General features: G+C 38.7%; 6 protein-coding genes, 1 long non-coding RNA gene, 10 other non-coding genes and 1 pseudogene across 31 annotated transcripts; 4 read left to right on the top strand and 14 right to left on the bottom strand.

The window, feature by feature from the left end:
* The first annotated feature begins 8,822 nt into the window (after nt 1–8,822).
* On the top strand, nt 8,823–64,583 carry KLHL20 (kelch like family member 20). Of its 2 annotated transcripts, none has more exons than XM_055419222.2 (12): nt 8,823–8,959; nt 9,887–9,950; nt 24,522–25,095; nt 37,419–37,577; nt 38,410–38,504; nt 41,055–41,170; nt 51,317–51,500; nt 52,327–52,470; nt 55,935–56,068; nt 56,667–56,875; nt 60,499–60,605; nt 63,015–64,582. In XM_055419222.2, the coding sequence occupies exons 2-12, from the start codon at nt 9,928–9,930 to the stop codon at nt 63,097–63,099; spliced, it is 1,830 nt and encodes a 609-aa protein (XP_055275197.1). In that variant the 5' UTR covers nt 8,823–8,959; nt 9,887–9,927; the 3' UTR covers nt 63,100–64,582. The 2 variants fall into 2 exon arrangements, with proteins under 2 accessions (XP_055275197.1, XP_055275198.1); XM_055419223.2 differs by lacking the exon at nt 8,823–8,959 and adding an exon at nt 8,974–9,316 and having other exon boundaries at nt 63,015–64,583.
* A 17,167-nt stretch (nt 64,584–81,750) lies between these two features.
* Nucleotides 81,751–102,815, bottom strand: CENPL (centromere protein L). The gene is made up of 5 exons (XM_055419228.2): nt 102,212–102,815; nt 92,340–92,516; nt 87,704–87,955; nt 83,624–84,166; nt 81,751–82,401 (listed from the first exon to the last, which is right to left on the bottom strand). Exons 2-5 carry the CDS (start codon nt 92,511–92,513, stop codon nt 82,330–82,332), a joined length of 1,041 nt encoding a protein of 346 aa, XP_055275203.1. The 5' UTR covers nt 92,514–92,516; nt 102,212–102,815; the 3' UTR covers nt 81,751–82,329.
* On the top strand, nt 90,003–90,362 carry LOC148775117 (small ribosomal subunit protein uS10 pseudogene; annotated as a pseudogene).
* Nucleotides 102,816–102,916: 101 nt separating the features above from the next.
* Nucleotides 102,917–134,816, top strand: DARS2 (aspartyl-tRNA synthetase 2, mitochondrial). 9 transcript variants are annotated; one of them, XR_008685060.2, is made up of 18 exons: nt 102,926–103,673; nt 104,515–104,614; nt 106,027–106,093; nt 107,947–108,048; nt 108,414–108,527; nt 109,966–110,089; nt 110,841–110,887; nt 113,026–113,132; nt 113,927–113,996; nt 114,745–114,924; nt 116,433–116,540; nt 119,632–119,694; nt 123,175–123,327; nt 127,777–127,995; nt 128,200–128,310; nt 130,199–130,274; nt 131,174–131,515; nt 133,431–134,816. XR_008685060.2 is itself a non-coding variant. In XM_055419211.2 (17 exons), exons 1-17 carry the CDS (start codon nt 103,553–103,555, stop codon nt 131,386–131,388), a joined length of 1,977 nt encoding a protein of 658 aa, XP_055275186.1. In that variant the 5' UTR covers nt 102,926–103,552; the 3' UTR covers nt 131,389–132,367. The 9 variants fall into 9 exon arrangements, 8 of the variants coding, with proteins under 8 accessions (XP_055275193.1, XP_055275188.1, XP_055275186.1 ...); XM_055419211.2 differs by lacking the exon at nt 133,431–134,816 and having other exon boundaries at nt 131,174–132,367; XM_055419212.2 differs by lacking the exon at nt 133,431–134,816 and having other exon boundaries at nt 102,933–103,673; nt 108,432–108,527; nt 131,174–132,367.
* Nucleotides 134,817–140,405: 5,589 nt separating this feature from the next.
* LOC148775114 (uncharacterized) lies at nt 140,406–144,401 on the bottom strand. Of its 2 annotated transcripts, none has more exons than XR_016039605.1 (11): nt 144,284–144,401; nt 143,713–143,765; nt 143,498–143,527; nt 143,255–143,296; nt 142,915–142,946; nt 142,564–142,677; nt 142,263–142,303; nt 141,923–141,986; nt 140,982–141,012; nt 140,766–140,796; nt 140,406–140,587 (listed from the first exon to the last, which is right to left on the bottom strand). It is a non-coding gene; the product is annotated as an uncharacterized LOC148775114 (long non-coding RNA). The 2 variants fall into 2 exon arrangements; XR_016039604.1 differs by having other exon boundaries at nt 142,564–142,609.
* Nucleotides 140,656–140,732, bottom strand: LOC148775116 (small nucleolar RNA SNORD81). The gene has a single exon (XR_016039656.1). It is a non-coding gene; the product is annotated as a small nucleolar RNA SNORD81 (small nucleolar RNA).
* On the bottom strand, nt 140,866–140,942 carry LOC148775115 (small nucleolar RNA SNORD47). The gene has a single exon (XR_016039654.1). It is a non-coding gene; the product is annotated as a small nucleolar RNA SNORD47 (small nucleolar RNA).
* Nucleotides 141,798–141,878, bottom strand: LOC129551860 (small nucleolar RNA snR60/Z15/Z230/Z193/J17). The gene has a single exon (XR_008685168.1). It is a non-coding gene; the product is annotated as a small nucleolar RNA snR60/Z15/Z230/Z193/J17 (small nucleolar RNA).
* Nucleotides 142,055–142,135, bottom strand: LOC129551855 (small nucleolar RNA SNORD79). Its single transcript, XR_008685164.1, has one exon. It is a non-coding gene; the product is annotated as a small nucleolar RNA SNORD79 (small nucleolar RNA).
* LOC129551819 (small nucleolar RNA SNORD78) lies at nt 142,374–142,438 on the bottom strand. Its single transcript, XR_008685137.1, has one exon. It is a non-coding gene; the product is annotated as a small nucleolar RNA SNORD78 (small nucleolar RNA).
* On the bottom strand, nt 142,682–142,742 carry LOC129551859 (small nucleolar RNA SNORD44). Its single transcript, XR_008685167.1, has one exon. It is a non-coding gene; the product is annotated as a small nucleolar RNA SNORD44 (small nucleolar RNA).
* Nucleotides 143,015–143,081, bottom strand: LOC129551818 (small nucleolar RNA SNORD77). The gene has a single exon (XR_008685136.1). It is a non-coding gene; the product is annotated as a small nucleolar RNA SNORD77 (small nucleolar RNA).
* On the bottom strand, nt 143,361–143,442 carry LOC129551854 (small nucleolar RNA SNORD24). Its single transcript, XR_008685163.1, has one exon. It is a non-coding gene; the product is annotated as a small nucleolar RNA SNORD24 (small nucleolar RNA).
* LOC129551821 (small nucleolar RNA SNORD75) lies at nt 143,597–143,659 on the bottom strand. The gene has a single exon (XR_008685139.1). It is a non-coding gene; the product is annotated as a small nucleolar RNA SNORD75 (small nucleolar RNA).
* Nucleotides 144,007–144,086, bottom strand: LOC129551858 (small nucleolar RNA SNORD74). The gene has a single exon (XR_008685166.1). It is a non-coding gene; the product is annotated as a small nucleolar RNA SNORD74 (small nucleolar RNA).
* Nucleotides 144,402–145,049: 648 nt separating the features above from the next.
* Nucleotides 145,050–172,423, top strand: ZBTB37 (zinc finger and BTB domain containing 37). Of its 2 annotated transcripts, none has more exons than XM_055419224.2 (4): nt 145,050–145,487; nt 146,618–147,574; nt 149,242–149,341; nt 155,504–172,423. In XM_055419224.2, the coding sequence occupies exons 2-4, from the start codon at nt 146,652–146,654 to the stop codon at nt 155,990–155,992; spliced, it is 1,512 nt and encodes a 503-aa protein (XP_055275199.1). In that variant the 5' UTR covers nt 145,050–145,487; nt 146,618–146,651; the 3' UTR covers nt 155,993–172,423. The 2 variants fall into 2 exon arrangements, with proteins under 2 accessions (XP_055275199.1, XP_055275200.1); XM_055419225.2 differs by having other exon boundaries at nt 146,615–147,574.
* A 448-nt stretch (nt 172,424–172,871) lies between these two features.
* SERPINC1 (serpin family C member 1) lies at nt 172,872–186,035 on the bottom strand. Of its 2 annotated transcripts, XM_088845327.1 has the most exons (6): nt 181,262–186,035; nt 180,403–180,618; nt 179,334–179,471; nt 176,927–177,317; nt 175,926–175,990; nt 172,872–173,260 (listed from the first exon to the last, which is right to left on the bottom strand). In XM_088845327.1, the coding sequence occupies exons 1-6, from the start codon at nt 181,514–181,516 to the stop codon at nt 173,084–173,086; spliced, it is 1,242 nt and encodes a 413-aa protein (XP_088701453.1). In that variant the 5' UTR covers nt 181,517–186,035; the 3' UTR covers nt 172,872–173,083. The 2 variants fall into 2 exon arrangements, with proteins under 2 accessions (XP_088701453.1, XP_088701454.1); XM_088845328.1 differs by lacking the exon at nt 179,334–179,471.
* Nucleotides 186,036–202,202: 16,167 nt separating this feature from the next.
* RC3H1 (ring finger and CCCH-type domains 1) lies at nt 202,203–278,468 on the bottom strand. 3 transcript variants are annotated; one of them, XM_055419210.2, is made up of 20 exons: nt 278,249–278,468; nt 241,321–241,689; nt 239,168–239,288; nt 238,224–238,463; nt 237,615–237,790; nt 236,319–236,519; nt 231,941–232,073; nt 227,247–227,365; nt 225,790–225,902; nt 220,437–220,718; nt 219,886–220,100; nt 217,614–217,984; nt 216,966–217,133; nt 212,357–212,509; nt 210,107–210,320; nt 209,552–209,642; nt 209,293–209,425; nt 207,377–207,523; nt 205,991–206,106; nt 202,203–204,756 (listed from the first exon to the last, which is right to left on the bottom strand). In XM_055419210.2, exons 2-20 carry the CDS (start codon nt 241,549–241,551, stop codon nt 204,606–204,608), a joined length of 3,375 nt encoding a protein of 1,124 aa, XP_055275185.1. In that variant the 5' UTR covers nt 241,552–241,689; nt 278,249–278,468; the 3' UTR covers nt 202,203–204,605. The 3 variants fall into 3 exon arrangements, with proteins under 3 accessions (XP_055275185.1, XP_055275184.1, XP_055275183.1); XM_055419209.2 differs by having other exon boundaries at nt 207,377–207,550; nt 231,941–232,067; XM_055419208.2 differs by having other exon boundaries at nt 207,377–207,550; nt 278,249–278,467.
* Nucleotides 278,469–282,032: the final 3,564 nt, after the last annotated feature.

The raw sequence follows: 282,032 nt of genomic DNA, 5'->3' as shown, positions 1-282,032 counted from the left end.
GTACAAAGTCACGAACCTCCATCCAGAGTTCATCAGGCACTCTATCTATCAGATCTAGTCCCTTAAATCTATTCCTCACTTCCACTATATAATCATAAGGGATTTGATTTAGGTCATATCTGAATGGTCTAGTGGTTTTCCCTACTTTCTTCAATTTAACTCTGAATTTGGCAATAAGGAGTTCATAATCTGAGCCACAGTCAGCTCCTGGTCTTGTTTTTGCTAACTGTATACAGCTTCTCCATCTTTGGCTGCAAAGAATATAATCAATCTGATTTCGGTGTTGACCATCTGGTGATGTCCATGTGTAGAGTCTTCTCTTGTGTTGTTGGAAGAGGGTGTTTGCTATGACCAGTGCGTTCTCTTGACGAAACTCTATTAGCCTTTGCCCTGCTTCATTCCTTGCTCCAAGGCCAAATTTGCCTGTTACTCCAGGTGTTTCCTGACTTCCTACTTTTGCATTCCAGTCCCCTATAATGAAAAGGACATCTTTTTTGGGTGTTAGTTCTAAAAGGTCTTGTAGGTCTTCATAGAACCGTTCAACTTCGGCTTCTTCAGCATTACTGGTTGGGGCATAGACCTGGATTACTGTAATATTGAATGGCTTGCCTTGGAAACGAACAGAAATCATTCTGTCGTTTTTAAGATTGCATCCAAGTACTGCATTTCAGACTCTTTTGTTGACCATGATGGCTACTCCATTTCTTCTAAGGGATTCCTGCCCACAGTAGTAGATATAATGGTCATCTGAGTTAAATTCACCCATTCCAGTCCATTTTAGTTCACTGATTCCTAGAATGTCTATGTTCACTCTTGCCATCTCCTGTTTGACCATTTCCAATTTGCCTTGATTCATGGACCTAACATTCCAGGTTCCTATGCAATATTGCTCTTTACAGCATTGGACCTTGCTTCTATCACTGGTCACATCCACAACTGGGTATTGGTTTTGCTTTTGCTCCATCCTTTCATTCCTTCTAGAGTTATTTCTCCACTGATCTCCAGTAGCATACTGGGCACTTACCAACCTGGGGAATTCCTCATTCAGTATCCTATCATTTTGCCCTTTGATACTATTCATGGGGTTCTCAAGGCAAGTATACTGAAGTGGTTTGCCATTCCCTTCTCCAGTGGACCACATTCGGCTGTGGTCCATGTGATCAGATCTACTAGTTTCCAGACTTTCATTACTTGCATTTAAACTTCTGATACATCTGGTTGTTCTGGTGTAGAAAGAGCCAGCTCCTTTATTTCAACTTGTGACAACTCTGAAGGGCCATCCCTGCTTCTGAACTTCCCATAGTGTCTTCATAGACCCTCATAGAGGTCTTTGTTGAGGCTACAGTGGGGTCCAGCCCCTTATGCAGAATACATTCAATGTTACCTTTTTCCATAGTTGCATTGTATCATTTATGAAACAGTCCATATATTCCTGACTGATGTGAGATAACAGCTTTATCACATACTAAATTTCCATGTATTCTTTGGTTTATTTCTGGATTTTTCTACCCTGCTTTATTCATCTGTCTGTTCATACACCAAACTCATAGTTTTAACTATAGAGGTTTTAGAACATGCTGTACTAATATCTGTTAGGGTGAGCCCTCCCATTTCCTGCTTCCATTTTTAGTCTATTTCTGAATATTCTCATTTGTCTATTCTTCCATATGAATGTTATAATCAACTCAGCTAACTCTGTCAAAACTCTAATATTGATTTACTTGAATTGCATTAAATTTATAAATGTATTTATGGAGCACTGTCATCTCTATGAAGCTGAATCGTCTTCTCCATAACAAGAATGTCTTTCTCCTGCATTGCAGGTTGATTCTTTATCACTGAGTCACTGGGAAAACCCAGTATCTGAATAGAACTCAGGAAGTGGAACGCTCGTTCTAAAGAACATAGAGTTTCTTAGGAATACATTTGGCTCTTCACCATGCGGTTAGGAAAACCTAAAGGAGGTATATCTCGGAGCTCAAGCCAAGGAAAAGTCTATGAGAACCAGCGCAAAACAGGCCGTCAGCGGCAGAGATGGGGGGTGACTGTCCGATTTGACTCAAGCTTGAGTAGGCTGAGAAGAAGTTTGGACGAGAAGCCTTATAAATGTGTTGAATGTGAAAAGAGCTTCAGTCAGAGCTCAACTCTTTTTCAGCACCAGAAGATCCATACTGGAAAGAAAGCCCATAAATGTGCGGACTGCGGGAAAAGTTTCTTTCAGAGCTCTAATCTCATTCAGCACCGCCACGTCCACACCGGGGAAAAGCCCTATAAGTGCGACGAGTGTGGGGAGAGGTTTAAGCAGAGCTCAAACCTCATTCAGCACCAGAGAATTCACACCGGGGAGAAACCCTACCAGTGCGATGAGTGTGGCCGATGCTTCAGCCAGAGCTCCCACCTCATCCAGCACCAGAGAACCCACACTGGGTAGAAACCCTACCAGTGCAGTGAATGCGGCAAGTGCTTCAGCCAGAGCTCCCACCTCAGGCAGCACGTGAAGGTACACAAAGAAGAGAAGCCCCGCAAGAGCCGAGGCAAAAACATCAGGGCAAAAACGCACCTGGTGTCATCTTGGAAAGCTGGCAAAGGAAGGAAGTCAGTGGCTGGTCTCCGCTAAGTGAAGGGCACACTGCCTCAGCCCTTTTTAAAAAAATGTCTCTTTTAGAACTGGAGATATTTTTTAAATTTAATAATGTACTTAAATACCATATCCTTTCCTAGCATGAGGACATGGGGAGTTTAATGACATTGGGCTCCGAGAAATTATGAGTCCAGCCTTCCTTATTTTTTATGTAACCTGCAGTACAAAAACCAGAAAATGTGTTTCTAGAGAACATAAGCTCCTTGATCTCATTCAAAATTGCTTCCTGCATCATTTTGACCAAAAAAAAAAAAAAAATCATGTTTTGATGACGTGTGAAAGTGGAGAAATTCCAGTGATTGCTCAGTTTCAGGACTTTCCTTGGAAGGAATAATTAAAAGGGAGAAATTAATTCCATCAGTTTTGGAGTTCTGCCGTAGATGAGATTTTATGTTTTTGTAGTATATTAACCTGGAGAAGGAAATGGCAACCCACTCCAGTGTTCTTGCCTGGAGAATCCCAGGGACTGGGGAGCCTGGTGGGCTTCCATCTATGGGGTCGCACAGAGTCGGACACGACTGAAGCGACTTAGCAGCAGCAGCAGCAGCAAGAGAATTTACTCTTTTCCTACAGCATGCTTAGAGGTATCTTTTTTGTTATTTAATCTCCCATTTCTTCACTTGTGGGAATAGCTCTCAAGTCTGCCTTCATTTTTATGGACCTCAGTTACCTATTGCCTCCTAAGTTATTAATGATGAATTAAAATTGTACCCATTTGTGACTTTGTTGTTGTTGTTCAGTTGCTAAGTTTTGTCCAATTCTTTGCAACCCTATAGACTGCAGCACGCCAGCCTTCCCTGTCCTTCACTATCTCCCATCCCAGAGTTTGCTCAAACTCATGTTCACTGAATCGGTTATGCCATCCAACCCTCTCATCCTCTGTCGTCCCTTTCTCCTCCTGCCCTTAATCTTTTCCAGCATTGGGGTCTTTTCCAATGAGTTGGCTCTTCATATCAGGTGGCCAAAGTATTGGAGCTTCAGCTTCAGCATCAGTCCTTCCAATATATATCCAGGGATGATTCCATTTATGATTGGTGTTACTTAAATGTTAGATTGTTTCTCTACCACAGAATAATCCCATTTTGTGAAATGACTTTGCTTTACCCTAGCTAATAACTTATTCATCATATGACTGGAGTGTTAGTAGGAGGCAGGGAAGAGATTTGAATTTGAAACTAATTTAGGTCACTTTCTCCTTAATGAAAGCAGTAAGACTCTGGAGGCAATCACATCACATGCCTTCACATTTAAATGCAGAGGGTTCACAGTATACTGAAAGTGTACACCCAACTCAGATTTAGAACCTCTGAATTAGGTGCTGACTAGTCCTATAGATTTTGATAGGCTTTAATTATGAGTCTAAATTTATCCTGTGGATAACTGAGAATCTATATTTTAAGCAAGGGTGGAATGTGATTAAATTATAGTTTTTAAAGAGCATAATTAAGTCATTTAAAGGAGGTTCAAACATTAACATATTCGCCATTCAAACAGTAACAATTTCCTACAATTCATATACGTATTTTAGAGATAAAAGCAGTACCTAGTTGGGATCTAGTTCCCTGACCAGGGATCAGACTCAGGCGCCCTGCATTGGGAGAACAGAGTCTTGGCCACTGGACCACCTGGGAAGTCCCTCCACATTTTCTTTATCCATTCATACATCAATGTACACAGGTTGTTTCTGTATTTTGGTTATTGTGTATGATGCTGCAATGAACTTGGAAGTGTATATATCTTTTTAAGTTAGTGTTTTCATTTTCTTCAGATAAATACTCAGAATTGCTGGATCATACGGTAGCTCTGTTTTTAATTTTTTGAGGAACCTCTATACTGTTTTCCATAATGGTTGCACTAGTTTACATTCCCACTAACAGTACACAGTATACCCTTTTCTCCACATTTTCACTGATATTTAGGCTGCTCTGGGTCTTGGATGCTGTGTGGGCTTTTCCTTAGTTGCAGAGAGAGGGGGCTACTCTCTAGTTGCAGTATGTAAGTTTCTCATTTCAGTGGCTTCTCTTGTTGCAAAGGACAAGCTCTAGGGTGCTTGGGCTTCAGTAGTTGAGGCTCATGGACTTAGTATTTTTAGCACACAGACTCAATAGTTGTGGCTCATGGACTCATGTGGGATCATGCACCATGTGGATTAGGTATCGAACTATCTCCTACATTGGCTGGCAGATTCATTGCACCATCCGGGGAGCTGACCAACACTTGTTACTTCTTGTCTTTTTGATTACAGCCATTCTAAAAGGTGTGAGGTGATATCTCATTGTGGTTTTGATTTGCATTTCCCTGATTATTAGTGATGCTGAGCAAATTTTCATGTGCCTTTTGGCCGTCTATATGTCTTTGGGAAAATGTGTATCCAGATCATCTGCCCATTTTTAAATTAGATTGCTTTTTGTTTGTTTTCTGCTGTTCAGTTGTGTGAGTTCTTTATATATTTTGGATACTAACCCCTTATCAGATATATGTGTTGCAAATGTTTTCTCCCATTTAGTAGGTTGCCTTTTCACTTTGTGCAGAAGCTTTTCCAATTCATAGTGATAGATTTTTAAATTTTAAGATGAGGGGGAGTGGTTTTAGATTGATTTTATTTAAGTGAATACTTCATTACTTACTAGTTTAACACTAACTAGCTGCAGAATCTTAAGTCAGTCATTTAATTACCTGTATGCCTCAACATCCTCATCTGTAGAGTGCGGATAATCTGTCTCTCCTAGTGTTTTGTTTTTAAGGCTGTTTTTGTAGAATTTGTGGTGATTATCTAATACTTCCTATATCACCATGAATATTTTAATGTGCTTTTTTCCAATTTTACAGAGGAGTTTATATAAATACAATTGGGTTGCTTACTCAAGATCCATGTTCATCGCTGTTAAATCATAGAGTTAAATTGATGTTACCTAAAACCAACCATATACTAATTCTAAGATCCTAAAAATCCCTAGGATGTCCCATCCCCCCTCTCAAAATTCACTGTTTTCTGGCTTAGTCTTATTACTTTGCACTCTAAGTTTACCTCAAATTCGCAGATGAGAAGTAAAAACTAAGAGCATCTTAGTGTCTACATTTGGTTCCTTTCTAGGTCATTCACACACTCTAGGCCTAATGATTAGCTATGAAAGGCAGCTATTTTGTATTATAGCCATTAATTAATTATATGATTGATTCATACAAAGGAAAAATATCTTTATTAAAGTCCCCACATTTAAATAAAATAAGCCTTTATTTACCATCAGTCATAGCAAGAACATTTCCGGAAATATTCGTTCATATTCTTTCCCACATGTGATTGTCCCTGTAGTTAATAATGGAACATCCATATTTTCCTCTTCTAATTTTCAAGGTTTTGAATTTAGGATCAATTGTTAAACCTAAATTGAGCTGAAATATCTCCACATATTTTTCCAGAGAATTTAAAATAGAATCAGAATTTCTTACAGTAGCCTAGAAGACAGCGTATGATCTTGTTCTCGCCTATTTCTCTCTGTTGTTGTCATTCAGTCACCCAGTCATGTCCCACTCTTTGCAACCCCTTGAACTGCAGCTCCCCATGCCTCCCTGTCCCTCACCATCTCCTGGAGTTTGCCCGAGTTCACGTTCATTGTATCAGTGATGCCACCCAGCTATCTCATCCTCTGACACCCTCTCCTCCTTCTCCCTGCCATCTTTCCCTGCATCGGGGACTTTTCCAATGAGTCGTCTGTTCACATCAGATGACCAAAATACCTATTTCTCTTACCTCATGTCTAATATTATTTCTAGTCAAACTAGCCTTTACTATGTTCATTAAACAGGAAGAGCCCATTTATGCTTCAGGTCCTTTCCCTTTGCTATTCACTTGGCTTGAAACACTCTTCTCCCAGCTTTCCACCTGGATGTTTCTCCCTCACCTTTCAGATCTCAGCCTACCTCTTCAGAGAGTGCTTCCCTGACCATGTTATTTAAAGTAGTCTCAAAATACTCACTCTCCATACCATCACCTGTTTGGCTCCTTCCTAGATAGCATTTGCCAGTGACTGAAATTATTTTACTTAGCTATTTACTTGATTATTGTCTATATCCTTTTACACACATTAGTATGCTTCTGGCTGCTAGTAATAGAAATCCCCATTTAAAAATATGATATTTATTATCTCATATAACTACAGTCCAACAACAAGAAAGTCTGTGGGCAAGGGAGAATGAGTAGTTTAAAAATTACATTGAAGGACCCAGATTTTTTCAGTTTCTCTGTTCTACCCCCTTATTGTTTAGCTTCATTCTCCTCTGCCTTCCCTCATAGTTAAAAAATGGTTGTTGTGCTTCCGGGTGTCTCATCCAGGCATAACAGTGGCCAAAGGGAAAAGATGCTATCTCTTCCTGTATCTCTTCTAAAAATGCTAGGGAATCTTATCCCACAGTCCCCATTTCTTCTTGATTTCTTATTAGTCTGTATTGGTCATTTGTGTGGAGATGGTTTAGACCAATTACTCATAATGAAAAAGATGTTGGAAAATCAACTATCATAAATGTCATGGTCCATGCACAGATTGGAAAAGAATTTCCAAACACGAGGCAGAATGAAAGGAGAATAGAGTTTATTAGAGAGGAGGGGCACTGCCAGTACAATGGGCCAGCTTCCTGAGAGTCAGGGAGCGCTGACTCTGAATGTTGGTCTTTGGTCTGTTTTTATAGTCGGGGACAGGGAACAGGGTAGAGGTCTTGTGAGTCATTTGCTGATTGAATGAGGTATGTATACATTCCCTATACAGGCCTGGGAGAAAAGTAAGACAAATACCTTTCCTTACATGGGGTAAGAGGGGGACAGGCCATGCTACTCAAGAGGGCTCAAAAATTCCACAGCAGTTGCAACATGGTGGGAAGGGTGATAAGGGTCGGTTTTTTCTGTTCCTACATTCCAACACCTTTCTTGCTCATCTTGTTTTTTTGTCCTCAGGGCACCACAATAGCCACATGAATGAGTACTAGAACTTTAGGATGATGTCTATCTTGTTCACGACCATTTCCAAAGCCTAGCATAGTACTTGACATGCAATAAGTGCTCAATTAATGAGTCCACTTAAGGGAAGAGGAGAGAAAACTGACATTTGTTGAGTGCCTACTAAGTGTCAGACACAGAACATGATCTTCATTATAATTTAACCCTCTCAAAAATTGTGTAAAAAAGGGTATTGTTTCTCTTTTACACAAAAGAAACTAATACTTAAGAGATTAAGAAATTTGACCAGGATCACCAATCTAGAGAGTTGCAGGGCTAGGATTTGAAACTATGGGTATCTGGATCTAAAGACCATGCATCTCCCACTACAAGCTAATTAACAAAAGATATTCTTTCCCTTTCAGAAACAACTGCAAAAATCTGTGTAAAGTCCATTGTGAAGAACAGCTAAAGAAAGTGTGGTCAGGTTCATGCTTAGCCTATAATAGTTATCAGGAAACCAGCAGCAGCCTTTCACTAATATTACTGACATTGTATCCTCCACCCTATCACTTGTTTTCTAAACATATAGTGAAAATTAGGTGGCTATGTGCTGTGGGAAAATCAGGCAAGGAACAAACTGGAAAAAAAAAAAAAGTATTTTCCTCCCTAATGCTAAAGTGAATTCAGAGCAGTGTTTGGTGAAGTGTTTGTTATAGAATACTAAGTGAAAGGGCAAGCTGACATAACCTTAAAATCCTCAATAAAACCCTGGTGTCTTGAAAGCTAACCTGGGAAAACTGGAAAATCAGGTCTATTTCTGATTTGTCTGAGGATCCTCAGCAGCTTGCACATAGGAGTGGCCTCATAGATATATGTCAACCACATGTAGACATGTGTCAATCATTCAACCCACAATTAGAGAAAAAATTGTGCCAACAGGAGACGTACCAGCTACAAATAAATCAATTCCTGGCTTTCTGTGACTCCTCCCATCTTTCTAATGACTTCTGCTGAGGAAAACAAAGGAGAAAGGAGAAGCCTTCAGTATTCAAATACTGCCAGTTCAGCAATGAACTCGCACATCCTCGGGATACAAGGAACTGGGTACAAGGACAGGCAGTCTTTGAGGGGACCCAAGCCCCCAACAAAGAGCACAGCTGCTTCCTGATCCGGGCCGGAACCTCTTGGTAAAGTATGTGGGTTCCAGAGGGAACGATTTAGGAACAGGACCACTTCCTGCGGCTGAAGTGGGGCGAGGGTGGGGAGGAAATAGCTGGAGGAGCGGCATCCTCTTTGCTCTAGCTGAGGCAGAGAAGGAGCCAGAGAGGAGGCGGCGGGCGGAGGAGGCAGAGGAGGCTAAGGCAGAGAAGAAAGTGTCGGAGCCGGTAGGTTAGCAGTCTTAAAACAGAGGACAGTGGACAGCGCCTAGGACTCGCTTTGCAAATCTGTGGTCCCAAGTTGCGGGGCTGCCCATTGGGTAGGGGCCGTGCTTCGCCCGCCACCTGTCAGTGGGCACCGAGAAGGGACTGCTGGGGCACTGGGACTGGGCCTTGCGGGGCACCAGACAGCGTTCAAGCGGGCTGCAGCCCTGCCCCGGAGCCACTGAAGGTGCTGGGCTGTTCTGCCTGAGGGCTGAGGTTCCGCACCCTGGACAGCTTCCCTAGACAGAGGTTGGAATCTGGGGGGAAGGAAGTGGATACTGTGCGTCCCACCTAATCTGGGGACCAGCGAGAACTTGCCAGGTGGGTGGTGGACATCGTTTCGGGAACTGAGGGAAGGGCTGGTAAAGAGAATGTTAGCATTGGAGCCATCGTTTCTCTGCCCTGTTCTGTCTGGGCTGTCGGAAACGGAGTTGTTTATTTTTAAAGGCAAGTACCTGCTCCTTCTTATATCGCTTCAGGACAAGTCACCAGCTTTCAGATCCGTTGTTAAGCCAGCGTTTTCCCTACCCGATCCATCATGCTAGTATTGCTGTGGGTATCTGGTGAATACTCCGTAGGTAATCGTTGATAGTGCGGTCAGAGTTAAATGTCTCCGGAGTACTTTTTGGAGAGAGACAAGAGTAGCCTAGCAATTGGGACTGTTTGCGCACTTTCCCTCAACTTTACGTATAATCGTTTTAGCATTCACAGTAAGGATGGTCATCTTAAAGGAACTAGGTACGGGTTATGAGTGTGCATCTGCAAAAGGCCTGTCGTGTAATATAATAGGATATAAAATTGTTTATCACTGAACGAAATCATTGTATAGAGATTGTTACTGGAAAGATCAGAAATAGTTTTTATTAAGTTACTGCTTTTCTGTTGTCTTAGGTTCGGCTTTAGAGTGTGGTGAAGGGTACTTTTCATGGTGCATGGAAGGAAAGCCAATGCGCAGGTAGGCATTTAGGAAGAAATCCTTCAGTTTCACTGAGTGAAATTCACATAATAATCCAGGGTTTCATTTAAAAAAATTTTTAAAGCTTTTCAAATCTTACCAAATTCTGTTTGGAACTAATGATTCTTGCTCTAAAATAAATCAAAAGTAATGTCAGAAATTAATAGTTTTTTAAATAGAGTAAAATATAAAAGTTAAATTTCTAAAGAGTGCTAGGAGGTTTATGTAGTCAACATTTCAACTTTCCTTTTTACATGGTAATTTTTTGTGGTAATCATTAAATGTACTATAATACTATGTGAGTTGATTATGCTCTTCAATTCCCTGTAGAATGTAGAGGTTTCTTTTGCCATATAAAACTAATAATTACTTATAATACACTGTATTGAATGTTTAATTATGGTTTTGATTATTTTATTGATGTTCATTGTACATTTGTTCTATTAATTAAAATAGCTGCATTGCAGGGAAGCTTGTTTGAGGACTGACTAAAAAAGGTATTGGACATAATAACTTAGTCCACAGAAAAACAGAACAATGTATGGGAAAATATAGACAATTATAGGCCTTCCTAACCCTATAATTTAGTAATGCTTTTTCTCAATCTGTTCTAAAAAATAAAACTCAAATCCTTATTGAAAAATCACCCCAGTTCTAGTCCTTCATTTTTAAAACTCATTTTATGTTTATTTAACTGTATTTAATCTTTTTTGTTTAACATCAAAGATAAATATATCTAGTAGACCCTTATAAGAGAAGAAACATGTTGTGATAGGAGTATGACTTAAAACCAGGAGGAAGAACTAGAATATAAATATTTTTTCCAAATCTGTTAATGATTTATTGATTCACCTTGACCTAGTCACCTTCGTTGTATCACTTTTGCTAGAAGTCACCCCAGCTTATTTCTCTAGTGTACCTGACCAAGATATTGGGAATTGATGAATGCTTGCAAATGGTTTGAGATCTCCAGATGTAAAGATGTTATGGACATAAAATCATAGTACACTTAATCTTATTTGTATCTTACTCTAAAGTAGAAATAATATTTGACTGCAAGTACATGAAGACATTAACAACATGTATATTAAATGCTTCGTCACTTCAGCTTCTAACATGGTTGCAAAAACCACTGATGGCTTCTCATCCTTAGCTGCTATAAATGTCATATGTAATTGTTAAAATAGGGACTTTTTTTTTTTTTTAAGAGAAAGCAGCATGGGGATGTTTTTAGTTTGTCAGTAATTCCTGTATAAAATATTTACTTAATCACTCATACATACTCTTTTTTCTGTCTTGCTTTATTATGTAATATTGCCAGTTGTTTAAAATCATGTTGGAGAATTCTGTTGCATTAATTGTTACTATTCTTTTTTCATCACCATCACTTGGCCAGAGCCTGGCCTATCATTGCTCCCAGGTTTTACTTTTACCTGCTACCTGCGTTAAGTCGTGGTCACACTTCCCTACCCTTTTCGTAATGGGCTGTGATTCTTGCTGCCAGCAACCCAGAAAGCAGTCTCTGGAAAGTAAGGTTGGGTTTATGCTTACCAGCTATTGGAGAAGCTTTGAAGGAGAGATAACTGTTTATATTGAATACATGTTCATTCTTTCTGCTACAGTGGAAACTGTTTGAGTCTCATATGTCTTCTGTACCTTTGTATCCCTGGCACCTGGTGATCCCTGAATGATTGTTTGAATGACTGAATAGCTGAATTACCTACAGACTTTTCCCATGAGGGGAAAAAAAGCTATGAACAGGAAAGGATTGCAAAATCATTTCTAGGATATTCTGATGCTTAATCATAAAGTTTTATGGAACCAATTAGCATTTTGTTAGCAAAGCTTCATTGCATTCATTTATTTAACTATTATATGCAAATGGTACAGAATTTCAAAGATAAATAGGATATTCAATGAAACTTAAGTCTCCCAGTGCTGACTGTAGCTCCCAATTTTCCTCTCCAGAGGAACCACTTGAAAGCAATTTCTTATGTATTCTTTCACAGTATTGTTATGCATATATAGAATATCTCCTCTTTTTCAAAAACACTGATATTTGCATATTTTGCATATTTTTCTCTATTTTTTTTTCACTTCACATATTATTTTGTTCAGTTTAGTTCAGTTGCTCAGTCGTGTCCGACTCTTCGCGACCCCATGAACCGCAGCACGCCAGACCTCCCTGTCCATCACCAACTCCCGGAGTCTACCCAAACCCATGTCCATTGAGTCGGTGATGCCATCCAACCATCTCATCCTCTGCCATCCCTTTCTCCTCCTGCCCTCAATCTTTCCCAACATCAGGGTCTTTTCAAATGAGTCAGCTCTTTGCATTAGGTGGCCGAAGTATTGGAGTTTCAGCTTCAACATCGGTTCTTCCAATGAACACCCAGGACTGATCTCCTTTAGGATTGACTGGTTGGATCTCCTTGCAGTCCAAGGGACTCTCAAGAGTCTTCTCCAACAACACAGTTCAAAAGAATCAATTCTTCAGTGCTCAGCTTTCTTTATAGTCCAACTCTCACATCCATACATGACCACTGGAAAAAACATAGCCTTGACTAGATGGACCTTTGTTGACAAAATAATGTCTCTGCTTTTTAATATGCTATCTAGGTTGGTCATAACTTTCCTTCCAAGGAGTAAGCGTCTTTTAATTTCATGGCTGCAGTCACCATCTGCAGTGATTTTGGAGCCCAGAAAAATAAAGTCAGCCACAGTTTCCACTATTTCCCCATCTATTTGCCATGAAGTGATGGGACCGGATGCCATGATCTTAATTTTCTGAATGTTGAGCTTTAAGCCAACTTTTTCACTCTCCTCTTTCACTTTCATCAAGAGGCTCTTTAGTTCTTCACTTTCTGCTATAAGGGTGGTGTCATCTGCATATCTGAGGTTATTGATATTTCTCCCGGCAATCTTGATTCCAGCTTGTGCTTCTTCCAGTCCAGCGTTTCTCATGATGTACTCTGTATATAAGTTAAATAAGCAGTAATTTATGACAAATACATTTAGACCCACCTGTTACTTGTAAGTACTGTTAACCAGTCGCTTCGAGAAACATTTAAGTTATTTTATGGTTTGCTATTACAGTTCTTCTATGAATAACCTTGTATGTGGTTTTTGACCAATTGTGTAAGTATAAAATAAATTCTTAGATATAAAATTCCCCAAGGAATATGTGCATTTTAAAACTTTGAATTAACAAATTCCCATCCTTAGAGATTATACCCGTCTGTAGTCTCACCAACAATGTGACTGGTTCCCAAGATATTATTTTTTAATCATTGGTATAATTTAGAGACACTAAAATATTTTGCAGTGTAAATTCTTCCATTTAAATATAGGAAACTGGGCCCAATTTTATTACGAATTGGTTTATTCACTCATCAAACATTTATATCATACTTGTTTTATTTTTGTATACTACATATATACTGGTAAAGTGGTGGAAAGACATGTAGATAGATACTATAATGCATCATGAAGGATTTTAATAGAGATGTACACCTCTGCTTTGTAGAGATGAATAAAACTTCACAGAGGTGGTGATATTTGAGCTGATCTTCTGGAAAGGATAAGAATTTGTTTTAAAGTAAAGAATATACTTGAAAGGATAAGAATTAAAGAAGGAAGATAGTAAAATATTCCATAAACAGAAGGAACAACTGTGCTGCCCAAGAAACAAAAAGACCCCAAGATCTGAAAGTGTATGACATGTATAGAATGGTAAGTATATCTGGAGTGTAGCGTATATGAGGGAGGAAGAAGGGAAAGGAAGATAGGGGAAAAGAGCATGAAAAGTGAAGCTACAACCATTGGAAAGAATCTATACCCTTTAGGTATTTAAGAGCCAATGGATGTTGTTATACAATCGAGATTTGTTCTTTGGGCTGATATTTAAGAAGTTAGGACGTGGGCTAGAAAGAGGGAAGAAAGGATAGCAAAAAGTACTAATTTAAAGGAGTTTGTGGGGAATTCTCTGGTGGTCCAGGAGTTAGGGCTCTGCACTTTCACTGCTGAGGGCCTGGGTTCAATCCCTGCTTGGGGAGCTAATCCCACAATCTGTGCAGCAATGAAGAAAAAAAGAAGCTGTGGTAGTTTAGATGAAAGCTGATGAGAGCCTGAAGTAGATCTATGGCAGTAGGGATTGAGAGAAGAGTTTGGAATTGAGAGTGTGTTTAATAATAAAATCAAAAGGATTTGGTGAACATAGAGTGAGGAAAAGGTAGTGATACAAGCAACTCCAAAGATCTCAGGTTAGTGCTGCCATAATGAAATAAAAAATACAGGAAGAGAACAGGTTTCCCTAAGCCAGGAATAGATTCTCTGTTACGTTCTTTAGATTATTATGTCTAGGAAACAGCCAGGCAGAGATAGCCAGCATATAATTGGAATATGGGTCTATAGCAGAAGAATGGTTTGAAAATTGTGAGTCATCAGTATGCAGAAGATTCTTGAAGTTGTATGTGTGAATAAGAGTAGAACAGAAAAGGAGGATGCCAGAAACAGAATCCTAGGGAGTACCAGAGGTATTTCAGGTGGGGCCTAAGATGAAAACCCAGTGAAGGTTCATAAAGTGGGTAAGAAGCTTTAGATTCTTTGGGTCTTATTTTATTTAATTGTATCTAGAGTTTTTATTGACAGTGTTCACTCATGGTGAAGATCAGATGAGCTCCTTGAGTTCAACATCAAAAGGCAAATCCCATTCAGATCTCTTGTCTTTAGAATTTCCTATTTATTCTAGTCAGTCTAAAATGTATGCTTCAAAATAAATTATAAGATACACCAGCTTGATTTGGCTCTTTCCTGGTGTGGCATGCACTGTAGGTTGGCTTGCTTAACACATCTCCCTTTCCTCCTTCTATTTAGACACAAGAAAAATAAATGTTATACTTTATATCTTTAATATTATTTTCATTTGTGGATGGCTTATGTAACACGTATGGGACTTCTCTGGTGGCTCACTGATAAAGTAACCACCGCCAATGCAGAAGACACAGGTTCGATCCCTGGATTGGGAAGATCCCCTGGAGAAGGAAATTCCAGCCCATTTCAGTATTCTTGCCTGGAAAATCACATGGACAGAAGAACCTGGCAGGCTATAGTCCATGGGGTCACAAAAGAGTCGGACATGACTTAGCGACTAAATAAGAACAATGTGTAGCACAGTGCTGCCAATGAGATGTCAGTGCAAGTTGCTGAGAGGTATCCTAGGAATATTTGTTTTTCTAACATAAAGGGAGAAACCAGCTTGTTTGCATGACCTTCCTCCTTCTTGCCTTGATTGCTGGGCCAAGGCGCCTAGTGCTGACCCTTGTTTCATCCAGTAAACAGTGATGAGATGTCTTAGAATTGAAGTATTAATGACCTATTTTCAGATTAAGGAATTAACAGCCTGGCTTTCTGGTACGGAATCAGGTCTGGAATGTAGTGCCTAGTGGATGCTCTTCTAATAAGCGTCACTGGAGCCTTGAGATGTTATTTCTGTTTTAAGGATTTGTATGCACAGATCTCTAGCTCTCGCTATCCAGGTGTGCTTAGGACTTTAAATGAAGGTCACCTCAGCTGAATCTTTAAGAGCAGGCAGTGTTAGTCACTCAGTCGAGTCCAACTCTTTGCGACCCATTGACTGTAGCCCACCAGGCTCCTCTGTCCATAGACTTCTCCAGGCAAGAATACTGGAGTGGGTTGCCATTCCCTTCTCCAGGGGATCTTCCTGACCCAGGGATCGAACCTGGGTCTCCTGCATTGCAAGCAAATTCTTTACCATTTGAGTCACTGGGGAAGCCCCAAGAGAGGTAGTCTGTGTCCAAATTAAGATAAATTTTTGAAGTATAAAAGGAGAGATGCTTGTTTAGTAGATAGGGAGCACAATTCTAAGCTAAAGAAAGAGTCAGCAGGTCTTTGGACTAAGAGATAAAACTTGATTATAAATGCCCTGGAAGATTGTTTTTTAAAACTTTTTATTGTGCTTGATTTCAAATTATCATAGCCACTTATAGAAAATGACTCTTTCCTCAGTTAAGACTTACTTTTGAAGTAGATCTGAGGAAGAAATGCCATGATAGCTTTGCAATTTAAGTTGACACACGTTTTGGGTTTGTGGAAAGGCCTTTTTTGAATGTACTTTTTGTTCAGTCGCTCAGTCATGTCCAACTCTATGGCCCTATGGACTATAGCCCACCAGGCTTCTCTGCCTGTGGAATTTTCCAGGGAAGAATACTGGGGCAGGTTGCCATTTCCTTCCTCCTCCAGGTGATCTTCCCTCCCAGGGATTGAACCTATGTCTCTTGTGTCTCCTGCATTGGCAGGCAGATTCATTACCACTAGTGCTACCTGGGAAGTGGTATAGAGAGATACTAAAACTGTGATATTCCTTTAGTAAAAATGAAGAATATTTAAAATATTTTACTTGTTCTTTGGTTTATGTTTTCTGCCTGCACATTACTTGATTCTCCTATCACTTAAGGAGATTTTTATATTCATGGGAATGACCCATCCATTTACCTAGCCTGCATTTCCTTAACCTCCTAAAAATTCTTGGGAATTTCACTTTCACTCACTTCAAAAATTCATTCCTACTCTCACTCAGAAAGGCTGTCTCTGAAATGGTTAAGTCCTAATAACTTGTTTTCTGACTGTAACCTCTTGAATGCTCACTCCATCTGTTCTTTGACCTAGTCATAATCAACATGGCTTTTGTCTCTTGTGTTTTTACACAGTTTACTCCTACAACCACTTCAACCATTTTCTGGCCACTACTAACTCAACTCTTGAGTATGTCCATGGCATTTCTCAATTCTAGATTAATGCAGGCATTTATATTCTTGGGCTTCCCTGGTGGCTCAGAGGTTAAAGTGTCTGCCTCCAATGTGGGAGACCCGGGTTCGATCCCTGGGTCGGGAAGATCCCCTGGAGAAGGAAACGGTAACCCACTCCAGTATTCTTGCCTGGAGAATCCCATGGATGGAGAAGCCTGGTAGGCTTCAGTCCACGGGGTCGCATAGAGTCAGACACGACTGAGCGACGGAACGGAACGGAACGGAATTTGGGCTTTAGATTGTTGCTGGATAAAACCAGCCACAGGGAATTCATGCTACTGTAGTCAGAGTCTTTAATATCATTGAGCCAACAGTGTTATCCAAAATCAATGCTTACTCATTCCTCACAGTAGCTATTTCACATCCTCACCCATTCTTCTTGTGACCCTCTTAGCACTCCTTTCAGTAGCAGCAAGTGATCTGTTCCCTCAACTCCTACTTCACAAAAAAAATAGAGCCCATCAGGTATGAACTTCCTCCAGCTTCTGACACCTCCTTACCCAAAAATATCTATCTGTTTCTGCACTGTGTTTCCTCCCACGCCTTTCCCCTGATCTCTTATGGGGGGCCCTTCTTCCTTTTATCTATGATCCATCCTTCTGTATTTCTTTATATTCCAGTTTAAGAATTTTGCTCCATCATTTATTCTCTCCCTCTTTACGTATATTTTAAAACTTCTCCCTCCTTCTGCTTCATTACATCAATATATAATTGTTTTCCTGCTATTACTCTCTTTAAGTAGACCTAGAACTTTATGTCTCTTTTTACAGGCAAGCTTCTTTCTAGAAATACTGCATACTCATTGTTGCTTTCTTTGCCTTCATTGAGCACTGCCATCGAATACATTAGATTTTTTACTGAAAGTTTAGGAATAATGAAAGAAGCCATAAAAGTTCTTAGCCGTTCAACATTTTTTCACTGACTGTTTCTGTCCTTAGATCACAACCTGCCACCATTTTTAACCAGTCTTCATTTCTTTTGCTTTCTAGCTTTTTTAAAAAAATTAACTTATTTTATTTTAATTAGGGGCTAATTACTTTACAATATTGTGGTGGTTTTTGCCATACATTCACATGAATCAGCCATGGGTGTACATGTGTTCCCCATCCTGAACCCCCTTCCTACCTCCCTCCCCATCCCATACCTCAGGGTCATCCCAGTGCACCAGCTCTGAGCACCCTGTCTCATGCATCGAACCTGGACTGGCGATCTATTTCACATAAGATAATATACATGTTTCAATGCTATTCTCTCAAATCATCCCACCCTCGCCTTCTCCCAGAGTCCAAAAGTCTGTTCTTTGCATCTGTGTCTCTTTTGCTGTCTTGCATATAGGGTCATTGTTACCATCTTTCTAAATTCTATATATATGCATTAATATATTGTATTGGTGTTTTTCTTTCTGACTTACTTCACTCTGTATAATAGACTCAAGTTTCATCCACCTCGTTAGAACTGACTCAAATGCATTCTTTTTAATGGCTGAGTAATATTCCATTGTGTATATGTACCATAGCTTTCTTACCCATTCATCTGCCGATGGACATCTAGGTTGCTTCCATGTCCCGGCTATTGTAAACAGTGCTGCGATGAACATTGGGGTACACATGTTTCATTCTGTTTTCCTTGGTGTGTATGCCCAGCAGTGGGATTGCTAGGTCGTATGGAAGTTCTTTCTGTTTTAATTCTCTCTTTCTCCCCCTAAAACTTTCTCCCTTTTCTTTATTATACTGAGTAGTTTGGGTCTCTTTGTTCTAATCTTGATACCTCTAGTGCTGTGTGCTCAGTCACTTAAGTCATGTCTGACTTTTTGTGACTCCATGGACTGTAGCCTTCCAGGCTCCTCTGTCCATGAGATTTTCCTGGCAAGAATAAAAAACAGAGACTACAAAACAAAGTCCTCATCTTTTAGATAGTTCATATAAGTGCATGGCATAACTTAGAGTGGTGGGGACTGTGTGAACTAAGATTCTAAGCCCTCCTAATGATATTTAAATTCAATTTAAATTTCAAAACATAAGAAACCAAAAAGTACTGCAAATGAAGGACATCTAATGATCATTCCAAGGGGCTGTCACCTTGCATTTTATAATTAAAGGCCTAAACAGATGTTTTTTTAAAAGCACCATCTGTCTCTGAAGTAAATGTTTCCCATTCCCACAGAATGTGAAAGAATAATTTTTAAAAAATTAATAACAGCTTTTTTGTTCCCATTATATATAGAAATTCAAGTGTAGGAAGTATTTCTTAAAATTATTTCATATGTCATATCTGATGCCTGTTTACAGAATTCTGTATATTTACTGACATTTTGGTAAATCCACATCCTTATTGTTTTATCTTATATGTTTGACAGTGACTTTGCTGTTACATTTCTTTCTCTTTATAGCTGCATTTTGAATCATTACTTTTTTCACATTGTTTTTTCCTTTCATCTTAGGTCAACATTCTTTTCGTAAAAGCTGACAGCTTCCACTAAGAAATTTTATTTGTTAGTCAAATTCATTAGTCAGTTATTAATCAAACTTTAATTTGTGTTAAAATAACACTTGCTAAATACAGACTCTAGAACCATACCCTCAGAGATTTTGATCCTCTAGCTCCTCTTAAGAATCTGTGTTTTTACCAAGCACCCTCACATAGCTGTTGTTAGAGAAATAGTATTTTAAAACTTAATGTAACAGCCCAATAGGAATTGGGCCAGCCACTGTGAAGAAAGAGTATCTAGTCTTCTTCCAACGTTTTTACTTCATTTGAAAGAAAAGATACAAATTCAGACCATACTTCTAAGTTTACCAATACCATTTTTAGAAAATCAGATAATAATGGAGCAAGAGCCTCTATAATACAGAAGTAGTTGGTCAGTCAAAGCAAGGGTTATTTTCTATATTCAAGTTGGTTAGTAAATTTAGAATATGTGGCTAATTTCACATCTTAACTACTTGTTTTTTGGTATCAGAAAGTTTGGGGTTGGAATTAACAGTTTCTTAACTCAAACTGGCTTAACCAATATAGCAATCTTTTATTTATGTAACAAGAAGGCCAGAAGTAAGGTGGGCTCCAGGATTGGTCAATGCATGACTTACTTGATAGTACCTTGGACCCAAGTTTTCTCTGTATCTCCAGTGTAACCTCTTCAATATTAGCTTCATCCTAACCTAAAATTGCAAGAGAATTTGGGCTTCATCTTTATAGCTGGGTACATGATCAGCTTCCCTTGAAGTACCTGGCTGGTAAAGAACAAACTAAGGTTATGTTAAGGTTTGAGAGAGTTGATGGTAAATATGCCATTTACAGACTTTATCTTAAAGTTCTACTTTTCTTAAGTGTTTAGTGAATACAAAGTCTGCTAAACTTATTGGCAAATTTTTACCCTTTTGGTTTTAGAAAGACTGTTTCCTAGAATTGACAGTCATTTTGTGGGAGAAGGCAAAAGCTCTGTTTGGTCTCCATAGTTTGTTAACTGTGGCTAGAATCCAGAAAAATCCTTCCACTTAGCTTCTTCAACCTTAAGACATGTGTAGATTAGTCTTGCAAATTAAGTTAATAAACAACCTATTTGAGTTCAATTTCTTTAATATATTATACATATATTTATTGTAATATCCTTCATTCACTATTGGGATAGAAATCCACAGATTGAGAAATTAAATAGTTTGAGATCCTCTGGTTTCTCTAGATGAATTTTCACTTGGACAGTCAGGCTTGCTCCCCCAAACCTTTAATTAAAAGCTTACTTAATAATAATTTTAAAGAAAGATACATATGAATTGACTTATAAAACAGAAATTGACTCACAGACATAGAAAACAAATTTATGGTTATCAAAGAGGATAACTGGGGGCAGGGGTTGGGGGGAGAGGTACAAATTAGAAGTTTAAGATAAACATATACACTTAACTATATTTAAAATAAGCAACAAGGACCTACTGTATAGCACAGGGAAATACATTCACTATCTTATAATAAACTATAATGGAAAATAATCTGAAAAAGAACATTTAGGTATGTAAATCTACAAATACATATACATGAGTGTGTATGTACAACTGAATCACCTTGCTGTGTGTGTGTTAGTCGCTCAGTCCTGTTTGACTCTTTGCAAGCCCATGGACTGTAGCCAGGCAAGAATACTGGAGTGGGTTGCCATTTCCTTCTCCAGGGGATCTTCTCTACCCAGGGATCGAATCCTGGTCTCCTGTCTGAGCCACCAGGGAAGCCCACTTTGCTCTATACCTGCAACTAGCACAACATTGTAAATTAACTATACTTCAATTTTTAAAACACAGTTTGAAAAAAAGCTTTCCTAGGGCACTTTCCTCTTTTGGGGAGTAGTTCACACTTCAGTTTATTACCCCACCCCTCAAATTATTAGAATACTTAATCCATCCGAATCCAAACAAAGGTATGAATATAGCTGTGACAAGGTGTGAATGCAATCTATTTCTAGGATGCTTATTATAATTTCCCTTCAAAGTTGCCCAGAAAAACATACAGGTATGTATGGCGAGTGTTGAGGGTGGGGAGCATTTTTGCCAGTAGAACTTTTTGGAGGTGATGAAAATGATGCAGGATGCGGGCTGAGCAGTTTTTTTTGTTTTTGTTTTTTATGTAAATGTTTACAAAAAACAAATAGCAGAACCACAGAAGAAATAACAATGTATAGAATTAATTATAACTTCTAGAATTAAATATAACTTCTCAGACGATTTACAGTGAGCTACCTCTTACAGTCTTGGTGATCCCTGTTCTTGCTCCTAAAAGAGCAGTGTACTCTAGCATGTGGATGCTGCATGTGACAGCATGCTTGCTTTTTCTCCCCTCTAAGAACAACAGTCACGTAAACCAGATTGCCAAGAATCTTTCCATTTCAAATACTCCATCCAACTGACCAAAACAGTTCAGGATAAAGCACTGACTTTGGAGTCAGAGTACCTATTAATACATTTAGACAAATTCCAACACTGTCACTTTCCTTGTGAGGTAAGTGTAATTATTCCCATGTTACAAATGATGAACTTGAGGGTCAGAGAAATTAAACAGTTTGCCCAAGATTATACCTTGTAAAACTAAGGTTTGAGTCTATGTTTGCCTGGCTACAGACTAGGCATTCTTTCAAGAGAACTAGACAAGAAAGTTTGGAGTGTATAGTTTATTTTGGCAGGAAGAAAAGTTGAATTCATTTGACAACTATTTAATGAGCACTAAATCCAGGTGTTGAGGTATAGCATTGAGCAAAAGAGAACAAAAGCTTTGTTTTCATGGAGCTTATGCTCTATTTGGGAGAGAAAGCCAATACATTTTATGAGGAAATAATTATTTAAGAAGAAAAATTGAGCACAGTAAAGGGTACAGGGTAGTAGAAGTAAGAGATGCTTTCTCATGTAAGGTGGTCTGATATGTTGACGTGCAAACAGAGATCTGAAAGAAATAAGGGAATGAGCTCTGCAGATATTTGGGGAGGAACCTTTCAGGAAGGAGGATTAAGGCTCTGAAGCAAGAAAGGCCTTGGTGTGTCCCAGCAGCACCTAGGAAGTCTGTGTGACTAGAGAAGCATGAGCAAGGGGAGAGTGGAAGATGAATTCAGAGAGTTAGCTTGGGGAGGACTCATATAGAAGTTTGTAAGCTCTACAGGCTTTGTGTTTTACTATGAGTGTTTAAAAGATTTTGAACAGAGAAATGATACAATATGAATTTTCTAAAGGATTGTTTTGGTTGTTTAGAGACGAGAATATAAATCAACAAAGGTGAAAGCAGGCAGATCACTTAGGCAGCTATATAAAGAAGTGTGAAGATAACCTGAATTAGGGTGTGAGTTCAGTTGCTCATTTCTGTCCAGCTTTTTGCAACCTCATGGACTGTAGCCCACCGGGCTCCTCTGTCTATGGGATTTCCCAGGCAATAATACTAGAGTATGTTGTTGTTTCCTTCTCCAGAGGATCTTCCCAACCCAGGGATCAGGAATTAGGATGAGACTAGTGGAAAATTAAGAGAAATAGTTGGATTCTGGGTATTTGGATGTCAGAATTGGCTGATGGCTTGCATTTGAGAGTATGTGGAAGAAAAAGGGCTCCAAAATGTTTGACCTGAGCAACTAGAACAATGAAATTATCTTTAATTGATCTGGGAAGACTAGAGGAGAGACATGTACTTGGGTGAAAGTAGTCAAGGAGTCAAGGAATCAGTTTTAGTGTTTGAGATATATTGAGTTTGAGTGATTTGGGGACATCCATATGGGTCTGAATTCAGAACTTACCCAGATAGGAGCTAAGAATCCTTTAGTCATTTATATACAGGCGATGGAAACCATGAGATTAAATGTACTTCTCAAGAATGTGTATAGAGAGCATAGAAAACAGAACTTAAGTAGATATGTAGAAATTAGCTTCCATGTTGTACTTGGGTGAAATAAAAAATTGTTTATATCTGAGTTCAACAGTACCATCTTTGTATACATAATTAAGATTGCAACAAAAACTCTTTAATTTCAACATACAATGTCAGTGTTATAATGGGAATTTTTGAATTGGTCTTGTCTTTAATGGTGGTTCTGCTGGAGTGCACCACTGTTAACCTCGTGATTTATTCTTTCAGCGTCTACTACAAACGACACCAATAAAGTACTGTGGCTAAAGGCTCTTTTGGTTGTTTATGTGGGTGGTAAAAATTATTTTTTAACTGTTCTGCTTTCAGTTTTAAATTGTCAGGCATAAATAATGCTGTTTCTACCAGATGTCAGGTATTATGAATAGTTTGTACTGTAGAATACATTTACCTGTAGGCTCAGGTCAAGCATAGATTAAATTTATAAGTGCTTTGGCAAAACAGGTTGCAAAGAACTGAATGTAGTTTCTTCTTCCTAAAATGTTTTTTTAGAGTCTCCTCTCCTTTCCAGGTGATTCTCTCAACGCTCTTAGTGTTTTATTATATTGTAGGTCTTGTCGGTGCTAGTTTTAGAGGTAGTAAACTAATACTGTCCCTTGTGGACCAGATATTAAACTATCTCAGTACAGTCATAGATGATTAGTTTCTGAGACTAACTTTAGACTGACCTAAAACCCAGTGATCAGGACACTGGAGTCACCTACCTCCCTTTTAAATAACATGATACCTTTGAAAGAATTGTACATCAGAAGACTGCCTAGCAAGTATAGAATCAGAAACAGAAGTATAGTGATCTGAAGCATGTGTGCTGCATATTTCACCTAAACTCTGAAAAAACCCAATGTAATATTCCCACTTCACACACACACAAATACATACCCTTGTAATAACTGAGAGCTTATGCCAGTCAGGTATATGTTCCAATATAAACAAATATTTCATAGATTTTGCCTTTCTGAATCACATTTTTTATCCTGGTTACCCTCTTTCTGACTATTCATGTATATCTCCTTGTTCTAGATAATTAGGTTTCCTGATTGCCTCTTTATATTCCTTTGAATTTTCCTTAGTCCATAGCTAAATGCTTTGTAAACTATAAAAAATAGTAAATATTTGTCAAAAACATAGTTACCATCTTAACTGAGGGGCACAGATTCTCTTTTTTCTCCATGTTGATACAGTGTGATGGTTATGAAAATCCAAATATTTTAGTTCTAATTGTTTGTCAGTAACTTGTTTGTGGCATTTACTTAGTAAATTAACACCTGAATCTCTACATATGAAATACAGATGAAATGCTGGAATGAGCTTCTGAAAATATTGCCATCTTCTTTTCTCTCTCCTACCCCCATTCCTGTAGGTGTACCAACATTCGGCCAGGAGAGACTGGAATGGATGTAACAAGCCGCTGCACCCTTGGAGACCCCAACAAATTACCAGAAGGGGTTCCCCAACCTGCCCGCATGCCCTATATCTCAGACAAGCACCCTCGACAAACCTTGGAAGTGATTAACCTTCTGAGAAAACACCGGGAGCTATGCGATGTGGTGCTGGTTGTGGGCGCTAAGAAGATATATGCCCATCGAGTCATTTTGTCAGCCTGTAGTCCCTACTTCCGAGCTATGTTTACAGGAGAATTGGCAGAGAGCCGTCAGACGGAAGTAGTGATCCGAGACATAGATGAGAGGGCTATGGAACTACTGATAGACTTTGCGTATACCTCCCAGATAACTGTGGAAGAGGGCAACGTTCAGACTCTCCTGCCAGCTGCTTGCCTCCTCCAGCTGGCAGAAATTCAAGAAGCCTGTTGTGAATTCTTGAAGAGACAATTAGATCCTTCAAACTGCCTGGGCATTCGGGCTTTTGCTGACACACATTCATGTCGTGAGTTGCTAAGGATAGCAGACAAGTTCACTCAACATAATTTTCAAGAGGTGAGTTGTACTTGGTGGTTTGAATGAATCCACAATGTATTTGTTAGGAGAACAATATAGTATATCAGATTATTTGGTGAGCTAATAATCAGAAAAATGAAATTAGATGTTACCGAAGAATTTATTAAACCTTTTATTTTTCATTTATTCATTCATTTAATAAATATCTGTGAAGCTACTATATTTCCACCACTGTGCTTGGGAACAGAAGCTACAGTAGTGAACAAGATGCCTAGATTGTCTGTTCTAGTGGAGAATTATAATCTGGCACAGAAGACATAAATAATTAATTAGAGTTAATGGGTGCTACAAAGAAGCCCTGGATAATTTAACAGTGTATTATAGAGAGATTTAACTTTGGTTCTGGAACAGTTCATCCAAGATTCTGAGACATGAAAAAGCATAACAAGTTTGAGGAACTGAAAGAAACCCAATGAGATCCAGAGAACAATAAAGAATGTTACATAATGATTTTACAGAAGAAACGGGGCCAGATCACATTGGAGTTAATAGACCATGTTAAGAATTTGAAATTTGATCTTAAGACCAAAAGAAAACCATTAAAGGATTTTAAGCAAAGGAATGGCATGTCCATTTTATTCTTTAGTATCACTCTTCTGTCCAGCAGGATAGCGTCCAGTGAATGGATCCAAGATTTAAAAAATACAAAGTGAAACCATGAAAATAGTAGAAGATGACACAAAGCAAGTCCTTTATAATCTTAAAGAGGCCTTTCTAATAGACTAACCCAGAAAGCATAGAAGAAAATATTGATAGATTTGACTATATAAATATTTAAAAATTTTGCATGGTAAAACAATAATGAGACAAAAAATTAAAGACAAAGTAAGGGAAAACATTTGTAACTCATATTACAGATGATATCTCTTTAATACATCAAGAGCTCCTTATTGGTTAATAACCTAGACCAATGACCTAAAAATGGGTAGTAAACAAGAAGTTCAGATTGCCCTTAAACATATGAAAATCTGCTCAGGTTTGTTCATAATAACTGAAACATGAATTAAAACTACACCAAAGTACTATTTTTTATCTATCAGGTTATAAATCTGTAATCTACCAGATTACAAATATCCAGAAGTTTGGTTACACACCGTTAACAAGAACATGGAGAAATAGCTAATTGCTAGCATAAGTATAAACTGGTATAACCCCTCTGAAAGGAAATTGGACAGTATATCAAAATTACACACATTTTGCTCATGCTCTTTATTTTGGCAATCCCATTTCTGGGAATCTGTACTACAGATGTAATGGAGAGGGAAACAGCTTGAGGAGGAAAAACCATGGGTTCCATTTTAGATATATTCAGTTTGAGACTCCTGTGAAATATCTACATAGAGATATTGAGCAAGTCACTATATAAGTCTGTATCTCGGGAAAGAGGTTAGGCTGAGATTACTTTTGTATGTGATATTAGAGAATATTCTAATTTCATTCTTTTATGTAGCTGTCCAGTTTTTTCCAGCACAACTTATTAAAAGAGACTGTCTTTTCTCCATTGTATATTCTTGCCTCCTTCAGTTTCAGCTCAGTTCAGTCTCCCAGTTGTGTCTGACTCTTTGTGACCTCATGAACCACAGCATGCCAGGCCTCCCTGTCCATCATCAACTCCCAGAGTTTACCCAAACTCATGTCCATTGAGTCGGTGATGCCATCCAACCATCTCATCCTCTGTCGTCCCCTTCTCCTCCCGCCCTCAAATGTTGCCCAGCATCAGAGTATTTTCAAATGAGTAAGCTCTTCGCATCAGGTGGCCAAAGTATTGGAGTTTCAGCTTCAACATCAGTCGTTCCAATGAACACCCAAGACTGATATCCTTTAGGATGGACTGTTTGGATCTCCTTGCAGTCCAAGGGACTCTCAAGAGTCTTCTCCAACACCACAGTTCAAAAGCGTCAGTTCTTTGGCGCTCAGCTTTCTTTATAGTCCAACTCTCACATCCATACATGACTACTGGAAAAACCATAACCTTGACTAGACGGACCTTTGTTGACAAAGTAATGTCTCTGCTTTTTAATATGCTATCCCTAGGTTGGTCATAACTTTCCTTCCAAGGAGTAAGTGTCTTTTAATTTTATGGCTGCAATCAGCATCTGCAGTGATTTTGGAGCCCAAAAAAATAAAGTCAGCCACTGTTTCCCCGTCTATTTGCCATGAAGTGATAGGACTGGATGCCATGATCTTAATTTTCTGAATGTTGAGCTTTAAGCCAGCTTTTTCACTCTCCTTTTTCACTTTCATCAAGAAGCTCTTTAGTTCTTCTTCACTTTCTGCCATAAGGGTGGTGTCATCTGCATCTCTGGGGTTATTGATATTTCTCCTGGCAATCTTAATTCCAGCTTGTGCTTCTTCCAGCCCAGCATTCCTGATGATGTACTCTGCATATAAGTTAAATAAGCAGGGTGACAATATACAGCCTTGATGTATTCCTTTCCTGATTTGGAACCAGTCTGTTGTTCCATGTCCAGTCCTAACTGTTGCTTCCTGACCTGCATACAGGTTTCTCAAGAGGCAGGTCAGGTGGTCTGGTATGCCCATCTCTTTCAGAATTTTCCACAGTTTATTGTGATCCACATAGTCAAAGGATTTGGCAGAGTCAATAAAGCAGAAATAGATATTTTTCTGGAATTCTCTTGCTTTTTCGATGATCCAGTGGATATTGGCAATTTGATCTCTGGTTCCTCTGCCTTTTCTAAAACCAACTTGAACATCTGGAAGTTCATGGTTCATGTATTGCTGAAGCCTGGCTTGGAGAATTTTGAGCATGACTTTACTAGCGTGTGAGATGAGTGCAATTGTTCGGTAGTTTGAGCATTCTTTGGCATTGCCTTTCTTTGGGATTGGAATGAAAACTGACCTTTTCCAGTCCTATGGCCACTGCTGAGTTTTCCAAATTTGCTGACATAGTAAGTGCAGCACTTCACAGCATCATCTTTTAGGATTTGAAATAGCTCAACTGGAATTCCATCACCTCCACTAGTTCGTAGTGATGCTTTCTAAGTCCCATTTGACTTCACATTCCAGGATGTCTGGCTCTAGGTAAGTGATCTCACCATCATGATTATCTGGGTCATGAAGATCTTCTTTGTACAGTTCTTCTGTGTATTCTTGCCACCTCTTCTTAATATCTTCTGCTTCTCTTAAGTCCATACCATTTCTGTCCTTTATTGAGCCCATCTTTGCATGAAATGTTCCCTTGGTATCTCTAATTTTCTTGCCTCCTTAGTTATAGCTTAATTGACCATAAATGTGTGGGTGTGTTTCTGGGCTTTCGGTCCTGTTCCATTGACCTATTTGTCTGTTTTGTGCCAGTACCATACTGTTTTGATTGGGCTTCCCAGGTGGCTCAGTGGTAAAGAATCTTCCAGCTGACAGAGAAGATAGAGGTTCAATCCCTGAATCAAGAACATCCCCTGGAGAAGGAAATGACAACCTGCTCCAGTTTCTTGCTTGGAGAATCCCATGAACAGAGGAGCCTGACTTGCTATAGTGCATTTGGTCACAAAGAGTTGGACATAACTGAGCATACACAGAGCACACACACACCATACTGTTTTGATTACTATAGCTCTTTAGTATAATTTGAAGTCAGGGAGCATGATTCCTCCGGGTCTTTCTTTCCCCAGATTGTTTTGGCTATTTGAGGTCTTTTATCTTTCCATGCAAATTTTTAAATATTTGTTCTAGTTCTGTGAAAAATGTCATTGGTCGTTTGATAGGAATTGCATTGAATCTATAGATTGCCTTGGGGAGTAGAGTCATTTTAACAATATTGATTCTTCCCATCTAAGAATACAATATATCTTTCAATCTATTTGTGTTGTCTTCAGTTACTTTCATCAGTATCTTATAGTTTTCAGAGCACAGGTCTTTTACTTCTCAGGCAAGCTTATTCCTAGGTATTTTATTCTTGATGTGATGATAAGTGAGACTGTTTCCTTAATTTCTCCTTCTGATACTTGACTGTCAGTTCATAGAAATCCAACAGATACCTGTGTATTAATTTTGTATCCTTCAACTTTACTGAATTCATTGGTGAGCTCTAGTAGTTTTCTGAAGGCATCTTTAGGATTTTCTATGTATAGTATGTCATCTGCAAACAATGACAGTTTTATGTCTTCCTTTCCAATTTGGATTCCTTTTATTTTTCTTCTCTGGTTGCTAAGGACTTCCAAAATAATGTTGAGTAAAAGTAGTGAGAGTGGTCATCTTTGTCTTATTCTTGATCTTAACAGGAAATGCTTTCAACTTTTCACCATTGAAGATGATGTTAGCTATGGTTTTCTCATTTATACAGTTTGTATTATATCAAAGTATATTCTCTCTATGCCTGCCTTTGGGAGAGTTTTTATCATAAATGAACATTGAATTTTATCAGAAGCTTTTTCTGCATCTACTGAGATGATCATATAGTTTTTGTTCTTCAGTGTGTTAATATAATGTATCACATTGATTGATTTGGAGATATTTGAAAATTCTTGCATCCCTAAGATAAATCTCACTTGGTCATGGTGGATGATCCTTCTAATGTATTGTTGGATTCAGTTTGCCAGTCTTATTTTGTTGAGGATTTTTGCACCTTTGTTCATTGGTGATAGTGACATGCACTTTTCTTTTTTGTGTGTGATATCTTTGGTTTTGTGTCATAGTGATGATGGCTTCATAGAAGATTGCAGAAGTGTTCCTTCCTCTGCAGTTTTTGGGAATAGTGCAGGTATTAAGTCATCTCTAAATGTTTGGTAGAATGTTTGAAGCTATCTGGTCCTAGACTTTTGTTTGTTGGGAATTTTTAAATTACTGATTCAATTTCAGTACTGGTAATTGGTCTGTTCATATTTTCTGTTTCTTCCTGCTTCAGTCTTAGGAAACTATACCTTTCTAAAAAATTGTCCATTTCTTCTAGGTTGTACCTTTTATTGGCATAGAGATGTTCATCACAGTCTCTGTGATCCTTTGTGTTTCTGTGGTGTTGGTTTTAACTTCTTTTTCATTTCTGATATTATTGATTTGGGCCCTTTCCCTTTTTTTTTTCTTTTTTTTAATTGAAATGTAGTTCATATACAATTTTGTGTTATTTTATGGTGTATAACAAAGTGATTCAGTTTATATAGATAAAATGCATGATATATTATAGCATATAAGTTTATATACATATATTGAGAGTCAGTTTTATATATCTACATATTTGGTTATTTTTAAGATTCTCTTCCATTTTGGTTATTAAAAAATTCTGAATGTAGTTCCCTGTGCTATACAGTAGGACCTTATTGTTTGTTGTTTATCTATTTTATATATAGTAGGGTATATCTGTTAATCCTAAACTCCTAATTTATCCTTCTCTTGCCCTTTCCACTTTAGTTGACCATAAATTTGCTTTCTGTGTCTGTGAGGTGAGTCTGTTTCTGTTTGGTAAATTAGTTCATTTGTATCATTTTTAGATTCCACAGGTAAGTGGTATCATATAATATTTATCAGTCTGACTTATTTAGCTGAGTATGATAATCTCTAAGTCCACCTTTGTTGCAGCAAATGGTATTATTTCATTTTTTATGGCTGAGTCATATTCCACTGTGTGTATACACCCACACACACACACACACCACATCTTCTTTATCCATTCACCTGTTGATGGATCCTTAGGTTGCTTCCATGTCTTGGTTATTGTAAATAGTGTTGCTGTGAACCCTGTGGTGCCTGTATCTTTCTGAATTAAAGTTTTCATCTTTGCTGGATATATGCGAAGAACTGGGATTGCTTGATCATGTGATAGCTCTATCTTTAGTTTTTTAAGGAACCTCCATACTGTCCATGGTGGCCACATCAATTTACAATACCCACCAACAGTGCAGGCTGCTGCTGCTAAGTCGCTTCAGTCATGTCCAACTCTGTGCGACTCCATAGATGGCAGCCAACCAGGCTCCCCCGACCCTGGGATCCTCCAAGCAAGAACACTGGAGTGGGTTGCCATTTCCTTCTCCAGTGCACAAAAGTGAAAAGTGAAAGGGAAGTCGCTCAGTCGCATCTGACCCTTAGCGACCCCATGGACTTCAGCCTACCAGGCTCCTCCATCCATGGGATTCTCCAGGAAAGAGTACTGGAGTGGGTTGCCATTGCCTTCTCTGAACAGTGTAGGAGGATTCCTTTTTCTCCACACTCTCTCCAGCATTTATTATTTGTAGAACTTTTGATGATGTCCATTCTGACCATTGTGAGGTGATATCCCATTGTAGTTTTGGTTTGCATTTCTCTAATAATTAATAGTGTAGAATATCTTTTCATATATCTTTTGGCCATCTGTATGTTTCTTTGAAGAAATGTCTATTAGATCTGCCCATTTTTTTTATGTGATGCTTGTTTTTTTAATATATTGACCTATGTGAGCCATTTTTGTATTTTGGAAATTAAGCCCTTGCCAACTGCATCATTTGCAAATATATTTTCCCATTCTGTAGATTGTCTTTCTGTTTTGTTTATGGTTTTCTTTGCTTTGGAAAAGTTCATAACTTTAATTAGATTCTACTTGTTTATTTTTGCTTTTGCCTTAGGAGACTGATGCCTTACTGATTTTCTATGTAGATGATCTGTCCGTTGATGTCAGTGGGATGTTTAAGTCTCCTATTATTGTTTTCCTTGCAGTTTCTTCCTTTATGTCTGTTAGTATTAGTTTGATATATTTAGCCCTATATTGTGGGCTTATATTTTAACAAGTATAATATCCTTTTCTTATAGTGATCTTTTTATCAATGTCTTTTTGTGATGTCTTTCTTTATCTTTCTCTGTGGACTTTGTTTTAAAGTCTATTCTTGTCTGATATGAGTACTGCTATCCCTGCCTTCTTCTCATTTCCACTTGCCTGAAGTACCTTTTTTCTATCCCCTCACTTTCGGTCTGTGTGTATCTTTCATCCTAAAGTACATCATTTGTAGGCAGCATATTTTAGGCTTTTGTTTTATTATCCAGTCTGCCACTCTGTGTCATTTGACTGGAGCATTTAGTCCATTGACATTTGAGGTAATTATTGACATATATTTATTTATTTCCATTTTAAACCTTATTTTCCAGTTGATTTTTTATTTCTTTATTCTTTTCTTTTTATTTTTCCTTTTGTGTTTGATGGTTTTCTTTTGTATTATGCTTAAGTTCTCTTTTTGTGAATCTATTGTATGTTTTTGATTTGTGGTTACCTTAGTTTTCAAGTATGTTAACCCATTACTGTATCTACTTTAAACTGGTAATTATCATCTCAAACACATTCTAAAAATTTTTACATTTTCTTACTTCCTTCCCCTATATTTTATCATTTCAATGTCCTATTTTACATATTCATGTTAATCCTTTTGCTGTTGTATTTATAAGCAATATCATAAATTTTTTTACTTAAAAAAACCGTCTGTACTGGTTTATTTAAGTGATCTACAATGCCTTTATATATTTGCTTTTCCTATTATGATTTTCTCTTTTCTATAGATTCTCTTTTTTAAAGATATATTTGTTTTATTTTTGGCTGTGCTGGGTCTTCGTTGCTGCACGTGGGCTTTCTCTAGTTGTAGCAAGCAGGGGCCACTCTTCATTGCAGTGCTTGGGCTTCTCATTGTAGTGGCTTCTCCTGTTGCAGAGCCATGGGCTCTGGGCATGCAGGTTTCAGTAATTGCTGCTCATGGGCTCAGCAGTTGCAGCTGCTGGGTTCTAGAGTATGGGCTCAGTAGTTGCAATACACAGACATAGTTACCCTGTGGCATATGGGATCTTCTGGACCAGGGACTGAACCCATGTCCCCTGCACTGGCAGGCAAATTCCCCACTAATGGACCACCAGGGAAGTCCCTAATTTTTTTAGTATATAGGAAGGTTTGTATTTTTGTTCTGATGGTTACTTTTGTAAACTAGAAAAAGAAGAGCAAATTAAACCCAAAATAGAAGGAACAAAGAATAAAGGATAGAGCAAAAATCAATGTTACTTTGAAAAAAACTGATGAACCTCTAGCTGTACTTATCAAGAAAAAAAGGAGAGAAGAATCAGCTTACCAGTATCAGAAATAAAAAAGAAGACATCACTATAAATCCCTCAGACATTAAAAAGGATAAAACAGAATATCATGAGCAACATTTTGCTAAGCTCAACAACTGAGATGAAATTGACAGATTTTTTGAAAAACACAAATTACAGAAACTTAAGAAACAGAAAACCAGAATAACTGTCTATGAAAGAAATTGAATTAATAATTTTAAAACCTTCCCACAAAAAAGCAATCCCAGATGGTGAATTCTGTCAAACATTTCAGAAAGAAATAATGTAACCATATATAAAATCTTCCAAAAAAACGTGCAGGAGGTTGCCAGATAAGGTCAAAATTACCCTAATGTGCAAACCACAGACACTAGAGGAAAACTGCAGATCAGTACCTCTCATGAATTTATATATGGGAGAATCCTTAATATAATATTGATTCCAACAAAATATAAAAGAGGAATGCTGCTGCTGCTGCTAAGTCACTTCAGTCGTGTCCGACTCTGTGTGACCCCATAGATGGAAGCCCACCAGGCTCCCCCGTCCCTGGGATTACCATGACTAAATGGAGTTTATACTTCATTAAAATTAATTGCATCAGTATTTTATAGTCAAACTTGATTTTTCATTCAGAGTAAACTTCCTACAACTTCTTTAACAGATTTGACTTTTAACTTTGTTCCACTATTTTTTAAAATCAAATCCACTCTGCAAAAAATAAAGATTTTCCATAATTGAGAATTTCCAAAATAATTTGCCAAAGTCATTGGACCCCAGATTAAGAAATCCTTGTTTTAGAATCTTTGGGGTTGATGGTAATGTTCTGTATCTTGATTGTGGTAATGGTTTGTTACATGTGTGTGTACATTTATCAAAATTTATTGAACTGTATGTTTTAAATAAAGTTGATTTTTTAAAAAATTTTTTGCTTTAAACATAGTTTTAGTTCTAAGTTTGAGTTTTAGTTCTAAGGTAGTTACAAATAGCTGAAGAATATTCTTAATAGTACAGAAGGTTTTAGAATCCCTTGCAGTTCTAACCCTGCCTCCAAAGTGAACCTGATATAATGAAATCCCAGTGAAGAAAACCTTACTTTGTTCATGGACTAGAATGGTTCTGTGTAGATGCAAAATAAGTCACCTAAATTTAGGGCTTACCACTTGTGATTCATATAAATTATTTTCAGACGTAAATCTCTATTTAATTTCCTTCTATTTTCTTACGCCTAACTTCATTCATCCTGGAGGAAGAAATGGCAACCTATTCCAGTATTCTTGCCTGGGAAATCCCATGGGCAGAGGAGTCTGGTGGGCTATAGTCCATGGGGTCACAAAGAGTCAGACATGACTTAGCAACTAAATAACAACAAATTTAATTCATACAGTGTTACGCTTGCTCATAAACATAATTTTTTTCTTTCAACTCAATGCCACTGATTTCACCATTCATTTCTGTTACAACTCTAGAATATTTTCCTCATTCATTCTTGTTATTTTCAGCTTTATTCATTCTTCAAATTGCATCTACATTTATCTGAAGAAACTAAAAGTAAGCTTTTACCATAATAGTGTGGGACTTAAAATTTAGATTTCCTACAAACTCTTATTTAAAAAGCAGTTATTTGAGGGCTTCCCTGGTGGCCCAATGGTTACGACTTCACCTTACAATGTAGGGGATGCAGGTTTGATCCTACATGTATTGGAGAGCTAAAACCCCACATACCTCAGACCCCCAAAAACAAAACATAAAACAGAAGCAGTATTGTAACAAATTCAATAAAGACTTTAAAAATTATCCACATGAAAAGAAAAAACTTCAAAAATAAATAAAATACAGGTATTTTAAAGCAGTATTTTCTTAACCTGGTTATTTGGTTCAAGGATAGAATTTAGTGCTAGATTTGCCCTAATGGTAGATCATTAATATCTTTGTTCATCAAAAGTATTCTTTTTACTCTTAGTGCCAAAAAATATTTTCTCACACAGATATTTTTGTCTTCTTGCCCTCTAAGGTTTCCATTAAGTGACTTGTGAATATCAGAGTGGTTTATTCATAAACTTTAAACTTGGTGATCCTTGATATTTATATAATATTTGTTTTATAATCACTAAATTGGGGAAAATTTTTATACTCTGACAAGATCCTAAAAGAATGTTAAGGAACTTCACAAAGATATATGATATGACTTATCTTTAGTAAAGAAATCAGATTGAAGAAAAATTAAGAAGAAAGAAACATACACACTTGCTGAAGTTTTACATGCTAAAGGTCAGCATACTTCATCTGGAACTAGGCCCCAAATCTGGCCCTTAACTTTACACCCCCCAACATTAGTCTGCCAGACAAAACACAGGGTGCCCAGTTGAATTTATTCCAGGTGAACAAGTAGTTTTTAGTATAATCATACCATATATTATTTGCTAAATCCAACAACGCTGCTACAGAGAATACAATGCAGGCATTCTAACTACTAAGTGACCTGGCTAAGCAACTTCACGTAAAATTTAAAGGTTTCCAATTTCATTTCCTGAGCCCCAGAGGGTTTCTCACTCAGATGATATGAAGACTTGTGCCATTTTTTTGAGATTTGTATTTTTTTCTGATGTGCTTGGGAAAAAATTCTTAACCAAGTTGTCAACTTGTTATGGCTTATCTCAAATCCTGCTAAATATTCTGATTTTTTTGATGAGCATGAAAACAGACTTGTCCTGAGAGAATATAGCATATGCATCAGAGGTTGCATGGTGGGAATTCGAGCTCTTAAACTATATCCTTCCTACACTAATAGACGTCACAGGCAGAACAATGTTCTGAATGAGACAGAAGCCACATGAAGTGTAGCAGTGACTGCATTACACCCTGTCCCTTTTATTCTACATACAATCTTGACAAGATTTACAAGATTTTGGGATTTGTGGCTGAACTGCACAATCAGATAACATCCTTGTTGTCATTTGATCTGTATTCTGACAATTCCTCAAACCTTGAATACAGATGAATTATATGTGTTTATAGTTTCATATATACATATGAGAATATGAATATACCTGAGTGGTGCAGTCTTCAGAGGGATTTTCTTGGGTCTAATGGCTTATATCGTTATGTTATTCTTGCTTACAGAAATGCTGACGCCCTCATTCCTTTTTCAAACTGGCCCCTTGCTGTTTCTGTCCGAGACATTGCCCTTTTAGCCTCTGAAAGCTTTTCCTGATTTTTTTATATGCCCCTTAATTTCTGGAGTTATAATTTGGTATAGTTTATTTTGAATATAAATTTTTATCTTGATACTTCATACTGAGAAAAACATTTTTTTCTTAAATTGTGTAAATCACAAACTACTATTTTTCCTAAATTTTAATTGTGCCATCTGTATTCTCCTATGTTCCCCTTTTTAAAAATTAATAAACTATTTTTTTAGAGTAGTTTTAGGGTCACAGGAAAATTGAGCACAAAGTACAGTTCCCATATACCCTGTCTCCACACACACATGTTGTTCAGTCACTAAGCATGTCCGACTTTTTGTGACCCCATGGACTGCAGCACACCGGACTTTCCTGTCCTTCACTATCTCCCGGAGTTTGCTCAAATTCATGTCCATTTAGTAAGTGACACACATAACCTCTCCCAATATCAACATCCTGCACCAGAGAAATACATTTGTTACAACTATCAATCTTGGGTGTTCATTGGAAGGACGGATGCTGATGCTGAAACTCCAATACTTTGGCTACCTCATGTGATGAGTTGACTCACTGGAAAAGAGTCTGATGCTGGGAAGGATTGGGGGCAGGAGGAGAAGGGGACAACAGAGAATGAGATGGCTGGATGGCATCACCGACTCGATGGACATGAGTTTGAGTGAACTCCGGGAATTGGTGATAGACAGGGAGGCCTGGCGTGCTGTGATTTATGGGGTCGCAAAGAGTCGGACGGACTGAGCGACTGAACTGAACTGAATTGAATGAACCTTCATTGACATGTTAGCATCCAAAGTTCATAACTTACATTATGGTTCACTCTTGGCATTGTACATTCTATGAGTTTTGACAAATGTATAATCGACATGTGTCCACCACTGTAGTATCACACAGGATAGTCTCATTGTTCTAAAAACCTTCTGTGCTCTACCTATCTTTTTTTCTTTTTAAACTTTTCTTGTCCTCTGGTACTATATTGAACTTCAGCTCCATTGTGAAATAAAGCTTTGCCCTACAACCCTGAAGGAAAATATTGAAACAGTCAAATCTGATCACAGGGTGTTTTCCCTTTTATTCCTACCTAACTTCAAACAGGTGATGGAAAGTGAAGAGTTCATGTTGCTTCCAGCCAATCAACTCATTGATATAATATCTAGTGATGAACTAAATGTTCGCAGTGAAGAACAGGTCTTCAATGCAGTGATGGCCTGGGTTAAATACAGTATTCAAGAAAGACGTCCTCAGTTACCCCAGGTATGCAGGGAAATGCTTCTTTAAGTAACTGTGTTATACTGGGTAAAATAATACATATTTGATTTGCAAAAAGGAAACAGTTATCACTGTCATTCATATTAGACTGTAAGAAAGACCATCTCTTTCCAAATAACCAAGGAGATTAAGTGTTAAGCATTTTAAGTGTTTATGAACTTTTTTCTATTTTGCTTCCTCTGTTTTGCATCAATTCTAGGTTTGGGCTATAGCATAAATCAGAACCTAAATGGTACATAATGAACAAAAGAAAGCAAGGATGGCAGTTATCATGTCTCCCTTCTCTATGATTTGGAAATCTCACCACAGTTTGAAGACTAAAGAAATGATACGGGTCATAAGTGGTCACTAAATGACATTTTTGATGTTCTTGTTATTATGATTACAGTCCTTAGCAATTTGATAGTATATTCTTCTAGATTGTTATTAGGAGAGCTTATACTGCTGAAGGAAATGGCAACCCACTCCAGTGTTCTTGCCTGGAGAATCCCAGGGACAGGGGAGACTGGTGGGCTTCCATCTGTGGGGTCACACAGAGTTGGACACGACTGAAGTGACTTAGCAGCTTAGCAGCATACTGCTGAAAGCATAAGAAGCATACTAAAGTGATACTGATTATTCTAATTACTGAACTGGTGGTTGGAATAAATTTAGTTTTGTATTTATGCCTTCCACCCTCATTATTTATTAGATCAATTAATTAGTCCAATTAGATCTCAAAACAATTGGAAACACAATCGGGGAGCATGAGTTATGTATTCTCTTAAATACCTTACAGATGGCGTTTGTGCCTTTAATAGTGTTTATTATCTCACAGGTGCTGCAGCATGTGCGGTTGCCTTTGCTTAGTCCCAAGTTCCTGGTGGGCACTGTAGGTTCTGATCCCCTCATCAAAAGTGACGAAGAATGCAGGTATGAATGGTCCTGGATGGGAAAAATCAACAACTAAACATTCCTGTCCTCTCCTAATTTCCTTATTTGTATTGCTTCCTAAATATTATATTTTTTAGTGCTGTAATCAAGGCAATATTTAACAGATTTTTCTTCTGGGCTAGATAAGAGGAGATGGAAGAAGAGAAGACTGAATTTCCAGTATTCCATTCCATTAGTTTTTTTTTTTTTCTATGCATAGTATTTATTGGTGTAGAAGTGGCACTAAAGAGGTAGATTTCTTTTAATGATTTAATGCAAGCTTGAGTTTGAAGAGACAATTCTCTGATAGTATATCTTTTCTTGAGATAAGTTAAATAATGTTGTTGACCCCATCATAAAAGTGTGTCAGAAGCACTTTTTCATTCCATCACATATGCCTTGTTAGGAAATAGGACCAGCCTTGCTTTCTGAGATTGTAGACAAGAGTTAAAAGTCTGCTATACCCTTAAAGCAGCTATGGAAAGAGTCCCACTAGGGTTTGATGATACGGTTTCATAAATTTTTTTTTATTGAAAGAAATTCTAAATGTTTTTACAAGACAAACAAAACATTTATTTTATTGGACTATCTCTGAACTACAGTATATATAAAATTTAATAAACTACTTTTCCACTTGACAGATTTTAAGGTTTAGTTTCAAATATGAAACCTCATGGTTTTTTAACCATTTCTTAGCAGCATGTTACATTTATAAAAATGAAACAGTGAGTTAGAACTCTCTTTAAACTACACAAGGGAGATCTCTTTGGATCTCCCTTAGTGACTAAAGGAACTTGTTCCAGAATCAGGGATCTCTAGAGAAGATATAGAACATAATAGATTCATTTTCATTTCTTCAATAATTTGAAGCCTGTTCCCTTAACAGGAGGTGTTAGAGAGGGTTTTTATGTGTTTACCTTTTAAACTTAAAGACAGATGGTAATTAATTCCCCTAAATACTCACAAAGTTACTTTTAAAAGAAGACTGTTCCTACTTAGAGAACAAACATGGTTGTTGGGAGTAGGGGAGGGGAAAAGATGGGGGTTTGGGATGGACATGTATACCCTGCTATATTTAAAATGGATAACCAACAGGACCTTCTGTATAGCTGAGTCCCTTTGCTGTTCACCTGAAATTATGACAACATTGTTAACTGACTACATCCCAATACAAAATAAAAAGTTTTAAAAAAGGAAGCAGCCTGTTCCTTTTATCGTGACCTTATTATTTACTAGCTGTGTGACCTTATTCAAGTTACTTGAACCTTTTTCTGGTACAGTTCCTTTATTTATAAAATAAGGATAAAAAAAATAAAATAAGGATAATAACAGTACCTATTCCATAGGGCTGTAGTGGAGAATAAATGAGTTAATATGTATTAAGCCCCTGTTATTGTTGTTACTATTAATTTTGTGTTTGCCCCTAAGTATTAGCTCTGTAATATTCTTTCTAGGAACGCTTGAACAACTTAATTAAAAACCAGCAAGAAGGAGATCACAGTCTTTGTTTTTAGCTGAGGAAGCTAGAAATAGTTCCTGGTCATCAGCTTGGGATTTTGAGGGGTTTTGTTTTTATTTTTAGCATAAATTCAGAAGAGGCCTTAGCAAAATCATATACTGGAAGTACATTATTGGGTCATGCCCGGCACTGGTCCAGCAGGAATAAATTATTTGTTGTAATATAAATAGAGAAATGGAAATATAGTATAATTTAGAAAGCACTTTCAGAGTTGAGAAAGAACAGAGTAACAGATTGAATTTGTACTAGTCACATACTGAATCACTCAAAGGACGCAAGTGAATACATAAATAGTGTAAGTTAGGATACTTTATTTAACAAGTGTAATTACTAGGTTCTTCTCATAAAGGACCTTCATAGAAAAAGACAAAACTGTTCATCCTCAGTAGATTTATTGAGAGGGAACTATTCATATAGTCCCAAATAGAAAATTAATATTAAATGATAGTAGGGTGTTTCTTTTTAGCAATCCAAATTTTGACCTAGTTTTATTGCTTAAATTAATCTAGCAAATATCTGTGTTGTGGTTGATACGCTTCTTTGCCAGTATCCTGCAAAAGCTAATCAAATTCACTAGAAGGCAGTAACTATGCAGACTGGTAATTAAGTTGTAATTTTTAGTTTCCCATAAGTCATTGGTTGTCTCAAGTATGTTGAGTTTTAGACTAATTTGCAGTAAGATATAAAGTCATGATGGAAATACCAGTCAATTCACAGCTCATAGTGTGACTGGCATCATTGCTGTCATGTTTGTGACCTTTATAATACTGGCTGGGGGGATTTCCCTGGCAGTCCAGTGGTTAAGACTCCAAGCTTCTAGTGCAGGGTACACGGGTTCAATCTCTGAGATCCCACATGCCATGTGCCCCCCAAAAAACTAGCCTAAATTAATAAAAATGCTGACTGGCATTCATGAATTGGTTTGATTTATGCTGTTCCCCTTTGCCATCTTACATATACCTTAACCATATTGGGATTTGACTAAAAATATTATTTAGACATTTGGAATAAAGGCAGAATTTTTTTCACAGGGACTTGGTAGATGAGGCTAAAAACTATCTCCTATTGCCTCAAGAACGACCATTAATGCAAGGACCAAGGACAAGACCACGGAAACCTATTCGATGTGGAGAAGTACTCTTTGCAGGTTTGGAACTTAATATACTGTGGCTAAACTGAATATTTTCCACATGAGAAATTGTCATTTGAGCAGTCCTTTGGACAGTTGTGATATCCACTGTCATAAGAAATATATAATGACTTACGACGGGGACTTCCCTGGCGGTCCAGGGGTTAAGACTCCACACTTAGACTGCAGCAGGCATGGTTCCATCCCTGGTTGGAGAATTAAACTTTGGCCACACAGTGCGTGGCCAAAAAATAAATAAAATTTTTTTAATGTTAAAAAAAAATATACACACCTTTTGAAAACAAAAAATAATTTATGTGTCTTGCCTCTTAACTCAAGATCCAACACTGGTACTTTCGAAAGAATGCTGTATTTTTATATAACCTAAAAATGTCATGCAGTGGATGTTTTGTAATAATAAATCATATCCATGAATTTATATTCCAGTGTGCAAGTCACCTCATAAGTACATGGAACTGTCAAAAAACATTATCTTACATCAAACAATTACACTCTTTTGTAGCTCTCCTGAGCTAGATTGAGCCCAAGACATTGTGTTGTATCATTCTGCTGCTGCCGTCTGCCCCTAAATATCTGAAAACTTTCAGTCTTAGATGTTTTACTTTTATCCACATAAATTCAGCTCCCTTAGTCACTTGAATAACAACTTTCACAATGTTTGGTAAAACATTTTCTCACTAGTTCTGTCTTAGTCCGCTCAGACTGCTGTAACAGAAAAGCATATACTGGGTGGCTTAGAAACAGTAGAAATTTATTTTGGTGTCTGGGAAGTATTTTGGTGTCTGCTGAGGGCCCGCTCCATTCTTCTTCATAGACTCCATCTTTTCATCCTTTGCCGTGTCCTCAGGTAGAGAAAGGGGCACAGGATCTCTGTGAAGTCTCTTTTATAAGAGCACTAATTCCATTCATGAGGACAGAGTACGTCCCTAAAGCCTCACCGCCTGATACTATCACATTGAGGATTAGATTTCAATATATGAATTTTGGAGGGGCACATTCAATCTATAGCAAATTCTTTCTCTTCGATTTTTCTTTTCAAATCCTGATTCTTGGAGAAAGATGGAACCTATGGTAATCTTTTTATTTATGTTCCCACATTTCAGAATTCCATTCAGTTCAGTTCAGTTCAGTCACTCAGTCGTGTCCGACTCTGCGACCCCATGAATCACAGCACGCCAGGCCTCCTTGTCCATCACCAACTCCCGGAGTTCACTCAAACTCATGTCCATCGAGTCGGTGATGCCATCCAGCCATCTCATTCTCTGTCGTCCCCTTCTCCTCCCGCCCCCAATCCTTCCCAGCATCAGAGTCTTTTCCAGTGAGTCAACTCTTCGCATGAGGTGGCCAAAGTATTGGAGTTTCAGCTTTAGCATCAATCCTTCCAATGAACACCCAGGATTGATCTCCTTTAGAATGGACTGGTTGGATCTCCTTGCAGTCCAAGGGACTCTCAAGAGTCTTCTCCAGCACCACAGTTCAAAAGCATCAATTCTTTGGCGATCAGCTTTCTTCACAGTCCAACTCTCACATCAAATACAGGCTTCCTGAGATTCTGTTTGATGTGTGAAGTGTTCTATCACTTTTCATCAGGAAATCCCGTAGAATCACTGGGTCATAGTATCCTTTCCCATCAACCTAACCAGTGGCCTGTCTTTTCCCCTTCGGTTTTATTTTCTCTTGGCATGTGGGAATATATTTTCCCTTACATTTTTAGAAGAAAAGTTTGACAATTTATGTTTGATTTCTTTTTAAATTTTTTCATCTCAATTTCTTCACATAGAGTATTGCTGCATTTCTTCAAGAAGAAAATGGATGCCAAGTTTTCTTTTTCTCTCTAATCCTCATCAAGCTTTTTTTCTCTCTTTTGAAAGCATTCCTTCATTCGTGTTTTAGATTTCAAACTCAATTATTAATTTATCATGTACTGAATTCTCCTATACTCCTAGTATCCTAATGCCTCTGTTCATTGTTACTAACAAATTTATTTTTATTATCATTCTTATTTATTCCTATGACTTTCATTCCTATATATGCATGCTCAGGTACATATTCACATACTCATATAGGTTTACACAGACGCTTGTTTGCATGCTCACACCTATATACATCTGCCTCTTCACTCCCACATAGCATCTATAGTTGCCATCAGTTGGTGAATAAATTTATTGCCAGATCTGGTTAAGTTCCCAGGGAAATTTTATAATATTAGTTTAGCTTTATTGGTTGAATTAGATAAATTATATTGTTAAAGGTCTTTTATTTATAAAAGCAGTTTGTTGTGCCAGCTCCCTGTACATATAAGAATGCTATAAACATCAAGAGTTTCTGTTTCCCCAATTGTGAAAGTTAGTTGTCTATTTTTTTTTTAATTAGAAGGATGCAAGATCTAATTATTTGATAGCTGTGGTTTATTTTCATGATATCAGGTTGGTTTCAGGAATTCTAGTAGTAGGGCCATCTTTGTGGAAGTATATACATTGTTATCATGATCTATTAAGTATTTTACTTGGCTGTTATAGTACCTGAAGTAGGGATGACAATATACTACTGCTTCATGAGCCTCAGAACATTCTGGCAGAGATTAACAACTAGATTAAGGAAGAGGGGAGAATAATGGAAACTCAGGGGAAAGTGAAACAGAAAAGAACCCCTATATGATCAAAAGCTAGAGACTAAACCAAATAGGTGTATGGGAAGTATATTTCACATCTAGAGTTCTTTCTGGATTCAGTGGTGGGAAGGTACAAATCCAGTGGAACTAGACAAGGTACACCTTTGGGGATGCTGAGAGAAAATAATGTAGCTCTATTAAATAGAAATTTAAACTTGACTTCACCCTGGCAGGCTACAGTCCATGGGGTCACAGAGTTGTACATGACTGAGCAACTTAATTTTTTTCTTTCTTTCACTTGGATTATCCAACAGCTGCCATCTTTATCTTGCTGGTTCCCACCATTTTCTTCCAGTGTTACATGATTATAAATTATCAGGTACCGTGTTTTCAATGTGTAACCATCTTCACTAAAATCTCATTCGCCTCTTTTGATTGTATAATGGTATTAATGAATCACACTTTGCCTGCTTTAGAAGCCATTTAAAGCCATTTAAATTGGATCAATTTCATGATCTCAAACTCTTGATGCTGCTGCTGCTAAGTCGCTTCAGTCATGTCCAACTCTATGACCCCATAGATGGCAGCCCACCAGGCTCCCCCATCCCTGGGATTCTCCAGGCAAGAACACTGGAGTGGGTTGCCATTTCCTTCTCCAGTGCATGAAAGTGAAAAGTGAAAGTGAAGTCACTTAGTCGTGTCCAACTCTTTGCGACCCCATGGACTGCAGTCTACCAGGCTCCTCTGCCCATGGAATCTTCCAGGCAAGAGTACTAGAGTGGGTTGCCATTGCCTTCTCAGAAACTCTTGCTAGTAATCTCATAATTTCATATTGCTGTTGGGTATCTGATTCCTCCACTATATTGTTAACAACTTCAGAGCAAGTTCTGATTTATCTTTGTAGTTTCTAGATTGTATAGCAGTCTTGTCAGAACAGGCACTAAATAAAGATTAATTGCATGATGTTGATCCTGCTGAACACTAGTGAGAAATTAGCATTGACCCATCATAATGAATAGAAAAGTAAAATTGGAAAACAATAATGGATTGTTAATGTCACTTTGTAAATGAAAGATTTATTTTTGAGTAACATTTTCTTTTTCTGAACACAGAAGTGAATCCACGTGCAATATGGTGGCTCAGCTGCTAAAGAATCTGCCTGCCATGCAGGAGACCTAGGTTCGATTCCTGGGTTGGGAAGATCCCCTGGAGAAGGGATTGGCTACCCACTCCAGTATTCTGGCCTGGAGAATCTATACAGTCCATGGGGTCACAAAGAGTCAGACATGACTGAGCAACTTTCACTCACTCACACATGCAATATAGAAATTGATTAACAGAAAAATATAAAGAATAAAAATTAAAACATCTATCACTTCTTTTACATTATCAAGGTTTCCATTTTCATTTGTAGAGAAAAGCCATTAGGTCTTTTCTAATGGCTGGTCTTTTCTAATGGCTTTTCTCTACAACTGGTATTGGTTTTCCCTGCTTTTGTAGTCTCTTTATGCCAGATCTGACCTTTATTCTTGAGTCATACAATTACACTGATATTTTAGATCTTGACTCATCTGTCTCTACTTAAAACTTAATCCTTAATTTTCTTTATTATTGCAATTTTTTTTACATTATCTTTGGAATGCAGATTACCAGTTCTCACTTAACTTTGGAAAATTGAGTCTTCCTTTCTTCATCCTGGAAGCCTAAGATCAAATCTATAACCTCAGTAGTTTTTTTACTCAGAAGCATTTACTCCTATTGATGTCTTCTGGCTTTTCCCCTTGTTTTCCATTAGGCTTCTTGATGCGTCTCAATTCTGTGTTTCTGTTTTGATCTTTATCACAGATACTTTATGAAAGTTGCCTACTTTAAGGTAACACTTTTTTTTTAATTTTTATTTTTATTGGAGGCTAATTATTTTTACAATATTATATTGGTTGGTTTTGCTATACATTGACATGAATCCGCCCCGGGTGTACATGAGTTTCCCCTCCCAAACCCCTCTCCCACCTGCCTCCTCCCCTTATCCTCCCTCTGGGTCATCCCCGCATACCAGCCCCAAGCATCCTGTAACATGCATCGACCCTAAACTGGCGATTTGTTTCACATATGATAATATACATGTTTCAATGCCATTCTCCCAAACCATCCCACCCTCACCCTCTCCCACAGAGTCCCAAAGACTGTTCTATACCTCTGTGTCTCTTTTGCTATCTCGTATACAGGGTTATCATTTTCATCTTTCTAAATTCCATATATATGCGTTAGTATATTGTATTGGTGTTTTTCTTTCTGGCTTACTTCACTCTGTATAATAAGCTCTAGTTTCATCCACCTCATTAGAACTGGTTCAATTTTCATTCATTTCTATGCATATTTTGATTTCTCTTTTGATTTCTTCTATGATTTGTTCATTATTTAGCAGCATGTTGTTCAGCCTCCATATGTTGGCATTTTTAATGGTTTTTCTCCCGTAATTGAGATCTAATATTACTGCATTGTGGTCAGAAAAGATGCTAGGAATGATTTCAATTTTTTTGAATTTACCAAGGCTAGATTTATGGCCCAGGATGTGATCTATCCTGGAAAAGGTTCCATGTGCACTTGAGAAAAAGGTGAAATTCATTGTTTTGGGGTGAAATGTCCTATAAATATCTATTAGGTCTAACTGGTCTATTGTATCATTTAAAGTTTGTGTTTCCTTGTTAATTTTCTGTTTAGTTGATCTATCCATAGATGTAAGTGGGGTATTATTATTATTGCATTGTTGTTAATTTCCCCTTTCATACTTGTTAGTAATTGTCTTACATATTGCAGTGCTCCTATGTTGGGTGCATAAATATTTATAATTGTTATATCTTCTTCTTGGATTGATCCTTTGATCGTTATGTAGTTTCCTTCTTTGTCTCTTTTCACAGCCTTTGTTTTAAAGTCTATTTTATCTGATATGAGTATTGCTAGCCCTGCTTTCTTTTGGTCTCTATTTGCATGGAATATCTTTTTCCAGCCCTTCACTTTCAGTCTGTATGTGTCCCTCGTTTTGAGGTGGGTCTCTTGTAGACAACATATATGAGGTTCTTGTTTTTGTATCCATTCAGCCAGCCTTTGTCTTTTGGTTGGGGCATTCAACCCATTTACGTTTAAGGTAATTATTGATAAGTATGATCCCGTTGCCATTTTCTTTATTGCTTTGGGTTCGAGTTTATATACCCTTTCTGTGTTTCCTGTCTAGAGAAGATCCTTCAGCATTTGTTGAAGAGCTGGTTTGGTGATGCTGAATTCTCTCAGCTTTTTACTTGTCTGTAAAGCTTTTGATTTCTCCTTCATATTTGAATGAGATCCTTGCTGGGTACAGTAATCTGGGCTGTAGGTTATTTTTTTTCCTCACTTTAAGTATGTCTTGCCATTCCCTCCTGGCCTGAAGAGTTTCTGTTGAAAGATCAGCTGTTATCCTTATGGGAATCCCCTTGTGTGTTATTTGCTGCTTTTCCCGTGCTGCTTTTAATATTTGTTCTTTGTGTTTGATCTTTGTTAATTTGATTAATATGTGTCTTGGAGTATTTCGCCTTGGGTTTATCCTGTTAGGGACTCGCTGGGTTTCTTGGACTTGGGTGATTATTTCTTTCCCCATTTTAGGGAAGTTTTCAACTATTATCTCCTCAAGTATTCTCTCATGGTCTTTCTTTTTGTCTTCTTCTTCTGGGACTCCTATGATTCAAATGTTGGAGTGTTTAACATTGTCCCTGAGGTCTCTAATATTGTCCTCATTTCTTTTAATTCGTTTTTCTTTTTTCCTCTCTGTTTCATTTATTTCTACAATTCTGTCTTCTAGCTCGCTTATCCTGTCTTCTGCCTCTGTTATTCTACTGTTTGTTCCCTCCAGAGTGTTTCTGATCTCATCTATTGCATTATTCATTGTATATTGACTCTTTTTTATTTCCTCTAAGTCCTTATTAAACCTTTCTTCCATCTTCTCAATCCTTTTCTCCAGGTTATTTATCTGTAACTCCATTTTGCTTTCAAGATTTTGAATCATTTTCACCATCAAAATTTGAAATTCTTTATCAGGTAGATTCCCTAAATCTTCCTCTTTTGTTTGTGTTGGTGGGCATTTCTCTTGTTCCTTTACTTGCTGGGTATTTCTCTGCCTCTTCATCTTGCTTATATTGCTTTGCTTGGGGTGGCCTTTCCCTCTTCTGGCAGTTTGTGGAGTTCTCTTTATTATGTAGTTTCCTCCCTGTGTGTGGGGTTGGATGGGTGACTTGTCGAGGTTCCCTGGTTAGGGAAGCTTGTGTCAGTGTTCTGGTGGGTGGAGGTGGATTTCTTCTCTCTGGAGTGCAATGTAGTGTCCAGTAATGAGTTATGAGATGTCAGTGGGTTTGGAGTGACTTTGGGCAGCCTGTATATTGAAACTCAGGGCTATTTTCCTGTGTTGCTGGAGAATTTGCATGGTATGTCTTGCTCTGGAACTTGTTGACCCTTGGGTGGTGCTTGGTTTTAGTGTAGGTATGGAAGTGTTTGATGAGCTCCTATCGATTAATGTTCCCGTCAGGAGTTCTCTGCTATTCTCAGGATTCGTGCTTAAGCCTCTTGCCTCTGGTTTTTGGTCTTATTCTTGGAGTAGTCTCTAGACTTCTCTATCTGTCATTTCCAAGGTGGTTCCCTCTATTTTAGCTTCTGTTTGCTGGTCTCTTCAGTGTCTAATTTCCACCCTGATACTAGGGGGCGGGCGGACACTTTTTAAGGCTCAGTTGTTTGGTCCTGTTCTGGGAAGGGAGGAACGCTGCAGACAAATATCTCTGGCATCTATGGGGAGTGCTTGCAGTATCTCGGCCACACTGGGTTTGCCCCCGCTCATAGCGCATGTGCTGTCCCAGTCTACACTGCACAGGCTCTAGGTTGCTCTGCCGGGAACTGTCCAAGGCCGGCGCTGGGTTGTATGCACTTCCCAGGTCTGAGCGTCTCAAGTTCAGTTTCCCGGGTTCTCCACAAAGGCACAGACTTGGTTGGGCCTGCGTTTTGTGCCTTCCCCGGTCCAAGCAGCTCAGGTGACCAGGTGTTTGGCGAGCGCGGCCGCTGCAACTTATTGCCTCCCCAGTCCCTGCCACTCGGTTTTCTGGGTATACAACCGGCACACCTTCTCAGGCAGATATCGACCGGCCCGAGCCCAAGAAGTCTTGATTAGCAACAAGCCTGCCTGCAGTTTGTATTGGATGCCTTTCTGGGGCCGCAGTTGCCCTCTCCGGCTCTGGCTGACCTCCCTGCCTGTCTCAGTGGGGGATGGGGGGTGGGCCGACCGCAGCTGGCTCGCTCTGCTCAGCCCTTTATTCTGTGAGCGGGGCTGGCGGAGTCTTAGGTTAGAGCTTTCCGCCTTTTCGTGGGGAAGCTATCGCAGTCTGCTTTGCTATCCCCAGTTCTCTCAGATTGTTCTCGTGGCATTCATGCCCAGTCCTCTCTCTAAGCAGTTCAGCTGGCTCCTCCCTGCCCAGCCCCCGCTTGCTAATGGCGTATGCAGGCGTCTGCGCTGCTTCTCCGCTGGGAGTTACTGTTTGGCGGATAATCTGTGGGTTTTAATTATTTCTTTCTTTTTCCTTCCGGTTATGTGGCCCTCTGAGGCTCGCCACAGACTAGCCAGTGAGAGTGTTTCCTCGTGTTTGGAAACTTCTCTCTTTTTAAAGCCTCCCTTCCTGAGACGGAGCTCCGTCCTTACCTCTTTTGTCTCTCTTTTTATCTTGTATGTTTTTTCCTACCTCCTTTCGAAGACAATGGGCTGCTTTTCTGGGTGCCTGATGTCCTCTGCCAGCATTCAGAAGTTGTTTTGTGGACTTTACTCTGCGTTCAGATGTTCTTTTGATGAATTTGTCGGGGAGAGAGTGGTCTCACCATCCTCTTCCTCCGCCATCTTGTTCCTTCCCCCCTAAGGTAACACTTTTTGACCAAATCTGTCTTTGAAGGAATTTTTTTTGGAGTCAACATCTCACACATATAAAACTATATGTCCCCTTTTAAGCAATATTTTTCCTTAAGTACATCACTTAACACAAATTGATAACTCTCACAGCAGGAACTATGCATACACTTTATCTTGATAAATACCATGTGCATGTATGTGTGCTCAGTCACTCAGTCGTGTCCAACTCTGTGCAACCTTATGGATAGTACCCCATCAGGCTCCTCTGTCCTTGGAATTTTCCAGGCAAGAATCCTGGAATGGGTTGCCATTTCCTCCAAGGGATCTTCCATACCCAGGGATCGAACCCCACATCTCCTACATTGGCAGGCGGATTCTTTACCCCGAGCCACCTGGGATCCCCCAAGTACAGTGTGCTTGACTTCTAATAATAACTTAGTTCAGTCCCAGTTATTGCAATCACCTGCTGCTTTGGAAATTATAATTCACATAAAATTGCCATGAGGCAGTGGAATTGAACAGCTCTTTCCTTTTCTTGTTTGCCCAGGTCACAAGAAAGGTTTAAATTTGATTTCTTAAAGGCCTATCTTTTTTTCCCTTTAGTATCAAAGAACACAGTTTATGAAGTGATATTAACTTCATTTGCAGCCATGAAATCCAATAAAAAGCTGGTTTCAATGGCTTTCATTATAAAATTGTGCCTGAGTTTTAATAATTAGACTGATTTATTTGTCTCAAGTGCTTATAACCCTCACATTTGCAGCCAAATTTTATGTTAGAAGTGAAGGTGCTTTCTCTGATATTGAAACCCCAGGCATATATCCCAGAACAGAATTCAAACTGAAGCAAACTGATATATACAAAACTTACTGTAACTTAGTTGAATACTTAGTATTAGTTGAATATCCTAATTTAAATGAAACCATAATAAAATAAAATGTATACAGCATACTGAGATTTTAAATAAGGAAGTGAGTTTTCAAATCCAGCAGAAGATGGTTAGAGACATTCTCATTTTATTCTGGCTCAGGAAGTTATTGAGACCTCCACCATTAGTTTTCAAATGTTTTTGAGGTTAAGTTATCTTTAGACCTCACCCTCTATGCTCCAGAATCTAGCTCTTATCTTAGATTGAAATAGAGATGATTTTAAAGAATAACAAATTAAAATTTTCTGCTATAATTAGTTTTGGGTTTTTTTGAGGGAGCACTCAGAGATTTACTGAACTCAGTTTGAACTTTTATTCTGAGTATTACTTATGAAAAATGTAATTTATTGAAAATGTTTTCTGATCTTAAATGTCATGTTGGATATTGTAGAATTCAATACATACCAGATAAACAGAAAGCAAAACATTTTGAAATATGTCATAAGAATTTCTGTATTATTTTTAGTAACAAGACAGTCTATAAAGAGGTCATGAGTAGATAAGCCGAAGATCCCTCCCCAAAAAGAATAAGATTATGGTAATCCCAGTGGAATAAGCAGAAATCATAATTTATGTTTTAACTTGCTTCTAAAGGCATCTGGCAAGTCCAAGCATTAGGGCTATTTAATGGTTAGCAGTGAGTGATATGCTTTAGGACAGATATTCTCCTGACCATTTCTGTTACTTCCCCAGTTGGTGGTTGGTGCAGTGGAGATGCCATTTCTAGTGTTGAACGATATGATCCACAGACTAATGAATGGCGAATGGTAGCTTCAATGAGCAAAAGGCGATGTGGAGTTGGAGTCAGTGTTCTTGATGACTTGTTATATGCAGTAGGAGGCCATGATGGATCCTCTTATCTCAATAGTGTTGAAAGGTAAGGTAAATTTGATTTTTTTTCTCTACTATCCATATTGTTTTGTTTGAGATACTAATTAGAAACTGATGTAACTTGTTGCTTTAGTTTTGTGTCTGTGGCACTAGTTGGCAGCCTAGACCACTTACTATGACATCTTAGAAGTCCTTTATGATCTGACCGCCACCTATTTTTCCAGTGTCTTCCTCAGCACACCACTATTTCTTAAACACTCTAGTGCAGACTCACCAAATTGCTTGCAGTTCCTGGACATGCTGTCCCCTTTTTTCCTTTTTGCCTGTATGTTTGCATGCCGTTCTTTCTTCCCTGGAATATCTCTTAAAGATTCAAAGGTTACTTATTATATAAAGCCTTCTCCGGCACCATGCAGACTAGTTAATTACTCAGTCCTCTGATCTTTCACAAGTATTTTGAATATACTTGTACGTGTCACATTGGCTATAATTGTTAAAATATCTTCTCCCATATCTATCACAATGCCTGGCACACTGGAAACATACAGTAATTGATTTTTTAATAACTTCTAGCTTCTTGTCACGTACCCTTTTTCATTCAGCCGTGTTCTTGACACTTATGAAATACATACATGAAACCTTTCAGTGTATCAAGATCTAGAGATACAGATTCTGTAGTTGAAAAGAAAAATAATGTGAACGTCAGAAGAATCAGTGCCATAGAAGTTTAAAAAAACACACACTTAAAAACAAATTGAATTAAATAGGGTGGAAATGATTAAATATTAACTATATCATATGTCACTGCATTTATAAGCTTAGCCAAATTTTCTTTGTGTAATACAGACCCTGTCTTGATGTGTTCTCTGCAGGTACGACCCCAAAACAAACCAATGGAGCAGTGATGTGGCTCCTACAAGCACCTGCAGGACAAGTGTTGGTGTGGCTGTGCTTGGAGGCTTTCTCTATGCTGTGGGTGGCCAGGATGGCGTGTCTTGCCTCAACATTGTTGAAAGGTGATTTTTTTTAACTCATTTTAAGTTTTGTTAAAAAAGAATATAGAGGGCTTTTTAAAAGGAATAATTTAGAACACTAGAAATTCACTATCCAGTAGATTTCCCATGAGATGTAAGGAAAAGGTTTTCAGTTAACCTTATAGTCTAGGAAGATATAACCCAGTTTTTAAATTTATATGTTATACTGGCTGAGCCTAAATTGAAATGTTGGACTCATATTTTAAATTACATTTTATGTATGATATCAAGCATACCACTTTTGAAATCTGTTCTGATTTTTCCCCCCAGTATTTAGAATGACTTTCCTCAGAGTTCCTTCAGAAAAATGATTAATTCTTGGTGCAGCATATATCTTATAAGGACTGTAAAGTATGTTGTATATAGATTCTCATTAATTCTTGAAGTATACTTAGGGAAATATTGGTGGGCTGCCTTGATTTACTTTATACTTTTACAGATCAGTGAATTTTGGTGAAATAGATTCTATTCTTAATTTCTTGCTCCATCATTTATTTGTCATTCTGTCTTAGAGATTAGGTCTTGGAATCTCATGCATTTAATTACTGGCAAGAGCATACTATACTTCATCCCCTCTTTTTTTTTTTTAATTTATTTATTTTAGTTGGAGGCTAATTACTTTACAATATTGTACTGGTTTTTGCCATCCATTGACATGAATCAGACATGGGTGTACATGTGTTCCCCATCCTGAACCTCCCTCCCACCTCCCTCCCCATCCCATCCGTCAGGGTCATCCCAGTGCTGTGGCCCTGAGCACCCTGCCTCATGCATCGAACCTGGACTGCCGATCTATTTCACATATGGTAATATATATGTTTCAATGCTATTCTCTCAAATCATCCCACCCTCACTTTCTCCCACAGAGTCCAAAAGTCTATTATTTACATCTGTGTCTCTTTTGCTGTCTCGCATATAGGGTCATTGTTACCACCTTTCTAAATTCCATATATTTGTGTTAGTATACTGTATTGGTGTTTTTCTTTCTGCCTTACTTCACTCTCTATAATAGGCTCCAGTTTCTTCCACCTCACTAGAACTGATTCAAATGTATTCTTTTTAATGGCTGAGTAATATTCCATTGTGTATATGTACCACAGCTTTCTTATCCATTCGTCTGCTGATGGACATCTAGGTTGCTTGCTTGTCCTGGTTATTATAACAGTGCTGCGATGAACATTGGGGTACACGTGTCTCTTTCAATTCTGGTTTCCTTGGTGTGTATGCCCAGCAATGGGATCTATTTCCAGTTTTTTAAGGAATCTCCACACTGTTCTCCATAGTGGCTGTACTAGTTTGCATTCCCACCAACAGTGTAAGAGGGTTCCCTTTTCTCCACACCATCTCCAGCATTTATTGTTTGTAGATTTTTGGATAGCAGCCATTCTGACCAGCGTGAGACTTCATCCTCTCTTCTTAAAAAGTTTTGAAATAGCATCTACTAATAGTGTTATCATAATTAAGTAGATGAGTTTAACTCTGTCTTAGAGATAAAGTTACAGGTAACTCTTGAAAGCAATGCCAGTTCCCTTTTATGTCCGTCAGGACACTTATTTCTCCACTTTCAAAACTCTATGCAAGGGGATTCTGGGAAGATAGTTGATTTATAATGTTGTGTTAGGTTCAAGTGTACAGCAAAGTGAATCTGTTATACATATACATATATCCACTCTTTTTTAGATTCTTTTCCCATCTAGGGCATTACAGAGTATTGAGTAGAGTTCCCTGTGCTATACAGTAGGTCCTTATTAATTATCTATTTTATATATAATAGTCTGTATATGTCAATCCAGTCTTCCAGTTTATCCCTCCCCTGCTCTTACCCCCTGGTTATCATAAGTTCATTTTCTATATCTGTAACTCTGTTTATGTTTTGTAGATAAGTTCATTTGTAGCCCCTTTTTTAGATTCCACATATAGACGATATCATATGAAGTTTGTCTGTTTCTGACTTCTCTCAGTATGACAATCTCTAGGTCCATCCATGTTGCTGCAAATGGCATTATTCATTCTTTTTTATGTCTGAGTAATATTCCTTTGTATATATGTACCACATCTTCTTTATCCATTCCTGTTGATGGACATTTAGGTTGCTTCCATGCCCTGGCTATTGTAAAGTAGTACTGCAATGAACACTAGGGTGCATGTGAGTTTTTGAATTATGATTTTCTCTGGATATATTCTCAGGAGGGGGATTGCTGGATCATAAGGTAGCTCTATTTTTAGTTTTCTGAGGAACTCCCATGTTATTCTCCATAGTGGCCATACCAGTTTATATTCCAACCAACAGTGTTGGAGGGTTCCCTTTCCTCCACATCCTCTCCAGCATTTATTGTTTGTAGATTTTTTGATCATGTCCATTATGACTGGTGTGAGGTGGTACTTCATTGTACTTTTGATTTGCACTTCTTTAATAATTACAGATATTATCATGTGCTTTTTAACCCATCTGTATGTCTTCTTTGGAGAAATGTCTGTTTAGATCTTCTGCCCATTTTTTGATTGGTTTTCTTTCTTTTTTAACTGAGCTGCAGGGAGCTGTTTGTATATTTTGGAGATTAATCCCTTGTCAGTTGCTTCATTTTCAAATATTTTCCCCCATTCTGAGGGTTGTCTTTCCATTTTGTTTATGGTTTCCTTTGCTGTACAAAAGCTTTTGAGTTTTAAGTTTAGGTCTCATTTGTTGATTTTTGTTTTTATTTTCATTACTCTAGGAGGTGGATCATAAAAAGATCTTGCTGCAATTTATATCAGAGAGTGTTCTGCCTATGTTTTCCTGTAAGAGTTTTATAGTATCTGGTTTTACATTTAGGTCTTTCATCCATTTTATTTTGGGGTATGGTGTTAGGTTGTGTTCGAATTTCCTTCTTTTACATGTAGTTGTTCAAGTTTTCTCAGTACCACTTATTGAAGAGACTTCCTTGTGAGGCCCTTCCTAAATTCCTGATTCATGGAAACATATGGTTAGTGTGTAAAGTCACTGAGTTTGGGGCGGTTTGTTACACAGTGGTAGTTAACTGGAGCACTGGTACTATTACCTCAGGAACTCAGGAGCTGCTTCTCAGAGCTGTGACTAAAACTTCCAACAAGGCTTAGCTTTGGAAGTGCCAGAAAAAGTCTAGAAACTGAAATTAACTGACAGCCAGAATGAAGGGCCATTGCTAAGACAATATTGACAGGGTTGGCAAACAAACAGAAAGTGTCTAGTGTTTCCTTTTGGCAAAATCTAGTAGAGAGCCACCTTAGCAAAGGAGAAATATAGTTTTCGGATTTCTAGCTACAGCATCATAAGTCAGAATACTAATAACAATGGAAAATGTTAGATAATCACTGTACACTGGACCATAGCAAATCTACTAACATATCTTTAGTATGATTTCATACCTTATGGAAACAGCTTCACTTAACAAAAATGTGCATGCAGTCTCTGGTTTCTCTTATTGCAGGTATGATCCAAAGGAGAACAAGTGGACTCGGGTGGCTTCTATGAGTACCAGAAGACTAGGCGTAGCTGTGGCTGTGTTAGGAGGGTTCTTGTATGCTGTAGGTGGCTCTGATGGGACATCTCCACTCAACACAGGTTAGTCCCTTCCAAAGTCAGTCTGGTTCCCCCAAATCAACACATTTTTCTTAGGAGAGTCCCCTCACAAAAAGTATAAGAAGTCCATGTTATCCTATAATTTATTAAGAAAATTATTTTTCCACTAGGAGGGTACAACTTATAGCTCTTCATCAGGTCTTCTGTGGCCATAGTCTACTGGAATATTTCCAAAGTATTTCTTTCTCCCTTCATTTCACAAGTTACTGGGAATTTATAGCATTTATATAATGCTATATGAATTAACATTATATAAATGCTAGAGAGAGAAACTTATTACTATAAACCATTTTATAGCTATCCTCTCATTTAAACATAGAAAGAGACGCCGCAAGTCACCTAGCTTAGAACTAGGTACTTTGACTCCAATGTCCATTCCACCAGCCATACCTAAAAGAAATCAGTCCCTGGTGAGACTATAGTGGTATTGTCCAAAGGTAGATGAGTCTTTCTCAAAAGCAAAAATCAGACTCCTTATTGAAAAACAACATGTTATCAAAAAGCGGAGTAGCTATGAAGAAAACTAGAGATGGGAGGAAATGATTAAAGAGTCACTTACTGGTTTTTCTTTTCCCTGCAGTGGAGCGTTATAATCCTCAGGAAAACAGATGGCACACCATAGCCCCTATGGGGACCCGAAGGAAACACCTAGGCTGTGCAGTGTATCAGGATATGATCTATGCCGTAGGAGGCAGAGATGACACTACAGAGCTTAGCAGTGCTGAGAGATACAACCCCAGAACTAACCAGTGGTCTCCGGTGGTGGCTATGACATCCCGCCGTAGTGGAGTAAGTGCCTGGCTACTTGAAACTGAAAAGCAAGCACCAAAAGAGGGAGGGCTGTGCAGAAGAAGTCTGATCTTGTATTAAAATTGTATAAAATATTGTATTAAAATATAATACAATGGGACACAGAGGGGATGCACTCTGTATGCAGAACAACCCCTATTACTTTTGTACTGGAAAAAAAATGTTAATTTCTTTTGATTACTGTTATCCCAAGAAGATACATAACTTATATCCAATCATATCTTTACTTAGAGAATTCCTTTTTATGATTTATTTTTATTGAAGTATAGTTGATTTACATTGTTTATTTCTGCTGTATAGCAAAGTATATTAGTTATATTCTTAATACTCTTTTCCATTATGGTTTATCCCAGACTACTGAATATAGTTCCCTGTGCTATACAGTAGGACCTCGTGATTTATCCATTCTATATGTAATAATTTGCATCTTATGTTTTATCTTATAATCAGTTGCTTCTTTGAAAGGCATCTCCTTGTCTTATCTATTGCGTTACCTAATTTTACTCAGTTCAATGACATCTATCAGATATATGGGTTCATCTATACCTAATGAAGCTAAATATTCCTACCTAGTGTTTCTAGGTGTTATTCTAAGTAGTTGACATACCAGCTAAATGTTTAGGCAGAAACACATCTGGCCCCACCACCAGTCTACACAGACTGACTGGTTTGAGTCCATCCCATCTATAGTGCAGACGACCTGTGTCGTGGCCTAGACCACGAACAATGACCTGTGACTACAAGAAACTTGCAGGTTGGAGTGTAGAAGTTATCCATCCTAGGAGATTTGACTCAGGGTGAAATTTAACCAATAAACCATTGATCCCATCAGGAGCCCATGAATGTAGGATAACAAGTGGGATAACCCAGCTTTAGCTAACAATTTCATAATCTGATAAAAGGGAGTGAATTCTGGTTTGCAGAGATCTGAGAACACCACCAGTGGGCATCAGCTAGTCAAAGCATTCACATGCCTGTGGCTCTTTATTAGTGTCAACAGCAGCTTCTTTGTCATGTTCCTATTGTTTTCACTACTACATTGTGTTGATTATATATCCACTCATTTAGCCAATATTTATCAAGTGTTTCCCTGGTGGCTCAGACGGTAAAGAGTCTGCCTACAGTGCGGGAGGCCCAGGTTCTAATCCCTGGGTCAGGAAGATCTCCTGGAGAAGGAAATGGCAACCCACTCCAGTATTCTTGCCTGGAAAATACCAGGACAGAGGAGCCTGGTAGAGTACAGCCCATGGGGTCGCAAAGAGTTGGACACAACTGAGCGACTTCACGTTTCTTTATCAGGTGTTTACTATATGTTGGAAAAGGTCAATTTTCATTCCATCCCAAAGAAAGGCAGTGCCAAAGAATGTTCAGACTACTGCACAATTAATTGCACTCATCTCACACACTAGTAAAGTAATGCTCAGAATTCTCCAAGCTAGGTTTCAATAGTACGTGAACCGTGAACTTCCAGATGTTCAAGCTGGATTTAGAAAAGGCAGAGGAACCAGAGAGATCAAATTGCCAGGATCTGTTGGATCATAGAAAAAGCAAGAGAATTCCAGAAAAAAATCTACTTCTGCTTCATTGACCGTGTGGATCACAACAAACTGTGGAAAATTCTTCAAGAGATGGGAGTACCAGACCACCTTATCTGCCTCCTGTGAAACCTGTATGCAGGTCAAGAAGCAATAGGTAGAACCGGACATGGAACAACAGACTAGTTCAAACTTGGGAAAGGAGTACATCAAGTTTGTATATTGTCACCCTGCTTATTTAACTTATATGCAGAGTATATCATGCGAAATGCTGGGCTGGATGATGTACAAGCTGGAATCAAGATTTCGAGGAGAAATATCAATAACCTGAATTATGCAGATGACATCACTCTTATGGCAGAAAGCAAAGAGGAACTTAGGAGCTTCTTGAAGAAGGTGAAAGAGGAGAGTGAAAAAGCTGGCTTAAAACTCAACATTCAAAAAACAATGATCATGGCATCTGGTCTCATCACTTCATGGCAGATAGATGGGGAAACAATGGAAACAGTGACAGACTTTATTTTCTTGGGCTCCAAAATCACTGCAGATGGTGACTGCAGCCATGAAAGTAAAAGTTGCTTGCTCCTTGGAAAAAAAGCTATGACCAACCTAGACAGCATATTAAAAAGCAGAGACATTACTTTGCCAACAAAGGTCCATCTAGTCAAGGCTGTGGTTTTTCCAGTGGTCATGTATGGATGTGAGAGTTGGACTGTGAAGAAAGCTGAGCACTGAAGAATTGATGCTTTTGAACTGTGGTGTTGGAGAAGACTCTTGAGAGTCCCTTGGACTGCAAGGAGATCCAACCAGTCCATCTTAGAGGAGATCAATCTGAATATTCATTGGAAGGACGGATGCTGAAACTGAAGCTGCAGTACTTTGGCTACCTGATGTAAAAGCTGACCCTGATGCTGGAAAAGATTGAAGGCTGGAGGAGAAGGGGATGACAGAGGATGAGATGGTTGGATGGCATCACTGACTCGATGGACATGAGTTTGAGCAAGCTGTAGGAGTTGGTGATGGACAGGGAAGCCTGGCATACTGCAGTCCATGGGGTGATAAAGAGCCTGACATAATTCAGTGACTGAACTGATGTTCTGGGAAAGCAAAAATGAGTATGACTTGATTCCTGTCCTCAAAGGGTTCCCAATTTAGTAAAGGAAATTGAAGTGTTTACAGCTAACTAGGGTTTCCCTGGTGGCTCAGCAGTAAACAATCTGTCTGCAATGCAGGAGACATACGTTTGATCCCTGGGTTGGGAAGATTCCCTGGGTAAGGAAATGGCAACCCACTCCGGTATTCTTGGCTGGGAAATCCCAAGGGGAGAGGAGCCTGGAGGACCACAGTCCATAAGGTCACAAAAGAGTCAGGCACAACTTACCGACTAAACAACATAGAAGACAAATCCTCTAACAGCGGAATGTGCGTTATAGGAGAACATGGGAGAGTATGCTTAACACTTTTGGAACAGTGAAGAGACTTACCAGAGTAAGTTACATGTAAAGTACCATGAAAGAAGAGTAAGATTTTCTAGATGAAGGAAAGAAAATATCAGGGGACAACACATGCAAAAGTATGGAGGCATTTAAAAAGTATTATTTTCTGGGACTAGCAACTAACCTGATATTAATGCAACATAGATTACATTAGAAAGTGAGGTTTAAAGGAAGGCAAGTATGGATTTCTGAAGGTCCTGACATAATAAGGACTTTAAACTTATCTTTTAAAAGAGAATTTTATTGACAATTTAGGTAGTGGATCAGAACAGGCAAATACTAAAAGAACTGAAGAGCAGTTTGGAGGTTCTTGCTCACTCCCAGTGAATGTTTTACCTAACATTCAAGAAATAAATATTTTCAACTCTGTGTAAATATTCTAGTTGGGTATATAATTTTATAGTTCTCATAAATAACTTTTGTGATCACTTTTTTCCTTCTGTGTTCAAGTAAACTAGAATGTAAGGCCATAAAGACTTATCTTTTATTAAAGAGATTTATCTAGAAACCAGTCTAAATTTCATAGTGATTCTCTAGTTTCTTCAGCAGCCACTGTATTTTGGTCCCGTAGGTTGGCCTGGCAGTAGTGAATGGACAGCTTATGGCTGTAGGAGGTTTTGATGGCACAACATACTTGAAGACCATTGAAGTTTTTGATCCTGATGCCAATACATGGAGGTAACTTTTAAGCTATGTTGCAAATCACCTCACTGCTGACCTGAAAATCATGGGCTTGAGATAATAGTCTATGACCATCAAAATCAGGATGGTCAGTACATTGAATTACCTCTGGCAGTATGTTAAAAAGGACTCAAAGTTACCCATATTCGATGGCTTATTTTGACCTCATTGCTCTAAAGGGGCTGATATCATATAAAATCCCTCTCTTTGGTAACTGTCCAGTTTTTAAATTAGAGATAGCAAAGACAGAAAAAAAACAATCGCCCTGCTAGCCACACCCTGTTCAGCTCAGGAAACTAAGGCACTGAGAAATAAAATGACCTGCCTAAGCAAGTTAGTGATCATTAGAATTAGAACCTGGACCTTTGTCTCCCAATCTGTCATTGCAGTTTTTATGCCCAGGGAAAACAAATTGCAGTTACTCTTAAAAAATATTTTATTTTAAAACTGATATTTTTCCTTGAGTTTTAAATATACTTAAATATGTTATTATTCTGTTTTAAAGTCTGGCAAATATTAACAGTCACTTTTAAAGAGGCTACATCTTAGGAGAGTTTAACTAAGCTAAACTATATTTATAGGTCTAACTTTACTTTCGGAGAAGGCAATGGCAAGGCACTCCAGTACTCTTGCCTAGAAAATCCCATGGATGGAGGAGCCTGGTAGGCTGCAGTCCGTGGGGTCGCTAAGGGTCGGACACGACTGAGCGACTTCACTTTCACATGTTGGAGAAGGAAATGGCAACCCACTCCAGTGTTCTTGCCTGGAGAATCCCAGGGACGGGGGAGCCTGGTGGGCTTCCGTCTATGGGGTCACACAGAGTCGGACACGAATGAAGTTGACTTAGTAGCAGCAACTTTACTTTGCTTTTAAATCGTCAGTTGTCTTAACAAATCCTTCCCAACTACTTAAGTAGTTCTTACAAATTCACATCATCGGGTGACTCTTGAATTTATTTTAAATATTCAAAAATGTTTACAAATTTAGCAAAATTCTCTTAAACCTTTCAACTTAAAATCTGAAGTCTAAATCTTTGCTCAGTCATGCAGTTTTTCTTCATTCACAAAGCTAATCTGATAGATGCTCTAATATTCCAAAGTCTCTTAAAACACTACAAGAACTTAAAAGGTCTAATATATAATTAATTCTCAAATTTAATATAAAACATTAGGAGTATGGGTTTGAGGTACTTTATACTAATATCTGTTCTACATACAAGCTTTTCTAAGAAAATAGTTTTACCTTCCAAGCATTTGTAGGTTTCTTTCTCAGTAAGTTGGACTTACTTGCCTAAACAAGTCTGTATAACCATCTCAGCAGTTGAGGTTGTACATTAACCACAGATAACAGTCTGGACTTGAGATCTGAGGCAGCAGAGGTTCTGAAAGACTTTTCTCATGACCATGCAAGATAAGCTGATGTCTTCACTATTCCAGAAGGGACAATATTGGAAGTCCATTCCTGCTGCATTCTAAGTATTTCTAATTGTGAACTTGTAACTACCCACCCATATTTTTTTCATTAGTTTATAAGAGTCAACTCATAAGTTTGCTGGGTTCTTTCATCCCTGGGAAAACCACTTTGACAGATACCTGAATGATATTCTTTGGATTATGCATCTCTCTTATGCTCTGCAGGGCTCAGTGGTCACAATACTAAAGTCAGACTTATAACATTGTAGCACGCTTTGCTTCTACCTCCCATTTTCACAACCTCCTTCATGAAGTAAAGGTTTACTGAGTGTTCTAGACCTTAGGGATACAAAAGTAAACAAAACAGTAAGCATAATTTGGGAAGACAGCCAAATTTATTTGTCATTTTCTGACCATGATCCTATGTAAGGACTTGTTTCTCAGCAACTTTTACTAATATATGTTTGTAGTATTTGACCAAGTAATAGTCATGAAATTCTTAAGGACCAACTGTTGAGGGATTATCAAGTTTTCTATTAATCATATCCAGTTTTGTTTCTTAAAGCTTTGAGAAGACTTCTAAGAGTCCATACAGAACAAAAGGATAAAAATAACTTAACTGAAGCTTAGGCAAAAGGAAAATGTAGGGGGGGAAATATTATAGCCAGGGTCAAAATTAGCCACAAAAATATAGAATATGTGATTCTGCATAATTGTTATTAAGTCAGTCTAGATGTAAAGTTATAAAGTTATAAGGCAAAAAGTGTATATGGCACTTCTCTTAAAATAGTATTCTGTAAGCCAGAGAATTTAGTCAGTGTCTGAAATAATTCTGCTACTTTCCAGTGCTCAGTTCCAGTCCTAATCTTTGGAAGAGATGTACAAAGCTAAAAATATTAGTTGTGATAGACAAAGAAATGTGTTTTACTAACATTTATGTTATGGAAGAAACAATGCTTTTTTCAATTGGAAATCTCTGTTTCTTTCTTTGCAGGTTGTACGGTGGGATGAATTACCGTCGGCTTGGGGGTGGCGTAGGAGTTATAAAAATGACACATTGTGAATCCCATATATGGTGAACACATAGAAGACGGTCATGTATATCTTCCTCTGTATTCTGGAGCGCTTTGACTTTGGAGCTTTGTACAGCTCTAGAAAACACTAAACAAATCTTATTCTTTGCCGGTGCCTCAACATGTGGAAATACAAATACAGTGAAAGTACTTAACCTGCAAGATGCCACCTTTGCACAATAATTTTCGGTTCTGTGCAGAAAAAATATTTATTTTCGGTTTTAATTTATCATGGGATTTTTATTGTTGGGGGGTGGTTTTTTGTTTCTGTTTTTGGATTTAGCCTTCCTCCCATCAAAAGAAAAAAAAGACAGAAAAAAATTTTTCAAGCAGTAAAACCTTATTTTTAAGATCCTAAGTTTGAAACCACCAATAAGGGAAGAGGGCTATATGTGATCTAGTTGTCAGTTCTAAGCACTCCATCCACAAGACTCCACTACTTACAGAGACTTACCAGTGACAAAGATAGGAATACAAAATGTACTAGTTAGCCATCATTCTTGCACTAAGCACCAGAAGACTTGAAAAAATCTAAAAAACAAAAGAAACATCTCATTTAACTAGAATAATTCAAAAGGAATATTAAATCGATAAAACCAGGATTCAGATACCAAAGTTTTCATCAGTGGAAGCTTACATCTTGTTTCCTTTCATATAAAACTTGTTTGCCGCTATATTTAAAGTCTTTTTTTCAAATAGTTTCATTGAGTTTCTGCTAGATCTAAAGCTCTGCTCAGTGCGTCTACAAAACAGTGTACGATTCTCTTATACTGTCTTGAGAATCCCCCGGTAGAATCATGTGCAACTCTCCAAGAGTTTTTGCTCAAAAACATTACTAACTGAAGCAACTTTCCTTTCTATTTCTTATTGCTACTAAGGACCAGCAGGGAGAAATGTCCTCTCCCCAGCAGTGAATACTGTTATGCAATTTACACTTGATGCTCAGGCCTGCTGAAGCTGAGGCTTACCTGTAATCATAGCCTTCAAGGGGATGAATTCTTCAGTTCGTCTAATAGTACGCTAACGAGTGTAAAGTCACTTGAGGCATTTTATTAACAAAATCTTCGTTCTTTTATAAAAACTATATCATTATCCTCATACTATAAAGCCACTGTTACTACTACTCTCAAATTGCACTTTCTGGTAAAAAGCTAACATTTTTAAGGAAAAAAAGATACATATTACAGTGGTTTTAAGTTTTTTTGTTATTGTGTTCATAGATCAGTTTTTTTCAATGTATTTTGCAGGAAAATCTTTGAATAAGACTTTAACCACAACCAAAAGGAATAATCTTTTTCTCCCTCCCTTCACTACAGAAATGTTTGGCAACATTTGTGTTTACATTTAAAGATCATTTGCACCTTTACAAGGAAAAATATAAGTATTTGGTAAATAATTGTTTACATGTATCATTTATGCTTTTTTCTAGCATGTATAACTTTTTAAAATAAAGGTAGTACTTACCATAAAAATTTCTGGTCAATGCTTTTTAATGCCTGTATCTTTACTAGTTAATTTAGATTTTTCTGTTTCTATATCATTTATATTTTCTATATGTAAAGTTATAAGTACTTTCAACCAGAAGGAATAAAGGGATTGACAGCTAGAATTATTAATTTTTATTATATATTTTATATAACAGTTCAGTTCAGTCGCTCAGTTGTGTCCGACTCTCCGCAACCCCATGAATCACAGCACGCCAGGCCTCCCTGTCCATCACCAACTCCCAGAGTTCACTCAAACTCATGTCCACAGAGTCGGTGATGCCATCCAGCCATCTCATTCTCGGTCCTCCCTTTCTCCTCCTGCCCCCAACCTTTCCCAGCATCAGAGTCTTTTCCAGTGAGTCAACCCGTCGCATGAGGTGGCCAAAGTATTGGAGCTTCAGCTTTAGCATCAGTCCTTCCAATGAACACCAAGGATTGATCTCCTTTAGAATGGACTGGTTGGATCTCCTTGCAGTCCAAGGGACTCTCGAGTCTTCTCCAGCACCACAGTTCAGAAGCATCAATTTCTTCGGTGATCAGCTTTCTTCACAGTCCAACTCTCACATCCATACATGACCACGGGAAAAGCCATAGCCTTGACTAGACAGACATTGGTTGACAAAGTAATGTCTCTGCTTTTTAATATACTATCAAGGTTGGTCATAACTTTCCTTCCAAGGAGCAAGCGTCTTTTAATTTCATGGCTGCAATCAGCATCCACAGTGATTTTTGAGCCCAAAAAAATAAAGTCTGACACTGTTTCCACTGTTTTTCCATCTATTTCCCATGAAGTGATGGGACCAGATGCCATGATCTTTGTTTTCTGAATGTTGAGCTTCAAGCCAACCTTTTCACTCTCCTCTTTCACTTTCATCAAGAGGCTTTTGAGTTCCTCTTCACTTTCTGCCATAAGGGTGGTGTCATCTGCATATCTGAGGTTATTGATATTTCTCCCAGCAATCTTGATTCCAGCTTGTGCTTCTTCCAGCCCAGCATTCCTCATGATGTACTCTGCATATAAGTTAAATAAGCAAGGTGACAATATACAGCCTTGACATACTCCTTTTCCTATTTGGAACCAGTCTGTTGTTCCATGTACAGTTCTGACTGTTGCTTCCTGACCTGCATACAGGTTTCTCAAGAGGCAGGTCAGGTGGTCTGGTATGCCCATCTCTTTCAGAATTTTCCACAGTTTGTTGTGATCCACACAGTCAAAGGCTTTGGCATAGTCAATGAAGCAGAAATAGATGTTTTTCTGGAACTCTCTTGCTTTCTCCATGATCCAGCGGATGTTGGCAATTTGATCTCTGGTGCCTCTGCCTTTTCTAAAACCTGCTTGATCATCTGGGAGTTCACGGTTCACATATTGCTGAAGCCTGGCTTGGAGAATTTTGAGCATGACTTTACTAGCGTGTGAGATGAGTGCAATCATGCGGTAGTTTGAGAATTCTTTGGCATTGCCTTTCTTTGGGATTGCAGTTATATATTACCTAACCTCTAAACTCATTCTCTGGTGTGGAACTTAAAATCATTCAATTTTGAGCTAGAAATACTTTTAATAATCATCTGGTCCAAACCGATTTATTTCTCTGCTTTAAGACTGAAAACCAAGGAAATCCTGCCTACAAGTAAACAGTCAATAATAGAACCAACATTTGAAATCAGTTCCCCAAACTCCTACTCCATGTCTCTTTCTGTGCCACACAGCCACTGCAGACCCGAAACGTGGTCTGGAATTAAATATACTAATAGACCTAAAATTAAGTCTAGTATGCAACATTGAAAAACTATAAAAACTTTTATGAGATCCTTATGGTACTACATCATTAACAGTTAGTTTTCAAGACAAAAATCACATTTCCTAAGACTCTTATTTCATATATTTGAGGGAAAGAAGAGGAATCATAACAGGAACAAAATTCTAAGAATTAGACTCTCCATAAGCAGGGAAGTACCCAGTGAGAGCAATTCACATGGCAGTGATTCATGAGTAGAGACCTACGAGTAAACACCCTCAGTGTTTGTTGGAGCCTAAAGGGTTTTCCTTCCTTCCTGAAGGTGCTACAGTTTTATTGAGTGAAATGTATTTATTCTACAGAAGACATTGGTGTAAAATAAAATGTTATTTGCATAGTGATTTCCATCACTTCATGGCAAATAGATGGGAAAACAGTGGAAACAGTGGCTGACTTTATTTTGGGGGGCTCCAAAATCACTGCAGATGGTGACTGCAGCCATGAAATTAAAAGATGCTTACTCCTTGGAAGGAAAGACATGACCAACCTAGACAGCATATTAAAAAGCAGAGACATTACTTTGTCAACAAAGGTCCGTCTAGTCAAGGCTGTTGTTTTTCCAGTGGTCATGTATGGATGTGAAACCTGGACTATAAAGAAAACTGAGCACCGAAGAATTGATGCTTTTGAACTGTGGTGGTGAACTTGAGAGTCCCCTGGACTGCAAGGAGATCCAACCAGTCCATCCTAAAGGAGTCCTGGGTGTTCATTGGAAGGACTGATGCTGAAGCTGAAACTCCAATACTTTGGCCACCTGATGTGAAGAGCTGACTCATTTGAAAAGACCCTGATGCTGGGAAAGATTGAGGGCAGGAGGAGAAGGGGACAACAGAGGATGAGATGGGTTGGATGGCATCAGTGACTCAATGGACATGGGTTTGGGTAGACTCCGGCAGTTGGTGATAGACAGGGAAGCCTGGCATACTGCGGTTCATGGGGTCACAGAGTTGGACATGACTGAGCGGCTGAACTGAACTTCCACAACTCTATAAACTTGGAATTGAGTTGGGTTTGTGGTTGTCTTCATTTTTTTAATTTATTTTTGACTGTAAATGAGCTATTTTTTTTTTTTGGCTTGAAAATATGTATTTTTATTTTTTTTAATTTTTTTTTTACATCTGAAAATGTTTTACTATGACAGAATATTTTTTAACATTGCTTTTATTTTTTATTTTATTTTACAATATTATATTGGTTGGTTTTGCCATACATTGACATGAATTCGCCCCAGGTGTACATGAGTTCCCCCTCCTGAACCCCCCTCTCACCTCCCTCCTCCCTTTATCCTCCCTCTGGGTCATCCCCGCACACCAGCCCTGAGTATCCTGTAACATGCATTGACCCTGAACTGCTGATTCATTTCACATATGACAACATACATGTTTCAATGTCATTCTCTCAAATCATCCCACCCTCACTCTCCCACAAAGTCCCAAAGACTGTTCGATACAACTGTGTCTCTTTTGCTGTCTCGTATACAGGGTTATATTTCCATCTTTCTAAATTCCATATATATGTGTTAGTATACTGTATTGGTGCGTTTCTTTCTCTTACTTCACTCTGTATAAAAGGCTCCAGTTTCATCCACCTCATTAGAACTGATTCAAATGCATTCTTTTTAATGGCTGAGTAATACTCCATTGTGTATATGTACCAAAGCTTTCTTATCCATTCGTCTGCAGATGGATATCTTCATTTTATAAGTAAAATGACATGGTAGAAGCTGAACCTCAAATGCACATCCCCTGATTCCAAATCCATTCTTCTTTATACTATTCTCCACATTTCCCATATCTGATGTTACTGTTCCCCTGTTTTGTTCTCCAATATCTTACCTTCAAATATCTACACTGCAGAGGCTAGTTCTTAACAACTGTGAAGTAGAAAAGATCCTTCCTGAACAATATTTGAGCCTGGCGTGCTGTGATTCATGGGGTCGCAAAGAGTCAGACACGACTGAGCGACTGAACTGAACTGAACTGAAGGAAAAAGCATTTTAAATTTTATATTAATTTAGGAAACAGATGGAGGGGATGGATAAGGAAAGAAATACAGGAGCGAAGAGAAGATGGAAGAAGCAAAAATAGCCTGCTGCTGCTGCTGCTGCTAAGTCAATTCAGTCGTGTCCGACTCTGTGCGACCCCAGAGACAGCAGCCCACCAGGCTCCCCCGTCCCTGGGATTCTCCAGGCAAGAGCACTGGAGTGGGTTGCCATTTCCTCCTCCGATGCATGAAAGTGAAAAGTGAAAGGGACGTCGCTCAGTCGTGTCCGACTCTTAGCGACCCCACGGACTGCAGTCAGCCCAAATATCACTGGCTGGTTGTCTTAAGTAGTTTATGACATTGGCTTTGTAAATTGCTCTGAAGTCTCTGTACTGGGAGTGATTCATAAGAATAATTCCTAGAAATGACAAAACTTCAACTTTAGTTGTCTCAAGGGTCCTTAACAATAGTAATCCTTAAGTTATTTAGTCACTTTGGGTTAGGAACTTACATTCTTTTAAATGTAGAAGATAGATGGTATTAAAAAAAAATGAAACTGTTAGTCGCTTAGTCATGTCCGACTCTTGGTGACCCCATGGACTTTAGCCCACCAGACTCCTCTCTGTCCATGGGATTCTCAAGGCAAGAATATTGGAGAGGGTTGCCTTTTCCTTCTCCAGGGGATTATCCCGACCCAGGGATCAAAACTGGGTCTCCTGCATTTTAGGTGGATTCTTTACCATTTGAGTATTATAACAACATCAAATATTCAGTGTATCAATAACTGTCAGTAACCTATTAATATCCTAGAAAGTTAGAATGTTTACTAAAGGTACTCCAAACTCCTAGGAAAAGAGGACAGATATCTCTGGTGTGAATTTAGATCAACATGCATTTGGACTCCTACTGAAGAGGTACAGTCCTTACCTTCAAAAAGCTTAGCTTCACACTTTGAGTTTCATTAGTGGTTCTCAAACTGAACCCTGAAGTCCTCAGGATTCTTTCAGAATATCCATAGGTCAAAGCTTTTTCTTTAGTAATTCTAGGAAGTTTTTTACTTTATTTTACTGTGATGACATTTGCACTGACACGAAAACAATGGTAGATAAAACTGCTGAGGCATTAGCATAATCCAAAGGCCATTACTAATTATTCACCACCATCCACTTACAGTTCAAAAGACAGAAAGTCAATTTCACCTAAGAAATTTCAATCTTTGGATATATGAAATATTTCTGCTGATACCAAAACAAAGTGATTGTCACAAGAAAAATCTTGTGCGATTGTCTTGAGTTGCAATCTTAACAAGTCACTTCTTTTTGAAAGGATGACAAGGTTATTCAGATTTGAGTGTTGGTAGACATTTTCTGGAAAATAAACAAAGTGAGGCTGTTACTTCAAGAACAACTGACAGCATTTATCATCAATAATAAAATTCAAGTTTTCAAGAGAAATTTGGGGAACAGTTGTATGGACCCACTGTAGTGGTTAATGTGTCAAATTTGACTTGGATAAGGGATGCCCAGATAGCTGGTAAAACATTTTTTCTTGTAGTCTGTGAAGATGTTTCTAGGAGATTAGCATTTGATTCAGTAGCCTGAGTAGACTTCTACACACACCAAGGTATCATGCAATCCATTTCAGGCCATACTGAACAAAAAAGCAAAAGAGGGCAGAATTCTCTCTCGCTTGAGTTGGGATGTCCATCTTTTCCTGCCCTTGAACATCAGAGCTACTAGTTCTCAGGCCCTTGGACTTGGACTGCCTTATACTGCTGGCTTTTCTTGGTTCTTCAGCTTGCAGAGGCAGACTGTGGGACTGCTCAGCTTCCAGGTCTGCACACACCAGTGCCCATAATAAATTGATATACAAATAGAGATAGATGACAGAGACAGAGATATCAATCCTGTTGGCCCTATTTCTCTGGAGAACCCTGAATGATACAGTTACTATAAGCTTGGATTCAACCAAACTCAACAGTATAATGCTGCAGTCTTTACTATTGAAAAATATCTACATATAAGTGAAAGTGTTAAAGTGTTAAGTCGCTCAATTGTGTCCAACTCAGGTTCAACAAATCCATGAATGTCCATGTACCCACCATTCAGCTTCAAAAATTAATACTTTGCTGATCTTGTTTTACCTATTCCCTGCCACTCTCACTTCTCCCACCACCACTGGAGAATTTTAAAACAAATTCCAGGCATCATATTATTTCACTCATACTTGAATATTGAACAGGTAGGGTCTACTTACTATCACATCTGATAAAATTAACAATTCCTTAACATCCCTAATACCCAGTCCATATTAAAATTTCTGTAATTACCATTTTATTTATGTCTATAATTATACCTTGGAGTTTTCTTTTTTCCTGTCCTTTCATCTGGTTAAATTGCTCTTTTGTTTCTTTGCTCAGTAGTTTTTGGAAATTCTTCTTTAGCTTCTGTAGTCTCTATTCAATGTATATGTGTGTATCCCCCATTGTAAAAGAAGTAATCACCTATATTTCTCTATAAAAATATCTAAATATTTATAAATACTTCATAGTGAAGAAAGCTGATCGCCGAAGAATTGATGCTTTTGAACTGTGGTGTTGGAGAAGACTCTTGAGAGTCCCTTGTACTGCCAGGAGATCCAACCAGTCCATTCTAGAGGAGATCAATCCTGGGTGTTCATTGGAAGGACTGATGCTAAAGCTGAAGCTCTAATACTTTGGCCACCTCATGCGAAGAGTTGACTCACTGGAAAAGACTCTGATGCCGGGAGGGATTGGGGGCAGGAGGAGAAGGGGACGACAGAGAATGAGATGGCTGGATGGCATCACTGACTTGATGGAGGTGAGTTTGAGTGAACTCTGGGAGTTGGTGATGGACAGGGAGGCCTGGCATGCTGTGATTCATGGGGTCGCAAAGAGTCGGACACGACTGAACGACTGAACTGAAGCATTCTATTGCGTCAATCAGGACTTATGTAATATCTAAACAGCCCACTATGTCCCTTGTATCATTGGTGTCACCCACTTATATATAGGCCTCCATAAATAAATGTTTATACATATACATGCATATATTTGTAACATATTTATATTACATATATTACATAGACACATAATCAAATATATTGTTGCATTATTATTTTGAACACACTATCATATCAATTCAGAAATAAGAAAAATAAACTATTTTACCTTCACTTATTCCTTCTTTGATGGTCTTCCTTACTTTACACAGATCCAAATTTTTATCTATATTATTTTCCTTCTCTCTGAAGAACTTCTTTTAACATTTCTTGCCAGGAAGTTCTACTGATGACAAATTTCAACTTCTATTTGTCCAGAAAAATATTTGCATCTCCTTCACTTTTGAAGATAATTTCACAGAATTCTAGGTTGGTGGTTTTTTTCTTTAAAGACTCCACAGTCTTCTTGTTTCCATGGTTTCTGAGAAATCAGATGTAATTCTTATCTTTGTTCCTCTATAGGCAAGGTGTTTTCTTCCCTTTAGCTTCTTTCAGGATTTTATCTTTGACTTTTCTGTAGTTTGAATATCATATGCTTCAATACAGTTGTGCTGTTTTTTACTTGTTTTTTAATCCTGTTTGGTGTCCTCTGAGCTTCCTCTATCTGTGGTTTGGTGTCTGGCATTAATTTGAGGAAATCCTCAGTCATTATTGTTTCCAATATTTCTTCTTTCTCTCTCCTGGTATTCTCATTGTATGTTAACAGTTGACCCTTTAACAACACAGGGGGTTAGGGACACCAACCCTCTGCACAGTTGAAAATTGGCCCACTTATAGTTGGCTCTCCATATACACAATTCCTCCATATCCATGGTTCCTCTGTATTTGCCATTCTACATCTGCAGATTCAACCAACCTTGTATCATGTAGTACTACAGTATTTACTACTGAAAAAAATCTGTGTATAAGTGAACCAATGTAGTTCAAACCCATGCTGTTCAGTCAACTGCATGTTAGACCTTTAACAATTGTCCCACAAATGGCAACCCACTCCAGTGTTCTTGCCTGGAGAACCCCAGGGAAGGGGGAGCCTGGTGGGCTTCTGTCTATGGGGTCACACAGAGTCGGACACGACTGAAGTGACTTAGCAGCAGCAGCAGCACAGACCTTGGATGTTGGTTGGTTTTTCAATCTTTGTTCTCTTTGCTTTACAAGGATTCTACTGATATATTCTTTAGCTCAGAGATTCTTTCCTCAGCTGTGTCATCTACTAATAAGCTCACCAAAGGCATTCTTCATTTCTGTTAATCTTTAGCATTGCTTCTTGGTTCTTAGGATTTCCATTTCTCTGCTTACACTGCCCATCTGTTCTTGCATGGAAATACTTTATCCACTGGATCCCTTAACATATTAATCATGATTGTTTTAAACTCTGTCTGATAATCTTAACATCTACCATGTCTGTTCCTTCAAATTGCTGTGGATGTTTTTTATGTTTTTCATTTTTGCCTTTTGGCATGCCTTCTAATTTTTTTCTTGATAGCCAGACATGATGAACCAGGTTAAAGAAATGGCTATTAATATAAAAAGGCTTTTAGTAATGTGGTAGTGAGGTACTGGGAGAAGGGACATGCTCTACAGTCCTGTGATTAGATCTCAGCCTTGTAGTGAGCCTATGTTTATGGACTGTGAACTTCACACAAGTTTCTCAGATTTTTCTCCCCCCTGAGGTGGGAAAAGATGGCTCAGTTCAGTTCAGTCGCTCAGTCGTGTCTGACTCTCCGCGACCCCATGAATCACAGCACACCAGGCCTCCCCGTCCATCACTAACTCCCGGAGTTCACTCAAACTCATGTCCACAGAGTCGGTGATGCCATCCAGCCATCTCACTCTCCGTCGTCCCCTTCTCCTCCCGCCCCCAATCCCTCCCAGCATCAGAGTCTTTTCCAGTGAGTCAACTCGTCGCATGAGGTAGCCAAAGTATTGCAGCTTCAGCTTCAGCATCAGTCCCTCCAATGAACATCCAGGATTGATCTCCTTTAGAATGGACTGGTTGGATCTCCTGGCGGTACAAGGGACTCTCAAGAGTCTTCTCCAGCACCACAGTTCAAAAGCATCAATTCTTCGGCGATCAGCTTTCTTCACAGTCCAACTCTCACATCCATACATGACCACGGGAAAAACCATAGCCTTGACTAGACGGACCTTTGTTGGCAAAGTAATGTCTCTGCTTTTCAATATATTATCAAGGTTGGTCATAACTTTCCTTCCAAGGAGTAAGCATCTTTTAATTTCATGGCTGCAATCAGCATCTGCAGTGATTTTGGAGCCCAAAAAAATAAAGTCTGACACTGTTTCCACTGTTTTCCCATCTATTTCCCATGAAGTGATGGGACCAGATGCCATGATCTTTGTTTTCTGAATGTTGAGCTTCAAGCCAACCTTTTCACTGTCCTCTTTCACTTTCAACAAGAGGCTTTTGAGTTCCTCTTCACTTTCTGCCATAAGGGTGGTGTCATCTGCATATCTGAGGTTATTGATATTTCTCCCAGCAATCTTGATTCCAGCTTGTGCTTCTTCCAGCCCAGCATTCCTCATGATGTACTCTGCATATAAGTTAAATAAGCAAGGTGACAATATACAGCCTTGACGTACTCCTTTTCCTATTTGGAACCAGTCTGTTGTTCCATGTACAGTTCTGACTGTTGCTTCCTGACCTGCATATAGGTTTCTCAAGAGGCAGGTCAGGTGGTCTGGGATTCCCATCTCTTTAAGAATGTTCCACAGTTTATTGTGAGTGGGCTAATGTTAGATATTTCCCTTTCCCCAGCTCAGTTGGGCTCTGCATAACTAATCTCCCCTGAGGGCAGATTTTGTTAAGAAAAACCAAGTGCTCTGATATATTTCAAAATGTTCTTTTTCCCTCCCCTCTACCAGAAACATAAGATAATTTTTCTCTGATATTTACTGTGGAAACCTGGTTGAGCTCCTGGAGGTAAATCTCACAATACTGTGAGGGCTCCCCTATGACCAAGGCCCCCTGGAGTTTTTCTGAGGTTTATCCACACTGAGGCTCCAGCAATTCCATTATAATTCAGGTTTTCTGACCCAGGCACTGGTTCCACACTGGTTTATGCTCATGACTCTCTGTATTGGCCTGTTTGTCTCCCCAAACTTGGGGCAGCTGTTTGTTCTGTCCTCCCACTTCTAACAGATCCAAGAATAGTTCATTTTTCCATCTGTTGATCCAGTGACTTGTTAGAACAGAGGGGCAACTTTCAAGATCCTTACATGCAGAAATGAAAACCGGAAATGAAAGGTGTGGTTTTAAGTTAAAAAAATAGTAAGTCATGAATCATCTCAATAGATGCAGAAAAATAATCTGACAAGATCCAACATCCATTCATAACTTAAAACAACAACAAAAAACCTTCAGGAGGAATTCCCTGGTGGTACAGTGGCTAAGACTCCAAGTTTTCATTGCTGAAGGAACGGATTCAATCCCTCGTTGGGGAACTAAGATCCCACAAGCCATGCAGCAAGGCCAAAAAAGAAACAACAAAAAAACACACACACCTTAAACAAAGTAGGAATAGAAAAGAACTTCTTTAACCTGATAAAGGGGATCTATGAAAAACCTAGGAAGCAACCTAGATGTCCATCTACAGATGAACAGATAAAGATGTGGTACATTCATCAGTGGACTTACTCAGCCATAAAAAATAATAAATTTTGAGTCAGTTTTAGTGAGGTGGATGAACCTACAGCCTGTTACATAGACTGAAGTCAGAAAGAGGAAAACAAGTATTATACATTAATGCATATATATGAAATCTAGAAAAATGGTATTGATAAACTTATTTACAGGGAAGAAATGGAGATGCAGATGTAGAGAATGGACTTGTGGACACAGTGGAAGGAGAGAGTGGGATGAATGGAGAAAGTAGTATCAACATATATACTCTATCATGTGTAAAACAGATAGATGAGAAGTTTCTATATAACACAGGAAGCCCAGCCTGGCTCTCTGTTATGACCTAGAAGGGGGAGAATAGAGCGAGGGGAGGGAGGTTCAAGAGAGAGGGTATATATGTATAATTATGGCTGATTTGCACTGTTGTATGGCAGAAAATAACACAACACTGTAAAGTAATTCTCCTCCAATTAAAAAATATGTATTAAAAAAAGATGCAATGTCCACTGGTCAAATATGGCTATTCACTTAAAAAAATAGAAAAAAGAAAAAGAGAGTAACCTACAGCTAACATCATATGTAATGGTGAAATATGCTTTCTCACTAAGATCAGGTACAAGATAAGACTGTGGACTTCCCTGGTGGTACACTGGATAAGAATCCACTTGCCAATGTAGGTGACACAGGTTCAGGTTTGTAGAGCAGCGAAGCCCATGTACCACAACTACTAAGCCCGCACTCTAGAGCCCTTAAGCTGCAACTACTAAAGCCTGCAGCCTAGAGCCTGTGCTCCACAACAAGAGACGCCAATGCAATGAGAAGCGTGCATACCACAACTAGAGCGTAGCCCCTGCTCTCCACAACTAGACAAAGCCCACGCACAGCAACAAAGACCCAGTGCAGGCAAAAATAAATTTTAAAAAGATAAGACTGTACATTCTCATTACTTCTATTTGCCATTGAACTGGCAATTCTATCCACAGCAATTTGGCAAGAAAAAGAACTAAAAGGCATCCAGATTGAAATTAAGAAGTAAAACTGTCATTATTCACAAAAGACATACTCATATACAGAAAATCTGAGGAAATTCACCAAAAAAACTACTAGAATAAAGTTCAGCAAGATCACAGGATACAAGAACAAGACACTAAATCAATTACATTTCTACACATAAGCAACAAAATTGAAATTAAGAAAACAATTACATTCTCAATCGCACAAAGAAACAATTTAGAAATAAGTTTAACAAAAAAGTACAATACTTGGACACTGAAAATGATAAAACACTGTAGAATAAAACCTTGAAAGGTTTAAATAAATGGAAAGGTAGCCCATGTTCATAGATTAGAAAAGTTAGTACCATTATGATGGCAATGCTCTCTAAATTAATCTACAGATTCAAAGCTATTACTATCAAAATCCCAGGTTTTTTACAATGATTGACCAGCTGATCCTACAATTCTTATGACAATGTAAAAAAACAAGTACCAAAACAGTCTTGGAAAAAGGACAAAGCTAGAAGACTCACCTTGATTTCAACAGACTACAAAGCTACAGTAATCAAGACAGTGTGGTACTGGCATAGAGATTATTTAGATCAATGAAATAAGCCTGAGAGTCCAGAAATAAACCCAATTTATGGCCAATTGATTTTTAAGTAAGGTAACAGACAATTCAATAGGAAAACAATAGTCTTTTCAGTAAATGGTACTGGGACAAGTGAATATTCATATGCAAAATGATTAATTTGAATGCTTACCTCACACCATACATAAAAACTCAAAATGTATTATAGATCTAAATTTAAGAGCCAAAGGTATAAAGTTCTTATAAGAAAACATAGGAGTAAATCTTTGGGACCTTGAACTAAGCAATGATTTCTTAGATACCACACCTAAAGCACAAAATACAAAAGGAAAAAAAATTGACAAATTGGGATTCATCAAAATTTAAAACTTCTCCACTTCAAAAATAAATGAGTTCTGTTATTTCCAATTCAAATTTAGCATTATAGTTTCTACTTGATTTTATAATTGTGTTAAATTATACACTTGTACACTGAAAATCTTGGTTTCTAACATTGTTATAATTACAAATATTTTATTATGAATAGTGATAAAATAACAATGTTGTTGTTTAGTTGCTAAGTTATGTCCAACTGTGTGACCCCATGGATTGTAGCCTTCCAGGCTCATCTGTCCATGGGATTTTCTGGGCAAGGATACTGGAGAGGGTTGCCATTTCCTTCTCCAGGGGATCTTCCCAACCCAGGGATTAAAACATGTCCCCTGCATTGCAGGCGGATTCTTTACTGAGCCACTTGTGAATATTGGTATAACAATACTGATATTATCAATAATAAGGTAACTAAATGCAATTTAAGATTCCTTTGCTAGGAATCTTTTCCTAGGATATAGCCCACTCACAATATAGTCAAAATACAAGGATTTAGAGATACTAAAAATAATTCTTTGTATGTTTATGGCCTAAACATCATATAGTTAGGTTCATTTTCAAGTTTTAAGGATTTTTTTCATTTTTATCTAATGTTGCTTTGTAATTATATAAAACACTTAGATGGTTCCAAACTATAAAAAGGAATATTCAAAAAACTTCTAAATTTATTCCTGTTCCCTCTCTACTCACATATACTGTTATAATAAATAAATAGCCTCATTCCCACTTCAATTTGTATTTTTGCTAGTGAATTTTGGGGACAGAATCCCACTAGCCAAAGGGTAAATCACACATAATTTCCTAGATATTGCTAACTTCCCCATGAGGCAGCACCATTTCTAGCAAACTTTTTTCCCTTTTCCACTCTTGCGTACCTACAACTCTTTCTCCATTATATCTTATAAAATCTTGTAAGATACAAATTGGGTCACATAAACTCTTCTGCTTAAAATATCAGTGGCTCTCCATTTCATTTAGAATAAAACCCAGTTTCTTCACAGTACCAGTAAAAACTTAAATGATTTGGATCCCTCCTCTATCTTAGAATTAGATCTAGACTATGAGCAAGAGAACCAAAGTAACAAGAGCTTAAACAAGATAGAAGTTTACATCTCTGATACGTAAGTCTGAAGAAATATCATCCAAGACTGACTTTCTTGGTGGTCCAGTGGATAAGAATCTGCCTTCCAGTGCAGGGGACTGGGATCCCTGGTTGGGAAACTAAGACCCTACACACCTCAGGGCAACTAAGCCCACATGCCACAACTAGAGAAGCCCTCATCACAACTAGAAAAGTTTGTGTGCTGCAATGAAGAGCCCACACACCTCAACCAAGATCCAGCATGTGTGTGTGTATGTGTGCTGAATCATTTCTGACTCTCTGCAACCCCAAGGAGTACAGCCTGCCAGGCTCCTCTGTCCATGGAATTTTCCAGGCAAGAATACTGGAGTGGGTTGCCATTTTCTCCTCCAGGGGATCTTCCGGATCCAGAGATCAAACTCATGTCTCCTGCATTGATAGGTAGATTCTTTACCACTGAGCCATCTGGGAAGGATCAAGACCAAGCATAGCCAAAAAAAGTCCTCTGGGCACAAACTCCTTCCAGGCCATACTCTTCCATCCCTAGGACCTGACACTCACCCTAATGACCTAAAAAAGCAGCTAGAGAACCAGTCATTATATGCATTCCAAACAGCAAAATTGGCAGAAAAATAAGGGCAAGGGGTGCATGCCTGTTTACTAAGCTCCTAGATCTATATGACACTTGCATTTTTATGCCATAGGTCAGAACTCAGTCATTTGACTATACCTACCTGAGAAAGTCTTTTCCAGTGAGTCTGGCGTGCTGTGATTCATGGGGTCGTGGAGAGTCGGACACGACTGAGCGACTGAACTGAACTGAACCTGAGAAAAGCTAGAAAATGTCATCTTTATACTGGGCAGTCACATGCCCAGGCGAAAATTGGGAGACATACACCATGACGTAAGCCTCTGCTGCACACTCTTTAATTTCATCTCATGCTGCTCCACCCATACTCCCCATGCTCCGGCCACAAAGACTTCCTTTATTCCTCAAAGAAGCCAAGCTCTTACCTTTCTCAAGGCCTTTGCTCTTGCAGTTTCACCTGTCTAGCACACACTTCCTCAGATCTTCATACAGCTGGTTCTCTCCCATCATGTAGGACTCAGCTCAAATGTCAACTCCTCAGAGAGACATTGTTTGACAACTGTATATAAAATAGGCCCCATCCCAGTCACTCTTCTTCTTATTGCACTGCTTTATTTATAGCATTTATCTGTACCTGAAATTATTTATTTTTTGCCTTCCTCTCCTTGAATATAATTTCCATAAGCCAGGCTCTTTTTTATCCTCGCTACTAAATCTCTTATCAGTTCAGTTCGGTTCAGTCGCTCACTCGTGTCCAACTCTTTGTGACCCCATGAATCACAGCACGCCAGGCCTCCCTGTCCAACTCCCGAAGTTCACTCAAACTCATGTCCATCGAGTTAGTGATGCCATCCAGCCATCTCATTCTCTGTCGTCCCCTTCTCCTCCCGCCCCCAATCCCTCCCAGCATCAGAGTCTTTTCCAGTGAGTCAACTTGTCACATGAGGTGGCCAAAGTATTGCAGTTTCAGCTTTAGCATCAGTCCTTCCAATGAACACCCAGGATTGATCTCCTTTAGAATGGACTGGTTGGACCTCCTTGCAGTACAAGGGACTCTCAAGAGTCTTCTCCAGCACCACAGTTCAAAAGCATCAATTCTTCGGCGATCAGCTTTCTTCACTGTCCAACTCTCACATCCATACATGACCACGGGAAAAACCATAGCCTTGACTAGACGGACTTTGGTTGGCAAAGTAATGTCTTTACTTTTTAATATGCTATTTAGGTTGGTCATAACTTTCCTTCCAAGGAGTAAGCGTCTTTTAATTTCATGGCTGCAATCAGCATCCACAGTGATTTTGGAGCCCAAAAAAATAAAGTCTGACACTGCTTCACTGTTTCCCCATCTATTTCCCATGAAGTGATGGGACCAGATGCCATGATCTTTGTTTTCTGAATGTTGAGCTTCAAGCCAACCTTTTCACTCTCCTCTTTCACTTTCATCAAGAGGCTTTTGAGTTCCTCTTCACTTTCTGCCATAAGGGTGGTGTCATCTGCATATCTGAGGTTATTGATATTTCTCCCGGCAATCTTGATTCCAGCTTGTGCTTCTTCCAGCCCAGCGTTCCTCATGATGTACTCTGCATATAAGTTAAATAAGCAGGGTGACAATATACAACCTTGACGCACTCCTTTTCCTATTTGGAATCAGTCGGTTGTTCCATGTCCAGTTCTAACAGTTGCTTCCTGACCTGCATACAGGTTTCTCAAGAGGCAGGTCTGGTATTCCCATCTTTTGAAAGCCACTCCAGTACTCTTGCCTAGAAAATCCCATGGATGGAGGAGCCTGGTAGGCTGCAGTCCGTGGGGTCGCTAATGGTCAGACACAACTGAGCGACTTCACTTTCACTTTTTACTTTCACACATTGGAGAAGGAAATGGCAACCCACTCCAGTGTTCTTGCCTGGAGAATCCCAGGGACGGGGTAGCCTGGTGGGCTGCCGTCTATGGGGTCACACAGAGTCAGACACGACTGAAGTGACTTAGCAGCAGTAGCAGCAGCAGCAGCAGAATTTTCCACAGTTTATTGTGATCCACACAGTCAAAAGCTTTGGCATAGTCAATGAAGCAGAAATAGATGTTTTTCTGGAACTCTCTTGCTTTCTCTATGATCCATCGGATGCTGGCAATTTGATCTCTGGTGCCTCTGCCTTTTCTAAAACCTGCTTGAACATCTGGAAGTTCATGGTTCACATATTGCTGAAGCCTGGCTTGCAGAATTTTGAGCATAACTTTATCCAATACAATTCTAAGTACAGAGTAGGAGCTTAATATTAATTGAATCAAGGAATGTCTGACTCCAAAGCCCATGCTTGTTTAACTACCTCTCCTGTTTCTGCTGCTGCTGCTACTAAGTCACTTCAGTCGTGTCCGACTCTGTGTGACCCCATAGACGGAAGCCCACCAGGCTCCCCCGTCCCTGGGATTCTCCAGGCAAGAACACTGGAGTGGGTTGCCATTTCCTTCTCGAATGTGTGAAAGTGGAAAGTGAAAAGTGAAAGTGAAGTCGCTCAGTCGTGTCCGACCCTTAGCGACCCCACGGACTGCAGCCTACCAGGCTCCTCCATCCATGAGATTTTCTAGGCAAGAGTACTGGAGTGGCTTGCCATTGCCTTCTCCGCTCCTGTTCCTAGTATATATGAAACAATAACCCATTCCAGCAGTTAGTCTTTGCTTTTTAATCACAGCCTATTAAAGTTATTTTCCTTCCGAGAAGATTTTAAAAAACACTTTTTCTTAAGTTAAACAAAATGTTCCTCTGTTCAGTGAGTAAAGAGAAGTTTTAGACATAACATCTTATGCAAGTCTATGTTGCATTATTTTGCAGTTTTCATCTGTAAAATGGAAGAATAGATTAAAATTAATTCACTTAATCTACAGATATTTAGTAAGCACTGTGCTAAAACAAAACTAAGGACATGAAAGTTACATGAAATAATCAATGCCCTCAAAAGAGACTCACAGCTGTCTTTCAACTCTCTGATTTGTATGATTCCACATAGCCATTGTATAACCTTTATAGAGAAAAAGCCTATAACTTCCCATTCCTGGGACATTAAATAAAGGTTTGTCATCAAGACACTGATAAACACACACAAGATTTCATTTTAAAACTGAATATTTAATTCAACGTTGCAATAAGAATTAAACAGTTAAAAACAGAAGCATATTAGTGGCTTAAAAAAGGACAGCAACTTTAGTTTCCTTTGGAGAGGCTTTTGATTGCCAGTTGTCCACAGCAAAACAATGCTAGGAAAATGTCTGTAGAAGACAGAAAATCTCTCTGAATGCAAGTCTAAAATGCTTAAAAATAGGGATTAAAGGTTTTAAAGATGCAAACCAGAAATATTTAGTATTAGAGGTATTTGATTTGAATCCTAAAAAGTTTGACATAATAAACATATATCTGTGAGGAAGATGGCCAACAAATTAACAACTCCACATAGTCTAGAGACTAGAATCCCAGATGATCATGACTATTACACAGGCACCTGGCTGTGGTTCATCCACTACCACCTTCTTTGCTCTTCTAGATCCTTCTTGGCTTTCATCTGAGTAACTCCAAGGCACTGTGAGGAAAACGATGGATAGATGCCCATTTCTCCTGTAGTTCCTCTCAGTATAGCAATTAAGCAGTCAGTCAGTGAGAAAAAGGTATTTAATCCATAATTTATAGTCCCCAAAAGACCTCACTCAATTTGAAAAACTGCCAGTTCTGTCAAATACGCCAGCACTCCAATAAGGTATTTAGGACACAAAATCTGGGGAAAAAAAGACATTTAAATTAAAATACAATTAATTATAATAATATAGTTTGATATTTGATAAATATTCCAGGTTTATTTTAAATTCTGTATCTATAAGCTAAGCTATGAATAGGAACCTAAACTACTATTATTCTAAGCTAAACAGACTACTTAATAAAGATGCCTGACTTTAATAAATTTGCAACTATTAGTCAATGGTGCTTAGAAGGAATTAGATTAAGGCTCTTATTTATGCTGGCTTCCACTGATTAGCTACCTACCTGCTTAAAGAGAGGGTGGTAGGGGAAAGGTATCTATGAACCCCTTGGACTTACATATCTCCACTTTCTAGAAAGAGTTTCATAGCTTCCTTCTCAAAGGTATGTACGTGCGTGCTAAGACGCTTCAGCTGTGTCTGACTCTTTGCAACCCGATGGACTGTAGTCTGCCAGGTTCCTCTGTCCATGGGGTTTTCCAGGCAAGAATTCTAGAGTGGGTTGCCATGTCCTCCTCCAGGGGATATTCCTGACCTAGAGATTGAACCCACATCTCTTATGTCTCCTACATTGGCAGGCGGGTTCTTTACCACTAGGGCCACCTCTCAAAGGTATACACAATGCCAAAAATGACTTGTAGAAACAAACCAGAGATAGAAACTTAGTTAACACATTAATTTCAAACTTCTGAGAGGCAGTATAGTGTTGCAGTTAAAAGTATGTAAGTCTTTGAGTCAGATGCCTGGGTTTAAATTTCAACTCCACTTACTAGCTGTGTGATCCTTAGGGAGCCTACTTATGCTCTGTGCCACAATTTCCTCTTTACAACCTATGCAAGCAGGTTGTTGTGAAAACTAAATGGGACAATATGTATAAAAATGCTTAATAATGCTTGGCACAGTTAGTGCTTGACAAATGTTAGCTATCATCATGGCATTATTTGAACCTAGGAACCAGAAGTACTGTATTACATCATTAAGACAGGTTCTTAGAATAGTCCAGATAAAACAGGGCCACCCTCATATTCAGATGGATATGAACACACTATATAGTTTGAAAATATACTTATTAATAGAATTTGAGTATATGGAAGTAAAATTTAAAAATATATAAGGACTTCATGAAATTGAACTCTGTGTATTCCAAAGTATTTCTTCAACGTGGAAAATATAATTGCCATACATTCTGAAAACTATGCAAAAATAAGGAAAAATAACTTAACTAGATTTGTTCAAACTAACCTTTATTTTTCCATCAGTATGTGCTGAAGCTACAGATGTTGAAACACGAACCAGTCTTGTGGCTGATAAATGAATTTTGAAATGCCTATGGAAATGTGAATACAGGCAGTCCATGAACAAGTCAACTTCCTCCTGGGTAACTTCCCCAGGTGTTTTGTGAACACTGTCCCATAAAGCTTTTGCATCTTCTGGATGTATGGCATAAGAAATGTCCAGACTATGAGGGCTACAGGGTACAGACCAAAGGAATTCAGTAGTGGCCATATAATGGTCCATTTTGCATGCAGTCCACATAGCAGCCATCCAGGAAAGATTAAATGCATTGATTGCTAAGGGACGGAAGTAACAGTCAAAAGTTTTCTGAAACCAGGTTCCAATTATAGCTGTATTAGTCTCTGTACCATTTGCAAGGAATAAGGGTAGACAGGTGAAATCTTCTGAAACAGTCTCCAGAAGACTGTCTCCAAATATACAGCAGAACCAACCAGTCCACAACACTTTCTCTTCTTTGTGCTCAGATGGCAATTGAGATTTTGACAGAATCTAAGAAGGAAAATAAAACAGGTTCATTAAATTCAAAAGTACATTTATTCTGGACTTCCCTGGTGGTCCAGTGGTTAAGAATCCACCTGCCAATGCACAGGACAGGGGTTGGATCCCTGGCCAGGGTAGATATCACATGCCTTGGGGCAACTAATCCCATGAGCCACAACCACTGGACCTGTGCCCTAGAGCCCATGCTCTGCAACAAGAGAAACCACAAAATGAAAAGCCCTCATACTGCCAACTAGAGAATAACCCCAACTCGCCAAAACTAGAGAAAGTCCTCACATAGCAACAAAGATCCTCGTACAGCAACGTAGCCAAAAATAAATAAAACAAAAAACAAAAGTAATTTACTCCTAAATTACATCGTCTCAGCATTAATTAGTATAGTACATTTAAAAATAAGAAGATATGTTGAATTAATATTACCTGCCAAGAACCACACAAAGAATTGTCTCCCTAATCATTATTAGGGTTTATTCAAGTTAATTGACCTTTCTCCTAATACTCTGTTTAGGACAAGGTATATGGCAAGATCTTGGTGCAATCAAATGCAAAATAAGGAATACCAATAAGGTATAATCAGGTACAGTATCCCGAAAAAAAAAAATCTCAACCTGAGAAGGGACTGTAAGGTAAAAGGTCACCAGATCCAATGTGCTGGAAAAGATGTGCTTGGGAAAGATGTCACTATTTCCTAAGGCAGCTCTCTGTCTATCCACTTAAAATGCTCTTTTGTGTGTTAGACCCCATAGTTTCCAACCACTGGTCCTACTTTTTTCCTTACATGCATATAGATCAAATCTGATCTAATCTCTCTTCTACAGAAAAAGCCCTGCAAATATTTGATGGTCTCTATCATATGCTGCCAAGGTCAATATCTCCAGTTTCTTCAACCATTCTTCTTATGACATACGCTCAAGTTCTCACACTATTTGTACACACTTCTCTGAAAACCTTTGGCACAGGAGTCATTCGTAAGTGAACATAATTACTTCAAAAACGTCTGATTACAGGACTGTTAACACCTTTAACCTGTATTATACTCCTACTAATCTAACCTTGGGCTTCCCTGGTGGCTCAGAGGTTAATGCGTCTGCCTCCAATGCGGGAGACCCGGGTTCGATCCCTGGGTGGGGAAGATCCCCTGGAGAAGGAAACGGTAACCCACTCCAGTATTCTTGCCTGGAGAATCCCACGGACGGAGAAGCCTGGTTAGGCTACAGTCCACGGGGTCGCAAAGAGTCGGACGCGACTGAGCGACGGAACGGAACGGAATCTAACCTTAGATAGCAGTAGTTTTCTGGTTTTAGTTGAAAACGTTACATAAATTAGCCCTACATACTCATTTTCATTGTTAATAAGTAAATCCCCCACCCCCCACAATTTATACTAAGGCAATAAAAGTATACCTATTAAAATTTTAATCTCTTTCAATTTGACCCACTGTGCCAATCCATTCAGATCTTCTAGAACCTTGATTATATTTTCCAGTAGATTGACTAACCCCTCAAACGTCAAATCTGCAAATTATATTAACAAACATACCTTCCAGATAGTTATAGAAGTTTTAATTTAAGTTCAACCAGGACAAGGTGAAGATCACAGCCCTATATTATATCCTTTAGAGACTATCATGTAAACAATTACTTTGACCATTCTCCTCCTTGTTCAAAAAGTTAAAAGAGACTTTCAAATACTTTTAAAGCCCAGATATAGTATGTCTATCATATTTTCATAATCTAAAAGTTCTATAACTGTCAAGAAATAGATTTAATTTGAAAACTATTAGTATATTACACTAGGAATTCAAGAGGTCATTTCTATTTCTTACAAGAATATTTGCTTGCCTGATGACATAACTTCTTAAGGCATCAACTGCTTTACTTGACAGAGACTGCTAATTATCTACCCAGTATCTATTTTTCCTTCCACAATAATACTAAAAAAAATTTCTAGTCTCCCTTCCAACTGGGATGTAAACAGAAGTTACTGTTGGTCTCAGCAAGTCTCATTCAAAATTTACTCAGTGGCAGGCAACCTGTCTGCTCTTCCCATCCTCCTCCTCCTCCTTGCCTTGAACTTACATATAATATTTAGAACTCCAGGAGTCAATTTAGATTACAGTGAGACCATAAGCATGGAAGCCACGCACCAAGGATGATAGAGAAGACAGAAGGAGCTTAGATTATTAATAATTTCATGAAGCATTTATCAGCCTTGAAAAGCTTACCTCTGGACACTTTTTTGCAAGATAACTAAACCTCTATCATCTTTAATTCACTGCTATTTAGACTTTCTGTTATATGCACCTGAACCTAATCCCAATAATCCTGAAATCCTTGCCAATACTATGATCTATACCAGGGGTCAGCAAACCGTTTCTGTAGAGGGTCAGATAGAAAGTAAACACTTTAGGCTTTGTAAGCCATATGGTCTCTGAAGCAAATACTCAACTCTACTGTTGTAACACAAAAGCAACAGTAGACTACAGAAACAAATGAAAGGGGATCTATTTCAAGAAAACATAACTTACAAAGCCAAGCAGCAGGCTAATCTGGGCTTCAGGTCATAGTTTGCTGACCCCTGATCAAACAAACAAAATTTCAACTGTTTCAGAACTTACCAATGACTAAGATGAGTTAACTGAGCAGAAACAGAAGTAGCAGGCATAAATAATAAAATAAATCTGGTTTTTTAATACAACAAAGGATAGTCATACTACTTTTATACATTACATATAGGAAGGAATGTAAAATGTTACATTTCTAAGAGTAATCTGGTATGATATATCTACTTCTAGGATTTTAATCCCAGTAAAAACCATAGAAATATACAGATAAACTTACAAAAATACAAAATTTACATTTAGTTACTCAAAATGACAGGAGTCAACTAGTTACAGTGCAGATTATTAGTTTAAAAAAAGCCATAATCATATTGCAAAAGTATGGACAATATGATCACGATTTTAATAGATACAAATAGCCAAACAGACGTATCTAGGTTCATGATGGAGTCTGCAGTTTTCTTACAATGTCTTTGCCTAGTTTTGGTATTAGGGTAATACTGGCCTTCCCCTTAGGAAGTATTCCCTCTGCTTTTAGCCTCTGAAAAAGCTTGTAGGAAACTGGTATAACCTCTTCTCTAAATGTTGGGTGGAATTCACCAGTGAACCCATCCAGACCTGTTGCTTTCTATTTTGGAAGGTTATTAATTATTGACTCCATTTCTTTAGTAGGCCTAGGTCTATTCAGATTGCCTACGGCCAAATAGATGTATACCAAAATGTTCTCCTGTGGTTTTTAACTTTGTTTATACTTAAATATTTTTCTTAAAAGAAAAATGGTTATATTGTAAAAGGAAAAATCTAATTGCTATAATTTCATCAAATTATAGCAAATAAGATATAACATAGGTTATAAATCACACACTTCAGAATTTTAAAAACAGTTAAGAATATAGTACAATTTCTAAACCAAAAGAATGCACATTCCTTTCTCCTAGGAAGCAAGTACGGCTTTCACGATATACCTGGACAAGAAATGCTTCAGGATCTCTTTGTGTTCCTTTCACTCCCATGAGAGTAGAGAAAATCACTTTGATGTTGAAGTCATCTCCCACTTCCACAGCAAGTCCTTTCTGCTTTTCAGCAGCAATAAATGCATTCAGAAGTTTAGAGTACTCTTTGAAATTAGTATAGGAGAATTTATATAAGGGAGTTAAACTATATAAAGTCCATTGTTTATGCAGAAGGAATGCAAACTTTTGAGGATCAACATCTTCCTAAAAAAAATCAAGACAAAAGAAGTCAGAGAATAAGGAAACATTAGGGACTTCCCTGGTGGCCCAGTGGCTGAGAACCTGCCTTGCAATACAGTGGATACCAGTTCAGTCTGGGAAGATTCCACATGCCAAGGGCAACTAAGCCCCTGTGCTTGTGCAGTTATAAATAAATTTAAAAATTTTTTTTAAAAGAATTTGGAAACTAAGAACTTAATCACAGTATTTTAAGTATTTAATACAGATCTATTACTGGGTACCCGATCTTCGCATTCCAGTCAAACTGAGTTTGTAGGACTCTTTGAAGATCTTTGAACAGACTTTTGCATCTGCTGTGCCCTCCCTTTTTGATGTTCTTCCCAGAGTGTTTATAGGACATGGTCCTTTCCTTTCTCTGCCTGAATGTCACTCAAGAGGGTACCCTATCTAAAGCTGCACCTGTATCCATTCCAACTTTGTCACTCTGTATCTCCTTAACATGTTTTTTTTTTTTTCCCCATAGCATTTATTATCTGACATTATGTACTTGTCTATATTTTTGGAATCACAGGTACCATCAAAAACAAAATAGTTCATTTGTACTGGCCCTAGGGCATTGTTGAGGGTCTTCACATACACCCCCATACAAGCTCCTAGTTTTATCCTGAATTGAAATTTTCTGTAGAATCCATACTTCCCGATATATAGTCTCACAGCTCCACCTCTTTTAGAACTTTCAACACAGTTGTCCACTTGACAAAAATATCTGTCCTGACTGAAGTACTAATGGAAAAGTCATAAAACTTTTTTCTTAATACTATCAAAAGATTTGGGGCAAAAAAGGTTGGGGGGAGACTCCCTGGCAGTCCAGTGGTTAGAACTTGGTGCTCTCACTGCAGGGGCCCAGGTTCAACCTCTGGTTAGTGAACTACGATCCCACAAGCCCATTGGTGCAACCAAAAAAAGATTTAGCAAAATTATTTGTATCACATAGAGAAAAGGAAACACTGAACCAGACATTCCATTCTTGAATTTATATACAATCTCTGTTTTCTGGTTAAAAGCTATCACTTTCATTACCAGGACTAGGAATTTTTAAGGAAGCTTTCATAAAGAAGCAAAAATTTTCCTATACCCCAAAAGATACTAGACCTACAACAGAGAAAAGAAAACAAAGTTATAAGGAGGGTGTGGGTGACTGATTGGTCAGACTTTCTGCTAAGTGACTCAGAAGCATCCATCAAACCTGTATTCACTAGGGCTTTATTTCATGCTTCAGTAAAATTACAAATTATGTCCTTTAATGAATGATCAAAACAGCATATTGCCACTAGACAAATCTGGGACAATATAAACACCAAAATAATTTAGTAAGGAATTAGAAAAATTAAAAAAAAAAACAGGAATTCATAAGAATGAAATCAGAATACTCCCTAACACCATACACAAAAATAAACTCAAAATGGATTAAAGACCTAAATGTAAGATCAATCACAAAGGGGAAAACACAGCAAGAACTCTCTGACATAAATCAGATCAAGATCTTTTTTGATCCACCTCCTGGAATAATTAAAATAAAAACAAAAATAAACAAATGGGACCAATTAAACTTAAAAAGCTTTTGCATAGAAAAGGCAACCATAAATGAGACGAAAAGACAACCCTCAGAACAGGAGAAAATATTTGCAAACAAAGCAACTGACATGGGATTAATCTCCAAAATATACAAACAGTTCATGAAGATCAATATTAAAATTAAAAAACCCAATCAAAAATGGGCAGAAGACCTAAATAGACATTTCTCCAAAGATATACAGATGGCCAAGAGACAATAAAAAGATGCTCAGTATCACTAATTATTAGAGAAATGCAGAACAAAACTACGATGAGATATCACCTCACACTGGTCAGAATAGTCATCATCAAAAAAGTCTCTAAGTATCACAGGTTGAGTCTTTGAGGAAGACATGGTTGCCACTGCAGTGGAGCCCTTGCCACCTGCCCCTGCTCATGATTCACCACTGTTTGCTCTTGTGGACAAACAGGTCGGTCAGGAAGCCGCACCACAGCCATGGCCTTTAAAGGTACCAGCAAGATTCCTGTGGAGCCATAGGTGGCCATTCACTGGATTAGGATTACCCTCACCAGTCACAGCCTAAAGTCTCGAGAGAAGGAATGTGCCTACCTGATCAGAGGCGTGAAGGAAAAGAATCTCAAAGTGAAAGGACCTCTTCAGATGCCTACCAAGACTCTAAGAATAACTACAAGGAAAACTTCTTGTGGTGAAGGTTCTAAGACTTGGGATCAATTCCAGATGAGGATCCAAAAGTGACTCACTGACCTGCACAGTCCCTGTGAGATTGTCAAGCAGATCACTTCTGTCAGTATTAAGCCAAGAGTCGAGGTGGAAGTCACCACTGCTGATGCCTAAATCAAACTTTTTAATAAACTGATAATCAGTTGTTAAAAATAAATAAATAAATAAATGCTGGAGAGGGTATGGAGAAAAGGGAACCCTCTTGCACTATTGGTGGGAATGTAAATTGATACAACCACTATGCAGAACAGTAGAGATTCCTTAAAAAAACTAAACATAGAACTACCATCTGACCCAGCAATCCCATTCCTGGGCATATATCCTGAGAAAACCATAATTCAAAAAGACCCAATGTTCACTGCAGCACAGTTCACAACAGTCAGGACATGGAAGCAACCTAAATGTCCACTGACAAATGAATAAAGATGTAGTACATATATACAATGGAATATTATTCAGCCATTAAAAAGAAATCAGGTCATCTGTAGACATGGATGGACCTAGCATCTATCATACAGACTGAAGTAAATCAGACCAAAGTAAATCAGAAGGGAAAAAAAATATATCGTATATTAACGAATATGTGGAATCTGGAAAAATGGTACAGATGCTATATGCAGGACAGGAATAGAGATGCAGATGTAGGGAAAGAACATGTGGACATGGCGGGGAGCGGGAGCTGGGATGAACTGGGAGACTGGGACTGACATATGTGCACTACCATGTATAAAAGAGATTCCTAGTGGGAACCTACTATGTAGCACAGGGAGCTCAGCTCAGTGCTCTGTGGTGACCTAGATGGGTGGGATGGGGTAGAGAGAGGTCCGAGAGGGAGTGGAGATACATATATATATACACACACACATAGCTGATTCACTTTGTTGTACAGCAGAAACTAACAACATTGTAAAGCAATTATACCCCAAGAAAAAAATAAATTTAAAATAATAAATAAATAAGCTTTAATGAATCCATACTGATAAATGGATAAATAAATGGAATAGAAATGAAAAGGGCCTAAAATATAATACCAAAAGCTAGCTGGAAAATACGGAGCAAATAGAGATGGAAAACCATTATTTTGCAACCATCACAATAAAGATGGAATTAGGCAACTCTACTCAATGCTCTGTAGAGACCTAAATGAGAAGGAAATCCAAAAAAAGAGGGGACATATGTATATATATAGCTGATTCACTTTGCTATACAACAGAAACTAACACAATGTTGTAAAGCAATTTTATACTCCAATTTATACTCCAATAAATACTGATTTTAAAAAGATAACCAATAAGACTGAAAAAATTAAAACATAAATAAAAACTAAAATAAATAATTTTTAAAAATAGGATCAGGCAAAAAACATCAATGGATAAGAGATGTTAAGTTTAAGGTGAAATTTTGACAAGGCACAAGACTTATGTATTATCGTAAAGTGTCTCTCCACAGACTGCTTTTTAGTTGCAAGGGAAATAAAACAATAATTTTGGGGCAACACTTTCTAACAGTGTGATCAAAATTAACATCACCTATGTGCTATCAGGTGTTATTCCCCAAAAAATGACACAACAGCACTATACAATATTCCAGTTAGCGATACATAACTTCAGTCTAATCTTGAGAAAACATCAAGACAAATACAATATTCCTCATTTTGTGTTGCTCCCCTGGTGGTGCAGACGGTAAAGAATCCGCCTACAATGCAGGAGACCTGGGTTCCATCCCTGGACTGGGAAGATCCCCTGGTGGAGGGCTTGGCAACCCACTCCAGTACCCAATACAAAATGAGGGACATTCTATTTAAAAAAGGAAGAGGAGGAAACATATTCCTCAAAACTGTCAGTGTCACAAAAGAGAAATATTGTGGAAACATTCCAAATTAAAGGAAGTTAAAAAACATATGGCACTGATAGTACAAATAACTGTTTTAACCATTTCTCACTTATTGAGGGAGTAAGAAGATACTAAAGTATCTTTTAGTAACAAATATTTATAATATATATATATATAATAAATAGTAACAAAAATTTAAATGTTTTGTTCACAGACATTCTCAGTTACTGGTAACAGGAAGGAACACAAAAAACATACCTGCAGTTGTGAACCCTGGGGGATTTTCCTTCGCGGTGGAGTTGGGATAAATGAAGTCTGCTTCCTGACTGATTCTAATCGTTTCTGCAGAGGGGTGGCGCCTATAAAGAAATCTTTAAGCCTTGAGGAAGCATCTTGTCTAGGAGTCAATTTTGATGCATCATAAGAATCCATGGTCTGCATAAAAAGAAATAAAACCAGAATTCCAAACACTAAGAAGTTAATTCATGCTTGTAGTTTCACTGATTCTTCTCCCTACTGTAAAGGAATTCTTTCTCTTCCCTCCCTCTCTCTGCCTCAAGTTTTGGCTTTATAACCAAGTCCTGTATTTCTCATTGGCTAACAGGCTCTCTTCATGAACATCTTACCGATACCTCAAACACAGTACGTTCAAAACTAAACTCAACTCCTTCCATTCTCCTCCTTCTAAAAGCCAGTTGGTCCATTTTCAAATTCCTGTCAACTTTCTAAGTTAATTTAAATTTAAGTAGTCTCCCACTTCTACTTTTTAACATACAGTCATTAAGCATATTCTTTTGCGTTTTTTCTTCCTAGGTTTCCCCATTCATTCCCAAAGCTACTTCCTTAACCAGGTCTTATTACCACAACTGAGCATTCCATATCTGAGGGCAATCCATTTTTCAGAAATGGCACTTTTAAAATAATGAAAAAACAAAACAAACAAAAAGAAATGACACTTTACTATTAGTTACCTGTACAAACACTTTGCAGTGGTGAGATAAATTCTCCTCTTCTGCTGGGTACTCTTTATTTCATAATTCAGCTTGTTCTTACCCTTCTCCTGGACATAAACACATTCTCATCTTCATGTGTCTGCCTATCAACTATATTCCCTATCTCAAGTGTTCTTTTTCCATTCCATCTCCACTAAGACTATGCTTGAATTCAATCTCCTTTCAAATAGCATGGTTTTATTAACCATTCCCCCCCACCAGAAGACCTATGTTACACACTTCTGTCTGTGTCTATATCAGTGGCTCATTCCTGGAAGCAGTGTACAAGTGCGTATAGAATGAGGTCCCAGGGGTAAATATTTTGAAAAAGCCCCAAAGCCCTCTAGATGAGTCTAACAAATCCCTCAAGGATATTCTGCTAAGTCTTTGGAGATTAACAATACACCAGCCCATTCCCGTTGGCTCAGTGGTCAAGAATCCATTTGCCATTGTAGGAGACACAGGTTTGATCCCTGGATCAGGAAGACCCTCTGGACAAGGAAATGGCAACCCACTTCAGTACTCTTTTCTGGGAAATCCCATGGACAGAAAAGCCTGGTGGGCTACAGTCCTTGGAGTCACAGTGAGTCGGACACGACTTAGTGACTAAACCAGCCCATATAGCTCCTAGTCTAAACCACTAATTTTGGCCCAAATTCATTTACTTCCTTGTATTATTTTTTTGGTGTGCATTTCCTCTTTCCCCAGTAAGACTAAACTACTTTGAAACTGTGCTCTTTATATTTCTCTTGTATAATTACCCTACTGTAATGCTGAATATTCTTTGTTAAGGAAGTATTGGTTTAATTGAACAGAAGTATTTCATAGAACCCTGAAATTGAAAGGAGTTAGATTTAAAAGTTTTAAAAATTATACCCAAGTACTGGCACAGTTGTGCTTCCCTGGTGTCTAGTGGTAAAGAATCCACCTACTAATGCAAGAGATGAGGGTCAGGAAAATCCCACGAAGGAGTATACAGCACCCTACTCCAGTATTCTTGCCTGGATAATCCCATGGAGCCTGGTGTCCTATAGTCCATGGGGCCACAAGAGTTGGACTCTTAGCAACTAAACTACAACTGGCATGGTTACCCTTTTAAAATTTTTTTTCATAAGAGTTTTTATTACTATATTTAAATTTCATCAGGTCAAAGTATGACACACTCTATTATCTTGCACAAAACCCCATACATAAATTAAATACATAGTTCTCAAAGCTCAGATAATGCCCAGAGTAAGATCATATACCATACAATTTAAATAGCAGCTACTGTAAAGCAGTCCAGCTTTAAATTCTATTTAAATGCTGAATTTTCTATTCAAACAGGAATTCAATCAATATCACTTACAGAGAATGTTTTCTTTTTCAAATTTGTTATTTGGAATAATTGCTAACATTTATTGAGTATTTAGCATGTGCCAGGTACTTTCCTAAACCCTTTAACAATCCTATGAGGTGAGTGATTATATTCCCAGCTGTCAGATGGAAAGACAAAGAAATTAAGTAACTTGCCAAAGCCATGCAGTTAAAGATGCAAAAGCCAGAGTTTAAATGCAGACAGTCTTAACACCAGAGTAGGTGCTCTTACCTCCTTGTTTCACGCCGCTTTTCATTAGGCATCAATTTCAAGACAAAACAAGCCCGACTAAATTTGACTCCTCTTAAAAGAGAAATGCTATAAATTCAAAAAAAACATTAAAGTCTATCCAGGTGAGAGAAAACTGGAGATACCAAGGGAACATTTCACATAAGGATGGGCATGATAAAGGACGGAAACAGCAAGGACCTAACAGAAGCAGAAGAGATTAAGAGGTAGTGGCAAGAAAACACAGAAGAACTATACAAAAAAGGTCTTAATGATCCCGGATAACCACAATCGTGTGTTAACTCACCTAGAGCCAGACATTCTGGAGTGTGAAGTCATGAGGGCCTTAGGAAGCATTATTATAAAGTTAGAGAAGGTGATGGAATTCCAGCTGAGTTATTTCAAAGCCTTAAAATGATGCTTTTACAGTGCTGCACTCAATATGTCAGCAAATTTGGAAAACTCAGCAGTGGCCACAGGCCTGGAAAAGGTCAGTTTTCATTCCAATCCTAAAGAAGGGCAATGCCAAAGAATGTTCAAACTACCGTACAATTGCACTCATTTCACATGCTAGTAAGATGATATCAAAATCCTTCGAGCTAGGTTTCAACAGTACATGAAGGCAGAGGAACAACAGATCAAATTGCCAACATTCACTGATCAAGAGAAAGCAAGGGAATTCCAGAAAAACATCTACTTCTGTATCACTGACTAGGCTAAAGCCTTTGTGTGGATCACAACAAACTGTGGAAAATTCTTAAAAAAGATGGGAACACGAGAACACCTTACCTGTCTCCTGAGAAACCAGTATGTGGGTCAAGAAGCAACAATTAGAACAAGACATGGAACAAAGGACGGGTTCAAAATTAGGAAAGGAGTACAACAAGGCTGTATATTGTCACCCTGCTTATTTAAATTCTATGCAGAGTACATCATGGGAAATGCCAGGCTGGATGAATCCCAAGCTGGAAACAAGATTACCTGGAGAAATATCAACAATCTCAGATATGCAGATGATACCACTCTAATGGCAAAAAGTGAAAGGGAATTTAAAAGTCTCTTATCTTAATGAGGGTGAAAGAGCAGAGTGAAAAAAGCTGGCTTAAAACTCAACATTCAAAAACTAAGATCATGGTATCTGGTCCCATCACTTCATGGCAAATAGAAGGGTAAAAAGTGAAAGCAGTGACAGATTTCTTGGATTCCAAAACCATTGCGGATGGTGACTACAAACGTGAAATTAAAAGACACTTGCTCTTTAGACGAAGTATATTAAACCTAGACAGTGTATTAAAAAGCAGAGACATCACTTGGCCAACAAAAGTCCGTTTAGTGAAAGCTATGTTTTAAGTAGTAATGTACAGATGTGAGAGTTGGACCATAAAGAAGGCTGAGTGCCAAAGAATTAATGTTTTCGAACTGTGGTGCTGGAGAAGACTTTGAGAGTCCCTTGGACTGCAGGGAGATCAAAAGGGTCAACCTTAAAGCAAATCAACCCTGAATATTCATTGGAAGAACGATCCTGAAGCTGAAACTCCAATATTCTGGCCACCTGATGCAAAGAGTCAACTCAACGGAAAAGACCCCAATGCTGGGAAAGATTGAAGGCTAATGGAGAAAGGGGTGGCAGAGGATGAGATGGTTAGATAGCATCACTGACACAATGGACATGAATCTGAGCAAACTCCAGGAGACAGTGAAGGGCAGAGGAGCCTGGCATGCTGTAGTCCACAAGGTGGCAGAGTCAGATACAGCTTAGCAACTGAACAAAAATGAGAGAAAGACTACTAGCTTAAAGGATTGGTTTTGAGAAAACATACTACAGTAATGTGAAATAGCAAAATCCATGCATTAAAGATCAGAAAATTATTTATATATATTTTATTTTCTCACTCCATACTCAACAATGAGTATTTCTGCCTTGCCTGATAATTAAAGAGGTTAAAAATATATTTTGATTCAACATTTTACTGTCCTAATATTCTTCCTTCCAACTATAAGGAAAGAAGTCCTTTTACTTGCTTTCTAAAGTCAATCCATCAACTGATATTCTCGATCTCCATAATCCTTCACATCCCCCTTAGGCACAATCTTCCATGTTTATTTCAAACCTCCATCATCTCTTATCTCTACTCCACAGGATACTTTTCTTCCACTGCTGAGCATATTCTCATATTCCTAACACTAAAAATTTTTTGTTTAAAAGCTATTCATCTCATTCCTTTCGAGACCACTTTCCCGGAAATGTGGTATACAACTATTGCCTCCACTTACTAACAAATATTTTACTAGATAACTTCAGCAAACTCTTATGTATCTATCACTATAAAGACACTGCAATTTGAAGATTACCACTGCCCTTTGAAGACTGTCAACAATGTTTTTGTGAAAATCATGGACAATTATTGGGTCATCAAGTTTGCTCATCTTATTCCTCTAAACTTTCTGCTATCTTGTTCTTTTCAAACACTCAACTATTTCTCCTCAACTCCGAGGTCACGGGCAGCGGCTGAGTGGAGCTACCCCATGCCCTAGGACAAGGGCGGTAGCTGAAAGGAGCTACCCCACGCCCGAAGTCAGGGGCAGCGGCAGAGAGGAACAACCCCAAGTCTAAGTGGTGGTGGATGCATGGGCACAGAAGGCCGAGAGGAGCTACTCCACGTTCAAGGTCAGGAGGGGCGGCCGTGAGGAGATACCCCTCGTCCAAGGTAAGGTGCAGCAGCTGCACTTTGCTGGAGCAGCTGTGAAGAGTTACCCCACGACCAAGGTAGTTCAGTTCAGTTCAGTCACTCAGTCGTGTCCAACTCTTTGCAACCCCATGAATCACAGCACACCAGGCCTCCCTGTCCATTACCAACTCCCGGAGTTCACTCAAACTCATGTCCATCGAGTCAGTGATGCCATCCAGCCATCTCATTCTCTGTCGTCCCCTTCTCCTCCCGCCCCCAATCCCTCCCAGCATCAGAGTCTTTTCCAGTGAGTCAACTCGTCGCATGAGGTGGCCAAAGTATTGCAGTTTCAGCTTTAGCATCAGTCCTTCCAATGAACACCCAGGATTGATCTCCTTTAGAATGGACTGGTTGGACCTCCTCACAGTCCAAGGGACTCTCAAGAGTCTTCTGCAGCACCACAGTTCAAAAGCATCAATTCTTCGGCGATCAGCTTTCTTCAGAGTCCAACTCTCACATCCATACATGACCACGGGAAAAACCATAGCCTTGACTAGACAGACCTTGGTTGGCAAAGTAATGTCTCTGCTTTTTAATATGCTATCTAGGTTGGTCATAACTTTCCTTCCAAGGAGTAAGCGTCTTTTAATTTCATGGCTGCAATCAGCATCCGCAGCGATTTTGGAGCCAGAAACCCAAATAAGACGGTAGGTATTGCAAGAGGGCGAGGGCAGACACACTGAAATCATAATCACAGAAAACTAGCTGATCTGATCACACACACCACAGCCTTATCTAACTCAATGAAACTAAGCCATGCCGTGTGGGGACACCCAAGACGGGCGGGTCATGGTGGCAAGGTCTGACAGAATGTGGTCCACTGGAGAAGGGAATGGCAAACCACTTCAGTATACTTGCCTTGAGAACCCCATGAACAGTATCAAAAGGCAAAATGACAGGATACTGAATGAGGAGTTCCCCAGGTCGGTAGGTGCCCAGTATGCTACTGAGGATCAGTGGACAGATAACTCCAGAAAGAATGAAGGGATGGAGCCAAAGCAACAACAATACCCAGTTGTGGATGTGACTGGTGACAGAAGCAAGGTCCGATGTGTAAAGAGCAATATTGCATAGGAACCTGGAATGTTAGGTCCATGAATCAAGGCAAATTGGAAGTGGTCAAACAGGAGATGGCAAAAGTGAACATAGACATTCTAGGCATCAGTGAACTAAAATGGACTGGAATGGGGGAATTTAACTCAGATGACCATTATATCTACTACTGTGGGTAGGAATCCCTTAGAAGAAATGGAGTAGCCATCATGGTCAACAAAAGAGTCCGAAATGCAGTACTTGGGTGCAATCTCAAAAACGACAGAATGATCTCTGTTCGTTTCCAATATTACAGTAATCCAAGCCTATGCCCCAACCAGTAACGCTGAAGAAGCTGAAGTGGAACGGTTCTATGAAGACCTACAAGACCTTTTAGAACTAACACCCAAAAAAGATGTCCTTTTCATTATAGGGGACTGGAATGCAAAAGTAGGAAGTCAAGAAACACCTGGAGTAACAGGCAAATTTGGCCTTGGAGCACGGAATGAAGCAGGGCAAAGGCTAATAGAGTTTTGTCAAAAGAACGCACTGGTCATAGCTAACATCCTCTTCCAACAACACAAGAGAAGACTCTACACATGGACATCACCAGATGGTCAACACTAAAATCATGCTGATTATAATCTTCGTAGCCAAAGATGGAGAAGCTGTACACAGTTAGCAAAAACAAGACCAGGAGCTGACTGTGGCTCAGATCATGAACTCCTTATTGCCAAATTCAGACTGAAATTGAAGAAAGTAGGGAAAACCACTAGACCATTCAGATATGACCTAAATCAAATCCCTCATGATTATACAGTGGAAGTGAGAAATAGATTTAAGGGACTAGATCTGATGGATAGAGTGCCTGATGAACTATGGATGGAGGTTCATGACATTGTACAGTAGGAGGCAGGGACCAAGGCCATTCCCATGGAAAAGAAATGCAAAAAAGCACAATGGCTGTCTGAGGAGGCCTTACAAATAGCTGTGAAAAGAAGAGAAGCGAAAAGCAAAGGAGAAAAGGAAAGATGTAAGCATCTAAATGCAGAGTTCCAAAGAATAGCAAGGAGAGATAAGAAAGCCTTCCTCAGTGATCAATGCAAAAAATAGACGAAAATAACAGAACAGGAAAGACTAGAATCTCTTCAAGAAAATTAGAGATACCAAGGGAACATTTCATGCAAAGATGGGCTCGATAAAGGACAGAAATGGTGTGGACCTAACAGAAGCAGAAGATATTAAGAAGAGGTGGCAAGAATACACAGAAGAACTGTACAAAAAAGATCTTCACGACCAAGATAATCACGATGGTGTGATCACTGACCTAGAGCCAGACATCTTGCAATGTGAAGTCAAGTGGGCCTTAGAAAGCATCACTACGAACAAAGCTAGTGGAGGTGATGGAATTCCAGATGAGCTATTTCAAATCCTGAAAGATGATGCTGTGAAAGTGCTGCACTCAATATGCCAGCAAATTTGGAAAACTCAGCAGTGGCTACAGGACTGGAAAAGGTCAGTCTTCATCCCAATCCCAAAGAAAGGCAATGCCAAAGAATGCTCAAACTACCGCACAATTGCACTCATCTCACACGCTAATAAAGTCATGCTCAAAATTCTCCAAGCCAGGCTTCAGCCTTACTCGAACCATGAACTTCCAGATGTTCAAGCTGGTTTTAGAAAAAGCAGAGGAACCAGAGTTCAAACTGAAACCATCCACTGGATCATGGAAAAAGCAAGAGAGTTCCAGAAAAACATCTATTTCTGCTTCATTGACTATGCCAAAACACTTGATTGTGTGGATCATAATAAAGTGTGGAAAATTCTAAAAGAGATGGGAATACCAGACCACCTGACCTGCCTCTTGAGAAACCTGTATGCAGGTCAAGAAGCAACAGTTAGAACTGGACATGGAACAACAGACTGGTTCCACATGGGAAAAGGAGTACGTCAAGGTTCTATATTTTCATCATGCTTATTTAACTTATATGCAGAGTACATCATGAGGAATGCTGGGCTGGAAGAAGCACAAGCTGGAATCAAGATTGCTGGGAGAAATATCAATAACCTCAGATATGCAGATGACACCACCCTTATTGTAGAAAGTGAAGAGAAACTAAAAAGTCTCTTGATGAAAGTGAAAGAGGAGATTGAAAAAGTTGGCTTGAAGCTCAACATTCAGAAAACTAAGATCATGGCGTCTGGTCCCATCACTTCATGGGAAATAGATGGGGAAACAGTGGAAACAGTGTCAGACTTTATTTTTTTGGGCTCCATCCATGAAATTAAAAGACGCTTACTCCTTGGAAGAAAAGTTATGACCAACCTAGATAGTATATTAAAAAGCAGAGACACTACTTTGCCAACAATGGTCCGTCTAGTCAAGGCTATGGTTTTTCCAGTGGTCATGTATGGATGTGAGAGTTGGACTGTGAAGAAAGCTGAGTGCTGAAGAATTGATGCTTTTGAACTGTGGTATTGGAGAAGACTCTTGAGAGTCCCTTGGACTGCGAGGAGATCCAACCAGTCCATTCTAAAGGAAATCGGTCCTAGGTGTTCATTGGAAGGACTGATGCTAAAGCTGAAGCTCCAATACTTTGGCCACCTCTCGCGAAGAGTTGACTCACTGGAAAAGACTGATGCTGGGAGGGACTGGGGGCAGGAGGAGAAGGGGACGATAGAGAATGAGATGGCTGGATGGCATCACTGACTCGATGGACATGAGTTTGAGTGAACTCCAGGAGTTGGTGATGGACAGGGAGGCCTGGCGTGCTGTGATTCATGGGGTCGCAAAGAGTCGGACACGACTGAGCGACTGAACTGAATGGAATTGAACTTGCTTCCTCCAGTTGCAAAAGCTGGTGTCTCCCCAAACTCTGAAATCACTTGTTCTCCATAAGGAAACACTCATTCAAATACGACTCCTCTAGTGCCATACTTTTGCATCTGCATTTCCAATTTCCTGTAAAACACTGAACTTGTGTCCTCGAACTCATTAAGTTCAAAGCTAAACATTATTCCAGGACCAATCTTTCCTCTCCAACTAGCCTGTTTCTCCATAAGAATTCCAACTCTTCCTTCTCATTTTTCTCCCTGCTCATTAAAATATACCTTAGTCATCTTCTACTCTTCACTCGTTTTACATCCAAATTACCATCAAATTCTGATATATTCCTTGAAAATATATTTATTAGCCCTCTCAAATCACCTTCACTTCCAATCGTAATTTTAGCCACTTATTCCCAACCCAAGCCCCTTTCCCCAACCCAAGACTAGTTTTTCCATAGACACCTCTCTTACCTTGTCATTACCTTGCTTGAGATCCCGTAACAATTACCACACACCTAAATAAATGGAGTCAGAACTCCCTGTCTAGGCTTCAAGGCACTACCTTATCTGACCATAGTAAATGACCCTATTCGGGTTCACTCATTACTGCTTTAGTTCTTACCCCAAGATCCATGGACAAACGGTCTTTCCAAAATCTAATAGCCCTCTAAGGTTGGATGCAAAATGCATTATGCATGTGTAATCGGTAGGAGAAGAAGGTGAAGAAAGGTCTTGTTTTTCCTGTGGTTAAGTCTGTGAAGAAATGAACCCTTACTTAAATCATCTTTGTACCCTGCCACTAACACCTAAGTCCAATCGCCCCAACACCAATGTATTACCAAATCCAAGCTCGCTCTGCTCACCACAAGACAGGTCAATGATTCAGAGATGAGGTAACGACCACACGACAGGGCAAAACACAAAGTTTACTACCATGACTGAACCAATAACAAAGTATCTTACCAATAAAATGCCGTGATGACGCTGTCACCCATTCCCTTCACGAATCATTCTTCAAGCCGGGATCCAAAACTACATCGAAACTGAAATCCCTCGAAGTAAAAAAGCCGCCAAAATGACAGCAAAGGGAAAGTCCAGAGGAACCTCCGGCTCTCCCAAATTCCCTCAAGCTCCACCACAAGACGCTTCAAGACGGACGCCAACGAGCCAAGCAAGAAGACCTCCGCTCCCAAAGACGCCAGCCCATCCCGGCACTTCAAGCCGGAAGGGATATATCCGCTGCCTCAACCACCAGCGCCGCGACCCTCGCTCACAAGGAGTCTGCTTCAGCCCGCGGAGAGAAAGGGCAAGGGACAGTGTGTTCCACCTCGCCCCTCACCACTTGAGCCCTCAGAGGCCAACGCCAGCTCGGAAATCCCGCCTTTGAAAAGCGGCAAATTGGCGTTCAGCCGCCTCGTCCGTTTAAAATCGTTTCCCGACTCGCTCTGCGGCCGGACGCAGGACGTCTCCTCGGCGCCGATTCCAAGTCTGTGAAGCTAACGAAGCAACCACGGTCGCCATTTTAACTGAGGGCACGGGAACGATCTAACCGTTACCGTCTACCGTCTACTCTGTCTTCATTTTTCCTCCCTTTTTTTTTCTACCGGCGTTAAGCATTCCTTCAAATTTCCTCCCGTAGTAAAGATGGCTGCGACAACACCCTTCCCCTGCCCCGCTCTCTGATTGGTTGACTCCTTCTACCGTAATTTCGGTTCGTCGCGGGGTGGGCTAAGGAGTGCATGGCGCCCAGCGGCATGAGTGTGAGGTTTCAGGCCCTAGAAACATCGTGGATTTGCTTGCCTTCCTCCTGAAGACCAGATGTCGGCCGACAGATTTGGGAGGTTTGAAATGCGGGGCTGATTTCTCCCGTTTTCCGGTTCTCCCCGCGGGAACCTTCAGGAAAGCGTGGAAAGACGGGAAGAGCGTGAGCCTGCTGACCGGCCCCTTGCTGCCTTTGCACGGTCGTGGTGTCACGCCTTGCGCTGCTGTATGGATTCATTCGCTTGTCGCTTCTGGCCTACCTTTGTTAATAGAAGTGCAAACGGATGCATTGAGAAGGGGGAAAGGGTATTAAAAGATCTTTACCCTACTCACCTTCCCCAAAGGCCCCAAAGACTTTGCAGATTTATCTAGTTTACCTACACGAGCGTTTGAATGTTCAGCAGACAAGGGCTTCAATATTAAAAACAGTGGGAACTCCTGGCGTTTTAAGGGATTTGTTACAGTTCCTAAACTGACTTTTGACCACCATCCAACACCTGCAGCGTGAGATCCCTGAGCGTCTTACCATCCTGCGGCTCCAACATGTTCTGTTGGTTAAGTCGACTGTGCAGGGGATTATCCACACCCACCAGAAGGACCACCCAGTTGATCTGGAGTTCTGCCTCCCGAAGTCTGGTACTGAGTTCACAGAGGAAAATTCCAGGTGAATGCAGTATGGAGCTTTGTCCTCTGAACAGCACTGCCTCTTGTTCTCTTCAGCCAGAGTGCTTTATTCCATTTCCCCCAAGTCTTGACTGGCTCGCTCTATGTATGAAGTGAGGTGAAAGTCGCTCAGTCGTGTCCGACTCTTTGCGACCCCATGGAGTTCTCCAGGCCGGTATGCTAGAATGGGTAACCTTTCCCTTCTCCAGGGAATCTTCCCAACCCAGGGATCGAACCTAGGTCTCGCGCGTTGCGGGCAGATTCTTTACCCACTGAGCCATTAGGGAAGCCCAAGCTTTATGTGTAGAAACACATTATTCACCCTCTTCCTTTTTTATTTTTTCCCTTGGAGTTTAAAAAGACCAGTAGAGTAACCACATGAATAGTCTATTCATTTAGTTGATGTCTAAATAAGAAGCCTAAAATATTCTTGCATACTTGAGAATACTTTAAATAGGGTTTTCTAGTGTACAAGTGACTGATTCACTCTAGATTCATATACTAAAACCAGTTACTGCACCAACAAACTTCTGTAATTTCCAGGACTTTTACTTCATTTGAGGAAGAACGTGCACTATTAAGAACAGATCAGTGCAAATGTTGAGTGATCAAAAATATTTATAGTCTTAGGAGGCAAAATTTTACATTGAGAGTTATTCACTTGGATTTTGACACATTTGCAGGCAGTTTTAATAGTGATTGAGCCCTCCATTCTTCAACTTTAGATTTTATCCATTGACATGAAATACCAAAGATGGTATGATTTGAGAGTCTATTCTCAGAAATTTGCAAATGATATATTTTTAATCTTGTCTTTCTCCCCCCCCACCTTTTTTTTAAAGAACTCAGTAGCTTTGTTGCCCGGACCAACACGTGTGGAGAGTTACGTTCTTCTCACTTAGGCCAAGAAGTCACCTTGTGTGGATGGATTCAGTTCCGAAGGTAGATAGAGGCAAGTGGTGTAAGAACACATGATGATGGTTTTCCCAAGGCAATTTCAAACCTTTATTAATTTTTAACCGTCAGAAGAATAAAAGTTTTGCAACTCTTGCAGGATTCTCAGAAGTCATTGAGTTTTCAGTTTTATTTTGTTTTGAAAGACTCAAATAGTGTCACTCAGTAAGTACCAGTAACATCTGTTGAAGGGTATAATAATGAAGTGTGATCCACCAGAGGACAGAAATGTCCCTAAATTTACTAAGATTGAAGAGTTCCTAGGACCAGTAATTGGGAAAGCTGCTAAGCTTCAATAGCATAAAAAAGCATATTTTATTCTAAATTTAGGTAGAGTAAAGCCTAAAAATATGAACAATGATTCCTTGATGTTGAGTCCATTTTTTTGTTGTTTGGCTCTAGATTTCTAGAACATATGTGAATAGCACATTAATTCACAATGAAGAGCTCCAAAATACATAAGATTGTGTGACTTTCCTAAAAAATATGGATATTGGGTGGATATTTGACTCATACATTTGGTAACTTCTATCTCCTGAAATGAAAACCTGAGGAGGCTTTTCTGTACCTCCTCTTGGTACTAAAAACAATGTGAGAAATGTAGATTGAATGCTAAAATATTGGGATTTTGGGACCTTTTGATGGTTTGTAGAGGTTTAAGGTAGTAATAGACCTGTTTTAGAAAATTTTAGATTGCATCTCATATTTGGTGGTGGTGTTCAGTTGCTAAGTTGACCCCCATGGACTGCAACATGCCAGATTTCCTTGTCTTTCACTATCACCCAGGGTTTGCTCAAACACATGTCCATTGAGTCTTATATTTAGAAAAAGGTAAGATTTTATACTGCTGCATTTTAAAAAATGACCAATCAGATGTCTCTAATATCCTGAACTATTACTTTGGGATTTTAATATGTGGAAAGTTTCCAAATTTTGTTAAATTTTCTTATAAAGACTTCAGTTCAGTTCAGTCGCTCAGTTGTGTCCGACTCTTTGCGACCCCATGAATCACAGCACGTCAGGCCTCCCTGTCCATCACCAGCTCCCGGAGTTCACTCAGACTCATGTCCATCGAGTCGGTGATGCCATCCAGCCATCTCATTCTCTGTCATCCCTGTCTCCTCCCACCCCAAAATTTTTTAAATCTGCCTTTTTGTTAATAAGTCATCTGGATAGTATTAGTAAACTGTACATATAGCTAATAAAAGTTGATATTGCAAATAAAAAAAGTTTTTTCCTTAATAAGCTATGTAGGTAATTGCATGAATATAGATAGCTATGAAGCACAGTATTTATTATAAAAAAAGAATGTGAGAAATTGTATGTTTAGTTTGTTTTGCCTGCTTAAATTTTGGTCTCAGAGATTTTATCCTAATATGTTCATTTTCTTCATTAATCAGGCAAAATATCTTCCTGGTCCTAAGAGATTTCCATGGACTTGTTCAAGTTGTCATTCCCCAGGATGAGGTAATAGAAGGGTCCTCCTGTTATCTGAAAGTTTCTTTGATGCTTTGAAACAAAGCATGTTGTATCAGTATGCTTGAGGTTTTTGTTAAAACTACTGTAAGCAGCATTAAGACTGATGACAAACTGGGAAAAAATATGTGCAATTCATGTTACAGACAAAGGACTAATTTCTCTAATACCGAAAGGCTACTACAAATCAGTAAAAACATTTTTTAAGACCAGTGATCCAGTAGAAATATGAATGCAGAATATGAACATAAAATTTATAGAAAAGAAGATATAAATGGCTGTTTTTTTATATGTCTGTAGACATATGAAAATGTGCCAACTTCACTCATAGGCAGAAAAATGTGAATTAAGTTGCACAGAATTGGGGGATTCCCTGGCGGCCTAGTGGTTAGGATTCCAGGTTTTCACTGCCATGGCCCACGATTGAAGAACTGAGACCCTGCAAGCCATGAAGCATGACAAAAAAAAAAAAAAGTATACAGAATTGTTATTTTTGATGCATTAGATTGACAACACACAGTGTTTGGGAAAATAAATGCTCATACATTCCTGGAAGAAGTACAAATTGGCACGAGCACTATGGAGAGCAATTTGGTAATATCAAAATCATAAACGCATATATTCTTTGAACCATTCATTCCAGTTCCAATCAATTATCTTAAAGGTATCTTACAAACAGACCAACACAGATGCAAAATGACACAATATAATACCAGATTATTCATCGCTGAATTGTTTTTAATTGAAAGAAAGTTGGGAATAACTTAGATGTTCCCCAATAAAAGACTGGTATAAAAATTAACATACATCCTCACTGCAAGGAAAAGCTGGAAGAAGCTCTTTATATACTAATATGGGGAAAAAATCCACATTGTATTGTTAGATATGAAAACAGGATACAGAAGAGCATGTAGAGTGATATTATCTGTACTAAAAAGGGCGTGTGTGTGTGTGTGTGTGTGTTACGAAATGTACCTGAAAAGACACATAACGTTGAGTATCACTCAGGAGGGGAATTAAGGGGTGGAGGGAAAAGATAGGAAAGAGACTTTTCATTGTAGATATGTTTGTACCCTTTGAATCTGAGCCATGTGAAGTACTACCTGCTCCAGAAATAATTACCATTAAAATTAGATAATTCTCACCATGCTTCTTGGCCAACTGGTTTCTAATGTGGTAATATTTACAAATTTTTATGTGCCTGAAAAAATAAGATTTACTCAGTTAATGTTTGAATTAAGAGTCATGGGTTATCTTTCAGGTATCAGAGATGAGCATAGCTAACCTAGGAGAAGTCTTTCATTGCTCCTGGATTTAACTGTCCCTAAGTTTAACCCTGGGAGGGATTGGGGGCCGTAGGAGACGGGGACGACAGAGAATGAGATGGCTGGATGGCATCACCGACTCGATGGACATGAGTTTGAGTGAACTCTGGGAGTTGGTGATGGACAGGGAGGCCTGGCGTGCTGTGATTCATGGGGTCGCAGAGTCGGACACGACTGAGCGACTAAACTAACTAAGTTTAACCCTGGAGACAGTTGCCTTTAAAGTATGTGGGGCTTGTTTGCATTAATCATTCTTCTTACTTTCTCTTAGGGAAAAAGAAATTTAATTCTTAACTAATAGTTTTACATGCTCAGTTATATGGTGTCAAAATGGTGATTCAATTTACCAAATTCTTTTTTTTTTTTACCAAATTTTTTAGTAAAGTCATTAACGGCAACCCTGGTATTTATGATAATTAAGCTATGAGTATTAACATTTTTCTAAGCCATAATCTGGTTGCTGCAGAGTTCTTTAAGTTCACTTGTTTGTTGGAACTGTTTTTCCCTCTTACTCTGTAGTCTGCTGCTTCCGTGAAGAAGATTTTATGTGAAGCCCCCATGGAATCTGTGGTGCAAGTGTCTGGGACAGTAATTTCCCGACCTCCAGGACAAAAGAATCCAGTCAGTAATTTAGAAACTATTTAAATTTTACCTGTGTACATTTGCACTATCAACACATTCAAGCAACAGAGACTGTGTATCTATTAGATATCTAGCACTAAAGCTCTGCAGGTTCTACAGATAAACCTACAAATTTAAAAAATCATTACTGCGAACATAAGCACTTAAATAAGTATGCATGTTACGACATTTATTAATGAGCTCATCAGCCACAAAGATGCATAAAAACATCAGAGTCATACACAGACATTTATATTTTAGACTATGCATTATTAGCACCCCATGCATTTCACATATGTAAATAAATGCTTGCATTTCATAAATATTCATTGTGTACATGATTGATTGAATGATTTTTAAAACAGGTCTTTTCTCTCTCTAAGAAAATGCCAACAGGTGAGATTGAAATCAAAGTTAAGACAGCTAAACTTCTGAATTCCTGCAAGAAGCTGCCCTTTGAAATTAAGGACTTTATAAAGGTGCCATCCTCTGTTACTAATAAAATAGAGTGTCTAGAAAATGTTGGTAACCACCAAAGTGTTTTTGAAGTTTTAAGAAAAAGTTTTTCTACAAAATTAAACATTTTATTATAGCTATGTCATGAATTATTCTTCTAGTTTTACAATTTCCTGGTAAACTGTTCTTAAATATCAACATTTCATTAAGCTAGAATGTTTTTTCAGACAGTTGGAAACATGGTTGTCTTTAAGACTTAGGTGTCATTTTGTTCAAGTGTTTTTGTTGCTATGGTTTTATATTTTGAAAGGAAATTTATGTCTACCATTGGAATAGCCAAATGGCATATATTGAGTTTAAGTCTCTGACAATGCACATGTTAAGTTTAAGCCTCTAGCAATGATAAAATGTTTATAAATCATACAAATATGATTACTTTAAGATATTCGTTGAGAAAACTAGACAGCCCCGAATATGTAAGCCCAGCTAATTTTCAGCTTTGTGACAATTATCTACAATTGTCACAAATTATCTATAGCTACCTGTATAATACCTAATTTGTAAACTAACCTATAAAATATTTTTAAGTTAATTGCATGGCCACTTTGTCTTAGAGTTCCCAGTACTTGATATTTTAATTAGAAAAAGCAATATAATTAGAGTTGACTTTGTTATTGCGGTGGGGGGGGCGGAATGTGCAGTTTTCCCCTAGCTATAAGCTCTTAAAAAGAGAAGTGACAGATAGTTCTCCTATTTCTATTTTAGTATCAAAGAAATAATCTATTCTGGGGAAACGACTTTTTCTTTAAGTTGTCAGCACAAGAGGGAGGTAGAGATTTACCATCTTAAAAAATAAGCAGACCTCCTCATTATGTTCTTACTAGTACAGTTGTAGTGTCATCCTCTGTTCCCTTGCATTTCTTACACTTTTCCCATTCAGGTGATAAAGTCGTGGCTGTTTTTGGCTCTGCTGTTTATTTTTTAATAATCTTTGAAATCTTTACTTTTTCTGTGTTTTTAAGATCAAACTCCAGGCTTAAAAATGAATGGATAGAGTTCCCAGTGACCTAGTGGTTAGGATTCCAGAATCCTTTCATTGCCATGGCCCAGGTTCAATCCCTGGTTGGGGAACTGAGATTTCAATAAGCCACATGGTGTGGTCAAAAAAGAAAAAAAGAGGGGGGAAAAATAAATGGATACAAGTTTAGAAAAGTAGACAAATTTCAGTCAGTGAAGTCTGGTTCCCTGAAAAATGTAAAATCTGTACTAGTAACAAGCCTAGAAATTGTGGGAATTAAGGATGCTGGTGCATATACAACTGATCGAAGCTAAAGATAGAGCTAAAGTTTTTGAAAATTTAGTCTGTGTCTAAAGTTAATCTCTTTTTAATGTTTGAAACATATTTGAAATATTTTAATATTTGAAGCATATTTAAACATAAAAATCTTTAAATTTGTTTAGAAAACAGAGGCTCTTCGTTTGCAGTACCGCTACTTAGATTTGCGTAGTGTCCAAATGCAGTATAACCTGCGACTGAGATCCCAGATGGTCATGAAAATGCGGGAATATCTCTGCAATCTACACGGTAAGGAAAGAAACAGTAATTTCCATGTGTTTTATCCTAGAGCATAATTTAGTAACATAAAGCATATTTACTTCCCTACTGGGTCATAAATATAGACTTTTCAGGGTGATAGTGCCTGTGTACATTGGCTATATATTCCCCATCACATTAAAGGTGGACCAGCCCTTTGGTTGTTATCTGTAAGTTTTCTTAATTGTTTCTCATGCTTGTACATCATTTATTGGGAGCTCAGAAATGTCACATGAGGGACTTGCCTGGTGATTCAGTGTTAGGACTGCACTCCCAAAGCAGGGGGCCTAGGTTTGATCCCTGGTCAGGAAACTAGATCCCACATGCCCAAACTAAAACCTGAGGCAGCCAATTAAATAAAATTTAAGAAAAAAAGAAGAGGAAGAAGAAATGTCATGTGAATGAAACTAGACTCTTCAATCAGCCCTGGACTTTTTTCTACTATATTTGTGTTATATTTGCTATGCTAGCAGAACAGGAAACCAGAACAGTTCAATACACAAGAATCCATCAACAGAATTATTTCAGGACAAGAGTACAAACTTTATGAACAGAATAGAATTTTATTAAAATCTTCAGCTTCCCTCTTGAACTGGTATAAACCAGCATTAATGTGCTTGGTAACTTATTACAGTCAAAATTTCTAATTAAATGGTAGCCTCAGATTTGTTAGACTGTACTTGGTAAATTCATATTTGGTAAATTCCCATCTATTAAATTCTGACATTTCTCTCTTTTTTAGGTTTTGTGGATGTAGAAACACCAACATTATTCAAGAGGACTCCAGGGGTATGTATATTCCTTAAGTCAACCTACTAATAATGTCCTGTTAGTTATGAAACTGGACCACTTTGCTTTTATATTCCCTTAGTTCTAGTTCTTTTATTTTACTGCCTTAGGATGGTCACATTAACTAGGTATTTTTAGAGTTGAGCAAATAATATGGGTTAGTACTTTTAGTCAGAATCTTTTGATCCTATACATTTTCTTTCCATTGAGGTTTATAGCTGCCAATCAGTAATGAATTGGTTCTTTAAAACTAAATCACTTGTTCATTAAGATCTGACATTTCCAAACACTGGTATTTAAACAATCCATGGACTTATAAAATTATAGTTTAAATTTAGAAAAGCGTTAAGAATTACTTGCATAGGAACTGATGCACAAAATCCTTTTAGTTGGACTTCGTTGCTGGTCCAGTGGTTAAGAATCAGCCTGCCAGTGCTGGGACATGGATTCTATCACTGGTCCAGAAAGATTCTACACAACTAAGCACAACTAAGCCCATGTGCCGCAACTACGGAGCCCGTGCAACACACCTACTGAAATCTATGCACCCTGAGCCCATGCTGTGCAATTAGAGAAGCCACTGCAATGAGAAGCCTGCACACCACAACTGGAGAATAGCTCCTGCTTGCTGCAACTCAAGAAAACCACCACATAGCAACAAAGACCCAGCATAGCCAAAAATAATAAATAAATAAACAGGATTCCAAATTAAAAAACCTTTTAACTAGTAACAGAATTGGGCATTCATGTCAACAAGCATAATATTAAGTTGGAATCAAATTGCCAACATCCGCTGGATCATCAAAAAAGTAAGAGAGTTCCAGAAAAACATCTATTTCTGCTTTACTGACTATGCCAACGCCTTTGACTGTGTGAATCACAATAAACTGTGGAAAATTCTGAAAGAGATGGGAATACCAGACTACCTGACCTGCCTCTTGGGAAACCTATATGCAGGTCAGGAAGCAACAGTTAGAACTGGACATGGAACAACAGACTGGTTCCAAGTAGGAAAAGGAGTACATCAAGGCTGTATATTGTCACCCTGCTTTTAACTTTTATATGCAGAGTACATCATGAGAAACGCTGGGTTGGAGGAAGCACAAGCTGGAATCAAGATTGCCGGGAGAAATATCAATAACCTCAGATTTGCAGATGACACCACCCTTATGGCAGAAAGTGAAGAACTAAAGAGCCTCTTGATGAAAGTGAAAGAGGAGAGTGAAAAAGTTGGCTTAAAGCTCAATATTCAGACAACTAAGATCATGGCATCCAATCCCATCACTTCATGGCAAATAGATGGGGAAACAGTGGAAACAGTGTCAGACTGTATTTTTTTGGGCTCCAAAATCACTGCAGATGGTGACTGCAGCCATGAAATTAAAAGACGCTTACTCCTTGGAAGGAAAGTTATGACCAACCTAGATAGCATATTAAAAAGCAGAGACATTACTTTGCCAACAAAGGTCCGTCTCATCAAGGCTATGGTTTTTCCAGTGGTCATGTATGGATGTGAGAGTTGGACTATAATGAAAGCTGATCGCCGAAGAATTGATGCTTTTGAACTGTGGTGCTGGAGAAGGCTCTTGAGAGTCCCTTGGACTGCAAGGAGATCCAGCCAGTCCATCCTAAAGGAGATCAATCCTGAGTGTTCATTGGAAGGACTGATGCTAAAGCTGAAACTCTAATACTTTGGCCACCTGATTTTGAGAGCTGACTCATTTGAAAAGACCCTGATGCTGGGAAAGATTGAGGGCAGGAGGAGAAGGGGACGATGGAGAACGAGATGGTTGGATGGCATCACTGACTCGATGGACATGGGTTTGGGTGGACTCCGGGCATTGGTGATGGACTGGAGCCCTGGCGTGCTGCAGTCCATGGGGTCGTAAAGAGTTGGACACGACTGAGCAACTGAACTGAACTGAATATTAAGTATACTTAATACGTACAAATATTATTTAAAGCCTACTATGTGCAAACCATTTGGGGACTGAAGGATGAGTAAGAAATGAACTGTCATTGTGGGAACTTTGCCCTTTAGTTGATTTCATGAGGAACTGAAATATTGACTTCTACCAGTTGTTGGATATGTTTTTTTTTTTAATAATATTTCTGCACTCCCTCTCTCTCATTCAAAGGGTGCAAAAGAGTTTGTAATACCATCCAGGGAACCTGGAAAGTTTTATTCTCTCCCTCAGAGTCCTCAACAGTTTAAGCAGCTTCTGATGGTCGGTGGTCTAGACAGGTGAGCTTTCTTTATGCTAGCAGTGGTCAGAAAAAAGGAAAAGAGAGGGGAAAGAGGGAAAAGGAAACACAAAATTGTCTAATCTTTCAAAAGAAGGTTTGAAAATGTATGAGTTTGGAAAATACTTGTAAAATACCCTTAAAACGTGTAGTTATGTAAAGATTTATTAGGTATCCATCATGTACAAAGCTCTATGCTAATAGATGGGGCAAGGGGTCAAAAACAAAAAGAATAGGTTTTGCTCTCGAGCTGATGAATCTAATAAGATAAAACAGGACAATAAAACCAAGTGTGATGTAAACCCAAAATAAGTATGCTGAGAGTTGCAAACTGGTTGCATTAAGTAGTTGGAAATTATATTGTTTGGGGGAATATCATTAAAAACTTTGTGATCTAGGCCTTCTGGGACAGAGTTGCATTTCAGCAGGTGAAAATGAAAGTTGGAACATCTTAACCAAGGGAGGCTCAAGTGTATTCATGGAGCAGTGGGTATTTCAATTTGGCTGAGGCAAAGGAGTATGTATAAAGAAATATGGACTGTCCTGTGTGTCAGTCTAATATATGAACATCCAAAGGTGCCATTGTATATTTTTAAGACAATATACAGAGTAGTTAACTTCTCATGGGTCAACCATATGTCTGATTAGGTTAGAGCATCATTAAGAATTTTACAGTTTCTTACATTGTTTTAGTATTATTATTATTTCATAGCCTGCATTGCCAGGAACTATTAGGGGAAAGTGTGTGTGTGTTTCTAGAATCCTGACTGAATTAATGCTATTTTCCAATTGTAGATATTTTCAGGTTGCCCGATGTTATCGAGATGAAGGTTCGAGACCAGACAGACAGCCTGAATTTACTCAGGTACTTATATTCATTCGTCTCTTATTGATTCAGCCTTGCCACACCCAAGAATGTGGACAGAAATTATACTTTCTTCTCATTGCATTTTATCTATCAGATATTTAATTAAACCAACTTGTAGTTTAGGCATTAATTATTTAATTTTTGATCCATTTACAAAGAATATGGTCTCATGTTGATGTTTGACAGAAAACAACAAAATTCTGTAAAGCAGTTATCCTTCAATTAAAAAATAAATTTAAAAAAAGAATATGGTCATAAACTAAGGAAGGACAGATTCCTAAAGTGTTTCAATGATCATGATATGATAAAGTTCTTTAAAAAAATCTCTAAAACCAACGATTTTTTTGTGTTGATATTTAATCTGTAAACAGATCTAGTCAGTGTGAACAAAGCTATTATGATTTAGTTTCTATGTGATATCATATTAACCAGTGTAGGTGAAGCACAAAAACCATAAGATTTAGAGATGGACAGACATTAAGATCAAATACAGTTTAACTGCACACACTCAGAAGTCACTTACCTTCAGCCATGAGATAGTTGTGGGAACTAACCGTTTGATGTATACAGAGCATTAGCACAGTGCCTGGCACAAAACAGACACACTACAATATTTAACCTGCTCCCCCACGTATTAAGAACAGAATCCAATGGTAATTTGAAACAAGAGGAATACATAACTGTGTATATCCAGATTAATATGGTGGCTCTTCAAGTTAGTTTCTATATATTGTTTCGGTTTCAGATTGACATAGAGATGTCCTTTGTAGACCAGACGGGTGTCCAGAGTCTAATTGAGGGCTTGCTCCAGTATTCGTGGCCCAGTGACAAAGGTCCTGTGGTGGTCCCTTTTCCTTCTATGCCTTTTGCTGAGGCATTGGCCAGCTATGGAACTGATAAACCTGACACTCGCTTTGGGATGAAGGTACTCTTCTTCGCTTTTCCCAGGACTCTGTCCCCAAATGGTCCTGTAGTCAATTTTGATCCACTTTAACCTTTACAACCAGTTACACTGTTATATCATATTTTTTGCTGTTCCCTTAGCTTGTTACTTTTGTTGTTACCCAGCTACAGCAAGAGAGAACAATAGCATGTTAACATTACAATACCTTTTCTCTATCTACTGTATTCCAAGATCCATTTTCAAGAGCAAGGTTCTTGCTATGTTTTTACTACTGACAAGTTCTTAGTTATATGGATATGAATGGTAACTTGAAAGAAAAAAAAACTTACTCTTTCCTCTAGAACTTTTCTTAAGCTAAAATGGCACTTGGAAGGCAAATGATTAAGGGTTATTTATTCTCTTTCCCCGGAGAAGGCAATGGCAAGCCACTCCAGTCCTCTTGCCTAGAAAATCCCATGGATGGAGGAGCCTGGTAGGCTGCAGTCCGTGGGGTCGCTAAGGGTCGGACACGACTGAGCGACTTCACTTTCACACATTGGAGAAGGAAATGGCAGCCCGCTCCGGTGTTCTTGCCTGGAGAATCCCAGGGATGGGGGAGCCTGGTGGGCTTCCGTCTATGGGGTCACACAGAGTCGGACACGACTGAAGTGACTTAGCAGCAGCAGCAGCAGCATTCTCTTTCCCTGGTGCGATGAGTTGACTCACTGGAAAAGAGTCTGATGCTGGGAGGGATTGGGGGTGGGAGGAGACGGGAACGACGGAGAGTGAGATGGCTGGATGGCATCACCGACTCGATGGACATGAGTTTGAGTGAACTCCGGGAGTTGGTGATGGACAGGGAGGCCTGGCGTGCTGTGATTCATGGGGTCGCAAAGAGTCGGACACGACTGAGCGACTGAACTGAACTGAACTGGTCTATAAAGAGCTCAAACATGGGAAATGTTTATTCACAGAGCAGTTTCCCTTAGGAAGCCTCTTTTTATTTTCTGCAACAGTTCTTCATTGCTGTAATGCTGATGACATTTATCTCGGTTCTCAGTGTAGATTCCTTAGAAACTGAATTCTGCCTGGTCTACAAATAGGCAGCGCTTAATTCTTATAATGAAAAAAATGTAACACAGAAAAAGTTATACCTACCTGATTACAGCAGCCAGGTTAACTACTCCTTCTTTCTTTTGTAATATGAAATGGTGGTTCTTCTTAAGTTAGGCTGCCTAAGTTAAATTCTGGCTCTGCTACGTACTGGCTGTGTTATCTTGGGCAAGTCATTTCTTTGTGCCTTGGTTTCCTCTTTATTAAATGGGGATAATAAGAGGGCCTACCTCATATTCTTGTTGTACAGATGAAATGAACTATTAATAATACATTAGTACCTTAACATTTTTATGGTGCCCAACCTGCAGTAAACACCGGATGAATGTGCTCTGTAAATGTTAAGATCTATTCTCCTCTTTAAAACCTTGTTTGTAAAAGGTTTTGTGATAAAAATGACCTCACGTTGAGTTACCTTCTTCTCGTCTATTTTCCAGATTGTAGATATCAGTGACATGTTCAGAAACACAGAAGTTGGATTTCTCCAAGATGCCCTTAGTAAACCCCAAGGAACTGTCAAAGCCATATGTATCCGTAAAGGAGCAGTAAGTGGAGCCAATTCTATGTCTTCTCTAGAATGTATATTTGGAAAGTAAATATGTTCAACATTGGCACATTTAAGCTTCAGAGAGGAACATTCTCTTTAAATAAAAATGTAATTTGTCAGATAGAGTCTAATAATGTCTCTGGAAGCAGAAGACATTAAGAGGTGGCAAGAATACACAAAACTATACAAAAAAGATCTTCATGACCCAGATAATCAGGATAGTGTGATCACTCACCTAGAGCCAGACATCCTGGGATGTGAAGTCAAGTGAGCCTTAGGCAGTATCACTACGAACAAAGCTAGTGGAAGTGATGGAATTCCAGTTGAGCTATTTCAAATTCTCAAAGATGATGCTGTGAAAGTGCTGCACTGAATATGCCAGCAAATTTGGAAAACTCAGCAGTGGCCACAGGACTGGAAAAGGTCAGTTTTCATTCCAATACCAAAGAAAGTCAATGCCAAAGAATGCTCAAACTACCACACAATTGCACTCATCTCACACATAGCAAAGTAATGCTCAAAATTCTCCAAGCCAGGCATCAGCAATATGTGAACCGTGAACTTCCAGATGTTCAAGCTGGTTTTAGAAAAGGCAGAGGAACCAGAGATCAAATTGCCAGCATCCACTGGATCATCAAAAAAGCAAGAGAGTTAGAGAAAAACATCTATTTCTGCTTTATTGACCATGCCAAAGCCTTTGACTATATGGATCACAATAAGTTGTGGAAAATTCTTCCAGAGATGGGAATACCAGACCACCTTACCTGCCTCTTGAGAAATCTGTATGCAGGTCAGGAAGCAACAGTTAGAACTGGACATGGACCAACAGACTGGTTTCAAATAGGAAAAGGAGTATGTCAAGGCTGTATATTGTCATCCTGCTTATTTAACCTATATGCAGAGTACATCATGAGAAACGCTGGGCTGGAGGAAGCACAAGCTGGAATCAAGATTGCCGGGAGAAATATCAATAACCTCAGATTTGCAGATGACACCACCCTTATGGCAGAAAGTGAAGAGGAACTCAAAAGCCTCTTGATGAAAGTGAAAGAGGAAAGTGAAAAAGTTGACTTAAAACTCAACATTCAGAAAACAAAGATCATGGCATCTGGTCCCATCACTTCATGGGAAATAGATGGGGAAACAGTGGAAACAGTGGCTGACTTTATTTTTGGGGTCTCCAAAGTCACTGCAGATGGTGACTGCAGCCATGAAATTAAAAGACACTTACTCCTTGGAAGGAAAGTTATGACCAACCTAGACAGCATATTCAAAAGCAGAGACATTACTCTGCCAACAAAGGTCCGTCTAGTCAAAGCTATGGTTTTTCCTGTACTCATGTATGGATGTGAGAGTTGGACTATAAAGAAAGCTGATCGCCAAAGAATTGATGCTTTTGAACTGTGGTGTTGGAGAAGACTCTTGAGAGTCCCTTGGACTGCAAGGAGATCCAACCAGTCCATCCTAAAGGAGATGAGTCCTCGGTGTTCACTGGATGGACTGATGTTGAAGCTGAAACTCCAGTACTTTGGCCACCTGATGCAAGGAGCTGACTCTTTTGAAAAGACCCTTTTACTGGGAAAGATTCAGGGCAGGAGGAGAAGGGGACAACAGAGAATGAGATGGTTGGATGGCATCACCAACTCAATGGACATGAGTTTGGGTAGACTCCGGGGATTGGTAATAGACAGGGAGGCCTGGAGTGCTGCAGTCCATGGGGTCGCAAAGAGTTGGACGTTACTGAGTGACTGAACTGAACTGAGTGTCTCTAGAACTATAAGGAGAGAATGATAAAACCTTATGAATTTGAGTTTACACTCTCAAGATCTAGTGCTTTTATTTTTCTTTTTAATGCTGTAAAGTTCTGCTGTACTTCCTTTGGGATTATTTTTCTGTTTCCAGCCTCAGTTTGTCCAAAGGCTCCCAGGCCTGTATCAGTTTTAGCATAGCCATTGCTCGTTGGTTAGGGTTTTCTGAGACTCCGGGGTCTGTTGTATTAATAACAGAGGGAGAGTAAGGAGGTGGAGCTATGAAAAGCAAAAGGAGTGGAAATGAGAGTAGGAGAATTGTTGGGTTGGGTAAGCATGGACTCTTTAGTAATGGGACATGTCTTTTTTCTGTAGTTAGCACATCTGCTGAGAGGGATTGGGGGCAGGAGGAGAAGGGGACGACAGAGAATGAGATGGCTGGATGGCATCACCGACTCAATGGACATGAGTTTGAGTGAACTCCGGGAGTTGGTGATGGACAGGGAGGCCTGGCGTGCTGTCATTCATGGAGTCACAAAGAGTCAGACATGACTGAGCAACTGAACTGAGCACGTCTGCTTTGGAAATAATTTAGGAGGAGGAGTTCCAAATGTATTTTGAATAGGATGACTATTTTGAAAGACTACTCAGTTGAATATAAAGGCATATTAGAATATTTAAAATGGGTATAAGAATTCAGTCCCATTACTTTTTATTCACTTCATATGTTCAGTGGAAAGTAATTTGGTGCCCATACTCTAGTCCAGATACATTGAATGTGTTCAGGTAAGCTCAGTATAACATATATTGCTTGATATTATTTATCCCAATTTGAGTATAACCATTCTTTCCCAAGTAGATTAGAAGGGTCAAGAACTGCATGTAGACTCTAGGGTCATGAGCCATGTTTTCACCTCTTTATATCTCACGTATCTCACGTAGCTGAGCTCCATGAGTATTAGTGATGATGATAGCCATAGTGTCTCACTTAGAAACACATTGGGATAATTTAAAGAAATAAGATATAAAGAATTTTAAGTGACCTGGAATAATCAAATTCCAAGCCTTCTTATTGATCTTGTTGATTTTTCACAATTCAGTTGTAAAGATACATTTTGAACATATTATGTATGAACAGTCTTCTGTGGAATACATTTTATTGAGACCTGCACAATTAGAATACAACCTGAAACAAGCCTTAAAATTTTGTCATTTGACAGCAGAAATTAAATCTTTATTGAATCTTATTATAATGGAAAGACACAAAATATATTTCTTTCCCATTTCATAGACATGTTTGTGAAGCTGTCATATTGATGAATTTACTTTTTCTTTCATCAGAAATACTTGAAAAGGAAGGACATTGAGTCCATTAGAAAATTTGCAGCTGACCATTTTAATGAGGTAAGGAACAGGTTTTTTCCTTTCTTTTAGGGATTCAATATTTTTAACTATTAATTGCTTGTATTCTTATGCTATCATTAGTTTTGAGAGGTTTGTTATTTCAGATCAGTCTTCTACTTTTCTTCTTTTTCTTTTGAAAGTTAATCTTACCCCTGGGTATAACTCCCAAGACTCCAACTTAGTTGAATTTACCATTAATCAGAATGCAAATTTCAACCATAGCCTTTTAAAATAAATAATAGTACTTTAATGCAGTTGGGAAGATTAAATAAAGCCCAAGCTTTAATATGCCCAAGGTTTAAATGAAGCATGGTTAGTGTGAAAGAAAGCCAATATTCATTATTCTTCCCATACCCTTTTTAAAATTCTGAATATACCTGTCCTTAGATATACTTTGTGTTCTTGGCTTGGTGAATGGTAACACTAAAATCTGTAGGAAAAGGAGCAGGGAATGGGCATTCTTACACTGTCACTGGAAGTGTGAATTGCCTCAGTCATTTGGAATCAATAACTTTACAAATAGTCATGCTCTTTGAGTCAGTAATTTTCTATACTTTAAAGAAAGGATCTTGGATATGAGGACACTTACACACAGTATTATTACAGGAATAAAATGAAATCATATGGGAGTGATTTAATTAAGGAAGAATTAAGGAAATAAATATTAAAGTTCCTTTTTGAAGTTTGTAATGTAGGGGAAATGTTCAGGTTATAATGATCTGTAAGAGAAGGAGAATACAGAATTATATATTCACTGATCATAAACATTGTATTTGTGGATTGAAACACTGTATAAACACTGTATTTGTGGATTGAAAATGGACTACCCAGATAGTCTTCTCAGCAAGTGGTATTGGGAAAGCTAGACGGCCACATGTAAAAACACACTTCAAACATACTGTCACACCGTAAAAAAAGTAAATTCAAAATGGCTTGAATGTTTAAAATATAAGACATAACACCTTTAAACTCCTAGAAGAGAACATAGGCAAAACTTTCTCTGACATAAATTGTGGCAATTCTTTGTTGGATCAGCCTCCCAAGGCAAAAGAAAGAAAAGCAAAAACAAGCAAATGGGACCCAGCCACATTTACAAGCTTTAGCTCAGTAAAGGAAATCATAAACAAAACCAAAAGAAAACCTATGGACTGGGAGAAAATATTTGCAAATGATGTGAGCGCCAAGAGCATATTTTCCAAATTTACAAACAGCTCATACACCTGAATATCAAAAAACCCAATCAAAAACTGGGCAGAAGACCTAAGCAGACATTTCTCCAAAGAAGACATAGAGATGACCAGTCATTAGAGAAATGCAGACCAAAACTACAATGAGGTATCACCTCAAACCAGTCAGAATGGCCATCATCACAAAGTCTAAGTAAATAATGAAAGCCAGAGAGAATGTGAAGAAAAGGCAACTCCCCTACACTGTTGGTAGGAATGTAAATTGATGCAGCCAATATGCAGAACAGTATGGAGGTTCCTTAAAAAACTAAAAATAGAGTTAACTATTTGATCTAGCAATCACACTCTTGGCATATATCTAGAAAAGAGGAAGACTCTAGTTTGAAAAGATAGAGGCACCCCAGTGATCATAGCAGCACTATTTACAATAACCAAGACATGGAAGTAGCATTCCATGTGTTGCACACTTGTGGGGCCTTTTAAATATGAAGCTTAATTTCTGTCATCTTTACTTGTGTGTTGGGGCTCTTTTTGTAACTTGCATGTCTCTTTTGTTTTCATGTCCTTTCCATCATTTTGTCTTTTTTATTCTTTCAGGAAGATTTCTTCAGCTCTCCTGTTGAAATTTAAGTAGTCATATTTTTATATCCTACTAGTTGTCGCTTCGGAGGAGGCAATGGCAAGCCACTCCAGTACTCTTGCCTAGAAAATCCCATGGATGGAGGAGCCTGGTAGGCTGCAGTCCGTGGGGTCGCTAAGGGTCGGACATGACTGAGCGACTTCACTTTCACTTTTCACTTTCACACATTGGAGAAGGAAATGGCAACCCACTCCAGTGTTCTTGCCTGGAGAATCCCAAGGATGGGGGAGCCTGGTGGGCTTCCGTCTATGGGGTCACACAGAGCCGGACACGACTGAAGTGATTTAGCAGCAGCAGCAGCTCTCGCTTCAAAGAAGGCAATGGCAAGCCACTCCAGTACTCTTGCCTAGAAAATCCCATGGATGGAGGAGCCTGGTAGGATGCAGTCCGTGGGGTCGCTAAGGGTCGGACACGACTGAGCGACTTCACTTTCAGTTTTCACTTTCACACATTGGAGGAGGAAATGGCAGCCCGCTCCAGTGTTCTTGCCTGGAGAATCCCAGGGAAGGGAGAGCCTGGTGGGCTTCCGTCTATGGGGTCACACAGAGTCGGACACGACTGAAGTGACTTAGCAGCAGCAGCAGCTCTCGCTTATTCTTTGCATTTTATTCTGGTTTTGTTGATAAAGTATCTTTTTTAACACCTTTGAAGATTCAAGTTTTTTTGTTCCCAAATTATCTGTTTCCGCTGGGGTCTTTTTTTTTTTTATTTTAATGCTATAGCTTATTCAATGCGTTGCGTTGCATTCCGTCGCTCAGTCGTGTCCGACTCTATGCGACCCCATGGACTGTAGCTACCAGGCTTCTCCGTCCATGGTATTCTCCCGGCAAGAATACTGGAGTGGGTTACCGTTTCCTTCTCCAGGGGATCTTCCCGACCCAGGGATCGAACCCGGGTCTCCCGCATTGGAGGCAGACGCTTTAACCTCTGAGCCACCAATGTGTAGTAATTATTAATTACACATATTTAAGAATAAGCTATTTCAAAAGCTGTTTAAAGGACTGTTTGTAAGTGGTTAGGTTTACTTTCAAGTGAGCAGCAAGATGGTTGGCTGTTTCCCGGGGGCCCTGTGCCTCAGAATTTTGCAGGGTGAGATCAGTTCCTTCTTTTTTAAGAAAAAAAAAAAAAAATTCAGGCAAGTCTTTACTGGGGCCCCTGCTGCAACAGAGAGGAGCAAGAACAAACAACAGTTTCCCTTAATTGTTTGTTCACTGGAGGATGGGGACAGCGGTGGGCAGGGGACAGAAATGAGCTTGTTCCTTATATGGGGTGAAGGTAGGGGGTGTATCCACGTGTTGGGCCATATCAATTCCGTCTTGTGCTGAAGCTGCTCCACTGTTCTCTAGGCTAGAGCTTCCTTCATCTTGCTTCTTTGGTCATTCCTATTTCACTCACATGCAAGCTGCCAAAAATTTTCAGAAATCTCTTATTTGCTGGCATCCCTTCCCACCCTTCTTTCCCTTTTTTTTTTTTTTGTTTGTTTGTTTGTTTTGCATTTTGGTGAGATAACTTTTTAGATTCCTTTAGTATCAGGGAGGAAATAGAGATAATCTCATGCAGGTTCTTTTTCTTTTGGAGACAAGAAATCTTTGCACTACAGGAAAAATAAATCACCCCTGCTTTTTAAAAACTGTAAGTCTTTTTCTTTATCAGGAAGTCTTACCTATATTCCTGAAAACCAATGAAAACTGGAATTCTCCAGTTGCTAAGTTCATAATGGAGGAGCAAGGCTCGGGGCTCGTCAAACTGTTGGAGACCCAAGAGGAGGATGTGGTCCTGCTCACTGCCGGAGAGCACAAGAGAGCAGTAAGAAAAATTACCTCCAGGCTTCTGTGCTGTTGGTGTTGAGTGATGCCTCTCTTCTCCTGTGTGTATAGTACATATTTGAAATTGACTGTTAATTTCATAAAATGGAGCTGCTCTGCATGATTTTATATATATATATATATTATAATTTTATTTATTTTTGGCTGCACTGGGTCTTTTTTGCTGCATTTTCTTTTCTCTTGTTGTGGCGGGCAGGGGCTTCTCATTGCACAGGGTTCTCTTTTTGTGGAGCATACAGTTAGGGCATGCAGTCTTCAGTAATTGCAGCACTCAGACTTGGTTCTTGCTGCTCGCAGTCTGTAGATCTCAGGCTCAGTAATTGTTGTGCACAGGCTTAGTTGCTCCATGGCATGTGCAATCTTCCCAGACCAGGATTCTGGTCTTACTGATAAAGTTCCATGTGTCCCCTGCATTGGCAGGTGGATTCTTATCCAGCGCACCAATGGGGAAGTCCAGTTTTTATATTAATAAATATCTTTTGGCATTTTATGATGTATTATGTAAAAACTATAGTTTTTGCATCAGCTGCCAGCCTCCACTGGCATTGCTCACATAGATTAGATCTGGCTCTGATTAGGAAGGCCACTTAGGTGGAGAGAGGGCTATTGATACTCATTGTATAACTGTGAAAAAAATGTTCATTTTTGAAGTTTAGCAGATTAAGAAAAGTTGGTAGTGCCAAACTTTTATACAGAATGCATTCCTGAAAATGTGGAGGGACGGATCAGACTGCTGGAGGGCTGCTGGGCTGGAGACACTCCTGGTCCTACTTAGTTGAAACAGAATCCCTTTTTCCTCAGGAGCAGCAATTGGGAGGTGTTACAGGCTGCCACACACTGGCTAAATCACCATTGTTCAAGAGATGTATGAAACAGTGGATTTAATTTAGAGATCACTGTAAAATATACAAAGTATGGTTTGTGTGTGCATGTAAGTCGCTTCAGTTGTGTCCAACTCTGTGACCCTATGGACTGTATTGTGCCCTCATTGTAAAATATACAAAGGGTGGTATAAAACTCAAACATGAATATTGAAAATATACTGTGGGGGGTACTTCCGTGATGGTCTAGTGGTTAAGACTCTATGCACGTAGTGGGTGTGGGTTCAGTCCCTCATCAAGGAACTAATATCACATGTCCCGTGCAGCCAAAAAATAAAAAGAAAATATACTGTAGGGAATTCTCTGGTGGCCCCATGGTTAAGACTTTGTGCTTCCACCTCGTGGGAACCAGTTTCAGTCCCTGGTTGGAGAACTAAGATCCCAGATGCCACATGGCACAACCAAAAAAAAGAAAGAAAATATACTAAATATACAGTAAATGTCAAGCATGATAAAAAGTCATCCTTGCACTATCAGTTCAGTTCAGTTCAGTTCAGTCGCTCAGTCGTGTCCGACTCTCCGCGACCCCATGAATCACAGCACGCCAGGCCTCCCTGTCCATCACCAACTCCCGGAGTTCACTCAAACTCATGTCCATCGAGTCGGTGATGCCATCCAGCCATCTCATTCTCCGTCGTCCCCTTCTCCTCCCGCCCCCAACCTTTCCCAGCATCAGAGTCTTTTCCAGTGAGTCAACTCGTCGCATGAGGTGGCCAAAGTATTGCAGTTTCAGCTTTAGCATCAGTCCCTCCAATGAACATCCAGGATTGATCTCCTCTAGAATGGACTGGTTGGATCTCCTTGCAGTATAAGGGACTCTCAAGAGTCTTCTCCAACACCACAGTTCAAAAGCATCGATTCTTCGGCGATCAGCCTTCTTCACAGTCCAACTCTCACATCCATACATGACCACGGGAAAAACCATTGCCTTGACTAGACGGACCTTGGTTGGCAAAGTAATGTCTCTGCTTTTTAATATACTATCAAGGTTGGTCATAACTTTCCTTCCAAGGAGCAAGCGTCTTTTAATTTCATGGCTGCAATCAGCATCTGCAGTGATTTTGGAGCCCAAAAAAACGAAGTCTGACACTGTTTCCACTGTTTTTCCATCTATTTCCCATGAAGTGACGGGACCAGATGCCATGATCTTTGTTTTCTGAATGTTGAGCTTCAAGCCAACCTTTTCACTCTCCTCTTTCACTTTCATCAAGAGGCTTTTGAGTTCCTCTTCACTTTCTGCCATAAGGGTAGTGTCATCTGCATATCTGAGGTTATTGATATTTCTCCCGGCAATCTTGATTCCAGCTTGTGCTTCTTCCAGCCCAGCGTTCCTCATGATGTACTCTGCATATAAGTTAAATAAGCAAGGTGACAATATACAACCTTGACGTACACCTTTTCCTATTTGGAACCAGTCTGTTGTTCCATGTCCAGTTCTAACAGTTGCTTCCTAACCTGCATACAGGTTTCTCAAGAGGCAGCCTTTATAGTGCCTAATTTGTACTTTATCAAGTTTATTCTATTAATTTATACTTGTACTGTGCTTATTTATCATTATTTCTTCCAAAGGAATAGTTTCAGGGTTCAGCTACAAGCCTAAGTTAATCTACTGCCCTTCCCTTTCTCTTCAAGCTATTTAATTACAACTTTTTTTGAAACTATAGTCATTTTTTAAATTAATTCATTTATGAACAGTATTTTTTAATACCAGCCATGAGCCAGTACTGTTAAATTTGCTGGGGGATTCACCAGTTAATTACAAATTTTATTGTCAGTGCATTTTTTTTAATACTTACTTTAGTTGATTGATGATTGTTTTACAACATGTCAATGCATTTCTTAAAAAAGAATTTGGAATTTTGTATTAAAAATCCTGCCACAGATTCATTTGGCTATTAAACTTTTCCCTGATATGAACTGAAAACTGCTCATGTTCTCCTCTCAGGAAGGTATTGCTCTGATTCCTACTGGGACTTCCTCAAGAGAACACTGGAAACCTGATTTATGAGGAATAACATTAGCATTCTGAATATGTCACAGTGAAGGTGCCCTGTGTGGATATCTAAGTGTCAGAATAGGCTACAGAGTGACACCTATGCATGTATGCAAGCACGTCTCCTATTCTAACTGCTCTTTCTCAGGAGTGCCCTGCCTGTCATAGCTAGCACTTATCACAGTTAGCTCACTCTGCTTGCCTAGCACTGTTCAAAGTACTTAGTGTATATTAACTCAGTTAATCCTCATGCCAACCCTATTGAGAGAAGTGCTACACTGTTACCATTTTAAAGGTAAGAAAACTTGGACTTCTCCAGTGGTCCAGTGGGTTAAGACTGTGCTTCCACTGCAGGGGACATGGATTTGATTCCTAGCCAGGGAAATACACATGTTGTGTGGGGAAAAAAAAAGATAAAACTTTGAGTGGAGAAATAAATGACAACCCACTCCAGTATTCTTTTTTTTTTTTAATTGAAGGATAATTGCTTTACAGAATTTTGTTGTTTTCTGCCAAACATCAACATGAATCAGTCATAGATATACACTACTCCAGTATTTTTGCCTGGAGAATCCCATGGACAGAGGAGCCTGGCAGGCTATAGTCCAAGGGGTCGCAAGAGTTGGACATGACTAAGCGACTACACAACAACAAGAAAATTGAGGCACAGAGTTTAAAAATTTGTTCACACTCACACATGGAGGACCCTGACTTCTAACCCACAAAGTCTGGTTCCAGAAGTCACACTACTAATGTAACCTCTAACCCATACTGCCTCTCTAATAATGGCCAACATTTATTGAATGTTAAGTGTATACCAGCCTCTCATCAGCTCCTCCCCACAATCCTTCAGGAACAGTAAGGAAATACTCATCATAATGGCTGGTTCATATTACAGAGCTTATCTGACTTGATCTTCACAATAGTCTTTAAAGTAGATATTTTATCTCCATTTTACTATGGGAAAAGGTGCAGAGGAGTTAGTCAGTAGCCAAACTGAGATACAGACCCATGTTAATCAAGCTCTGGTACCTGTGTTCTCAAGTCACTGTGTTAGCAAATACTCAGCAAATCTGCTGAGTGTGGCCATCATCCTCAGCAGTGTCGCAGATCATCCTCAGATCCTTCACTCCTTAGAGGCAAAGAGTGTCTCATCTGTAAATTGGATAGCTCAATTGGTAAAGAATCTGCCTGCAGTGCTGGAGACCCCAGTTCGATTCCTGAGTCGGGAAGATGCCCTGGAGAAGGGAAAGGCTACCCACTCCAGTATCCTTAGGCTTCCCTCGTGGCTAAGCTGGTAAAGAATCTGCCTGCAATGCAGGAGACCTGGGTTCGATCCCTGGGTTGGCAAGATCCCCTGGAGAAGGGAAGGGATATCCACTCCAGTATTCGGGCCTGGAGAATTTCATGGACTGAATAAGCCGTGGGGTCACAAAGAGTCCAACACAACTGAGCGACTTTCACTTCTCAGAGAAAGGCCTGGCTTTAGAATCTACATGTGTCATTTGCTGCCTGTCCTGTCACAGCAGTTAACGTTTGTATCTTCTGTTTGCAGTGCTCTTTGATGGGAAAATTACGACTGGAGTGTGCTGACCTTCTAGAAGCAAGAGGAGTGGTGCTTCGTGACCCAGCTCTGTTCTCCTTCCTTTGGGTGGTGGATTTCCCCCTCTTCCTTCCCAAGGAGGAAAATCCTCAAGAGCTGGAGTCAGCTCACCACCCATTTACTGCTCCCCATCCGAGTGACATTCACCTTCTTTACACTGAGCCCCACAAGGTATGATATCTATACTTCCAAATTAAAAGGAAATACAGAAACAAGGCAGAGAACTTCAGGTTTCATGGTCTGACCCAGTTCCAGAAACCCCAGAAGAAATTGTCAGATTTGAGCCATTGTCCCTAAGTAGCTACAGTATCTTCAACCTGTGGAACAGAAAACCAGAGATTTTTCTCTAACACGAAGGCTCTTTGACTCTTCTAGGTCCGTAGCCAACACTATGACTTGGTTTTAAACGGCAATGAGATAGGAGGTGGTTCTATCCGAATTCATAACTCAGAGCTTCAGCATTACGTCCTGGCCACAGTACTAAAGGTAACATCATCTTCTAACCTGGCCTTTTTTTAAAACCCTAATATTTGTCTGTTTCGTTAAAATTTGTTGTGAATGGAGGATTCACTAGCTACAGAATAGTGTCAGCTTATTTCTCTACCTTTAGTGTTAGACTTTGAAAAATAATTGAAGATAATGGGTATTTTTTAGTGACTACTGTATGTCAGGCACTGTTTAAGTACCTTATATGCGTGGACACATTTAATCCTCACAGTTGTTTATTTCTTTTGGGTCAGATCTTGGTTGTGGACTCTATAGTTAACAGCGCGGGCTCTGGAACTCATGGGCTCAATAGTTGTGGTGCAGGGGCTTAGCTGCTCGGCAGCATGTGGGACCTTAATTCCCCAACCAGAGATTGAACCCACATGCTCTGTGTTACAAGGCAAATTCTTAACCACTGGACCACCAGGGTAGTTCCCTCACACTTTTTAAATTAAGACCTTTATTCTACTTATTTTAAAGATAAACAGATTAATGAACCTAACCTAAAGTCACATAGCACAGAAACAAGCAGCGCCAGGATTCAGGACCAGGCAGGGTTGCTCTTGAACCCAAGCTCCCAACCTCCTAATCACTGCACTGCTCCAAAATGGATGCAGTCTGAAGTGGCTGAAAATTGTGTTATTTGGGGGGTGGAGGATGCAGTTTTATCCACACCACAAGGCATGCAAGATCTTAATTCTGCAACCAGGGATTGAACCCATGCTCCCTACAGTGGAAGTACAGAATCTTAACCCCTGGACCACCAGGGAAGTCCTGAAAATACTGATACTGCTAGAGAAAAGGAGAGAGATTTGAAAGAATTTTATGTCACTTAGTATTTGAGGTGGGGTAGATTTAAATGATAATGACGGGGAGTGGGTTAATCAAAATTTTCAAAAGAGTCTATGTAGATGCAAGCCTAAGAATCTGTGGTTTGTTGATGACTGTTCAGGAGGCTAGGATGGATTTCAGGATGCCCAAGAAATCCTTGGAGATCTTTGGTCCAGGAGGTCCAAGAGAGTCTGATCCTAAAAGATCACTTTGTGGGGTGGGTTATTCGGGATTGAGGAACTTTATTTCTGAGAACAGGATTGGAGAACTCAGAACACTTTAGCTTTAAAAACGTTACAAACTCCCTTTTCTCCTCTTAAGTCAAAACCCCTAACCACCAGTTTCCCAGCTTCTTTTTTTCTTCATTCCTTTCAAGCTTCTCAAAATGTCAGTGAGAATATATTGCTTGAACTTCTCTTCATACACACCAGTGCCTCTCAGCTCTTCTGCACATTAGAACAGAATCACCTGTAAAGCATTAAAACCAAAACAAGAAAACCACTCACTTTTCCTCAGCAGACCAATTAAAGTAAAAAAGCTTTAGATGTGAGATTTGGGCATTTGTTCCTTAAAGTCTCCCTCACTTGATTGTGATCTGTAGTCTGGTTAGGGAACCATTTCAGACACACTTGCAACATTTCCACAGGCATTGCCCATAAAAGTTATCTTGCCCGTGGTCATCAGATCCAGCAGCCTGTTGGCCCACAAGCTGTCTTATCTTCTGGCAGCATCTGCACTGTTGCCTTCCTGATAACCTCGCCTCTTAGCCCACGTTACAGGACCAGGTCCTCCTTTTCACCCTCTTTTTCTGAGGCCATGTCTCTTGTCCTTAATTGGTCTTACTCTGTCTGCATTATCAGCATAATAGCTGCATTTACTGAGCCCCAGGCATTTCTCTGCATGTTGTAGTACCCCTGACTTATATTCTCTTGCTAAACTGTAGGCCTCTAAAGGTACTGTTTTAATTCAACTTTTATTTTCCCTTTAGCAACTAATTGTATTATTATGGCACCTAGTGGGCCCTCAGTATGTATTTAAATTATCTTTTGAATTTCAGGAAGATGTGAAATTGCTCTCCCATCTGCTCCAGGCTTTAGATTATGGGGCGCCCCCTCATGGAGGAATTGCCTTAGGTAAACAATCTGTCGTTTTTCTAGCCTTGTTTCAGTCCATTGTCTAAGTGTCAAATTCGGGCTCTCAGTTTATGAGGAAGGGTGGGGTTGGGGAAGTGGAGGAGTAAAGAGGGTATGAGGTGAGCCCAAGAGTTCTAAAGAATTTGGTATTTTTGATATTTTTTGCCCACACTGTGTGGCTTGTGGGATCTTAGTTCCCAGACCAGGGATTGAACCCAGTCTGAGCAATGAAAGCATGGAGTCCTAACCACTAGACCACCAGTTGATTCCCTGATGATATATTTTTAAAAATATATTTAACCAGTTATAAAGATAAAACTTAACTGATAATTTTCATTTGAAAATGTTTTTTAATAGAATAAAACTAGACAGTCTTAAGTCAATATTGCTCACTTCCCTGGAGGCTCAGACACGTTCATAGGGGTATTAAAAGTACTGCTCCACAGTATTCATCTTACGTGAAATTAGGAATGTGCCAGTGCATTTCTGATGGCCCTGGTTGCTCACATTGCTGGTTTTTTCAAACAAGAAACAAGAGTGTGAGAGGTTCGAGGAAGCTTACCTAGATTGTAGGCCCTCAACAACAGGGACTTCCTTCTGTGTTTTTGGAGTCCCGTGCACAGCACCTAATTTTGTTCAGCCTTCAGTGAGCACTTTTAAGGTCACATTAACTATTGTGATTGTTAATCCCAATAGCATATGAATGTTAGTCCTGAGCACTTTTCTAGAATGAGATAGAAAAGAACCTCTCAAAAAAAGTTCCCTAAAAAGGCCAGGGAACTATGATTAGCTGCAACTTATTAAAGGCTTATTTAAAAGTTTTGTACAACCTTAACAGAAAAACTAAGTCACCCTCAACCTTCGATTATGTTCTCAGTTATCAACTTTATATTTTACAGGGTTAGACAGACTGATGTGCCTTGTCACTGGAGCACCAAGCATCAGGGATGTCATAGCCTTCCCCAAATCCTTCCGGGGGCACGACCTCATGAGCAATGCCCCAGATTCTATCCCTCCCGAGGAACTGAAGCCCTATCACATCCAGGTCTCCTGGCCGACAGATGCAGAAACAGAAAAGAGCTCTTCGAATCATCCATGCCGTTCAGAAAGTTGAGCTATTTTGTCCTTTGTTTCCCCAAGGCTAAATCAGATCTGGAGTTCAGCCACAGATCTGACTTCAAGTTTTTAGATGGAAGAAATCCAGGCTACATTGTTCACCTCAATGAAGAAACAGATAAAAGGTATCCAGTTTGCATGATAACGTGCATTACTAGGATTATTTATTTGGAACTTTTTAAAAGTTTCCTTTTACTTGGAAAGGTGTGAAAGATGGCTCTTTGTTGGAGTAACATAATGGCATAGTGTTTTCTAATCACATTTTTTATACTCAAGATAGTAGACTGTTCTCTTAGGACAGAGGTAGTGAAACCACATGTAAAAATGTGGAAAAATTCTTGCCCCATTAGACTGGTCAGTTGATGGAGGGGTCAATGCAACCAGCTTCACCAAGAGAATCCTATAAAATAACCTGGATAATGACATTTATACTATCAATGTAATATAGTGAGAAGCAACATGACATAAAGCAGAAAAAATCACTGAAATAAAGATTACAGAGTGTTAATCAGTGCTTTACCCCACAAGTTGTATAAATCTCTCTTGGCCTCCCTTTCTGCATACATGAAATATAAACAATACTTTCTCTGAATCCCTCTTCTTGTCAGAATCCTAGGAGATAAATATATGCGGAAGATAACATGAGTAAATATGCTCTGAAAACCTTTCAGGCATTACTTAAATGAAATATTATCTACCTGGACACAGAATACTGGTATTTTATACTAGAGTACTATGTACTTTATAATTTTAGGTTAAACAAAACTGACATCTGTGGTAAAAAGGAAAACAGTAATCTCACTAATCATTATTGCTTATATTTCTATTTTTTAAAATAATCATGAATCCCTGAATAAATTTTCCTCAATTATAACTGAAAATATTAACCTTAAACCGACCTCAAATGTAGAAAAGTGAACACTGGAATTTACTCATTTTTTTACACATTCTGTTGACATAAATAAAGACTTATAAAATGGGAATAAGGTCTTGATTGTTCTTTTCTAGTTTACCTTCACTTTTGCCTTGACATTTTTTTATTTACAATTTATAAATATCAAGTATTCTTACATTCCAGTCTGTGTTTCTCACATTGCCATAAGCAGTGTGATACCATATAATCATCTGTCCAGGTCTAATTTATGATGTTCAGTAGGCTGTGAAGAGTGTACATGTCCTTCATGATGCTGTTCAGTTCAGTCGCTCAGTTGTGTCCAACTCTGCAACCCCATGGACTGGAGCATACCAGGCTTCCCTGTCCATCATCAGCTCCTGGAATTTGCTCGAACTCATGTCCATTGAGTCGTTAATGCCATCCAACCGTCTCATCCTCTGTCATCCCCTTCTCCTCCCACTTTAGCATCAGGGTCTTTTAGGTGGAGCTTTTCCCTCCAATCTTTTCCCATTTGTGGATGTACTCTGGAGCCAGAAAAATCCTTGCTGGCAGAGTTCTTATGAGAAAGGTGTCCAGCTCTGCCTACTCTTTCTCAGTGTAATTTATAGATGCCCTTTGTTAGAAAATGCAATTTTACATTCATCCCAAGCACAATACCTACTTTCTAAATGTAACTTACAATTCACTGTTTAGAGCCTAATTCTGACCACAACGTCTTTCTGTCCTGAAAATGAGTTACAAATGACTCCCTAAATCCAAACAATTATTGTAGCCTAGACACCACACCCCAGATCCCCAGAGGTTCATACAATTCCATGTTGCCATCAGTCATTCAGTCCCATCAGGGCAAAAAGAGGCTTATGCTGAAACCCAGGGGATCATGTCGGAAATAACACAACCAGGGTTTTGAAGCACACAAGCTAATTGTAAAGTGTAATCGAAGTTTCAGTAACTTGGCCCAAAATACCCTTTGTTTGCTTAGGGGTTTTTCTCAGAATCTTAGAGCTAACAATGGCTGAGGAAACCCACTCCAGTGTTCTTGCTTGGGAATTCCCATGGATGGAGGAGCTTGGCATATTACAAGTTGGACATGACTGAGCGAGTTGAACATAATTGTGTTAACCATGCTTTGCTTACTCCCTCAGGCATGTCTGACTGTGACCCCATGGACTGTCAAGCATGGTCTGCCAAACTCCTGTCTGTGGGTATTCTCCAAGCAAGAATACTGGAGTGGGTTGCCATTCCCTTCTCCTGGGGAATCTTCCCAATCCAGGGATGGAACCCTATCTCCCAATTGCAAGGGCATTCTTTCCTGTCTTAGCCTCAAGGGATGATCCTTCTGGACATTGGATAATTGCTTTACAATGTATTGTTTTCTACATCTTGAATATCTTTATGCCCAGAATATCTTAAGGCTAATTCAAACTGTGATGACCATTATATCTACTACTGTGGGCAGGAATCCCTTAGAAGAAATGGAGTAGCCATCATGGTCAACAAAAGAGTCCGAAATGCAGTACTTGGGTGCAATCTCAAAAACGACAGAATGATTTCTGTTCATTTCCAAGGCAAACCGTTCAATATTACAATAATCCAGGCCAATGCCCCAACCAGTAACACTGAAGAAGCCGAAGTTGAACGGTTCTATGAAGACCTACAAGACCTTTTAGAACTAACACCCAAAAAAGATGTCCTTTTCATTCTAGGGGACTGGAATGCAAAAGTAGGAAGTCAAGAAACACCTGGAGTAACAGGCAAATTTTGCCTTGGAGCACGGAATGAAGCAGGGCAAAGGCTAATAGAGTTTTGTCAAGAGAATGCACTGGTCATAGCAAAAACCCTCTTCCAACAACACAAGAGAAGACTCTACACATGGACATCACCAGATGGTCAACACTAAAATCAGATTGATTATATTCTTTGCAGCCAAAGATGGAGAAGCTGTATCAGTTCAGTTCAGTCGCTCAGTCGTGTCCGACTCTCCGCGACCCCATGAATCACAGCACGCCAGGCCTCCCTGTCCATCACCAACTCCCGGAGTACACTCAAACTCATGTCCACAGAGTCGGTGATGCCATCCAGCCATCTCATTCTCCGTCGTCCCCTTCTCCTCCCGCCCCCAACCTTTCCCAGCATCAGAGTCTTTTCCAGTGAGTCAACTCGTCGCATGAGGTGGCCAAAGTTTTGCAGTTTCAGCTTTAGCATCAGTCCCTCCAATGAACATCCAGGATTGATCTCCTTTAGAATGGACTGGTTGGATCTCCTTGCAGTATAAGGGACTCTCAAGAGTCTTCTCCAACACAACAGTTCAAAAGCATCGATTCTTCGGCGATCAGCCTTCTTCACAGTCCAACTCTCACATTCATACATGACCACGGGAAAAACCATTGCCTTGACTAGACGGACCTTGGTTGGCAAAGTAATGTCTCTGCTTTTTAATATACTATCAAGGTTGGTCATAACTTTCCTTCCAAGGAGCAAGCGTCTTTTAATTTCATGGCTGCAATCAACATCTGCAGTGATTTTGGAGCCCAAAAAAATAAAGTCTGACACTGTTTCCACTGTTTTTCCATCTATTTCCCAAGAAGTGATGGGACCAGATGCCATGATCTTTGATTTCTGAATGTTGAGCTTCAAGCCAACCTTTTCACTCTCCTCTTTCACTTTCATCAAGAGGCTTTTGAGTTCCTCTTCACTTTCTGCCATAAGGGTGGTGTCATCTGCATATCTGAGGTTATTGATATTTCTCCCAGCAATCTTGATTCCAGCTTGTGCTTCTTCCAGCCCAGCGTTCCTCATGATGTACTCTGCATATAAGTTAAATAAGCAAGGTGACAAAATACAACCTTGACGTACACCTTTTCCTATTTGGAACCAGTCTGTTGTTCCATGTACAGTTCTAACTGTTGCTTCCTGACCTGCATACAGGTTTCTCAAGAGGCAGGTCAAGTGGTCTGGGATTCCCATCTCTTTCAGAATGTTCCACAGTTTATTGTGATCCACACAGTCAAAGGCTTTGGCATAGTCAATGAAGCAGAAATAGATGTTTTTCTGGAACTCTCTTGCTTTCTCCATGATCCAGCGGATGTTGGCAATATGATCTCTGGTGCCTCTGCCTTTTCTAAAACCTGCTTGAACATCTGGGAGTTCACGGTTTACATACTGCTGAAGCCTGGCTTGGAGAATTTTGAGCATGACTTTACTAGCGTGTGAGATGAGTGCAACTGTGTGGTAGTTTGAGCATTCTTTGGCATTGCCTTTCTTTGGGATTGGAATGAAGACTGACCTCTTCCAGTCCTGTGGCCACTGCTGAGTTTTCCAAATCTGCTGGCATATTGAGTGCAGCACTTTCACAGCATCATCTTTCAAGACTTGAAATAGCTCAACTGGAATTCCATCACCTCCACTAGCTTTGTTCGTAGTGATGCTTTCTAAGGCCCACTTGACTTCACATTCCAAGATGTCTGGCTCTAGGTCAGTGATCATGTTATCGTGACTATCTTGGTCGTGAAGATCTTTTTTGTACAATTCTGTGTATTCCTGCCACCTCTTCTTAATATCTTCTGCTTCTGTTAGGTCCATACCACTTCTGTCCTTTATCGAGCCCATCTTTGCATGAAATGTTCCCTTGGAATCTCTAATTTTCTTGAAGAGGTCTCTTGTTTTTCCTATTCTGTTGTTTTTCTCTATTTCTTTGCATTGATCACTGAGGAAGGCTTTCTTATCTCTCCTTGCTCCTCTTTGGAACTCTGCATTCAGATGCTTATATCTTTCCTTTTCGCCTCTCTTCTTTTCACAGCTATTTGTAAGGCCTCCTTAGACAGCCATTTCGCTCTTTTGCATTTCTTTTCCATGGGGATGGTCTTGGTCCCTGTCTCCTGTACAATGTCACGAACCTCCGTCCAGAGTTCATCAGGCACTCTATCAATCAGATCTAGTCCCTTAAATCTATTTCTCACTTCCACTGTATAATCATAAGGGATTTGATTGAGGTCATATCTGAATGGTCTAGTGGTTTTCCCTACTTTCTTCAATTTCAGTTTGAATTTGGCAATAAGGAGTTCATGATCTGAGCCACAGTCAGCTCCTGGTCTTGTTTTCGCTAACTGTATACAGCTTCTCCATCTTTGGTTGCAAAGAATATAATCAATCTGATTTCGGTGTTGACCATCTGGTGATGTCCATGTGTAGAGTCTTCTCTTGTGTTGTTGGAAGAGGGTGTTTGCTATGACCAGTGCATTCTCTTGACAAAACTCTATTAGCCTTCGCCCTGCTTCATTCCGTGCTCCAAGGCCACATTTGCCTGTTACTCCAGGTGTTTCTTGACTTCCTACTTTTGCATTCCAGTCCCCTAGAATGAAAAGGACATCTTTTTTGGGTGTTAGTTCTAAAAGGTCTTGTAGGTCTTCATAGAACCGATTAACTTCGGCTTCTTCAGCATTACTGGTTGGGGCATCGGCCTGGATTACTGTAATATTGAATGGTTTGCCTTGGAAACAAACAGAAATCATTCTGTCATTTTTAAGATTGCATCCAAGTACTGCATTTCGGACTCTTTTGTTTACCATGATGGCTACTCCATTTCTTCTAAGGGATTCCTGCCCACAGTAGTAGATATAATGGTCATCCGAGTTAAATTCACCCATTCCAGTCCATTTTAGTTCACTGATTCCTAGAATGTCGACGTTCACTCTTGCCATCTCCTGTTTGACCACTTCCAATTTGCCTTGATTCATGGACCTAACATTCCAGGTTCCTATGCACTATTGCTCTTTACAGCACCGGACCTTGCTTCTATCACTGGTCACATCCACAGCTGGGTATTGGTTTTGCTTTTGCTCCATCCCTTTATTCCTTCTAGAGTTAGTTCTCCACTGAGCTCCAGTAGCATACTGGGCACCTACCGACCTGGGGAATTCCTCATTCAGTATCCTATCATTTTGCCCTTTGTTACTGTTCATGGGGTTCTCAAGGCAAGTATACTGAAGTGGTTTGCCATTCCCTTCTCCAGTGGACCACATTCGGCTATGGTCCATGTGATCAGATCGGCTAGTTTCCTGTGATTATGATTTCAGTGTGTCTGCCCTCTGATGCCCCCTCCCAATACCTACCATCTTATTTGGGTTTCTCTTACCTTGGTCGTGGAAAATCTCTTCACAGCCGCTCCAGCAAAGTGCAGCCGCTGTACCTTACCTTGGACGAGGGGTATCTCCTCAAGGCTGCCCCTCCTGACCTTGAACGCAGAGTAGCTCCTCTCGGCCCTCCTGCGCCCGCGGAGAAGCTGTATACAGTTAGCAAAAACAAGACCAGGAGCTGACTGTGGCTCAGATCATGAACTCCTTATTGCCAAATTCAAACTGAAATTGAAGAAAGTAGGGAAAACCACTAGACCATTCAGATATGACCTAAATCAAACCCCTTATGATTATACAGTGGAAGTGAGAAATAGATTTAAGGGACTAGATCTGATAGATAGAGTGACTGATGAACTCTGGACGGAGGTTCGTGACATTGTACAGGAGACAGGAACCAAGATCATCCCCATGGAAAAGAAATGCAAAAAAGCAAAATGGCTGTCTGAGGAGGCCTTACAAATAGCTGTGAAAAGAAGCGAAGCAAAAAGCAAAGGAGAAAAGGAAAGATATAAGCATCTGAATGCAGAGTTCCAAAGAAGAGCAAGGAGAGATAAGAAAGCCTTCCTCAGTGATCAATGCAAAGAAATAGAGGAAAACAACAGAATAGGAAAAACAAGAGATCTCTTCAAGAAGATTAGAGATTCCAAGGGAACATTTCATGCAAAGATGGGCTCGATAAAGGACAGAAATGGTATGGACCTAACAGAAGCAGAAGATATTAAGAAGAGGTGGCAGGAATACACAGAAGAACTGTACAAAAAAGATCTTCACGATCAAGATAGTCACGATAACATGATCACTGACCTAGAGCCAGACATCTTGGAATGTGAAGTCAAGTGGGCCTTAGAAAGCATCACTACGAACAAAGCTAGTGGAGGTGATGGAATTCCAGTTGAGCTATTTCAAGTCTTGAAAGAAGATGCTGTGAAAGTGCCGCACTCAATATGCCAGCAAATTTGGAAAACTCAGCAGTGGCCACAGGACTGGAAAAGGTTAGTCTTCATTCCAATCCCAAAGAGAGGCAATGCCAAAGAATGCTCAAACTACCGCACAATTGCACTCATCTCACACGCTAGTAAAGTCATGCTCAAAATTCTCCAAGCCAGGCTTCAGCAGTATGTGAACTGTGAACTCCCAGATGTTCAAGCAGGTTTTAGAAAAGGCAGAGGCACCAGAGATCAAATTGCCAACATCCGCTGGATCATGGAGAAAGCAAGAGAGTTCCAGAAAAACATCTATTTCTGCTTCATTGACTATGCCAAAGCCTTTGACTGTGTGGATCACAATAAACTGTGGAACATTCTGAAAGAGATGGGAATCCCAGACCACTTGACCTGCCTCTTGAGAAACCTGTATGCAGGTCAGGAAGCAACAGTTAGAACTGTACATGGAACAACAGACTGGTTCCAAATAGGAAAAGGAGTACGTCACGGCTGTATATCGTCACCTTGCTTATTTAACTTACATGCAGAGTACATCATGAGGAACGCTGGGCTGGAAGAAGCACAAGCTGGAATCAAGATTGCTGGGAGAAATATCAATAACCTCAGATATGCAGATGACACCACCCTTATGGCAGAAAGTGAAGAGGAACTCAAAAGCCTCTTGATGAAAGTGAAAAAGGAGAGTGAAAAGGTTGGTCTGAAGCTCAACATTCAGAAAACAAAGATCATGGCATCTGGTCCCATCACTTCATGGGAAATAGATTGGAAAACAGTGGAAACAGTGTCAGACTTTATTTTTTTGGGCTCCAAAATCACTGCAGATGGTGATTGCAGCCATGAAATTAAGACGCTTACTCCTTGAAAGGAAAGTTATGACCAACCTAGATAGTATATTCAAAAGCAGAGACATTACTTTGCCAACAAAGGTCCGTCTAGTCAAAGTTATGGTTTTTCCCGTGGTCATGTATGGGTGTGAGAGTTGGACTCTGAAAAAAAGCTGATCACTGAAGAATTGCTGCTTTTGAACTGCGGTGTTGAAGACTCTTGAGAGTCCCTTGGACTGCAAGGAGATCCAACCAGTCCATTCTAAAGGAGATCAATCCTGGGTGTTCATTGGAAGGACTGATGCTAAAGCTGAAAATGCAACACTTTGGCCACCTCATGCGATGGGTTGACCCACTGGAAAAGACTCTGATGCTGGGAAAGGTTGAGGGCGGGAGAAGGGGATGACAGAATGAGATGGCTGGATGGCATCACCGACTCTGTGGACATGAATTTGAGTGAACTCCGGGAGTTGGTGATGGACAGGGAGGCCTGGCATGCTGTGGTTCATGGGGTCGCAGAGTTGGACACGACTGAGCAACTGAACTGAACTGAGTTCAAACTGTCATGGTTTATAATATTCCAAGAAATAAACATGTTCAAACTGGAAGTTTCAAAATCCACGTGGGGCCTACTGTAATACTATATGCACTTAATCCTGTCCAACTTTGTGACCCCATGGGCCATAGCTCACCTGGCAATACTGGAGATGGTTGCCATTTTTCTCCAAGGAATCGTCTCAACTCAGGGACTGAATTTGAATGTCTATAGTGAACCCCTAATTGTGCTAGGTAATGAGACTTGAGGCTTCTTTACTTTCAGCCAGTAAAGAATCCACATGTAACACAGGATTCTCAGGTTCACTGTCCTGGTCCAGTTTTGATCCCTGGGTGGACAGTGATCAACCAGTGTGGCCAAAAAAAAATGTCAACCTTTTACAGGAATAAATCCCAAATGCTAAGTTTTCTTTTGGATGTTGCCAGACCTAATGATTTCCTTGGTAATTTAGGAATTAGCAACTCACTGGTTAATTTGAACCACACTCACCCCCAAAATCTATAAAACCGGTATCCATTTTCTAAAGAGAATGTTGTTACAACTGCAGTATTTACCTTAAAGATCTCAAAAAACATGCCGTGGGGTCTTCTTGATTACAAGTGTCCCATTTTCCTACCTACACCTTATGAAATTGAAATGAGCATACTTCAGAATGATTTATAACATTTATTAAAATAGAAAGCTGGAGAATTTCCTGGTGGTCCAATGGTTAGGGCTGAGCTTCCACTGCAGCAGTCACAGGTTTGATCCCTTGTCAGGAAGCTAGGATCCCAAAAGCTGTGCAGAGCAGCAGTCAATTAACAGTTGTTTGCTCTTCTATCCCACGTGCATCCATCTGGCTGCCTGCAAGAATAGAGAAGCCATTTTTAGTCCCCTTTCCATGTTTCAATTCTAATGCCATTTGGGGTACACAGAATATCAGATCTTTGAACATCATCAAGTCATCAGTGAGAGAGTTCAAGTTGGGCTGAGATCATCACGTATTCTTAAACAAAGCAGTACAGTTATTTTCAAGGCTCACCTGTTATGTCTGACTGGTTATCATAAATTCCCTGAAAAGACAAGATCATATGTTAAATCACAGTAAACAATAAAAAATGTGTAATATTTGTTGCTAAAGTAACCTCAGAATCAAAATGGAACGGTTTTTTGGTTGATATCATTCTGTTCATTTGGCAGAATCATCACATCACTGGTTACCTTATAACTCATCAAAAATACCAGAAAATAAACTTACCTTAAAATCTTCAGGACAACAAAACATCTGCCTGATTGAAAATGAACAATAAAGACTTTCATTTACAACATGGCCTTGTAAACATTTATATATATATATGTATATGATGCCATTAAAATCTTCATTTAAAAATTTGCCCTTTCTCCCACTTTAACATTTTGTAAAAAAATTTCTAGGTCAGTGAGTCTGTTCTGGGCAAGGTGAATCTTTCTTATGATACATTTGGCCAAACCCAGAATATACAACATCATGACTTATCTCCAGTATAAGTCAATGTGGTGTGCACGCTCAGTTGTGATCACATGGACTATAACCCTAGATTCAGAATTTGAAGTGCCAATCTCATGCTAGATGTTGATAGTGAGATGAGGATGCTACATAGGAAGTTACTGTTCCATTTTGCTGTGAACCTGAACTGCTCTAAAAAATTACTATCAAACACCAGTTGAGTAACTCATTCTGGTGTTGTCTGATGCTAGGAGGGATTGGGGGTGGGAGACGGGGACGACAGAGAATGAGATGGCTGGATGGCATCACCGACTCGATGGACATGAGTTTGAGTGAACTCTGGGAGTCTGATGTGCTGTGATTCATGGGGTTGCAAAGAGTCGGACATGACTAAGTGACTGAACTGAACTACAATTTTGACATGGAAATTTCCTCAGGTTTTAGCCCGTTCTGATCATGTTAACTCCTAATCCTGAAACTGTACAGGATATTTACATTATGCTTATCCAAATCCTGAACATTTCAGTGACGCAAGGACTAACCTGACTAATTTCCACTTTCAAGGGTATAAAACACAATTGTTGCAGCCAGATACATCAGATAGGAGCGAAAGACAGTATTTGCTCATCACTGTTAGTCTGCTGAACTATGTTTTCATCATTGTATCGGCTTTAAATCACAAAACACAAAAACCAAACTTGAGACTTTCATACCTTTTGTTAGAACTCCTTCCTTTCATTGTAGTCCTTGCATTGTAGTCGCTACCTCTCTTCACAGCTGCAGAAATTAAATTACTTTTAATAAGTAGTAACAGATTTCAAAATACCATTGATACTGTTTCAAGATACTGTTTCAGGTTTTAAAAACTTCATTCTTTTTCAGAGAGATTCCCATCTGTTTTATTATAAAAATCATCACTAACAGTATCTTGCTTATTAATTAGATAAGAGTGATCTGTCCAACATCAGAAAACACTATCAAAGGTCAACTACTTGAACCAGCACATTTCAGAAACAAGTCCAAATGCCAGCAATCAGTGTTTTCATGTCTTACCCCGAAGACGTCATCCATAGAAAAAAACCTGTAGCCATCATCTGTAAGGAAAAAGACCTTTTCGTTAAAACGTTCATCTTATTGTTAAATTCTGAGTATTTTGTCAAAGGGTTCTTCAGTGTTAGACTTGTCAACATGCTAATTTCAGGTCAGACATTTGCTCAACATCATTACAAAAACCCTCTTCATCTTTTTCATAGCATGCTCAACATGCACTTACAAACCAGGCAGATTAGCTTGTAGTTAAGCATTCAACTTCATCAGCAGTCTCTGTAACAATGTTTTTGACATTAATACTCACCAAAAAGTCAGGCCAACTGTTTGACAGGTCAAGGATTCAAGTTCTCCTAAGAAATAAAAGAGTGGTTTTCTAATAGCCAAAGATAAATTTTCTCCTCACAGATTTTAAAAATGCCTGAAATCAGATAGAGCTAATTAAGACCTTCATATTCAGTCAGCATTTGCTTATCATCACACAGGCCGTTTTTAAGACAAGGAATTGGCTTTTATTTAATGCTTTCAGTACACTTTTCAAGCATTTCAAGGTAGGATTGCTTCCTGTGCATTAGAAGGCAACCCTAAAAAGTCATTAGTAGCATTCTGTCATGTTTGCCCAGTCACCAATGTTTAGTTCACTGGAAAGTTTACTTACCTCTTCAACTTCCAGCCAAGTCTGCTTAATGGCTACAAACAAAGAGAAACTAGATTAGTTGTAGTAGTTTACATCTACTATCAGCAAGTTTTACTAACTCAGATACATCAGATAAAATGGTTTCTTTCATGATTCTTATCTGTTGAACTATGCAACCATCACAGTATCTGTTTCTTCATTCCCTAGTATTCATTAAAAGAACCCAGAGATTAACATTTGAAAAGGGAGAGGAAGTTCCCAATGTAAGCACCAGTAAAACGCCTGGAACTCACTAGTCCTTTTCAAAAAAATTCATAGTAGTAGGTAAGGGATTATTAAAAAAAAGTAACAGGCTTCTCACCTGTCTGCTCACAGGTACAGCATGAAGCTTGAGCTTTAAGACCTGGGAAGAAATTTTCATGTCAAGGTAGGTGCAATCTCTGTGCTCTCTAAAAAGCCATTTCGTGTGCCTCAGTTAGAATAATGGTGGTAATAATTCTCGTCATCCTCACAGTCAAGAGTAGCAAATAAACTCTCATCATTGTGGCACATTCAGTGGACTTTCCACCTAACTTTCCCTTGTGAGGCAATTTCAGTAACTCACCCCAGCAGTTGTCATCCTTCTGGTACACAACTAGAAAACAGAAAGAATATCCAATGAAATATACTGTGGAGCTAAGCTAATCACTGTCTCAAGTATTTAAGCCTCAGAATATAAATTTTCAGAAATCCCTTCTGTCCACTACTCTGTAAACCATCACAGGCTTAAAGACCACATCTAAGATTTCACGCTTACCACTGCATTCAGCAGTTTCTTACCTGCCCACCAGAAGCCATCAAAATCCACATTGGAGTCATGCCTGCCGCGGTTCCTACGAAAAGGTGAGGAATTTTAAAAATGTGTAAGTTTACGTCACTTACATATCAAGTACACAAATCGTTTACACACCCACAACTGCATGAGAACCCCACAAAATTGAGGTTAAGCAATGACAAAAATGGTGCAATGCGAAACGCCGCCATTTAAAGAACCACGTGGCCTTCCCGACAACAGGAGGCCGAGGAAGGTTCATTCCCAGGTCATTAACAAAGACCCACTCGGTGAGTCGGGTTACGCCGCCATCAGAGCCGTTGGCATTCATCAACACTCTCAGATGTCCCTACCAACACAGGCTTCATCAGAGGCAGAGCAAACGAGCTGCGATTTTTCCCGCAGTTAGGCCCTATAACCCAAAGAGTATAAACTAGATCGTCCCCACATTCAACTAGCAATCCTCCACCATCTCATCTTGAGAGAGCCCTGAGATAGCCTGCAATTGGCCTAGGCATACCAGCCAACTCAAAGATACCCAAACTGCTAAGGGCTGGAGGACTCAGGCTAAGTACTTACTTAGCAGCAGAGAACAATTGCCAGGATCAGCCGGCTCGCAGCCACGAAAGACCGAGATGGCGACCAGGCGCCTGTATATAAATATTCTGCGCCATGACGTCATGACGCACACTCTCCGCCGGAGCCGGCTTCAGCTCCTCCCACTCTGTCTCAGTCTCCTCCTCTTCTAGTCGCACCCCGGTCCCGTCCTCCAAGCCCGCCCCCTCGGCCCCGCCCACGGCCCCGCCCACCTCGCCGTCGTGGGCGGGGATACAGTTGCCCACGTGATGCAGGGTTCCCGCCCTCCTACAGAGTGAGGAGGAGGGGAAGAGAGGGGAGGGGGCGCGAGGGACGGAAAGCGCTGGGGGAGGGGGAAGGGGGGCGGTATAAGGGTGAGTGATTTCCTTCCGGCACGTCGCCCGCTCCGGGGGAGGGGGTGGGGGGTTTCACTTCCGGGACGGTGTTCCGGCCCATTCCGGCCCATTTCCACCCCCGGAGGTAGGTGCTGCTCCTTGACTGGGCTCGGGCCCCACACGGTAGTCCCGCTGCCCAGCACTGGGGCCGCCTCGCCCGGTCTCCGCCGCAGCCTGCCCCTGGGGCGCTCAGCCACTTTCCTCCACCCCGCCTCAAGGAACCCGGAGACCTTCCACCCTCTTGGCCCCGGGCCGCGTCGAGCTGCGGGACCCGCCCCCTCGTGGGCCCCTCCCTCAGGACCCCGGGTTGGGCGGCCCCCTCCCCCACGGCATCCGACACACCCAGATACACACACCCACCTCTGGGCAGCTCCCCGCCCGCTTACGCCTGCCGCCTGGACCGGGTCCCGGGGCCCCGCCCCCTTCCCGGTCCTCTACCCTCACCTGATTGCTCGCTCCCGATCCGCTTGCCTTCCTCTTCTCTCCGCCCCCGCTCCTCAGTGACATTTCGCCCCTCTGCCTGTTCTCCGTTCCCCACGCTTCCCACCGCGGGCTAAAGCCACTTGTGTACTGGAGTGGCCAACTCCATGCCGTTCCCGATTCTCCCTCTTGCAGCTCTCACACCTCCAGTGCCGACGGTAGAAAGACCTTACTCCAGGGGCTTCCTCCTCACTGGGGAATTGCCGGAAAGAACAAACAAAAAAAAGGCGCTGGTGTAGGCTCCAAAATAAACATCTGAATTCATGATGGCATCGACAGAGGCTCTTATTGGATTAAAAGTTTCAAAACAAACAAAATCGCTTTGGAAAAAGGTCAGATTGGCTAAAGTTGGTTCTTGAACGCAGTGTATACACTTCCCTATTTACTGATAAGTGTGTTGTAATTTTGGGCAATACTGTGAGCTTGTCAGGATAACTTACTGAACTTTCAGATCTTAGGTAACTACGTGTGCTCAAGTCAGTGTCTTTCTAATGGGATTTATACAAACCAGTCTCAACTGGTGAAGATTGGATGCAGTTACAGGCTTTCTGGTTCAGATGTTTTTTAAAAAACCTTTTAAAGTAAAAATATTGGCCATATTTGGTAAATGCTGTTTTTCACCAGCTTTGGGCAACTAAACTTTAGAATCAAAGTATCATTACCACCCTGAAAATTCCAACTTTGGATTTAGACAGAGGCAGCTTTATCTGCCCTTTCCTAATCCTGAGGGTGAACTTCTTCAAGTAATCTGAATTTTCGTGCTGACAAAACTTGGAGTTTTTCCAAACCTAGAGTTTGCCTCCAAGTGCTAAACCCAGAGTCTTTTTGTGTGGGCTCTGACTCTTCAGCTTAAAAATAATGGCTTATGTGGGATACTGGTCACTTGGTAAAATAATAAACGTTAATTCATGCAGCAAGTAGTAAAATGTTCAGAGGGGTATTTGATCGCCCATCTGTGTATAATTTATTCAGAAAGCTGCTTCGTTATATTGTGTGCAAATACGTTAGGATCAACATTTAGAAAATAAAAATTGTTACACTGGTTTTCTTTTACCCTCTATTCTGTTGAACTTCAGTTTTAATGTTACGTAGCCAACCCACTCCAGTGTTCTTGCCTGGAGAATCCCAGGGACGGGGAGCCTGGTGGGCTTCCGTCTATGGGGTCACACAGAGTCGGACACGACTGAAGTGACTTAGCAGCAGCAGCAGCAGCTTGTTAATAAGGAAAGTATGGGCATAACTTGAATTTTTAGAATTCTAACAGTCTTTGGTTGTAGTGGTATCTTGCTTTGAAACCAAACCTACTAAACCTGTTGATGTTTCTTTTCCATATTTAATCATAAGGAAGGTCTCAGTCTACTTGGAGATTTTGAAATTTCACTGAATAATATTTTAAAATAGGTTTGTATTGCAAAGGAGTGGTTATAATTACTGATGAGGGTTCGGTTTTCTCTCGCAGCAGGGTTGAATGCCTGCCTACACCCTCAGGCACGACCATGGAGAAAAGTGGGAACATACAACTGGAGATCCCTGACTTCAGCAACTCTGTCCTGAGCCATCTGAACCAGCTGCGCATGCAGGGCCGTCTCTGTGACATCGTGGTCAATGTGCAAGGACAAGCTTTTCGGGCTCACAAAGTGGTCCTGGCTGCCAGCTCCCCCTACTTCCGGGATCATATGTCGTTGAATGAGATGAGTACTGTCTCCATTTCAGTCATCAAGAACCCTACTGTTTTTGAACAGCTCCTTTCTTTCTGTTATACGGGGCGGATATGCCTGCAACTGGCGGATATCATCAGCTACCTGACCGCTGCCAGTTTTCTGCAGATGCAGCACATTATAGACAAATGTACCCAGATCCTGGAGGGCATTCATTTCAAAATTAACGTGGCTGAGGTTGAAGCCGAATTAAGTCAAACGAGGACCAAGCATGCAGAGGGACCTCCGGAGTCTCACAGAGTTACACCAAATCTAAACGTCTCCCTCAGCCCCCGACATAATACCCCCAAGGGAAATCGGCGAGGTCAGGTGAGTGCTGTCCTGGATATCCGGGAGCTCAGTCCTCCTGAGGAGTCCACCAGCCCACAGATAATTGAACAGAGTTCTGATGTAGAGAGCCGGGAACCCATTCTTCGGATCAACCGAGCAGGACAGTGGTACGTGGAGACAGGGGTAGCAGACCGAGGAGCCCGGAGTGACGATGAAGTTAGAGTCCTGGGAGCAGTACACATCAAAACGGAAAATCTAGAGGAGTGGCTTGGGCCTGACAATCAGCCTTCCGGAGAAGATGGGAGTAGTGCAGAGGAAGTCACGGCAATGGTGATTGACACCACAGGCCATGGTTCTGTAGGACAGGAAAATTATACTTTAGGATCTTCAGGAGCCAAGGTGGCTAGGCCAACAAGCAGTGAGATTGACAGGTAAGTTGTTTTGTTTGCCCATCTAGTGGCTTACTGTGGATACATAGCTAAAGCAGGCTCTCTGTGTGACACAGAGAGCATCTTCCTTACTTGATGTTCTTCGTCAAAATAAGTTTATGTTGGGGAAACTGAAAGTGTGCTAAAAGACTTGCATTCTAATTTTTTTAAAGCAGGAAGCTCCTAGTCCTGAAGTGTTCACAGTGTTGTGAGAACTATGGTAAAGTTAGACACTTCATGAATCAGAATAGCATCTACTGTCACACTAGGATCAGTAATTGCCAGGGCCTCTTCAGAATTCCAGAAAGAGCTAGCTGATCGTCAGCTGTGAATCTGACAGCATTACCCTTCCTTGGTATGGTCTCACACAGGGAGGTGGCCTCTGGGAGTTTCACTTTCCTTTGTATCAGTTTACCTTTCTTTGCCTCCCCTGCTACCACATTTGAGAAAGTATGGTACTAGCAGTGATGGTTCTTTTTACTATAATCACAGTAGTTCCAAAGAAAAGCTTTTTGAGTGTTTTTCTTTCCTTTTTTTCACTTGTCATTTGACTGTATCTTTTCCGTTTTATTTCATTGATGACAGCTGCTACCATAAACCTGAGTTTCTTTTTTTCACCAGTGCTGCTGTGCGCTATGCCCTACTTTTCTGTTTCTAATACATTGCGATTGTTTCTTTTGGGGGGAAATAACAATAATTTTAATCTAAGTTGAAACAAAGTCTTAAAGAGAAAAGTATTACCAACTTAGATTGGTAATAGTCTTTTCCTTTCTTAAAAGTTTAAAATTGAGTGAATGAACAATGGTAACTAAAGAAGCTATTCCTTTGGTTTGCATCTGGTCTTGAGAGATAAATGTGTAATAAATTCAGAGAGTATATACTGTATCTACTTCAGTTGGTTTTGGTTTGAGTATTTTCCTTCTTCTGTCCTTAATAGTTAAAATATTCTTGAGCCTAATACTTAGTCACCTGTATAACCATTGTTGTCCCCCTTGTTAGAACTGTATCAGAAACTAAATAGCTTTAAAGGCAAAGGTTTTTGATCTCCATGTTCTATATCAGCAACCTGAAATATGTAGCAAATTATCATGGGACTTGGGGAAAAGATTAACCAAAAACCTAAAATTTACATAGAAGAAACAAAAGACCTAGCTTTAATTTATCCCTTTTTGGTTTTCTAGTACTTAACATAAGGATAGAAGCTTATATTTAGCCTTAGCTTCACCAGATCATATGGTCTATCAGCTAGTCATTTTTTATTTCTTAAAAATTTAGTAGGGCAAACTTTTCTTATTTCATGCCAGCGTGCTAAATCGCTTTAGTCATCTCCCCATGGACTGTAGCCAGACTCCTCTGTCCATGGGATTCCCCAGGCAAGAATACTGGAGTGGGTTGCCATGCAATCCTGCAGGGGTCTTCCTGACCTAGGGATCAAACCTGTGTATCTTGTGTCTCCTGCATTGGCAGGCAGGTTCTTTACCACTGGTGCCACCTGAGAAGCCTTCTTATTGCATATATGATTCTATATTGACTCCATGAAAGGACTTCTTAGAAATCTGTTGTTCAATTTGTTCCCCCTTCCTAGACTATAAAGGAGGCAGAAGTCACCAGTTTTTAAGCTCCTCGACCCTACTTTCCTGTTAGTCCCCTTTGTGCTCCTCTTCCAACAGATTTAGCCCCTCCGGCAGTGTTGTTCCCTTGACGGAGAGACACAGAGCCAGAAGTGAGTCTCCTGGGAGAATGGATGAACCTAAGCAACCCACTTCCCAGGTATGTAGTGCATTTGAGATTGCTGCGGTGGTTGAAGAAATTGCCACCTTGTGTGAACATAGTATAATAACTAAGAAAGGAAAGATGTTTTGTTAAATAAATGCTGCATTTGATTACTTTTCTCTTTATTTTTGCTTGTGAGCATGCAGGAAATGCACTTTTGGTGTCAGCAGAGTTTGGGAAGTAGAAAAGGATAAGATTGTGGAACTCTTTCCTGATTATAGGAGCCAGTCTGTAGTCCTAAGAGTAATAAAAATAACCTCTGAAACCTTCATGCAGGTAATTTAGGACCTGGGATGGAGAAAGTTTGATTTTGTACATATGTGGTTATAAGACTACATATTTACTAGTGTATATGTATTGTGTATTTGTAAATAAATTGCTTATGCATTTTTATATCCTGCTTGCTTTTTGGTATGTTTGTATCCTTTCATTTATTTTCTTCCTAAATGTCTTGTTAGACTAAAATGTTTTAGAGAGGGTAGAAATAATGTCTTTAATTTGTGACTCCTTAGCAAATAGTGTAAGTATGTAGTTGGTTGATATTTTTGTTTATATTTTCTCACAGGTATCTATCATTGAAGATTGGTTTTTAAAAAGTTGGTGAACTCACCAAGTAGAACACAATAAATTATAAACACTGTGGCCCTTTAAAAGGAAACACTGGTAGATTAAGATTGCATAGCTAATTTTTTATCTTCTGCACAATACTGATAGTATCTTTTTAAATTTTTATCTAAACCATTGTATGTTTATTATGTATATAGTGTAGTAACAGTAGCAAGACATTGTTATCAACTGTATCTATGTGTATATTATCATGCTGTTTGGTACCAGAAAAGCAATTGTAACCATTAAAGAGTTTTTTAGTTTTAGTAAGGTGTGAGAAAAAGTGTTTAAGAACGTGACGGAAAAGTAAATTTACTCGTATTATTAGGGCTCTTTTTCTCCTCATCTTTCCAATAGAATGTGATGATTATGTGACCAAAACTATTGTAAAAATAAATACAGCAGTGAGACAGACCTTACAATTTAATATGGGAATAAGACAGACTAACAAATACACAAAACACATACAGATAAGACTATATAGATTTAAGTAATGGGAGTGCTTAAAATGCAGTTATAGGAATCAACATCCACTTAAGGAAAGTGTTATTCAGGAGAGTTTATGTGTGCTTTTTAAAGCAATTAGAAAGAGATAATTTATTCCATATGTGAATAGGATAGGAATAAAACTTGGAATTCTACAAGAGTATTTACCAGACTGAAACAGAACGTACAGGCTGTAAAGAAATAGAAGATAAGTAATATTGTCTGGAATTGATATTAAGAGATGAGTTTAATATATGCCTTGACATGCATGAAAGTTTATTACGGTGAGTCTACTCACCAGTTATTGTTTTCTCACCACAGAGAATCAAAACAGGACATGACTTACATTATAGTAAGAACAAATTTTGATAGGCTTGAAGAGCTTCTTGATTATAAGAGTGATTTGACTAGAAGAGACTACTGAGGTCACTCCTTTATTCTAAACATTCTATGTTTTTCCTTTTCTACCACAGGAAGGTTAAAATACTTGGTCTGATTTTCTAAGTAATTTATAATCTTTCAAACCTGGCTTTTCCTACCATTCATCAGCGTTAACCATTCCAGACAGACTGTACCTCAGAACCACATCAGACTTCTGTCTCTGCCTCTTGAGTCAGGGATACTCATTCAGGCGTCTGGGTCCACGCAGGGCCCGACTCCTCGTTCCATCTGTCCTAACCATCCCCTTTGATCTCCCCTTCTTAAACCACTATAGCATTTACACGTGGCACCGTATAATTTTTTCCGAATTCTTTACTGACTCGTATAAATGATTCTTTTCTGATTTACATTGTCTCCTAAATTGAAATCTCCTTGATAGCAGAGCCCACATTTTCTGATCTTCTTAGTATCTCATGTTGTCTTATCAGGTGCCACTAAATGGGAGTTGTTTTACCTCTAAGTAGTTCTGAATAGCTAAAATTACTGAGTAGGGGCCCAGTAAAGAGACAGCTACTAAATTAAGTCCTCAGTTTTAGAGATCATTAAATAAAATTAAGAACTAATCAGATGATTTTTTAATTCCCTTCAGTTCTTTGAGTCTCTGATTAGTAACTGAAGATTTGGATTGTGGACAGAATGAAGCCCTTGTCAAAAATCTAGACTGGTGTTTCTTTTAGAAAATATGGAAAGCAACCATTTATATGGAATTTATTCATTGTATGGAATAATTCATTTAGAAAACAGTTCTTGAACACCAGCTACATATCAGGGACTGTCAGGTTCTAGCATATTCATCTATGTAGGATTTTCCCTCTGTGTGTAAAGAGTTTACAGTCTACTAGGGAACTGCCAAGTAGGAAAAGTGAAATGATCCACTTTTTATTTATTCGTTTACTTATGGCTGCACTGGGTCTTCATTATTGTGCATGGGCTTTCTCTAGTTTCTTTTTTTTTTCTCTAGTTTCGACAAGCACAGGCTACTCACTAGTTGCAGTGCTTGGGCCTCTCATTGGACTAGCTTCTCTTGTGGAGCCTGGGCTCTAGGGCACTCAGGCTTCAGTAGTTGCAGCCTGTGGGCTCAATAGTTGTGGCATGAGGGCTTAGTTGCTCCAAGGCATGTGGAATCTTCCCAGACCAGGATCAAACCTGTGTCCCATGCATTGGCAGGCAGATTCTTAACCACTGGACCACAAGGGAAGCCTGATCCACCTCTTTGTGATAGAGACAACCAGGTGGCAGCCATTTTTGTCCTTGCTTCTTTTTAGAGTTCAAAGGAATAAAACTATCAAAGATACATTATTGCCTATGACAAGGACCAATCTATATTTTATGCTTATTTATTTGCTCTTTTATTGCAACTTTATTGCAGTAATTTTTAGGTGAAATTGATCATAATGTGTGAGTTTTCTGATTATGGTTCATGATGGATAACTAGAATAAATTTACTTTCTTTTTGTGGACAGTACTGCTATGACACTATTTTCCTTAAAGTTAGGCCTTTTTTTTTTTTTAGGGAATTGGTATCCTCAAGATTATGAATAGTATTAGGAATTTTTGTAATGTATAATAATAGCTAATATTGAGTTATACTAAGCACTTTATTAATTCATTTAGTGCTCATAGCATCTGCTCAAGGTAGATGCTGTTATTCATTTTACAAATGGAGAGGCTGATGCACAGAGTAGTTAAATAACTTGTTCAAAATCACGTAATAAGTAGGATGGAGGTTTGTTGTTTGCTTGTTCCTTTGGGGGGATGGGGGTTGCACTAGGTCTCCGTTGTGGTACATGGACTTCTCTCACTGTGGTGTGGTGGCTCTAGAGTATGCAGGACCAATAGTTGAAGCATGCAGGCTTAGTTGCAGGATGTGGGATCTTACTTCACTGACCAGGGATCAAACCCGGGTCCCCTGCACTGGAAGCGTGGAGTCTTATCTACTGGACCACCAGGGAAGTTCCCAAATGTAAACCCAGGTTTCAGCACCCTTAAATTGCTGTAAAGTATAACCAGAGGCTTTCAGGCATATCTCAAGGTATACTGTTACCATATTTGATTCTCATAAGAATATAATAGAATTGGCAGAACATATGCTAACTTTTTTATTTTATGGATGAGGAAACTAAGCTTCACAGAAGTTGTTCTGTGCTTTGTCAGTGCTCATCCAGAACCTTTTAGTGGGATAATCCCTCATTTTTTTATGTGAGTTCAGTTTTGATTATGCAGTGAATTAGAGCAGAAATGTTATTATGAAATAAGTCAGAATCATCTAAAGCCTTACCAGTCCATGCTTTTCTTTACATACTGATTCCCAAACCTGCTGAGAACTTCCTCTCTTCTGTTAGAAATACTGAAGAGCACTATTGGCTAACAAATGGGAAAGGAGATAAAATGCATTTTTAGAAGTTCAAGAAAAGGGTGTAAGATTAATTGCTAGATTCCTCTTTCTCCAGTTAATACAGAGTCAGCTTTTACATATTCTCCTCTTTGCATTGGTACTTTGCCTCTGCTAGATATATGTGTTTTTCTTCTACATACTTTAAATGCTTATATATGTGTATATGTATATAATTTTTTTTCAAAATATTATACATAAAACATATACATGTTATATATATATATACACACACACAATGATTTCAGAAGTCATCAGGATAAATCAGAAATTTATGAATGGTGATATTTTAATACAGAATTTTGAATGCAGAGCATTTATAAAGGCAAGATTTTTCAATTATTCATTCAAAAGAATATAGTATTCCCTCTCCCTTCTAGCTTGCAGATAGGAGGAAGACTTGTTTATTTCATATATTAAATACTCTGACTATTTGGATTATGTTCAGATTAGGTAAAACAAAACTAAGATTTTACTTAATTGATATTAAAGAATTACTGGGAAGTTTTTAGGTGTGATAGTGGTATTTTCACTACATTAAGAAATAAAGAATCCTCATCTCTTAAAAATACATACTAGAATATTTACGTATGAAATTATGCCTGAGATTTTCTTCAAAAAATAATGTGAAAAAGACAAGTAGGTGAAGGTAAAGAAAAAACAAAATTATTAATGGGTTGAAATTGTTGGGTGATGAGGATTCAGTATACTCTTGTGTCTAAAACTTAATAAAAAGTTTTAAACTATATATATTTCCTCTTCAATTAAAAAAAAAAATTAGGGACTTCCCTAGTGGTCCATTAGTTAAGAGTCTGCCTGCCAATGGAGGGGACATGGGTTCTATCCCTGGTCCCTGAAGATCCCACATGCCATGTAGAGACTAAGCCTGTGTGCCACAACTCCTGAAGCCCATATGCCTAGAGCCTGTACACCCCAACGAAGAATAGCGGCTGCTTGCCACAACTAGAAAAAGCCTGCCCGCAGAAATGAAGACCCAGCACAGCCATAAGTAAATAAGTGAGATTTAAAAATTAGATCAGAAAAGTAAAGCATTTATTTTTCAATAATGTAAAGGCTTAGTTATCTAAGTAGCAACAGCCGAGTTTTAATGCTTTTACAGTAATTGCTTTTTTTGAATGTCTTAAGTAATTCTGTTTCACAGTGCAAGAAATGTAACTTTGTAGGGAGATACTTTATAAATTAAGAGAGATTGGAGTGAATTAGCAGCATCATTAGGAATATATATTCCCCTTCTCTTTGTTTTGTCTGTTTTTTGTTCAGTTTTATCTTTCTGTTCAGAAGGCAAAATCAGAAATCAGGTCTTGTACTTCTTTCTCTGTGGCACCTGTCATTGTATTTGGTAGACAACAGTCAGTTGATAAATACTTACTGGATATCAAATTGTGAAGAGGTTATAGGAAGGAATAACTAAGTAAATTCATATCTCAGCCTAGTTTCCCAGTTCTTTTGCTAATTTTCTCTGAGGTCACTTAAACTTTGATCAGTCTTTAGAATAAAGAAAATATGTTGATGTGGTACTAAAATATTTTGGGGTAAAAAGGAATACTGTCACCTACAAGTTATATATATTTTTATAAAGCTAGTTACTGCTGGGTTAAATTTTGGTATTAATGATAATGCCAAAAATATAATGTGCTTGCCATAGTGTATTCTGTACTCTCAGATATAATAGCCATTAGCCATGTCATGTGGCTATTTAAATTTTAATTAATTGAAAGCAATTAATATGAAAAATTCAGTTCCTCAGTCACGCTAGCATATTACACATGCTCAATAGCCACATGTGTTTGATGACAACTATATTAGATGGTGCAGATTATCAAATAGTTCCATCATCACAGAAAGTTCTGTTGGACCAACACTGCCAAAGTACCTACCTGGTTGTCTAGATTCTGACTGCAAATTAGAGTCCAAATGGATGGTAAGAGTGGGCTTAGATTCTCCTATCACTGTCAATTAAAAATTTAGCAGGAAGTTAATGAGCATGAGGTTTTTCAGCCAGAAAGTAACTCTTCTTTTACAGTAATAGAGCAGAGTGACCTCAATGTTCTAAAAAATTCCTATTTTAAAATCTTTATTTCTAGGTAGTAGTTAATTCACTGTTTAGATTTCTGCTAAAAATCATTTAGCATAGAGACAGAAGTAAAAAACGATTTGATGTCTGTTGCTGTATATACTTACATTGTCTCGCTTGTTGTCCTCACCTGGTACAGGTAGAAGAGTCAGCAATGATGGGAGTAAGTGGCTATGTGGAGTATCTCCGAGAGCAGGAAGTATCTGAGCGGTGGTTCCGGTACAACCCCCGTCTCACCTGCATCTACTGCGCCAAATCTTTCAACCAGAAGGGAAGTCTGGACCGCCATATGCGCCTGCACATGGGGATCACACCGTTTGTCTGCCGCATGTGCGGCAAGAAATATACCCGGAAAGATCAGCTGGAATACCACATCCGCAAGCACACAGGCAACAAGCCTTTTCACTGTCATGTTTGTGGCAAAAGTTTCCCCTTTCAGGCCATCTTGAATCAGCACTTTCGCAAAAACCACCCTGGCTGTATACCCCTGGAGGGGCCTCATAGCATCTCCCCTGAAACGACTGTCACATCTCGGGGACAAGCCGAGGAAGAGTCACCTTCACAAGAAGAGACAGTTGCTTCCGGGGAAACTGCCCAGGGCTCTGTGTCCACTACTGGACCAGATTGAAAGAGAGAGGGGAAGGGGGCAGACCCTCTTCCCCTTTGGGCCGTAAGTAACCAGCATCAGGGCCATGGACTGGTACTTAGATTCACGAAATGCCACGTCACCAGATCAGAAGATGCTCCAAAGATGTTGCCAAACTAGAGCATCAGCAACATACACAGAAGCACTAGAGGCTCTTCCCCTCTTTCTTCCCACCTCACACTTGGAAAATAATCAAGCGAATCAGCTTTCTAATTCAGGGATCAACAGCCTTGGTTTGTTAACTTTATAAAAGTTTTTTTTAACAAAACAGTGATAAATGATCATTTCTCTACCAGTCATGTTTGAACACTGTACTTTGGTCCATATCACCCTGTGGGCTGTCATTGCCCAGGTAAAAAACAAAGCAGGAGCCTTGGTCATCTGAACCAGCCAGCCACAAAAGAGAAGGAAGTCATCATGATGGTGATGATAAGGGGGAGTTTCTCTTCTTCCTTCCCTGCCAGAACTTGCAGTTTCATATTTCAAGGAAAAAAAAAAAAAGAATCCTGGTAGTTCTTTTTGTTTTGAAAGATTAGACTTAATCTTTGCCCAGGCAGGACACCGGATACTTTGTCTGATTGTTTCACATAAGTGGCCATCTTGGAGCAGTATTCTAATGGGCGGCAGCATCTGAAGCACTTTAGGCACCTGGAAGTGAAATGAGCAGCGAAGTGTTTACAATAGGTATTCCTGCATTTGGGGGCTTGAGTGTTGTGTCAAGGAAGAGGGGAGCAAGGGAAGGAAGTGTTTTTGTTTCGCAGTTATCGAATATCAAATAACAGAGCCAGCTGTACTGCAACTTCCTGATCAGTATTTGTAAGCCATAATGCTTGCATATCTTCGGGTGTTAAGAAATGGCTCTAGTCCAGATGGATAAACGTGTAAGGCTGACTACCAAAGTTTCATCTAGTCTCTTCGGCTCCTAGTTTCACATAACAGCAATATTATACATCAAAAAATGTCACTTTACAGTGAAATGAGCCTGGATTCTATTTTTAAATTCACTGTCATGTTTGTGGCAAAAGTTTATCAAAAATTTGATAACTTTTATATGACGTTTTAAACATTTTTTCTGCAATATTGTGGTTGTAGAAATTCAACACTATGGTTCTTACTGCAACCACAATTCCATTTCCTCCTGCATATGTGATAGTTTATATTTTCAGTCCAATAGAAGAACCTCACTAATCCATGTCTTGTGTCTGCAAACCTAGTAATTCATAAACCAACCATTAGCAAATTGCTGGCGACTCCAAGAGCTTTGCTTTTTAATAATACACTACAGGGCATTTACCAGAAAACATCATGCACAATCATGTTGCAATAAATTGATCAAGGGGATCGGTTTTGATAAGGTTTGGTTACTTAATCATTCCTAAGATTTTTGAAACTTCAAGGGACCTTTTTGGGTAATTCTGGGTATTTCTGAGATTCTTAATCCAGCACCAAGAGTCAGAAAGAATTTACCAAATGTAGAGCTTCAGATGCCCTGTCTTGCATGCAGAGAATGAAGGAGGATCATTAAGGGATGCAGGCAAGTAGGCGCTTACAAGTTATAGTGCAAATAGAAAGGAGAAAACTCTCTGGCTTCTCATAATTGATCATTGATTTTTTAGAGCATATTTAAATACATAGTGATTTAAGAAATTGTTTTGGTACAGGGGCATAGATGATTGTAAAAGAAATTTGTGAGAGGGTTTGATCATGCCTGCACTGGTGGTGAGCCATTCATGAGAACATTAGTGGTGTGCCCCCTTTCTGAGAATGTTTTGGTTATGTGTAAAAGTGGGTAGGAAAGAATGGCCTTGCTTTGATGATCGGAAGTTAGAATGCAGAGGGTAACTCTTAAGTAATCTGAGACCTGTATATATACATAGAGCTGTACCATATCACTAGTGAATGGTTATTTTTCTCTTGGGGAAAAACAGAACGCGTCTTTTAACAGGAATGTAATGATGCTACTACCATTTGATTAGCGCCTACCCTTAAAGGTCATGTTGAAGCCATATTTTGTCTTTAGAAAACAGACTGTGACATTCTCTTTAGTTGGGCAACAGCATGATAGGGTGAAAACTGCCACCTTGGGCCATCTTAGGGAGCAACTGTGCTCTGTGGCATAGAAAAAGTGGAGCTGAAATTAGACTGAAATCTTTAAAGAAGCATTTCAGCTGGCAATCAAGGTTTTCAGTGGACAAATTCTGCCATCACTAAATAGGCAGGGAGGTGAGAGGTACAGAATATGCTGCTTTAGAAGGACTGTTTAAGCCTACCAAAAAATGTAAGTCCATCCTACTTTTTAGGAGAAGTATGCTGGAAAGTTCTGTATTGCTTTGTTTTTTAGATGTTATATGAGATAATAGAGCTTTTAAAACTGTTACCAAATTGTAAAAGTGAGGTGCAGTCATTTCTGTGAAGAGGAACTTCAGCATTTGTCAGTACTCCATCAAGGGTGAGCAACAGACATTTTAAGTGAGCTAGGGACTGTCTGATAGATGTGGAAATGCTGTGAGGGTTTGATGGGTTCCCCCCTCCCTTTTTATTAACTGCTAACAGGTTTTTGCTGTATCTATACTGTGAATAGAGTGCTTTTCGGTCATCTAGGACCACTTGAGCACAATCATGTTTGCTGGTTCTCTCCTCTTAATTGGCCTAGTGCCGAGCCATGAAATTCACGAAAACTCAAACCAGCCTAACTTTTAAACAGATTTAAGTTTCTGAAAACAGTTTCTCCATTTTAGTTAGAAGAGATATTATTATTCTAAATAACTATCCAAGATTCTTACCCAGGTTCACTGTGACATTGTCCTGCTTCTTAACTAACATCCTTGTAGGGACATAGGAGTTAGTAGTGTTCTGTCTACATTAATGAATAGCTCTATAGGTATGTGCACAGAGGATACCTCTCTTAAGGATGTACTACATGGATTTTTAGCTGATGCTGAAAACTCATTACCAAATTTTAACTTGCACGTGTCACCTTGTGAAGGGAACAGCATTAGCAGTGAGAGCTAAATCATTAAATACTCTAATGCCATGAAATAGCAAACACTGGGACTGTTTTCGTTTGTTGAGTGGCCCTTAATAGCAAAGGAGCTACCTAATATTCTCAGCAAAAGAAGAGAGATGACATTAATCTACTTTCATTCTAAAAGGTTCCTTTTATTTTCTCTCAGAATTCTGATACTAGTTTAAAATATGGCATTGGCATGAACAGTAATACTGTACTTTAGGCAGAAGGCTCTTTCTAATGACTTGTTCTCTCTTTCCTCAGAACCGTATTTACCTCTGAACAGAGTTGAGTTTTCTGTGAGTTGCAAACTACTCCCTAGTTATTCATTATACCAGAGGGTCAAAGTTAGTCTTGAATATGTAAGCATAAATTAGTTCCTGAAGGATTAAGATTGGTAAACAAGGGAGACAGCAGTTAAGGGAAGTTTTGGGGTTGTTTTTTTTTTTAGTGTTTCAGTTCCCTCTATATCATTGAAACAGGGTTTTCTAAAGATGGCATGACAATAGAAATAAACCATTTTCCTACTAACTTCATAGTTGAATCTGACCTTGGTTGGAAGTGGTTTGATAGAAGAGTGAGCTAGCGAACTTCATCCTTAATAGCTGAATAGTCTTTGGTCAGGAAATAACTTTCAAAAGTTTTAGCTGTTTCTTAACACTAATTTTAACTGGTAAAAACAACATTTTGTTTGACTAGAAGATCTAATTTAAAGAAATGAAAGCAATGAGCAATAGAAAGGAAATTAAATTTGAACAAAGATAAAAAGTATTAGTCATAGTGGAAAGGCATTTAATCAGGGAGGAGTTGGAATCTTGGAAGTTTTTATTTTTTCAGCTGTAACAGGCATGTGGATTTTTTTTTGTTTTTCTCTTCCTCACATGTTCTCCTTATCTGTGTATTCATTCACTCATTATTTTGGTTGCTGAGATTTAGAAAAAGAACAAGTAGCAATTAAGCCAGATAAATCCCTCCATTTGAGAGGATGCCCTAAGGGGGCAAAGTATATCTCTAGGCTTTAGGAATTAGATCAAGATTCAGCAAACCACAGTCCCCAAGCCAAATCCTGAGGTCACCTTTATGTATAAAGAAAGTGGTAGTGGAAGAGAGCCACCCTGTTCATTTAGGTATTATGGCTACTTTGTACAGTCATGGCAAAGTTGACAGAGACCACATGGCCTGCTCTCTGGCTCTTGACAGAAAAGGTTGCCAAGTCCAGAATTATTAATAGATTTGAAAGAATTGTACCATCCCCCTCAACTTGTCACTCGTGTCATTTTGCCTTTATAACAGGTTGGTTGAGGTTTTAAGTTTCCACTGCCATGTGTGCATCAGTTTCTTGAAAGAGGTTGCCATCTTTTTCTAGATCCTTGTCTCATTTGTGCTCCTGCTTGAATCCCATTGCTTTAAAGCATTTAGAGCAGGCCTTATGACTTGTCCTTGCCTTTAAGGTAGATTATGTTGAGAATAGTAATTACAGATATAGGAGAGTAATTTTTAAAAATAATTCTCATGCATGATAACGTCAGGTTAAATGAATATCATGTTTAGAGAAAATACTGGGGAAGAGAAGTAATGTTTTTATAAGTAAATTTTGCCATTTCTGTAAGTTAACAGATGATGATGGCAAGAATGGATTTAGTCCCTCTAGTATTAAAATTAATTTCTCTTAAGACTAAGTGGTTTGATTCCTATCCAAAGTCTGTTTTTCTAGATTAGAAACTACCCATTTCTTTACTATAAATCTTCATTTTAATTTACTCAAGTAAACTCACTCTGTTCTATGTGGAGTAGTAAAAAGCCAAAATCTTCCTTTTTTAAAAAAAGAAAAGAATATTTTAAAATGTAAACATCTGAAGATTTAAAGTTCTTTTTAGAACTATCTTCCAATTTCTGTTATTGTTTGTAATTCTTCTCAGTATATATTGGGACATTATATATTTGCTTTGTGAATGTTCATTCTTACTGTTCAATTAGTTTATTTATGCCAGATGTGGAAAAGTAAATGGAAAATGTTAGTATGATAATAAACATAATTCCTTGCAAGAGGAAAATACAATGGCTCCCCATTTATAAACAATGCATGGACTTCTGAGTTAAATTTATCTGGACAAAGTGTTCTAGGCCATGCTCATCCAGTACAGTGAGTTTGATTCTTTGGTTGTTGTGAGTTCTATCAACACATGCAAAGTTTGGATGAGTTACCTAGCCGCTTATATAGGGCACCTCTTCACTATACATTTTATTCTTAAAGTTGCCTTTTTCTAAGTTGGAAATTAGCTTTTTTATGTTATACCCTCAGAGTAATAGATAATCTTCATCTAGAAGGTTCCAGAATATTTGCATAGGTCAGATCTGCTTTGTCTTGGAGCACTTATATTAATAATTAGTTCTTGAGATTTGAGTGCTGTTTTCCTGGTTAATTTGGGACTCCAGTTAATTAGGGTATAGGATTTGTGAAAGAAATTGTATTTAGGTAGTCCAGTGAATCATTTGCATACACCTCCATTTGAGGTCTTGGTAACAGATGTCATTTAAATAAGAATCTATTGAAAATAATGGAGTTTGCCAAGCATGACTTCTTTGATAACTATCAGTCTTAATGTGGTTTTGCCACCTTTGCTTTCTAGTGTCTTTCTGTTTTTCACTCTTCTTACTAAGTGGTGCTTTTCCCAGGACCAGTCTTTTTACTTTGCATTAAGTAACTTTTCTTGCTCAGGACAAACCAAAGTTGGATAGTTTCATACTTTCAAACCTAACTTAATTACATTCCAAAAGATGTAATTGTTGACAGGAACAGTGATATCAAAACCTGCAGGATATCTGTACAGACTATCTGGTTTTGTGTAGGCAGACTATTTTTTCCCTCAGTTGTGAAGAACAGCAGTGACTCAGAAGACAAGCACTGCCTGAAATATGCATTACGTTCACAGAGGGTACACATATAAATAAATTTCTTATCTTACACCTTCCCCATTATCTGTATAATAAATACCTCTCATCGTAATGTAATTAAGAAAGGTCCATTAGCTCAAATAGTGGAAGCTTTAAACAGCTTAGTTACAAAGGTAGAGCAGTTAAGGGGGGAAAAACCACTTTTCTAATGCTTGCTTTTTTTATGTCGACTCAGTAAGTCCTGTTAGAATTCAGGAAACTAGAATTCACCACCCACTTAAGATATTTGTTCAGCATCTCATACGACCAACAGCACAATTTAATATACTGTGAATCTTAGAATCTGAATTAATCCATAATGCCGGAAGTCAAAGTATATATCTCATGGGGGAATGTTTCCTATCCTGTGAAATCACTTATCTTATATAGAGGAGAATCTGTTCTATTAAGTACATTTTTGTTCCATTAAGTAATTTTTGGTACCAAACAGTATGCTTGGAATTTTTATAGCAAAACTGATTTTATACATAGTTTAGATGTGGCTTCCTGTACTTGAGAGTCCTAAACCCACTTGGTTAGAGGCTGGTATTGCATTTAAAAGCCATGAGGGTAAAAAAGAAGGGGACGGATTAACCATACTAAGTGCTTTAGAGACATAACTGCAGTAAATTCTCAAAATAATTCTCTGAGGTAGTAACAGAAGTAGCTAAAAATCAGTGACTTTGAGTGTTAACTATGTGTGAAGCACAGTTTAATGTACCTCACATTTTTTAACTCTGCTACTCCTTACGACAAACCCATTAGAGTAGATGCTGTTACTGTCCTCACTTTAATAAGAGACTCAGAGAGGTTGACCTAGGCAGTCTTTCAGTAGACTTGACACTCTTAATGGACTACGTTGCCTTTAACAGGTATAATTATACGATATTTTATAGATGAGGAAACTGTTGAGCCCAAGATTACACGATTGATAAATTGCAGAGCCAATATTTACCAATCTGATTCCAAAGCCCAGACTATCTCCAGTACATCATGTTAACTCTGTTTACTTAACAGAGTTGGAGTGAACTAGAATGTACCATAGCCAGTAACAGCACTGCTTTTAGTGAACTTTAAATTCAGGAATAAGTGATTGGAGGTTTCTCCAAGAGATAATGCTGTTGATTTCGTGCAAATGTTGCATGGTGAATATTTTCTCGGGATATTGCCCACCAATTTAGAGGAGTCACCCATTTGGTGGTTCTAATTGTGAACAACTGCTTTAGTTACTACAACCAAGGCAGAAATTGAAAGATAGCATTCCAGTTACCTGTTGCTGTGTAATGAACTCTCTAAACCTCAGTGACTTAAAACAGCAACTACTTTATATATTTCATGATGTTGTGAATCAGAAATTCAGGAAAGACTTGTCTAGGCAGTTTCATGTTCCCTGTGGTGACAATTCAGGTCATCGGATAGTATTCAGCAGGTAGTTGGACTGGTCAGGGTGTCCCAAGGTGAGCTCACAGTCCTGACACCTTGGTTGACTGGAAAACTAGGCCCAGCAGGCCTCCTCCCCATCTCTGGAGCCTCGGGGACCCTCCATCTGATCCCTCCATCAGAGTAGTCAGATTTAGGAGATGGCAGCTCAGGCCTCCAAGTCCTCTTCAAGGCCAGGCCCAGAGCTAAGAGTCATCACCACACACTGTTGGTCAAAGAAGTCACTGGTCAGCACAGATTCGAAGGGAGAGGAGATACCTTACCACCTGATGGAAGATGTGTCAAGGATTTGAGACCATCTTTAATCTGTTACAGGCAGCAGTAGGTGTTTTGGATTTGTCTTAACTCTTGTGTGTTCATTTAGGTCAGTTGTTTGTGCTGTAAGAAAACATTTCTTCTACTTACCATGGGTTAAAAGAAGCTAGAAGGATAATGAAACAAGTACCTGGAATAGATTTCATTAGCTTCCCACCCCCAAGTTTCACTTACAGCAAAATTTCCATGTTTTCTTTTGTGCAAGTTCCAAATTGTTGCATTTGCCCTTTTTTTTTTTTTTTCTGTGAAGCAACAGTAATTGTCCATCCTAAACCAGAAATAATCTATAGAGGGAGTAAAAACCTTGCTGTTACAGACCTTGATTTATTAGAGATGTCATCTGTAGTTCATTTTCAAATAGGCAAAAACTCCTGTGGTATGGAAAATTCATATGGCTGCTAAATCTATTTCAACAGGAGTTTCTATTAAGTGGTTAGATGGATTATATTTTTGACATAATTGAAAATTTTGCCTACATATCTTTGTTCTGTGCTCAGTCTCTCAGTCATGACCAACTCTTGGCAACAACCCTCTGGACTGTAGCCCACCAGGCTCCTCTGTCCATGGGATTTCCCAGACAAGAATACTGGAGTGTGTTGCCATTTCCTCCTCCAGGGGATCTTCCTGACCCAGGGATTGAATCCTCCTCTCCTGTGTCTTCTGCATTGGCAGGCAGATTCTTTACCACTGAGCCACTGGGGAAGCCCCCTACCTATCTTTACTGCCACCTCTGGCACAAATTTGTGCTGGAAAAGAGATTCATTCCATTTATATTACCTTCTATTTTGGAAACTCTGTTGCTCCATTTTATAGTTGTTAATCCTTTAAAATTATCATTTGCTACTGGCTTTTATTGTCTGAAATGACAGATCATTGAAGTGTTATGATTTGGGGTTCGATTTGTCAAGTTTAGGATGCTTTAACTCCTGCTGGCTTATAAAAGGACTTTTATTGCTTTTAGAAGAAATAAGGGCAAGGAATAAATTCTGTTGGAAAAATGATCATCCCCAAATCAACTTTCTAAGAAAAGAAAGGTTTGGTGTTATCTATCCATTCCATCTGCAGAGGTTTCTTAGAGAATTAGTTGTGAGGGCTTTTTGTTGGTCAATCCCAATTAGATCATATAGTTGAAGGGATTCTGTTCTCCGGTCAGGCCTCAGGAATTACAAATACAGGATATAAAAGGGGTACTCAGGGCTGAAAACTTAATTTAGGACTCTAGAAAATCCTGGGACAGGAAAAAAGGACTCTGGCATTTGTGGTTGAATAACCAGGTATGGCATGTTTGAGTCATTTAGGCATCTGGATTAATTAGATTTTATCATATAATGATTGGGGCAAATTTTGATGAATAAAAATCAGTGAGCCTTAACATTTTCTACTCTGCTGTACCTCAAAGTCTGCCCATTGTGACAGAGAAAACCTTCGAAAATATATTCCTAGGGAATGAAAAATTGGTTCTAGGTACTTTTGCTCTAAGCATCTTCGCCATAGACATCTCTGCTGCAGGCATTTTCACCTTAATTACTAATTCACTACAAGGCAATTTTCCCTTAAAAGATAAAATAGTAAAAAATAAAAGAGGGATATTAAAGAGGACATAATGAAACATGATAAATGAATGACAGTTTTTTTAAAAAACTTGAAAGCAAATTACAGAATATTTGAATACATCTAAAATGTGTGTATTTCATGGCAATCCTGCACAAATAACTAATTTTCATATTTTGTGTGTTGTACCTAAGCACTTGTCTTCCAGGTCTTTCATTCTTAGTATTGAGTATTTTGATCATCTCCTCATCAGCATTGTGCATTTTCTTTTTTCTTAAAATTCTTCCTTCATTGAGAGAGGTGTCAGTTTCCAAATAACCAGGATGCATATTCGTAACCATGCTTTGTATTGTGTCATGAAAGCCTCTGCACTATTATTTCTTCTTAGCATCTTGTCATATGTCTGTTCATACTTTCCATAGTTGTATAGGAAATGTGGGTTCAACTCCGCACCTTTGAGACTTTTGCCCTGTTTATCCTCCAGTGTAGTGTGTTTCAAAATAAGAAACCAGCTCATGGGGCCAATCATCATTATCTGTCAGCTCAATAAAACCATCAGTAATGTCACTAACTTGGAGACATGCCTGTTAAAACCATACTATCAAAGCAAAAACTGTCACCCAGTTATTTTATCTTTTGTGGCAAAATTGTCTTATAGCCAATTAGTCATGGTCCAGAAATGTTTGCAGCAAAGAAACTCATAGCAAAAATACTGGTTACTTGAAAAATCGTTGATAATCTGTGAAGATGCCTCTTGTTTGGTGTCTTTGGGCCCTCCTCTAGATTCTCTGACTCTTAAATTTGAAATCATCTGGTGGTTGCACAAAAACTAAGTCCAGTTGACTCTTGAACAGTGTGGTAGTTTGGGTGCAACTCTCTGCAAGTGGAAAATCCGCCTATATCTTAGTAGTTGGGCCTCTGCTGCTGAGGTTCCTCTGTATCTGGGGATTCAGCCAACTGCTGGAGGTATAGTATTGTAGCCTTTACTATTGAAAAAAAAATAGGGTATAAGTGGACTCATGCAGTTCAACCCTCTTTTGGTCAAGGGTCAACTGTACTATGGTCTCAAATTGAAAAAGAGGACAAAGAAGAAAGGGAACCTGTAGATTGACAAAATACTTATTTTTTCTTTTCAGCATCATAAGTCTAAACCATTAAAGCTAATAACAACTACCTGAGAAATTCCTATGGTTTAGATTTCTGCATTTAGCACATCTTAAAGCAGAGGTTTTTGACATATTTGAACATGATCTACTGAGTTTCCTGTAAATTAACAGAATCCTAACTCTAGTGGTTCCTAAAGAGCCATTGCAAAAAGAGAATTACAACACAGGGAACAAAGCTTAAAATGTGTTTCCTCTGGAAGCCAAGATGCTAAAGCAGGGGTCACTAAGAGTGTGGCTGAAATCCACTTCAAGAATGGCTATCAGTCAGATAGCAAAGATATGTACAATTTATATGGTATTTGCTATTTTTACAAAAATGATTTTAAATCATGTAACTTGAAAAGTGAGCCTGTTTTCTTTTTGGAAAAGTGGGCCAATAAAATTAACACTAATATAACTCAATTGTATATGCATGTGCATTAAACACAGAGTGGTATACTAAAGATAGTTCATGCAAATAACTTTTGTGGGAACTTTGGCTATTTTCTTAATATCTTTTTTCATAAATGTATGTTTATAAATATATTTACTCATCCACTGTAACCTTGGTAGCTTTAGAAGCATTTTGTTAGCTGTATCATTGATTATAAAAATCAATTTCTTGGCATAGTAGGCTATGAGAGCTTTTAGTTGCTTTGTTTTTATTTTGGGTAAGAATTATTTCTCGCACTTTGTATTTATAAAGATGTTATAACACTTTGCACCCACTTAGTGCAGCTGTTCTTTAGCAACAAAAGATGTAGGCGTTCAAGTGAAATGTATGTTTAGAAGCCCGGCAAAAGGAGGGCTCTCAAAAGAACAAATTTGGCTTGCATCTACCATAGAAAAGCTGGGGGTTAATATAAAATTTAGGTTGAAAATATCTGTTGGAATAGGTGTGCAGTCACTGCAAGTTGCAATATCATTATGAATTGCCCGCTATATATATGTGATTTTATGTATGTGTGTGAGAAAAAGATGTCTGATGAAGGCAGATAAGTCAGTGTAGAAAATTCTACCTCCCATTAAAGACAGAATATTCCAAGTTTGCCCTGTAGCCCCTTACGCAGGAGGCTGGATTGCTCAGCCACTGTCCACCTCATTCTCTTTTGTACTCGCTTTAGCTCCTCTACCTCTGAGCTGTTGGCTGAAGAAAGTATAGCTTTCTGTAGCAAGCAAAAGAAAGCCAGACCCAAAATACAGAGGTTGCAGTATCTCATGTCTCCTTGTCATCTTCACATGTTAATGTTTGGTTTTGTTGCCCAAATCAGTGTCAGAACACTTGGGTTTAGTGCGTTTATCCACTGGCCTCTGTTTGGCAAGAGTAGCCCTTGGAAGTGGAGTCTTTCTGCTGTTTTTAAAGATGCACTCAATTCCTTTTAATGATGTGAAAATTTTGTTTGAATCCTGAGCTTTTTTTATTTTTCAATTGCCATTTGCAGCCCATTTGGGGGACTGGAATATCAACCATATTTTCCTGATGTTGAGCCTTCTGCCAGTATCTTGACATGCAGTTTTGCATGACCTGGATTTTTGAATGACCTATTTTGCTTTTAGACACTCTGAAATTCTTCTCCTTATAATGCCAAGAATGTTGTAATAGTTAGGATGGCCTATTGTGGGTGTCAGGAAATTCAGTTTCAGTAGTAAATGCCACTAGGCAGACACCTAATCTTTAAATGCAGTTGGAGCACTCAGCTGATTTGCTGTTGGGGGCACACTAGTTCACTGAGCCAAATCAGGTTACCTACCTTTTGAACATTTGTTACAGCTGAGAAAGGACTTTGGGCCTTTCAGAAATATCCTGGAATGCTTTCCACCTTTTCACTCAAATACACTGGTTAGAATGGCTGGTTGTAATGTCCAAACAGGGACTCGCTGGTTAGGAGTGAAAACGAGAGAGTGATCCATTTGCAGACTTTTCAGAGTTTCACATCCATGTCTTAGGTTGACTGGATAGGGCAAGTGACAGTACTGACAGTGTGAAATCCCAAATTCAATAAGCAGTACTCATTGGTGACGACTGATGTATTGGGTTGGCCAGCCCAACAGTAACCTTCATCCGTGTAACTATGAATTCTGTAAGGAAATGAGATACTAAAATCATGTGAATCTATTCACCACAGCTATTTTTTTTTCTAAATATAGTATAATTGTCAGCCTATAAACCATGCTACTAAAAACCTAGACTCAGGAATTAACTACTGCTTAGGAAAATTCTTCCTTCTGGCTTATCTTTTGTTTGTGCCCAGAGTCTTGGCCTAGACGTGTCCCCAGCTGTTTTGCTACAAACACATACTTAAGGTGCAATCTTACCTAAGTCAGTAATACACTGTCAGCCATGCGGTCTGTTTTATAGCCAAAGTGATTTATCGAAATACAAAACAAAAAAAGTGAGAGATGCCTAGGTCATTTCTTGGAGGCATGTTGAATCAATCTGTGAATCTGGGAGGAAGCATAGAGTCTTGTCTTCTATCTGACTTGGGTGAACAGTGACTTTAATGCTTTCTATTAAAATACTACAGAGCTAGTTGACCTCAGCAAGTAGTTCTCAATTTGGGCTGCACATTAGAATCATCTGGGGCTTTTACAAAATGACTGCCGCCTAGGGCCCCCTCCGGACATGCACGTTTAATTGGCTGACTGTGCAGCCTGAGCTTTAAAAGCTCCTCAGGTGATTGTAATGGGCAACCAAGGTTGAGAATCATTTTCTAGGTAGTCCTGAATGGTCTGTGGCAGGATAACCTCCACCCGGTTGTCTGTTGTCATAGGTACCTCTATCAGTATCACAGGCATGGCTTGGCATTAAAAACTTAGCCTGGGCCAAGGTTCAGGTGGTAAGATGGACCACCCATTTGCCCTCAGAGTCATTCAGTAGAGAGCTGTTGCCATGCATCCAGTTTCCTCTCTGTACCAAAGCCTGCACAAGTCAGCAAAAGACATTTTCTGAGTCTGCTCCCTAGAATCCTCTTTCCCTTTCATATGTGATTTAAGCGGAGATTTTTAAAACTCTGCTAGCTGAAATAGAGCACTTGAACTTATTATAAGAGCCAGGCCCAAGCCACCTAGGGTGATTTTTATTTGTAAAATAATCAGGTAGCATTGTTAATGAAGAAATAGAAGGGTTCTTCCTGGTGTGATGGTGATGTAGTTGATTATTTGTCCCTTAGCCTGTCTTCTAAGTGGGATTTCAATCACTTTTCCATGTTCCTTTGTGAATTAAATGCACTAGCTAAGGCGTAAATATTTCTGAGTTTTATCTGAAATGTGAAGTGAGTCCTTTTAGCAGCTTTGTTCCAGGATGTCAAAGACTTAACCCAGTAATTCCCAAACAAGTTTTCCTATCTTGATTCATTCACCCACCTAGGTGTAAAATACCTGCCCATGGCAACCTCAGTGTGGTAATGGGGAGGGGAGGACTGTTTGATTATCCTTTAAAAAGTGAGAGCCACCATTCAAACTAATAAACTACCAAGTGATTTCTAATTCATTAAAGAAATTTGTGTTCAAGAGCAACTTCAAACATGACCGTCTCATCTGAGAGACTGCTGGCTCTGTGGAAACTTTCATTCCTATACTGCCTGCAAATAATCGACGATTTAAATTTCAAATAGGTGGTATGTTTGAGAAGAAACAAGTGGGTGGAAGGAAAGATTGTTAAGTGCAGAGGACTGAATTAACATCAGACTCTGACATTTCATTAAAATAACATTTAGGCCTGACTTTTTTGCTTAGCATGTATATGCTGCAATGTCAGAAATGCCTCCTATGCCTTAGAAGATCTGAGAAGGCTTCCTTACGTTGGGTGGAATAGAAAAGCGGTAGCCTATGAGATTTGTCTGCATCCAGAGAGTAGCCCATTAGGGCTCTTATACTGAGAAACCTTGTAGAGTACTGTGAAATGTTGTTGAACTTTATGCAGATCACATCGCACTGGATTTTAAGATTTAGGGGAAGGAGAGTAGAGGAGAAGGGAACTAATGGTAAAGTATATATATATATAAACTTGTACTATATTTTACACAAGTAATGAAACAAATTCCCTATCAGGAATTCTCTGTCAGGACTAAGCAGCCAAATTCTTCTGTCCTACTGATTGGCTTGCTGATTCCTCTTAAACCTCTAAGAAATCCTTTCTGAAAGAGCTAAACGGAAACTGGTCTGACTGCAGTTTCACCACCCTGCCCCATTCCCTTCCTCACAGCAAAAGAAAAACATACCCAAACTATAGGCAAAAAAAAGCCTCAGCATGTTAACTGTTCATCCTTTCTGGTCTGTGTTCGCTGTTGTAGCCTATTGCATTGTTTTACAGTATAACGGCAGAACTTAAATAGATCTGCCACATGAGTCAGGGCCCATTGGCTTCTCCTTTAAGAAATCTTAACATCAGAACTCTCAATTTTTGGCTTGTCAGCACAAGTGAGTAAAGGGAGAAGTACGTTGAAAGAACACTTAGGGAATTCCCTGGCCGTCCAGTGGTTAGAATTTCATGCTTTCACTGCTGAGGGCCGGGGTTCAATCCCTGGTTGAGGAACTGATAGGATCCTGCAAGCCACTTAGATTTCCTGGCGTCTCATAATTTCGTGGGACCCACTTACGCTCTGTGTCTGAAAAGACAGAGGGTTCAAAGATAGAAAAGTCAATGTAGTTGAAATGTGGTTTCCTTCAGATGGACATAGTCTCAAAGACATCTGTCCAGCTGTTCTCAATGGTGCTTACACAATGGGTGACAGCTGTCTCCCATCTTCCCGTCCCTGGCACTGTGCCTTCCCACTGGTCACTGTGAAAAGCAGATCACACTGGACTCAGAGGCCAGAATCCAGGACGATGTCCCCCTTCTCATCATTTCTTCATACAGCTAATAATGTAGCATATACTTCTCTTTGGAAAATTCTTGGGTTTGACCCCCCAAGAAATAGTAAAGCGTTTAAAGGAAAAGTAAGATTCTGGTGGTAGCTATCAAAGAGATGACAGGAACATTTTAGCTTCCCCTCAGATGATATTTATTGATAGCAAGGACCAACTATGCCTCCTCATCCTCAGTTTCTAAGGATAGCATAATAATTTCTAAGCAACAAAGTTATCTAATATTTTTTTCACAACTTGTTAATCAAGGATTCATATTAAAACCGACAATCAGTTTCTAAAATGTTGTTATCCCTGAAAGGGAATGATATAGAGTTTTTAACTAGAAGAACCTGTTTTTTTTTCCCTTTGAAAAAACTAACACTTAAGGTTTGTTGTCTTTTGTCTGCAATGATTACTCCATAAAGACGTCTCAGAACAGTTAGTGAGCCAAGGCTAGGACTCTCACGCCCCTGAGGGTGCTGGACTGGGTTTGTACATCTTATTTCCTTAGAGAATATCTGTTTTTATTATGCCCTTAACTATAAATACTTATATATAGGAATAGGATTTTCACCCCACCCTCTTGTAATCATTATCACTTAAGTGTAAACCACACCTCCCCCTACCCCCACTTTTACTGAAAAAAAATGCACTTTATTCCTAAGGAGAGTGGCTGTTCCTGGCCCCAAGCCAGATTACTTCAGGAGGAGAGTTGTGGAGGGAGAACCCTTGGCAGACCCTGTGAAATTAACCAAATTCCTTAATGTAAACACACAAGTCAACCATTTTTAAGCTGCCCCCACCCCCAGCCAAAGGGCAAAAGAAGCAACCAAATGGAAAAGTTCAAAATGCCCACCTTAATTTGAGTTTCACTAGGGGATATACCCAGTATTTTTTCAGCTACCAAATTATCAGAAACTTGAGGGTGATTTTGTGGGAGGCTGAAAGACTTTTTTTTTTAATGAAAAGGCCAAGTGAATCACACAGGCTATAAAATACAATCCTGATTTGTGTCATTTCTAAGTATCAGATTCGTTCTCTCCCTTAATTTGACAGGTGTTCTCAAGTCTCTCCTCCTGTAGATTCTGTCCTTCCCCTGATGACAAGCCAATAGTTCTTGGTGGGGTTGCATGTCTCCTAGAGCCCCAGGAGCCCTGTTGTGTCGGGGGAGGGGGGAGGGCAGGAGGGTGGGCAGAGACTGGGGTTGGGGGAGGGAAATTCAGAGAAAGAGTGAAGATATATGGGTTTATATAAACATATTTAAAGCAGTTTAGCAAAAGCTTTCTCGTTGAACAGCTTTAAGAACAATGTGAATGAAATCTTAGCAACTTGGTTAGTAATTTGAAAAGTCTATTAATGTATACTTGAAATTCTGTTTGTATAAAAATACATTTTCCTCTTTATTTTAACACTGTGTAAAAGAACATTATGCATGTGAGTGGTTTGAGAATTAAATGATTTAATATTCAGATTTGCATCTCTGTCTCTTCTGTATAGAGATTAATTCTTTTTAAATTTTTGGACTTTTTTTAGTATAAAGGGATTATCTAGATTTCAACTCCCCCTGCCCTCTCAAGATGCCTACTATCTTTCAAGATGAAGTAGTAACATTCCTCCCTCCTTCACTTTCTTGACCCAGATGTGTTCACCGGTAGAGAAAAGTTGAAAGCCTCATTATACCAAATGCCCAGCAGCATCTCTATCCATTTCTCCTTTCCTTGCCTTCATTTCAGATGGCAGAGTCGATTCATAATTGTCAGATATGGGAATATTTGTATTTATTTTTACTTGTATTCACAAACGAAAATAGGAAGAAGTACAAAGGATAACATTTTAATTAACACAAGGGTTGGCTACTCTGCCCATGAATATAATAGTGTTCAGAGCAACTTCCCTGATGAGAACCAGGAAGGGTCTGTTGGCCTTGAAGGTCACCCTGTTCGGGTTCAGCGAACGACCAGCGATGCTAATGACAGTACTTGCTGTGGCTTCACTGCCTTCCTCATTTACCTGCAGGTCAAATGGGAAACAAACCGCCACGTTAGCTACTCTGCAGCTCATTACAAGCAGGTACATCATCCATGGACACAGCAATTCCTCAAAAATGCCATTTATTTTCCAGTTGAAAAGATATGAGTTAGGTCAGATCCCCTCTGAAACCTTTTAGTCTTTCTTTCGTCCACTGAATACTGATGTAAGACTTGTATTCATCCAAGCCTTGTGCTGAAAGTAAGTGCCAAGGTCCATTCAGATACTCTCTGAACCAGAAATCTGGATGTATACAAGGTTGTCACATTTCTGGCTGGCAACGTTGTACATGATACTGAACTCTATACTACAAAACCTATTGACTCAAAATTAGAGCACCATAGTTGAGACAGTTCCACTCTGGATCATCAAGATCCTAGATAGAACTACTGTAAACAGCCACTCAGGAGCTAGGGCCTGTGAAAAGAGGAGGGTCCTCTGACTGGATGAGATGAATATTTCTCAGAGTAATAGATTGAAAGGATGGTGTTGGAACTTACTGATAAGTAGAACTGCCACAGATTTGGAGGGATATGGGAGATACCTTCAGAATTTTGCTTGGGCACCAAGAATGTCACTAAAACTCTGTCCCTGCCTCTAAGGAAAGCATTTCAGATCCCTGAGCTTTGAGAGAACCTGGTTGATTTTCCCTTCCTCGTTCCTTACCACCTCTCCCTTCTACACATGCTATCTAATTCATGATCATTTTAGCACTGACAGCAGATGAGCTTTTGTAAGACCAGGGTCCTTTCACTTAAATCAGATTCTGGTTTTCAGTGGCTTCTCAGGAGACTATCAATTAGGGTCATTGTGTATAGGGTTCCCAAGAGCCATGGAGGAACCTTGCATCATTGTTTAGTGGGCTCAAGTAGACAAAATGAATCTGAACTTTTGCTTCTTCTTGATCGTAACTCAAGGCCCTCGTGGAGGTATGAGTTGACAACTTCCATTTGGGGTCCGTGGAAGAAGATTCTCAGTCATAGTTAAAATCCTGAGGACTCATCTCTTGCAGTCTAAATGTTATTTCTTCCATAATCAATATGGCTTCAGTGTTGTTTTCACTTCCAAAATCATTAATCCAGTATTCACGTAAAATCACCTGTTCTGACCTCAGTATCTTTTAAGGTATATATCTTTCTACTCTTGCTTTGGTCCTACAGGTCTCTCTTGCTCTACAGAATATAGTCCCACATTGAGGATTTTATTGCCTAGCCCATTGCCTTTCTAACCTAACTCCTGCTATAGTGTGACCTAGACAATTAAAATATCTTGGTAGGAGACCCATTCAACAGTCTAAACTTCTATTTCTTTCATCTCATTGAACCCAATGAGCATTGCCTTCACTTCAGCAAACCAGTCCATGGCTGCAGTTTGAACTTGCCATCTCTCAGAACATCTCAACCTTTGAAATTATAATTACATTATCCTCTCAGACTATAACCTTCTGTTTTTTTCAAACTATCACATTTCCTCACTCCCTTTACAATTACCCTGGCTTTTTCCTGTCCCTTGATCCTTCCACTTTCCTCCTAATGACATATTTCCCACTGAGCTTGGACTCTGCAACTATATTTACTAGCACCATGCTCTGAAATCTTTCTCTTCGACCACGATCTCCTCTTTGAGATTCCTAAATTTTATGACCTCTACCATTGGCCTACCACATTTCCCTCATAGCCTGGTTCCCCCAAAGAATAGTCTACATAAGTGGTTCCCAAACCTGGATGCGCATCAGAATTTCTTGAGGAGCTTTGTAAATATACAGATGCTCAGACCCTGAGTCAAGCTCTCTAAATAACTAACGCTATTGATCCATAGTTCAGTATTTGTTTGAGAGCCAGAAGTTCTAAAGGCTTTACACAGCTCTTACTCCAGTAAAGATTTCCATGGGCATCTTAGTTGGGGCAACACTGGGTTAAGCAATATTGAACCATTTTCTTCACTGTGGAACTGCTCAGACATCAATACTCCAATGTGCATTGATTTTGTTAGTTTCCCTAGAAGAGGATATACATTTATTTGACCACCTAACTTTTTATTATCTGCAGTCTAGTCTAGAGTTCTAGTTTTCTGGAACACATTGTAGGACACTACAATGATGGTCTACACTCACCAGCTCTCCTTTCTTACTTTCCATTTGCTCTTCAATCATTACAATTAGGATGTGCCCCCACTACACTGTCCAAATGCCTCAGGGAAAAGTTACCTACGGTCACTTTTCAATCTTCTTACTAGATGCTTTCCATTTTCTTAAGACTCCTTCCTGGGTTTCCATGAGCTCATCCTCTCCTGGTTCTCCTTTGAATCCCTTTGCTGGCTGCTTTTCTGGTATCACCTTCACCTTAATGTCTGTGTTCCCAGGAGAGGTAGCAGATGGAGGGTGGAACAATTAGACAATGAGGGCTTCAAGTTAGAGTTATGTTGTAGAGGAGAGCACTATAGACTTGGGGTTTGAGGGACCTGGAAACATGCCTTTTATCACAGTTGTCACCTACTGTTCAAACATCTGCTGTCTACACTGTAAAAGCCAATGAAGGAATGACTCCAAAGTTACTCATCATATGAGATACTGATGTATTGAATAATAAAGCAGCATGGTAACAAAAAATCAAGCATAAGAAGAGAGAGCGGAGAGAGGTGTACTTACCTCAAGAAATGCCTTGTGGAATGCATCTGAGACATAGAGGTCGTTCCGACCTTCTGCAACAATACCTAGAAGGAAGACCAGAGAAAGATCTGTGAAATGGGAGAAAGTTGGCTTCAATCCACAGAGAGGAATTCAGTTTGGATTAAGAGGTCCTTTGGGACTTTTAGAAAAATAGAAATCCTGGACCCTCATCTAATGATACCCTCAAAATAAATATACGTTAAAAATAATAAAATACTTTGGGGTTTTTTCAGCCTGGTTCCTGTGAAGTTAATCTGGTGCTTTAGCTCATGGGGGATTGGGAGTTGAGGCTGAGGACTCTGTTCTTGAAGAAATGCTCACTCCATCTAGTAGCAATGTCTTTCCTTCCAGGGTGACAACACCTTGAAAAAAGGGTATGGTTCTGAGACCTAGTTTAAAGACAGTCCATTACAGGTGAATCCACTTAACTAATATTGTAAACTTCTTTTTAAAAATGAGATATCTTAATGCATATTTTTCAAGGATGGTGTGTTGGAAGAACCAAACCAACTTAACACTATTATCAAAGATTCACAACTGGGAAGGCTTGACTGCCTCTGTCCATGTGACCTTAAAAAACACAGAACCTCTTTAGAATATCAGGAAGGGCTATTAAATGTCAGCTACACCTCTTTGGTGGGACTCGGATGTCCTTGGCTCTTAATCCTACCTGTCTCTTTGCTCTGAACTCTCTGGTGGTTTTGAAGTTCCTCTCCACCTGGTCCCACCTATTCTATGAGTTATAGACTCCAAAGGTTTAAGTGCCAGCTGGGCCCAAGGAGATCCAAGAGCCAGCTTCCCCTCATACATAGGAGAGAACTGATCCCTTGAAAGGGAAGGGATTCTTCTGAGTTAGCAGTAGGACTGGGATTAGAATCCAGGTGTCCTGACTCCCTCTCGTCTACTCCTTCCCCATCTCTTCCACCTTTGGTCAGACACTCTGAGGGCAGAGAGAGGAGGAAAGCCCTTCCTCCCCTCACCTGGGAGCCTGGACTTCTCAGGACTGAACAAGTCTTCGAGGCCCATGTCTTGCAACCGCTCCTTCACGCTGAAGCTGTCCTCAATGCGGAAGCGGGGCATGTGGACCACCAGCAGTGTCTCTGTCAGCTCATCCAACCACTCCTGCAGCATGTCTGGGGTGAGTTCCTGTTCCACCTTGGCCAGGGTCTTCTCCAGCTTGGGCAGGATGAGCACCATGGTGATGTCATCACCCTTGAAGGGCAACTCGAGCACCTGGGTGCTTTCTGCCACTCTCCGATAGCGGAACTTGCCTTCCTGGTACATCATGGGTACTGAACACGACTCCCCATCAGCCTTGTAGAACAGTTCGTTCCTTGTGTTCTCAGGGCTGAACTTTGACTTCCACAGGCCCTGGAGGAAGACACCAGGTGGGAGAATCACAAAGCAAGAAGACCAGAAACATCTGTAGGAAAAAACAGTCACAATCTTTTATTATATTAAAAAAGTGAAGTCGCTCAGTCGTGTCTGACTCTTCGTGACCCCGTGGACTGTAGCCTACCATACTCCTCCATCCACGGAATTTTTCAGGCAAAAGTACTGGAGTGGGTTGCCATTTCCTTCTCCAGAGGATCTTGCAGACACTTTACCATCTGAGCCACCACGGAAGACCATGGGAAGTGCAATTTTTAGAACAAAGACCTAGAGAGATGTGCATAAAAAGGCTTTAATACTGACTGCGTCATAGTGGCAGAATGATGAGTGGGGGTTTTTTTTCAATGAATTTTCTGTATTTTCTAGATTTTCAGCAATGACTATTTGCTTTTATAACAAGAAAAAAATAAAAACAAAAATAACCTACTGGCCTCTTGGCAAGTCTCTTCTGGAGTGTAAATCTAATTGCCTTTTGCCTTCTGCCTCCCACCAGCCTCCTTCTCAAAGACCATCCTCCAAAATGCTGGGCTTTCTCCCTGATGAAGGTAGACAAAGGTAGTAACCCCAGGGGGTCATCTGGGAGTCCTGCCAAGCAGAGAGTGAGGCCTGGCCAACTTCCTGTTCAAAGAAGGAAGAGATACAAGATACTGCTTTGACAGTATTTGACTTTTCCAAGTTGTAGTTAGCATTCCTCATCATCTTCTGGCTCTTTGATTTGGGGACAAGTCACTTAACTCTTTGAGTGGTGGTTCTTTGCTTGTAAAATTAGGAGCTGGTTATCCCTAATATTTGTAGGATGCTTATTGTGTGCCAGTCACCACTCCAGGCATTTTGTATGCATTGACTTAATCCCCTCAGTAACCCTGTGAGCCAGATGTATCATTATTACCACTTTATAGATGCAGAAACTGGGGCACAGAAAGGTCTTAAGTAACTCGCTCAAGTTTGCAGTCAGAAGTGGAAAGTCAGAATTTAAACTAAGTAATCTGTCTGAGCAGCTCAAGTTCTCATTTGTGATGTCATGAGAATCAGGAGGCAAAGTGTTTCATAAAATGCAAAGGGGAGTCAGTATACATTGTAGAAATGCAACCTACTGCATTCTTGGCATGAGGGAACCCCCAAGCAACAAAGCAATTGGCAACAGCAGTGATGGGCTAACCCCCCAGGCCCAGTAGGGGAGAAGAACACATCTAGAGCATGACCCGGGAGGGCACAATTCAACCTGCGTTAAGCTGGTGGGTCTCCTGAGTATCAGTGGTCTGTTTATTCCCAGTACCCTCTCCCCTCATCCTTTTTCCTAAATGTAATCAAATTGGAACAATCTTCAGAAATTGACTCTCTGAGAAAGACAAAGCCATCTGCATGATCATGTCACAAGGCCACTGCAAAATTTGTGGTTAGTCTGGTACCAGGAGGTTCAGAAGCTTCAGGCAAGAGGAATTTTGAGATGCTGCAGAAGCTGCTCTAGATGATGGAGAAAACCTCATCACTGAGGATTGTCTACAGACTCTGTCATTTTGTTCCAGATTTCAAAATGAAGTTAACTGGACAGAAGAAATCATCACATACTTATGAGAATTAATTATCATGCACACCTTACTGCTGAGCATGCTGGTCTATGAATGTGTACACTCTGTCTTGGGCCCAGAGACATTACCAGGCCCCCTTTGGACCTCAGTCCAGCAACCACAGCCCTAGACATGACTCTAGACTCAGCAAATTTGTATTTATGCCCAGACCACACACGTACTATTTCTCAAAATGATCTGCCTACACATACCCAATGGTATGAAGGAGAGTGAGCTGGAGGGAAATATGTCATCCCTGAGGTCTTTCCAGGGTCATTTTATTTTTAAAAAATATATTTATTTTTAATTGGAGGATAATTGCTTTACAATATTGTGTTAGTTTCTGCCATACATCAACACGCATCAGTCATAGGTGTGCATATGTCCCCTCCCTCTTGAGCCTCCCTCCAGTGCCATTTTTGAGTACCTTGAAGTAAATGGTGTTGACTAGTACCAGGACAGTGAACTCATTGATGGCTTGTGGGGGAATGACATCAGTGATACGCCCTTCAGTCTTATTGGATATCCATTGGTTGATAGACAATCTGGACTGCTCTGCATTTCCCTGAGGAGAACAGGAAACAAACCTACCCAACTGTTCTATTCAATCGACTTCTCCATCTCCCCATGCAGAATTTTATTTTGTCCATCATCCCTCCACTCTTTCCCACCATTTTGTTAAACCATCACCCTAACCCAGATTGGAGAAACCACACATATCTAGCATACTGTCATGGATCTTCCATAGAGTTAATAAATATTAACAGAAGAAAGAGAAAGGAAAGAAAAAGAGGAAGAAATAAAGAAACAGAAGAAGAAAAAAATCGTCTGGAAAAAGAAAACAAAATATTATCTTCTTTGACTTTGGAAACCTGAACTCTTATGAGTATTCATGAGATGTGTTCTCTGGGAAGCTAAGGAGTGATGCAGGAGGTGCAGGGGGCACAGGAGAGATGCCCATGTGATCCAAAAAGTTTGAGAAATACCTTTTGAATAAAATCAGTAGACTTCTTTGTTGCAGGACTTTTTTTTTTAACTTTTTAAATAAGTCTGTTTATTGAAAAGATCTGAAAATAGTAATAAGGCTTTCAACTTTTTCTTTTTTTTGGCTTTCAACATTTAACAAACTTTCAAGATAGTAATAAGATGAGACATTAAGAATTTACTTCAAAAACCCAAAGTTTCCTACATCATTCCCTGTCATGCTTTAGGAGGAGTTGGTCTACAATTTTTCTGTTATGTGAATGAGTGACGTGTTCTGAATGCCACTGGTACAGGATTTTTATAACTTTTTCAGAGGAGCCTCTGCAATCCATAGATAGTACTGATTTCTCAGGTTTCAAATAAGAATACATATCCCAGGGGCTCTGACTTAAAACACCTCTTCCTGCCTTCAATTAGCATAGCAGTGTTCATTAGGATCCTGCTTCCTTGGCTCTTTAACTTCTGAGTGGAGAGGAAGAACTTGGAGGTCTGGGATGACATCTGGAACTCACCTTGAAGTCCAGGGGCTGGAGCTTGGCCCCATATACCACCTCACTGATGTCCTGGTAGGTCTCATTGAACGTAATGGATTTGTCTCCAAAAAGACGGTTGGCTGATACCAACTCAGAGGATTTATTGGCTTTTCGATAAAGTCGGCAGTTCAGTTTGGCAAAGAAAAAGTGGATCTGATCAGAAGTTTTCTCAGAGATAGTATCAAACTTAAAAACCTGTTGAAGCCAAAAAAAATAGTGGTGGGTCTGGTGGGACAGCCTGGCTCACATGGTCGGTGAGCATCATGCCAGTCAGCCCCTGACCAATAGTCATCAAGCACAGTGCCTGGCACAGCATAAACATTCAACTCATGCTTTCTAAAGGAATAAATGGAAAAAAGAAGAAGAAAGGGGGGCTTCCCTGGTGGTCTAGTGGTTAAGAATCTGCCCACCAATGCAGGGGACACGTGTCTGATCCCTGGTCTAGGAAGATTTCACATGCCGTGGGTTAGCTAAGCCCATGCGCCACAACTACTGAGCCTGTGTGCTGCAACTACTGAAGCCTGTGAGCGCTAGAGCCCATGCTCTGCAACAAGAGAAGTTGCCACAATGAGAAGCCCGAGCACCACAACGGAAGAGGGTCATCCTCTCTGGGCAACTAGAGAAAAACCCATGCAGCGACAAAGACCCAGGACAGCCATAAATAAATAGATAGATAAATAATTGATTTAAAAAAAAAAAAAAAGGGTAGGAAGGAGAGAGAGAAAAAGAAACACAAAGAGCCGGGGATAGTACCCAAAGTCTCTAAAGGGTGCTAAACCCAGGGATGTTCTCCTGGGAGTTCCAGCAAGGAGCTGGGGAGAAGGGCTTTGAGTTGTACCTCCATCAACTGCTTGAGTGTGTTGTTACAGGCACCCAGCTTGGTCATAGCAAAAGCTGTGGAGATACTCAGGGGTGACAGGAAAATGTTGTCATTGTTATTCTTGGAATCTGCCAGATGCTGATAGAAGGCAGTGGCAAAGTGGGAATTGGCCTTGGACAGTTCCCAGACCCGCCGGTTGGTGGCCCCGGGGATCTTCTGCTCTGAGCCCTCGCCCTCAGATGCCTTCTTCTCTGGGGAACGGTAAATACACATGGGATTCACAGGAATGTCCCGAGGTTTGGCTGTGCAGATGTCCTCCACAGGGCTCCGATGACAGGTCACACAGCCCCAGAGGCCAATAAGCAGCAAAGGGAGAAGACATATGCTCCTATAGGGGACAGAAAGCTGAGTTAAGCTAGGCTGAGAAATCCCCTCCCCACTGTCCACCACAGATTTACCCTAGTAGATCATAGACTACCAGCCCACACTGTGTGGCCAGAAGGAGGGCCAACACCTTGGAAAAGTACAAGGGCCCAGGACAAGTTCAATCCTGGACTCCTCACCCTGGACATAGTCCTGTTGAAATTAGAGTCAACTGTTGGAGTAACGATGTTATTAGAAGTCTTGTGTGCTCAAGGCCTCATGCTGGAAGAAATAAAGAATGTGAAGCTTCGAACTGGTGAACTGGACCAGGGACACATGAAAAATGGCAGGGAATTTTAGTGCCCAGTGAAAACTTAGGTCAGTTGGAGGAGCCATTAACAGAAGCTATTTAGGGAAGGGATTTAAACCTGGATGTTAAAAGATTGGGAAGACTTTGACAGCAACACCAGAGGGCTAAGAAGGAATGCCTGGGGCAAAATTACAGTCTATGTGCTGAAAACTCTGAAATCTCTAGCCCCAGTCCTAATCTTTCCACTGAGTTCCAGACCAGTTGTTTGCTGGACAATTCCACCTGGATGTCCTGTTGATCCCTTAGTGAAATACAAGTAAACTGAACTTGTGTCTCTCACCCATACTCCTGCTTCTCCTTCTATGTCCCCCAACTCAGCAAATGGGAGTTTCAGATACCCTGTCATCCAATCTAAAGACCATCCAGGATTTCTCCCTCTCTCCCTTCTCTATGCATTATTTTCTTGTTCTCTCTCTGCCTTAGATCAGGTCCTCATCATTTTCTGATGCCTGGAAATTTTCAGTTCAGTTCAGTCACCCAGTTGTGTCCAACTCTTCGCGACCCCATGAACTGCAGCATGCCAGGCCTCCCTGTCCATCACCAACTCCTGAAGTTCACCAAACCCACGTCCATTGAGTCAGTGATGCCATCCAACCATCTCATCCTCTGTCGTCCCCTTCTCCTCCTGGAAATTGTAGTAACTTCCAAAGTGTGTTCACTAAAGTAAGTAAAACCAGTCTCACTTTGAAAAAAAAAAGATATCATGAAACTGACAAACTCGGAAAATTGGGACACCCAATTAAGTAAACAAAATGATAAACTCTATTATAGTGTTTTTATAGATTAGACATGAGGGGCCAGACACTTCCTCTGGTTGACTTGGGGCCCTAAGCCTACAGAAGGGAGTCTGTACATGGGTACTGACTCTTCACAAGACAAGACATGCAAGCAGTGTAGAAAGGACTCGCCAGAGTGGTCTTCGGGCAAGTGTGGGGCTGGCTGGAAGCTGGGGGCAGCTGAGGGGTACTTGGTTTCTTGCCTGGTCTGAAGAGGCACTGAGTGGGAGAGCGGAGGTGCTGAGGGAGCTGTGGAAGACAGGGTGAGCAGAGAGAAATTTGCATTCATCTCCCCAGCTGGCTTGTCTCTTTCCCATACTGTCCCTCAGCTACCTTTAGAAATACAAGTGGAGGCTGAGGGCGCCCTGGGAGCTCTGTTAAGCACAAAGAAAAACCAAGGTGATCAAGCCAGAGCCTCACTTTTAGCTTCCTGTAAAAAAAAACAACAGATCAAGGAAGGAATGGGTATGATGTTAAGAGATGCGATCCTTTGTCAGAGGTCACTGAGACCTTGGGAGAGAGTGGGGGTTGTGATGGGAAAGAGGGGGCAGGGTGGAATTGGGTGGAAGGAGGAGCAAAAAGTGAGTTAGGAGGTCCTCACACATTACATTCTCCCTCTTTCCAGATATATGGCAGGCCCAGAGCTTCCCCTGGACTGCTGTGAGGGCTGCGGCGGAACAGCATCTCTTCTGAGGGAAGACATCCCCTTGTTTCTTGGGTTGGGAATCCAAGGTGTGGCTTAGGGAAAGGCCTTATCTCAAGAACCAAGCGGGAGGGAGGGTACTCAGGATGATGTCTTCTCATTATAACTACCAGGGAGAAAGGGCCCCGTCTTCTTGAAGGTGTCGAGGTCATCCTGGCGAGGCCCTCAGAGGTCAGGAAACCCAGTGAGGGCATGCGGAGGGAAAGCCCACCCCTCTTACCTTTTTCCAGTGGTGACCGTTCCTACCCCATTGGAAATCATGGTCACTAATCTTCCACAGTTCTGAACAAGTGGAGATATTGTGGTCTGAGGCAATCCCTCTGGACTGGTTCTTTCCTCTACACTGGGGTTCCAGAGGCTAGGGTGGGGGATGGAGCTGGTGAGGAGGGAGGCCTGAGGTCAAAGGCTGATGACCAGCTCCCAGGGTTAAGCAAAGTGTGGAGCCCAGTGTTGGTTAATTAGTAGAGAAGTTTTAAAGTTCAGTCAGGTCCAGAGAAAGAGGCCCACCTTACTTACTCTCTTCATCTTTATAGAAAAGGAGGACACGTTCACAAAACTTCATCAGAAAATACCTGACAGATGAGAACTCTGTCTGCAGGAATTTTTTTTCCTGGTTAACCAAACGGGGAAGTAGAAAATAGTACATATTCTATGTAAATAAAATAGTATTACTGTATGAGCCACCAGGGAAGTCCCAAGAATACTGGTTGCCATTCCCTTCTCCAGGGGATCTTCCCAACCCAGGGACTGAACCCAGGTCTCTGGCATTGGAGGCAGATTCTTTACTATCTGAGCCACCAGGGAAGCCCAGTATATAACCAGCCAAGTTCAATGTCCAGAAAATTCTAGCTTTCTACCTCTCAGTGCAATGTCCTCTTTCTCATAGCTTTTTAAGGAGACAGAATAAAAGAGAGCTGATGTTATCTAATCAGAGGGGAGAGAAGAGAAATATTTTGAAACAGGTGCTACCTTCAGGCCTCTGAGAGACCATGTGTCTGTGACCCAGACAGGTTACACCTCTGTGTAAAATGACCTCATTCCCCATTCAGCCTTGAAGTGGTTTGAGAGGGACACAATAGCAGGGGCCTCAGGGTACCGCCACAGACATTTCTTAAGGTGGAGGAGCTGGGTGAGGAATACTTTGAAAAATTCTATTGGGGGATTAGGAGACAGTGTGGGGCAGGTGAAAAACAAGCTTGCAACTGCTGAAGTACTTCTAAAAAGCAAACGGTGAATTATATTTATGTATATTGTTAATTTTACTTATTTTAGTAATTGGGGAGATGAAGTCAATTAGTGGAGATAAAGGGCAACGTTTATATTTATTTCCCTCTTCCTAAATAAGCCAAAAACAGTATCACAAGGATTGCTACAACTGTATTCACAGGATATAAGCCATCTTCTGTGTGACTGAAGACCGATATTAAGTTGGTGTTGTCATAAGCATTCTAAAGCGTTCTCTATTCATTAGACAGGAGAAACCTCTACCTAGACTGAAGTTGTGTCTAATTTATTTTTTAACTTTTTTGGCCGCACCCTGTGGCATGTGGGATCTTAGTTCAGGACTCGGGATTGAACTTGCAACCCCTGCACTGGAGGACTGAGTCTATTCCCTAGACCACTGGGAAAGTCCCTATGTCTAAGTCTTGGCTGATTTAGACCCTGGATACTATGAGGGCCTCTGTGTATGGTATGAACGGTTACAAGGAACAGTCCTAAAAACCCCCAGAATGTTCAGAGTCTCTTGTCACTCCAGAGTAAAGGCAATTGGAAAGTCTCCTGTTCAACCACTGTGTTCAGCAAACATAGGAGCACTACCTAGACAGCAGGCACTGTTGTAGAGACTGGGAGCTCCAGTCTGCAAGACATGCAGCAATCACATAAAGAACCAATATATAAAAAATAAACCTGGGACTTCCCTTCCAGTGGCTAAGACTCCATGCTCCCAATGCAGGGGGCCTGGATTCGATCCCTGGTCAGGGAGCTAGATCCCACATGCCGCAACTAAGGATTTAGCGTGCTGCAACAAAGACCCCGCACAGCCAAATAAAATTAAAAAAAAAAAAAAGAATATCTGTAACATAGAGTTGGCTTAAACCTCAACATTCAGAAAACTAAGATCATGGCATCTGGTCCCATCACTTCATGGGAAATAGATGAGGAAAAAGTGGAAACAGTGTCAGACTTTATTTTTTAGGGCTAAAAATCACTGCAAATGGTGACTTCAGTCATGATATTAAAAGATGCTTACTCCTTGGAAGGAAAGCTATGACCAACCTAGATAGTATATTAAAAAGCAGAGAGACTACTTTGCCAACAAAGGTCCGTCTAGTCAAGGCTATGGTTTTTCCAGTGGTCATGTATGGATGTGAGAGTTGGACTGTGAAAAAAGCTGATCACCGAACAATTGATGCTTTTGAACTGTGGTGTTGGAGAAGACTCTTGAGTCCCTTGGACTGCAAGAAGATCCAACCAGTCCATTCTAAAGGAGATCAGTCCTGGGTGTTCAATGGAAGGACTGATGCTGAAGCTGAAACTCCAATACTTTGGCCACCTCATGTGATGAGTTGACTCACTGGAAAAGACTCTGATGCTGGGAGGGATTGGGGGCAGGAGGAGAAGGGGACGACAGAGAATGAGGTGGCTGGATGGCATCATCGACTCGATTGAGTGAACTCCGGGAGTTGGTGATGGACAGGGAGGCCTGGTGTGCTGTGATTCATGGGGTCGCAGAGTCAGACACGACTGAGTGACTGAACTGAACATGTGTGTGCTTAGTTGCTCAGTCATGTCTGACTCTCTGCAACCCCACTGACTGTAGCCTACCATGCTACTCTGTCCATGGGGATTCTCCAGGAAAGAATACTGGATTGGGTTGCCATGCCCTCTTCCAGGGGATCTTCCCAACCCAGGGATCAAACCCAGGTCTCCCACATTGCTGGCAGGTCTCCTGCATTGCTGGCAGATTCTTTACCATCTGAGCTAGCAGGGAAGCCCATGTTAGGTGTTAATAAGGGTTACAGAGGAAAATACAACAGGGCAAGGGAGTAGAAAGTGGTGAGAGGAGACAGGGACATTATTGTTGTAGAACGGGTGGTAGGAAAGTCCTCCCTAATGAACTGACATTAAGGGACCAGAATGAAGTTGTGGGGAGGGGGAAGGAACCACATAGTACTTTCAGAACTATTGTTCCAGCTTGTAGAAGTTGTGAGACTTGTGCCTTGGAGGAAGGCAGACGAAGAGATGGAGCACAAGGGGTGAAGGGGGTCTGGTGAACATCTGTGGGAAAAGAGATGAGGACGCAGATACCACCTGACCAGGTAGTGAAGAACTATACATCAGCAACTGGGTTTAATATGTTCATTCACTCATTGAGTCATATGCTCACTTAATTAACATGTGTTTAATAAATGCCTATAGGTACCAGGCATGGTTGGTGCTGGGCCTGGGGATATGAAGATGCCTTTGCTCTCCAGGAGCTCCATGCTTCACAGCAGACCCCAGACATGACGATAAACATGCCCATCAATGCTACTGGTCATCTGACTAAAGCTGGGGCAGGAGAGGGGAAGATCAGGAGGTGATAATAGTATAAGAAATTTCTAAGACTAAGATACAAAGTCTTTTTATTTTAAAATAATTCTAAAGTGACAAAAAAGTTTCAAAAGTAATACAAAATAGTCTTATATATCCTTTACCCAGATTCCCCAAATACTCACACTGTTCCCATCTTACATCTGCTTTCTATTGTTTCTCATCCCCCTCTCTTCCTCTCTCTCTCTGACTCCCCATCTCTATATTTTCTGTATTGTTTTAGAATAATTTGCCGATATAAGTGCTCTTTTACCCTTATGTAGAGTGAGGTTCCTAAAAACAAGAACATCGCTTTACATGATCACAGTATAAAAGACACAAGATTGAGAGTAATATAGTACCATTTTCAAATCCATAAATCTTATTCTAAATTTGCCAAATGTCCCACTAATATTCCATATTCTTTACAGCAAGTGGTTCTCAAAATTTTGGGTCTTAGGATCTCTTTTTAGTCTTGCTAAATTACATTTAAACATAATTATTTAAATAATACATACATAAAATAATTTTAACTTCATGCATACACTGAAAGGTTTGCATGGGGTAACTCCCAGGATCACACTTTGGGAAACATTGATTTTCAGGCCCTGAAAGTCCCCGCCCCACCACCACCACTTCCAGGTCCCAGGTCACACACTGCATTTAATTGTCATGTTTCTTTGGTCTCCTCTAGTTTGGAACAGTTGCTCTCTTTTCTTTGTCTTTCATGACTATGGAATTTTTTAAAGAGTACGGGCCAGTTATTTTTGAAGAATGTCTTTCAATTTGAGTATATCTGAGGTTTCTTCAGGATTTGATTCAAGTTACATTTTTAATTTTTGGTAGGAATACTAAAGAAATAATATTGTGTCATCCTCAGTGCATCATATCAGGAGGCATGCTGTTGCTGCTGCTGCTGCTGGGTCGCTTCAGTCGTGTCCGACTCTATGCGACCCCATAGATGGCAACCCACCAGGCTCCGCCATCCCTGGATTCTCCAGGCAAGAACACTGGAGTGGGTTGCCATTGAGGTATCAGTTTATCCCATTAATTGGGATAATTGATGCTAGTTTTGATCACTTAGTTAAATAGGATCAGGACTGTAAAATTATAACATTTCCCTTTTTATTAAGTAAGTATCCTGTAAGAAGATACCTTGAGAACATGATACATTATTTTTCATCAAATTGTCACATGCTAATTTTAGCATTCCTCAGTGGTTCTTCTGTAAGACTTTTAAAGCACTTTTCCTAGTTCCCATCTGATTCCCTAAAAAGAATTACCATTGAAACCATTAGAACTCAGACATCAACTAAAGTTAGACAACACACTCTCTTGCTAGGGTGTGAGGAAAATGCCCTTTTACTCATTGCTGGTGGGAATGCATACTGCTATAACCCTTTGAAGGAAAATTTGGCAATCAGTTCAGTTCAGTTCAGTCGCTCAGTCGTATCCGACTCTCTGCGACCCCATGAATCACAGCACGCCAGGCCTCCCTGTCCATCACCAACTCCCGGAGTTCACTCAAACTCATGTCCATCGAGTCGGTGATGCCATCCCAGCCATCTCATTCTGTCGTCCCCTTCTCCTCCCACCCCCAACCTTTCCCAGCATCAGAGTCTTTTCCAGTGAGTCAACTCGTTGCATGAGGTGGCCAAAGTATTGCAGTTTCAGCTTTAGCATCAGTCCTTCCAGTGAACACCCAGGATTGATCTCCTTTAGAATGGACTGGTTGGATCTCCTTGCAGTCCAAAGGACTCTCAAGAGTCTTCTCCAGCACCACAATTCAAAAGCATCAATTCTTCAGCAATCAGCTTCCTTCACAGTCCAACTCTCACATCCATACATGACCACGGGAAAAACCATAGCCTTGACTAGACAGACCTTGGTTGGCAAAGTAATGTCTCTGCTTTTTAATATACTATCAAGGTTGGTCATAACTTTCCTTCCAAGGAGTAAGTAAGCGCCTTTTAATTTCATGGCTGCAATCAGCATCTACAGTGATTTTGGAGCCCCCCAAAATAAAGTCTGACACTGTTTCCACTGTTTTTCCATCTATTTCCCATGAAGTGATGGGACCAGATGCCAGTTATAAATGAGTTTACCATTTGAGCTGGAAATTCCACTTCAGGAAGTGTATCCTACAGATACAGATGGGTATAAGTGTGTCCTACAGATGGGTATAAGTAAGGTAACCAGTTATAACTCGATTTGCAATAGCAAAAGATTAGAAACAATTTCCACCTATAGTAGACTAGTTAAACCAACCTACATCCCCACAATGGAAAACTATGCCACTGTCAAAAAGAATTATGCTCTTTTCTGATATGGAAGGGTTTCAAGGACCACTAAGTAGAAAGAAGCAAGCACTGCAGAGCTGTGCTTAGAGTGTGCTACCTTTCATATCACAAATTGGGGATGATAGGGGTAGGTGTCAACAGACAAGGGTAGGAGTGAGAGTTTTCAATATGAATCTTCCTAATTAATTTTCTATTTTTGAACATGTCAATGTATCATTTAGTCAAGACAGTATGGACTTTGTGAGCAACAAGGGCATCAGTGTTGTATTCCACAGAGGCTTGGGGAGACAGGAGTGTAAGGGCATGACATGAAAGTCGTGGCAGCACCAAAGAGAAACTAGAAGCAGCTTGAGTCCCTGGCTACTGACAGAGGAGAAAAGAAGAATGAGAGTAGCTAAGGTCAGTGTCTGCAGGAGGAACAGAGGTGTTCAGGTGTGCTCTGCCTGGGAAGATAATTTCAAATGACTGTATCTTATTTCATTGCCTAGAATTTTAACCATTGCTTCACAGTAGCTTAGGTCAAAATCTTTAAATCTTTAAATGAGATAATAATAATAGGTGCCATTTACTACACACCAAGATCTATGCTGAGTGTTTTATAGGCATTTGCTTCTACAATTCTCTTGTCAGTTCTATCAGGAATATATTATGCCCAGTTTACAGACAAAGCAACTGCTATTTACAAGTGTTAAAGACTTGGCCCAAATTACAAAGCTGGCAAAGCAGAGATTCAAACCCTTGTCTGCCTGTCTCACAGGTCTTGGGCTCCTACAGGACAGCTATCAAGAAAATGTCCAGGGACTTCCCTGGTGGCACAGTGGATAGGAATCCACCTGCCAATGTAGGAGACACAGGTTCAATCCCTGATCCTGCAGGATCCCACATGCCTTGGAGCAACTGAGCTCATGTACCACAACTACTGAGCCTGTGCCCTAGAGCCTGAGAACCACAACTACTGAAGCCCCACTGCCTAAAGCCCATGCTCCACAACAAAAGAAGCCCCAGCAATGAGGAGCTTCTGCACCATAACTAGAGAGTAGCTCCCGCTTTCCACAACTAGATAAAAGCCTGAGCAGCAGTGAAGACCTAGCAAAGCCAATAAATATCCAAATTTAAAAATTTTTTTAAAAAGTCCATGTCAAAAAAAAAAACCCAAACAAAGTTCAGTTCAGTCGCTCAGTTGTGTCCAACTCTCTGTGACCCCATGAACTGCAGCACATCAGGCCTCCCTGTCCATCACCAACTCCCAGAGTTCACTCAAACTCATGTCTATCGAGTCGGTAATGCCATCCAGCCATCTCATCCTCTGTCGTTCCCTTCTCCTCCTGCCCCCAATCCCTCCCAGCATCAGAGTCTTTTCCAGTGAGTCAACTCTTCTCATGAGGTGGCCAAAGTATTGGAGTTTCAGCTTCAGCATCAGTCCTTCCAATGAACACCCAGGACCAATCTCCTTTAGAATGGACTCGTTGGAATCTCCTTGCAGTCCAAGGGACTCTCAAGAGTCTTCTCCAACACCATAGTTCAAAAGCATTAATTCTTCGATGTTCAGCTTTCTTCACAGTCCAACTCTCACATCCATACATGACCACTGGAAAAACCATAGCCTTGACTAGACGGACCTTTGTTGGCAAAGTAATGTCTCTGTTTTTTAATATGCTGTATAGGTTGGTCATAACGTTCCTTCCAAGGAGTAAGCGTCTTTAAATTTCATGGCTGCAGTCACCACCTGCACTGATTTTGGAGCCCCCAAAAATAAAGTCTGACACTGTTTCCCCATCTATTTCCCATGAAGTGATGGGACCGGATGCCATGATCTTAGTTTTCTGAATGTTGAGCTTTAAGCCAACTTTTTCACTCTTCTCTTTTCAGAATCAAATAAAAATTCACACACACACAAAAAGAAAATGTCTGTTTTCCCAGGTTAAAACTTACAGTGTCTAACTGTTTTCCTTGAGGCAGGGTTTAAGTCACCATCTAGTTGCTCAGTCGTGTTTGACTCTGCGACCCTATGGACTGTAGCCCTTCAGGCTCCTCTGTCCGTGGCATTTCCCAGGCAAGAATACTGGAGTGGGATGCCATTCTCTTTTTCAGGGGCTCTTCTTGACCCCTGAGATGAACAATACAATACAGGGATGGAACCTGTATTGCAGGCAGATTCTTTACCGCCTGAACCACAAAGGAAGCCCCTCCTCTGAGTAGTCCTTATCAAGTTTGTCCAGGAGTCCCTCAAAATCCAGGGCCCAGAAGCAAACTCAGGGGCTGCCACCATTTCCTTTGTCAACCCAAATTTTATCAGAGAGCATTTGCCTTTGAGGCACATTTCAAATGTGATTTTTTCACACAGTCCTTTGGCGTCTTTAATACCAGCCCAGTCTTTAATTCTCTCGCACACAACGCCCCTTGGCTTTCACTGTGAAGATTTTGATGACCCCAAATCCCTTTCCTGTTGGTACATCTTAGACTGGTTTGATGAGGAAAGGAAAAAAGCAGCTGATATGCTGGGTGAACTAATTTGGGTCTCTGTCTACACGCACACACACACACAGTCATTAGTATTCTGTGAAGTGTTTTTTAAAATAACTTTATTTTTGGCCATGCTGGGTCTTCATTGCTGCATGCAGGCTTCTCGTTGTGGCTCTTCTTGCGGTGGAGCTTGGGCTTTAAGGTATAGTGGCTTCAGTAGGTACAACACCTGGGCTCAGTAGTTGCAGCATGTGGGCTCTAGAGCACAGGCTCAATAGTTGTGGTACATCAACTTAGTTGCTTTGTGGCATGTGAGATCTTCCCGTATCAGGGATCGATCCCTTGACTCCTGCATTGGCCGGCCAATTATTTACCACTGAGCCACCAGGAAAGCCCTGTGAGGTGTTATAATAATCGTGTACCTTAAAATCAAATTCTTCATGGAAACGTCTAACCATTTCTGGAAGTGGAGGCAGACTTTTGGAACTTTTATTAGATAAAAATTAGCACTACTTCTATGCTGAGCAAAAACAAAGTTGGAAGGAGCTCAGAGGGCCTCTCTATGCTTTGCGCTGTGTTAGGGGTAGGTTTGAGGAGCCATGGAGAGGAAAGAATGTAGCATTCAATTGTATTCTCTTTAATGCTTCCTTCAAGGCCAATAAGAAAATATAAAACTCCTCTTTCCCTAGCCCTGCCTCTGGTCTCAGTAGTAACTCCTGTGAGCAGGAAATCAAGCTGGTCCTCACCATTACCTCATATCCTGGGCTTTTCTTTCTATTCTTTTCTTTGGATCCAAGAGTAAGACCTTGGCAGAGAACAAACAGTAGAACTGAGCTCCTGCTGTGGTTACTGAGTAACTCAAAGATTAACTCTTCCACAGAAATTCGGCAAAACATCTAGCACACAAACACACACAAAAACAGAGTTGTCTCCAACTCTCTTGGGTTTCTAGTTTACTAGATGGCTATGACCATCCAGTAATTAACATGAAGTAGTAGCTGGCAATGGCACCCCACTCCAGTATTCTTGCCTGGAGAATCCCAGGGACGGGGGAGCCTGGTGGGCTGCCGTCTATGGGGTCGCACAGAGTCGGACACGACTGAAGCGACTTAGCAGCAGCAGTAGCTATCTAGTAATTAAGGTGAAAGAAAGTTTATCAAACTAAATCCTGCATTATCATTTGGCAGCTAATCTCAAAGCATCTCACTGGTTATTTGTCCAAATTCTCACAAATGTGAGAAAGTTCAGTTTCAGTTTCATGGAAATAAAATAAAAACAAATACTTATTGAACATGTCCAGTGCACATGCCACTGGGTCTTGAATGTACCAGGTACTCAATAAATATTTGTGTTTGAAGAAACCCAGGTTCAGAGTAGCTTGGCTGACTTATTAAGAAGGAAGTACTTTAAATTTCTCCCAAACGGAAGGTTAAGATTTTCAAGTAAAGTAAAAAAGATTACTTATCCAGAGGAATTGACACCTTGTATGAACAGAAACACCTCTTGCAAGTTTGAGCAAGAGAGGGATGCATGGGGTCAAAGTTCATTGCTTAGTTCAGGAAGCTGCAGGTGGTAAAAGAGAAATTGAGAAGACAGTGGAAGCAGAGGTTAGAGGTAGTGGGATAAAGTTCCCTGGAGAGAGAGAGGGTGGGTTGGACAGACCAAGAAGCAACAGGCAGAAACTCGCAGTAAAGCTGAAGTCAGGAGTGTACGTTTTGACAAGTACAGGTCAATTGTGTGACCGGTGTCTTTTACCCACTTCTGCCAATGGCTGCTTTAGCAAATTTAAGTCCACTTGAGGGTGGAGGAGGAAATGAAGGGGTAGACATGAATGTAGCTTGGCAGCTTTTATCCCATCAAGACACAGTTGGTTTCAGGTCCTTCCCAGCCAGTGCTAAAAATCAACAGATACTGTATGGGCACAGGCTTTTAACTTTGAACAGAAACAAGTTCTAGGAAAAACATCTCATGTGGCTTCACAGGTTCAGCTTACCAGGGGATGGTGCTGGATACAAAACCCTCCAGCTGCTCAGAGAGAAATGGGCCAGCCCACTCTGGAGGCAGCCTGCATCATGCCCCAAGGCCAGGAGTTCAACTGGTTGTCTAGTTTGTTGTCAGGTTAATAAAATGCCTGGTTAAATGATAATGGTAAGCATAGGGACTGAGGAAAATTAGAGGGCATGCTTTAGATCTTAATAACCTGAACATTGTGGACTTGAGAGGATAACAAGATGATGACAAACTAAGGTCACCGTACGTTTTCCTTAAAACTGAATTTTTTAAGGGCTTTGATACTGTAAAGGTCATTTTTTTCCCTTTAACCTGATAGTATTGGATAAGGCCATGCACTTGGTCAAGGGAATTACGGGAAGCTGCTGACTTTGGTGGCACCCATTTGGGTATTTAGAAATGCCAATCATACTTGTGCTGTTCTCAAGTATGGCCTAAATACTGTCTCAGAAATTCCTCCCCTCCTTTTCATTTTCTTTGTCCTGCTGCAAGCCCTCATCATTTCTTCTAAGTCTATTGCAACCGATTTGTAACTGAGTTCTCTGCCTTAGGCCCTCTGTGTTGTTGTTTAGTCACTTAGCTGTGTCCAACTCTTTGTGACCCCATGGACTGTAGCCCTCCAGGCTCTTCTGTCCATGGGATTTCCCAGGCAAGAATACTGGAGTGAACTGTCATTCCACTCAGGGGATCTTCCTGCTTCAGGGATCAAACCTGAGTCTCCTGCATTGCAGTTAAGATTCTTGACCACTGAGCCACCAAGGAAGCCATGCCTGAGGCCCTGTTCCACTTCAAATCACAATCATCACATCACTCTCAGGTTGAAAATCTTTACTAGTGTTTAATTGTTAAGGGAAAAAAAATCACAACTCAGAAGGGGGTACATAAAGCTTTCCAAGACCTGCCCTCAGCCAAAATTTTCTATATCCCCAACACCTTGAAGTTCTGTTCCAGGCCATATTCTATGTGCTCCCAGGCTTAGAACTTCTACTTCTGCTCTGTTCACCATACAAACACTTCCGTGCCTTTCAGGACCAACTCCTGAAATGTAAAAACTCTGCTGAGTCACCATGCTTCTCCAGCCTTACGTTTGTCTCCAAGTTGTGCTCCTTATGCCTCACATCTTATTCATGTCACTTAAATAGGCAGAAACTGGATTCCTCTGCTTCTAAAACTGCCTCTCAAGAAAGAACCCCACTACTCCAAAGTGTGGTCTTTGGGGTTGATTTTTGGACAGACAGCACCGGCATCACCTGGGAACCTGTTAAGACAATCTCAGACCCACTCCAGACCTGCTGAAACAGGAGCTGCACTTTAACCAGAGCCCAGGTGAACTGCATTCACCTTAATTGACAAGCACGCTGACACAGAGTCTATTCAATAAACATGACTAAAGAGGCACAAATCTGATCGCTTTAGTTCCCCAACTTATGACCCTTCCTTGGACAGCTTTTACTTTCAGAATGAAACCCAGCTTTGCGATCTGGCTCTGCATCTGAAGCCATCTCACTCTCTCCTCTCACTTCAATTACCTTCTTTCAGTTTCCGTACATCTTTCTTTTTTTGCGGAGTTCATACATCTTTTTTTCTCTGACTAGGAGTCTCCTTATACACCCCCCACCCCCAACCCAGAACCCCCACCCCGCCCCAAGCCATTTCTTACCTTCAAGGCCACTATCTCAGGAAAGCCTTTGCTGCCCAGCCAGGCAAGGTTAAATCTTCCTTGTGTATATTCTCACAGCTCGTTGCTCTTGTCTTCTGAAGATAATCATGGATGAATAATCTTTTGGGTGGAGAAGGAAATGGCAACCCACTCCAGTATTCCTGCCTGGAGAATCCCATGGACAGAGGAGCCTGATGGGCTATAGTCCATGGAGTCGCAAAGAGTCGGGCATGACTGAGCCACTAACACAATGATCCTTTGGTAATTCTGCCTGTGGTGTCTTGTAGATGACTGTTACCTATCCATAAATGTACACGTCAAGTTCCGTAATTGGAGTTTGAGCTCCTTGAGGGTAGAGAATATTCTTTGTTCTCTACAGTACTGTGCCATATGGGGAGTACTCAGTAAATTACTTCAGTAAATACTGTAGTAGGTATTCACTGAGTAGTTGCAAGTTTACTTCTGATGTGCTAGCTGGTCCCAATAAGGGTGGAAAGCCATTAACTAACTGAGCTACCATGTTGGAAAGCAAAGGAGTTTACAAATTGACCATGCAGACTAGCTGGTTACTGGGAATAAGTTTCAGTGTAAAGGATCAGAAACTAACCTGTTGCTTGTAAGCAGGGTGGGCCTGGGTAAGTGGTTAAGACAGTAGGTCTGGTTTTGGAATTCCCATTCTCGATTTTATTTTAGGCAATAGTTACCATCCCTCATACCCCCTGAGCTTTTTTTGACTGTGGCCACTTCTCTTGAGGTCTGAAATGGTACCAATGGATACCTAATGCTAACTGATAGTAGAAGGCGTGACGTTTGTTCACTGGTAATATACATCATTTTTCTTTTACAAATATTTAGTTATTTTAAAGGAAACTCTACCCACTGTCAGTTATGTGTCTTCTAAAAATACGGACATTTTATTCTATAACAATGTGCTATTATCACCCTGAACAAAATGTTATTCCTTTGCTTTTTCTAATATTCAATGTGTAAGTCAAATTCCCCTAACTATATATATATATATATATATGTTGGAGAAGGTAATGGCAACCCACTCCAGTACCCTTGCCTGGAAAGGGTACTGGACAGAGGAGCCTGATAAGCCTGATAAGCATGGGGTCACAAAGAGTCGGACACGACTGAGCGACTTCACTTTCACATATATATATAAATCTTTGAATGTTTGGTTTGTTGAAATTAGGATCCAAAGTCCACACACTGCATGTGACTTTTGTATCTCTTAAGTTCCTTTAAATCTAAAGTAGTCCCCTCCCCTCCCCTGCTTTTTTCTTTAAGCCACTAAGTTCTTGAAGAAGGTATATTTTATAGTAGTCTCTAAAAATTCTCTAAATGTCAGGACTGATTAATTGGTGGGGATTGCAGGACAATTAGGAAAAGTGAGAAAGAAAGACAAAAAATATTTGTATCAGGAAGGTATTCAGAGTAAGGTCATGTTGCTTAAACATAAAAAGGTCCTGATTTTAAGAGAAGGCATAAAAACCAGAACTTTGCATATTAACCATGGAGTCTCACTGAACGGTGACTCTAGGATCTGAGAACCATTACCTTTATTCCTAATGTGCAGTCACTGTATAACAAATGAAGGATTCTGGACTGTGGTGTTGGATTAATTCCTGTGAAATCTATAAAACTGGCACTATGAGTATGTGTTTGTATATATTATCTACTTCTCTATTTTTCACCTGAAAAACAAACACAACTCCATAAAAAAGGTACAATCAAGTACACAATCCCAGGGTTAGAATAAGATGGCACAGGCTCCTTTACAAAAAAAGACTACGTGCTTCTCCTCATTAATTTATCATTTAATATAAATGCTGACAGAAAGCAGATAAAGACCTTGTAGACACTTTCATGTATTTACAAACCAAAAGGCGAATCACCTCCTTCTACTTGTTAAAATAATCCTTTTATCTGCAACTTGTGGGAGTCTTAAACACTAATTTGGAGCAACATGAGGCTGAGTCAGTTTCCAAGATAATAAAGAAAATGACACCATTTTAACAAAAGTGGCAACTTTGGTATAAACAGCATGCACACAGGTTGAACAAGATGGCCTCATCCTCTCAAAATCCTGCAACAAATAGACTATGTACTTACTCAAACCCAGCATTTAGCTGTCTTAAACATCTTTCTATTACTACTTTTTCCCACCTCACTTTTTTGAAGGCCATTTAAAAATTGAACATATAAACAGATTTTTAAAGAGAGAAAAATGGTCTACTTCAAAAACGGGATTCTTCTTTTCTATTCCCAAAGAACTTCCAGAAGATAACGTCTTTAAATAATAAGATTTCACAGTTTGCCAGATGCTAGTTTCACAGCTTGTGAAATTCCAACTCATTATCTGCCTTCACTTTTTAAAGAAAAGTTGGAAACACTTGGAAAAAGTAAAATTTCACAAACTTTAGCAATTTAAAAATAAGCTGTCCCTTTAAGGCTCAATATTTTTAATTCTTAACAGGTCAGTGAGGCAGGCAAGGAGCCAAGGTAAGGGGAAAATAACAGAAATGCACAAAAACTTTTAAAAATTATATTCTGTCTAGCACTAATTTAAGAACAGGAGACATAAATTTTCACTATTCAAACTGGAAATGATTTCATGGTCATTTATACCCTGACTCAAATCTCATGGGCTCCTTTATTAACCTACATTATTTTTGTCTTGTTAAATATACCTCTGCAGGGCACAATCACATACAATCAATACGATTGGTAAATTACACAAGCTCTATCCCAAGCAAATATGCATCAATATTAAAAAGTTATTTAAAACAAACAAACAGACAAAATAAAACAAAATAAAATCCACCCAAAAAGGTGATAATGACTGCAGAATGTCTCGGGGAGACTGGTATGAGCCTAAAGACCAAATTGACTATAGTCAGGGGGAAAGGGGAAGAGAGTAACAAGGGGAAGAGACCACACACAAGAAGAGGAATCTCACAACTGGAAAATGCTGAAGTGGGTGAAAGATTTTGTTCATTATCTTAATTCACCTTTTCCATTTCTGTTGTTCTAAAAAGTCACAGATTCATTATAAAGTAAAATAATCAAGCCTATGGATCAGTGGGGGAACAGAAAAAAAAAAAAAATCAACTTTTTTTCTCTAAGTTCCTTTCATTCCCAGAATGTAGGAAGAAGAGAAAGGATGAAGAAGAAATAAAGGAAATTTAGGCAACAATACACCTGGAAAAAGTAGCTCTCAGAACATGTCTTAGTTGAACAGAGGATGTAAACATGATAAGCAAAAGCTTAAAATGCCTTGAAATCAGAGGAATATTTTACACGGTGGCTCAGATATTACTGTGAGAATGGCAGTCAATTAGTGGATAAAGATTACACTAATAAATGGTGATTTCTAAAAAAAAAAAAAAGGCTACCGATTATCCACCCAATAATTTGCTTCCATTCTTTTCTTGATCCTTTCATACATCAGCCGGAGTTGGAGTAGGGGGCCACCTGACAGTTTCCAGTTATAAGATGACTCTTGAGTGTACAACCTAGAATGGATGCCAAAGACTTGTGAGCTCTGTCTAGTTAAGAGTTTAAATTAAAAACAAAACCAAAAAAAAAAAAAAGAAAAAACCACACAAAAAACCCCAACTAGAAACAGTGAGACCTCAATACAAGAAAATAAATCACCTTATCTAGTATATAACATACATTAGGATAACAAACTCCACAGGATTTTATTTTTCTAAATACATATTTTGGACACAATATTTTGTCGTGAAGCTTATTTTAAATTCTCTCTTGGGTTATTGTGCCTTCTTTTCTTTTGAAAATAAAAGTTATTAATCTTGGGATGTTCTGCTCAGGAATAAAGTTTAGGGGAAGTTCAGTGTTTGGCTGAAAACTCACAAGCTCTGTAATTCCAGTGGTGAGGTTAGTCCCTTTATCACAATAGGATTTCAAAGGGATCTTTACCCACTTTGTTCAGTGCAGTATTGAAAACTCAACCATTGGGAACATATTTATTATTAAAAGGTGTTACTTCTTGGTGGTGGCAGTTTTTTTATTCTTAAGTAAGGTTGCTGCTAGTGTTACTATCAGTTAGAATCTAAAACATGTGAAAACATCTTTAGCAAAGAAAATCTTAAGAATCAAATTGTAAGCTGGCATTTACTACAATTAATAGTGTCTTTTGACAAGAACATCTTTCTTTTTCCAAATGGCTCAGGAAAGTTGAAATAAGAATTTTAAAAAATGTATTAACTGCAATCCACCTGTAATTCCCAACAAGTAATTTCAGCAGGAAAATTTCATAAAGCTGAGTTGAAACCACAAATAAATATAAAAATCATAGTTGTCCAAGGCAGAAAAGTAAGCATACAGGCCAGCCAAATGGGCAGTCAGGTAAAATAATGACAGCAGTCAATCCCTAATGTAGAACGTAAAACATGCTTTAGTTCAGAAGCCCTAATTTTTACCTACAAGGATAGGCAGATTTTTCAGGGAAGATAACACCTTGCAAACACAATAATCATCTATCATCAATATCAACAAAACACAATTGAACTTTTAGGGTAAAAATCTAAGTAAACATTGCAGTTAATTTCCAGACAGGTTCTTAACTTCCCCTAAAAAGTAACTGGGCCTTTTAATGACATATAAAACATTACAAGTGCTTTTCACAGACAGAGTTGATACATAAAACCTTTACTCAACTCTTTAAAATGAGCAAAAAGAAAGCAGAAAAAAGATGGTTAGATCTCCATCTATCACCATTTATATATAAGGAAAAGCAACTGAGTACTCTTTTATCTTTAGTGAAAAGAATCTCTTTTTCTCTGAATATAATCCAACAGGTACAGTTAATTATTTTTCACCAATCACATGTTCATGGATTCTTTTACTCAGTCCTAAGACTTGATCATAGTGACAGTAGATTGTCCTATAGGCACAAGTAAAATAACAAAAATATAACAAGCTATCATGACCAGACAATCTCAGTATATGGGGGGAGGAACTGTTTACACAAAATACTGTAAAAGATGACATTCATGGCTTTAGAAAAACTGATGGATTTTCATTACTTTTATATTTTATAAGGCCAGCTAACTTTAAGAGTTAACTTTAGATACATCTCCCTACACAGTATAATCAACTCATGAGTACTAAGAGGTTTCACAATCAAAATGGCTACTATTTCCTCCCAAACCAAAACAGAGTAAAGCACAAGTCTTTGGCTCTCCTTTAAAGAAAACAGCAGGTTACCATTCCTAACCAGACCTTTGTTTTGCCTACCAGTAGGGCAAATACCACATTTGTGCATCACTGAGTAATAACACCATTAGAAAAGGCAACTTCACAGAAGTTATTGGCTAAGCGAATTCATTTGAATGCTCTGTTTTGAGGCAGCAAACTGTCACTGTTGCAGATTGGGGAGGGCAGTGGGTAAATCAAGGGAAATTTGCAAGACAGAGAAGGGCCAGAGAAAAAAGAAAAACAAAAACAAACTTTGAGCTCCAACTTTGAAGACCTATGGAAAATCTGATGGAGTTACATATTCAAGATAGCAAATGAGAATCATACCAATTTTAGGTCTTTCAGACCAAAAAAAAAAAAAAAAAGGGAAAGACTAGGAGAAGGAAAGGGAAATAAAATGGGAGAAGGAAATTAGCCATATTAATGCTGTATGAAAGATATTTTTATACATTCTGAGTAGTTAAGTATTTTGTAGCTGGTATTAAAAATAGTGTGTTACTATTTAAATATTACTAGAAACCTATAACCAATTTTTCTTTTGATTAGAAAAGTAACAAGGAATGTATCTTTGGTCATGTCAGCCTCTGTAAGTCACCCAAGACACGGCAGCTACTGAACTTATGACAGTATCTATAAGTAAGGAGAAAAAACTACACATAGGTCAGAAAATTGAGTCTAGATATCTTATTCTCAGTTCTTCTACCCTTTTCCTAAGACCCACTGAATAAAGAAAAGGTCACAGTATTTTTATACTCCGGTTATAATAAAATTATGGTGTTATCCAAACAGAACTGAAAGCAATGCTTATTACTCCTACCTTAACCCTTCAAAAGTGTTCACTTTCATCTGAGATGTCTGAGTAATGCCTTTTAATTCAAAAGAAATTAACATTTGAATAAGTAAAAAGCCTAAAGATGGTATTTCCTATCTGACTGACTTCACTGTTTTAACTGTCTCTGGGAATAAATCTAAGAAGCCAGAAAAGTCAGTATCTTTCACAGATTTTAAGAAAAAAAGCAGTTAAAAAGTCAAACAGTTTTGCGAAAAAAGGCCATTTACCATTATAGGCTCATCAGTGACAAAAAATATCACAGGGAAAAGGAAAAGAAAGTAATAGAAAAACAAAATTTTTGGAGGTTTTATTGAATTCCTAAAACTGCTTATGAGCACTGGAAAAGTTATAAGAATTTCCACGAGGTAAGGCAAAATAACTAATCTTAAATGGGACAATATACCTTCCTCTTGCTGTTTTACCCATCCAGATTTCCTCTCAAGGGTGGGGTATTAGAGAGGTATAACTAGAATTAAGGCTATAATTTAAGAGATCCCCCATCCTCACTCCATGAAAATACCTTAAAAAGAAAGACTATTTTAAGTCAGTTCAAAACAGTGGCTTTTCTGGTTTTATTCAGAATAGGAAAACATAAATTAATCTCTCTTTCTACCTAGCTTCAAAATCAAAATGGTGAAAGAATGAGTGTATTTGAAGGAAATAAACAAGAACAACAGAAGTTGAGTTATCAACAGATACCCAAAATGGAATTTTACTTTTACTCCATATTTCAACAAAATTAACACCCATAAATTTCTTTTTAATACCAGAATCATTCTGAATTCCACACTGAACCAACTGCTCCTAAAATTTAGGAATTATCTAACATGTCCAAAGGAGAAATAAGATCTGCCCAAATCTGCCTACAGAAGGTTAGAGGCCAAGAATGTTGCCTTTTATGGTTAGAGAGAGAAATTAAAAATCTCAGGACTCTGTCAGACATAAAATTTCTCTCCTTCTCCTCCCCAAAACAATAAGTACTTAAACAGTAAATGGAAGAGGGTTTTAAGCAAAATAAAACAAACAAAAACGGCAAAAAAGCAAATGTCTTTTTAAAAAATAGGAAAATATGGATATCAACTGATAAAATGCCTCATCTTCATTCAGTGCTTCTACCTCCCAATCAGTCACTTTATCGCAACAGCTGCGCTCATGCGAAAAAATCCATAAAACATACCCAATATATATACAGATATAGCTATGTATATATGTATATATATAATATATATATATAAATTTTTATTTAAATAAAAAAGAAAGCTCGAATCCCAAGCCAATATGTGTATATCAAATCCTTGACCAGCCAGGTCTGTAGGGCATAATCAAATTCAATGTGAAATAGTATATAAACACGGTGCCTTGACTGGGCAAATTAAATAATTGCTACTCAAAAGAGTGTTCTGTTTGGACTCTCCTACTGGTAGGCAATGGCAGGACTGTATTACCCTCCCCCCTCCCTTACCCCCCATTTGTTTCATTTAACAGTACGATAAACACAGAGCTTAGACTGAGGTGGTTATGACCTCAGCAGGAGTTACGGGTTAAGAAAATAAGAAACAAGAAAAATACAAACTCTTGCTTTTACCCAACCAAAGCAATGCAGTAACTTATTACATAACCAGTGCTTTCTGTTTTAGTAGTATAATCCAGAAAGGGAAATTTCTAGAAAATCAGGAAAACATAGGGATACAGTGGGTGACTATGTCAAATAACCCCCACTAAACACATTTTATACAGTCTTAGTTCAGTATAGACATGTGGCATCAGAATATGTGCAGCAAAACTAAATGAGAAAAATTATTCCTTATTCTCTTCAACATTTTCATGAAGAGTCTTTTCAGTATAGTGAAGCCAAGACTACAAAAATTGACTTCTAGGTACTTACTAACTACCTACTTGTGCTAATGATTCCAAAAGCCAACTACTGATCAATTTGTAAACTATCCTTAAGATTCAGGCAGTTCTCATTTGCCAAATCTCCTTGAAAGCCAGGGGCTCCAGTATATAGGAATTTTGTACTTTTGGTTTTCGAGAGTAAAACAAAACATTCATCGAAATAATGTAGCTCTTCTCATTTTAAGTTCAATCAAGCGTTGAGCAGTTTTAAAACATGGTGGATTGTCCTGGTTTTTGAACATTCTATGATTTCAGAAGTTCAACTTGGAAAAGCATTGCTATGAATTTCCAGTCATTAGCTCAATATAGGTAATAAACTAAATATGTATTTTCAGTGCTAATAAATTATAGTTCATCCTTAAAATAATTTCCATTTAAATCTAATCAAGCAGTCTAAAACTTACTTGGATTTCTGATTCCATTAAGAGAATGAAAGCAGTTCATGATATGAAAATGAGGTCTTCAAAAATTAATTGGTAATTATTTATCTGAAAAGCTGAAATAAACACAAAAACAAGAAATAAAGCCTTCCTGAGCAACAACAAAAGTTTTAATGCCATATGAAAAACCTCCCTACACATGAAGCTTGCGACCCAGAAAGAAAGCAAATTATGGCTTCCAAATAATGGCTCTTGGAAAAGTTGGTTTGCTGCACATTTTCTAATAACTAGTCTATGACTATTTTTCAAGCACCACAAAATTCTCAGAAAGGCCGGTGCTTTTAGTCTGTGGTAATTTATGGGGTTGTGAGAGTTGGAAAGGATTGGGGGTACGGAATTATACACTGGGTATGTAATAATACCAAAATACAAGAAAAACCTACTTCATTAAGATCATACAATTAATCAAACAGAGTGTATATATAATATCTTCTTTTTTTTTTAAAGCCCTGGATCCAAGGCGTCCAAAGTTATTAAAATAAAGTTCATTCACAGAACAAAAACAAATTTAATCTGAATTCCTTGCAGATACTGCTAATTTTCTTTTTCTTTAAATTAAAAAATGCATTAATGTGAACTATGTGCAGGGTTTGTTTTTAGTAGTGGTGTTTGTGCACATTGCCTCCGGTGCTTTTCCTGGATTTCTCTGACCACTCTCAGAGAAAGGTTTAGAAGTTATCTGTTCTCCTACCCCTTTGCCCCACAGATTGGTTAGGAGCAGAAGATAAAAGTAGGACTCCTCATATTTTAGGGAGTAGAATTGGATGTAACTCCTGATCTCTGGGAGTCATTATTGTCCCCTCCTCCCTCAGGGTCCTCTGACAGGTTCAGAGAGCTGGTCTTGTTGGACAGGAGGCTGATATTCTCTTGTGTCAATGCTGATCCATTAGGCACGTCACTGTTAACAAAAAAAACAAAAAAAGAGTTGGAATTTTCAAAGAGGAGAGAGAGAAAACTGATTATTAGCAGAATAAAATCAACAGGGTCTTTCTATATAGCACTATGGAAAATACATGAATGGCTTTCAAACTTTAATTTATAGCTCTATATCCATGCTTTATGTTAGCATATGGGTTGGCAAACCAAGACAAGCTAGGTGACTGGTTTTTGTTTTGTTTAGCTGCCTGTTTCTGTAAATAAAGTTTTACTGGAACACAGCCTGCCCATCTGTTTACATATTGTCTATGGCTGCTTTCACATTACAATGGCAGAACTGAGTTCCGACATGGATAGTAAGACTAATAATTTTAAATATTCACTATTTGGCCTTTTAGAAAAATGCTGACCCCTGCTTTAGCAGGTTTACTAGGACAAGATAACACATGGATTTTAACAGACAAAAACCTAAGCCTGGAAGCAACAGAGTATTAGAAATTGTTGTTGTATATCATCAGGAAGGCAACTCTAGACTATGAATTAAAAGCCTCAAAGTGCCCTAGTTGCAAAATATCCTAAGGTGCAAGATGTACAAAGAATTAACTACAATATATTTTTTGCAGGGTTGTTCATAATAATTGATATGTATTCTTCTGTACCTGTAGATGAGTAATGGGTGATATGGATAGACCAAATTAAAAACCGGGATAGAACAGGGGTTATGTGGGTGAAAGAGGCTAACTGCCTGCACACTTAAGGGTATATATACATCAAAATGTTAACAACGGTTTTAAATAAATTGTAAAACAAGGGGAAGAAGGAGATGGAGGCAGAAAATTTCATTTCCTGGATATTAATAGATAATTCAACTTTGACTGTTCGAAAATAAGGTTTATTAACTCATTTTTGTTGTTTAGTTGCTAGGTCATGTCCAACTCTTTGTTACCACATGGACTGTAGCACTCCAGGTTCCTTCTGTCCATAGAATTTTCCAGGCAAGGACACTAGAGTGGTGTGCCATTTCCTTCTCCAGAGGATCTTCCAACCTAGGGATCGAACCTGTGTGTCCTGCATTGGCAGGCAGGTTCTTTACCACTGAGCCACTAAGGAAGCCCCTTTATTAACTCCCAAATTTATGAAAAAATATTCTTTTCTCAATGTATACAAAATAATGATACTGTAAAAATCAAATTATATTTATGAGAGTGCTTCTATCATGACTGTATGAGACTATATGGAAGTGTCCCATTCTTTACCTGAATGTCAACGTAAGGTCCTCAGCTGGAACCTTATTTTGTGGTTCTGGTTGTCCATTTTCTGCTTGCTTACTTGTATTCAATTTGCTTTTCATGTCCAGAGAACACTGGTTCTCCTTTGAAAGAAAAAAGAAATAAATTTGATTATCTTCTATTTAACAGTGCTGATGGAGGAGAAATCTGTTACAAGTAATACAAAGTGATGAACAGAAATCATATTTAGTTCTGTAAAATGAGCAAAGAAACAGGCAGATTAAAAGAACAACAACACAAAAATATAATGGAGTATGGTCCACTTGCTCATCATCCAAAATGGGCAATAAGGGGGCGATGTCTCATGTTAACATTGGAAAATCTCACAGGAAAACTGATGATTCAGAAAAATCAAGTCAAAGTATAGTAAGTATCTATAATACACTTATTGAAAACAGAAAAACAAATAAGCCCCATGTATTTCCTTTAAAAGAATGTGAAAACTATGCAATAACAACAAAAAGAAATAACAACTACTATGCAATCTGAAGGAATGTTTCAATCACCTAAGATTCAAAATTTACTGAAATGAGTGTTCATGTACCGTAACATAAATCCTAAGCATATCCGTGGATTCAATTCCACAGGAAAGAATATGCTGATAGCATTTCATTCATGACAAAAAACAAGTCATCAATAACTTAAGGGCTGTGAAACCTAGAAATGTTACTTGGTAATATACCTTTGTATAACATGTGAAGTGAAAGTCAGTCGTGTCCGACTCTGTGATCCCATGGCCTACATTGTCCATGGAATTCTATAGGCCAGAATACTGGAGTGGGTAGCCTTTCCCTTCTCCAGGGGATCTTCCCAACGCAGGGGTGAACCCAGGTCTCCCGCACTGCAGGTGGATTCTTTACCAGCTGAGCCACAGAGAAACCCAAGAATACTGGATGGGAGTCTATCCCTTCTCCAGCAGATCTTCCTGACCCAGGAATCTAACCAGAGTCTCCTGTATTGCAGGCAGATTCTTTCCTAACTGAGCTTCAAGGAAGCCCTTGGATAACATAGCACTGCAAAAAATGCCATCCCCTCTGCTTCCTTAATCAACATGTTTAACAGAAATTTAGTAACTTTCAAGTAATCTCCCTGTTTTCCTTGAAACTTTATTATAAATACAGAAAACTAAGAGAAAAAACACACTCAAACAATAGATAACTTAGAAGAAAAGTGATAAAGTAAGAAGGCAGTCCATCTTCACAACACTCTATGTATTAATCACTCATTTTAGCCATGGGGTGATGATTCTATATCTCTAGATGATTCTAGAACTCTAGAGCCACAAGTTCAGTGACACAACTACACACAGGGTTTCCTTTTACCTTCCCTCTCTCTTTCCACAGTAACACTTACCATACTCAGTTCCCGGGTTCTCTTCCCAATTTCCCTTTCCACCTGGTGCAGTTCCAAGCTCAACTGCTCACTTGAGATCATTCCAGGCCATTTTGGAGGTGGTGGTGGTGGGGGCTGTGACTGGCCTGCCAAGGTGTTCGCCTCCCTCTGCAACACCAGTCTGTTACTAACAGCCTAGTGCATAAAGCCAAGCACATACACAGCTCAACACATTTCACACCATGCACAGAATAACCAGGCCTGATTCCAGACCACAGCCTTAAGTAGCTTATTACTCATATATATTTGAAATAAAAATGATGCAACTATAAGGCACTTTTTCTTTGAATACCATTTGAATAAAAAAGGAAAAAGATGGGGGATTTAAACTTGGTGAACAGTAATTTAATTTTTGGTTTAAGTTACTCTTCTTTTCTTATTTAAGAGAGAAGTCAACTATAAATGTGGGGGAAAAAACTATAAATGTGCTTTTTTTTTTCTTTTTTAACTGAATTTTCTCTGAAATAAATTCTATAATTTCTTTCAATGAAACTTCAATGACGACAAAGATTTTTAACCACAGTGAGTTAAACAATGCTGAAATTTTTTGGAACAGAAAATCAGTCTAGGAAATTTCAACTAAGATAATAGCAAGGTAAAGAATTATATTTTATGAGGTTAAAGGTCCAAATCTTTAATAACTAGTTACCTGAAGATGAACATAATAAACACAGCATTCTTTTTTCTTACAATAGGAATTAGCAAGAAGTTTTGGACCAATGTAAATAAAGCAATGGAAAAAGGAGACAAACATGAATACTATACAGGTTTATACTTCTAAACTTTATCACTTACACAAGAGTATAAGCCAGCACAAGCTCAAAAACAAGCAAGCAAACACACAAAACATCCTACCTATTGGTCTTGCTAGTAAGAAAGTCTAAGACAGAATGAGTTAGAAATTTACTTCCAAAGCAATGCCTTACATATTATTAAAGATCTTGGTAGAAAGATAAAGACTAATGTTCTAAGAGTATCTTTTTCTTCAGAATAGAGCAATGCATTCATCACTAGAATGTCTTTAGTTTTTCATATTCAAAGTCAATGTTCTAATCCAAAGGATAATATAAACAAAACCTAGTCTTCCTGATGTGGCACTTAAAGGACTTCCAGAATTTTTTGTCTTCTGACATTCTGTTTCTCTTAAGTACTAGACAGCACGGTGGAAAGAACACTGAACTTGGAGTATGAAGACTTGGGTTCATGTTCAATCTCTGTGAAATGCATATCCTTCAACCAAAAAGGGAGGAAAATACCACCTCCCAATCTATGTGTCACGAACCCGTATGGGTCAAATAAGATATGTAATGATAATTTATAAAGTGAAAGAACTATATTAATGAAAGGTGTTATTATTATATAGAGGATTTTTTTTTTTAGGTCAAAGTTGTGAGCTTCTACTAATACTAAGGAGTAAAAGAAGTGAGAGAAATATTTAAAAATTAAAGAAAATGTAAGAAATTAAAAACAAAATTTAAGTTAAAAGCATCTGTTGATTAAAAAACTATATAGTATACCCTCAACTTAAATGTGTTATCAGGGAATATAAACTCCTTTTATATATTTTATTTAATATTTTGGATAATCTAGGAAATTTAGATTATCTAAAATATTACACAGTATTAAAATATAAAAGCTTATATATAATATATAATAACATATAAAACATATAAAATATGTTTTCTATTCTCAGATAATAGAAATTCTAAATTTCCTAAAGTCTGAAAACTTCAAAGTATTAAAATTCTTTGAAAAATGGACACCTACATAACTCTTAAGAAAAAGACTTTAAAGTTTGAGGTTCATTGAACCTCAAAAGTTCCTTTTAAAATCTCTTTGAGAATGCTTTAAAAATTGGAATATCTCTAAGCTTGTACCTCTAATCCACGTAGCTGGGTCTGTTGGCTAATTTGATGGTTTAGCTGCTGTAATTCTAGTCGTAGCTGTTCCCTCTCAGCAGACGGAAGGGGTTTTCCATGACTAGCCACTTCTGACATAGATATTCTCTCCCTTTTGTGGGAAGAAAAATGTAGAATAAATTTTAAATTTTATTAAAAACAAATACTATTGACCAGAACAACCAAGCAAGCTGAGTAATTTTAAAGTTTTGTAAAAGTAATAGGAATGACGTAATACCTCTCACTGAAGTGTCCCTGAGAAGGTATGTTTTGATGAGGTGAATATGGAGGACCTCCCCAGCCACCATGGGTTCCATATGGACCATAATCTGTAAGAGAGTAATTTACAGTGAAATGATGCAATTCATAGATTTGATTCTTCTTTTCAGGTAGTCACAATCTAAAAGTCAAAGTTATATTCTGTACAGTTATCTTCAAAGATGGCTACCAAAATGGTAATAGGGTATTGATGTTAGTTTTTTCCCCACTAAAATATCAGTCATTGTAATTTTTCCTTTGGTATGAATTTTTTAAAAATAACATGTATTATTTTAACAAAAACAATGAAACTATTAAAAAACACAAAGGTTATCCTCATATACAGACATTTTAGTTTATACCCCTACAATTCCCCAGGTTATCATTACTTTTCTACAGGGCTAATTCCACAGAAAACTTTGAAGACTACTGCCCCTGAAGATTATGAAGAGCACTGATGGTAAATAGGGAGAAGGTAGTGTTGGCAGTTGTGAATACGAACCCTCTAAAATCTGATTACCTCTGAGATTCTTACCTGAAATGTTAACAGATTTTGTGGGAGCTCCCTGAGGTGCCATAGCCTGCATTGGGCCAGCACCCTGATATATGGTTTTGGAAGTTCGAGAAATGGCACCAAACCGAGATACTGTTGGTCGGTCTCCAAATGGGATGAGATCATCATCACTGGTTTCTGCTGCTCTTCTCTGAAGGTCCAATCGCTGGTCTCTCATTCCTTTACTCTCTACATTCTGAGAAAAAATGAAATGAGAAACCCACCCTTCACTTAGATCTCTAACATAATTTCCTCTAGCTCTGTAATAAGGTTAAAATACAGTATAATGTTTTTACTGGTAAAGACTAAAATCATTGCTTGCTTTTAGTTGTCATATAAAACACTACCTTTTGAATCTCTGATCACTCTTTATAATGGTATTTTTTTCTACATCAGAAATATTTTTTACATCATTATCCAGTATACATATATATATACACACACACACACACATATATATACATATACAAATATATATATGTATAATTCAAATAGATATAAACATTCTTTAAAAATATGTGCCAACACAGGCTTTTAAAAGGGATTTCAGTCAGAAAGATAAATGGAAACTAATTGTCAGACCCTTGCTACTTAAAGTGAAGTGAAAGTCACTTAGTCGTGGCTGACTCTTTGCGACCCCATGGACTTCACAGTCCATGGAATTCTCTAGGCCAGAATACTGGAGTAGATAGCCATTCCCTTCTCCAGGGGTTCTTCGCAACCAAGGTATCGAACCCAGGTCTCCCACATTGCAGGTGGATTCTTTACCAGCTGAGCCACGAGGGAAGCCCAAAGTATAGCCCAAAGTCCAACAGCAACAGCATCACTACAGAACTCAACAGAAATGCAGAATTTCAGGTCTCATCCCAGTCTTACTGAATTGGAACTTGGTTAAATTCTAAGGATCAGAATTCACATCTAGACTCATGTTTGAGAAACACTGGGGGAGATTTTTATCCATTTGGGAAATGTTTAATAACAAGTAGGTTAGGTTTTATTCTTCAGTAATTTAAAGAAATGAGTTTTATTTTGCTAATGTTTATGTTATTTTAATTACTCTTTCTGAAACAAGGGTTTCTATCTACTCTGCCCCCTTATCTCATTCCTGTTCTCAGAGAGGCTGTTTTTTATGGCCTAAAAACAATGTTGCCCTAAACCCACTACAGAAAAGCAAAAGGTTCCTTTCTGCTTTTTTCTCCTCTATATTCCTTTCTTTCTCTTTCTTCTTTTTTTTTTGCCTGGCATCTAATCATATTCATGCTATAGATGCCACTTCACTCATTTACAGCTATACTGGCATCTAAGTCTTCCTTTTTCTATTATCAAGAACTGGTCTTCTCTCAACCTGCTGGACAAGTCTTTCTCTTTGAAAATCTGTATCTAACAACCCAGGGAACCTTTCTTAGAATTAATAAGGGCAAATGGCTTAAGAATAATAGTAAAAGAAAAAAAAAAAAAAGTCAAGGCATACCTTTAACTCATCAACACTACTCCTAAACATATTTTTCATGCATGTAAACAAGGAAACATAGGCAAGAGTGTTTACTGTAGCACTGTAGATAATAATAAAAGATCAAAAACAGCCTAAAAATATCAACACGAAAATGAATAAACAATTATATTTATTGTATGATATCAGTTATCATAAATGGTATCTGATAAAAGTGAAAATGAATGAATTTGAACTTAGATATAAATTTGGATACATCTCAAAAACAATGCTGAAAGAAAACATAAGCTCAAATTTATAATATGTATAAGGTCTATAAATATTCAAAACAGAATTGTTTATAAGTCGAATAAAAGTATCCATGAAATGATAAACTCTCAATTTAGGATAGGATTTACCTTAACTCCAGGAAAGGAGAGGAGCATAAAATGAGATTAGGGAGGTATAGAAAGTCAGATTTAATTACTTAAAGTTTTATTTCTTTAAAGGATAAAGAAGCAATTAAGATAAAATAGTCATATTTTAAGCTTGAGTATTAGATACACTGGTGCTACACTACTTTCTGTTAAAAAATAAAATGATTTTAGTGTAATACATTTCAGTATACCATAGCTTATTTGAAGCTAAGTAACATAATTGTGACACAAAAACTAGTGGTGTTCACTAGATTCAACTTTATTGTTTAAACTTAAGAGTTTTAAGAATTATAAAAGAAATTTTAAAAAGTTTTAAATGTAATTCAATCACACAGTATAGAATTATGGCTTAGCTGTTACACATACCATCATTTCCACACTCCCTGCTGCCACAACATCTTTAGGTTTTGCATCTTTGGTTCCAATGTAGGAGCCAATAGTGTCGCATGACCAGGGTGAGTACTGGCTATAATCATTTCCTTTGTATTTCCCAGCTACCTTCAAGTCTTCATCCAAAAACTAGAGAAAGAAAAAAGAAAAAGGAAACAAAATAGGAAATAGGTCTATGAGTAACAACACAGAGAAAGCAGGAATTTCGTTAGAACATTATGCTAAAGCAACACAATAAAAGTTATTTGATTTGTGTCACAATAGAAGATTTTTGTTGACTCTGAAAAATATAAAACAAACAAAAACTGATGTTGAGTCATTACACTCTGTTAACACAAGGTCAAATATAAGTATCTCAAAATCTTTCAAAGAATCAGATTAGGATTTTTGAAGCAATTTGCTCATCCTCTTTCTCAACAGATTAAGTTAACATTTAACAAATAAGTACTAGGCCCTGGCTTTGTTAGACTCTCTTTATCGTTTCTTTCGGTAATATTTCAGGTAAACAAGAGCACTGCTGCTGCTAAGTCACTTCAGTCGTGTCCGACTCTGTGTGACCCCATAGACGGAAGCCCACCAGGCTCCCCCGTCCCTGGGATTCTCCAGGCAAGAACACTGGAGTGGGTTGCCACTTCCTTCTCCAATGTGTGAAAGTGAAAAGTGAAAGTGAAGTCGCTCAGTCGTGTCCAACCCTTAGAGACCCCACGGACTGCAGCCTACCAGGCTCCTCCATCCACGGGATTTTCTAGGCAAGAATACTGGAGTGGCTTGCCATTGCCTTCTCTGAACACTTTAAAATGTAATCGTAAATTTTCTATATAAGAACATGATGACGTAATGACTTTTTCCCTGAAATCTCTTTAATAGCAACAACTTGTATCTTGAATAAAATCTGGTCCTTATGTTGATTCAATGAAGTGAAGATTCCAAATTTTCTTTTCTTAAGATGAGCTCTGAAGTTATATAATAACAAAATAGGTATTCTAAGTCAGATGTATTTTTACTTATATTCACATTTGTGTAACCTTTTACAGCCTTCTAAGTGCTTTTAGATATACACTATCTCATATGTTCTTCAAGTCCAGGTGAGACAACATGGGTGATCTGACCAAGGTTATACCAGTATAAGGAGTGCTAGGACACTATTAAATTGCCCTCACTTTATCACAGATGTATATACTGGCATACTAACACTCCAGGCGGGTAATGGCACATTTAAATGGCTCTATGCTTCCCCTATCGGAGAAGGCAATGGCAAGCCACTCCAGTACTCTTGCCTAGAAAATCCCATGGACAGAGGAGCCTGGTAGGCTGCAGTCCATGGGGTCGCTACAAGTCAGACATGACTGAGCAACTTCACTTTCGCACACTGGAGAAGGAAATGGCAACACACTCCAGTGTTCTTGCTTGGAGAATCCCAGGGATGGGGGAGCCTGGCGGGCTGGCGTCTATGGGGTCGCACAGAGTCGGACACGACTGAAGTGACTTAGCAGCAGCAGCAGCAGCATGGTTCCCCTATACTGAAAAAAAATAAAAATTCTGTTTTCTGAATCATCATTCTGGTCTTCTGCACTGGCAGAAGGATCTGCTGTTCACAAATACCACTCATTTTCAAGCACAGCTCCTGTTTCCATTGTGTATAATCTCTTTCCATTTTTTTTTGTCCTACTTCTACTTTAAAAATTCCATCTCTTTTTTACATGTCTCCTCCACACACAAATTTTGTATAAAACAACTAGCTTTTTAAAATACATGACCTACTAACAAGACCGTTTTCTGCCTCCAACAGCAAGACATGCAGGATAATTGGTTAAGTAAAAACAAAAGCCAAAAATATGCAAAACACAAAACCTGAAGATGTAATTACTAAGTAATCCTATTAAAAATTATAATGATATGTTAGTTCATGTAGAGAAAAGTTGAAATACATATTAAAAAGTTTAAATATATAATAAACTGACAATGATACAGAAAATTAGATTTTGGAGAAATTTCTATGTTACATTATTTTCATAATATATCAGTTTAATATAACTATACGCGGGTTGTAATAATCAGAACGGAAGTTTAATTACACAGCTTTGTTATGTTACTAATGAGACAAATTCTTAAAGTTCCTTAACAGTCAACATTATTATTTTTTAGAAATAAAAAAAAAATACAAGTAGTTATTATTTACTGAATGCCCACTATGTGCCAGATGCCTTATGTCACATTTCATTTTCACCACACCACTATGAGGTAGGTTTTGCTATGCTTGATTTACAAATAGAGAAACCTGAACCTCAAGGTTAAGGAAAGCTAAGTAAGATCTTACAAAAGATCTGAGCCACAAAGCTGAACCTGACAGATAAGTGCATTTCATTCTAAAACTGGCTCACTTTTCCTAGTGTCATACTGCTTTCCATATTTCTCAAAAAATGGTACGGCATAATAAAGCTCAGGGATGTCTCTAATAGTTTTTGAAAAAATATCATGTCATGTTTATCCTTTACAAGTAAAATTATATTAAGAGATGTTACAGCTTTATTAATTAACCTACATTATTGTGGAAAATTCATCCAAAGTGTTTAGATAGGAAAGCCAGATACTGTGAACTATCTTTAGTAATTTTACTTTCATACACCCCAAAGTTTACTGTTTATTATAAGCAATATGGTATACTTTACTTTTCAACTTTCATTGCTTAGAAATACTGTTTAAAATTATAATTCTACACATAAAGCATGTAAGACATTTTCATTACATAATATAACCTGCACCCATATGAAAAAAATCTATTTGACTTAAAATGGCTATACACACTGAGCTGAGGCAGTATATATAACAACAAGCCAAAATAAATACATAAGATCAACAAAGCAAAAAGATAGCTTTCTGAAAAGATAAAATTGATGATAAATCCCTAGTAAGACTAACCAAGGAAAAAAATTATTACTAACATTAGAAGTGGAATAAACCCTGTAGACATTAAAAAGATAGTAAGATAATACTCATGATAACTTTTAGCACTGTCTTGTTGAAATACTGATAACCTTGAAATTATTGTTTATTACTCTCTAGTTTATTAAACAGTTTATTCTAGCAAATCTATTTCAGTGTTTTTCTGCCTTTCACTAATTATTAATATAGGTAGCCTGTCTCTTATATTTGAATCAACCTTATCATCCTACTGTTTTCCTCGTTATTGAGTTTAACAAAACTTTGATATGTCTCAGTTATAAAAATAGTCTAAAACTAGGAATAAAAGGAAACTATTAATCTGATAAAGATCATCTACAAAAAAGCTGACAGCAAACATCATAAAAGTAAACTGTTAGAAGTTTCATTTGCTCAAAGACCAGAAATAAGAAAACCTATCATCATCTCTCTTTTTAATATTACACTGGAGGATCTAGCTTACACAACTAATAAGCAGAAAATACTTAAGAATTGAAAAGGAGAAAGCAAAATGGTCACCATTCATAGAGAACAAAAAAAGGATTCCATTTAAATCATATTCAAAAACATTAGTTTTCTAGGAATAAGTTTAATGACAGATGTGAAAGACACTGAAAACCATACGAGGTAGGACATTATTGAGAGAAATTAAAGAATATTCAAGGAAATGGAGAGTATACCATGTTCTTGGAGACTCACTATTGGAAAGATGTTACTTCTCCCCAAATGGATCTAAAGCAATACTGACCAGTAAAAAATATAACTGACCCACACATGTAACCTAAAAATTTTTAATAGGCACATTAAAAAATAAAAACGTAAAATTAATTTTAACAATACATTTAATAATCCAAAGTGAAAAGGGGGCTTTCCTGGTAGCTCAGACAGTAAAGAATCTGCCTGCAACATAAGAGACCCAGGTTCAATCCCTGGGAGGGGAAGATTCCCTGGAGAAGAGGTTAAATTGTTAAATAATTTTAATACATTTTATTTAACTTAATAATCCAAAGTAGTATAATTTTAACATGTAATTAATATATATTATATATTAATCATAATTATTATATGACTATATAAATTAATATAAATATATTACTAAAATATTTTTGAGGGGGTACTAAATCTTCAAATCCAATATGTTTTATGCTTATAGCACAGGGAAACTCAGATTAGGCTTATTTTAGGTATCATCATTATCCGCATGTGGCTAGTGGTTAGCATACTGGGTTGTGCAGATCCAGAGATTCGATGTAATCCTAATAAAAACTGCAGCAGATATTTCTGTGGACATCCACATGCTGATTCTAAAGTATGTTTGGAATTTATAAGAACAAAGAACAGCAAAGATAAACCTGAAGACCAAAACTGGAGAACAAACATCACCACATGGAGACAGTGTGGTATTGGCAGAAGGACAGAGAAACAGATCAATGAAACTGAAACATACACAGTCACCTGACTATGACCAGATTATGATACTATATACAATAATCAATTCTAGATGGATTACAGATCTAAATGTGAAATAATAAACCTTTTAGAAGAAAACAGAAAAATATCTTCATGATCTTGGGAAGGGTGAAGATTACTTAAACCGGTGATAAAGGAAAAATTGATAAATGAGACTAAAAAGCCACAGGCTTACTTCCTCTTGATGGAAGGCAGGAGGCAATGTTGGTGAAGGTGCAAAAGGAGGTGGAGAGATAACCTTCCTTTCTTCTAGCTGTGCCATTATTTCCTTTCGTCTTCGATGTAGCTCATCTAGACTCGGATGGGGCTGGGGAGGAGGCGGAAGCCGACTGTACGGAGGATCCTGAAAATGAAAAGATGAGTACAAATTGAAAAAGAATTTTAGGACACACTGATTCGCTTAGCACATATTTTAAATAACTAGCCTGTATACTCATCTTAACATCTGGAAATAGCAAGACTTAAACAAAACAAAACCTTTAAAAGTTCTCAGGATTTCCCAAAGACCTAAATATAAGTTTCATTTTCTTGGTCAGAGACCATACTTTCTAAATGAATCTAGAAATGTTAATAAAATCATCTAACATTTTCAGAAACTAAGATGGGTTAGTGGGAGTGGGCAGTAATTTACTTCCCTTTAACTAGTAAAAAAATAAATAAAACCTAAACCTATAAAGATTATGAAAAGGTGACAAAAGACACTTTCTTTTAAAAGAATTAACTGATCAAAGGATTATTACCATGGTAAAAGGTTAAACAAAAAATCACTCTAAGCGAGTCTAATTAAATCTACATTAATAATAATAAAAAGAACTCAGCATACTCTGTTGTAGGAAGGTCTGATCTGAGTTGGGTGTGCAGCCACTGGATAGTAGCCCTCCATTTGCTGGTATCTTTCTCTGGGTTCTGGTACATAGGGTGGCACTGCTGCAGGTGGAATCTCAATGGGTATAGGACTTTCTCGGAAAATCTCCTCTCTTGCATAAGACTGAGCAGGGTATACTCGACGGCCATCATAGTGTGGTGGGTACATAGGTGGGTACTGTTGTGGCTGTGTACCATACTGTGAGTTTACTACACGATCTTGGAGGTATGGCGGATAATGCTCCAAGTAGGGAGCACCAGGTTCAGGAGCAGATGGTGGAGGTCGGACAAAACGGGACACACATTGTGGTGGTGGAGGATAGTACATACCTATACAATACAAAAGAGCAACCAAAAGCAACAATCAGCCAATCTATTTTTCTGTGTAAGACTTTTCCTTTTAAAATATTTCAACAGTAAAGAATCAAAAATCCACTCATTTCTTTAGATGTTTTCCCCTCTGCTTAGGTATGTAGTCAGGTTAGATTTACGAAAAATATCAAGCAAAAATTCTCCTTCCAAATTATTGAAAACACCAATCTACTCATAGTCTATAATAGTAAACTGGCTCTCTCAATTCTCTGATCATCTTTCTGGTGTGCCTAATATACTGCAAACACTGGAAAGCAAAAAACACTGTATTTTCCTGAAGCTTCAGTTCAGTTCAGTTCAGTCGCTCAGTCGTGTCCGACTCTGTGTGACCCCATGAATCACAGCACGCCAGGCCTCCCTGTCCATCACCAAGCCCCGGAGTTCACTCAAACTCATGTCCATTGAGTCGGTGATGCCATCCAGCCATCTCATTCTCTGTCGTCCTCGTCTCCTCCTACCCCCAATCCCTCCCAGCATCAGAGTCTTTTCCAGTGAGTCAACTCATTGCATGAGATGGCCAAAGTATTGGAGTTTCAGCTTTAGCATCAGTCCTTCCAATGAACACCCAGGATTGATCTCCTTTAGAATGGACTGGTTGGATCTCCTTGCAGTCCAAGGGACTTTCAAGAGTCTTCTCCAGCTTAGGTTCCACAAATCTTTCATTTGCATACGTTTAGAATGTGAGACTGAGTTAACTGGAAAGAGATATGGCCCTCAAAAGATCCATTCTGCTGATACAGATAGAATGGCTAACTGCATAACGCCAGAGTCTTTTTTGGCCATGCTGAAAGGCACGTAGGCTCTTAGTTCCCCAATCAGGGACTGAACCTGTGCCCCCTCAGTGGAAACATGGAATCTTAACCACTGGACTGCCAGGGAAGTATCCTAGAGTTCCCGACCCAAAAGTTGTGGCAGTTGCTTCCCAATTTCAAGACATTTGCCTCAACTGATGAACTCCTCTGTTGGAAATTAGGAAAGAAGCTTCCTATATATATATATATATTAACATGAATTACATTATGTGAAAACTCATTCTCCATACCTAGTATTACCATTAAAACTGGCTATGTCTGTTTTCTCAAATACCTGCTTCCTATTTTCTCACCACATTAGTCCAGACCTCAAGTCACACCTGGATTAACAACAGTCTTACTCCTCTAGACTCTCATCTTTACAATCCATTTGTAAATTTTCCTTTCTATTCCCAACACCTCTATTTAGGGCATTCTTCCAGAGTCTTTTGAGTCCTCAAGTTCTCAATGATCTTCCTTGAGTCGTGCAGTTAATTTCTACCACACTAATATTAACCACCACAACTGAACACCTCAAGTATGTATATAGATATACTCTAACACATATAGTTTTCTATTCTTTACTGATATTGATTTTATACTATAAACTCTCTAGAAGTACATATTTACATTTTTTTCATGTATATTATAGGACCTAGAAAAAAATATTAGGTGACAATGAAAGGAAATGATGTACCATGTGTGTTTAATTTATATTCACCATAATATTATATTCTTTTCTCATGCTTGAAGAAAACTTTGTCAGGAAAATATATATATATATTGCCTCAGCAAATTTCCATTGTCTACTTTCAAGTCATTCATGACTTATTTCCATAAATATGTAGACACTTTTAATACACAGTTAGGGTAAACTGGTTTTCCTAGCTTTGCTACTTCATTTATTTCATATTATTTAACTGATCATATAACTTCAGTTTTTCCCCAAGTATTAAAAAAAAAGCATTTATTTATTTTGAGAAGGTTACTGAAAATATGGTCACTCTTAGTTGAAGTCATTCTTGTAACTCCTAAGAAAAGTGAGTGACATAAATGAAAGATCATTACCCTGCTGATAAGGTGCTGGTTCAAATTGTGGAGCGGCTCCTCGAGGATCCTGGTAATAAACATCAGCCTGCTGTGCTGGATAGAGCTGAGAACCTCGCGCCACCATCTGAAGAGGTTTAGTGACAGGCATAGGAGGCAGCTCTGTTGGTCCTCTGGGAGGTACAGGATGCGGATTAACAGGCAAGGCAGAAATACTCTTAGGGACCGATTCCAGCCTATGGGAACAAGAGTCTGCATGTCAACTTTAAGGTCTTGAAAACATTTCTAAATGTATACAAACTGTTACATGTAAAAAAAAAATTGCCAAAATTTGGGAAACAGGTTTCTTCCAATAAACATTTTTTCCACAAATTTTGCAAACTTTGATCTTATGTCACCTATACTGTTTCTCAAAAAATCACTGGCACATGAAATAGAAATAAAAAACAACAGAATAGAGCCCTCCGGTTAAGGGTTTTCCTCTCCCCCAAACAAAACACTGATTATTCTTTCTTCCTTCTACTCTATGTCAATAAAGAAACTTTAAATCAAAGTTAGTAAAAACAACGTACAGGTCAGGAGGGGACCCAGGGGCACTACTGCTCAGGTGATCGATCTTTCCTGGTTTCAGACTGGAATCGTAGCTGGGGTCTGTCCCTCGTGGAATCAGTTGTGTTACTGTATTCCCTGTTGATACAATCCCATTCGGCAGAGCAGGGGTTTTTCTGCTAGGCAGATCCACTGCCCCTTCTTCGGGAAGGATAGCTGTTGAAGGCAGGCCCACCTCATTAAGTTGACCCAAAGAGGCACTCAGGGGTCTTCTGGGAACCAGGCGTTTGTTCATTTTACGAAATCTATAAAAAAAGCAAAGGTGCACAACAAAATCCAAAATTGTGGAAGCAAAAATCAAGAAATAAAATGTATTTAAGAAACAGATACAAAAGGAAAAGATTCTGAGCATATCACTTTCTAGAAATTCTCTTGAAACACTGGCTCTAGCTATCATCTTGGAAACCTGTATAAATATACATATATATATATATATACACATACATACACGTGTGTGTGTGTCTGTATATATACAGACACACATACACAAACTTTGGAGTAGGGGTCGGGGGGGACCACCCATCAACAGTAACTACTGTTAACAGTTTGATATATAATACAGATTTTTCCACTCATGAACTAGTTTAATATTCTTATGTTTGTAAGATTATTATTTATAGAAATAGGGTTATATATGGCAAAAAGTCAGATACAACTGAGCGACTGAACTGAACTGAACTGACGGCTGCTTAGTAAATTTTTTCCTCTACTTCAAAGTCTTAACTATTCCTTTATGTCAGTATACTTTAAGTTGTCCCTAATTTTTCTATTAAAACAATGTGGTAACAGAAAATTATATACATATACTTCAGTTCAGTTCAGTTCAGTCGCTCAGTCGTGTCCGACTCTCCGCAACCCCATGAATCACAGCACGCCAGGCCTCCCTGTCCATCACCAACTCCCGGAATACACTCAAACTCATGTCCACAGAGTCGGTGATGCCATCCAGCCATCTCATTCTCCGTCGTCCCCTTCTCCTCCCGCCCCCAACCTTTCCCAGCATCAGAGTCTTTTCCAGTGAGTCAACTCATCGCATGAGGTGGCCAAAGTATTGCAGTTTCAGCTTTAGCATCAGTCCCTCCAATGAACACCCAGGATTAATCTCCTTTAGAATGGACTGGTTGGATCTCCTTGCAGTATAAGGGACTCTTAAGAGTCATATACTTCACACCTATGTAAATAACCAAAAGCAGAATTACTAATTCTAATGTATGCACATTAGAAATTGCTATAATGTCCAAAGCTATTATAATTCCTACTGATTAAAAGGAAAAAAAAAAGGCTTTTTTTCAATATCTTATTAAACATTGGCTAGCCTCAATCTGCAAAGAATATATCAATCTGATTTTGGTGCTGACCATCTGGTGATGTCCATGTGTAGAGTCTTCTCTTGTGTTGTTGGAAGAGGGTGTTTGCTATGACCAGTGCGTTCTCTTGGCAAAACTCTATTAGCCTTTGCCCTGCTTCATTTCGTGCTCCAAGGCCAAATTTGCCTGTTACTCCAGGTGTTTCTTGACTTCCTACTTTTGCATTCCAGTCCCCTATAATGAAAAGGACATCTTCTTTGGGTGTTAGTTCTAAAAGGTCTTGGAGGTCTTCATAGAACCGTTCAACTTCGGCTTCTTCAGCATTACTGGTTGGGGCATAGACTTGGATTACTGTAATACTGAATGGTTTCCCTTGGAAACAAACAGAAATCATTCTGTCGTTTTTAAGATTGCATCCAAGTACTGCATTTCAGACTCTTTTGTTGACCGTGATGGCTACTCCATTTCTTCTAAGGGATTCCTGCCCACAGTAGTAGATATAATGGTCATCTGAGTTAAATTCACCCATTCCAGTCCATTTTAGTTCACTGATTCCTAGAATGTCAACGTTCACTCTTGCCATCTCCTGTTTGACCACTTCCAATTTGCCTTGATTCATGGACCTAACATTCCAGGTTCCTATGCAATATTGCTCTTTAGAGCATCGGACCTTGCTTCTATCATCAGTCACATCCACAACTGGGTATTTGTTTCGCTTTGACTCCATCCCTTCATTCTTTCTGGAGTTATTTCTCCACTGATCTCCAGCAGTATACTGGGCAACTACCGACCTAGGGAATTCCTCATTCAGTATCCTATCATTTTGCCTTTTGATACTGTTCATGGGGTTCTCAAGGCAACTGAAGAGGAACTCAAAGGCCTCTTGATGAAAGAGGAGAGTGAAAAGGTTGGCTTGAAGCTCAACATTCAGAAAACGAAGATCATGGCATCTGGTCCCATCACTTCATGGGAAATAGATGGGGAAACAGTGGAAACAGTGTCAGACTTTATTTTTTTGGGCTCCAAGATCACTGCAGATGCTGATTGCAGCCATGAAATTAAAAGATGCTTATTCCTTGGAAGGAAAGTTATGACCAGCCTAGATAGCATATTAAAAAGCAGAGACATTACTTTGCCCACAAAAGTCCGTTTAGTCAAGGCTATGGTTTTTCCAGTGGTCATGTATGGATGTGAGAGTTGGACTGTGAAGAAAGCTGATAGCCGAAGAATTGATGCTTTTGAACTGTGGTGCTGGAGAAGACTCTTGAGAGTCCCTTGGACTGCAAGGAGATCCAACCAGTCCATTCTAAAGGAGATCAATCCTTGGTGTTCACTGGAAGGACTTATGCTAAAGCTGAAACTCCAATACTTTGGCCACCTCATGTGACGAGTTGACTCACTAGAAAAGACTCTGATGCTGGGAGGGATTGGGGGTAGGAGGAGAAGGGGACGACAGAGAATGAGATGGCTGGATGGCATCACCGACTCGATGGACATGAGTTTGAGTGAACTCCGGGAGTTGGTGATGGACAGGGAGGCCTGGAGTGCTGTGGTTCATGGGGTCGCAAAGAGTTGGACACAACTAAGCGACTGAACTGAACTGAACTGAGCCTCAATCTCTGACAGTTAAAAAAAAAAATCAGCTTTTAATTTGCATTTCTTTAACAATTAGTGAAATTGAACATAATTTCACATGTTTGCTGGCCATCTGTGTTTCTTTGGTGAATCATTTATATGTCTGATCCATGTATCTACTGGTTCTTCTCTTTCTTATAGATTTGTAGATCATTTTGTGTTAGAGGTAAATAATTTCACCACCATTTTTCCTTCTTTTTATATTTGTGATGTTTGAGCCATTATTTTAATTTTAAACTTTCATTTAATCAAATTTATTAATCTTCTTTATGCATGCCGTCATTCTTCAAAAATCTTTTCCTGGGCTTCCCTGGCAGCTTAGTGGCCAATGCAGGAGACACAGGTTTGATCCCTAGTCCAGGAATATCCCACATGCCACGGGGAAACAAAACCTGGGCGCCACAGCTACTGAGCCTGCGCTCTAGAGCCTCGGAGCTGCAACTACTGAGCCCACGTCCTGCAACTACTGAAGCCTGAGTGCTCTGGAGCCCATGCTCCGCAAACAAGAGAAGCCACAGCAATGAGAAGCCTGTGCACTCCAACTAGAGAGTAAACTCCACTCGCCACAACTAGAGAAAAGCCCATGGAGCAATGAAGATCCAGTGCAATCTAAATAAAATTATATTTAAAAAAACCCCTTTCCTACATAAGATGATGTAACAAAAACAACAAAAATCTCTATAGTTTTCTCCTAAATATTTAAATCTCTGATAAATTTATAATTCATTTGGTGTAAATGTTAAGAATCCACCCCTAATTATTTTCCAAATAGAGTTGTTTCATCATCATATTTTTTGGATATTGATGTGAAATGCCACCTTTTTTCACACTGCTGAGTTCCTATATGTATCTGGAATTCTTTCTAGATTTTCTACCGTATTTCATTGGTCTATCTATTCCTATGCTAATACCAGTTTTTATACTTTAGCTCATAAAACAGGTTAATAGTAATAGTTATTAGTCTAGTCTCCACTGAATACTTTTTCCCCCAGAATTTCCTGGTTATTGGCATATTTTTTTCTTCCAAATGAACGAATTTGTTAGGGCCCCAAAACCATCCTGTTAAGACTCAGAGATTTCACTGAATTTACTATTTAAGAGGAAAAAAAAAACCTCTATAATGCTAATTCTCATCCAAGAACACAGTATGCTTCATTTAGTAAACTCTTATGTTCCCAGGTAGTTTACTAATTCAATTCAATATAGATCCTGGGTATTTACTAGATTATTTGGTGCCTAACTTTTTTGTTTTTGTTGTTAATGCAAAAGGGATTTTAATGTCACCTTACTTTTTAACTGGTTATGTTTCCCTTTTTAGTTTATATGAAAGCAATTCATTTTTTGCTTTCATATAATTTTTTGCTTTGCTACTTTACTAAATTCTTGGTTCTTTTGATTCTAGTTATTTCTCTTGAATTTTTCCATTTAATGATTTTGGCTATTTTATTCTCTTGCTTATATACATTAGCTACAACTTGCAGAATGTTAAATAACACCTTTTAAATTTCCCTGACTCTTGTCTGAAACAGAACTGTATCTAATAAACTAATACCAAGTAAGCATCAGGCTATCATGCTGACTCTTGATTTGAGATATAATTATCATGTTGGGAAAATATCTATGGCATTTTTGTTCTACCAAGGAAACTTGATGGACATCAAATATTATTCAAATATCTTTTGGTATCTTTGGATATGATGATCACATGGTTATAAAACCCTTCTTCTCTAACCTACAGTAATTATACTGTGCTACCTTTGTACCTTTGTAATGGTGTCTATTTTAATGTACTGAATTCCAAGTTATAATAGTTGGGATTTTTAAAATATCATGTGAGATGAATCTGTAGCTTTAATTATGCTATCTTTGCCAAATTTAGTGTCAGTGTTACACGGGTTTTATAAAACAATTAAGAGGTTTTTCCTTTCTTTTTACTCTGTGTTGGAAATTTAACATCATTGAAATTATCTGGTCCTTGAAATTTGAAAGAATCTGTGAAAATGAGCCTGGCAGTAAATAATTTCTTGATAGACCAAAGGGCAAATTTTTCCACTGGAAATGCAATTTTCAATTAGTTAAGGTCAATCAGTTAAAGCTGATGAAAATTTGGAGACTTTTAATTTGGGGGAGGGGGTAATGAAAATGACTCACTTCTAGATTTAGTTAACCGTAAGTACTTTTCCATTTGTAAGCACAATGTGATGAAAGATAAGGAAAGTGATTTGCTTTTCTTTTTTTAAAGTTTTGTATTCCTTTCTAAACATTTCCTATTCATCAAAGGGAATACAAATACATTTCTTCCTATTTCTCAACGGCAGCAAATTATTCTCTAACAAATTATTGGAAGGTTGAGTCTGACGACCTTCAAACTTACTTTTCCAGTTCCTCCTGTGAGTGTGCAAATGTACAGCTGGCCCCCCGAGGGCATCCTCCTCTCTGCTTCATGTCTCGACACATGTATGTTTTATATTTGCTATGCTGTGGAGGCTAAGATCAAAATTAAACATTAGCTATTTAAAATAATGCAAATTTTGTGTCGCTATTTAAGGAACTTAATAATCCAGATGAATTAACTCAGACTAACTTATACACTTATCTAGACTACTCAGAGCAAAAGTGCTGGAACATTATCCTGTCTGAGGTCTTAGAGAGTCCAAAAATAAATTACTTTAAAAATGTAGCCCTGATTTTTCTATGTTGATATTAACTATCAAACATGTAACATCACATAAATTCTTGATTCAATCTCATGAGGGCTCTATGATCTTCCTTCCAACATTTTACAGTGGACAAGCAAACCCCTGAAGTTTAGGACCTTCAAATACTTAACCTGTCTTCCAGTACTTGATTTGGACAGTGTTCAATGTAACTATGCTTACAATTATGTTCCTTTATAACATACTACAAATCTACATGGGAAGAACTTAAAAGTTAATATTATTTTTGTAACAGGAAGTTAAAAGTAATTTTAACTAAATTTTAATGTTAATTTTTCTAAATGTCTTAATCATAAAATAAAGTCCTGATCTTAGATTGGGAAAAGCATATCTGTACTATTTGACTTAGCAGGACACTTCTAATATTTCTTACTTTTAAAGAAATTGTTAATATTTACCTGAGCCAGATAAATTAATAACAAAGTTATAATTTCTCAAGCTAACTAGGGCAAAATAAAAGATAAAGTGAATCTAACATAAATTCTAAGGGTGAAATGAAATCATTGGGAGTAAAATTTAAAATTCCAGCCATAACATTGGCTATTATATTTTACTGCCATATATTCCATTAAAAAATATCTGAGGAAAATTTGGCCCACTGGCCTAAGAGACATTATGAATGAAAAATATTTAAATACTAATAGAGAAAAAGTATTTACAAAATATGTGAACAGTACTGGAGAAATAAAGCATTAGCACTAAAAAGTAATACTTACAATCAAACAGAAAAGCAATAGTAGCCAGGAAAAGAATCAGTTTATATAAATGGAATAACCTTTAACGCGGAATCAAATGCTGCTATATCCAACGTGAAAAGTGACTCCAGCACGACATCAGGCCAACAAGGATGACTTAATTTCAATGCCGTCAGACAAAATTAATAGGTTAATCCAGTAAACTGGCTGCTAACCATTCTAAACTATAAATCTTATTATTTTTGTTACATTTTTCTTGATGCCTAATAGAATAGGGAGTTAAAAATAGATTTTTAATTTTTAGCTTAATTTCTAGTCTTTACAGAGTCTAAAAATATTCTCGTCGTCTTATTGACTTAATTTTTATCTGTAAGGATAACCACAGTAGCTTACTTCTACATTTCAAACACCTCCCTTACCTGCTGTTGATCTGCTCCTTTTTTGCTGTGATTCTGGATATAATCAACCAGTCCATGTACCACTGTACGCACAGCAACCAGCCCATTTTCTAGCTGTTCCCAAGTAGGAGGAGGAGCATCTATACAACAAATAAAAAAATTTTTTTTCAAACTATGTTATTCAAAGTTCTGCCCAGTACTAAATTAGTAAAAGAATGTCAGCACTTCAGTGGAATTAAGCTAAGTTTCATACAGCTATTCATGAAATAGCTTATTCACCTAAACATCATTTTAAGGAAATAAATATACCCTTTTAAAGTAGGGGTTGCAATCTAAAATAACTACAGAGTGTGTGAAGGTAATATATAGGAATGAAATATGACAGATAATAAACAGCAACTGTCATCAGACCCTTATTGTTGGAAATAACAATGAAGAGTGACAGGCCTGGTGCTCTGTGATGACCTAGAGGGGTAGGGTAGAGTGGGAGATAGGAAGGAGGTTCAAGATAGAGAGGATATATGTATACTTATGGCTGACTGACACTGTTGTATAGCAGAAACTCACACAACATTGTAAAGCAATTATTCTCCAATTTAAAAAAAATAACTCATATTAGAATCACTGAAAAATAGAGTACAAAATAAATTTCAAAGAGATAAAGTGATTTTTAAAAAAGAGTGATGGGGACTGTGTTAAAGAGTATGTCTCCCATCTAAGGCTACGGTGACTACTCAACGTGAGCTGACTGTTGTTATGTGAAGATGCAAGGATGACACTTCCAGATACACTTCTGTTTCCCAAGGAAAACTGAAATTTGAGATTTTTATGTAAAAAGTTTTAGTTTTTAAATGTTTGCACCTAAAAAAATGAGAGTACAGTAGAGACCAACACACTTTGGATCAAATGTAATTGTGAACTTCCTACAGTCAAGCCAAATTGTAATGTCTATTTTGAAATTTTGTTTAAGGCAAGTATTGGTAAACAGAATGCTTAAAAAGTTTAATAGAAGAGCTATTATATAAAGCAGCTGTGCTATACATACTCTTCATTTAGGAAGTGATGTGATTTTCTAAAGGAAAAATTAGCTCAAAGCTAAATATGAAATGTTCTCTAAAAGAAATACAGAATGAACCAAGAATGCTTATGTATAAATGAAATGCTTATGTATAAATGGCTTCCTGTTGGAACACTGAAAAACTTCTGGGCAATGGCATTTGAACTAGGCTTTGAAAGACACATGGAACTTCATCAGGAAAAAAGGATAAAGGCACAGAGAAAGTAAAGAGAACAGTCATACACAAAGTATTTTACTGAATACCTACAACGTTTCAGGTATTATTCCAGTTGCTCGAGAAGTAGTAGATATCAAAACAAAAATCCTTATTCGATTCAAGGAGAAAAGCCAGACAATAAATAAATAATCAAAACACAAATTACCTAGAGAATGATGAGTTGAATAAATAGAGCAAAGAAAGGAAGTGGAACAGGTGTGTATAAAACTTTAGACAAGGTTGCCTGTAAAGGCCTCCTTGAGAAGGTTACATTCAATTAGAGACTCAAAAGTAGGGTTTGAGTGTGCCTTGTGGATCTACTATGATACATAGGGAGAAAAACATTCCAAGAAGAGGGAAGAATAAGTACAAAGGTCCTAATATGGGAGTATGCCTGACATGTTAATAATGGAGGGGAAATGTGGAATGAATGAGGTGGGAAAACAGTAAAAGAAGTTGGAGAGAGGTAAAGGAAGACCAGATCATGTGAGGTCTGGTAGGTCATAGAAAAGACTGGCTTGAATTGAGTGATGGAAACCACTGGAGTTTTTGAGCAAAGGGGTAATAGAATCACTCTGGCTCCTACGTTAAAACCAGACAGAAAACAGGAGGCTACTCCATCATCCATGAAGACAGAAGAGGGAGGTAGTAGAGAGGTGATAAGTAGATGGATTCTGCTGTAGAGCCTATGGGGTATGCTCATAGGTAAGATGTACCTTATGAGAGAAAGATGAGTTAATGATATCTCCAAGGTATTTGGCCTGAGGAAATGGAAGAATGGAGTTGCCACTAAAAGGAATGATGGGTGGGTGGGTGGGTGGAGGATACTGACTGGAACTCACTTTTAGACAGACTACTCTTATAATTATTAGATACTCAAGTAGAACTATTGGATAACAGGCAGGCAGATATACAAAAGAATTTAAGAAGAAAGTCTAGGCTAAGTTACACAGATTTTAAAACACCATCAACTGTAGTATGTATTATCATTTTATGTGCTACCAAAATAAAAAATTGGTAATTATTACATGTCACTGATTATACAAATACAGCTCAACTTCAGAAATGCTAAAATCTGAAAAAATGTGAGTCTCAGAACTGATGAAATATAGCAAGTTTGTGAGTCATACAAATAAAATCTAAAGCTGTGAGACTAGATGAGATTATCTAGGGAATGAGTATAAATAGAAAAGAAACACAAGGATTAAATTCCAGAAGCACTTCAAAGGTTAGAAAATATGGGAGGAAAAAAGAAAAAAGTTTAGAGGTTATGGAGAGAAGAAATCATCAAAAGAGGCTGAGAAGGAGGTTTCAATGTAGTAAGAAGAAAACTAGGAGAATACAGTGGCCTAGAAGCAAAGAGTGGTACAAGGAGTAGAGAGTAAACAACTATGTTAAATGCTAACAGGTCAAACACAAAGAGAATAAAAAATTGATATTTGGAATTAGATGCATGGAAGTCACTTGTGACCTTGACAAAAGCCACTTTGATTGAGCAGTAGAGATAAATGTCTGACTGGAGTGTGCTCAAAGGAGTGCTATAAAAAGTATAGACCTGGAGTTGTAGGTAGACGGCAAATGATGTCAAAAGTGGGTTTTGATGAAAACAATGATAAAATGTTTATATGTTGACAGAGCTACTCTACAGAGAAGGAAAACTGATGACATAAGAAACAGAGGCTACTGGAAGGATACACTTGACAAGAAGATATTGATACATAAGGAAAGATGGTGGCCTTAGCTACAAGTATGGTTTATCCACTGTCACACAAGGAGGGAGTAGAATATATTGGCTCAGACTGATGTAGACAGATTGGTGACTGATAAAGTAGTGAGCTTATGAAGTGCTCTTTTGATTGCTCAGAATGTTCAAAGCACAGCAGTGGGGAAAAAATAAAATCACTGTGTTCTAAAAATAGATCTTAGAATCCCTGGCAGTCCAGTGGTTAGCACTCTGGGCTTCCACTGCAGGGGGCCCAGGTTCACTCTCTAGTCAGGGAACTAAGATCCTGAATGCTGTGCAGCTTGGCCAAAAAATAAAATGAAAAGATAAAAATAGATCTTAACTGATTTGATTAAGCAATTTTGGTAATAAATTTACTACTCTGAAATGTCATGGTCAAGTGTTCCAAGCCTTATTCTACAGGCAATGAGTGTCACTAAAAGTCTGAGTGTTAAGATCAGAGATGTGATTTATTTTGCAGCAGTAAGCAGATTAGATTAGAAGAATCAAAAGAGTAGAGGAGAATGAAAGGCATTTAGTTTCAGGAAAAGGAATGAGGCACTCATTGAGGCAGTATTAATCTATGGGATAGAGAGATACTGTGAAAGAACAGACAAATCTTGTCTGAAATGGTGTGTAGAGCAAGTGAAAGGAAAAGATATGAAGACAAAAGACTCAGGTTTTAGGCTTGCATACCTAAAGAAGAAGAGCAAGTATCAAGGGAAGGTAAGTTTGCTTTGAAACAATGAGCAGAGAGGACGTAGAACCTCAGAAAGCATTTGGGAAAGTAAGTGTGGAGTGATGAACAGACAATAGTGACAGAGGTATTTGGGAGTCCATTATCTGTGAAGGAATAATACCTGATGCTGAGAATGAATGACAAACATCTTCAACAGAGAGTGTAGAGAAAACAAAATTCCAAGAACACAAGCAGCCTACTCTTTAGGGGGCAAGAGAGGAAAGAAGATAAAGTGAACAAAATAAGACAGAACTAGCATTCAGACAGGCCAGAAGAGAATCCTAAGACTACGGAAAGATAAGGTATCAAGACAGTTTATCAAGGAAGTAGTCAACAACATTACCAAATGCTGAAGACAAATAATTTAAGAAGCCTTTGGAATTTGAAACTAGGAAATTACTAGTGAATATTAAGAGCTTTTTAGTTCAGTAGTAGGAATAAACACAAGGACAGTAGCATATAAGCTAATACACCCAAGATGTAAGTATCAGGTGAAAAATGAAGGTTGGTTGATTTTCAAGTTAAGGAGAAGGAACAGGAAATGGCTTAACAAATTAGGCATGCAAAAGAGAATATGTGATGGAACAAGATTATTGTGGAGAAGGGAAACTTGGGACCAAAAAAATGTAACTAAGGACATATTATACAGAAAAAATGAAAAAAAAAAACTGGAGTTTTGTCAAAAGAGATGAAAATGGTAAAAATATAGCACAATTTTGTGATGAGACAGGGAAGAAACATAAAGGATCCCAGAAAGAATCTTATTCTCCTGGTGAACAGAACAGTAAAAAGTACTAAATAAATATTAGTTGAAGTAACAAAGAGACAGACAAGATTGGGGCCAGAAACTTAACTACTACAGAAAGGATTCAGAATGACTACTCTGGGAAATTCTAGAGAACTGTAACAAAAGACGAAAGAATCACTGAATAGTACTAAGGCACATATAGGATAGTCCATTAATTCCCCCTGGATTTACCTGGACTAGGGTCAATGTTTGCTAATAGCTCCAAATGGGGTCTTAGTCGATTCAAGTTTGCCGGATCTCCAGTCCGCTGGAGAGCAATTGTTAGTTCCTGAACACTTTGTGCAAAAGAGGCTGGGGTCTGCAACTTAAAAAAAGATAAATATTAACTTCCCCCAAAGACCAGATAATCCTTTTAAAATAAAGATTATTTACAACATCACAATCATTTTTGCAATTAATTCTATTTAATTTTTATCCTTGTCCACATCCTATGCGTTGGCCAACTGGATCACTCGTTTCCTGAAAAAGCCTTGCACTTCTCTGCATCCACAAGTTGGTATATTGTATACTCTCTTCTCTCTGCCATTACACTCCTTGAATGTGAGATCTTTCTCAATTCCTCAATTTGGAAATACTCTTTAGAGCTCAGGTTCTTATAGCACCATGTTAGTTTGCCTCCTGGATCCATTCAAATAATTGAAATTTGGAGATACAGTCTAGAGATAATGTTATACAACAACAAAAGCAATGAAACTGGAGTCAAACTGAGTTTGAATTCAAGTTCTGTTATAGACCAAAGGTTATGGCACCATATACAATATTTACAGCCTCGATATGAACTCATCTGTTGCACGGATTACATAATTTGAGTTCATTCCAGTTCAGAAAAATTCTGTATTTGGTTTGGGATTCTTGGAAGCTATCAGGTTGCGTGTTTTCCTAAGGCTTAATGGACACACATACTTGCCCTAACTCTCCTAAGGTGGCCAATACATTTGACCGTTAAAGAAAAGAAAAAGATTAGCTGATGCTTCCCTAGTGGCTCAGTTGGTAAAAAACCTGCCTGCAATGCAGGAGACCCAGGTTTGATTCCTGGGTTGGGAAGATCCCCTGGAGAAGGAAATGGCAACCTACTCCAGTATTCTTGCCTGGAGAATTCCATGGACAGAGGAACTGGGCAGGCTACAGTCCATAGGATTGCAGAGTCAGATATGACTATGCAACTAACTTCCACTTTCCACAACTAAGGGTTCTTACTTGAAAACATTTAGCTCTGTGGTTTATTAATATAGGAGAGGGCTGTTCTCACCTTATGAAACGGACTGCATTCTGCCTATGACATGTGCATCTTTCTAAATAAACTTACTTTCACTTAAAAAAAAATACATGTATGAAACTTTTTCTCCCCTACAGGTCATTTTAAAAGGTAAATTTTAAATAGCATACATTTAAAAAACATGGAGTAACACAACTCAGAGAAGGCAATGGCAGGCCACTCCAATACTCTTGCCTAGAAAATCCCATGGATGGAGGAGCCTGGTAGGCTGCAGTCCGTGGGGTCGCTAAGGGTCGGACACGACTGAGCGACTTCACTTTCACTTTTCACTTTCCACTTTCACACATTGGAGAAGGAAATGGCAACCCACTCCAGTGTTCTTGCCTGGAGAATCCCAGGGACGGGGGAGCCTGGTGGGCTTCCGTCTATGGGGTCACACAGAGTTGGACACGACGGAAGTGACTTAGCAGCAGTAGCAGCAGCAACACAACTAACTAATCGTTAAAATGGTGACATGCCTTTTATTCAATTTTTTCATCTTTGCATGTTTTTCACATACTTATAATGGGCTATTTATAAACTTCTGGATTTGTTTACCATTGACATTATAACAAACATATTTAAAAAATATCTAACCATCTTTATTATAAAATACTTCAAAGTAACTGTCTAATATAATTCCTGTGCATGTATCACTGAGATTTAACAAAAATATTTCACTAACATTTTTAAAAAGAAATTTAATGCTATTTAACAGCTGAAGAGAGTATCTGTCCTGACATAACTGCAATTTTATTGGCCATGTAACTACTCAGTGTTCTGAGTAGATGTATATTAACTTCAACCATCCTCTTATTTTATCTTTTATAAATATATCCTTTATTATAAGTTAATAATGTATATTAACTTCTTTAACCATCCTCTTATTTTATCCTTTATATTTAGCAAATAACACTTTTGAGTTTGTAACTTTTTTGGAAGTTTGGATTATTCCTTTAAAATAAATTCCTGGAAATAGTAATTTTGGTAAAAGACATGGATATTTTGAGGTTCGGGGACTTCCCAGTGGTACAGTGTTAAGACTCCTCTTCCGCTGCAGGGAACTAAGATCCCGCATGTGAAAGTAATAGAACACTGTAAATTACCTATATTTCAATTAAAAACAGAAAAATTTGAGGCTTCACTGACAGGTTAGTTCCCCCAAAATCTGTAATCCATTTCACAAACCATCAGCAATGAATGAGAGTATATGTTTCTTTATATTTTTACAGACAATATTTGTCATGTTACTGTTTTAGATGTGTATTTATTATTGGGGCCCATTCTATCCATCAATTAGATATACTTCCTCTTTGTGAACTCTAAATTCATATTTCTTTATTAATTTAGTATAGTTATTGATTTTTTCGCTTTTAATAAGTTCTCTATTTCCCTCATCCAATACAGTAGCCCTTAGCTATGTAAGGCTATTAAAAACTTTAAGTAATATAAAAATTTTAGTTTATCAGTTACACAAGATACATGTCAAGTGTTTAACAGCCAAGTATGGCTAGTGATCACCATATTGGACAATGCATGTATATAGAAGATTTTCATTATCACAGGAAATTCTATTACTCTATATAGTAACAAGATATCACGCTGCAAACTTCATTTACCAGTTTGTTCCATGAAAGTTTAGGACATTAAATTCAAATTAATGCTCACAATGTGAGCAAATTATTACAGAGTATACATTTAGGTATATAGTCCAGTTCAGATAAGAAGGTTAATAATCTCCTACTAGAGTCTTCACAAAAGTCAGTCAAGTTTCTCTTCAGAAATAGAAAGGAACTCCTCTAAAAGATCATGATTAAGGTTATAAGCAGTCCATTACATAATTTCACACCTAGGAGTGGCAGGTAAAGTTTTGGTAAAGGTATCTACAGGACAGAACAAATAATATATACTGAAAATTATGCATCACATACTTATAAAACACATTTTCTAATTCTTTGACATCAACCTACTACTTATTTCAAGAATCTTATCTTTAGGAACAGCAACAACAAAAAAACGGTGGGGTGCGGTGGGGAGAATAGCCTGGAAAGAGGTTTGAGTAGTTAAGAGCTGGATTCTTGAGTCAGAACGTACAAGTTCAAATCCAGCTCTGTCACTTATTACCAATATGACCCTGGAGAAATGTACTTAACCTGCCTCCGTTTCTATATAAAAGGAATATTACAGGGCTGTTGAGAAGATTAAATGAATTATTTACAACTACCAGACAGGGAGTTCCCTGGTGGTCCAGTGGTTGGGACTTGGCACTTTCACTACCATGGCCAGGGTTTAAATCCTGGTCAGGGAACCAAGATCTCACAAGACATGTGGTATGGCCAAAAAGTAAAACGTTCTAAGCAAAGTATTAACACATTAAAATAAAAATAAATAATTAAAACTATCAGATACACAGTAAACTCTCAGTAAGTGTTAAATATTTTTTATTTAGGCTACTCTTACATACTGACATTTCTTTAAATTAAATATAGGGTAGGCTCTCACATATAATCTCATTTCTACGTTTATGAGGATTTAAGATAAAATAGCAAAAATTAAGGAAAATAGTAGAAATTTTTAAAAAATTATTGAACATAATATATACAAATGGCACTTAAGGACTTTTAGACAGCACTTTCACAAATTTCATGTTGAATTACAAAACCAGGCTTAAATATTTACTCTATAGCTTTAAGAGAATTAAATACAATTTTTAGAGTCAGAAATTTGAGGGGTCTGACCTAAAATTCATGTGTACTTAAATGATCTTTTCATCATAACAAACAACAATTAAAAGTAAAAATAAACTGAAAATCTGATCAAATTTAGAATGGTTGGTAATTATTATGTGAAATTTTCTGGACTGAGAGTCACAAGAAACCTCAGTGTACACATGTTTCAGGCTATTAAATAGGTGCTCCAGGAAGAAGATAAAAGCATTTAGAAAATGAGTTTAACAAATATAGTGATCAAAACTCAAGAGAAAAATAAAAGGGAGCGAGGCAATGAGAAAATAGAGACAGAAGACTCTCAAAGGGATGGAAAGCAGCACTGGATAAAACTTAAAACAGTAATTAAATCAATTCTTATATAAGCAATGTCAACTACACCTCAATTTAAAAACCTTTATATGAACAAACCGGTATTATGATGTGACTAGTTGTGACACTCAGCTATAAAAAATATAATTTACAAGAGTCTGATATATAGTATTCATTTTAATACATATTTGTTAAATAAATGAATTACCAAACTCCATGATTAGTCCAAGAAGTAAAGAACAAAAAAAGAGTCTACCTTGTCAATAATGGACTGCATATGAGATTTGTGAGATTGGTCCCCATACAGCAAAGAGGACCACTGGTCTGGTGCAATTCGTAAGCCTGCTTCCATAGCAATCTGCACTATCTGGGAGTCATGTTCTCGCCGCAAAGCTTCATAAGTTCTAAATTCTTCTTTCAGCTGCATCAAAGAAGAGTCTTCATCACGTTTGGTGACCTAATAAGACATACGTAATCTCATAATGAGTCAAGTAAGAAACAAACTGTGTTTATATGTTATAAGACCACATAGAGACATGAAAATACTTTGAAAAGAAGAAAATTCTCATACAACTATTCTGAAAAATACTGTGCCTTTTTTAGTTTGAGTGTCAGATGAGGGGATGCAATGGCCTCCTTATAGCTTGTTAATCAATTAACAATTTTTTAGACAGGGCTCCCCTGGCCCACGAAGTACTTGTTATGTGTTGTGTCAAAAAGCAAGAAACCTTGACTTTAAGAAGTAAGGAAAACAAAATGAACAGTAAGAGACACATACTGGACACCAATGTTTGAAGTAGTATTGATTCAATCTGGCATACAAAGGACTATATTCTGCATATACTAAAATCAAAATGGCAAATGGAGCTCCAGTGCTGTATATATGTGGAATTACGTCAGGAGCAAATAGCCACATAAAACCCACTCCTGCTTTAATGACTCTCTCTTTAGATCAATTCTGTTTGTAGTCTTGATGGAAAACTGACATGGCTTTATAGTCTCTTCAAATACAAAAATCTACATGCCTTGATTTGATCTTTGCTGTTCAATATCTAATATACAAAATTCAATGCAATAAGATTTAACTTTAATAGGACACCATCTCCCTGGAGAAGGGAATGGCAACGCACTCCAGTATTCTTGTCTGGAGAATCCCATAGACAGAGGAGCCTGGTGGGCTATAGTACATAGGGTTGCAAAGAGTTAGACACAGCTAAGTGACTACATTCTTTTTTTTTTTTTTTAGATTTTTTTTCTTCTTTTCTTGATGAGGACTATTATTAAAGTCTTTGTTGAATTTGTTACAATATTGCTTCTGTTTTATATTTTGGTTTTTTGGCCTGGAGGCCGTGGGATCTTATCTTTCTGACCAGGAATCCAACCCGCACCCCCTGTATTGGAAGAAGTCTTAACCACTGGACCATCATCTACATTCTTTAAAAGAAAATCTGCTAAAATTTTATGAAAAGATACAGGCAACTTGATTAAACTCAAGTTTTACTACTTAAGTTCAGGGAAAGAAAGTTTCCTTTTAAGTTGAAATTTACCATACCTTGAAGCAGGAGGCTCTATAAAGGAGCTGGACAACATGCCCAATGCTAGTTTTGGAGGCTTGAGGAAACCGTGGCTCCAATCTTTGCACCACAAAGAGAACCAATACTTTTCTAGACAAAGCAGAACCATCTTCTAAGGCCAGGAGAACCAGCTTTAGGGCTTCCTCCTGCATTGCTAGGAAAAGTTGAAAAAAAAAAACACAAAATTTATCATGTACAGATATAAGATAAATCCATTTCTTAGAAGGGCAATATTTAATAATTTCTACAGGTACCACTTAATTAATGGGCAACACAACAACAACCAACATTCACAGCTACACTTTTTGAACCATATGGGGGCAATTTTGTATTACATTCCATATATTTTATTTAAGAAAGCAGGTTAATACAGTTAAGGAAAACCTCTATCAAAATGAATAAACTTTTGGCATTAAGAGAAAAGTTTTAAGTGTACTGAAAAACTGACTTGGAATTATCCAAGCCATGATTATGGGAAACCAAGTGAGACTTTACTTGATAACAACAGAATACTGCAAAGAACTGGCCTTTTTATATCACCTACAGTGCTTACACTACACTTTAAATATCAAATTTTAATTATATACCTGGTCCAAGGAACTGGCAGCCTCTAGCTCTGACTGCTGCCCAAAGATTGGAAGAGAGCTGCTGAGGATTCTGGTGTTGGAGAATGAGCTCTGTAACTGTTCGTTCACCTAAAGATCGAGCTGCCCTCATGGCACGAATCCTGCCTTCTTCTTCCACTAGTTGGCAGTGGACCAGCGTCACTAGCTTCCTCTGCATTGGGCGACTCAGAACACTCTGAGTAGTACTATTCAGACCCACTCCTTTAAAATAGAAGAAAGAGTTATTTCTAGGTTTCCAGTGCAATTTTGGAATCCAGAATAACTTCCTCTAATGGGCTGATTGACTTACAGGTATATGGAATAATTCTGGGTTCTATCAGGATATTTAAAATAAACAATACAAATCACACAAATGAAGCCTAGTTTGTAGTTTAAAAGTATACAAAGCTGTTAACCGCATGCAAATGGAATACTTACTATGACATTAAATGTATCATTATTCATTTTAATCATAATAAAAAAGGCTAGTCAATATTAATAATTAAAAATTCAAATCTTAGGTCCTAACAGATTTGGTACATTTCATAGTGGTTAAGCTCACCTTTTCAATGAAAACAAGCCATACTGGCAAGACAGTAATGGTAACTTCCAATTGTATTATATCCCCAACAGCACAATTGGCAGACAATTCAGGGCTGTCAAATGATACAAAGCCCTTCTGAAACCACTAGAATGTTTATACCTACTTTTGCAACCCTTTCAAAAAATGTTTCCAATAAACAGTACCTAAACTTTAAATTCACTACTTTATTTGATGTGGTTTATAATGATATTATTTAGCATCAGTGGGTTTGGCTTATAATAAATAAACTAATTTTGTTAACACAGCCCACAATTTTTATGGTGACAAAAGCATCTTTGATGAACATGTGCTTAATTAGCATGGATAATTTCATCCAATTTACCTCTAGCACTGCTGAGTGGTTTCAGATACAGTGCTAATTCTTCTACACATTTCTTGGCTTCCTCATAATGCTTTGTATCTTCAACCCCACTACACAGAGTAATGGGCTGCTGCTCAGGAACCTAGAGGTCAAAAAAAGGGTGCTCACTAATTAATTACGATCAAATCCTTTGTTGAGTATATTTTATGCACTCCTACTCTCCCTGGTGGCTCAGGTGGTAAAGAAGCGGCCTGTAGTGCGGTTCACCCAGGAGTGGCAGTGTAGTGCAGGAGACCCAGGTTCAACCTCTGGGTTGGGAAAATCCCCTGGAGGAGGGAATGGCAACCCACTTCAGTATATCTTGCCTGGAGAACCCAATGGACAAAGGAGCCTGGTGAGCCACAGTCCATGGGGTCGCAAAGGGTTGGACACAGTGGGCGACTAACACTTTCATTTGCACTCTATCACTGACACTATCAAAACTCCCATTAAATTTACTGAGTTCTTTCAAAAGATCTTTTCTATACATACATACAAAATTATAGCATTTTAAAATTTTTGTTTTATTTCTGTAACAGCTTTATTGAGACATAATTTGCATATCATTGACCCATTTAAGGTATATATTCAATGACTTTAAGTATATTCACAGTTATGCAACATCAAAATTTTAGAATATTTTCATGGCCCCCTAAAAAAACCCCACAGTCACGCCTGCCGTATTTCCCTTCAAACCTCCTCCAGTTGTAGGAAGAAACTAATCTATTTTCTGTCTCTCTGGATTTGCCTATTTACAACATTTCATATAAACAGAATCGTATAACAACTTCCAAAGCAGCTGTACTATTTTGCATTCCCATCAGTAATAAATGAAGGGTCTCTGTTGCTTTATATCCTCACCAGTATTTTGCATTGTGTTTTGAATTTTAGCTATTTTAATTCATGTGTAGTGGTATCTCATTGCTGTTTGCACAATTTCTAAAGGTTATATTTTGTTTATACTTGCTATAAAATGTTGGCTATCTTTCCCTTATTGTAAAATATATCTTTGCAGCTTATTTATTTTATAGTAGTTGTATCTCTGACTGTCATTTTAATTTGCAATTCTTTAATGACAAACAATGCTGAGCAAGTTTTTATTTGCTCATTTGCCATCTGCATATCTTTGGTGAGGTGTTCAGATCTCTATCCATTTAAAAATGATGTTCTTTTTATAATGGAGTTGAAAGAGTTCTTTATATGTTCCAGATCCATGTTTCTTCTCAGATACATGATTTACAATTATTTTCTTCCATTCTGTGAGCTGTTCTCTTACTCTCTTGACAGTGTTGTTTGAAGCACTATGCTTCTGGTTTCGTTTTTGTTTTTCGGCTGCAGCTATTGAGATCTCAGTTCCCTGATGAGGAACTGAACCTAGGCCCTCAGCAATGGAAGTGCAGAGTCCCAACCACTGGATGCCCAGGGAAGTCCAATAAGCTTTCCTTTTGAATAAGCTGTTCCAGAATTGCCCTCTTTATCTCCAGCATACATAGTATCGACCATCTTTACTTTTTATCCACATCAGTGAAGGATTGTTTAAGTGAATCATATCTATCTCTGAAAAGCCTGCCTTCCTTGGCTTTGTTGAAGCCTTCTGAAGATACTACTCATCTCTAACTTGAGAATACTGACACAAGCTTTCAGAGTATCACCTTCGGAATCACTAATTTTTATATTTTATGTATTTAAGGAGCATTTGTTCCTACTCTAGACAAAAGGTTCCAAAGGCAATGTTCTACAGTTTTCATTACTTTCTGTATCTTTCATTTCAGTTAGTATCTACTAAGTAAAATTGTCTGAAGCAGCTTCATTTTTTTATTAAGTAAAATGCAATTGTTTAGCAAATAATATCTTTCTTAATATTAAGAAGTCCTTGAGACTTACCTCTAAGGTTTCTCTAGTGATCTGAGAGCTAAGGCTGTTGAGAGAATCTGACCACCAGATTGAATGTTACTGTGCAATGAGAAACACTGCACTACCACAACAAAACCTAAGGTACTGAAATCAAGGATCTAAACAGTACTGAACAGAATTTTATCTATTTAAATAGAAGGCAATATTACTCAATCAGTATCTCTCAGAAGGAAAATACACATACACAGACATTTAAAAATGTAATAAGTTACCCAACTAACCTGAGCACCCACTAGCTGCAGCAATGCTGAGTTCACTGGGAGGAGTTCAATGTCTGTATTGATAGTGGTCTGGTCAAATGGACAAGCCTTGCGGTGGAGTTTGTTCAGGCACATCTTGCAGACAGTATGGCCACAACCCAAACTGATGGGCTTTCTAATTGTTTCGTCAAAAGTCTGAGTGCAAATTGGGCAGGAGAGGAAATCCGTCCACTGTGGAGCTTGTACAGGCATTGTTCTGGAGTTACAATTTACTCACACACACACAAAATCTAAAGCAAAGATTCCACTGGAATCAAAATCTTTGAAAAAAGTTTTTTTTTTTTTAAATATCTTCTGTAAATACAGTCAGCACATAGTGTGAAATATAACCTGAAAAACAAAGAAAGAAAATGACTGTCTTCCTTTACTGTACATTCTCACCCTACTACCTACAAAATTTTATACCATATTTATATCAACACAGTCCACCTTTTTTGCATTTTTATAAAATCAGAACCATAATAAAACAACTAGTCTCATCCCTTCATTTTAGAGAGGGAGAGCAGACCTCAGAAAAAGGAAGTACTTTGCTGTAGGTGACAATAACAAAGCTGGATCCAAGATCTAAGTCTCTCTATATCTAAGTTTGATAGTTTTATATTTTAAAACTAGACTTAAGACAGCTAAGACTACTCTGATCTGCACACAATCTGTTCATCTGTGAAAATTCATTAAGCTCTACACTTAACAATGTATCCATTTCAGTGTATGTTATACCCTAATAAAGAGTTTTTAAAAAACTGGCCTAAAGTAAAAACTACCCTAAGAGATCAAATTGCCAACATCCGCTGGATCATGGAGAAAGCAAGAGAGTTCCAGAAAAACATCTATTTCTGCTTCAATGACTATGCCAAAGCCTTTGACTGTGTGGATCACAATAAACTGTGGAGCATTCTGAAAGAGATGGGAATCCCAGACCACCTGACCTGCCTCTTAAGAAACCTGTATGCAGGTCAGGAAGCAACAGTCAGAACTGTACATGGAACAACAGGAAAAGGTGTACCAAATAGGTTTGCAAATAGGAAAAGGTGTACGTCAAGGTTGTATATTGTCACCTTGCTTATTTAACTTATATGCAGAGTACATCATGAGGAACGCTGGGCTGGAAGAAGCACAAGCTGGAATCAAGATTGCCGGGAGAAATATCAATAACCTCAGATATGCAGAAGACACCACCCTTATGGCAGAAAGTGAAGAGGAACTCAAAAGCCTCTTGATGAAAGTGAAAGAGGAGAGTGAAAAGGTTGGCTTGAAGCTCAACATTCAGAAAACAAAGATCATGGCATCTGGTCCCATCGCTTCATGGGAAATAGATGGAAAAACAGTGGAAACAGTGTCAGACTTTATTTTTTGGGCTCCAAAATCACTGCAGATGCTGATTGCAGCCATGAAATTAAAAGACGCTTGCTCCTTGGAAGGAAAGTTATGACCAATCTTGATAGTATATTCAAAAGCAGAGACATTACTTTGCTAACCAAGGTCTGTCTAGTCAAGGCTGTGGTTTTTCCTGTGGTCATGTATGGATGTGAGAGTTGGACTGTGAAGAAAACTGATAGCCGAAGAATTGATGCTTTTGAACTGTGGTGTTGGAGAAGACTCTTGAGAGTCCCTTGGACTGCAAGGAGGTCAAACCAGTCCATTCTAAAGGCGATCAATCCTGGGTGTTCATTGGAAGGACTGATGCTAAAGCTGAAACTGCAATACTTTGGCCACCTCATGCGACGAGTTGACTCACTGGAAAAGACTCTGATGCTGGGAGGGATTGGGTGTAGGAGGAGACGAGGATGACAGAGAATGAGATGGCTGGATGGCATCACCGACTCAATGGACATGAGTTTGAGTGAACTCCGGGAGTTGGTGATGGACAGGGAGGCCTGGCGTGCTGTGATTCATGTGGTCACGCAGAGTCGGACACGACTGAGCGACTGAACTGAACTGAACTGAATGAGATTAAAAAGTGACTGTGGGGTTTTTAACATCTATCTTAAGAGCTTTTTTTAACTGGTAAAGATCTTTCAGCCTCTGTTATGCCTTATATTTGCTGCTATAGTGTATTGTGTTATAACACAGTTAAAATGATTTACTTCAAAAGATTTTTTTAAATTCCCAAGTTTAAGAATGATAGAACAATTCAGTTAACCAGAACATATATACATACAGTCAAATTTTACTGTCTATCCACTACCTTTTGGTAGGGGATAAAAATCAAATTACAAAACTTATCACTTGTATCTAACAGAAATTTTCTTTACATATAAAATCTAATCTGAAATTTCTTGCACATATCTTAAACAATACCTGCTATACTTACTGTAACTGTAGTTTCTAAAAATGAGAACTGATGAACAGAACAATAAAGTAACACAGTATTACATATTCTTAAAGATTTGATTATGCTCCCTAGAGACTGGTTATGGAAGAAAAGAAAAACTCATCTAAGCTGTAATTAATTAGAAAGGTAAATTATCTGCACATTTTATTGTCTAAGCATTACATTTAATTCAGGTTTTACTGAAGTAATTCAACCTTAAATGCAAGCCCATTATTGAGAGAACAATTTCCATTAGAATGCTAAAAGATTTTATCCAGTCATTCAACAAATATTTTACTAAGCACTACTAGTACTGTGATCTAGACTCTGAATTATTAGAGAAACAATGAAACTCTGTAGTATCTGCTTTGTGAGTAAGCTGAGCACTGTCTGGACTTTTGTGCTATCAAATAAATGGATAATGGGGGAAAAAATGTAAGACCCTAGACAGTTAACAAGTTAATTTCATATGAGATCTAAAATTAAAGTTATCTGCGTATATGTTCAAATGGCTCGTGCAATAACAGGACAGAGTAAAGAAAATGCCCACACTTTTATTTCTATAATTAATTATAAATATTTTAAATAAAATATACCTGCAAATAGAATGAGTAAATCTTTATTACTTAATAAAAAGAGACTATTATCTGAAGTGCTAAAAAAAGAAATTATTCAAATGTAGAGTCAAATGCTACAATTTGCATGGGGTTAGAGAATGCTCCAAAATAAAGGCAAAAGTGCTTAAAACACATTAATATTTAGAATGAGAACTGGTTATTAGTGAGAAATGTTTGCTGAAGTTGATGAAGTATCATCCAATCTTTTCTATAAATTAGCATGCAGCTTAAATTAATGCCTAAAAAGAATCTGATCTTAAGTTAAAACTTCACAAAGTAAATGGTTCCTTCCTTTTTACTAGTATGGCTGTGTAGAGAACTTAACATTTGTTAATTAATCTTAAAACAAAGTTAAAACATGGCACTTTATTCCCTTAACACTATAAAACTACAGAAACCCAAAAGAGCACAAAAACATAAATGCTTTATTACACAATCACTATAATTTTTACTATTTATACATTATGTGCCACATACTATAAATGTACTAAATGCTTTACATAGCATATTAACAAAATGATAAAAAGTAGGTAAATACTGTTATCCCATTTTACAGATACAGTTGACCCTTAAACATCATAGGTTTGAATACCAAGGGTCCACTTGTATGTGGAATTTTTTTTTCAATAGTAAAAAAATAGTAAATTTTTTTTCAATAGTAAATACTGCAGTATTACAACAACCTGCTTCCCTGGTGGCCCAGATGGTAAAGAATCTGCCCACAATGTGAGAGACCTGGGTTCAATCCCTGAGTTGGGAAAATCCCCTGGAGAAAGGGGGAAATTTCCCCTGGAGAAAATCCCCACTCCAGTATTCTTGCCTGGAGAACCCCATGGACAGAGGAGCCTGGTGGGGTACTGTCCACGGGGTCGCAAAGAGTTAGACACAACTGAGTGACTAACCACAGCACAGCACAACAACCTGCAGTTGGCTGAATCCTTGGGTGCAGAACCACAGATAAGGAGGAACCACACATATGGAGAGCTAACTGTAAATTAAACATAGACTTTCAACTGATCGGAGGGTCAATGGATTTCAACTGTCAACTCCATGAGAAATGGAGGTTTAGTAAGGCTGAATAAGTTAAAAACAAAAAGAGCTGCAATAATAACCCAGATGTTATCGTTTAGTTGCTAAGTTGTGTCCTGCTCTTTTGCGACACCATGGATTGTAGCCCGCCAGACTCCTCTGTCCATGGGATTCCCCACGCAAGAATACTGGAGTGGGCTGCCATTCCCTTTTGGGATCTTCCCAACCCAGGAATCGAACCCAGGTCTCCTGCACTGCAGGCAGATTCTTTACTGTCTGAGCCACCAAGGAAGCCCAATATGTGTCGTGTATAGATTTTATAACAGGAAAAGCCCAATCACAGATTCTGAGACTAAATTCAATATAGTACAATTAGGGAGCTTGAAAAAAAAAAAATCAAAGCTACAGGGAAGCCAGAAACAAAACAAAAACTAAAACAGAGAGCAAGTCAAAAAGATACGAGGTGAGACTAAAGAATTAGAAGGAACCAAGAAGTACAGGAACTTTTAATTCATAACCGGTAGCTCATGGTAAAGAATCCACCTAAAAAGCAAGAGATTTCCCGGGTCAGGAAGGTCCCCTAGAGAAAGAAATGGGAACCCACTCCAGTATTCTTGCCTGGGAAATCTCATGTACAGAGGAGCCTTGGAAGGCTACAGTCCATGCAGTCACAAAAGAGACAAACATGACTTTGCAACTAAACAGTGGTATCATTGTAATGTTAAGGCACTGAAGAGTCAGGAAATGATCCAATTCATTGTTTGTTAAAACAATGTATGCCTATACTATCAAAACAAGCAGAATAATTAAAAAGAGAATTAAGTATTTAGAAATGTTCAGTTCAGTCGCTCAGTCGTGTCCAACTCTTTGTGACCCCATGAATCACAGCACGCCAGGCCTCCCTGTCCATCATCAACTCCCGGAGTTCACTCAAACTCATGTCCATCGAGTCGATGATGCCATCCAGCCATCTCATTCTCCGTCGTCCCCTTCTCCTGCCTCCAACCCCTCCCAGCATCAGAGTCTTTTCCAGTGAGTCAACTCGTCACATGAGGTGGTCAAAGTACTGGAGTTTCAGCTTTAGCATCAGTCCTTCCAATGAACACCCAGGATTGATCTCCTCTAGAATGGACTGGTTGGATCTCCTTGCAGTCCAAGGGACTCTCAAGAGTCTTCTCCAGCACCACAGTTCAAAAGCATCAATTCTTCAGTGAGCAGTCTTCGTCACAGTCCAACTCTCACATCCATACATGACCACTGGAAAAACCATAGCCTTGACTAGACGGACCTTGGTTGGCGAAGTAATGTCTCTGCTTTTTAATATGCTATCTAGGTTGGTCATAACTTTCCTTCCAAGGAGTAAGCATCTTTTAATTTCATGGCTGCAAACAGCATCTGCAGTGATTTTGGAGCCCCCCAAAATAAAGTCTGACACTGTTTCCACTGTTTCCCCATCTATTTCCCATGAAGCGATGGGACCAGATGCCATGATGTTAGTTTTCTGAATGTTGAACTTCAAGCCAACTTTTTCACTCTCCTCTTTCACTTTCATCAAGAGGCTTTTTAGTTCCTATTCACTTTCTGCCATAAGGGTGGTGTCATCTGCATATCTGAGGTTATTGATATTTCTCCCGGCAGTCTTGATTCCAGCTTGTGCTTCTTCCAGCCCAGCGTTCCTCATGATGTACTCTGCATATCAGTTAAATAAGCAGGGTGACAATATACAAGCTTGACATACTCCTTGCTGCTGCTGCTGCTAAGTCACTTCAGTCGTGTCCGACTCTGTGTGACCCCATAGACAGAAGCACACCAGGCTCCCCCGTCCCTGGGATTCTCCAGGCAAGAAACACTGGAGTGGGTTGCCATTACCCTCTCCAATGTGTAAAAGTGAAAAGTGAAAGTGAAGTCGCTCAGTCGTGTCCGACCCATAGCGACCCCACGGACTGCAGCCTACCAGGCTCCTCCATCCATGGGATTTTCTAGGCAAGAGTACTGGAGTGGCTTGCCATTGCCTTCTCCGACATACTCCTTAAGTTAATGCACATCTTTCAGACCAATACATATGATGTCATTTGTGTTGGGGGAAAAGAATCCTACAGTCTTGGTATCAATGAATATAAATGGATACAGAAAATATCTAACAAACTTAACAGCAGTTACACAGTTGGGCAAATTACAAAATGTATACAACCACAATTTACTTATATAAGTACAAAAAAACTGAAAGAATGAAAACAAGATAGACCACATTTAGAACACAAAGAATTACTATAAAACTATTAAAAACATTTTCTTTAATAAACTGATCTTTTACTATACATATTTGGATAGTCAAATCATCAAAATTACTTATTAGTTCTTTATAAAATTCATTAAAAACCTTTCAAGAAGTTCTCTATAATTTATGTTTCAATGAACTAGTATAATTTATTACTTTTATAATAAAATGTATCATTTCCATCTGTATTAACCTAGTAAAATGAAGTATAATTGCTAACCCTCACACATTCCAGTTAAGTAGCTATTAGAGGCATAACAAAGTTGATAGAATTATCATTCAGAATCAGCACCCAGCTCTTCACTAAAAACAAAAGCATTCTTTTGACCAAAAAGATGGGTTTGAGAGACGAGGAGAAAACAGTATTTTAAAAGTTTGACTTTGGATAGAAAATTTAATGAATAAGAATAGTAAGTCACTCTTTGACAATTCAATTTCAATCAGCAAAATCATAAACCAAAGCTTTTTTAAAGACTCAAACTGTCATTAAGTTGTAGCAGATACAAGAAGAATTTCCACTTCCTCATTCTTTAAACATCTTTCTACAAAGTCATCTTTTAAAACATTGTTCACGTTTCTCAAAGACAGTTCTTTACACCATCTTCAATTACAAAACACATCTAAACCACAAAGGACATATGACTTTGCGAATATAATAAACATTCTTTCAATCAAGAGTAAACATGAGACACTTTAATCATAACAAGCAAGAGGAGGCTGAGAAGACAAAGGAGCTGTAACTGGACAAAGAAACAGGAATTAAGTGACTTTGTTGGAATTCTAGATGTGTCCAAAGAGATTACTGCAACAGGTGAGCACCTGGAATAAAAATGAAAAAAAAAAAAAGTAACAGGAAGACAGTGCCACACCCCACCTATGGCGACTGCGCTGGTGTTTTGGTCTCACCACTCCAGTGAAATAAATGGCTCTTCTCAACATCACCAAGATCAAGCTCTGAGCTTTCGGAGTGGGAGCACTGACTCCAAGACCCTAGACTACCAGAGAACTAACCCTAGGGAGTATCAAATAGTGAGAACTCCCACAAAGGAAACCACAAGTATTCCTTGTCAGGAAAACACAAGTATTAAATGATACATTAGATGAGACAGATCTCACTGATATCTTCAGGACATTCCATTCAAATACAGAAGCATACACCTTCTTCTCAAGTGCACACGGAACAGTCAATTTAAGAAAATTGAAATCATTATCAAGCATCTCTTCTGACACAACACTATGAGACTAGATATCAATTACAAGAAAAAAACTGTAAAAAACACAAACACATTGAGATTAAACAATACATTTCTAAATAACTAACAGGTTACTGAAGAAATCAAAAGGAAAATCAAAAAATTTCTAGAAATAAATGACAATGAAAACACAACTCAAAATCTATGGGATGCAGCAAAAGCAGTTCTAAGAGGGAAGTTTATAGCAATACAGTCCTACGTCAAGAAACAAGAAAAACATCGAATAGACAACCTAACTTTACACCTAAAGCAACTGGAAAAGAACAACATCAAAAAAAAAAAAATTAGCAGAAGGAAATAAATCATAAAGATCAGAGCAGAAATAAATGAAAAAGAAATTAAAAAAACAATAGTAAAGATTAATAAAACTAAAAGCTGGTTCTTTGAGAAGATAAACAAAATTGACGACCCTTTAGCCAGACTCATCAAGAAAGAGAGAAGAATCAAAGCAACAGAATTAGAAATGAAAAAGGAGAGGTTACAACAGCAGAAATACAAAGGATTATAAGAGACTATTATGAACAACTATATGGAAATAAAATGGATAACCTGGAAGAAACGGACAGATTCTTAGAAAACTTTTAATCGTCCAAGACTGAACCAGAAAGAAGCAAAAATTATGAACAACCCAATTACAAGCACTGAAATTGAAGCTGTGATCAAAAATCTCCCAAAAAACAAAAGCCCAGGACCAGATGGCTTCACAGGAGAATTATATCAAACATTTAGAGAAGAGCTAATGCCTACCTTCTAAAACTCTTTCAAAAAATTGCAGAGGGAGGAACACTTTCAAACTCATTCTACAAGATCACCATCACCCGGATACCAAAACCAGACAAAGACAACACAAAAAGAGAAAACTACAGGCCAACATCACTGATGAACATAGATGCAAAAATCCTCAATAAAATTTTAGCAAACAGAATTCAACAACACATCAAAAACCTCATACACCATGATCAAGTTGGGTTTATTCCAGGGATGCAAGAATTCTTCAACATACGCAAATCAATCAATATAATACACCATATTAACAAACTGAAAGATAAAAAGCATATGATAATCTCAACAGATGTAGAAAAAGCCTTTGACAAAATTCAGCAGCCATTTATGATCAAAACTCTTCAAAAAATGGGCACAGAAACCTACCTCAACATAGTAAAGGCCATATATGATAGCCTACAGCAAACATTATTCTCAATGGTGCAAAACTTAAAGCATTCCCCCTAAGATCAGGAACAAGATACGGGTGTCCACTTTTGTCACTATTATTCAACATAGTTCTGGAAGTCCTAGCTACAGCAATCAGAGAAGAAAAAGAAATAAAAGGAATCCAGAAAGAAAAGAAGTAAAGCTCTCACTGTTTGCAGGTGACATGATACTGTACATAGAAAATCCTAAAGATAGTATCAGAAAATTACTAGAGCTAATCAGTGAATTTAGCAAAGTTGCAGGATACAAAATCAATACACAGCAATCACTTGCATTTCTATATACTAACAATGAAAAATCAGAAAGAGAAATTAAGAAATCAATCTCATTCACCATTGCAACAAAAAATATCTTTAGGAATAAACTTACCCAAGGAGACAAAAGAACTGTACACAGAAAATTATAAGACAATGATGAAAGAAATCAAAGATGACATAAACAGATGGAGAGATATTCCATGTTCCTGGGTAGGAAGAATCAATATTGTGAGAATGACTATACTACCAAATGCAATCTACAGTTTCAATGAGATCTCTATCAAATTACCAATGGCAGTTTTCACAGAACTATAAGAAAAAATTTCACAATTCATATGGAAACACAAAAGACCCTGACTAGCCAAAGCAGTCTTGAGAAAGAACAATGGAGCTTGAGGAATCAACCTTCCTGACTTCAGATTATACTACAATGCCACAGTCATCAAGACAGTATGGTACTGGCACAAAAACAGAAATATAAACCAATGGAACAAGATAGAACCCCAGAAATAAACCCACACACCTATAGGTATCTTCTTTTTGACAAAAGAGGCAAGAATATACAATGGGGCAAAGACAGCCTCTTCAATAAATGGTGCTGGGAAAACTGGATAGCTACATGTAAAAGAATGAAATCAGACCACTTCCTAACACCACACACAAAGATAAACTCAAAATGGATTAAAGACCTAAATGTAAGACCAGAAACTATAAAACTGTTAGAGGAAAACATAGGCAGAACACTCGATGACAGAAATCAAAGCAAGATTCTCCATGACCCACCTCCTAGAGTGATGGAAATAAAAACAAAAGTAAACAAATGGGACCTGATTAAACTCAAAAGCTTTTGCACAGCAAAGGAAACTAAGCAAGGTGAAAAGACAACCCTCAGAATGGGAGAAAATAATAGCAAATGAAACAACTGACAAAGGATTAATTTCCAAAATATACAAGTAGCTCATACAACTCAATGCCAGAAAAGCAAACAACCCCATCAAAAGTGGGAAAGAGACCTAAACAGACATTTCTTCAAAGAAGACATACAGACAGCTAACAAACACATGAAAAGATGCTCAACATAGCTCATTATTAGAGAAATCCAAATCAAAACTACAATGAGATATCACTTCACACGGGTCAGAATGGCCAACATTTCAAAAAGTGTACAACAACAAATGCTGGAGAGAGTGTGGAGAAATGCGAACACTCTTGCACTGTAGGTGGGAATGACACAGCCACTATGGAAGATGGTATGGAGACTCCTTAAAAAAACTAGGAATAAAACCACCATATGACCCAGCAATCCAAATCCTAGGCATAAACCCTGAGGAAACCGAATTGAAAAAGACACATTTCCCATCGTTCACTGCAGCACTATTTACAATAGGTAGTGCATGGAAGCAACCTAGATATCCACCAACAGATGAATGGATAAGGAAGTTGTGGTACATATACACAGTGGAATATTACTCAGTCATAAGAAGGAACACATTTGAGTCAGTTCTAATGAGTTGGATGAACCTAGAGCCTATTATACACAGTGAAGTAAGTCAGAAAGAGAAAGATAAATATCGTATACTAATGTCTATATACAGAATCTAGAAAAATGGTACTGAAGAATTTATTTGCAGGGCAGCAATTCTAAAGGAGATCAATCCTGGGTGTTCACTGGAAGGACTGATGCTAAAGTTGAAACTCCAATACTTTGGCCACCTCATGCGATGAGTTGACTCACTGGAAAAGACTCTGATGCTAGGAGGGATTGGGGGTGGGAGGAGACGGGGACGACAGAGGGTGAGATGGTTGGATGGCATCACTGACTCGATGGACATGAGGTTGAGTGAACTCCAGGAGTTGGTGATGGACAGGGAGGCCTGGCGTGCTGTGATTCATGGGGTTGCGGAGAGTCGGACATGACTGAGCAACTGAACTGAACTGAATGGAGAAACAGACGCATGGAATAGATTCATGGACATGAGGAGAGGGGAAGAGAGGGTGAGATGTATGGAAAGAGTAACATGGAAACTTACATTACCATATGTAAAACAGATAGCCAATGGAAATTTGCTGTATGTCTCAGGAAACTGAAACAGGGGCTCTGTGTCAACCTAGAGGGGTAGGATTGGGAGGGAGATGGAAGGGGGGTTCAAAAGGGAGGGGATATATGAATACCCATGGCTGATTCATGTTGAGGTTTGACAGAAAACAACAAAATTCTGTAAAGCAATCATCTTTCAATTAAAAAACAAATAAATTTTAAAAAGTAAGCACAAGATAAAATTACTAAATACCAACATCTAGATTCTTTAAACTTCCTCAGAGCAAGGCTATGTCAGAAAAAAAATCTTCTATTAATTAATGCATATGTGCTCAAACTCTGCAGGTAAATTCATTATGTGTTAGGGCTCAGACTAAATCTAGCTCATTAGGAGTAATTCTACTGGAACCTTCCTAATCAGAAACACAACATAAATGATGAATTCTCTTATTTCTAAAAAAATACAAGAGTCTCTCTGCTGCTCAATGATGAGAGCAATGGTAAACTTTCCCATCAGTTTAAATAAGACCTACTCTCCTATGTAGATGGTAACAATTGGTGATCTTACTGTTGATAACTGATAATAGATAATTCAGAATACAAATTAAACAGCACTCAGTCTGACCTTGAAGAACGCCCAAACTTATTTTAAAAAATCATATATAACTTCCCCAATAAAATACATATTCTTACACCCGTAGGAGTATGCTTAAACAGCATTTAGAAGATTGTCTTCTATGCCTTCTCCCATATCCTTGATAGGAGTTACTATACAGAATGTGACAATGACATTTTACTAATTCTTCCCAACTTCTAAATTCTGATTAAAAACCATCACTCAAAATATCTCTTACGCTGTTGTTGTTCAGTCACTAAATTGTGTCCGACTCTGCGATCCCACGGACTGCAGCATGCCAGGCTCGCCAGTCCTTCACTATCTCCCAGAGTTTGCTTAGATTCATGTCCATTGAGTCCGTGATGCTATCCAACCATCTCATCCCTATCCTTCTATATTAATAAAATTAATCTTCAATATTATCACTAGACTTTTCCCAGAATTTTTTTTCTTTAAAAACAAAATCTTATCAGAGTAAGAAAATTATTTCAGTGACCAGTAAACAATAAAACCACTGACTCATTCCACCAGCTAAGTGACTAGTTTGCAGACATCAAACTCCAAGTCATGTAAATGCCTTGTAGTAGCTCATTTCAAATCCATGCCTCTGTGAAACAACAAACAACTATATGTTGTGAGTCTTAAGGTTTAAGGGTGATTAAAGCAATTCCCAAAGAGCTACTACAGATAAAATTATGATAACATGATGTGTAACAGAGCTTAGCTTTCCAAAAGTAAACCATGTGTCATGTCTTTTGCCAGGTGTTTTCAGGTGCATCTCTCATTTAAATGTCTACCACAAATCTAAACCACAATATAAACCACCACCAGTAAACAGTATTTGTTAAGCACCAACTAGGTGCCAATACTTTTTACTGCATCTAATTAATTAAATGTTCACAGAAACACTGTGATATAGTTATTTCCATTTTAAAGATAGTGAGTGGCTGGACTATGATTCAAACTGAGGCCAGCTTAACCCATAAGCTGATCCTTTAAAATTCTCTAATTTCTGCCTCTTAACAGGTGCAATTAAGTCATTATGGCAAGGGAGCTTTTAGGGATGATGGAAATGTTCTACTATTGAATTGTGCTGATGGTTGCACAATTCTACAAATTTACTAAAAATTGTTGAGTTGTACACTTAAGTAAATTTTACAGCATGTAAATTATACTTCAATAAAGCTATTTAAATAGCCATTAAAGGCTTTTTATAAAGTCAGTTTTTAATTTTAATGTAGTAATTTAAAAATATAAAGATACCTTTCAGACTGTTCTATGAGTACAGCAACAATTCTAATAGTAGTAGTTTAGTTGCTAAGTCGTGTCTGACTCTTGGGATGTCATGGACTGTAGCCTGCCAGATTCCTCTGTCCATGGGATTCTCCAGGCAAGAATACTGGAGTGGGTTGCCATTTCCTTCTCCAGGGAATCTTCCTGACCAGGGAATTGAACCCAGGTCTCCTGAATTGCAGGCAGATTCTTTACTGAATGAGCTACAAGGGAATAGCTAAATTAAATAAATAGCTAAATTATACTGCTTTGAAGATTTCATTTAAATATATCACAAACTGACATTTAAAAAATTGTTAAAAAGTTATTACCATCTCCTCTATTAAGGTTCATTTTATGTGTGTCTGATTTAGGGGGAGAAATAAGAAAATCAAAATTCCTCAAGTATCTATTCTGGCCTAGTCACTCTTCAGAAGCATTATTATACCCATTTTATAGGTAACTCTTGATCTTCAGCAGCATTAAATTACTTGCCCAAAGCTAATAAATTGTCAAGTTGAGATTAAAACTCAGTTCTTATGTGAATTCACAGCGTAAGTTACCTAGAGCAAGATATTACATCAAATGAACAAAACCTTATTGTCTGTAAGAAGAAAATCCTGGATCTCCTTCCACCACACCCTACCCCATGAGATGAGTCTAATTATTATTTTTGGCCTTAATTTGCCATTTGCCTGGGACATTTCCATAGCAACCAATAAACAGGGCAACATCAGAGAAAATTTTTAACTATCTTGAAAAGTGATGGTAACAGCAGAAAAGAAAAACAAAAAGAATAAATAAAGGTTTAGTATAATACCACACAGTGTTATAATTCTCAGCAGAATATTAATTAATTCACATATAAATTAATGTGAATTTATGTGTGAGATTTCTGAAGGCTCAAGGTTTCTCCAGCAATAACACCCTGTGAAGACCCAATTTTGACTGTAAAAATACTTCTTCCCAAAATAAACAAACTGAATTATACCTTTATATTGTACACAACATCCCAGATATAAATAACTTAATATACTAACGTTAGTGCAAATATAGACAAATTCTTAGGACCGCTATAGAGAGAAGGGCTTCTGACTTAAGAGGAGGAACAGTCCTAGAAAATAGAACTTGATTAAAAGGGTCAAGAAAGCTGCAACGGGCTAATTTAGGTGGCTTATTTTCCCAGTGTTCAGAGGGACAAAAACAAACACTTCTACTTCCAATGTAAAGCCAAATTTAGATGAAGAAATAGTAAGGAAGGGTAAAGCCATTCACAGAGAAGTTGCCTGAGCAAGCTGAAACACTGCAAGTGAAGGACAGCCACTAAATTTGGGCATAAAATCTGAAGCTTCAGGTTTCTATTCTATACAGCAAAGTTCTATACTGTGTGTAAAATGTGTTCCACAAGAGGTCATTAGAGTTATTAAAGAGGTGGTGAAATAAAAAGGCCAAAGTCAAAAGCATCATCTTAAAGGAGCTGTGAGGCAGTAGGCAGGGAAACTTATCTGTCATAGCAAAACATCAAAGAGTTACATTTTTTAGTTTGCATTAATATTCTGCTGAAGATTACATATGCTGTATGTACATATGTCCTCACCATTTAACGGTGGCCCAAACATCAAAGAATAATGAGAATAACCAAAGTCAGACATATTTTGGAAAATGTCAATGCATTTTGGTTGATCTGTTATCTTGTTAACTGCTTTCAAATTAATTATAGATGTCTGAAACTTGTTTTCTTTGTGAACATTGATGTCTTCTTAATAATAACACTTCCTAAAAAACAACAAAACCAACACCAAGAACAATGCACAGAAACTGTTTTGAGCCCTTTTTGTACATTAATTCTTTTTACTTTAAAAATTAAATATCTTTAAAAAAAGAAAAATAAGAAAATAAGCTTAAAGAAAGAAAAAAAAACTGAAGTCTCCTTAATTAAGACTCTTTTTTAAGCCATAAAGATAACTCACTTATCTTTTGAAATCTGTCCTCCTGCTAAAATAATGGCTCCTTTTTAAAAAGGAAGTTTACTCCTCCTGTCCCCAGAAGTTATTTTGAGACACAATGACAAATCTGATTGGCAAGTCCTCAATAATCTTGAATGTAAGGGAAAATGTTCACTATAAAAAAAAAAAACTGTGCCTCATAAATTTATATCCCAGATTGTTAAATACTAATTTATAAAACTCCTGAGGAATTCAATGAAATTGAGACATTTTAAGGCACAACACTAATACTGTTTCTTCAATGTATTCTAATGTATTAGTTCTTTCCTTGCTTATATGGAAGCATTTAAGTTTAAATCTTTGTGAAAAGGAGGTAAAAAAAAAAAAATTTACTTCTATCTCCACAATGTTATAAGTAAAAAAAAAAAATTAACTCAAACCCTGTGCCTATCTTCTGGTCTCTATTCTCTTCTCGCTCACCTTTCAGTTTCAAACTATCACTTTATCCCAACCACTATTAATGTATCAACAATCTTATGAAATCCAACAGTCACATCTCAATCCTTATCTTCTTTCTATGTGTTTAGTAATGTTTAGTAATGTTAACCAGACTCTCCTGCAAATGCACCCTTTTGGGCTTCTATAATGGCACACTAATTAGCAGGCCACTCCTTACACGTCCCTTTTGAGGGCTTCTCCTTCTCTGCGCATCCTTGCCCTCCACCCATATATGCAGTTCTTCAGAATTCTTTCCTCAATTCTCCTGTCTACAAAATTTCCCTGAGTGATTTCATCTACTTTCACCTTTTGAAACCAACTGGATGCTTATGACTTCCAAAATTTCAAGCCACTCTTCTGAGTGCCAGCATCATATAACCAGTTGACTACTAGTCACCCATGGCCAACTGGGGTCTCAAACTATCTCAACCATACCAAATCTTTTGTTCCCTATGTTAATGATGAAGTGACTTACCGGTTGAGAGAAGCATGAGAAATCATCCTTCACTATTCACTTTTCCTCAAACCTGCTCTCCCCTCAGCTAACAATCATCATGTCCCATTCATTTTATTTCCTCAGTGTTTTTTGAAACCTTTCCATCCATTCTTAAATCCTTACTTTAGGCTGCCAACATCTCTTACCTGGATTGTTGTGACAATTTCTTAAGTCCATGTTAAAAGTATCCTCAATAGAAGGTTCTTTAAAATCAGAGAATGTCTTGGCTTACCCCCGTCCCCTTTCTTGATATCTTCTCTATGGTTTTAATACAGAAGAAGCCAGCTAATATACAATAGCAAACATACCAAGCTGGAATATTTATGCTTTCACCAACAGAAAGTCAACTGAATTAAAGAGAAGAAACCTAGGGCTTTACTATCCAAAGTATCATGTACAGATAAACTAGGATAGATAAGACTTGAATAACACTATAAATCAACTAGACTTAAAAGACATCCATAGAATGCTCAAGACAACAGAATTCTTTAAGTGTTTATGCTTATGAAACACTCTCCAAGATAGACCACATGCTAGATGATAAAACAAGTCTCAGGAAGCTTAAAAGGATTGAAATCATAAACATTATAGTCTCTGCATACAATGGAATGAAATTACCAACAGAAAAAAACTTAAACTCACAAATATAGGGAAATTAAACAACATACTGATAAATAACCAATAAGTCAAAGAAGAAATCAAAAGGGAAATTAGAAAATATTTTGAAATGAATGAAAATGAAGACACACCATACCAAAATTCATGAGGTGCATCTAAAGTAAGGCTTAGATGGATATTAATAGCTTTATAGCTTTAAGTGTCCATATTAAAAAAGAAGAAAGTCTCAAAACAATAATCTTACATTCCCACCTTAAGACATTGGGGGAAAAAGATATCTAACACCAGCAACATGATGACAAATTCTCTGCAGCCAAAATATAAGTTCAGAATTTAATACTGTCAAGTAATGTCAATTTTATATGATTTCTTCCTTAAATACTACAAAAGAGAAATTTATAAACAAAAGACATTAAAAACTTTGAATATACACATTTCAACTTGGAAGAGGGAGGTAGAGAGACACTTCAAGGCTGATGTACCCAAATATAAAATCGAGGTTTTTGTTTGATTATTTTAAGCAGACAATTTGTAAGCAATTGAGTCTTAACATCAAAGCTAGCAAATAATAGAGGAAAAAATTCTCAACTGTATCTTTCAGAGGGTCTCTGGGAGAAGAAATAGAGGAAAACAACTGAACAGGAAAGACAAGAGATCTCTTCAAGAAAATTAGAGATAACAAGGGAACATTTCATGCAAAGATGGGCTCGATAAAGGACAGAAATGGTATGGACCTAACAGAAGCAGAAGATATTAAGAAGAGGTGGTAAAAATACACAGAAGAAATGTACAAAAAAGATCTTCACGACCAAGATAATCACGATGGTGTGATCACTCACTTAGAGCTAGACATCTTGGAATGTGAAGTCAAGTGGGCCTTAGAAAGCATCACTACGAACAAAGCTACTGGAGGTGATGGAATTCCAACTGAGCTATTTCAAATCCTGAAAGATGATGCTGTGAAAGTGCTGCACTCAATATGCCAGCAAATGTGGAAAACTCAGCAGTGGCCACAGGACTGGAAAAGGTCAGTTTTCATTCCAATCCCAAAGAAAGGCAATGCCAAAGAATGCTCAAACTACCGCACAGTTGCACTCATCTCACACGCTAGTAAAGTCATGCTCAAAATTCTTCAAGACAGGCTTCAGCAATACGTGAACTGTGAACTTCCAGATGTTCAAGCTGGTTTTAGAAAAGGCAGAGGCACCAGAGATCAAATTGTCAACATCTGCTGGATCATGGAGAAAGCAAGAGAGTTCCAGAAAAACATCTATTTCTGCTTTACTGACTATGCCAAAGCCCTTTGACTGTGTGGATCAAAATAAACTGTGGAAAATTCTGAAAGAGATGGGAATACCAGACCACCTGACCTGCCTCTTGAGAAACCTCTATGTAGTTCAGGAAGCAACAGTTAGCATTGGACATGGAACAACAGACTGGTTCCAAATAGGAAAAGGAGTACGTCAAGGCTGTATATTGTCACCTTGCTTATTTAACTTATATGCAGAGTACATCATGAGGAACGCTGGGCTGGAAGAAGCACAAGCTGGAATCAAGATTGCTGGGAGAAATATCAATAACCTCAGATATGCAGATGACACCACCCTTATGGCAGAAAGTGAAGAGGAACTAAAGAGACCCTTGATGAAAGTGAAAGAGGACAGTGAAAAAGTTGGCTTGAAGCTCAACGTTCAGAAAACTAACATCATGGCATTTGGTCCCATCACTTCATGGGAAATAGATGGGGAAACAGTGGAAACAGTGTCAAGAGTTTATTTTGGGGGGCTCCGAAATCACTGCAGATGCAGATTGCAGCCATGAAATTAAAAGACGCTTATTCCTTGGAAGGAAAGTTATGACCAACCTAGATAGCACATTAAAAAGCAGAGACATTACTTTGCCAACCAAGGTCCACCTAGTCAAGGCTATGGTTTTTCCTGTGGTCATGTATGGATGTGAGAGTTGGACTGTGAAGAAAGCCGATCGCCGAAGAATTGATGCTTTTGAACTGTGGTGCTGGAGAAGACTCTTGAGAGTCCCTTGGACTGCAAGGAGATCCAACCTGTCCATTCTAAAGGAGATCAGTCCTGGGTGTCCATTGGAAGGACTGATACTAAAGCTGAAACTCCAATACTTTGGCCCCCTCATGCTAAGAGCTGACTCATTGGAAAAAACTCTGATGCTGGGAGGGATTGGGGGCAGGAGGAGAAGGGGACGACAGAGAATGAGATGCCTGGTTGGCATCACCGACTCGATGGACATGAGTTTGAGTGAACTCCGGGAGTTGGTGATGGACAGGGAGGCCTGGTGTGTTGTGATTCATGGGGTCGCAAAGTGTTGGACACGACTGAGCGACTGAACTGAACTGATGCTTGCATTCCTATCTTTGAAGGAGATTATTACAGGTTCAGGTAATAAGTGAGCAATATGACTAACCCAGACAGCATAGTAAAAAGCAAAGACATCTCTTTGCTTACAAGATCTATAAAATCAAAGCTACAGCTTTTCCAGTAGTCATGTACAGATGTGAGAGTTGGACCCTAAAGAAGACTGACAGCCGAAGAAGTGATGCTTTTGAACTATGGTGCTGGACTCTTAAGAGTCCCATGGACTGGAGATCAAATGGACTGGAGATCAAACCAGTCAATCCTAAAGGAAATCAATCTTGAATATTCACTGGAAGGACTGATGCTGAAGTTGATGCGCCAATACTTTGGCCTTGTAATCTGATTCATTGGTAAAGATCCAGATGCTGAGAAAGACTGGAGGCAAAAGAAGGCGGCGGCAGAGGATAAGATAGCATCACTGACTCAATGGACATGAATTAGAGCAAACTCCAGGAGATAGTGAAGGACTGGGAAATCTGGCATGCTGCAGTCCATGGGGCTGCAAAGAGTTGGACATGATTTAGCAACTAAACAACAACATAAGCAAATGGAAATTTAAAGAATGACAAGTTCTAAAATAATAATATGATGGGTCAAAATATTCTAAAAACTTCAAGTTTTTAAGTTAATCCTCATAATACCCTTGCAAAATATTATTACAACTTTGAGAAAATCAGGGCTCAGAAAAGTTACGCAATGTTCTTAAGATCTCACAGCCACCAAGGGTTGAGATTCCAACCTGGTTTATCTAACTTTACTCTTAAAAAACTTTTCCCTTAGGTTTTTTAATCGTATACTGTGACAGTCTGCAAAGATGGCCACAGTTCCTCCCAACCCTTTAGCTACACCACTTTGTAATTTGACTTTGCTGTTCTTTCTATGAAGAAAGAGAATCTCTTTCCCCACTTTGAATCTGGGTGACTTGGCTTACTTTGAAAACTGTAGTTGAATACAGCATTAGTGATGTTTGTAGAGCTCCAGACAGAACATAAACCTCAAGAAATCTTGCAACTTTCCACTCTTGCTCTCTTGGAACATGGTGCCACTATGTGAGGGGACTTGAGCTAGACCTAAGATGAGACCAACAGATTAGAGAAAAATTGTCCCAGCTCAGACCCCTAGAACAATCAGCCCCAGTTTTAGCTGCCAGATGACTGAAGCTTCATGACTAACCTCAGAGACCAGCAGCAGAACCAGCTGAAGCTAACCTAGCTCCAAGCACTAACTTACAATTATAAGCAAATAGCTGCTGTTTTCAGTTCAGTTCAGTCACCGAGTCGTGACCGACTCTTTGCGATCCCATGAATCACAGCACACCAGGCCTCCCTGTCCATCACCAACTCCCAGAGTTCACTCAAACTCATGTCCATCGAGCTGGTGATGCCATCCAGCCATCTCATTCTCTGTCGTCCCCTTCTCCTCCTGCCCCCAATCCCTCCCAGCATCAGAGTCTTTTCCAATGAGTCAACTCGTCGCTTGAGGTGGCCAAAGTATTGCAGTTTCAGCTTTAGCATCAGTCCTTCCAATGGACACCCAGGACTGATCTCCTTTAGAATGGACTGGTTGGATCTCCTTGCAGTCCAAGGGACTCTCAAGAGTCTTCTCCAGCACCACAGTTCAAAAGCATCAATTCTTCGGCTATCGGCTTTCTTCACAGTCCAACTCTCACATCCATACATGACCACGGGAAAAACCATAGCCTTGACTAGACGGAACTTGGTTGGCAAAGTAATGTCTCTGCTTTTTAATATGCTATCTAGATTGGTCATAACTTTCCTTCCAAGGAGTAAGCATCTTTTAATTTCATGGCTGCAATCTGCATCTGCAGTGATTTTGGAGCCCTCAAAAATAAAGTCTGACACTATTTCCACTGTTTCCCCATCTATTTCCCATGAAGTGATGGGATCAGTTGCTGTTTTAAGCCACTCTAAATTTTGGAGTGGTTTGTTACTCAGCAATAGATTATCTGATTGTTTATATAGTCAAGACACAATTTTATATTTATAAATTTCACTACAGCCTTTTGAGAGAACAGTAATACTGAATATAATATTCATACTAGAATCTAAAAGGTTCCCTCAACTGAATTACAAACTTTTAATAAACTGAATCTCTTCTTTTTATAAGGCCTAAAAATTACCAATATAGTCGCCCAGTCGTGTCCGACTCTTTGAGATCCTATGGAATAGTCCATGGAATTCTCCAGGCCAGAATACTGGAGTGGGTAGCCTTTCCCGTCTCCAGGGGATCTTCCCAACCCAGGGATCAAACCCAGATTCTTTACCAGCTGAGCCACCAGGGAAGCCCATATATTATTCATACTAGAATCTAAAAGGTTCCCTCAACTGAATTACAAACTTTTAATAAAGTGAATCTCTTCTTTGTATAGAGCCTAAAAATTACCAATATATTTAAGTACCTTCACAAACACATGCCTAAATTTAGCTTCTTATTCTTGCAGCATAAATTATCAGTAAATGTGGGGAAGAGCACTCAAGCGTACCAAAATGGTGATACTTTCAAAACACAGCATGAACAACAAATCCTTAGACTTAACAATATGTACTACTTAGGCTTAATTTAAACCTATCTGAACCTTTGTATTCTATTCCAACCTAATACACTTAAATTGTCATCTATGTAACAGTCCTCCATGTTGATGTGCCAGAGCAGCATTATTAACTCTTATTGAAAGTGATTCAAATACTCCCATGTTAGGTGTTATTAGTCTTCACTGGTACAATCTAAAGGCCTAACCTTTCTTACCAGCATCACCTTAGTCATCTTCAGCAAGCTATACTTGCTTTCACCTACCTCTAACTACCTTTACGTACTCCCTGAATCTTTTCCCCCTCTATCCAAAAACTGTGTGTGGCAGGGGTGGGATCTGGGTGCTAAGCACTTACAAACCATCTCATTTAATCCTCCAACAACCTTCTGATCAGGTTACAGCAACTTCTATTATTTCTTTGGAAGAGAACCACAAAGCGTTTTATTAGAATTTTTCACTGAGGAAAAATCAGGGGACTAAAACACAAAGTGAATTTTAATTTTATAAATATTTTAAGATACTTAATATATTGAAATATAACATACATACATAAAAGGTATACAGACAGAGTGTTCAGCTCAATGAATTATCAAAGTGAGCACACCTGTATAACCCCGCCCTTCCCACAAAGCCCCTCACTACCCTTCTCAATCATTATCTCTTTATTCTTGTTAGAGGCCACTGCTATTCTAACTTCTAATATTGTAGATTAATTATAACTATTTTAAAATTCTATGTAATGAAGTCATCAGCATGTGTTTTCCTTTTTGGCTTCTTTCATTCAACCTATTTGTTAAGATTGTTTTTCCTACATTTACATTACTAAACTGTTAGAAAACATTCCTGTTGAACTACAATTGGAAAGCAAACCTTCATGAACTCATTTTTGGAGCACTGATGATATTTGGATTTTGAATGAAGCAAATTTCTAGTGCTGAACCAGAAGGAAAATACCAGGTATCAAACAATGAAACTGGAGAACAAAGAGTTCCCTCTTTACTCAAGAAAACAAAGCAGCACGTGTGTCACACTAGTAGCCCTAGGCCTTTACTTTTACTTGTTTCTACTTTTTTTTCCTGAGGGAGCTTGTGTCCTAGACTTCCTTATGGAATTTCATAGTTACCATCGGGCTCTGACTGAGTCTAGAACTGGGCAGCAAAGAAAAAACAGGCAGATGTATTCAGAATAGGTAAGCTTCAAATGCAATGTGCTTCTTTTGCAATGGGTGGGTGATACTTAGTGTATACTCTGACCTAGGGAATCTTTGTGTTAAAGATACAACCTATTTAATAATAGCAAAACGTAACAATAACATTAGTATTATTAAAATGTCCCCATAATCTACTGGCCAAGGCCTAAGGACATCTTTATCACAATGTTTATTTTAGTGAAATATGCCTGAAAGAATTCAAACTATTTCCAGAACACAAAGTCACAAGGATATTCAACTGCACATACTTGAAAAAGAATGCTTTAAAAAAAAAATAAGTATAGATTCATTTTCCACTTTAGAACTATTTCTAGACTGTGAATCTCAGGCAAACTTTTATTTTGAAGAGTTTAAAAGAATGAACCAATTGCTACATGAAGTCCAAACCCAGAAGTCTACAGCTACAATGTATCTTATTTACATATATCAAGTGGTTTGAAAAAGGCATATGAATTGTAAAAAGATATTTTGCTGTTCCCTAGTAGCTACTGTTAGAAAATCTACTGATTTGTTACTACTATATCAGAATTAAACACAAACATTTCCTCCAAAACAGGTAACAATGATCTCTGAGTAAATAAATCTGTGCTTAGGTCTGTGTAGTGTGTGCAACAGGAACAGAGGATAAAGGGATGGGATACGCCAAACCGCTGTGGGTTATATACAATAAACAAATCTGATTTTACACTCTATTCTTTCATAAAACAGGGGTCTCCTTTCTTATCTTAAATTACAAACAATTTGCCCCTCTCCCAATCCTGAACTTTCTCCCTATTTCCCTACACATATTACTATGTGAATTCCCTTAGGGAGAACCATAGATCACCTTTTTAAAAATGGACCCCTCAACCCTAATCATACTACCACCACAATCTGTGCTTCCCATCTCATTCCTGATTAATTTTTCTTCAAAATACTTCTCACCATTCAATGTGCTGTTTCTCTTATTTTGCTACAGTGTGGAACTGTAAAATTTAAGTTCCATGAAGACAGGGATTTTTGTTTTGTTTCTATCTCTCATCGTTTTAGAGTATATTTTATGTGCCAGGCATTATTCTAAATTTTACATGCATTATCTCACCTAGTCCTCACAATGATCCTACTAGATATCAGATACCATTATATCTTAATATTACAACTTGAAGAAACTGAGCACAAATGTTAGGTAATATGCACAAGGTCACATGGTAATTAACTTGTCCCTATTCTTTTTAAACTGGTAATTCGTTCTGTACCCTTTGTTTCTTTAGTTACCTCACTACACAACTTGACACTGAATGTACACACCTAGTAATCTGGTAAGCATCCTAGATTCCATCCTCTTCTACCTTCATGAAAAAATTTATATTATCTCTTACATCTGTATCTTCCTTTCTATCTCTCCTTCCATGACTGAAGGCTGTATTCATTCACTCATTCAAAAATTACTTACTGAGCACTGACCATGTGCCACACAGTGTCTTAGGATCTGAAGATGTAGTTCCTGAGTGAAACAAAGTCCCTGCTCTCATACAGGATACATATAGTCTCACTCACACAATAACCTTCTAAGTGATCTGTCTCCAGCTTTGTCTTCCTTCACCCTCCTCACAGCAGCTGGTCATTCACTTATGGTTTTCTTCTATGACCAAAAAAAAAAGCAATAAAAAGGACAATAACTTGAAAGATCCTCTTCCACAAGAGGATATCAAAATGGCCAATAAGTGTATAAGATACTTATTAAAGAGTCATCACGAGGGGAGTTTAAAGTAAAATGGCAATGAGAAACTTTAGCAGAATGGCTAAAAAAAAATTAACTGACAATACCATGTATTAAAGACTATATGAGCATGCAAAATTCTCATACAATGCTGCTAGCAGTGCGAACTGGTACATTTGGAAAACTGGCAGTATCCTCTGAGACTAAACAAAAGCCTACTAATGACTCCCAAATTTCACTGCCAGAGGAATGACTACATATGGTTACCAAAAAACGTATGCAATAATGTTCATAACAGCTTTACTCATAAAATGCCAAAAAAGACTGTAAACAATCCAAATGTTCATAAACACTAGAGTGGATAAACTGTGACAATTTCACACAATGGAATACTATACAGCAAAAATAAAAATAGAACAACTGATCTACTGTTAAATATAACATGGCCAAATTTCAGAGATACTACAATCAACAAAGCCAGATACAAAATAGCACCTTCTGCGGGATTCAGTTTATAGAAGGAGCAAAAAGAATACACGATGTACGATTTTGAAGCAAAACAGACTATGGTGCTAGAAGTGAGAATTTACTCTTGGGAAAGTTGGGAAACACTGGGGAGTAGAAAGAATTCTTGGGTGCCAGAAACACCGAGTATCTTGATCTGGATGGTGGTTACACAAGTGTACATACGTAAAAAGTCATCAAGATGTACACCTATGATTTCTGCCCATTAGTGGGTGTGTTTTGTACCTCAAACATTAAAACAAAAACAAAAACAACTCTTTGATGGTTCCTTAGCAGAATTGATCCCAACTGCTTGAATATGTCATACAAGATCCCTGGGATGTGGCCCCTACCTACCTCTCTAGCTTTATTTTTCATCACCATCTGCCTCAGGTTTTATATTTTAGCAACAAGTATGGAGATTTCCCATACACAACATATGCTTTTTCACTCTAGGTCTTATCTGGCTGAAATAAGTCAGGGATGTTAAACCCCTATTCACCCTTTAAGTCTCATTCAATTTGGGAAACTCAAGAAATCTCTTTAAAGCCCAGTGTATATTAGGTTGCCCCTCTGATGGCTCCAATACAGTCTAAACTTTATCTATAAGAGAAAATCCATATTGTTGCATACTGCAGTATGCCATTTAATTGTTGTTTAGTTGTGTCTCTTTGTGACCCCATGGACTGTAGGCCACCAGACTTCTCTGTCCATGGAATTTTCCAAGCAAGAATATTGGAATGGGTTGCCATTTCCTCCACCAGGGGATCTTCCCAACCCACGGATTAAACCCACATCTCCATGTCTTCTAATGACAGGCAGGTTCTTTACCACAGAGCCACGGGGAAAGCTGCTGTATGGCACATATTTGCTCAATAATTTTTAAATGATTGAAAATATCACTACCTGATTGTAGCATGTTTCATATTTCTAAAGATAGTGCTGGACAAGTCACATGAAAGGTAAGAGTGCAGAATATATCATATTGGTTCTATTTTTTTAATGCTGGTACTTAATATTTAGAAGACAGTATACCTCCAAAATTAATCACATTCTTTAAAATATCTATAAATGAGGTAAAGCTAAAACTGAAGGAACAGATTAAAAAGTTAAGGATAAAGAAGCTAATCTGAAAAGACTATATATTGTGTGACTCCAGCTATACAATATTAGATTCCACAGAAACATGAAAAGATACTTCACATCATATGTTATCAGGGAATGCAAATTAAAACAATAAAACACCACTACACACTATTAGAATGGCCAAAATCTGGAACACAGACAACATCAAATGTTGACAGAGACGTGGGGCCAACAGGAACTCTAATTCATTGTGGATAGGAAGGCAAAATGGGCCAATTAACTTGGAAGACAATTTGGCAGTTTCTTACAAAACTAAACATATTCTTAGCATACAATCCAGCAATCACTCTCCTTGATATTTACCCAAAGGAGCTGAAAATTTGTATCCACACTAAAACCTGCATGTGGATATTTACAGCAGCTTTATTCATAATTGCAAAACTTGGAAGCAACCAACCAAGACGTCCACCAGTGAATGGATAAATAACTGTGGTACAATCAGAAAATGGAATATTATTCAGTTCTAAAAAAAAATAAATAAATGAACTACCAAGCCATGAAGAGACATGGAAGAAACTTAAATGCATATTACTAAATGAAAGAAGAACGCATATTGTACAAATCCATAGAATGTACAACACCAAGAGTGAACCCTAACCCTAATATAAACTATGAACCCTAACCCTAATATAAACTATAGACTTAAACATCAATTTTAAGTTCATCAATTATAATCAAGGTATCACTCCGGTGGTGAATGTTGATAATAAGGGTGGCTATGCATGTGTTGGGGAAAACTTGGTACCTTCTCAATTTTACTGTGAACCTAAAACTGCTCTAAAAACAAACAAAAACAACCAAAGTCTTTTTAAAACAAAAAAGAATAATTTAAAAAGTCAGTAACTGAATTTGAAATCTCTCAAAAATGGAGATTCAACTGATAGAGGACTTTGCTCCCGCCCCTTCCTTTTCCTCTGCCACTTATCATTTTGTCATTATACAGCTGTGAAGATGCTTAAAGTTTTAATACTCTGAATACAGTGAATTAACTAATAATGCATGTCAATCATTAGGGAAATAGGTGCTGCAGCTTCAGTATTTAAAGGTGTTTTCATGAGATTATCTATTCTAAGCTTTGTGATATTCTAAGTTACTCTTAAATGCTTTTAAAGAGATTTGTAACATTTTCTATCCTAAGGATTTTCTTATTCAAAAAACCCTCTCTCCCTCCTCCTCTCCTTTCTAAAGCAGGAGAAAGAGAATAAACTGAAAGGAACTTTTGTGCCCTTATGAGTAGATTTTATCAACTGCAGACTTACATAGTAAAATGCCATTTCTGAAAAACTTAACTCAGGCAACTCGTAACTCAACTTTTCTAAATATATGAAGAGCCTTACATTTTAAAAAAGTTTTTAAAAAATTTAAAGAGAGGCTAGATTCAAGCAAAGAGTGACAATTTTAATCAAAACAGTAATTAACGTAAAAACTGACATATAAAACATGGGTTTTAAGAGCAGTAATTACAGGGAAAGCATTTCAAAATGAAGGTGAAAATTCAGGCTTTTTTTTTTTTTTAAATACAGTACTTAAACATGCAAGACTACTACTCTTTAACAGAATGTCTCCACAAAAATGAACTTTTGAGCGAGCATAACCAGTGTACAGTGAAGGTCAAATCAAGAACATACACAGTATGGCTATTTTCCGCAAAAGCAGAGGTACAGCTTACCCCAAAAGAAAAGCAAAAGAGACTGACACAAGGCTTTCCATTTTTCAAGCCCTGGAAACTTGAACATGATAATCTGAAGAATGTTTAAGAAGATACAAGTTCATGTGGTAACCAAACTGGATGTTACAATGTATTTGAATAGAATATAAACTACACCAAAAGAGAATTTTGGATGGCAACAATATTCAGTTAAAATTATATTCACTCTTATCAGCCAATTCATATTAGTACAGGAAATTAATTTTTATTAGGCAAAGTGGGTCACACACAGAGCAAAAAAATTTTTCCATCATAACCGAATTATAGAGAAGAATCAGTGAAATAAGATAAATTTCTTCATTTTCAAGTTAGTTTTAAAAGAATTAGTACATCACTATTTATTAAATTTATAGCTATAACCTCTACAGTTTTGATATAAATCACAGTCCCCAATAAACTCTTCAAACATGACTGCAACTTTAAAATTGTAAAAGCAACCCCAACTAGTGGAAATCCCCAGAGATAACTAGAAAAAGGAGTTCTAGATTCTGATCTAATCTCTGCCAGTTATTAGCTCTGAGACATGTTTACCTTTGATAAATATTCAAAAGGTGTAGAGAAAAAATAAAGAAAAAGATGACTCTAGATTTTAGGGACAAGAAGAGTGTAGTAAAAGATGATGCCCTGATAGGAAACCACATTATAATGGACAGCATCTGGAAAGGTTGATTCTTTGGGGGAGTAAAGAATTTTAAATTATGTTAAGTTTAGGACTGCGGGCAGCACAAGCCAAAGCACTGAAAATGTAGGCTTAATAACAAACTGAGGCTGTGCCAATAGGTAAATTCTCTGTGAGAGTAAATGTAAATGGAGAATCAGTCTTTGATTGGTATCAGCATCCTTCAATAGAGCTTCTTGCTGCTGCTGCTGCTGTCACTTCAGTCGTGTCCGACTCTGTGTGACCCCATAGACGGAAGCCCACCAGGCTCCCCTGTCCCTGGGATTCTCCAGGCAAGAACACTGGAGTGGGTTGCCATTTCCTTCTCCAATGTGTGAAAGTGAAAAGTGAAAGTGAAGTCGCTCAGTCGTGTCCAACCCTTAGCGACCCCATGGACTGCATCCTACCAGGTTCCTCCGTCCATGGGATTTTCTAGGCAAGAGTACTGGAGTGGCTTGCCATTGCCTTCTCCGTAGAACTTCTTGAGATGATGGAAATGTGCTATATCTGCATTTTCCAATATAGTAGCATCCTAGGGACGGGGGAGCCTGGTGGGCTGCCGTCTATGGGGTCGCACAGAGTCGGAGACGACTGAAGCGACTTAGCAGCAGCAGCAGCCACTAGGCACATGTAGCTACATGTAGTGATGGACAGGGAAGCCAGGCATACTGCAGTCCATGGGGTCACAAAGAATCAGACACAACTGAGCGACTGAACTGAACTGAGCCACATGTAGCCACTGAACCCTTGAAATGTGGCTGGTGCGACTGAGGAACTAAATTTTAAATTCTGATTTTAATTAATTAAAATTTAAATTTATCCATACAACAGAGCATTATTTAGCAAAAAAAGAAATGAGCTATCAAGTCATGGAGAGACAGGAAAGAACCTTAAAGGTACATTGCTAAGTGAGAGACAATCTCACCCAGAGAACTGTACAATACAAATCGTGAACTGTCAACTATGGACTTTAGTTAACTGTGGGGAAAGGCATACATGGAAACATTACTCACAGTGCAATTTTTCTATAAACCTAAAACTGCTCTATAAGAAAGTCCATTAAAATTTTAAATTTAAATAATCACATGTAGCTAGTGGCTGGTATTAAACAGCACAGATTCATATTAATGAAAGACTGCTGTTGAAGAGAATGAGAGTGGTATTTCATTTTTTACCAACTTCACCAGTACACAAAGTTTATTTTTATGTTGAATACTAACATTTGACAGCAGAAAATGTATCTTTCTAAAGTGATTTTTATTAAACAAAATTTAAGTAAGAAAGTAACATTTATCGAATGCATACGATACTAAAGATATGTTGACTCACTTAAATTTCGAAACAATCCTTTAAGATATTACCATTTCTGTTTTTAGAGACAAAGAATTATACAGTTAAATGATAAAAGATGGGAACTAAGATACATCTGACTGCAAAGTCTATGTTTTAATATAGTCTTTTTTAATAAAGTCTATGTTGTATATAGTTTTATGATTCCCCAAATCACACACATAAGTGAATTTTCCCAAAATGAATCTATCATGAAGAACAACAGGTTATACAGCAAAATAGAATAATTAATTAATTAATGATATACTCAGGAGTCTAAAATGTCTTTGTATTTCATTGTCCCAAGCTAATGTGATAATGTAGGACTGGATGAATACAAGCTGGAATCAATATTGCTGGGAGAAATATCAAGAACTTCAGATATGCAGATGATACCAGTCTAATGGCAGAAAGTGAAGAGAACCTAAAGAGCCTCTTGATGAGGGTGAGAGGAGAGTGAAAAAGCTAGCTTAAAACTCAACATTAAAAAAACAAAGATCATGGCACCCAGTCCCATTACTTCATGTCAAATAGAAGAGGGAAAAGTGGAGACGGTGACTGCAGCCATGAAATTAAGAGACATTTGCTCCTTGGAAGGAAAGTTATGACCAACCTAGACAGCACACTAAAAAGCAGAGACATCACTTTGCTGATAAAGGTCCGTACAGTCAAAGCTATGGTTCTTCCAGAAGCCATGTATGGATAGGAGAGTTGGACCATAAAGAAGCTTGAGCGCCGAAGAACTGATGCCTTCAAATCAAGGTGCTGGAGAAGATTCTTGAGTGTCTTTCAGACTGCAGAAGATCAAACCAGTCAATCCTAAAGAAAATCAACCCTGAATATTCACTGGAAGGACTGATGCTGAAGCTTCAATGGGAACAGCTGACTCACTGGAAAAGACCTTGATGCTGGGAAAGACTGAAGGCAAAAGGAGAAGAGGGTGGCAGAGGATGAGATGGTTAGATAGCATCACTGATGCAATGGACATGAGTTTGAGCAAACTCCGGGAGACAGTGAAGGACAGGGAAGCCTGGTGTGCGGTAGTCCATGGGACTGCAAACAGTCGGACACAATTTAAGAGACTGAACAACAATAAAGGTGATTTTTTATCTTACTGCTCTTCCTGCTGTCCATCTTACCTAGAGTGCCTCTACTCCCACATCTAATTTGCATTTTTAATCTGCTGTGAAATTATAAAGCAGATAATCAAACTTCTCAGAATTACACACAGTGCAAGAGAGATTCTAAGCCAGTTGCCTTCATATAGATGATTTAGTGCATTAATATTTAATAAAGTTTTTTTTGTCTATTTCTTATTCTAAATTGGGATCTGGCCAGATGATACACTGTTTTATAATAAAGCTAAGAATATAATGATCGTGTTTCATTCACAAATCTTACACTAAACCGTATTTTCAAGCATAATCTCTAAACATAACCTCACTTAAAGATGTTCTTTTATGATTAAATGTATTAATTTAGCACACCAGCTTTCTAATAAATGTTACTATCAAATATAAATGAGGTATATGTAAACATAAATATTTACAAAGAGAGTTGACATTTTCCTAAAAAAAAGTCACTAGTGAAAAAAAGAAGGGGACTTTGTTGGTGGTCCAGTGGCTAAGACTCCACGCTCCCAATGCAGGGGACTTGAGTTTGATCCCTGGTCAGGGAACTAGATCCCACACCTCAACTTAGACCAGGTGTAGCCAAATAAATAAATAATTTAAAAAAAAAAAAGAAGAGAGAAGAAAAGAAAGCAGGAATTTTACTACATTGAATTCTAAATATATCTATATAATTCTTTTTTATCACTTTTAAAGTTGCTCTTAAAACTACATTTAATAATTAAATTTTCCCTAAAAGAGAGGAAATTAGCATCAAAATTTAAATTCTTCTTCCCTGCTTCAGTTCAGTTCAGTCGCTCAGTCGTGTCAGACTCTTTGCAACCCCATGAATCACAGCACGCCAGGCCTCCCTGTCCATCACCAAATCCCGGAATTCACTCAAATTCAAGTCCATCAAGTCGGTGATGCCATCCAGCCATCTCATTCTCTGTCGTCCCCTTCTCCTCCTGCCCCCAATCCTTCCCAGCATCAGACTCTTTTCCAGTGAGTCAGCTCGTCGAATGAGGTGGGTTGGCTTGAAGCTAACATTCAGAAAACAAAGATCATGGCATCTGGTCGCATCACTTTATGGGAAATAGATGGGGTAACAGTGGAAACAGTGTCAGACTTTCCTGCTTAGAGCTTCTGTATCTGTAAAGTATTATAAATCTTTAACAGATAATATAAAATCTGTATTTCACTTCTCACCATAAACATTAAAGTTTAAATTTAATTAGGGGAAGTACCTAATTTTGAATTTTGGAAAAGAATAAAAGAGTATTTTCAAAGCCTAAAATTGAAGCTTCAAATTCAGCAGTAATTCTAAATTTACGAAAGTCCAACTTTATTATACTTTATTCCAGAGAGAAAAAAAATTGCTTATTGTCTTCCTCAATTGACCAACAAACATTTACAAACTAATTGCTTCTGTTTAACAGCGTCCATGCTTTTGGAGGAAATTAGGTATTGTGCCAAGACCAAGGTTTCGAAGATTTAGTCAACAAGCAAATCCTAACTCCAAATAGCCTCAAATGTTAGCTGAATAAAAGTCATAAAGTTAGACTCAAAAGGATAAACATTTTCTACTGTAAATTCAAATAAGTTCTTGTTTATTACTATTCCAAGTTTCTTCTATATATTAAGAAAAAACAAAAGGCAAACAAGTTGCAGACAACAGACTAAGTATTCATTGCTCACAATTGTAAAGAACATTAAAATTTAGTTAATTCTCACAACCCTAATGAATCTGAGAGTTTAAATACAACTTCAAAACAAAAACTTCAAAATGCTGTGACTTCCAACTTTTCTCCCATAAAGAATCCCTGGAGGCATGCCTACTGTACTTAGAGAAGAACACAAAGAATGAGGTAGTTTTTGATTCCTAACAATCATATCACAAAGTCTTTTCTTGCAATTTCAATTATACATAGCACTCATGCTCAATCTTGGCTCAAAATGATTTAATGATAAATTCACAGAGACAGAAAGTAGTATGGTGGGTTGCCAGGGACTGGGGGAGGGGGGAGGGGGAGTAACTGCTTAATGGGTACAAGAGCTTCCTTTTGGGGTGATAAATGTTTTGGAATTAGACAGAGGTGGTGGTTGTACGACATTGTGAATGTATTGCCACTGAACTGTTAAATACGGTTAATTTTATATTATGTGATTTAAACCACGATTTAAAAAAACTTACGTTACAATATATGGACCATTTTAGAGTTCTTCAAAAACACTGCTACCACATTCAAATGCTATTTAGATCTTGGAGATATTTAGAAAAAAAGCATTACAAGCTAAATTATCACCATATATGTACAGTAATAGGTGTGTATTGATATCAGCGCTAAAATGCCTGACAAACACCAAAATACTGCTGACATACATTTGTAAATAATCTCAAAAAATATATAAATGAACCTTGCAATATTTAATCCTCTAGGACAGAACACAATTTTAGTCAGCTCAACTGTGCATGTAAAGTGAACTCAAAATTTTTACTAAAATTTTTTTCTCAAATCTCAATCAGAAATACTGTGAACTGATGAGAAATGTCCAATATTACATAAAGAGTAAACAAGAATATAAGAAGTAAACAAGCACAAATCTGACCAACACTGGATATAAATAAATATGCTAAAGCTGTCTTGTGGATGTAGCACATCACCACTTCAGACTGAGTAAACTTCACACGTGAAAATGTATAGACTCAACATTAAGAAAATTTGGACTAAGAAAAATTTCTTTATATAAATGATTGACAAAATTAATATTATGCTATACCCTCAGCTGCTGCTGCTAAGTCGCTTCAGTTGTGTCCAACTCTGTGGCTAGTCCAAATACAGTCTAGACTTTAGGATTAACAAAAGAGATGATAATCTTAAAGTAGATCCTAACAACAGGCTGATTTTGAAATCTGTGACTGTCTTAATGCAGGTCAATCTGAGAATTTAAATCCACTTCAATACAACCTCAAAGAATACCTGAACTTCTGAGCATGGACAGGGCCAAAGTTAAACCAGGTCAGCATACCCTGCCAAGGAACATCCTGCTCCGAAGTGTCCACCAAACAAGGATCATTTATCAGTTTATTCTTCACTTTACTGGATACCAACCACATCCAAGATATATGCAAGAAAAGACTCATTAGGCCCCACCAAACTCCATTTCAAGCTCTAATATCTGGAGATAAAAAATGCTGCAGAATTCTAAATGGTCTATGGTTTTTACAAATTATAAATGAAGAACTTAAAATGTTAGCTGACCTGATCTTAACATCATTGAATGTTACTAAAATCATTTAAAAATCTTCCCAAGTATTTATTTCAAGGGCACAATTTAGTTAACAAATTAAAGCCATGAAACAATTACAACATTACCACAAATCTGTTCTATGTAAACAGTATAAGTTTCAATATGTATGGCATTCAAATGTACTTAAACCAAAAATGAGTGTTTTTTCTGTAATTTACATGAGTAAATACTTTCTCAAACTTGTAAGTGAATACTGGCAGGGTACAAATAATGATAATATAAAGGATATTAGCGCAAAAGGCAAGCACAAAATTTCAAAACATAGTTCATAGTTTAAAAAAAAAGAAATTCGTCATACAGGAGATGCGAATTTAACCATGGGATATATGGCAGGAGTAGCAGTAGTAAAACATCTATTAATAAGTTGTCACAAGACTTGGGTTTGAGTATGCTTTTTCACCTATTAATTAAGTGGTCTTTTAGCTTCTCCTTAGACTCAGACTCTTCCTATATAAAATGAGAATACCACCAATATTACAGACAAATTAGGAGGAATAAATTTTTATTTTACAAATATGCTTTGAAAAACTGCAATTTTAGATTTTTTAATGTATTAAAAAAATGCCTTTCAAATTTCTCCAAATGAATCAAACATATGGTAACTTTTAATATTACCTCGAAAATACAAATCTAATTCTTAAGCTGTGGTTCCAAAACTTCTTAGAGGAAATTCTTAAATTATCACTTGAGAAAATCTGAACTTACATAATCAGACTAAACATTGATATTGAGGACATGACAATTGAGGGATCACATCTTAAAATAGTTTGACACAAACAAAAGCACAATTCTCCAAGAGCTTTTTCAATACTGAATAGAAATTGGGACCTAGCCTCAATGCTTGTTGGGTCAGCATCTAATTTCAAACACAAAACCATCAATACTTAAAAATCTTTGTTTTCAGGAAGATGATGAGGCAAATTAGTCCTTAACACAAGATCTGTTTTCACAACAAAGCACACTGACCACTTAAAATTTACAAAATCCTAAATTACTACAATTGTTCTAATAGGTTTAGAGTCAGATTAAGTATTATTATGATATAGAGATTACTTGCACTCTGTATCAATCTAACAAAATTCAGCAAAAAAAAAAAAAAAACTGATTAAATTATAACTTTGAACGCTTAAAAAATGTCCCTTTTGAAATGTATTCCCAGAAAATTCCCATCAGCAGGAGCCATGTGAAAGTTGTTCTTTCCCCACTACCTAAAAAGTCAAAACATCCACAACACTATTTATACTAGACATAAAATGAAAGTCATTCATATTCATCTATTATGCTTCAATTCTAAACAACAAAAAAATAGTCAACCTCCACGTTTATTCAACTGCTTGTCTATTTACCGTGAGTTCTTGTGGAAGAACCAAGGACCAGTGCCTCTCATTAAACTTCATATAATCTGAAAATGTTCTAAATTACAGCAGATATGGACAATTCTAATTAGAAGTTCACCCTAAAACTGTGTAAAAGATATTAACTGGCATATTCTCTGCACAGCACAGGTCCTGTGAAGAACGCAAACGACTTGGACCATGAGAGTGAATGTTTAAACAGTGGAAAGCAGTCTTTCGGACACATTCAAACAATTTTAATATAAATGTCTCCATACCGCCGTAGAAACTGAAATAGAAATAACTTGGATAATTTCTTCCTTGAGAAATTAAGTTTAGGAGAAACAGTAGTTAATTGTTGACGTTTCAGAAATCACTACACAGGACAACTATAATGCGTCTTGATAAGCCTAAACATTCAACAGAGAACAGTTGTTTCTACTTTTCTGAAAATTGTTAAAAAAAAAAAAAGACAAGTTCTAGCCTGGAGATGAACCTCTTCTGTCTCCTGAAGAAATGCTTCATTAGGTCTATTTTATCTAGTTAATGTTGCTTCTTATGAGGCACATTAATAATTTAAAACGGTTCCTTTGAAGAAAAGTTCTATTCAAACATTACAGTTTGTCTCCGCGTTGCCAGTAAGCGGCTTTGTTTCCAGTTTCTGGGACTATTCTGGGATGTCAAGAGTTATATTATTTACTGTTCCAATAGAGCCCTTGTTTCGCTCTCACCCTGGACGCGAACACAATTGATGTTTACAGAGAACCGATGCCTAGAGATGTTTAAAGAGGAACAGCCTTTAGCTCTTTCTCCCCATCCTTTGTCGATAATCACATTTTACCTGGTAGATTTCTTGCTGTTGTGCACTTAATTAAAAAAAAAAAAAAAAAACACCTGCAAACATAACCGCCCTAGAGCCCCGGGAAGAAAAAAGGACTACCGGGCTCGCTCTGCAGTAGCTCCAGGCAAACAGACTTCGTAAAACCCACTTGGTCAAGGAAGGGGAGTGCTTAACGGGTAGGGGAGAAGGAGCAGCCTTGAGGTGCGGGGAGGCAGAGGCGGCGCCTGTTTACAGACGCCTTCACCTCCTCCACCCCCGCAGCCTGAGGGTCCAAGAAGCATCCCCCGGGCGCTCTCTGCTCCCGCCGAGGTCCTCGGACTAACAGAGGGGCTGGGCAGCCTGGTGGCCCCCTCCCTATGGCCGAAGCCTCCCTCGCCCTCCCCTCGTCCAGGGCGACGTCTGTACCTCCCCACGGCCTACCCACCCCTGCAGGCCCTCCCGGCGGCACGCGGAGGCCTGAGGCCTAAAGGACGCCGGCCACTGACAAGCCCCTGGACCACCGGCGGGGCCCGAGGCCGGCCGGGCGGACGCTACGGCCGAGGAGCCGAGGGCGGCCGAGGACATCCCCTGCCCTGCCGCGGCCGCCTATTGTTCCCGACGGAGGCCCGGCCGCGGCCGCCCGGCTCCCCACGCCGCCGCCGCCGCCTGCCGCTCGCTCACCGCGCTGGTCCGAGCAGTAGCTCCTCTCAGCTCCGAGTCCCCGCGGCCGTCGCCACCGCCGGGGCAGCCACCGCCGCCGCCGCAGCCACCGTCGACTCTGACTCTGTCCCAGGCCGCCGGGCCACGGCCGCCGCCGCCACCGCCAGCGCCGCCTCCGGCCCCCCACCTGCTGCTGAGGCTGCTCCTGCAGCAGGGGCCATCTTGTTGGTCTGCCTCCTCTTCCTCCTCCTCCTCCTCCTCCTCCTCCTCCGCCCGGTCGCTCGTTGTCCTCGTCCCCTTCCTCTTCCTCGGGCTCGGGCCCGCCCCAGCGACTGGGGCGGAGACGAGGGCCAGGCTCCTCCTTCCGGGGGCGGGGCAGGCGGAGGGGGCGGGGCGGGCGCGGGAGCAAAGCTCTGAGTCACCCGCCACCAACGCCGCGGAGGGAGGGTGGCGTCGCTAGCCGCCTGAACCCGGCGTGCACCCACGCCCCGAGCCGAAGAACTGGTCCCCCAGCGCCTCGGCGTCCCGCGGGCAAGTGGCCAGACGGCGAGGGTGAATTGGAAAGTTTCTGACGTTTCCAGCCGGTCCCGCGCTCACCTCTAGCCCCTTGGCTTTCTCAACTTGTCCGTCTACTCTTGTTTTTTTTTTTTCACGTCTCTCCTACACCCCAGAAGAATTTGTTCTTATCTCGCTTTATCCTGGTTCTTGATCACACCAGCTTTGCCCTAGTCACTCCTTTTACAGAGTCTCTGAAGAATTCAGCCTCCCAACAGGGCTGAACAATCCAAAGGCCTCAAAACATCTCTCCAGGCCTATGTGACCAATTAAGAGCTATCTGAGGGAGGACAGGAAAAGAACTGACTCTTAGAAGAAAAAAACTGGGATCTAAAAGCTGACCTTGTGGTTATTGAAAGTTTCTTCTCCCTTATGGAAAAGAAGCCATTTTCATCTGGGGTCATGGGAGACTCCTTCAAGACATGCAGTTTAACCAAACATTTGCTTTTAAGAAAGGAGAGAAATGGGGATTCTTCTTACACCATACAGTCCTAATTTCAAAATAAATCATCTAGAATAGAGAGAGAGATGGTCCTCAAATAATCACCCAATTAATACTCCTCTGCATTATCATTCCTTTGTTTTTTCCTCAGTCTGGCCAAGAGAGATTTTGCTGTCCTGTCCTTTCTTCCCTGCATACATCCCCAATACCAAGAGAAGTACTATATTTAGAGAAGTTTCTGCTTTTAAGGAGATAAATTCAATTACTGTAACAGCCAGTGTTTTTATATTATTTGTAAATAATATATCACACACCTTCCTAAATTCTGAGCAGAGAACAGTTCTTTTTAGTTGCTAACACCCTCCTGCTACTCAGATTTCAGCTTCTTTCTAGAAGACCTATTGATGTCTTTATACTGATTGGAATTTAGTCTCTTTGAAGTGGGCTGAATCAGTAACCATCTCTTCAACCCAGTAAATAGTTACCCCAGTCTTGCCAAGGGCAAATTTCTAGCTACAACGGAGGGATTAGGTGGGTGTGTGCTAATCTAAAGGCTATCTTTTGGATAGTATTTCCCTTCTCAGCCAGTCCTCCCATCTCCTGCTGGGAAAAACAGATTAATCTGTTCCTCCAGTTTTTCCTCCTCCTCCCTTCTCACTCCTAGGGAACCTTCCACAACAGAAGGTTTCAGCGGCTGTTGCTAGGCAAACATGCCAACTTCCCTGTTTAGGTGAAGCAAGTAAGCCAACTTTCATTACAGTCAACCTAAATAATACAGTTTATTTAAACTATTAATAGTTACACCTCAACAGGTAGACTCACTTCAAGGTTCCCTTAAAAAGTAAGATTTTTAAGTTAAATTTATTTTTATTTTGGTTAAAAATAAGTTTAAAATGCAGGGGCTTCCCAAAATTCATTTTAATGATATAATTAAACAAACATTTGGCAAAAAGAGACCAGCTTTGAAGAAAACAAGTGTTTGCAATAAAAACTAATCTACAAAAAGTAGTTTCTATGCTTTGAACGCCCCAGATAGGGTAGACGTATAAAGTCCTGAGAATAATTTATCCCATAGCATATAATATGGTTATTCAGTGGGAAAAAAAAAAAGATATCCTAGATTTTATTCCCAAATTAACTCTGTGAGAATTCTAGCTAGTGAATTCAGCACTTTTTTCCCCTGATGCTGCTGTTTAAAATTTTTACTGTTATTGTTAAATAACAGTAACCAATGTTTAGGGTGTTGAGAGTTAATATGAATAAGATTAAATAATTATGTTGAAATTTAAATTATATTTAAGCTTCTAAATGCTTAAATTATATAATTTGTTTTAGTCCAGTGAAATTTATATGTAAATTTTCATGTAAAGGGCTTAGCACAGCACATGGCACACAAAAGGTATACAAATGTTCTTTAAAAATCCATTTTAGATATATAGCATTATAGTCTTTAGTTTCTTGATCAGTCAAGTAAGGATGACAGTAACCAAATGCAATTTTGCTCTTAGCATGAACCCTAAAAAAAATTTAGTGCTGTTTTTTGTCACACACAAATCAATTAGAATAAGGCCTTATAAATCTTTTAAATGTGTTTTCTGATATGCCTATATAATGTTTTTCTTTTGATTATTTATTTAGAATAGGCTATGCTTTTTAGTTTATGCTAAGTGATTTTTTAAAGTTATCATATGCTTAAAATTGATCTGGAATGTGTAATTGTCAACTTAAAGCATTGCTTATTGTATTCCGTTCCGTTCAGTCGCCTCCGACTCTTGTAGGCTTCTTCGTCCATGGGATTCTCCAGGAAAGAATACTGGAGTGGGTTACCATTTCCTTCTCCAGGGGATCTTCCTGACCCAGGGATCCATTGGAGGCAGACACTTTAACCTCTGAGCCACCAGGGAAGCTTATTGTATTAGGGCTAGAATAAAACCTTACTTACTGCAAATGAACTCACTTACTGCAACAGCTGAAACAGAGACTACTATAAGTTAGGTAGTTCACATATGTACACAACTCTTTGTTATAGATAAATGCCATGTTATTGAGTAGGGGGTCTAGAGAGTGGGAAGGACTGGAAGAGTAGGAAAAAAATTCAAAGATAAATGATTCATGTGTCCCTGCCTTAAAGAACTGTAATAATCTAGTGGGAAGAATACAATGAGAAGTACTTGTTAACAGCTAAAGTATAAAATAGCTTGATGATTCTTGCATAAAAATATAGAGTTCTGTGAAAGTTGAAAGGAAAAACTAGTGGGAATAGTCATTCTAATGTCATAGAACCCACCTTTGGACAGATGTCAATACTGTGCGTTAGATCTGTACGCAGGCATTATAAATACAACCAGCTTTCAACAGATGGCTCATTGGAGGATATGAGAATGGAGTTTGAATTAAATCTATTCAAGTACAGCTGATTTCGGTGTTGATCATCTGGTGATGTCAATGTGTAGAGTCTTCTCCTGTGTTGTTGGAAGAGGGTGTTTGCTATGACCAGTGCATTCTCCTGGCAAAACTCTGTCAGCCTTTGACCTACTTCGTTTTGTACTCCAAGGCCAAATCTGCCTGTTAATCCAGGGATCATTTGACTTCCTACTTTTGCATTCCAGTCCCCTGTAATGAAAAGAACATCTTTTTTGAGTGTTAGTTCTAGAAAGTCTTGTAGGTCCTCATAGAACTGTTCAACTTCAGCTTCTTCAGCATTACTGGTCGGGGCATAGACTTGGATTTCTATCATATTGAATGGTTTGCCTTGGAAACGAACAGAGATCATTCTGTCCTTTTTGAGATTGCATCCAAGTACTGCAT

This window comes from Moschus berezovskii, chromosome 17, assembly GCF_049115385.1.
Source record: "Moschus berezovskii isolate FMDL1 chromosome 17, NW_MosBer_1.0, whole genome shotgun sequence".
In the NCBI taxonomy this organism is placed as follows: domain Eukaryota; kingdom Metazoa; phylum Chordata; class Mammalia; order Artiodactyla; family Moschidae; genus Moschus; species Moschus berezovskii.
This window is presented reverse-complemented; position numbering and strand designations above follow the sequence as displayed.

Coding starts and splice junctions, on each gene's coding strand:
- RC3H1 (XM_055419208.2), bottom strand. CDS start 241,551: ATGCCTGTACAAGCTCCACAGTGGACGGATTTCCTCTCCTGCCCAATT. Junction 236,520..237,614: donor ATAGAGCCTCCTGCTTCAAG/GTATGGTAAATT, acceptor ATGTCTTATTAG/GTCACCAAACGTGATGAAGA. Junction 217,134..217,613: donor TCAGACCTTCCTACAACAGA/GTATGCTGAGTT, acceptor TTTCATTTTCAG/GATCCTCCGTACAGTCGGCT.
- ZBTB37 (XM_055419224.2), top strand. CDS start 146,652: ATGGAGAAAAGTGGGAACATACAACTGGAGATCCCTGACTTCAGCAAC. Junction 147,575..149,241: donor ACAAGCAGTGAGATTGACAG/GTAAGTTGTTTT, acceptor CTCTTCCAACAG/ATTTAGCCCCTCCGGCAGTG. Junction 149,342..155,503: donor CTAAGCAACCCACTTCCCAG/GTATGTAGTGCA, acceptor CACCTGGTACAG/GTAGAAGAGTCAGCAATGAT.
- CENPL (XM_055419228.2), bottom strand. CDS start 92,513: ATGGATTCTTATGATGCATCAAAATTGACTCCTAGACAAGATGCTTCC. Junction 87,956..92,339: donor CCCAGGGTTCACAACTGCAG/GTATGTTTTTTG, acceptor GATTTTTTTTAG/GAAGATGTTGATCCTCAAAA. Junction 84,167..87,703: donor CTGAAGCATTTCTTGTCCAG/GTATATCGTGAA, acceptor TTTCCTTCTTAG/ATTCTGTCAAAATCTCAATT.
- SERPINC1 (XM_088845327.1), bottom strand. CDS start 181,516: ATGTGTATTTACCGTTCCCCAGAGAAGAAGGCATCTGAGGGCGAGGGC. Junction 180,619..181,261: donor CACTCAAGCAGTTGATGGAG/GTACAACTCAAA, acceptor TGGCTTCAACAG/GTTTTTAAGTTTGATACTAT. Junction 177,318..179,333: donor TCAACACCATTTACTTCAAG/GTACTCAAAAAT, acceptor GTCTTCCTCCAG/GGCCTGTGGAAGTCAAAGTT.
- KLHL20 (XM_055419223.2), top strand. CDS start 9,928: ATGGAAGGAAAGCCAATGCGCAG. Junction 25,096..37,418: donor CTCAACATAATTTTCAAGAG/GTGAGTTGTACT, acceptor AACTTCAAACAG/GTGATGGAAAGTGAAGAGTT. Junction 56,876..60,498: donor TGACATCCCGCCGTAGTGGA/GTAAGTGCCTGG, acceptor TTGGTCCCGTAG/GTTGGCCTGGCAGTAGTGAA.
- DARS2 (XM_055419211.2), top strand. CDS start 103,553: ATGTTCTGTTGGTTAAGTCGACTGTGCAGGGGATTATCCACACCCACC. Junction 108,049..108,413: donor CTCCAGGACAAAAGAATCCA/GTCAGTAATTTA, acceptor TTTTTAAAACAG/GTCTTTTCTCTCTCTAAGAA. Junction 110,090..110,840: donor ATATCTCTGCAATCTACACG/GTAAGGAAAGAA, acceptor TCTCTTTTTTAG/GTTTTGTGGATGTAGAAACA.